The sequence below is a fragment of the Elgaria multicarinata genome, chromosome 18, assembly GCF_023053635.1.
Source record: "Elgaria multicarinata webbii isolate HBS135686 ecotype San Diego chromosome 18, rElgMul1.1.pri, whole genome shotgun sequence".
Lineage (NCBI taxonomy): Eukaryota > Metazoa > Chordata > Lepidosauria > Squamata > Anguidae > Elgaria > Elgaria multicarinata.
In genome coordinates this window covers 3,551,166-3,839,523 of record NC_086188.1, presented here as the reverse complement: position 1 = coordinate 3,839,523, position 288,358 = coordinate 3,551,166, and the positions used below count along the sequence as shown (strand labels likewise).

The 288,358-nt window shown below is 48.2% G+C and overlaps 2 protein-coding genes across 2 annotated transcripts in view; both read right to left on the bottom strand.

The window, feature by feature from the left end:
- SEZ6L (seizure related 6 homolog like) overlaps window positions 1-87,736 on the bottom strand; it is a 92,625-nt gene extending 4,889 nt beyond the window's left edge. Inside the window, exons 1-13 of the mRNA XM_063143960.1 lie at window positions 87,590-87,736; window positions 35,547-36,284; window positions 34,225-34,358; window positions 26,697-26,889; window positions 23,392-23,577; window positions 23,127-23,292; window positions 19,917-20,083; window positions 16,621-16,815; window positions 15,647-15,785; window positions 6,264-6,460; window positions 5,159-5,353; window positions 2,602-2,793; window positions 891-1,085 (exon numbers count right to left, since the gene is read on the bottom strand). Coding sequence (XP_063000030.1) covers window positions 891-1,085; window positions 2,602-2,793; window positions 5,159-5,353; window positions 6,264-6,460; window positions 15,647-15,785; window positions 16,621-16,815; window positions 19,917-20,083; window positions 23,127-23,292; window positions 23,392-23,577; window positions 26,697-26,889; window positions 34,225-34,358; window positions 35,547-36,284; window positions 87,590-87,659 — 2,767 coding nt within the window. The 5' untranslated portion in view covers window positions 87,660-87,736. The remainder of the gene's footprint in view (window positions 1-890; window positions 1,086-2,601; window positions 2,794-5,158; window positions 5,354-6,263; window positions 6,461-15,646; window positions 15,786-16,620; window positions 16,816-19,916; window positions 20,084-23,126; window positions 23,293-23,391; window positions 23,578-26,696; window positions 26,890-34,224; window positions 34,359-35,546; window positions 36,285-87,589) is intronic.
- Window positions 87,737-126,228: 38,492 nt separating this feature from the next.
- Window positions 126,229-273,807, bottom strand: MYO18B (myosin XVIIIB). Its single transcript, XM_063143958.1, has 43 exons — window positions 273,683-273,807; window positions 272,788-272,945; window positions 270,046-270,798; window positions 267,795-267,861; window positions 266,293-266,405; window positions 265,837-266,013; window positions 262,694-262,892; window positions 261,347-261,489; window positions 260,475-260,575; window positions 258,913-258,976; window positions 252,543-252,687; window positions 242,152-242,325; window positions 238,736-238,826; window positions 232,626-232,818; window positions 231,053-231,133; window positions 229,992-230,139; window positions 229,080-229,242; window positions 224,922-225,105; window positions 223,099-223,306; window positions 218,758-218,867; window positions 215,572-215,637; window positions 214,828-214,956; window positions 214,181-214,324; window positions 212,194-212,283; window positions 204,063-204,182; window positions 202,328-202,430; window positions 200,527-200,651; window positions 195,641-195,795; window positions 193,133-193,256; window positions 191,031-191,231; window positions 188,338-188,448; window positions 185,852-185,956; window positions 183,679-183,834; window positions 168,940-169,053; window positions 168,262-168,378; window positions 167,839-167,922; window positions 167,290-167,427; window positions 165,984-166,169; window positions 151,990-152,123; window positions 146,114-146,155; window positions 145,198-145,365; window positions 129,213-130,513; window positions 126,229-126,268 (listed from the first exon to the last, which is right to left on the bottom strand). The coding sequence occupies exons 1-42, from the start codon at window positions 273,717-273,719 to the stop codon at window positions 129,214-129,216; spliced, it is 7,221 nt and encodes a 2,406-aa protein (XP_063000028.1). The 5' UTR covers window positions 273,720-273,807; the 3' UTR covers window positions 126,229-126,268; window position 129,213.
- Between the last annotated feature and the right edge of the window lie 14,551 nt (window positions 273,808-288,358).

Genomic DNA, 288,358 nt, shown 5'->3' with positions numbered 1-288,358 from the left:
AGAACAAAGTTTCTAAAATGCCTGGTAGAAAAGAAAGGTCTTTGCCTGATGCCAAAAAAGGTAAGAATGTAGGTGCCAGGCGAACCTCTTTGCGAAACCTCTTTGGAGAGTTCATTCCATAAGAATGGTGCCACCCCTGAGAAGGCCCTCACTTTTGTAGCCACCCAGCTAGCTTCTTTCGGCAGGCCTTGTAAGTTGACCTAAGAGCCCAGGTTGGTCCATGCAGGAGGAATTGTGGCTTTAGCTACTCTGGCCCAAAACCTGTTTAGGTCTTTTAAGGTCAACACCAATGCTTTGGATTTGGCTCTGAATTGGCCGGTCAGCCAGGGCAGCTGACGAAGCCCTGGGGTCACATGGTCCTATGGGCCAGTCCCAGTGAGTCACCTGACAGCTCCCTTTGGAAATACGTGAAGTTTCTAAACCATCTTCAAAGGGCAATGCTCATGGCCATCACCTAGCTAAGAAGTGACCAGAGTGTGGATACCTGTTGCCAGGTTAGCAATGGGACTGACAGATGCTGGGACACATGCATGAAAGGGCACAAAGGAATTCTAGAATCGTAGAAGAGTAGAGTTGGAAGGCGCCTCTAAAGCCATCAAGTCCATACCCCTGCTCATTGCAGGAAACCACCTTCAAGCATCCCTGACAGATGGCTGTCCAGTTGCCTCTAGTGTGGGAGAGCCCACCACCACCTCCCTAGGTCATTGCTTCCATTGTCGTACCGCTCTACCAGTCAGGAAGTTTTTCTTGATGTCCAACCAGAATCTGGCTTCCTGTCACTTGAGCCCATTATTCCATGTCCTGCACTCCGGGAGGCTCCAGAAGAGAAGGAAGTTTGCTGCCTCTCAGGCCCCCTTAAAGCCTACTCCGCTCCTTCCAGGTGAGCTTACCTTTGCAGATGGGGAGCGGCCCGCTCCATCGGGACGGCTGCCCCAAAATGCACTTGATGGTGACCTCGCCTATGAGCTCAAAGCCTTCGTAGCACATGAAAGTCAACGATTCCCCGGGCAGGTAGAGGCGCTTGTACAGGATTTGGTACCCGTTCTCCGGCAGCCCCGGATTGTCGCAAGCAAGGGATTCTTCAGCTACAAGGAAACACACCTGGTGAGCTACTGTTCCCCCCCCACACATTCTGATATGGCGTGGGGGAGCCGGCAACGGCTTCCTTGGCAAAGCATAGAACTGGCTCTGTCTTTTCAACGCCCGGGAGAAAGGTGCCACCAACCTAGCTTCTCCCCCTGCTGTGCTGCCGCCTGTTTTACGGGATGTGTTAACAGCACTGCGTCCTCACCTTCCTGGTGATAATGAGTGTTTTTACAACAGGACGGACAAATTAACCTGTTAGCATAGCAAGGCCGGAGGGGGGGGGGACTTTTGCACTCTGTAGGGGGGAGCATACGGGTGCCAGCAGATGTGTGAACAGAAGCATTTATCTCCTTGTCAATGTAAAAGGTCTTCAAATCACAGCTTGGCAGTATTATGGTTTATAAAGATTTTGTCGTGTCTTCCTTTCTTATATTGTTTACGGATTTCTGTATTTCTCTATGAGTTGGAAGTCGCTTTGAGACAGCTTTTTGCAGTAGGAAGCGACACGTACATTAAATAAATAATATTACTGTTGCCACAGCGGGGACAAGATATTTTGGTGCCTTACGTCGGTTCAGTTCCTAGCAGCCCCATTTTAAAAGAAAGGCAGCAGGTGCCCTGGGAGTCAAGGAAATCTCTCTCTGGTTGAGACATTGGGGAGCTGTTGAAAACCAGCGTAAGGAAAGACTCAGGGTTGGATCTGGATTTAGTCATACTTAGAGCTCTAAATGAGTGATTTATCGCACACTCATGGAAGTTTGAGGGTCCATTACATGACATCGTCAACAGTCAGGAGGTTTCCCGTGCTATTGCCTGGAAATCATGCACTTGAAAAAAGCAGAGATAATATGGTATTATTTGGGATATTGTGAGATCCCTCACCACTAGATGGCGCTGTCTAATGGGGCTTTTCAGAGAAGGATATTTTTCAATTCCAAATCACATGGTCGCGTGTGAAGGAGTGTTGTGATGGTGGGAATACTATGAGGATGAAAGCCACCGTGAGCCTGCGGGATTTTTCCTGTTTTTCCTATGTGTAGAGAAGCTCTTAGGCTTGGTGCCCTTCAGATATGTTGGACTGCAGCTCCCATCACCCACAGCCATGCTGGCTGGAGATGGTAAGAGTTGAAGTCCAAGACCTCTGGCTGGTCTCATTCAAGTCCCATTCCTTTCAATGGGTCTGTTCTTCAGTAAGACTAAATCTGAACCCAATCTCTCTATGAGAGCTTTAGATGTTCATATCCATCCAAATAGCATTCCCTGCTCTTGCAAATTAGCAAGGGGCTCAATCCACCAGGTACATCTCCTGTGCAAGTTCTGTATCTAACCCTCCATCTCTGAACTGTGGCTTCTCATTCCTGTGTGTGTGTGTGTGTGTGTGTGTGTGTGAGAGAGAGAGAGAGAGAGAGAGAGAGAGAGAGAGAGAGAGAGAGAGAGAGAGAGAGAGGACATGGCTGGGGAGGTAGAAATGGCAAAACAACCGCACACATCCATAGAGGAAAAGACCAAACTTACACACGCAGTGGGGCAGCCGTGAAGTCCAGATGGGCGTCCCTGTTTCCCGGCTATAGCAGGTCAGGAGGGAGCTTCCTTCGAGCACAAAGCCTGGATTGCAGGTGTACTGGATCGTGGTCCCAACCAGCAGCACCGGGTCAGAAATCAGACGGGTCGAGTGCTCCACCTCCCCAGGGTCTGTGCAGTACATAACTAGGGCAAGAAGTAGAAAGAGAGGAATGGAACATCACTCTGGATGAAAAGATGTCTGCCTTCCATTGCGAAACGCGGCCTCTGGCTTACAATTTTAGAGGACTTGGAGGGTTTTGGTTCTGAAATGAACTTTTGCTTCTAGTCCTCATGAAGGTTTCGAAATTATTATTATTATTATTATTATTATTATTATTATTATTATTATTTATTTATTTATTTATATAGCACCATCAATGTACATGGTGCTGTACAGAGTAAAACAGTAAATAGCAAGGCCCTGCCGCATAGGCTTACAATCTAATAAAATCATAGTAGAACAATAAGGAGGGGAAGAGAATGCAAACAGGCACAGGATAGGGTAAACAGGCACAGGGTAGGGTAAAACTAACAGTATAAAGTCCGAACAACATCAATCTGATGGCGATGTGACATCTGAGGATTTAATTGATCTCATGCCGACGGCTGCCCACAGATTCATGGCCGAAAGTCGGGAAACTGCAGAATTTCTCACGCTGAAATCATGGTATATGGAATTATAGCGAATGGACATACTAACTAAAATTAGCTAAAGGCAAAGTCAAAGCATTTGACTTTTATAAAACACGGCAGGATTTTGTTCTATGTACTGATCAGGGACATGCACAGCGGTAGATGTCAAAGCCTTTCCTCAGATTATGCAAAAGAGACTAAAAATAAGTTTGGTATAAAGAAGATTTATAAGGAAAACGTTTAAGCAGCCCACAAACTCCACATATATTTTGGTCTGCAAGCAAAGCGAAAAATATCAATAGAGTTTAAATGTACTGCCCTCTGCCATGATATAAATTCAATACATTTATTTTTATTTATTGACTTATTTTATTGTTCATTGTTTTGGTTGATTTTGTTTTGGAAAATCAATACAATTATTTTCTTTCTTTTTTTAAATGATCCTAGAGCATGCTGGTTTTGCTTTAACTTGGGGTGCTCCCAGATGGGGCTTTTATAGTGGAATTTTCCTGTCTCAAACACAGAATTTATCATGATTCTAGGAGAGGTAATCTTCTATTTCCAACCCTCCCATTTCTTCTCCTACTTCCTACTTCTTCTTCCGTCTTTTTTCCTTTTCAGGAAAAAGATTAATTAAGGAGGAAAAGGCAGAATAGCTACACAACAGATTTCATAGAATCATAGAATAGTAGAGTTGGATGGGTCCTCTAAGGCCATCTAGTCCAACCCCTTGCTCAATGCAGGAATCCACCCTAAAGCATCCCTGACAGATGGTTGTCCAGCTGCCTCTTGAAGGCCTCCAGTGTGGGAGAGCCCACAACCTCCCTAGGTGACTGGTTCCATTGTCATACCACTCTAACAGTGAGGAAGTTTTTCCTGATGTCCAGCCGGAATCTGACTTCCTGTCACTTGAGCCCGTTATTCCATGTCCTGCACTCTGGGAGGATCGAGAAGAAATCCCAGCCCTCCTCTGTGTGGCAACCTTTTAAGTCTTTGAAGAGTGCTATCATGTCTCCCCTCAATCTTCTCTTCTCCAGGCTAAACAGGCCCAGTTCTTTCAGTCTCTCCTCAAAGGGCTTTGTTTCCAGACCCCTGATCATCCTGGTTGCCCTCCTCTGAACACGCTCCACCTTGTCTGCGTACTTCTTGTATTGTGGAGCCCAGAACTGGACGCAATACTCTAGATGAGGCTTAACCAGGGCCGAATAGAGAGGAACCAGTACCTCACACGATTTGGAAGCTATACTTCTATTAATGCAGCCCAAAATAGCATTTGCCTTTCTTGCAGCCATTTTGATTGGTAGCACAAGGCACCTTCCGTCTGGATGCCTGCCCCCTGGTTTAACTCTGGAGTGGGAACAGATGTGTTGAAAATGGCCCTGTTTCCTGGTGCATCTCAAAACCGGTGCTTCGGTCTGTCCATTTGCAAACAAAGCCAGAGAGACGTTGTCTTCCTCTTCAAAGGAAACCAAAACTATTGCCGCAAAAACTACTTGAGCTGCCCACCTCTGAAAGAGAGAGGACCAGTAGCAATGGAAACAGAACCACACCTCCATGTTTCCTTCAGGGGCAGCCCTGTTCTCCCTGCGTAATTGGGAGCTGCCAAATGTTTTCCCCAGCCATGCTCTTGTGCCTCTAGCAGCATCGGGACATATAGAAATGACACAGGTGCTGCTTTTTCCTGGCACGGAGATGAAATGATTGGCAAAGCTTCATCCACTTAATTCCTTTGGACTGCGCTTTTGCTAGAGGCACAGGAGCAGGGCTAGTAAGAAAAGGTGGCAACCTTAGTCTAATCTGAAGCACGAGAAAAGACAAAAGATTTGTCGGAATCAGAAGCGGACGCAAGTGCATGCCAGCACTACAAAGCCCATACTTTTCTCACAGAAGGGCGGGTCACTGCTCCAGGTGAGGTCCCACTGGCAGGTGAGGGTGTCACTCCCGACAATATCATACCCCGGGTCACACTGGTAGGTTATTTTGGCCTCTCGAACAAGCTCTGCGTGAGAGGTGGTCTTCCAGCCGTTCTGAATTTCTGGCAAGTCGGAACAGGAGTCATTCCGGGACACTTCTGCAGCCAAAAAGAGAAATTTTCATGAGGAACTCAAGTGTTGATTAACAAACAACTTTGCATGCTAGTGAACTGCTCTTTATAGCTCTTCAGCAAACAGTGGCAACTGTACGAGACAGCAAGCTGAGTCGGATGAAGACTCTTGTGAAACCCTAAAGCTTGCTTTTTTTCTAATCTGAGCTGCTCCAAGCAGCTGTGATGGGAGCTATGACCTCTGGAAGGACTGCCCCATGACAGAATAGGCCCATTTCAAAGCCACAGACTGTACTATTGTGATGTCACAGACCAGCCTTAGCTGGTATTTTGGCTTTATTTATTTATTACATTTATATACCTCCCCATAGCCAAAGCTCTCTGGGCAGTTTACAAAAGTTAAAAACACAAAAGTGTTTACTGTTTTTAACTGTTGTAAACCGCCCAGAGAGCTTCGACTGTGGGGCGGTATATAAATGTAATAAATAAATAAATAAATAAATAGCAGTAAACATTAAAAGTATACAAAATTTTAAAACATAAAAACAACAATATAAAAACAACAGTATCCATTTAAAAGCAACAGTTCTGGGGTCCGTTAGAAAACAAACTTAGCGTTGTTAAATGGTGTTAAATGCCTGGGAGAAGAGAAAAGTCTTGACCTGGCGCCTAAAAGATAACAGTGTTGATGCCAGGCGAGTCTCATCGGGGAGATCATTCCATAGTCGGGGGGCCACCACCGAAAAGGCCCTCTCCCTTGTTGCCATCCTTCACATTTGGCACCGCCCTTTTTTGGTTCCAGCCCTGCCCACCACTGGAATCCAGCCCTTAAAAGCTGGTTGGGATTCAGCCCTGGGGCTGAAAGAGGTTTGGCACCCCTGAGCGACTCCAGGAGATTGTCCAGGGCTGGGGGGCGGTGTACCCCCAGCTCACCCACCGATGTAGCTCATGATGAAGCCCTGCCCTTTCCCAAAGATGAGCCCAGCCGGGTCGGAGTGGAACTGGATCGTCAAGTCCGGCGTCGAGGAGTAAAGTTTCAGGGGCCCACTGCTGCCCAGGTACTGTCCCAGAATGTGGGTGCTGAGGTCATCTCCGTCATAGACAGTGAGGATGTCGCTGTTGCTCAGGTTCAAGCTATAAGGGGACAAGGCAGGCAGGCAGAGAAAGGGAACGTGAGAAGGAAGGGTTCTGTAAGAATGCAGCATCTCACAGGCATCCAAGAAAGTGGCATTATTCAGTGATATTCTGTCCCATCATCCCCATCCAGGGATGCTGGAGAAATTCAAGGCAGCCTAAGCTGAGTTCGGATTTCCAAGAATCCAACCCTGCAGAATCCGCTGTGGACCGGCCTCCGCAAGCTATGCGGTGTATGTGGACTTCCGGATTTATGTATTTTTATTTTACCGAAATTTACGCAAATTTCTTTGCGGGAAAATATCCCTGTTTCTCCTGAGACGTATGCCATGCTGGAAAATATACGTGGGGAAACGTCAACCGGAATGGTGGACAGTACGCTAAATGTTACGTACTCACCTAAACTAGGTAAATTGTTGCAAACCTTCTTATGGGATTATCTGCGTATTTTTCCGCTTAACAGAAAGTTTTAAAAATTGTTTCTGTCTGTGAACAGATGCCTGAACAAACGAACCTGCCCTCCTGCCGTTTTATCACGAGGATCTCAGGGTGGCTCACAGATAAACTCGGAACAGGCCATCCCTATTCCCAGCCATGTCGGGGCTGTGCCTTGTCACAAATCAAGCCCAGCATGCCAGATTGCAGGTATCTAAGAAGATTTGAAAACCTGACACTCCTTCTTAGGTCAGAGGCAGCAGTGGGATTTGCAGCCGTGCGTCTTGGAACACCCCACCCCCTGGTTCTCTGAGCTTCTTGGTTTCGACGCAGGTGAGCAGGAGAGGACTATACCGCTGTCAACACCCCCAGCACCATCGTGCACGAAACCCCGATGTGGAGCAAGGAACTGCCCCGTCAGGTCCGCCAATTAGCCAGAAATATTAAACAAAACAGCCGCCTGGGATGGTCCTGTGCTTTTAAAACAGAGGTGTTGAACCTCAAGCCTGGAGGCCAGACCTGTCCTACCTGTGGTCCCAATCCTGTCCTCTGGGGTTCCCCAGAGGGCCACGCCATTTCCTTACATTGGGTAGGGTGACCCTATGAAAAGGAGGACAGGGCTCCTGTATCTTTAAGAGTTGCTTAGAAAAGGGCATTTCAGCAGGTGTCATTTGTATATATGGAGAACCTGGTGAAATTCCCTCTTCATCACAACAGTTAAAGTGCAGGAGCTATACTAGAGTGACCAGATTTAAAAGAGGGCAGGGCTCCTGCAGCTTTAACTGCTGTGATGAAGAGGGAATTTCACCAGGTTCTCCATATATACAAATGGCACCTGCTGAAATTCCCTTTTCAATGCAGCTGTTAAAAGATACAGGAGCCCGGTCCTCCTTTCCATAGGGTCACCCTAACATTGGGTGGTTTCATGGCTTTTTTGCATGAAGCCATCTGAAAGGCAGAAATGCCTCTCCTGAGGCTTGACCACAGGCAGTAAGAGCACGAAGCATTATTATTATTAGTAGTATGGCCACACCCCTTTTGCCCTTTGTCCCACCCACCAATGGAAAGCGGGGGGCCCCGACAACTTCTCCACCATGGAATCCAGCCCTCGGCCTGGAAGAGGTTCAACACCGCTCTTCTACAAAGGAGACTAGCACGGATAAATTGGAAGGCGAAGCTTTCCAGGGCATAGAAATAAACGTGATCAACTGCTAATCTCTGTATCTCAGGCTGTGACTGCAAGGCACAGGAGCAGGAGGCAAGACCAGAAGTCTACCTAGGGAGATGGTGGGCTCTCCCGCACTAGAGGCCTTCAAGAGGCAGCTGGATAACCACCTGTCAGGGATGCTTTCGGGTGGATTCCTGCACTGAGCAGGGGGTTGGGACTCGATGGCCTTGTAGGCCCCTTCCAACTCTGCTATTCTATGATTCTAAGTTGACCGCAGCAGCGTTACTTTTTACCCCTTCGGTTTCTCAATTCGACACTGTTCTGCTTCTGGTGGCCAGCAGAGGGTGTTGCTATTCCAGAAACGCAGACTTTTCCCAAGATTGTATGGGAATAATGTGCACCCTCCCCGGCAAATGCTCAGGGCCGGTGCCAGACTATTTTGCACCCTAGGCAAGACGAGCTACTTGCGCACACACACCCAAATTGCGCGGAAGTCCGAACGTGTGCGCTGAGTGGAGAGCTGGGACCGGCTCACTTCGATTTGGGAACGAGCCAACCTGCTATGCAACCTGGTGTCCCGATCCCCTCTGCACTTGGGGGAATAAGGCTTCCGAGTAAGGAGGCATAGGCGGATCAGGCTGCACTGGTGCCTCCCAGTGCAACGCTTTCTCGGATGCAAGTCTTGTTGATCCATGCGCGCAGGATCGGGAAGCAGGAGAATCTGCCTGGCGAGGAGTCCACAAGTCCCCAGCTTTCCTGGGGGAAGGGAGAGGGAGTCCCGCTTGCCCGCCTGCCTGGACATCGCAGCCTGTTTGAGGAGAGAGGCGAGGCGACCCGGTGCCCTTTCCTCAGGAGTAAGGCAGAGGCTGGGCCAGGGTCGAGCTTGCCATGTGCTTTTGCTTTTTCTTCTAGCAGCGGCCTCCCGGCTCTAGGAGGGCGGCTTCCCGGCGGAAGTCCAAACGTGGAGCCCCACCCACCCCAGCGTCCCTGGCTTCGCTTCAGCTGGGCAGGCGTGGGGCGCCATCTCGCCCACCTAGGCCCAGCTGAATCCTCGGGCTGGGCCAACTCACAGCCAACAACATGCATGAATGCTGCATGGCAACTGGCACCCCTCTTATCTTGGCGCTCTAGGCGGCCGCCTAAGTGGCCTCTATGGTAGCACCAGCCCTGCAAATGCTGCCTCCAGAAGCATACTGCCTCTGCTACTGGAAGCAGCACACAACCATCAGGGCTAGTAGCCATGGATAGCCTTCTCCTCCAGGAATTTATCCAACCCCCTTTTAAAGCCCTCCAACTTGGTGGCCATCACTACATCCTGTGGTAGCGAGTTCCATAGTTCAACTATGCACTGTGTGAAGAAGGACTTCCTTTCGTCTGTCCTGAATCTCCCACCCATCAGCTTCCTGGGATGACCCCCTTCGATTCTAGTATTATGAGAGAGAGGAAAAAAATGTGTCCCTATCCACATTCTCCACACCAGGCATCATTTTATATGACACCAGGCATCATTTTCTCCCCTTACCCTTTCCCCCCAAACTAAACATTCTCTAGTTTACTCTCTAGGAAGGATGTTTAGGATTGCAGCCTAAAACAGTATATAAATTGCTTTTGTAAAAGCTATTTCTATATCACTGTTTGCATATCTCTTGTTGTACGCCGCCTTGGTCACGTTTGTAGAAAGGCGACATATACATATAATAAATAAAGATGCGTGCCTCTGTTTTAAACAGTTGCCTGGGTGGATGACCACTGGCGATAGCCATAGGGATGGCGGTGTGGCGAATAGGATATGTTGTGAGAATTGCACAAACCAGCATTGTTGAACGTGAGAAAATTGATGCCCTGTATGGAGAGGACCGGGATTTGCCAGGGATTGTGGGATCCAGCTGGGTGTAACAGCACCCAAGGGTGCTTCCACACCTCACCCAAGAGATTCTTGTGGCTGGGTCCCTCCTGGCTGTGTGCCGGTTCAGCCGTGGCAGGCCTGAGTCGGGAGTTTGATTAACGCCCTCACTGGAAGGCACCCAGCTAATCTCTATGGAATGCTGACATTTCGTAGTAAATCGGGGCTTTCTGTCAAACGCTATTTTCTTGGTGACATTTATGCCTGCCAACTCCATGTACACCCCCTCCTCTGGAGCTGTGGAAAGTGCAGCTCCAACTTGTGTGCGTTGCTGCAAAGACCGGCTGCAAACCCTCTGAAGCTGAGAGCCGCCCCAAAGCTGATTAAAAGACGACGCGAACAGTGGGAAAGCTGGGTGCCGCTAAGAGCAAGTAGCTGTCCTAGCAAGCTGTCTGACCTCTGAAGTTCCCCCCACCCTTATTCTAAAATGATGCTTCCATCGTAAGCCAGCAAGAAAGGAACATACCACTATTAACGCCCACCTGTCACTATAAGGACGATCAGGGGTCTGGAAACAAAGCCCTACGAGGAGAGACTGAAAGAACTGGGCATGTTTAGCCTGGAGAAGAGAAGATGGAGGGGAGACATGCGAACACTCTTCAAATACTTGAAAGGTTGTCACACAGAGGAGGGCCAGGATCTCTTCTCGATCCTCCCACAGTGCAGGACACGGAATCATGGGCTCATGTTACAGGAAGCCAGATTCCGGCTGGACAGCAGGAAAAACGTCCTGACTGTTAGAGCGATACGACAATGGAACCAATGACCTAGGGAGGTTGTGGGCTCTCCCACCATAGAGGCCTTCATGAGGCAGCTGGACAGCCCTCTGTCAGGGATGCTTTAAGGTGGGTTCCTGCATTGAGCAGGGGGTTGGACTTGATGGCCTTATAGGCCCCTTCCAACTCTACTATGATGCTATGATTCTAATGCGTTCCTTGGAAAGCCATGCGGTCCAGCCCTAAAACAGGCATGCTCTATTCCCCCACTCTCGCCAACTCCACAGACGGTCTCCATGCTCAGTCTGTTCTGCAGCAGACAGTAGTTTGCATGTGAGAAGCAGGAGCAGCTTTTAATTTATAGGGGAGGCTTTGGGGGCCGTCTATACGATACCACTTTGCCTACTCGTTTCCCCCAAACCTTGCAGCATCGGACCGGCATTCCTTTTGATCCACACTGCTCTTGCATGCTCTTGGGATTACTTTGTCCTGGGGAATCAGAGATAAGTTTCAGGAGTTGTTTCAAAGATGACTGGGCAGGCTGGGGGGTGGGGCGGGGCACTACGTCCTTTGGAGGCTCCTACAGCTCCCCCTCGACTTCTACCTCAGCTGCCCTCCAGCCACAGCTCAGTTGACAGTCAGGAGGGCATGAAATACAGGCGAAGATTTCTGCTTTCTGCACCCGGAGGAAGATAAATGATTGGGCAGAGGCGGTGCTGAGGCATCCATGTCTATGGGGCTCTCTGTGGCCATCTGTTTTCTCTCCATGCTGCATGCCGAAATCGCAGCTTGGTTTGAGGTTGGATGGCAGACTTGTGGATTTAGTGCGACGCACAGACCCAACGTGCTTAAATAAATGGACGGCTGGTATTTACAAAGCCCTTCGTGAGCTCAAGGAGTAAATAATGTCACCGAACCAGCTTTTGCCTAAATAGTAAAGCAGATTTTGTAGTAAAATATTCTCTCTCTCTCTCTCTCTCTCTCTCTCTCCATCTCCCCCCTCCTCCTCCTCCACCACCCACTGGGTGCTTCAGTACAACAGGCTTCTAATGCTACAAGTCAGAAAATCCTAAATGCATTTTCTGCGGAAGCAGAAATTCTAGATATGCTCAGTGGCACTTATTCCTTTATCAGTTCCTAATCTTAGCAAAGGATTTTCCTGCTCCATCTTACTTTATTCATGGCATTTCTATCTCCCAGGCTAGCATGCATGGGGTTATTTCTTTCTGAACATCACAACAACCTTCTGGAGTAGGCTACGCTGAGTTACAGAGATTCGGTCAAGGCCATCTAGAGCTTTTCTACATGAGGCCCTGTTGATCGCTGTATTTACTTTTGGTTTCTTCATAGAAGAAACCGGAGCCTCTAGCTTTTCTGCTGCATAACCTCTAGGTGGAGCTGTGCTACAGTGGAGTAGTGCAAAGACACGAGGAGGTACAGCGCTTTCAGAAATAATACCTCATTTTCCCCATTCCAAAAGAACACCAAAAAAACCCCAGGAAAGTGTGAAACTGGAGGACCTTGACAAGAAGCCATAAACAACTGTGTGTAAGGAATCGTGAGCGCACAATAAATGCCTCCTGGAAAAAAGCTGCTAGTGTCATGACATAGGGGGAATCTGAACCCAGATCTCCCCTGGCTAGATCCAACACTTGCCTCCCCGCCCCATCATCCATTTCTCCACTTCCTCCTCCTTGCTGATCATTTCCTCCTTGTCCTACTCCTCTGCTACTCCAGAGTCACGCAAACACTTGCGGGAGAGGATGATAAAAGTAATGCCACCAAGTGGTGATCACTTAGACCAGCTTTCCCCAACCTGATGCCTTCCAGGTGTGTTGGACTACAACTCCCATCATGCTCTGCCAAAGTGGAAAGGGAGTGTATGTCTCCAGCTTCTATTGCTAACTCTTAATCAGGGTTCTCAGTTGCTTATCATGGCTCAGCTTCCTCCAGTCCATACATCATGGTGAAGTGTTTTCTCCCTTTCCATTCCACTTGACTAAGAGTTCTGTGAAACACGGAAGAGTGCACATTTCATCATAAACTGGCACGATACCTTTTAACATCATATTTTAACGGCTCTGTATACTATGCACTGAAGTTATGTCCTAAGAATCTAAGAAATGTGCTGAAGTTGGTTCAGGCCAAAACCTTCTCTAGTCCAGCGTTCTGTTCCCACAACGGTGAACCAGATGTTTCTTTGGGAGCGCAGAAGAAGGACATGTCTGCTAAATGTGCAGAGAACATTTTTTATACCCCCCAAGCCCGCAAGGATGTGTGCATGCGTGTGTGTTTTTAAACCCCTTTGTGGAACGGGGAAAGATGGGTTTGCTTTTCAAAAATAATAAATGTTTCCCAACCCTTTCCAGCACCATTGCTGCAAACTTGCCACAGCTGCAATCCAGCAGTAGAAACTATGCAAGAAGAAATATAAGTGCTTATAGATAGGGTGTCCCTATGAAAAGGAGGACAGGGCTCCTGTATCTTTAACAGTTGCATAGAAAAGGGAATTTCGGCAGGTGTCATTTGTATATATGGAGAATGTGGTGAAATTCCCTCTTCATCACAACAGTTAAAGCTGCAGGAGCTATACTAGAGTGACCAGATTTAAGAGAGGGCAGGGCACCTGCAGCTTTAACTGTTGTGATGAAGAGTGAATTTCACCCTCTTCAATTGACACCTGCTGAAATTCCCTTTTCAATGCAACTGTTAAAGATACAGGAGCCCCGTCCTCCTTTTCATAGGGTCACCCTATTATAGACCCACTCCCCATAAACACGCACACATGCAGCAAGAGAATTGACTGGTTGGAAGAAAGAAAGCCCTTTCTGTACAGCAGACCATTTCAAAACAGCCTTTGCTGCCATAGGAAAAAGCGATCAATGTAAAAAGCGCAGTGCCTTCCAATCAAACGGAATTGCTAGCACCTGCAGGGAGGTTTTTGCACTCGGAAATCAAGACCCTAGTGTCTCCGGCAAGGCCTGTTAATGAGCCGGGGTCATAGGGAGAGGTGCCAGGCAGGAGATGGAGAGAGCAACTCCTTATTCCCCTAGATCTTCTGCTTCAGCAGCAGAGAAACAACATCACTGGCAAAGAGGACCGTCTCCCCCTCCTGCAAATGGATTTTATTTATTAGCGGGTGAGCTTGATTGTGCGCTGTGATGTATGCAGAGGTCCATGGCCGGGGCATGCAAACATCCGAAATTGCTTTCTTCCCTCTTTCAGCTGGGGGACAGTGGGTTCACGCAGCAAGCAAATTGCAATTTGTGGGCTGAGGTTTGCCACACTTGCTAAAGCACTGCATGTAAGCCAGGACTGCTGTTCCCCTTGCAACACCCCCCAGGACACACCAGCAGCTTATGCCATGCAACAGACTATAGTGTGTTTTAGGGTTGTGCTCCGCTCCGATTCGGATAGCAAATCCAGAGCGGACCGACCTGATCAGCCTCCGCCACAGGCGGATCTGGGTCGAGTCGGGCGAGCTGCAGATCGAGGCGAAGTGGTTCGCCTCCATCCGGAGCTCCGAACACAGGTAAGGGGGGAGGGGGCTCACCTGGCCCCAGCACCACTGCTGCAGTCCATGAGGCGATGGCAGCGGAGCCAGGTAAGGGGGCAGGGGGGCTTACCTGCCTCCGTCGCAGCCCGGCACAGGCTTCAACTGAGGGCCAGGCCTCAGTTGGAGCCTGCACCTGACTGTGATGGACGCAGGTAAGTGGGGGGGGAGGGGAACTTACCTGGCTCCGCTGCCACCGCAGTCCGTGTGGTGACGGCAGTGAAGCCAGGTAAGGCGGCAGGGGGCAGGGGGGCTTATTTGGCCCCCATTTTGCCCCCCCTTCCCCACTTCCCTGCTTCTGGAGGCAAGTAAGTATGGAAGGTGGGGCAAAATGTCGATTGGACCTTCTGGATCTCGCTCGGTGGAGCGGAGCGAGGGAGGGTCGGATCGGCCTGAAGCGGATCAGCCTGATCCGAAAGTTGTGGATCAGGCCACGAAGTGGTTCGGGGGGGGGGGGGGAGGGGCGTGCACAGCCCTAGTTTATTTGTCAGCTACTTAAAATCTTCATCCCTTCATTGCTTTTCCTTCATTTCACCAAAGAAAGTAAAGTGGCTAACAATATCCTCTTAAAACAATGACCTGATTTCCCAAACTTGAGATGCCGGGATCAAGACCTGAGGCTTTCTCCATACATAGCAGGTGCTCTACCCGCTGATCTTCAGTCCCTCCCCAATTTTGGAGGGCAGTCAGCTGTTCTCCTCCTTCAACTGGGCTACAACCAGCCACTTTCTGCTCTGCAAGCACACCCCACGACCAGTAGATAAATCATATGAACATCAGAAGATTCATGCTGGATCAGACCAAGGGTCCATCCAGTCTAGCACTCTGTACACACAGTAGCCAACCAGCTGTCAGCCAGGGACCCACAAAGCGGGACATGGTGCAACAGCACCCTCCCACCCATGTTCCCCAACAGCTAATGTATACAGCCTTACTGCCTTGGATACTGAAGGTTGGGGTTACTAGCCCTGATGGTTGTGTGCTATCTCCAGTATTCAAGGCAGTCAGCCTGTGTGCACCAGTTGCTGGGGAACATGGGTGGGAGGGTGCTGTTGCACCATGTCCTGCTTGTTCATCCCTGGCCGATGGCTGGTTGGCCACTGTGCGAACAGAGTGCTGGTCTAGGTGGACCCTTGGTCTGATCCAGCAGGGCTCTTCTGATGTTCTTATCAGGACTAGTAGCCATGGATAGCCTTCTCCTCCTGTCCAACATCTGCCAACCCATTCTCCCAAGTTCTCAACACCAAGTTCTCATCATGCAGGAGACCCCACTACAATCCAAGCATGGCAGCTCCTGAATGCCTGGGACAAGCAGCCCAGTCCACCAGGCAGGGGGTTGGTCTCGACGGCCTTATAGGCCCCTTCCAACTCTACTATTCTATGATTCTATAATATGATATGAAATACTCACAACTGGATGTCCAGGAAAATGCGCTTCTCCTCTCCGACGTGGACCCGCCAGACACAGTCTTCGCCCTCGGCGTAGGGTTCCGGCCAGTTGGGGGAAAGGATTATCCCAGCTGCCGTGGAGTGTTCTCCTCCACACATCGCTGCAACATCAAGAGACGTCTGAGTAAGATTGCAGATTGGAGCCACCTTCCGCGCTTGGCCGGGAGCCCTCCTCCTCCACTGCTATCAGTTCAGCAGCTGGACGCAGAGCTCTGGGAAGCCTCTGCTCTGGGATGTGTATACTGGTCTTGGAGGGCAAAAGAGTGAGGGCCCTGGAGGGCTGGTGACGGAGATTCGTGGCTTATGGCTGAGCTGGAGAACAGACCCACCACAATAAAAGCAGTGGGGCTGGTTTGAGAGCACCTCGTGCCGCTTTCAGTGCAAGTGTGCTTCTCTTTGTCCTGCATCAAACTCTGACCGTTTTCAGTGTGGTTCAGGAAAACCTGGCTTTGGAGGGTGCCTATGGGCTAGTGCCTATGGCATCATCAACTCCCTAATCCTGGAACAGCGTGTGTGTGTGTGTGTGTGTGTGTGTGTGTGAGAGAGAGAGAGAGAGAGAGAGAGAGAGAGAGAGAGAGAGAGAGAGAGAGAGAGAGAGAGAGATTCAGGACAGGGGTGTTTTGCAAATTGTTTTTTGATAAGCTGAAGGAGAAATATATCTCTGCCACTTTAAACAGCCTGCCTGCAGCATCAGGACCAGAAAGATGGATGACCGATGCTGGTCTGTGCAAGGCACGTTCCATAGTCAGGATCGCACCATCTGCAAAAACTCCCCTACAAGCACTGTTAAAATGTTATGTCTGTTTTCACCCTGAATCATCCCAGTGGAAACAAAGAGGAGAAACACCCCTAGTAATGTCTTCATTCCGTCTGTGTGTGTTTGTGGGGGGGTGGGGGTAGGGATTCCCTCTCATCCTTTCCCTTCCCCTCTCTCACCTCTGCACAGCGGCTCCGTATCATTCCAGTAAGGGTCCCGGATGTTGATACACTCAATGATGGCCGGTCCTTGCTCTAGCGAGTGGCCAGGGTCACAGGTGAACTCCACAATCGTCCCGAGGTTGTAGGTGGGGTCAGAGGTGGTAAAGTTCCCGTTCTGAATGTACGGCTCATAGCAGTGCCCTTTCTCAAATGCTTGAAGGGAAAAAGCAGGACAGCAATTACACACACACCTGTGCGTTGGGTTGTCCAACTCTGCCCTAACTTTAGACTTATCCAGGGACAATCCAGAATCCACAGCTCCACCAGCTCACTGACTGCCCAGACTCCTCATTCCCTACTGGCAGAGAAGACCAAGAGCAGAGCTAGAAGGTGCTGGATGCATTGGGGTGCAAGGACTTTGCCCCTTTTAATACCTTCTACCTCTCACTAGGGGACTGGACGTCAACGCTCAGTAGACCTGCTGGACTGGCCTTCCTCAACCTGCTGCCCTCCAGCCTGCATGGCCATTAACCATGATGGGAGCTGTAGTCCAACACATCTGGAGGACACTCGGTTGCAGAAGGCTGTGCTGGGTTATTTAGGTGCTTAGTTGAGCTCTCCCCTCATGGAGTAACATCTGCTGGCCCTGAGAGCTCTCCAAGGTCCTGCAGGACTGTTGCTTCATACCTGCTTGCCCCACTCAACCCCTGCCTGGGGCCTGACTGGGATAGGAGGACTTAGTGCAACAGAACCATACAGTTTGTGCTGAGGGGCCGAGCAGTTGGATTGACGTTGGACGGACTAGACAGGGGTGGAGAGCAAGAGAAGTCTGAGACGGGATGCGAGGAGACTCCAGGAAAGATTAGGGTTAGGGTGTGAAAATTGAGAGGGAAATGAAAAGAGGAGAGAGGTTGGAGAAGGAGGAGTTTGTCCCAGTTTGAGCAGTACGGGGGGCGGGGGAAGTCTGGGCCTAGAGGAGGAGGAGGAGGAGGAGGAGGAGGAGGAGGAGGAGGAGGAGAATGAAGGGGGCTGATAGCAGATGAGCTCATGCAGAGAGAGGGAGAGAGAGATGGGAAGAGGGGAAAGGAAAAACTCGGCATCTGGAGCTAGTACTCGAGACCTAAGAAGAAAGGTTTGGCCTACAGTTTCCCATTCCGGAGCCTGCTTTCCTTTCCTTTACTCCAGGCTGCCTTTGGTGAACGTTTTGCCCTCTCCGTTTTTGAGATGCCGGGAAGCAGCGGCCACGTCCTGCCTTCTTGCCCCTCTCTGCTTCTCCCAAGGTGATGTGGTGGGTGGCAGGGTTGACCTTCGTGTGCCATGGGGAGAGGGGCGGAAACACCCTTAAATGTGTGGGAATGGTGATGGAGAGCAGTGCTTCCCCCTTTAAATCTCCCCAGAGAGGCTGATCCATCTTACTCCCCTGGGAAGGCGCTGGTCTGATCCGTCCTTCTCCAAGCTAATTAAAACAGAGGGCTGTGTTGGAGAGAAGGAGAGAGAAAGAGAGCTGGTTCCACAGATAGGATCCATCACTCAGAACTACGGCTTCCTTGTCACTTTAATCAGGGGAGCTGCGTGATAATAGCACCAAAAATAGAAAGCCAGGCATGGAACTGTAATTGAGCCAAGCAGCTGGGCCCCCAGCCAAGGAAGGAAGCGATTTCGGTCTCACCTGCTGGGGAAGATGAAGAACGAAAGCCCAGAGCTGCCGTGTCCCAAGAAAGAGAGCCCTCCTGCCATACCAAACAACGGCAGCGTAGGACCTGCAAGCTGCTCTCTGGAGGCCCCAGATGGCACAACACCAAAAGGCATCTCTGAGATGTTCCTCTCTGCTTTGGTGGCGCCCCTGAAACATTACCGCTCCAATATGCACATTGGTCTGAAGAATAATCCCTTGACGCTCCATGCACAGGACCGTCGTCCCTGGGGTGGATTTGAGAAAGGCATGCCCCAGCCAAGTGTGACTTTAAGCTAAACATGGGTCCACAGATCTAGCTGTAGCTCTCTGGTCCCTAGAACCCAAGTTTGCCCTTCCAAACATGTTGCTAGCTTTTATTTTGGTTTTATTTTGATACTGTAGCTTTAAGACTTTTTAATTTTCTACCGTGTATTACGCTGTATTTTGTTATTCTAATTGCTGCGAACCTCTCCAAAAGCTCTAGCTATTAATGAATTGGAATAATAGAATCATAGAATAGTAGAGTTGGAAGAGGCCTACAAGGCCATCGAGTCCATCCCCATGCTCATTGCAAGAATCTACCTTCAAGCATCCCTGACAGATGGCTGCCCAGCTGCCTCTTGAAGGCCTCTAGTGTGGGAGAGTCCATGACCTCCCTAGAGAATTGGTTCCATTGTCATACCACTCTAACGGTCAAGAAGTTTTTCCTGACGTCCAGCTGAAATCTGACTTCCTGTAACTTCAGCCCATTAGTCCGTGTCCTGCACTCTGGGATGACCAAGAAGACATCCTGGCCCCCTCTGTGGGACAACCTTTCAAGTCCTTGAAGAGTCTTGTCATGTCTCCTCTCAATATTCTCTTCTCCAGGCTAAACATGCCCAGTTCTTTCAGTCTCTCTTCATAGGGCTTTGTTTCCGGACCCCTGATCATCCTGGTTGCCCTCCTCTGAACCCCCTCCAGCTTGTCTGTGTCCTTCTTGAAGTGTGGAGCCCAGAACTGGACGCAGTACTCTAGATGAGGCCTAACCAGGGCTGAATAGAGGGGAACCAGTACCTCACACGATTTGTTCATCCGTGCTTTAAGCTTCTGAGAATCCACCAGGCATGACCCACATATTTTCAAGCCTATCTTCATAAGGACTAGGAGTGTACTTTTGTCAAACAACAACGCCCTAGCTTCTGCATCATTGTGTGACAACCTTACATACCACTCAATAAACTGCACATAAGTCCGGAGAAGGGGGAGCTTTTCCGTTTGCAATTCCTAGAAGCCCAACCCTGGCCTGTCCTCCTCACCACCCCAAGGCCCTTCGTGCAGTAAGGCCGCCAGAGTCTCCTTCTCTTCGTAGCTGCCAAGAGTAGCGGCATTTCCCTTGCTGGAACATCTGTGGCTGACGCCCAAGGCCGACATTCCTGCACTGCTGGGCAAGCTCTAACTCCTGCCAGGGTCATAATAATCAATGCTGAGATTAATTGCCTTAATTTGCGAACCTCAGCATAAGCAGAACGGCTTCCTCCTGTTCCCCCCACCTCTAACACCAGCAGAGAGGATGAGCCAGAAAAATGTGTGTTTGGCAGGAGGGCAGAGAGAGAGAGAGAGAGAGAGAGAGAGAGAGAGAGAGAGAGAGAGAGAGAATCACCTTCAAAACGAATGTTGAACATTGGTCCGGCATTTGGGTCATCCGCTGTGAAGTCGACACGTAAGGTGGTACCTTCGCTGATCACCCCCTCGAAGGGCACGCTGTCACTCTGGCGGGCGCTGTAGAGGACTGCCGAGAGGTTCGTCTCTCCGCTGTAGACGACCATCCTGCGGAGGACGGGAGAGGGAGGCGCTGGGTGAGGAGGAGGGAAGTCTCCTTGCACAGATGCGAGTGAGCTGGGCCTTGCGAAATGGCGCCTTGGGACACCTGCCAGAACCCTCTGCCACAACACACACGTGCGCGGTCGAGCATAAATGGCTTAGGACCAGGTTATCTCAGGGGCCAGCTGCCTCGCTATGAACCTGCCCCATTGTTAACATCTGCAGGAGAGGCCCTTTCGTGGGCGCCATCCCCCACAGAGGCCGGTTTGTCAGGTCCATATAAAAGGGGCTGTCTTCTGTGTTGCCCCCAACCCTTTCATAGAATCATAGAATAGTAGAGTTGGAAGGGGCCTACAAGGCCATCGAGTCCAACCCCCTGCTCAATGCAGGAATCCACCCTAAAGCATCCCGGACAGGACAGGTGGTTGTCCAGCTGCCTCTTGAAGGCCTCTAATGTGGGAGAGCCCACCACCTCCCTAGGTAACTGTTTCCATTGTTGTACTGCTCTAACAGTCAGGAAGTTTTTCCTGATGTCCAGCCAGAATCTGGCTTCCTGTAACCCCCTTTCTGGGTTATCAGCTCTTATTTATTTCATATGTTTACATGTTGCTTTTCTGCAGCAAGCTGTATCTGGAGCAAATTTTGCTCCAGCCTTGTGCTCAGGAAGGCAGTCTCACAAGTATACAGGCATTTCTCTTTTCACAGGGTTTGCTGCGACCACGGAGAACATTAGAGGAGGCAGCTCTGCCCAACAGCTTGTAGCAGCTGAATAGCAGGGCTCATACTTTGCTTCGTAGTCTGGTAGTAGAACTCAGACTTGATTACAGGGACTTAAGGTCTTTAAGTCCAGGGTCTAGAGTGACCTCGCTGCACCACAGGCTCTGCAGAGTTGGGCCACGGACTTGTGCCACTGAAAGGGACCTCTCTCTTCCTGAGATCCCAGAGCGTTGTGGCCATTCATGATAGACAATGCCAGGCAAGGCGGATCAATGGTCTAAACCAGTGGTTCCCAATTGGTGGTCCATGGACCCCAGGGGGTCTGCATAACCCACCCAGGGGGTCTGTGGCACCATTCACATATTCATTTCTGGAGTCCACTGATGATGAATTCCTACCAGAAGTAAAATACAACATCACTGAGCACCTGCGTGATTTAGCGGCTAGCTTCAGAGATTACTTCCCTGCACCTAATCCTGAAAACTCATGGGTAAGGAACCCTTTTGAATGTGGTGATGTACAACTAACAACTCTATCTGCGGAAGAGCGAGATGCACTTGTTGACGTGACTTGTGATGGTTCATTGAAACCTTTTTTCAAAGAATATAGACTGGGCCAATTCTGGGTGAAGGTTTTTCCTGATTATAAGAAGTTAGGTGAAAAAGCTTTGAAACATCTAGTTCCCTTTTGCTCCACATATCTTTGTGAACAAACATTTTCGACATTTTGTTCTACGAAGAACAAGCATAGAAATCGGCTCGATGTTGATTCGGATTTGAGATTAAAAGTAGGAAATATTGAACCGGATGTGGAAGGGATTGTTCGGGACAAAAAGAGGCATGATTTCTCCCATCACATTTAGGTTTAGTAGCTGCTAGACATGTCATAATTGGTTCAGTTGTAAACTAGACGTTAGTAAAATTATATTCCTCACTAAATCATTGACATTTTTGCATGGTAATATCCCAAATATCACAAATTTTATGGTCTGTTTTTTAGTATACCTAAAATCCTTTGCTTATTAGGGGCTACCCCTTATTTTCTCCAAAAAATTGCTTCGCACAGGTAACTACAAAAGAGATAACATTTTTTTTTTCAAAAGTAGGGCGTCCACGGCTTGGCATTTGAAAAACAAGGGGTCCCCAGTACTTAGCTAATTGGGAACCACTGGTCTAAACCATATGTGGCAGCTTCCTAGCATAGTCACAGCACATTTCTTTAGCGTGTGCACCCAGGGAATTTATTTTTTTAAAAGGTGAACATTTATTGAGTACTCATTCGTAAGTATCATAATCTCTAGTGGCCGAGGGGGTGCGGCTCCCGGCAGAGAGATTCCTTTTCACTTCTGCTGCCAGGAGCAATGATGCTCTCAGGGGCAGCAGTACTTCAGTGCAGTAGCAGAGCTGCCGGAAAGCAGTCAGAGAACCATTTCCACTGCGTCTGGAGCCCTACTCAACGCCCCCATTAATTCAGTACTTATTGCTCAAGACTTTAGGGTGTGCCTGGACACCTCAGGCACACCCCTTGCATATGCCTATGCTTCCTAGATAGAAGGGTACCTTGAAGGTAGGGACCATGGAGTACCCATCCATTGCAAATTGCTCTCGGAATTGCACACTCCCTCTACTTGGTTCGCATTTGGCAAGCTGCCACCTTCCACCCCTGCCATAAAAACCAATCCTTTTAAGAACACGGGATTAAGATTAACACCTCTTCATGAGTCTCTCTCTCACTCACACACACACACACACGCCCTGCGTTAATGGTGCCCTTGGCAAATCCCCTTCCCGGCTCCTGCCTCCTGCCTCCGCTCTGAAGCTCTTGCACAAAGCCATTATTTTGGAAGGATTATACAAGCAGAAACTCTCTCGCCGGCTCCGCCGTGTTTACAACAACCATAAACAGGTGTTTTACTCTTGGAATTCACTACAGCTCATAAAGTTGGTTTATTGTCTGTTACCAGGTTAGGTTTTTTAAACGCTCCTTTTAAATGCGAGCATCAGCCGCTTGCAACATGCGTCGGACTCTTACGTTTCAGGAGGACCCATTGATTTGTGCTTGGGGTGTCCCAGGTTTATTCTCCGGGGTGAGAGGACTCAAATGTCTGGATCCCTGATTTAGAAGCCAGGCAAGAAAAATGGTATGGTGGAAAATGTTTCCATAAGAAGACAGGAAGGCTGTTGGAAGTCATGATCTGTATAATGTTTTATCATATGTTTTACGGTTTTAATTTTAGTGAATCGGCCAGAGAGCTTCAGCTATTGGGCTATATAGAAAAGTATTTAATAAAGAAATAAAGTTTGCCTAATGTTGCTACACAGGCAGAAGTCACCTTTGCTTGTCTCCCAGCTGTAGCCTCTCAAAGTGCAGGTGGAGTTTCTGGCCTTCTGGCGCACTGATCGTCCACACGCAGAACATACTCTCCGTGTGATTCCTCAGGTGAGTTGGTGCCAGGATGCGACCCAGGGTGGCGTTCCGCACCGTCCCTCCGCAGGGTGCTAGAAATGAAGGTCAGTGGCAGGAGGGCGGGTTGATCATCAAACGACCACCCGCCCCCATTTGCTGCCCAAATTCCCGCTGTGCCCAGCCCTGTATACCTGAGCAGACCGGCTCCGGGGTGCTCCAGTGTGGCTTGGAAGCGTTGATGCAGGTCAGGGCTTCGGGCCCCTCAAGTTCGTAGCCCAGGTGGCAATGGAAATGGGCCATGCCGCCGGAATGCAGGCCCATGACGGTGACTTCCCCGAAGTCCGGTCTCCGTGGGAAGCTGCAACTCAGCATAAAGACTGTCAAAGAAGGTGCGCGGGTTGGGGTTAAGAACGGAAAACGGGAGGAGCTTCCTCCAAGACCCGAAGCACGGAAAGACATGGGGGGACGGTGCAGAGCCAGGCTTCGGGGTTTTGCGCGGCTCAATGCATGTAGTTGATGTACCGTTGGTCTCTCGCCTCGCTGAAATACCAAGCAAGGTTGCCTTGCTCCCCTGAGCTGCTCTTTCTTTATGGCTGTGTTACCTGAGCACAGTATTAATGAAGCGTCACTGTCCTTTGGCTTTCTTAAAGATGCTGCCAGGCTGCTTGAGCCCAGAGCGCGCATTTCTTTCCTATCTGTGGGCGGCGTTGCGCCGTCACCGGCGGACTGGTGGCTGAAAACAAGGACCGGCTGTGTCTCTCCATGAAGGTCACGAGCCGGTGAGGAACCTGCTTTCCTCACCTGAAGTGCCCCATCAGCCTTTCCCAATCTAGCAGCCTGCAAGATGCATCGGACTAAAGCTCCATCATCCCCGGCTAGGGGTGTTGGATAATCCAACACACACCGAGAGCATGCCAAGCTGAGAAAGGTGGGTGATGAACACCAGGAAAGACCTCCAGAACCACACTCTGTCAAACCCAGCTTCCTGCCTCCCCCAGGGGACAGCTAGATGCCCCAATGGGGGGTTCTCAAATGGGGCAGGAAGGCAAGAATGCCCCGCTACCTCCAGTGTGGCCCTCTGAACATGCATTGCCTCAGAACACAGAGCTATTATGGGTAATAGCTGTTGACTTCTCCCCCTCTCTTCCTCATCCTCCATAAATTCGTCTCATCCATTTTCATCATCAACTGTGCACCGACCGGCACAGTGCCTAGCTCTGCCAATGGGGACACGGGTGGGCGGGGGGAGGGATGGGGCGCAAGGTGGCCATGATGCCCGTCCTCTCACTTTGGGTGGTGAGTCCTTGCTTCTTCGTTTCCTGCACCTTTTCCAGCTCTACAATATCAGGGGAAGGTCTGTGATTCGGGGGTCTAGAGCCTGCTTTGCATGCATCTCCAGGTAGGGTAGGAAAAAATCCCTGCCTAAAACCCCGGAGAGACGCTGCTGCCAGTCTGTGTCAACAACACTGGTCTAGATCAAGGCCGGGCTGAGCATGGTCTAGGACATTCTGCAGGACGGCCCGATTCTCCTTGGAAGCATGACACATTCCCTGTCCCCTTTAAGCAAAGGTCTCTTACTGAGCCTTTTTCTTCTTGCCGGCCCACACAAACACACTCCCCTCTCCTGCTTAGCAGGGACATTTCCACCTGGCCTCCATAAATGGTCACTGGGGCATCTTTTATTATGATTGGTTTTTAAGCCACTTCAGGGCTGCACTTGGCCTCTAGACTTCTCTCTCTCTCTCTCCTGTCTCTAAAAGCAAACACCACCGTGGCCTCTTTATCTTTATCTGTGCCGCACACCTACGCGCTTCTTGCCAGGAAGGAAAATAAAAGGCAAGTGGCCGGAGGTGAAATTACAGACCTGGGAAATAAGCCAAGAAGGTTTCCGGTGCTGAAGCCCTTAAAAAAAGGACTCTTCTCCGCTTGGGCACGCAAGGTCCATAAAGGAAGCTCAGCTTGCCTGAGCAAATGCACCACACGTGAGGGTAAATGGCTGCACGCGCATGTGTGCATATACAGCTCTCGGCTAAGAGGTGCCGGATGGGGCAATTAATTTACATCAAAAGACGTTCTCCATCTCTGCGCACCGCATTTCCCCTGCTTTGCTTCGTGGCTTTGTTTGTGCAGTCCCGTCTCTGAGAGTGTTGCCTTGAGCTAGAAAACTCATTCCTACCCAGATGAAGGAAGAACCTCAGGGATCTTCAGGTGCAACAGCTGGCTTTGGTATCGTGGGTCATGCAGCTGTCAGAGTGGTTCTCTGGGGAGGCCAGGGACTGGAAAACCCAGAGAGAGATGCAACCTTGATATCGTGTAGCCAGCGGTTGCGGCCTCTCAGTTGCGTAGTGGAGCCAGGCCTCCCAGAAATGAAGCCCTATGACTTTCTGATTAGCAGGGTCTATGACATCATCTACCCACCCCCTGGTTCCCTGTTCTCCCTGAGCTTAGCAGCAACCTTTACAGTAGCTGGTGGGTAAATGGATTTCCCCAGCCACAAAATATTGGGGTTAGTCTAGTTTTGAAGGGGCAATTACTTCTTAGCTTTCATCTCCACCTGCTTCTGGTGGAGATGAAAACTGCTAGAATGCTGTTCAGAGACACATGCACACACACACACACACACTCATAATGCATGTGTACACACACACTTGCACACACACACACACACAGAGAGAGAGAGAGAGAGAGAGAGAGAGAGAGAGATTGACCTGGCTACCTGCATTGTTTGGCTCTCCCTGGGGACATGAACAGCAAAGCAGTCATGATGAGCACCTGCACACCCACATTTATCACAACACACCTGATGCCACCCCCCTTTCGACTGGCTTCCCCTTCTTGGTTGCAAACCCAGCACAATGTATTTACATATCTGAAACATTTAACTGATTGGTATTAAGAGGTGAGGCCCAGGAAGGTGGGTGCCTCGGGTGCCAGATGATGTGGAGAGGGGAGTAATGGATGTGCGGGAAGTTCTACAAGAAATCCCTGTCCATCTTTTGACCAGCATGTTCACAACTAAACCCCCACTTTCTTGACACCCATCCATCCAGCAGCCACGTGATTCAGTCCCACTTCCTCTACATGAGTGATTTATTGCACGCTCATGATTGGCCACTCTCAGAAGTTTGCGGGTCCTTTAGATGATGCCACCAACCTCCAGGACATCTCCCGCATTTCCTCCCGTTATCCCGCTTTCAAAAAACACAGAGATAATCAGCTATTTTTAAAAAAGCATAAAATCAGCCCCGTGTAAAGTTGGCATGGTGTTATATTTCCACCACTAGATGGGGCTGTTTTATTAAAGTGACTGGAGCATGCAGAGAGAGGAAGTATTCCATTCAAACCATGTGGCTGCCCATGTAATTGAGCCAATCGTAATTCCAGAAAGAAAGTGGAAGCAGAAAACCCCAGTAAATGAGTGGGATTTTTTAAAAAATGTTAAAAAGCTCTAGGATGAAGGAGCCATCCCATGCATATGCTTAAGCAGTGCCCATACCTTGATAATGGAGCTGGAACGTCCCGATTACGTCATCCTGGAAGGTGTGGAAGAAAACAGAGATGGTGTTGGTCGGGCTGCGGATAACCTGGCCTTCCACTAAAAGCGTCTGATTAGCCAAGATCACCAAGTGCTCATTGTCCACTCCGCGGATGGAAAGCAGTTCCCCCTCCGACAGGTTCACACTTTTCACCTGGGTGCCAGGGAAGGAGAAAAACCCATTAGGGAGGTGAGCAAAGAAGCCCTCAACGAAACGCCATCACGTCGGGAGGGCCCCTGGCACCTGAACGCTCCTGCAGGCACATTGCAGACAAGAGGCATCCAACTTCACGTGCAGTTTTAACTCCTTCTGCCTTGGTCTAGTGCCCTCCAGTGCATTGGCTGGGGATGATGGAAGTAGTGCTCTAATGCAACTGGAGGATGCTAAGGTGTAGAAGGCCTTAGCTAGACCTCAGGTTTATCTGGGGATTGTCCCCGGGTCATCCCTGTTCATGTAAATGACACACAGGATATTCCGGGAGCAGGCAGGGACGATCCCGGGATAAACCTTAGGTCTAGCTAAGGCTGAAGGCTGTTTTAGAGACCCCCCAGGGAAGGAGAGGAGCCCTGAAAAAAGATGGCTCTGGAAACTCACACTAACAACAGCTCCACTGGCTTCCGGTCTGTTTCCAGGCACAATTCAAAGTGCTGGTTATGACCTATAAAGCCCTATATGGCTCGGGTCCAGGTTATCTGAAAGACCGTATTCTCCCTTATGAGCCTGCCCGTGCTTTGAGATCTTCCGGGGAAGCCCTTCTTTCAGTCCCACCATCTTCTCAGGCACGCTTGGTGGGAACATGGGAGAGGGCCTTCTCGGTGGCTGCTCCAAGGCTCTGGAATGCCCTTCCCAGGGAAGCTAGACTGGCTCCCTCCTTGATTTGCTTTCAGAGGCAGGCAAAACCCTTTTTGTTCTGGATGGATTTTGGTGAATAGTCACGACCTCCGTCTATGTCGAGCACTCATAAAATTGTTACGTCTTAATGTTTTAATATTGAAGCATATTTATTTATTTATTATTGCATTTATTATTGCATTTATATCCTGCCTTTTTTCCTGCAAGGAACCCAAGGCGGCATACATACTCCTCCTCCTCCTCCTCTCCATTTTATCCTCACAACAACAACCCTGTGAGGTAGGACAGTCTGAGAACCTGTGACTGGCCCAAAGTCACCCAGTGGGTTTCCATGGCTGAGTGGGGACTAGAACTCAGATCTCCCAGGTCCCAGTCCAACACTCTAGCCACTACACCACACTGTATAATTATATTTTTAAACTTTTACATATCTCTGTGTATATGTTTAATTGTATATGTTTTAATTTTGTAAAGCTGCCTTGAGGCACAGTATTGGGGAAAAGGTGGGATATTTATTTATTTATTTATTTATTTATTTATTTATTGCATTTCTATACCACCCAATAGCCAAAGCTCTCTGGGCTGTTTATAAAATTAAGACAATTCAAAACAAAACAACAGTATAAAACCATAATATAAAATACAATATAAAAGCACAACCAAGATAAAAACAGCAGCAATGCAAAAATACAAATTTAAAACAGCAAAGTTAAAATTGATGTATGGACTGTTAAAATACTGGGAGAATAAAAAGGTCTAAATAAAAAATACTGGGAGAATAAAAAGGTCTAAAGGCATATAGTGTAGGTGCCAGGCGAACCTCCTTAGGGAGCTCATTCCACAGCCGGGGTGCCACAGCAGAAAAGGCCCTCCTCCTGGTAGCCTCCTGCCTCACTTCCTTTTGCAGGGGCTCATGGAGAAGGACCCCTGAGGATGACCTTAGGGTCCGGGCAGGTACATACAGGAGGAGGCGTTCCTTCAGATAGCCTGGCCCCAAGCCGTTTAGGGCTTTAAATGTTAATACCAGCACTCTGAATCGGGCCCGGACCTGGACTGGCAGCCAATGAAGCTGAAAAAGGACTGGCATGATGTGGTCTCGTCGGCCAGTCCCTGTTAGTAACCGTGCTGCCCTGTTTTGTACCAGTTGAAGTTTCTGGACTGTTTTCAAAGGCAGCCCCACATATAACACATTGCAGTAATCCAAACATCATCATCATCATCATATCACAAGGCATCCCCAAAATAGGATAAAATAGGGACAAAACACTCACAGAGTGAAATTCACCAGGAACATGTTCCAGAATACAGAGATTGCTGCTGTTAACTAGGGGGACGTTGGAATAGGGTCCTGGCTTTCTGGCTTGCCATGATCTGGTTTGCCAGTGTGCAGTTTCACTCCTCGTGGCTTAGAGGAGTACGGCCTGGAGGCTCTGCCTTCCTCTCCCTCTTCCCACCCCCCTCTCTCACGCACACACTCCTGGGTGATGGGAGGTGACACTAGCAGCGCTAAGAGATGGACCTGTCTTGTCAGCCTGCAGCAAATCCAAGGCTTGTGGTTGCAGGGCGGCTGCAAAGAAAAGGCGAGTTTGCTCAAAGCCATCCTTCTGCTGAGGAGCAGGCTGCAAACTGACAGGTTTTCTCAGCCAATTTGAAAGGTGTTGTCAACGCTGGCCCATTTGCTTAGCAACCCAGCACCCTGACAGAAATGCGGGGTGCTTCCCTTGAGCATCCTTCTGAAGCCTCCCGGCCTGGAAGGTGTTAGGGCAGGAAGAGAAGGAAGGAGATGCAAAAGGTTTAGGAAGAAAAGCATGCAATGGTTTGGCTTAGAATTGCAAGCAAGAGGAGGTCAAATGAACTTTGTCGCCTGTTACTCAGACAAGAGCAATAGAGTTTGACAATGTATCAGATCAAGAGGCAGCTGGACAACCCTCTGTCAGGGATGCTTTAAGGTGGATTCCTGCATTGGACTCGTAAGAACGTAAGAAGAGCCCTGCTGGATCAGACCAAGGGTCCGCCTAGTCCAGCACTCTGTTCACACAGGGGCCAACCAGCCATTGGCCAGGGATGAACAAGCAGGACATGGTGCAACAGCACCCTCCCACCCATGTTCCCCAGCAACTGGTGCACACAGGCTTCCTGCCTTGAATACTGGAGGTAGCATCCAACCATCAGGGCTAGTAGCCATGGATAGCCTTCGCCTCCTCCAGGAACTTATCCAACCCCCTTTTAAAGCCATCCTGGCCTTGTGGGCCCCTTCCAACTCTGCAATTCTATGATTCTATTTTCCAATGCTTCACAGAGGAAAAGAAGGACACGCCTGGATACTTGGAGGAACATGCTTTTCATGGCCACGACCACAGCCCAAGATTTCCCCCCACTGCCATTCCGCCTGCTTTTGCACATCCTGAATAGCCACCTGTCCTGGCTTGTTAGGCTAGGCGTCTCTGTGTTTGCATTGGGGTGTCAGGGCGATAGGGTGTGTGTGGATGGATCGGAAGCCAAGAGCAAGCCCTTTTGAGCCCACTTGCATGCATTTATGTCAAGATGCAGGATTCAGGTGTGCAAAAGTGTGCATGGTGTGGGGGAAAGTGGACCGGGTGAGGTTTTTCTCCCTCTCTCATAATAGTCTCATGAAATTGATGGGTGGGAGATTCAGGACTGACAAAATAAAGGACTTCCTAAAAAGGCGTCTTCTTATTGATTTACACAAAATCAATAAAAGCGAGACAGTCCCTGCTTGCATCAAGATACGTAGCACAAAAGGCAAAAGGAAGGGGAGGGAAGAGAAAAGAAGCAAGCAGTCTTTCAGCCGGGCTGGTGGAAAGGCCTGCTTCTTTCTGTCTCATCTGCCCCTTTTGACCTTGCTTGGTAGGATACCTTTTTTCTTTCTTTAAAGAAAGGACAGAGATCTCTGAAAGGGAGGGGGTATAATGGAGAATGGGCTTGTCTCAGTGACAGATTCTCTGTTTGGTATGCAGAAGGGCCCAGGGTTCAATCCACAGCAACTCGAGGTATGTCTGGGAAAGATTCCTCTCTGAAACCTTGGAGGGCCACTGCAAACAGCCAGCCTAGATCATTCTGAGCTAGGTGGATCAACAGAACGACTCGGTATAAGGCAGCTTCCTATGGAAATGCTGACCAACAGGGGGCAGACCAGCACCACCGCTTTCAAAAACGTGTCTCCACACCCTGACTGACCAACAGGGCGATCCAAGCTGCCCTCTGTTGGGGAAACGGATCTACTACACAAACATCTGCAATGATAAATAGACACAAGTCAACTTTCTAGCTTCGATTAGAATTGTTTCCAGCCAATGCTGGCACTTCCAGACAGTGGGGGCCTAGTGCTATCAATCATCCTGAAGAAGATAGACAGGTCTATGAGCATGCGCCGACTACATTTCCCTCAACTCCTCAGTGGCCAAAAATTAAGCATGGAGTACAACTTGATGTCCAAAGTTGCTCCAAATTGCTGGCAATGGCTAAACCAGAGACCTTTGATTCTATGATCAGCTCTGGGTGATAGCTAAAGCAAGGAGGCACAGACAGGTGGCTAGAGAAAGAGCAGTTTTAGTACCATGGTCAGCACCACAGGTTCCAGCTGGGGACCTGAAGTTGGTTTCAGGACCATGGAGAGCAGCCCTTCCAGCCACAGCCTGGAAAACTGGCTCCAGCGCTAACTTGAACCACTGCCAGGGATTTAGATCACTTCTACCCGAGGTTTTTATTGCACAACTCGTGACTGGTCACTCACAGATGTTTGCGGGTCCTTTACATGATGTCGGCAACTTCTGGAGCATCTCCCGCACCTTTGGGGCTCTATCCTGCTTTTTAAAAGATCAGAAATAAGCCGATAACCAACATTAATGTGAGATATCGGCAGTGTATAACGATGGCTATAATTATAGTGGCTATAATTCAGCCAGTAGATGGTGCTGTATAAGGAAACATGTAGAACATTGTTGGGAAAGGAAGTTTTCAATTCCAATCACATGTCCGCCCATGTAATGGAGCCAATCTTAAACCTGCAAAGAATCCAGAAGCAGAAGCTCCAGTAAGGATGTGAGAGCCAGTGTGGTGTAGTGGCTAAGGTGTTGGACTGGGAGTCAGGAGATCCGGGTTCTAGTCCCCACTCTGCGATGGAAACCCACTGGGTGGCTTTGGGCCAGTCACAGCCTCTCAGCCCAACCTACCTCACAGGGTTGTTGTTGTGAGGATAACATGGCGAGGAAGGGGATTATGTACACCGCCTTGGGTTACTTGCAGGAAAAAAGGTGGGATATAAATGAAATAAATAAATAAATAAATAAATAAATAAATAAATAAATTTTAGCCTGGTATGGTGAAGCCCTTATAATAAAGGCCCGGATGGTCTTTATGGAAGCTGATGATTTAACTCTTTAAGGGTTTTAATATTAAGTTTCATTCTGTTATTGTATTTTGAGGGTTTAAAAACTTGTTTCTTGTTTCAGCTGTTGGGAGATAGAGAAAAGTAATAAATAAATGAGTCAGCCAGCTCCACCTCCTAAGGTTCTGTACTGCCCAGAGAGCTCCGGCTATTGGGCGGTATAGAAATGTAATAAATAAATAAATAAATAATACCTGCTGCTTAAAGGCCAGTGGGGGGACTTCCCTAAAGAAGATGGGAGGAGGCCAGAACGTTCTCTTTAGCTGGAAGAATAGATGGTTGAGTCCGTCCCCAAGCACGGCCTTGACGACGCTGCAGGGTTCGTTTTGTTTTTTTAAGCTTACAACTTCTCAAACGAAAGAAAATCCACTTTGTATTTTGCTAATTCCTCCTGTCTTCACTGCCAGAGCCAGATTGTCGGGGGCTATTTGGGTGAGGGAGGGAAGCGTTGGTGGAATTGACACCCCACCCCCACCCCTCCTCGCTTCAGGCCCGTCTGCCTGCCTCATGAAAGCACATTTATCTTGCCAGCTTTTGCTGGGATCAGCTTAGCGGTTTCCTTTTCCTCTTTTTTTTCCTTTATCCTTTAAGCTGGAAGGATACGATAAGGGTGACCCCTGTGATCACAAGGGGAATTCTTGGCCACTAAAACCCGGCAGATGTTGTCCTAGCTATGCGCCCTGCTGCCGCCGCCACCGTCTTTGCCGTGAAACTGTGCTAGGATTATCACTCACAAGAACTGCCTTTTGAGCCCCTTGGCCTAGCCGAGAGCAATCACCACCGGGGGGGGGGGGCAAGGAGAGGAGAGGACTGCACACCTTGCCTACTGTTTACGGACGAGTCAGTGGCCAGCCCGTTATCAGAGGCATTCCAATTGCCTTCCATGAACACCATTTCTAGCCTTTGCAGAGGACCATCTGGGAAGAGGCTGCTTTTTCAGAACCCAACAGAAGAGGCGTGACTGGATTTTATTTTTTCCTGCTGGGAACTCCTCCTCCTCCTCCTCCTCCTCCCCCTCCTCCTCCTCTGTGGACCACAGACATTTCACAGCTCCTTCTATCAGAAGCAAAATGCAGAATGCCTGGCTCTGCAGGGTTTGGCTTGGCTGTCCTGTCCCTGCAAAGATGCAGCCTGTGAGACTATGAAGAGGAGATTTACATCCTCGGGTGTGCGGAGATGCTATTCATAGAATCATAGAATAGTAGAGTTGGAATGGCCCTACAAGGCCATCGAGTCCAACCCCCTGCTCAATGCAGGAATCCACCTTAAAGCATCCCTGGCAGATGGCTGTCCAGCTGCCTCTTGGATGCCTCTAGTGTCAGAGAGCCCACAGCCTCCCTAGGTCATTGATTCCATTGTCATACTGCTCTAACAGTCAGGAAGTTTTTCCTGATGTCCAGATGGAATCTGCCTTCCTGTAACTTGAGCCCGTTATTCCGTGTCCTGCACTCTGGGAGGATCGAGAAGAGATCCTGGCCCTCCTCTGTGTGACAACCTTTTAAGTATTTGAAGAGTGCTATCATGTCTCCCCTCAATCTTCTCTTCTCCAGGCTAAACATGCCCAGTTCTTTCAGTCTCTCTTCATAGGGCTTTGTTTCCAAAGCCCTGTTAAGCAGGGACCGTCCAGGTGAAACACACCAGGGCTGCATTTGGCCTTTGGGTGGAGCCTCGTTCCATGCTGGGGTCTGCTGCTTGAATCTTGGGAGCTCCGGGGGAGGGAGGGAGGGAGGGAGGGAGGGGGGAGGGACCAGCTAATTTTCTGCTCCATTAAAATCCCAACCTTTCACAAACCAGGTCGGGAGAGGTGAAGCCAGAGCCAAAGGTCCGTCGGGAGCCTCTCTGGGTTTAGGAACCCTGATGCACACATCCAAGGTGTCATTTCAAAACTGCCAGAAATTCAAAGCGGCTTGGGAGTCCATGTCTTCACAGGGGAGTCCCTAACACAATGGCCTGATGTGGACAGGGGGTGGGTGGGTGGGAGGGGAGGGGGCTGGTGGTGCTGTGGTGAAGGCACTCTGCACATGATCAGAGGTATTCTCAGAGGCATAATTCAGAGCTTATGTGGGAAACAGGATTCATATTGTTAAGATATCTAGCTCAAACGTGGCATAAACCTGTTGAAAATGCAGGTGCAAAAGAATCCCCTGGCCAGGTGAACCCTGGCGCTCACCCTCGTGATGACAGCAGGGCTGCCGGGTTGGTGGTGTCCCTTTCCCCCCCCCCCTTACCTGCAGCTCCACCCCGTATCCAGTGTAGACGGTCACGTTGTACGTGCATTCCAGGAAGTTGTTCTGAGGCAGGGGCGGGTAATCCGTTGAGTCAATGTATCCCTCCGGCTCGTAGAAATTCACACCGCAGAGAACTGGAGAGAAACTCTGTGTTAAATCACCCGCCGGGTTCCCTCATTAAATCCCTACAGACGGTTTCCGGACTCGGTCGCCAACGCTTCACCTCCGAGGGAATTCATTCACTGGGAGCAGCCAGGGTGAAATCTCTCCATGCTGACCCCGGCATGAAAAGGGTCAGCCTTCCCTGACCTGGCACCCTGTGGCATTATCGGACTATGAGCTTTATCACACCAGTGTTATACTGCGAATTGCATGCAAAGGACTCAGAAGTTCCCCACCTTATAATCTGCTTTGATTGTGAAGTACTCCCATGCATCCTGCCTTAACTGTGCAACAAAGCCAAAAGATTTGCCGTATTTAGCCCCTACATTTTGAGTGTATCTTCCGTGCCGCCGCTGGGGTGCAGGAGCAGGATTTTAAAGAAATGCTTACATCTGCGTAAGCTTTAAAGATAAAGGCACCAAAATTGGCACAGTAATAGATATTAGGGAGAGCTTTAAGCATACCAAATTTGAATTGAATTGGGTCATCTGTTGATTTTTTATATTGATTTTTTACATTCCCTCCCCCTTAAATTCACTTCCTGGTATGCAAAGGATCGCTGTCGCCCGGTAGCAAAACCAACAACAACCGCGAAAGCTTAGTGCTACGGGGATAATCCGAGGGCAACAGGTACATGGGATGAAGCTCTACATGCCCTACAAGCATGCTGGCCGGGGCTGATGGGCCTTGTAATCTGACACCTCTGGAGGTGGGGAAGGAAGGCTGACCGATATGATGAACCCCTCACCTGTGTTACGGTAAGCAAGCCACGACACAGGGGTATGGGACCATGCTGGGCCTTAGCTGTAAGATAGGGAGAGCCCTGAGAAGCCCCACCATGGCTGGTTGAGCCAAGCGACACTGGAACGTGGCCGCCTTGAGCACCTGTGCTACCTCCAGCATTGATGGAGCTCTAAAGATGCCATGGAATTCGTTGGCATGGCATACTTTCAGGCAGGGCTGGGGAGGGAGAGGTGTGTCTTCTGGAAGGTGTTGGATTCCAGCTGTAGTAGCCCCCTGAGAGGAGCAGCCAAGTGGTGGTGGGGATCCCAGCTGTTCCTCTCAGGGGCCTCCTACAGCCCCTTGAACCCCAGCCCCCACATTGGCAATTCTGGCATGCAAAGACCTAAACAAATCCACCCCGGCCAGAGACGCCTTACTTGGAGTTTGCTCGGTGTTAATCACCGTGGTGGTGACAATGGTGGACGTGGTTGTTCCTTGGCCCTCCTGGTAGAACGAGCTCCTCCTGGTCTCACCCTTGGCGCTCCTGGGCTTGCTGCTGCTGAGGATCTGGGCCTCTTTTTCCTCTGGAACGGCAGTCCTGAACGGATCCTTTCCTTCCAGCCATTGAGAGGAAGCCTGAAGGCTCCCAGGCTGCGTTGTGAAAGGCGAGATCTGGAGCTGCGATGGGCTGGTCACACCACGGCTTCTTTTCTTGCTACCCCATGAGGTCTGTTCGGGAACTGTAGGTTCCTCTTCATGAGCCATAGCCATGAGGCCTTCCCCCTCCGGCATGGGTAGGTTGTCCATAGAGACAAAAGGCCTCGAGTTTGGCAAGTTGGCTTGGGCAACCGTGGTGGTAGTAGTGGTGGTTTGGAGTCTCTGGTGTTTCCTCGCTGCGTTTCCCTGCTTTAAAGAGGGCGTCTTCTTCTTTGACGCCGGGCTTTGTCTCGTGTGGGTGTCAGGGGGAGCTGTCGGTTCCGGGAAAGCGACGTCCCTTTGCAGCGAGGTTGTCTTCGCTATAGGATGGTCCGAGTCGTCTTCCGTCGACCGTACCAGGCTCTCTGCGGTGGTGTACCTTGACTCGGCGTTCGCTCGGAGAAGTGTGTTATTTGTGAGCTCGTCTGAACGGAGTGGGTTTGGTTTGGAAGAGTCCATCTTCTCTGCAAAATGGATGCCTGTAACAGAAAGGCAGGAGAAAGAGGCTTAAAACTCTCAAGTGACATCATGACCAGAACGGCCATCTCTCGGACACCGTATTTCCTTCTGAGAGCAATTCCTTTAGGATATCTCTGTTCTCCCTTTAGGAAGAAGAAACTTCTCTTGCATTTGAGTCTCTAATGGCGCAATGCTATGCATGTTTAGACAAACAAACAAACAAAAACCCAAAGTCCTACAACTCCCAGCATCCCCCAGCTGGGAGGATGCTGGGAGTTGTAAGACTTTTTTTCTGTCTAAGCTTGCATAGGATTGCACCCTCCCTTGGCTTTCCCCAACCTGGTGCCCTCTAAGCACAGAGTGCATAGCACACAATGAAAGTTTGGCCTGCAAAGTCCTAGCACTTTTCCTTGAGAAGCTCGTTGAGGGAATAAATAATACTCCCAGTCCTTATTCATCAGTAAAGTTCTTTTACTGAGGTTTTCTCATCAGTTTAGTATAAACTTTCATTTACATGCATGGTCATCATAATCATCATAATACATCATCACGGATCTCCAAACACCTAAGACCCTAACGCAGCCTTCCTCAACCTGGGGCGCTCCAGATGTGTTGGACTGCATCTCCCAGAATGCCCCAGCCTGGGGCATTCTGGGAGTTGTAGTCCAACACATCTGGAGCGCCCTAGGTTGAGGAAGGCTGCCTAACACCTAACAAGATGCCATTAAACACTGTGCATCTTAAATACATTTCACCACTGGTATTGCACCATACTTAATTGTCCAATTAACCAATTCTCCTCTGTCCATGTCTGACACGTAGACCACGTCCTCCATGCTCCGGCTGCAATCTTGCCAAGTCCAGAAACATGATTACAAATGTTTTAACCCTTTACAATCATTTAACCCTCTCTGGGTAAAATTCTACTCAACACCCTCCAGGTGTTTTGGGCCATCATCTCTGATCATTGCTTGTGCTGAGTGGGCCTGATGGGTGTTGGTGTCCAAAAACATCTGGAGGGCTCCATGTTGGGGAAGGCTGCTCTAACTCTTCGAAATCAAGACAGACAATGGGCTTTTCTACACGAGGCATTTGTCAGGCACCCGTCATTCCCTATTCACGGTTGTTTACTGGTTTTTGAAATGTCATGACCGTCCAGTTTTGCTTCTGTATCTAACCAACACTTTCGGTGAGTTTTTTTGTTTTGTTTCTTTAGAGCAGGAAAAATGTGGTACTTAATTATGGAAGTGAAAGAAAATTCAATTTCTTCCTGTGTATTTTTTTTTTGGGGGGGGGGCACTAATCCGCTACACCACAGTGCCACCTGGAGGTTACATTGCACAAAAGCAGGATGGGAAATGCTGCTCATGTAGTGCTCAGATCTCAATTCTGCTATGAAACCAAAAGTAGATACAGCGGATTAACAGCCTTGTGTCGAGAAGCTCAAAAGCTTAACTCAAGGTCTGCCGTGTTTACACAACAATCCCTAGAAATATCTTATTTGCAAATGCTGAACATTGTGTAGAATTCAAATATTATCAGCCACCAAGTAACCAGAATGCTGTAAATAGCTCATTATCTGCAATAATACAACTGTTTTCAGCTTTGTAAGTGGCCTATTATATCCGCAATCTCATTTTCCCCCATTCGCTAATGTACACACACACACACACACACACACACACACACACACGGCTTGACAAAGAGTTCTCACCTAGGCCAAACCAAGCTGCTGCAGTGAAAGATAAAGTCTATATTTTATACCATTTCCCCACTCCACCCACTCCATTTGAGACCAACACTATCTACTAAAAAATAAATAGATCTGAGCATCATTGCATGTTGGAACTGGGGCCATAGCTAGACCTAAGGTTTATCCCAGGATCATCCCGGGTTCGTCCCTGCCTGAGCGCTGGATGCCCTGTGTGGCACTTAGATGAACAGGTTTGACCCCAGGACAATCCTAGGATAAACCTTAGGTCTAGCTACGGCCTTGGAACGTTGCTGTTCTGGATCCCTTGAATGCTGATGGTAATGAACTGGTTTACCGTGTTGCCTAGCCTACCAAGAAAGGAGTGTTTGGGGGGGGCATTAAAATCTTTGGGTCTGCTTGGAGGGGATTCTGCACTTCTTGAAGTGATTGAGACCATTGCCTGAGAGTTCCAACTCTTTTTGCACCCGCAAACATGTTAATTTTCAAGAGAGAGAGAGAGAGAGAGAGATTGATTATACCATTGATCCTACCGCAAGCCACACGGGGGAGATGACCCTAATTAAGCTGACCCCACATCTCCCTTAGAGAAAGCACACGATGGGCTTTTTTGATTAGAGAGATTCGGCTCTTAATGAAACGGATAAAGTTTTCATGTTGAAATAAGTCTGGGGCAGATTAATCCTAGCAATGTGAGCCAGGGAGATGAATTGGTATGAAAGGATGGTTTATTCTTAGACAGGGATCTCCAAACATCATCGTGAGTCCACAAGGTGGGAGGAATTAGGTCTGGTCAACATAGAAAACAGCACCGGCATTTGGATGTAAACAGGTACTGGATTAATACGGCAGGTATAAAATCCCCCTCCCACTGGGCATCAAAATTGAGAGGTCCTGAAAAGCTCTTAGAGCAGCCTTCCTCAACCTGGGGCGTGCCAGATGTGTTGGACTGCATCTCCCAGAATGCCCCAGCCTGCTGGGGCATTCTGGGAGATGCAGTCCAACACATCTGGAGCGCCCCAGGTTGAGGAAGGCTGTCTTAGAGGAACGAATGAATTGTTTATTTCAGTCACAGACCAAGACACGTTTTTATACAAAAGAAAGATGCGTTTGAGTCTCTAACGCATCAATGCCCTTAGGTGGAATATCTTGGCGATTTGCCATCATGTGTATGTGAAATAACACTTATTAAGAGGGTTGTCTGTCCCGCCAAATGGTGAGGGAAACGTTGCCGTAAAACATCAGCACCTGATCAGAGATCTGGAGAAGCAGGTAGTGCAATTTACCTGGCCACGTCACTGAATGTCGTGCAACGTGCCCTCTAGGTTAGTTAGCTATATTTGCTCTCCATCGGGCCCCGGAACAGCATGTTTCCGTCTTTGCTGGAGACCTTCCATGTCTACCAAAGTGACAGGTAGAGGAAGATCATTTTTTCTGCGTCCCTTTCTCAAAAAATAAATTGCATGAGGCAGGGTTAATTCAGCCTGCATGCATATGAGTGCCATGTGTTTTCACCCAAGGCCTAGAAGGAACATCATCCTGAAAAAAGCAAATAAGACTAAAAAAGAAGAAACAACACTAACTCTTTATTGGTGCACTGAACTAATAGTTTTACAAATCTACTGTTTTGTTCCTGAATTTCAAACTTCTGTTATTTCATCGAAGGCCAACCCCAGAGGAACAAATGGCTCCTGCCACCAGCTGCTTTAATAGGAAATCTGAAATTTGGAGCCAGTGCAGGGTTATTTCAGCTACGCGAGTGCAATTTTGCCAGAGCCTGGAGACGGGCTGTGATATTCAGCAGCAGATTAAATGCTTTTGAACTTTCCGTTCTGAAGCTTCAGTGCTGGCTTGTGGCGTGGCATTAAAGGAGGTTTTAGAAGTCACCTCCACCGAGCGCAACGGGCGTGAGGCGGTGTGGGCTGGGGCATTGTGGGAGAACCGAGCGCTCTCATTAGCTGCCCTGCCTGTAATGCAGAAAGGTAGCCCATAAAGAGCAGCGCAATTGGTACGAAGCAGCGATAATAGCAGCCTGATAAAGAAAGTGGCAGGCTTGCCTTGTTTCCACCACTTTGTTTCAGGGCTAAGAAAGACGTTGAATGCTCCTGGTGGGAGTGCAGGTGTATTGTTCTCTTGCAGCTTTGAATGGGCCCCTGGAATCCAGAACCAATTTGCACGCTGGGTGCATAGGCCAGCTTACGCACCCCCACAGAAAACCCATGCTAATTTTGCTGGGCGGTAGCAGCACACCGATAAGGCCAGATCTTTGCAGAATCGCCCCATGGTCCTCTCAAGGGAGGAAAATTGAGAGGAACCACCCACTGGAATAATTTCTGAGCTGGTTAAAACGTACGGAACAAAGGAACCCGGCTGCGTACGGATGAATACACCTGCATTTCAAGAGCATCCAAACCCATGCGCCTTTCACTGTATAACTTTCCTGCCTTCATCCCCCGAGGGGATTACAAACGAAGGGGGAAATTAATGAGTGAGCGGAGAAGCAAACATTGGCCTGGAAATGATCCCATCTCGCTGCACTAAACTGCCTGCTGATAGCAACATCTTTTCCTCTGTTCTCATCGCTCCCCCACTTTTGTAACAGTAACTCTGCCAGGGACTGCACTGCAAGTTCTTAATTTTTTAAGTAAATCATTTAAATTGCTTAATCGAATTAGTTAACACTCTCCAGGCCTAATCTTGCACACTGAATGGTAAATATTGCTCCGTCGGCGGAGACCTGGCGATGCAACGTTGAAAAAGGATTAATAAAGCGTGCTTCGCGGTTAATGGAACTGAGTGCATGGTGTGCGTACCTGGAAAACAATATTGAATTTTTGAGACCACACAGAATGGAGATTCTGAAGAGGGCAAAGAGGGTAAAACACTCCCCACACACACACACACACACATTTGCAATTCTCCTGAAAAAGAAATGTTGCAGCTAGTATAAAAGGCTGTTGCTCAGTGATAGGACACTTGCTTTATAGGCAGAAGGTCCAGGTTTAATCTCCAAGGAGGCCTAAGGAGGAATCTTGCCTGGAACCCTTGGAGAGCCATGGCTGCCAGTCAGAGTTGACTGTACTGGGCTAGATTCTGACTCAGCATAAAGAAACTTTCAATGTTTCAATGGACCTCGTTGCAAAGAGGTGAAATTGTTGTATCTCTGTGGGGTTCTTGAATGAGCACCCGCTAAATCCTCCTCCTCACACGCTGAGTACATGCATAGCAAGGCCGAGAACCGACAGGGCTAGACATGATAGCACTCTTCAAATACTTGAAAGGTTGTCACACAGAGGAGGGCCAGGATCTCTTTTTGATCATCCCAGAGGGCAGGACACGGAATAACGGGCTCAAGTGACAGAAAGCCAGATTACGGCTGGACATCAGGAAAAACTTCCTGTTAGAGCAGTATGACAATGGAACCAGTTACCTAGGGAGGTTGTGGGCTCTCCCACCCTAGAGGCATTCAAGAGGCAGCTGGACAACCACCTGTCAGGTATACTTTAGGGTGGATTCCTGCATTGAGCAGGGGGTTGGACCCGATGGCCTTATAGGCCCCTTCCAACTCTACTATTCTATGATTCTATGATTCTATGAACCAACAGGGCATGCACGAACAGGGTGCACACTCCAGAAAATTCAGCCGTGCTCCCTTGGCAGAAAATCAATGGCGGAGTGTTCCTGAAGCTTTTGAAACCACTGTTTTACATGTTAATCCTATGATTAATGGATTAATCCATGCGCCGGGTCAATTCAACAATTCCTGCGTTCCGATGTGACGTTTCCTTTGGAATTCTCTCCTTGCTGAAAAGAGTCAAAGCCAACTCAGTGTGTCATCTGGCATTGCCCTGATGTAGGGGGCAAAGGACACAGCGAGAAGCCAGAGCGCGGGGGGACTGCAGCAACAGACCCCGCTGTGCGCGTGGAACAAGCACGGAGGGAGTTCCAGATGCCGCCGACGGGCAACCAAAGGCAGCCCTAGGCTTTATGCGGCAGCCTCTGCTGTGCCTACAGCAGCTTGGATGCTCTCCAAACCTGCAGGTGTCTGAGCTCCCCATGCTGGAAACCGGAGGAAGAGGGCTTTGCCATTTCCTTGGTGGAAGTGGCTTTATCTCATTATGTATAAGAACTAAATCATAATCCCGTTGCAATTAATTGCATAAACACCAGGCGCGGATGGGAGGCAGTTTCCCAGCAAGACAGCGAGCCGGAGGATTTGTGGCACATTAAGAAACATGCAGAGAATTGTCTGTCTCCACCCACCTCTCTTCCACCACCACCTCCTCCTTAAATTCCTCCCATTGTACAAGACAGGAGAGAAACATCTTCGGCAGGAGCCATTATAGGACCAAGGAGTCTTTGTGCTTGGCCAGTGTCCAGGGGCACTGAGGCCACAAGTCTTCCCAGGACTGGGTCCGCAGAGGAGTTTTTGAACTGGTCTCATAAGAAGAGCCCTGATGCTGGATCAGACCAAGGGTCCACCCAGTCCAACACACTGTTCACACAATGGCTGACTGGCTGTTGGCCAGGGACCCACGAGCAGGACATGGTGCAACAGCACCCTCCCGCCCATGTTCTTAACAACTGGTGCAGACAGGCTTACTGCCTCCGATACTGGAGGTAGGACATAGCCATTGATAGTCTCATCCGCCATTAATTGGTCTAAACCCCTTTTAAAGCCATCCAAACTGGTGGCCATCACGGCATCTTGTGGTAGCGAATTCCATAGTTTAACTCTGCACCGTGTGAAGAAGCCCTTCCTTTGATCTGTCCTGAATCTCCCACCCATCAGTTTCATGGGAGGACCCCTTGGGGTTCTAGTATTAAGGGAGAGGGAGAAAAATGCCTCCCTCTCGACATTCTCCACACCCGGCATCATTTTGTACACCTCTTCTATGTCTCCCCTGAGCCTCCTTTTTTTCCAAGCTAAGCAATTCTAGCTGTTGTAACCTTCCATAGCCTGACTTTGCTTAAGGCAGTTCGTACACAGATCATGGGTTGGTGACGTAGGTTGGTGGAACAGCACATGGAACAAGGGAGAGGGCCTTCTCAGTGGTGGCCCCCCATTAATGGAATGACATGGGACTATTTGGTTAACAAATGGACAGAAAGGATTTGTTGGCAAGGGAAGAAACTGGAGACGGGAGCAGCCAGCTGGGTGAGTATAGTGCCATTCAGATCTAATGAGCAAGGAGCCCATCACAAGGAATAAAGGAGCAGGCACATTTCTCGTTGTTTTGTGATGGTGGTCATGTTGCTGTTGATGAGCTCAGAAGGAGTGATGCTGGAGTGTCACTGCAGTGAGGAATGATTTCTGGAAATCCATTTCCCTGAAATTGAGCCATTTCTTACAGAAGTAAGGAGCTGTTAAGAGAAATAAATGGATTCTTTCACTTGTCTCCCGTTCAGAAAATGGCTCAGCCAGAGAAATATGTGATCCCCGCTGCGTTTGACTGAAACCCATGATGAGACAAAGATAGCGCTGGAGGAAAACTAGAGGCAGTTTGGAAATTAGAGAACGCCTCTCCCCTTCCATTCTCCTGCTCAGAAAACGGTCCCATTCTCAAGATGGGCCCTCTTCTATCGTCTGGACCTTGGGCATCCAATAGATTGGTGTCCTGGGTCATAGTAAATCATGGTCCTGAGCGCAATTCAACTTGGTTGGGAACCCGGGGTGGAGGACACTACAAAACGTCCATAAGAAAGCAATGGCACTTCCTTGTTTTTGGACTATAGCTCACATCAGCCCCAGATAGCCCAAGCAATGTTAAGAAATTATGGGAGTTGTGGTCCCTGGTTGGGAAAGGTTGCCTTATACTGAGAGTTGCCTTCTGATCAGAAAAAACAACAACACCCAGCATGAATAGGGTGGATATTTCTAACATCCAGTAGGTGGAGCTATTCATTTGCTCTGTTGGAAGGAAGTGGAATGACAGGTAACTTCAGGATAGAAAGAAGAAAAACTTTCCTGCCCCTGTGAAGTTTGTTTGCTATATGCATTTTAAAAAGGGGGTGTTTGTTTGTTTGTTTTAAAAAAACCTTTAATCAACTAATTGATGAAAAGAGACAGGGGATAAAATTATTTCTGAAAAACAAAGGGGGTTCTACTCAGTGGAGGTGAAAATGCCTCCCAGGGTTGCCATTTAAAGTGGATGTTGCTATTTTAAATAATATTACATGCTTCTAGAAAGTTGCCTAATTTCTCATTAGATCCTAGGCTGGGATGCACTGAAATGAGTCCTTCTTTAACAAGGCATGAAATGAAAGACGTGCCATCGCCAGCCCAGAAGATCTGTCAAAAATCCTTCATTTCCAAAAGGCACCCTCTTGGCCTCATATGCAGGGTGGACGTGGTTCATGGTAAAGTCAGAAGGAGCCGTGAGGAATCCAGACATGGGTCCAAGACGTTTTACTCCCGTAACCCACAGCCCCCAGGTTCACATGACACGACAAGCCATGGACAGGAGCTGAAGATGCAAATTCTGCCTGGTATGCACCGCTGGCCCCCTGTGGCTTAAAACAACCCACGGTGGGCTGTTGGGATGGTGCGAACCGGCCCAATTGTCTCCTCCTAGCACCCTAAAACAGCTTTCCCAACCTTGTGTTATCCTCCGGAAGTGTCACACTGCAAGTTCCATCAACCCCAGCCAGCGTGGAGGACACCAGGTTGGGGCAAAGTGCTCCAACCACTGCATTGCACTGACTTTCCCCCAAAATGCCATTTGACCAGAGATGGCAGCGGGACCAAAGGAATTGGCACACCAAGGGGCACCACAGACGTGTCCTCTTAGGGAACAACCATCATGTCTCCAACTTGAAACCCATCACTGGCCATGGGTGGCGGACCCAGGGAGCGGAGCTCTGCCTCCCACGGGTAGCTCAGTAAGAAGCAAAACCATTCAGGTCCTTAATTGTAACAGATGCCATCACATCTCACGGCTTGAAGGTTCCAGAGGCTAGACTTTATTTCTTGCCAATTTTATAAAAGCAGCAGAGCACAAAGTCCCCCTAGTTTCCAACGCCAGCCTCCCAAAGTAATGGCATCACTACTAATAATAATAGTAATGCTGTTTCAATATGGCTTTGGGGTTTTTTATGCTTCTATAGTATTCACTTTGTTTGAATTGCTATGCATTGCCTTGGTGATATTTGTGGTAAGGCAGATTATTATTATTATTATTATTATTATTATTATTATTATTATTATTATTATTATTATTATTGGCATTTGCCTGCTAAAGCCATATTATACTGTATGTTTTTATCTGTACGCCGCTCTGAGATCTTGATGATATAGGGCGGTATATAAATGTTTTAAATAAATAAATAAATAAAAATAAATAAAACATCCATATATTTCACAGCCCCTGCTCAGTGCTCAGGGTATTAGATCAGATAAGCTCATTTGGAACAGCTTGGATGAGTCATCTGTACTGAAGGAGACTCAAACCCGGTGGGGTCGGCGAAGTGAGCTAGCGTCAGCCGAGCCATTTCAGACTCGCTCCAGAGCCTCTTGGCGGCTTGCACGGGTCGCTTCACGCCGCGCCTTCCAGAAGGCACTCTGGTGTTCTTATGAAAAGCAGCCCGGGGGCTCTCGGAATACGGCAAAGAAATCACCTCGCCTCACGTTGTGCAAAGACAAGTCCGATTAATAGAATTATAGCTTCCAAATTGTGTGAGTTCCTCTCTATTTGGCCCTGGTTAGGCCTCATCTAGAGTATTGCATCCAGTTCTGGGCTCCACAATTCAAGAAGGATGCAGACAAGCTGGAGCGTGTTCAGAGGAGGGCAACTAGGATGATCAGGGGTCTGGAAACAAAGCCCTATGAAGAGAGACTGAAAGAACTGGGCCTGTTTAGCCTGGAGGAGAGAAGATTGAGGGGAGACATGATAGCACTCTTCAAATACTTGAAAGGTTGTCACCCAGAGGAGGGCCAGGATCTCTTCTCGATCCTCCCAGAGTGCAGGACACGAAATAACGGGCTCAAGTTAAAGGAAGCCAGATTCCAGCTGGACATCAGGGAAAACTTCCTGACTGTTAGAGCAGTACGACAATGGAACCAGTTACCTAGGGAGGTTGTGGGCTCTCCCACACTAGAGGCCTTCAAGAGGCAGCTGGACAACCATCTGTCAGGGATGCTTTAAGATGGATTCCTGCATTGAGCAGGTTGGACTTGATGGCCTTATAGGCCCCTTTCAACTCTACTGTTCTATGATTCTATGATTCACCTCTGAGGCGTCCTCACCCATCAGATGATCCCACTGAGGGTGGTCCCATATTAATGGCCCCCAAAGTGGAAATGCAGCACAACAAGAAGACAGCAAAGATTTGCATGAAATTGGCATACACTCTGTGATGTCTGGACCCCTGTAAAATTCCATGGTTAAGGCGCAGCGATTGCAGGAGAAGAGCCTTATTAGGAATTACCCTCAGCCTTCCCATATCTGACTAGCCACCAAATCCTGGTGCTCCGTTCTTTGCTGCAACTCTCAGAGAAGTTTCCTCGCTGTCTCAGCTGCTCAAACGCAAGACCTGCCGTTGTGAATCAGAGGTTGGCTCTGCTCAGACTAAAAATCTTGTGAAACATCCGTGGACCTTCAAAAGCTGGGCATGACATGGGGATGATGGCCTTTCTGTGTGACCCACATTGGCTCCTTTCAAGCCCTGAAGGCTTTAAGGTAGCCTCCCCCAATCTAGGGCCCATCAGATGTATGGGGTTACAACTCTCAGCAACCCGGCCAGAGATGTAGTCCAGTACGCCTGGAGGGCAGCAGGTTGAGGAATCGTTGGTGTGACTTCACTTTGAAGACTGTATACAGTTCTGGTCCAAACACCTAAAAATAGATATTGTAGAGCTGGAAAAAGTGCCGAAAGGGGCAACTGAAATGACCAAGGGTCCAGAGCATCTCCCCGAGGAGGGAAGGTTACAACAGCCGGGATTGTTTAGCGTGGAAAAAAGGAGGCTCAGGGGAGACAGGATAGAAGTCCATGAAATCATGCCTGGGGTGGAGAATGTGGAGAGGGAGACATTTTTCTCCCTCTCCCATAATCCTAGAATCCAAGGGGGTCATCCCAGGAAGCTGATGGGTGGGAGATTCAGGACAGATAGAAGGAAGCCCTTCTTCACACAGCACATAGTTAAACTATGGAATTTGTTAGAACAAGATGTGGTGATGGCCACCAATTTGGAGGGCTTTAAAAGGGGTCTGCATAAATTCCTGCAGGAGAAGTCTATCCCTGGCCACTAGTCCTGATAGCCATGTGCTACCTTCAGGATCGGAGGCAGTATGCCTACGTACACCAGTTGCTGGGGAACATGGGCAGGAGGGAGCTGCCGCATCGCTAGCTTAGGGCTAAGAAAGACCGCTGCCTAAAACCCCAGAGAGCTGTGGCTGCCAGTCAGTGTCAACCATTTCCTCCCTCTTTCAGAACACCAGAACCCAGTGGGGTCACTCCATGAAGCTGATTGATGGGAGATTCCAGGCAGATAATGGGTTGTAGTCCAAAACAGCTGGAGGGTCCCAGCTTGAGGAAGGCAGGTCTATAACCATGGCTGAGTCTGAGGACCGCTTTGCCTCCCTTCTCCCACCTGTCTCTCAAACACACCCCTTCCGTTCCTTCCCCCCAGGCAATTGGAATTCAAGCTGCATGGTCACCTGTGGAGATCTGTGTTGCTGTGCTTTAACAGACAAAAGGGGGTGCATCTCTAATCTGCCAGGAGCCTCACGCTCGCTCAGTGTCGCTGATTGCGATTCGGGTGAAGCGATGATTTGGAACAGGGAGGATTCATAAGCAGCAGCCTCAAAGTAAGTTGAGTAAATGTATAGAGGAGGGGGGGTGAGGAGGGAGGGGAACCGACGGCACAGAGAGGAGGCTCAAAGAAGGAGAAAATACACCATGAAATGGACTGCAGAGGTACAAGGTGATGAATGTCATCCAGCCAAGCGAAGTTTTGCGAAGCGTGGCGTAGAAAATAAGGGTGGTTATACAGACTCATCTGCTCCAACCTGGTGTCCTCTGGATGAGTTGGACTGCAACTCCCTATAGCCATGCTGGCTGGGAATGATGGGAGATGTAGTTCAATACATCTGGAAGGCACCAGGTTGGGGCAAACTGCCACAGACGCAGTAGTGTTTCAGGATGGCAAGTGAGCCCTTGGAGCGTGGAAAACATTTTGAGTTGCGATTTTGCCCCTCCGTTCTTCACCGCAGAGCCCAGCATTGATCACCAACTCAAGCTCTAGTTTGTTAATTGATGTGGGCAGCTGAGAGCTAAGGGCACACCGGCTTAACTTTTGTAGCTGTTTTGGAACCGGTGTGTTACTGGAACAGCAAATTCAGCTGAAATTATTCAAGGTGACTTTCCTTTTGAGCTATGAGGGGTTGCTTTTGTTGGCAGAAAAAGAAATAAATAATAATAAAAATAATAATAAAAATAATAATAAATAATAATAAATAATAATAAAAAAGAAATAATAATAATAATAATAATAATAATAATAATAATAATAATAATTTATTTATTTATTTGTTACCCGCCTCTCCCTCTGGATCGAGGCGGGGTACAACACAAAAAACACACACCATAAAATACATAAAACTAATTCAAATGCTTAAACCCAGTGCATCATTAAAAGCGGCACACCGTTAAAAAAAGGCATCTTAAAATTCAACTGGGTAGGCCTGCCGGAAGAGATCAGTCTTTAAGGCTTTCTTAAATTCTGGAAGACTGTTAAGTTGACGAATCTCTCCCGGCAAGCCATTCGAACTGATAAATGGTCCAGTTAACACTTCCTTCAATGAGTCCATTTCATGACGTCGTCAACAGCCAGGACATCTCCCATGCTTTCCTCCTGGCAATCACGCATTTAAAAAAAACCCACAGATTATATTGCGGGATCTCTCTGCCACTAGATGGTGCTGTCTCATTAAAACACAATGGGGCCGCATCGTGCTGATGGGAATACTGCAAGGCATGGCGTGGGATTTTTCCTTTGTGTCTAGAAGCTGCCTCTCTGGAAAAGCCACATTTTTGCAGAGTACGGACTCATCTACACCAAGCAGGATATTCCACTATGAAAGTGATATGAAAGTGGTATATAAAAGGCAGGAGCCACACTAGTGCTTTATAGCGGTACTGAAGTGCACTGCAGGATCTACGCTACTGCTTTATAGTGGTACTGAAGTGCATTGACAACTATTGGGGCCCATGACATATCTGCACTAAGCAGGATATAACACTGTGAAAGCGGTATGAAAGCAGTACATATGGGATGCGTCTATGGGCCCCAACAGTTGTCAGTGCACTTCAATACCGCTAGAAAGCAGTCTTTTATATACCGCTTTCATACCACTTTCATAGTGGAATATCCTGCTTGGTCTAGATAAGCCCTCTGTTACTCTGTTCTTTCCCCCTTAATTCAGCTCCCATGCAGTTCAGCCTGGCCATGGATGTGCATGATACCGGGTAACCCAAAGCATATTTTGGGGGAGTTCATGCAGAGTTCAGCTCCTTCGTCAAGCAGACTATTCCCCCCCGTCTCTTGCCTCCTCATCCTTTTCCCCTTTTGTGCTGTGTCTTTTCAGATTGCAAATGTGCAGGCAGGGATTACCTTGTTCTTATTAATTGTATGCAAGCTGTCTGCAAGAGCCGTTTTGGCAGGATACAAACACGTAAAATAAATAAGAAATAACCTTGATTTGGAGGCTATGAGGATCCGTCCCATCTGTGGTTCAACCTCTCTCTTTCAGTTACCTTCCTGATTATATACGTGCTTATAGATGGACATAATTTTCGACACCCCCCTCGCTCTGCTTTCTGGATCAACTGAAGGGAGGGAGCTCCTTCAGAGTTTCGCTGTATTCCCAGCCCTAACTTGCTTCTCTCGGCCCACCCCTTCTCTTCTGGGGGTGGGAATCTACACAGCGTACTGAGGGCACTTGCATGCGCCCCCAGTGCGCCCCCAAAGCGATCGTGCAGATTCTGCCCATTAGAGACGGAGGAAGAGGCGGAGGAGGAGGCAGCTGGGGAATCCGGCCGTGTCCTTGCCTCTGCCCACCTACCTCCCCACCGGCCTCCTGCTGCCAGCGAAAGAGCCAGCCGGGTCGGAGAGCTTCTTCCGCTCTCCGCCCTGCCTTCTTCCGCTGAGCTCTCCGCTGAGCAAGGATGCGGCTGGATTCCCCAGCTGCCGCCTCCTCCGCCTCTTCCTCCGCCTCTAATGGGCAGAATCTACACGATCGCTTTGGGGGCGCACTGGGGGTGCATGCAAGCGTCCTCAGTACGCTGTGTAGATTCCCTCCAGGTTTATGCAAGAGCTTTGAATCTCTGCGACGCTGGCGTTGCAAGCCTGTCTTGTGGTGGATGACTCCGCATGGCGTGGCATTAAAATGCAGGAGGAGACGAACATCCTGTCTCTTGTACCCAGCACAACGAGAGCTGACAGTTCCTTGCCACACACCTGGAATTGTAATAGCATAACCCAAGACAAATGGGTGATTTATGGTCCTTCATGCACACTTAAATTAGAAACGCAAGAAATCCGGCAGGCATTGTCTAAAGCCATTTATTCTCTCGTTCCCCAAAAGGCTTCCTTACCACCAGCCCAGACTTTCCACTTGGCACGCTACCTTTGACTTTGGGCACAGCACCAAGGGGCAATTTCCCCTCCAATGAAATCCAGAAGCATCAGCCACATGGGCTAGCAGACTGTGCACTAATGGTGATCAAAACCAAACAGAAAGTTTTCTTGGGCAAGGAATGAGTGCTTTCAGAAAGAAGCCCTGTCTTTAGCATTTGATGGTCTTTATTTAGAGCAGCATCACAGGGGGGGAATCGCGTTTGCTTACCGTCGCTTCTCTGCCCACGCATTTGTCCCTCATTACTTCTTCTTTCAAAAGAAGAAGTCAACAACATGCACGGGGCCCATTCCGTGGGCCGTTTTGATCCCGCTGCTTCTCCTGCACACAGCAGGCGATAGCGGCAAGTTCCGTCTTTAAAAATAAGTCAGACTTCCTGGGGTGTTTATTTTGAGGGGTGAAGGAGGCTAGAACAGGTGGGAGGCATGTGGGAGGCGGATGATGTTGTGAGCAAGACCCACGAAAATCCATGAATGCCCAGTAATGAGTGTGCAATAAATTAGGGTGACCATATGAAAAGGAGGACAGGGCTGTATCTTTAACAGTTGCATAGAAAAGGGAATTTCACCAGGTGTCATTTGTATATATGGAGAACCTGGTGAAATTCCCTCTTCATCACAACAGTTAAAGCTGCAGGAGCTATACCAGAGTGACCAGATTTAAAAGAGGGCAGGGTACCTGCAGCTTTAACTGTTGTGATGAAGAGGAAATATCACCAGGTTCCCCATATATACCGATGACACCTGCTGAAATTTCTTTTCAATACAACTGTTAAAGATACAGGAGCCCTGTCCTCCTTTTCATTGGGTCATCCATCGTCTGATGGAGCTCTTAGGAAAACACCCCAGCTTGGCCAAAACAGCAGCTTCTAGGTTGTTGTCAGACATTCCCCCCCCCCCTGTCATTCATCTTGAAGGATTCTCCTTTGGCTCTGAGAGGCCACTGAATTTGGACCTTAATCATTTCTTGCATCATCTGTTTGCAGTGGCACTGTGATCACGGCTGCCCTCCCCTCGGTTCCTCCTCCGGGGCATTTTTTAAGAAATGAAACGCTTCCCACCCAACTATCCCAGCAGCTGCCCAGGAATGGCTTTTAAAGAGCGTAACGATTCCCCAAGGAAACCCTGTTTCCCAGCCATTAAAATTCATAATGTGCTGTCTCTCGCTTGAGACTAGTGTGTACTGCAAATAGATTCCCTTTGCTCTGGCTTTCACCACCATATCCGAGGCTGCTGTGCTCTTGATTCAATGGTTTTTCTAGCTTACAATGCAGAGGAAGCCCTCTGCTTCGGTGCAAATTTGGGACAAGCGGGGGTGCGGGATATTCTGCTAGTTCCGTCTCCTCTCTACTGTGTGAGGAGGTTGGCATGCAAGTGGTCGCAGACTCAATCCCTTTCCAGCTGTTTTGGACTCCAGCTCCCATAAGATTTCATCTTTGCCCCTGTGGCTGGCGCTTATGGGAATGGTGGTCCAAAACAGCTGGAGAGCTCCACATCACCTCTCCCTGAATGAAATTATCTCAGCTAGCAGGGAAGTAGCAAAAACCCTGATGGGGAAAAGCCCCCCCAGACTGGCCAGGGCCAGATGAATACCTGGTTTATAAAGGCAACCCTGATGGATAACCAAGACTGAAAGCCCATCCGGTCTAAGATGCTGTTTCCCACAGGATCCGGCTCTGTGTCTCCGGGAAGGCCACTGAACATGGTGGTCCCACGTAGCCATGGTGGCCTGATCCTCCCTGAATGTGTCCAGTCCCCTCTTTCTAATATGGGCTCAGCAGCATGAGCAAGTCAGAAAGCCCAACAGAGAAACCAACAGTGGTCAGACCAATATCCTCTTCCCAAAAAAGGAAGACTTTGGTCCAGGGATGTCCCCAATTCCAGGCCAATGGAAGGAACACAAATAATGCCTAGAACTGGTAAATAATCCTTTCCGGATGCAGTTCATTCCTCAGATGAGTTTGCTTCCACTGTTTCCACTGATAAAACACCATGCATTTATCACACGCCGCGGATGATTAGGCTGGACCAGGTCCCTTTGTAGTAGCAATGTCTAATCTCAGCTTTGACTTTAGCCAGTAAACAGATCTTCTGTTTCTGCTTATCTCTTGAAAACAACTCCATGAATTTCTCTGCTATCTTTCGATGTGGAATCAAGAGGCGCCTCCATCCATTGCAAGCATCTCTGCCGGTGAGGCTGGGACATGTTGAGCCCCGTCAGGAAAGGACGAAAATAATGTTTTCACTGCAGCCAGCTTGAGCAGTGCCATTTTGCAGCACCTCTGCAGATTTTGGGTCCATCTCACCTACATTTTAGTCTTGGGTCTAGGGGGCAGATAAAGGAATCTTTCCAAAGGAGCACAGGCCTTAGAGAAGAACCCATTCAGAGTGGGCATTCATGGCCCTTGGGATTTCTGCACAAGGATGGAATCAGATGGGATACAAGTTTCTAGCACTGATGGCGAAGTTTCCGGGTGAAGTATACAGTGTTGGTTATCACCTTTAAAGCCCTACATGGTTTGGGTCCAGGCTACCTGCAGGATTACCTTCTCCCGTACAATCCGCTCTGCACACACAGGTCCTCTGGGAAGAATCTACTCCAGTCAGCCAAAACTAGGCTGACAACCGTTACCCAGAGGACCTTTTCTTCTGCCGCTCCCAGACTGCACTTTTAGCATTTAAGAAAGCTATTAATTCTGATCTCTTCCAGCAGGCCTACCCAGTGGAATTTTAGGATGTTTTTAGGATGTTTTAATAATGTGTACTATGTTTTTAATCCATTTTATGTATTTATACTTATTGTATAAATACATTTATTGTATAAATACATAAAATTGATAGCACTCTTCAAATACTTGAAAGGTTGTCACACAGAGGAGGGCCAGGATCTCTTCTCGATCCTCCCAGAGTGCAGGACACGGAATCATGGGCTCAAGTTAAAGGAAGCCAGATTCCGGCTGGACATCAGGAAAAACTTCCTGACTGTTAGAGCAGTACGACAATGGAACCAGTTACCTAGGGAGGTTGTGGGCTCTCCCACACTAGAGGCCTTCAAGAGGCAGCTGGACAGCCCTCTGTCAGGGATGCTTTAGGGTGGATTCCTGCATTGAGCAGGGGGTTGGACTCGATGGCCTTGTAGGCCCTTTCCAACTCTACTATACTATGATTCTATGATTCTTTGATTCTATGTTGTTCGAGGCGAGTAAGAAATAGTTTTTTGATGATGATGATGATGATGATGATGATGATGATGATGACGACAGTGCAGAGACATTTAAATTCAAGAGAACAGTTTCCAATGAGATCTCAGACACTAGACCCACATGGGCAGCTGTGTTAAGGTATCGGCTATTCCACCATTTTTTTGCCATCTTTCCTTCTCTAGTAAGGTATGGCAGCTGCCTGCCCCTTTTGCATCTGCCTCTTTGTATAACACACATCCCATTAGAGCTCACCCACCACAACTTGTCATTAATAAATACAGGGGAAAGTCTATTATCCAAACGTCTAACACCTGCTCTGCATGGCCAAGGCCCCAGGTTCAAAGCCCAACTCTCCCCTTTGAAGGTTGATTTATGGAAACAGGTAATTGCCCTAAAGAACAAGATATATATATATAGCCCTGTTCTTGCAGAAGGTGCTATGGGGGGAATCCTCTCTGTGTCTCTCTCGCTGGATTTTGCAATCAAACGGGGCAGATAAAAATCAGTCATGAGAAGAGGGAGACAGAATCCATTTAGAGATGTTCAACCCTTCCCCATGTTCACTGAGAAGCTGAAGGTTGTGTCTGGCAGAGACCATCCCTATCAGAAGGAAAGAGGACATAAAAATATTTTACAGCTATAGCAGGGCAGGAATCGGGAAATCAGCTAACCAAGCCAAGTTGGATTCAGTTTTTTAAAGAACAGCATCGGATGCTCTGTTCTAAAGTCAAAAACCAAGAGGCAGGAGCAGAAAGGGTTGTTAGCTCGCACAGCGAAGAAGATGGAACGGAATGGGGAAAGGGAGATGGTAAAACACCGAGGAGATAAAGTAGTCTCGCTTGGGTATCTCCAATTTTCCTCAGGGGGGCTACATCAGAAAAATCCCATCTTTAGCTGATTGGCACCAAAAGATTTGACTCAAGTTCAAATGGGTAATGTAAGTGCCGTTCAATGATTTCTGAAAGACTGACCCTTTTATGGAGTGCATGAGAAGGAAATGTTGCAAATATTTGCAACCAAGCATTGGTCGTGTCGGATGGATTTTATCCGATTAACCTGAATTGGTACCCTTTGCTGGTTTATATTTATTTGGGAGGGGGTCCTTTTTGTCAGCGTCCCAAACCTACATCTTTTTCATTGTCTCTCTGCCATGTTTACACAATTTGATTTTAAAATCTTTCCAGTACAGATTCAAGCGTCTTATCATTAAAAACAGAATGACAAAAAAACATCTCAGTCGCAAAGGGATTTTTTCGACCATGACGTCAAAGCTGAGTCAACTCTCAGCCTCCTTCCTCTGAAATGTTTTTGCGTCCCTGTCCCGTGTGGATTGATGCATGCAGGACGCCAGCGTCTGATCTTCCGCATGCAACAGACAGATTAGATGTGTTTTCACATTGCGTTCAACCACCAAGGGCATCCATGGTTTTGTAAGAAGGGAACGCGAGCCACGCTGGTCACATGCGCACACTCACCAAAAACAGAAACAAAAACAAAATGATTCTTTTGAAATACAACGAGAAAGTCATTGAACAGCTCTTCTTATCATCTTGTTCAATTCAGAGGACGCTGAAGTCCCTCTCGTAAGGAATTTGTTATCTAGGTCAACCCATATTGGCCAGCGCGTGTGTGGCTGCATCCCCTCCCCCCCCCAAATTGATTTGGTGAGATTAATTATCTCGATAACACTGTACGGGGGGGTGAGGAGAGAAATGCAATGAGCTGGCCGATAACATCGCAGTGAGTCAGACTCTAATTTCATCTCAACATTTAATTCTCCCAACTCTCCTCCACACCCCCTTGGGGAAAGTAGGAGGAAATGTTTTCCCCACCGCCACTGTATCAAAGACCAAGGGAGGTCCTCCACAGTCAATAAAAACAGTGTGATCTTTTAAACAGGGTGACCATATGAAAAGGAGGACAGGGCTCCTGTATCTTCAACAGTTGCATAGAAAAGGGAATTCCAGCAGGTGTCATTTGTATAGATGGAGAACCTGGTGAAATTCCCTCTTCATCACAACAGTGAAAGTGCAGGAGCTATACTAGAGTGACCAGATTTAAAAGAGGGCAGGGCTCCTGCAGCTTTCACTGTTGTGATGAAGAGGAAATTTCACCAGGTTCTCCATATCTACAAATGACACCTGCAGAAATTCCCTTTTCTATGCAACTGTTAAAGATACAGGAGCCCTTTCATATGGTCACCCTACATAATATACATTGATAAAACATCCTAAAAACATTCTAAAAACATCCTAAAATTCCACTGGATAGGCCTGCCGGAAGAGATCAGTCTTTATAGCTTTCTTGAATGCTAACAGACTGTTAAGTTGATGAGTCTCCTCTGGCAGGCCATTCCACAGTTTGGGAGCAGTAGAAGAGAAGGTCCATTTGGTAATCCTGATGCAGCTGGGCTCGTCTGATGTTCTTAATTAGGGAGGATAGTAGATGATTAACACATTAACTTCTGTGGTGTTTATTCTCTTGTTCATTCCTAGCAGCTGATTCCCAAAGATAGACTGTTCCTGTACATGGAGGCTAATAGCTCTTGATAGACCCCCTCAGAGGCAAGCTGTCTCCCATCCTGGCATTGACGAGCCTCATCCTCGGATCGTGCCCTGGGCTCACAGTGGCAAAACACGTTTGCTTGCTCTCCTCCACCCTGCTCTCTTGTTTACCAAACACATGAAATGACTTTTTAAAATTGAAACACAGCATGAGAAATAGCAGGACAGACCAACGGTACAGAACAGTCCTTGCAGCAACGATAAAAAACCAGACCTCCTCGTAAGAGCAGCCAGATTGAAAGGAGAACACAGTACATTAGCAAAGCAAAATCACACATTCAAGCCTGCTAAAATAAGAAAAATCTATGGCAGATGTCATTCCTTAACGTTGTAAATTGCTACTTCTGGAAAGTACTGTTCAAAGTAAGAAGCAAATCTATCTGCAGATAGATCTATCAATCGATCAATTATGTTTAGGGTTGTGCTTCGCTTCGCTTCTTGGAACCAATAGCAGAGCAGCCTGATTCGCCTCCGACAAAGGCGGAGATGAATCGGGTTGGGGGAGCTGCAGATCGAGACAAAGCGGATCGAGAAAAAAAGGTAAGTGTGGCAGGAGGAGGGCTTACCTGGAACCGCCACAGTCCATGTGGCAACGGCGGCGGATCCAGGTAAGGGGGCAGGGGGAAGGAGGCTTACCTGCCTCTGTCGCAGTCCAGTGGCGGCTTCAACTGAGGCCGAGGCCTCAAACAGGAAGACCAGGCTCAACTGAGGCCGCAGCCTGGTCTTCCTGTTTGAGGCCTCGGCCTCAGTTGAAGCTGCCGCCAGACCGCGATGGAGGCAGGTAAGGAGGAGGGGGCCTTACCTGGCTCTGGATGCTCAGAGTTGCTTCAAATTGGGCATTGATTTTCAATGCAAGTCTATGGGGGAGTAAACACGGAGCTCTGATCCGGATCCAGATCCTCGCAGCGGATCGGAGTGGAGCATAGGCGGATCAATGAGGGGCAAAGCAGACCCGATCCAGAAGTTGCTGATCAGGATCCAGAGTGCATCAGGGGGTCTATACACAGCCCGAATTATATTAGTGCCCCATGTCTCCATCATTCCTCTAGGGGCTCATGCTGGGGATTGTAGTCCAAAGCAGCTGGAGGGCTCCAGGTTGGTAAAGGCTGCTCTGTAGCACGGGCTCACCATAGACGCATGGGATTTGTGTCACCTGCCTGGGTTTCCTGCAGTTTTTGCACAGCGCCCCACCCCCACCCCGCCATCTACGCAAATCCAAAAACTCCAGGATGGGTGTCTTTCTGTTCCGTGTTCCTGGCTCGTTATTTCTTCTCCCTACGACAGAAATTCCTGCATGAGCTTTGACGCAGAAAATTGAATATTTTGGCAGCTTTGGCAGGACAAATGGAGTTGAGAATAGCCCGAGCGCTTTAATGCTCAAACAATCACCCAGTGCAGCCATCTATAACAGCTCCTTCGATGGAACAGCTTCCAGAATGGAACATATTCCGTTACAGAGATATATTACTTTTTTTTTCTTTTTCTAATCCCATTGCCTTCTATATGCTAAGACAAAAATAATCAGTCTACTCTTTGACACGCTGAGAACACTTTGGTTAGGGACCGACTCATAAATACGATAAACAATCTCCTGCCGTGGTTAGAAGCCACAGTGCCCAATTCAAAGAGATGGTTCCCACCCAGCCCACTCTGCACAACACGCTTTTCCTGGCGCGACTGGTTCTAGGAAAATGGAGGCCGTGTCTCTTTGGTCACTGTGTATGCTTCGGTCGAAAGCCCAGAAAAGAAATGCCTTGCTTGCTTGTGTGTAAAGCAGAAATCTTGTCCACTCGGTCTCTTTAGCTAAACCTCTGCTTCATGCTGTGGCCACATCCTGCCTGGACTACAATTAGCCTCTTCTTCCCAGCCTTTTTCTCCTCGCCCATCTCTTCCATCCACCATTAAATCATTCACCCGTCGTGTCATCTGGACCGGCAACTAATGGCCATCTTCTGATCTCTGCTCTGGCTTCCCATCACTTTCTGAATCCAAACCCAACACCTCATCCATGTCTTTAAAACCCCCATTGGGTTCTAGTATTACTCCCTTCCCGAAAGGAAAAAAAGAAAAAGAAAAGAAAGAACACAACAACAACAACAACAACAACAACAACAACAACAACGTAGAAAAAAAGTATATCCATTCACAATAACCGTCTGCAATGCCTTTAAAAAATGAAAAAAAAGGGAAGGAAATATTCAACCCTTCTATGTGGATGGGGAGACATTTTTCTCCCTCTCTCAAAATACTAGAACCCGGGGTCAACCCATGAAACTGATGGGAGGACAAATAAATGGAAGTACTTCTTCACACAGCGCAGAGTTAAAGTTATGGAACTCGCTACATCAGGATGTGGTGATGGCCACCCATTTGGATGGCTTTAAAAGGGGGTTGGATAAATTCCTGGAGGCAAAGGCTATCCATGGCTACTAGCCCTGATGGTTGGGTGCTATCTCCAGTATTCGAGGCAATAAGCCTGTGTGCACCAGTTGCTGGGGAACATGGGTGGGAGGGTGCTGTTGCATCATGTCCTGCTTGTTCATCCCTGGCCATTGGCTGGTTGGCCCCTGTGCGAACAGAGTGCTGGACTAGATGGACCCTTGGTCTGATCCAGCATCAGGGCATGTCTTATGTTCTTATTTCAAATCCATGCATTAATATACGCAGCCCCATATATCTAAAGAAACATCCAAACGAAATTGATGACGGTCTGAGATGCGTTCAAATGCAGCAAAGGGCAGTAATGACAGCAATGGATGTTTATCCTTCCAAGATTGAAATATGAGTCTCTAGGCAGCTGTGAGGGCTCCCAGTATCCACTTTTGCTGCTCATCAGTCCTTCCCACATCACAGGAATATAATTTAAAAGTGCTTGGGCATCCGTATTGCTCACCAACCACTTTCTTCATACCATGTGCCATTTGATGCACCTCTATCATGTCTCCCCTCCCTTAACCACCTTTTATCTAAGCTACTATGCTTTGATTTGTTAGCATTCCTATCCGAGAGAGAGAGAGAGAGAGAGAGAGAGAGAGAGAGAGAGAGAGAACTTAAGAAGAGCCGTGATGCTGGATCAGCCCAAGGATCCATCCAGACCAGCTTTCTACTCACACATGGCCAACCAGCTGTTGACCAGGAGTCCATAAGCAAAGAATCATAGAATCATAGAATAGTAGAGTTGGAAGGGGCCCATAAGGTCATCGAGTCTAACCCCCTGCTCAATGCAGGAATCCACCCTAAAGCATCCCTGCCAGATGGTTGCCCAGCTGCCTCTTGAAGGCCTCTAGTGTGGGAGAGCCCACAACCTCCCTAGGTAACTGGTTCCATTGTCGTACCACTCTAACGGTCAAGAAGTTTTTCCTGATGTCCAGCCGGAATCTGGCTTCCTGTAGCTTGAGGCCATGAGTCTGTGTCCTGAACTCTGGGATTATCAAGAAGAGATTCTGGCCCTCCTCTGTGTGACAACCTTTCAAGTCCTTGAAGGGTGCTATCATGTCTCCCCTCCATCTTCTCTTCTCCAGGCTAAACATGCCCAGTTGTTTCAGCCTCTCTTCATAGGGCTTTGTTTCCAGACCCCTGATCACCCTGGTTGCCCTCCTCTGAACACGCTCTAGCAGAACATGAGTGCCACAGCACACTCACACCCATGTTCCCCAGCTTACTGCCAATTCTACTGGAGAGAGAGAGATACAAAGCCAATGATGTCACCTGACATAACTTCCTCAAACAGCTAAAGCAATGCTAATCAGCATGTGCTTGCATAACATAGCAAGACCATCTGAGAAAACAGGCCAGACCAACCAATACAATATATATTATGATATGAACAGAAACAAGTCCCAAATCAGGACTAAGGGATACTGGTTGTAGCAAAGTGAACCACACATATGCATATTGGAAAATAGAGTTGAGACAATGAAATAACAGTTAGAAATATGCATGTATCGTAAAGAAGTTGAAAATGGGAAAAAGCAAGGTGAATGAAAGGGGGAATTACAGGGATCCGGTTTCCCCAATTGAGGTTACACAGTTCTACACCACACTGGTTCATTGAAACCAATAGGGTTTATTTCAGAGGAAATAGGCCTAGGATGGGAGTGTTAAGGCAAAATATCCTGTTTCTCTGTTGAAATCTAGTGTGGGACTGAGCACCCCAACAGAAACGGACCCACCCCACCCAGATTATCTGGAATGGTCCCTATCCCCTCCGCCCGCTTTTCTCTTAGCAAGGGACTTTAGCAGCTGTTTCTGTAATCTGAAGAAAAGCTGTGACTCTCAACCATCACCCTCCAAAAGGCCCTTAATTGGAATGGTTTCAGCACATTAAGAATAAATTTAATAAAGTGCTTGAATGGCTAGATACTGTACAGTAATTATTTTGAAAAGAACAAATTGCACCCACAGGCTGACAATCCAAAAAGCAGCGCCGTGAGGAAAGAGGAAAGTCCACAGAAGAAACAGGGCAGGGGGGGGGGGATACATGTAAACTTAATCAAGCAATGGCTTTCGTTAAAAGGCCGACGGTGTGTAAATATAACGTCCTGATTTGGCTGGTGAGATGCACTCACTGCACTGTGTGCAAAGGAATCATTGTCTCTCCTGGGACAAGCTCAGTGCATACCGGCTCTCTGGCTTTGTAATAGAATCCAGCTTTGCACAGCACTGACTGGCTGGTACCTATGCTGTTATACACCCACCTCTACAACCCATTCCTAGAGTTAATTTGCACATTTTAAGCAACTGGTTTTGCCATTCTGGCTGGATAGCCTGCACTCAATCCTTCCATATAACCTTAATGATGCCTCTTTGCAGCGGCGATACTGCGGGGTTTTGGAGGAATCAATAGGCAAAGCAGCATTGTTTAGACAGCCCCTTAGAGACTATTATTTAGTGCTTCAAGGGCTGGCCAAAAAAAGGTTGGGGACCTCTGCCAATAGGATTCCAGCTGCTGACTCTGGAGAATTAGAGCGGAAATTAAAGTTCACAATATTTTTTGAATCGTTTGCCCAAATTTCAAATGAGAACGTTCCGCACTCGAATTTGGGCTGTGAATTTCCGCCTCAAATTTCAGTGTTCCACTTCCCTTCGTTAGCATCCCTTTTTGTGGTTTTGAGTTTTTGGCAGGTTTCAGCAACAAAATCCCCATAAGTTGTCAGCTGTCAGTGTTGTCAAATCGAACGCCAGCCGTCAGTTACGTTGCACTGTCTCATGCCTGCTAGCGATCCACTCAAACGCTAAGGACTAGTGCTTGACCGCGACCCAAATACTGAACTAAAGAAACACACCTCGTTAGAGGTCTAAAGCGAAGCTTTCTTGAATCAATCCTCAAGTATCAGTTGAATATCCAACATCAACATTCGCAAAAGAGATTTTATTTTTTAAAGAAGCTGATTTGGTTCCTAGAAGACAACCCTTCTATTCCCAAGTCCCAAGGTGCCGCTGATAAACTCCTGCTTTGGCTGGAAGCTTCTATAGAACAAAGATTTCTCTCTCTCTTAATCTCTTCATTAGGATTTCAAAAGCAGATAAAATTATGAGGCATGCAAAGTAATTTCTGAAAGTTAAAACAATTAAGATGGCTTCCCTTCATTCCTGCTGATGAATGCGCCCCCCTCCCATATATTCCTCATGGAGATGTTCCCTTCTGTGACCTCTGCTTTATTATTCTGCTCAATTGGTCTTAATTATATTAGAAAGGATAATGATAGGGCCTTTATAGGAGGAAGGAATACATTCAGAATGGAAATGACAGATTCGCTGCGTTACGAATTGCAAAGGGAAAAACGAAGGGCAAGGGGGGGAGTGTGGCAGCTAAACCAGTAGTGAAATCCCAGTATTTTCCAGACACAACCAACAGATGAGCTGCCATCGACACATTGAATGGCATTCATGGTAGAGCATACATGGCTATCCCACTGAAAGGGGAGGACTGTTGCTGCTGCTCTCTACGTTGGCCTGCCCTTGAAGACTGTCCAAGCTAGCTAGGACAGCCCATCCTTAGTACTGCTTCACACCCGTGCCCTTGCTGTTGCAAGCCAAGGAGTCCTCATGACTTGCACATGAGAATGAGCCATTGGACATCTAAACTCTCTGCAAAAGGTGATTCTTTGGGAGGGAATCGCTTCGCGCGTTCAGCTGCCAGTGAAGGAATCGAGGGATGGGCACAGGAAGCCTTTTGCAGCCTGGGGTGATTTGGTGGTGGGGATACTGGAACAAAGTGTTTTGCTCATCTCCGTTCTCTGAACTGGTGAGAAGTTCTAAGGGTGCTGCAGCACTTACCAGAGTTGGATTTCCTCTGGAGGTTTATTTACAACTCTACCAGTTGAGCACAGATGGCAGCATGGCTTAACACTAACAGACAGGCAGTCAAAATCCACTAACTTGCATCATATTTCCAGAGAGGGAGAGATTCCTTTACCCTCTAATGCTGTTAGCTTACAGTGGTGTCTCTCTCTCTCTCTCTCTCTCTCTCTCTCTCTCTCTCACACACACACACACACACACACACACACACACACACACACACACACACACCATCATTCTTAGCTGGGGGGAGCCAATCCCCTACCCCCTTCTCTGATCAGTTTTTGTCCTGTTCTGTTTTTCCTGTTCCACATATTCCAGAGTGGTCCTGATTCAGGACACAATCTTCTAACAATCAGCTCCTACCAAAACCCACCACCCGAACATCCTGAGCGATTAACACTCCAAGAAGACTCTGTCCAGCTGCTTCTTCAAGGAAGCCCACAGCTCATAGAAATCTCATAGGAAACCCATAACGGTAGGGTGTTGCTTTGAACTGGTCCATCTAGCCCAATATTTATGACAGTGACCGGTAGTGGCTCTCCAGGGTCTTGGGCAGGCGTCTTTCCTAGCCCTACCTGGAGATGTGAAGGATTGACCTTGAGATCTTTTGCATGGCCACCACTGAACTGTGGACCCTAAATCAATAAATCTATAAACCCCGCCCTTGACAATGCCATGATGGTCCATGGCTTGGCTTGGCTCACTTGCGGGAGATGCATGGAGGTAGGTGCCATGCAACTCGCCTGCTTTCAATCCACCTCAAGTTACTCTTGGCCTAAGTTTGGGCAAGGAGGAAGGGACATCAAGCAGTCATGGAGGCCCTGAGCACGGCATGCAGATCACGGTCGATAGCATCCTCCACCTTCTGTGTGCCAAACAGGCGATCCTTCCCGCGTCCCTCCCTTTCGTATTATTCACCCTTCGATTCCTATCTCCGCTCCCATTTGTCTTCCATCCATGAATCTGGAGCAGTGACTCATCCCCGGTTTACAACCACCTCCAGCCCACGAAACGTTCACTTTGTTATCCTCAAGGAGATCACTGGTTCATGATTGTCAATATCAGAGCCGGCCTGGTTGGGTCGACGCTCCTATCTGAATTTATTACTCTCTTGTCCTGAATTAACCAACTCCCATTTCCTGCTTCTGGCTCCCTTCTCTTTGCAGGCTGACTCATGCAAGCACAAAAGCCGAGGGTGCCAGGAGGGTGTGTGTGTGTGTGTGTGTGTGTGTGTGTGTGTGTGTGTGTGTGTGTAGGGGGGTGTTGCGTGTTAAACAACCCCAAGACAAAAAGACGAAGGCTCCCTGTCTACCTGCAGGCCTAAGACACATCTCTCAAGTTGGACGCACGGGTGGCCACTTGCTTTTGCAGGGAATCGCTCACAGATTTGCATAACAATTCCATCTGCTCTTTTATAAGCAGAGACACTAGGGTAGAAATAATTGTTATAATTGAGATAGAAATGCAAAGACACAAGGGTAGAAATAATCATAAGAACCTAAGAGCCCTGATGCTGGACAAGAGCAAGGGTCCATCTAGTGCAGCACTCTGTTCACACAGTCTCCAACCAGCCATTGGTCAGGGATGAACAAGCAGGACATGGTGCCACAGCACCCTCCCGCCCATGTTCCCCAGCAACTGGTGCACGCAGGCTTACTGCCTCGAATACTGGAGATAGCACACAACCATCAGGGCTAGTAGCCATGGATAGCCTTCCCCTCCAGGAATTTACCCAACCCCCTTTGAAAGCCATACAGATTGGTGGCCATCACGACATCTTGTGGTAGTGAGTTCCATAATTTAACTATGCACTATGTGAAGAAGTACTTACTTTTATTTGTCCTGGATCTCCCACCAATCAGTTTCATGGGATGACCCCGGGTTCTAGTATTATAGGAAAAGGAGAAAAAGGTCTCCCTATCCACCTTCTCCACACCATGCATACTTTTGTACACCTCCGTCATGTCTCCCCTGAGCCTCCTTTTTTCCAAGCTAAACAATCCCAGTTGATGCAACCTTCCCTCCTCGGGGAGATGCTCCAGCCCCTTGATCATTTTAGTTGCCCTTTTCTGCACTTTTTCCAGCTCCATAAAATCCTTTTTCAGGTATGGTGACCAGAACTGTTCACAGTATTCTAAGTGTGGTCGCACCATCGATTTGTATAAGGGCAGTTCGATACTGGCCGTTTTATTCTCAATTCCTTTTCTTATCATGCCTAACATGGAGTTTGCCTTCTTTACAGCGGCCACACACTGGGTCGCACACTGAAATAGAAATACAATGCATCTCTCACCTGTCCCCTGCAAAGCTGGACACGTCCCCATCCTGTATGGTCCCCAAACGATTGGAGTCCACCAGATGACCCACTGGATTACTCTTTCGAAAAACTGCCTCTCCCAGGTTTTACGCCAGATTAGATTTGGGCCAAGCCAACCTCATTCTGATTGAGTGAATCCGATACGCAGAGTAAGCGCCGTTGAGCACAATGGGACGTCTGAGCCGGCCTGCATAGACTGGCACAGCAATGGAGGAGAAAGCTATTGATGGCCATTGATGGCTACTACCCTCATGTCCTGCCTCTGGGGTCCCCATGTCACTGGCCACTGGGGGAACAGAATTTAGGACTAGAGAGGCCTTTGGCCTGATACACCTTCCAGGCTCTTCCTATGTCATTATTTGGAGAGAGTTTATTTGTGAGTCCAGGTTGTACACCGGCAAATGTTCTCCGAAGGACCTAATGTGCCATAGGAGCAGGCAGTAAACCTGCATACACCAGTTGCTGGGGAACATGGGCAGGAGGGTGCTGTTGCACCATGTCCTGCTTGTGGGTCCCTGGTTGACAGCTGTTTGGCCACTGTGTGAGTACAGAGTGCTGGACTAGATGGACCCACGGTCCGATCCAGTATGGGTCTTCTGACGTTCTTATGTACATTTGTGGTGTCAAATCTATTTCTCATCCTTTAATACGCTGCAGCTGTCCGACGGCCTTTTAGGCTGCCGTGTGATAAAAAAACAACAACACCATGATCGATATTGCGTTGTTATTGTTGCTGTTGTAGTTGTTGTTGATCGTCACTCTCCTCATGAGATGGCTTTTGGAGGAAGCAAGGCTGAGCAGCTGGGTCCATCTGCGTGCATTTTGCGTCGCAGGGCGATTTGTCTCCCTTGCGCGCTTCACCTGCATAATCCCCTCTGCCTGCACCAGACCACGTGTCCGCTTCCAGCAGAGCTGGCTGGCTGAGAAATGTCAAGGAACAGGGAGATATTCCAAGTTTCTCAGCAGATAAGGAGTTGGTGAATCAGAAAGGCCTGTGGGGAGCCTGGTAGGGACACATCCCTTCCCTTCCCACATCCTGCCCTTCTGCTATTGGTACAGTTTTTGCATTCCATGGGGGACAGAAGCTCTTCACCGCCCCCCCAGTTCCTTTTTACTGCTGCAGTGAGTAACACTGGCGAGCTGATTCCTCTCTGAAACTCTTCCTTTCTTCCCCAGCTCTTCTTCTTTAAATCAATCTTAATTCAATTTAAGATGATGGCCGGCATAGAAAGCGATAATGTTTCTTCCTCTCAATTCCAGGACTTGAGGGTCACACAATAAAACGGGTCGCTAGTAACTGAAACGACTCTTTTTACACAACTCACGATTAGCCGTGGAGGATAAGCCATCCATCCCTACAAGTCCTGATGGCTCTATATCAGTGGTTCCCACACTTTTTCAGGTCACCGCCCCCTTGGTTCCACAAACTCATGCCCAGTGCCCCCTGCCCTACACTATAAAAATCATTATTCAGAATAGCGGTTTTCAACGACCCACTAAGGAAGATAATAATAAAATTCAAAACAGTAACAATTAATTGAATATTTATTCAAAATCCAATTACATTTTTTTTTAGTTTATTCAATTAAATATAATGGATGAACTTGATCCAGTGATATCATCTTTTCAAACTCTGATAGTCACTTAGCAAGAATATTAGATATCACGTTTAGTAACTAGGGTAGAGGACCTCACTGTTCTGTAAATTCTTCATGTGATGGATGGGCTTGATGAAGTGATACCAGTTTCCCAATGTCTGGTTTAAAGTCACTTAACATGAGTCTTAAATCACCACGTTTAGTCATCTGGAGTCAATTTCTTTGCTTGGAGAGAAGTCGGCAGACCACGCTAAAACCACATTCCACCCAATATGATGTTGGAAATGCAACCAGGAGCTTCTGAACCGCTCTCCATACTGCAGGAGAGCGATCAGAAATTTCCTTCTGTCACCAAAACTCCTGGCATGGAAAAGACCACCTTGAGCGCCCCCCTGCCATCCACTTGCCTCTTAATGCCCCCCTCCATGCAATCCCACCACCCACAAGGGGCAGTACCGCCCACTTTGGGAACCACTGCTCTATATGATCGCAGTAGCGGAGGCAGTATGCTGGGGAACATGAACAGGAAGGTGCCATTGTGCTTAGGTCTTGCTTGTGGGTTTCCCTCAGGCATTTGGTTGGCTGCTGTTGGAACAGAATGGACTAGGTGGGCCTTTGGTCGGATCCAGCATGGCTCTTCTTATATCCTTTGGCATATAAAATCATGCATGTGGTGGAAAATACCACGCCAGTCCTTTTCCAGCTTCATTGGCTGCCAGTCCAGGTCCGGGCCCGATTCAAAGTGCTGGTATTGACATTTAAAACCCTAAACGGTTTGGGGCCAGGCTGTCTGAAGGAACGCCTCCTCCCATATGTACCTGCCCGGACCTTAAGTTCATCTACAGGGGCCCTTCTCCGTGAGCCCCTGTCAAAGGAAGTGAGGCAGGTGGCTACTAGGAGGAGGGCTTTCTCCGCTGTGGCACCCCGGTTGTGGAATGAGCTCCCCAGAGAGGTCCGCCTGGCGCCTACACTGTACTCCTTCCATCGCCAGCTGAAGACCTTTTTATTCACTCAGTATTTTAACACTTAATTTTAACTTAAATTTAAATTATACTGTTTTAACTCTGTATTTTAACCTTATATCAATTTTGCTGCGTGGTTTTATCCTGGTTGTGCTTTTTATATTGTATTTTGTATTTGTGTTCTTAACTTGTTGGTTGTCTTATGATGGTTTTAATTTTTGTGAACCGCCCAGAGAGCTTCGGCTATTGGGCGGTATAAAAATGTAATAAATAAATAAATAAATAAATAAAAATAATAGAATCCAGTGGGGTCACCCCGTGGGAGATTCAGGGTAGACAAAAAGAAGGACTTCTTCACCCAGCGCATAGTTTAACTGCGGAACCTCTTACCACAAGGCGTAGAGATGGCCACCAATTTGGATGGCTGTTGCACCATGTCTTACTTGTGGGTCCCTGGTCGACGGCTGGTTGGCCGCTGTGTGAACAGAGTGCTGGACGAGATGGACCCTTGGACTGATCCAGCATCTCTGATGTTCTTAAAAGGGGGTTGGACACATTCCTAGAGGAGAAGGTTATCAATGGGTACTAGTCCTGTTGTCTACTTGTGATGGCCAGCGTTTGAGGTAGCCTGGCTCTCAGTACCAGCTACTGGAGAACATGAGCGGGACAGTACTTGTGGATTTTCATTTGGGCCATTTGGTTGTCCATTGTGGGAAATGGATGGTGGACGAGAGAGTCGTTTGATCTGATCTGGCACGCCTCTTCTTATGTTCTTAGGAATAAACATTAACAAAGAACACTACACCATGCTCAAGAATTCAGGTACAAAATGGTACTAAATATAGGTTTGTTTCTAGTTACAACATCTTTTTGAAGCATCCCCGAAAAGTTTTTTTAAAAAAACACCCATTAACTGCGTTGTTGCAAATTGTTATGTATTACTATTCCAAAGCAACTTTAGATTATTAGCCCACAGCTCTAGTGTTGCAGAAGTAATGAAGCACATATGTACCAATTTACAAGCACATCCAGCGCAAACTGTCAGCAGCCCTCCATCCATACCAAAAGAAAGAAAGAAAGAAAAGTGTTTGTGTGGGGGGGTATTGCCAGATGCATTTCATAGAATCATAGGATAGAGTTGGAAGGGGCATTGAAGACCATCAAGTCCAACCCCCCTACTCAACGAGGGAATCCACCTTAAAGCATCCTTGACAGATGGCTGTCCAGCTGTACCTTGAAGGCCTCTCATGTGGGAGAGCCCATGACCTCCCTAGGTCATTGGTTCCATTGTCATACTGCTCTAACAGTCAGGATGATTTTCCTGATGTCCAGACGGAATCAGGCTTCCTGTAATTTGAGCCCATTATTCCGTGTCCTGCACTCTGGGAGGATCTAGAAGAGATCCTGGCCCTCCTCTGTTTGACAACCTTTCAAGTCCTTGAAGAATGTTATCCTGTCTCTCCTCAGTCTTCTCTTCTCCCAGCTAAACACATGCCCAGTTCTTTCAGACTCTCCTCTTAGGGCTTTGTTTCCAGACATACTAGTCTTACTCACAGCATAAATTCAAGCATAGCTCACCATCAAACTTCCAGGCCAGGTACTAGAACGTCTCGGAATTCACTAAAATGCCTCAGAATGGTCTCTTATGTGTTCGTAAATACGATCTCTGAACCATAAGTCCCCAATGAGAAGTGGCAAAGAGAAGTCTTATTTGTAAGAATCAAGATGAGAGAATTCTTCGCATCTGGTCTCTGGCTCTCTTCCTTCCGGAGGATGCAATACCTTCACCTTTGCTCCTTTGCCCAAGAATATGTGAACCTTCTCTTCACTGTCTCTCTCTCTCTGCCAAATAAATAGCAAATTCTCTACACAGAGCAGTGGAGGCAATCTCAAGCCAATGTCCAAATATGACCTTCCAGATGTCCCAATCTAGCTCTCCAGAATTCCCCAGATGGCCACTCCTAGAGGAAAAGGCTTTCGATAGCTACTAGTCCTAATGGCTATGCGCGCTACCTCCAGTATCAGAAGTAGTAAGCCTATGTACACCAAATGCTGGAGAACATGGGTGGCCAGGTGCTGTGGCACTCGTGTCCTGCTTGTAGGTCTCTGGTCAACAGCTGGTTGGCCACTATGTGAACAGAATGCTCAACTAGATGGATCCCTGGTCTGATCCATCAGGGCTCTTCCTATGTTCTCATGTTCCTGGCCAACACTCTTGCTTCTGATTGTCAATCATTTGATGGTTTTCCAACTTTTGGACTACCTTTTCTAGAATACCTTTTCTAGCACTTTTGGGACATTCCTTTTAGGATTTTTTGGGGGGGCAGAGGGGGTGAACAGGCAACAGGTAGCTTTCTACCTATTATGCTGCCTTTGAAACTTTGGCACTTTAAATCAGTCGTTTCCCCAGCCTGTTTTACCATTTATCCTAGGCTGGCCAGGTGTCCTCTTTTACAGAAGGAAAGGAAAGGAACCTCTCGTGCAAGCACTGAGTCATTACTGACTCTTGGAGTCTTTCGCTGACGTTTTCTTGGCAGGCCTTATAGCGGGGTGGTTTGCCGTTGCCTTCCCTGGCCGTGATTCCCTTTCCCCCAGCTAACTGGGAACTCATTTTACCGACCTCGGGAGGATGGAAGGCTGAGTCGACCTGAGCCAGCTGCCTGAAACCAGCTTCCGCTGGGATCGAACTCAGGCCGTGAGGAGAGTTTCAGCTGCAGAAACTGCTGCTTTACCGCTCTGCACCACACGAGGCTCTGTCTTTTTACAGAAGACAGGCCTCTAATTTGAAGGACTGCCAGAGAGGGCTGTCCTCTGTTTTGGGAGTTGCAGTCCAACACATCCGTGGCATGAGATGAGGCCTGCCTAGCCCAAAGGAAACTGAAGAGTGCAGGAATTGCACTGTTTTCAAGACAACCATTTTCTTGACTCTCTGCCGAGTCAACACCGCTCTTGGGGGCAGGGGGCAGGGGACGGAAAGGCAGTTGTTGATTTACAGGTGCCTCCGTGTTTCACCTCGGATAGCCCTGATCAAAGAGATGGAAAATGATTCTGACTCCGGCAGTTGTAAAAAGACTGGAAATAGCTGAACAAGCGGGCTCGCCTCGGGGGGGAACGACCTAATCTTCCTGCGAACGCCTGTCATAAAAAACAATATTAAATTGTAGCAGCATCTCCAAGGCTCCTGGGCTGGTCGGCTGAGTGGCTCTTTCCTCGCCTTCTGCCAAGGAATGGCTTCCGAGGGATCCTGACAAGGCATTTCGCCGAGGCTTTTACGGGGAAGAGGAAGGGTGCGTGGGGAAAAGCGGCCGGCAGTTTTCAGGACATTTCGAAAGGTGTCAGCAAAAAATGGCGGGGAAATCATTGGCCGCTGGAAGTTTGGAAGTTAGGGGTGTGGGGGAAACGAGGTTCAATTATAGAAGAATGGCCATCTGTTCAGTCACAAAACACAGCGCAGAAAGGGAGCTACATTTTGTGGACTTTGCTGCCATGAGATGTAATGACGTCCGACAGCTTGGATGGCTTTAAAGGGGGTTGGAACGAATTCATGGAGGAGAAAGCTGTCCGTGGCTACTAGTCCTGGTGGATATGCGCTACTTCCAAGATCAGAGGCAGGGTGTCTGTGTACACCAGTTCCTGGGGACCACGGGCGGCCTACTGCACCCCGTTCTGCTTGTGGGCTTCCCATGGGGGCATCTGGCTAGCCATTTCAGGTGCTGCAGGGGAGAGGCCCTTGGTGTGACCCAGCATGGCTCTCCTTGTGTCTTTTTGAAAAGGAGAGGCACCTGGGGCTCAGGATGACCTCAGGCCGACCCAAATGGAAGGGACTAGTGACGGCCTTGTCAACAGCTTTAGGGCGCTTAGCAGCACCTCCCTGTGCAGCCAGACAGTGCTTCTGCTGGGGACAAATCACAGCAAGATGGCATCTTCTGCCATAAATTATATATCCTTTTAACTCGGTTTATGCTTTAATTTGTTTTTAGCTGTGTATATTGACTGTTTATGTACTGTATGCTTTTATCTGTATGCCGCCCTGAGATCTTATTGATATAACGCGGGATATAAATGTTTTAAATAAATAAATAAATGCCTTGCTTCTGAGGTTTCCAAAAACTAGATGCTAGACTAGATGGGCCCTTGGTCTGATCCAGCAGGGCACTTACATTCTTATGTAATTCTTACATTCTTATGATGGCCAATAATCCCAATCTCTCTCTCTCTCTCTCTCTCTCTCTCTCTCTCTCTCTCTCTCTCTCTCTCTCTTTCTCTTTCTCTCTCTCTTATAATACTAGAACTCAGTGGGGTCATCCCATAAAGCTGATCAGTGGGAGATTCAGGGCAGATAAAAGGAAGGACTTCTTCACACAGTGCATAATCAAACTTTGGAACTCACTACCACAAGATGTAGTGATGGCCACGCCTTTGGATGGCTTTAAAAGGGGGTTGGATAAATACCTGGAGGAGAAGACTACTGTGTGCTACCTCCAGTATCCAAGACAGTAATCTTATATACACCAGTTGCTGGGGAACATGGGCGGGAGGGTGCTGTTGCACCCATGTCCTGCTTGTGGGTCCCTGGTCCACAGCTGGCCGGCCACTGTGTGAACAGAGTGCTGGACTAGATGGACCCTTGGTCTGATCCAGCAGGGCTCCTCTGGTGTTCTTAAAGGTTTATCTTATTGACAAACCTGAAAGATGCAGTTGCCTTCTGCTATGCCAATGCCAGCAAAAGGCCAGGAGTTCACCACAGTCCTTCAGCTACCCTTCTTTCCATCCAACAAGTTCCACGTCAGACTTTGCTACCATTGTACAGGGACTGTAAGTGTCAATGGACACACACACACACATGCACGCACGCACCAGCAAACCCTCCCAAACTGTCACCTTGCAATTTGATCGGACTGTAAAAATAAAATAACAGATCTGCTAGGGTGATTTGTGCTCCTAGTACATTTAATCAAAACCCTCTTTCCATAACCTATATACTATACTGATTAGAACTTACCGGGATTTCAGACTTCATTGGCTCTCATATTTATGCAGATGTATCGTCTGACAGCAATTTAAAAAGTGATGCATAAATAGCCTGGGAGGACATGCGAATAAAGGAAAGTCCCTAACTTAGCTGAATGAGCTTGGCATAGAAATAAATTTGTGGGTTTGCATTTGGCAGAGCTTTCGACGTCAAGGCCTAGGGGACATTTGAAGAGGAACGCTGAATCCTAATTCCATGTTATTCTTTTCTTTTTCTTTTTTAAAAATGTACACAGTGCTCCTGAGTTTGTTCACCAATGAAAGTCAGTGCTGCTTGCTCTTAATTCTACAAGAAGTATTACTCAAGGTTAGATGTTCCCAGGGCTACCGTAAGCAGAAGATGGCAAAATATTTTCAGCTTGGTTGGGGATTTTTCTTTGCTGCCTCTGATTCCACCAATGCCTGCGGGCTTCAAAAAGGGCAAAAAAGAGGAACCTAGGAACTACAGACCAGTCAGTCTGACATCCATCCCTGGGAAAATTCTGGAGCAGATTATAAAGAAGTCAATCTGTAAACACCTTGAAATCAATGCAGTGATTACTAGAAGCCAACATGGATTTGTCAGGAACAAATCCTGTCAGACTAATTTGATCTCATTTTTTGATCGCGTAACCTCCTTTGTGGACTGTAGGAATGCTGCGGACGTCATACATCTTGACTTAAGCAAAGCTTTAGACAAAGTACCACATGACATTCTGATTAACAAACTCGCTAAAAGTGGGCTAGATGGAACAACTATTAGATGGATTCACAGTTGGCTACAGAATCAGACTCAAAGAGTACTTATCAATGGAACCTTCTCAAACTGGGGAGAAGCAACGAGTGGGGTACCGCAGGGTTCAGTCCTGGGCCCAGGGCTATTCAACATTTTTATTAATGATTTGGACAAGGAGGTGCAGGGAACGCTGATCAAATTTGCAGATGACACAAAATTGGGAGGGATAGCTAATACCCTGGAAGACAGAAACAAACTTCAAAGTGATCTTGATAGGCTGGAGTGCTGGGCTGAAAACAACAGAATGGAATTTAATAGGGATAAATGCCAAGTTCTACATCTTGGAAATAGAAACCAAATGCACAGTTACAAGATGGGGGATACTTGGCTCAGCAATACTTCAAATGAGAAGGATCTTGGAATTGTTGTAGATCACAAGCTGAATATGAGCCAACAGTGCAATATGGCTGCAAGAAAGGCAAATGCTATTTCGGGCTGCATTAACCATGTACCTTGATGGTGCTATATAAATAAATAAATAAATAAATAAATAATAATAATAATAATAATAATAATAATAATAATAAGTATAGCTTCCAAATCACGTGAGGTACTGGTTCCTCTCTATTTGGCCCTGGTTAGGCCTCATCTAGGGTATTGCGTCCAGTTCTGGGCTCCACAATTCAAGAAGGACGCAGACAAGCTGGAGTGTGTTCAGAGGAGGGCAACCAGGATGATCAGGGGTCTGGAAACAAAGCCCTAGGAAGAGAGACTGAAAAAAACTGGGCATGTTTAGCCTGGAGAAGAGAAGATGGAGGGGAGACATGATAGCACTCTTCAAATACTTAAAAGGTTGTCCCACAGAGGAGGGCCAGGATCTCTTCTCAATCATCCCAGAGGGCAGGACATGGAATAACGGGCTCAAGTTACAGGAAGCCACATTCCAGCTGAGCATCAGGAAAATCTTCCTGACTGTCAGAGCAGTACGGCAATGGAACCAGTTACCTAGGGAGGTTGTGGGCTCTCCCACCCTAGAGGCAGCTGGACAACCATCTGTCAGGGATGCTTTAAGGTGGATTCCTTCATTGAGCAGGGGGTTGGACTCGATGGCCTTGTAGGACCCTTCCAACTCTACTATTCTATGATTTCGAAGTCCACTGCGAGGGAAGCGAGGTTAGTAAAAGGGATGAGCAGGAACTCTCTTTGAAGAGATTCTAAGAGCCAGGATGCCTACATTATTCCCGGCAGGGCGGGCAAGCCCTAGTGGATAGGAGACCCCAAAATGCAGAAGCCACTACCCAGCAGTGCTAAGAACAAGCACAGGCTGCTGTGGGGATCCCAGGCCTTGAGGAAAGGTGTCTGATCCCCAAAATAAAGGTCACGTGGATGTGCCTGCCAGCAGCGCCATTTCTGAGGCAGCCCCCTGCAAAGATCTGCCCATCACAATTCTTGTCAAAGTCTCAAGCTTGTCCATGGGGCTCAGTTTATTAATTATTATTATTACTATTAAAAATAAAAGGTCTCATTGTTAAGATTATCTCATCCATTGGATCTAATTTAGCCTGTCTGGATTTGCAATTTGTTCAGCCGCCTTCCCGTAGATGTGATTAGGCGAGAGAGCAGCCCTGGCAGACATCCAGAGCAGATGGAGAACAGGGGACATCTCCGGGGTGGGAAGGATTTGAAAGACGCCAGAAAGGCGGACCCGGGGCGAGGGAATGTTGCCCGGAATCGCCTGCTGGTGCACCACTTTTTTTCTTCAACATGCTTTTCAACAAGCCCACTACTAATCTAGCAGATGAGAGGTGCTGCAGTCTAGTGGTTAGAGTGTTGACCTTGACTACCAGGAAGGGTCAGTTCTGGAAGTTGGTGCCAGAACCATGCAGGGCCAGGCAAAGCTGGTCATAGGCCTGGGGCCAGATGGGAAATGTAGACCCCATTTCAAACTGCTCATTAAGTATTTTTTAATCAGTTCTAAATACATATGAACTAGAACGATTGATAGAAAAGGTAATGGCAAGGACTTTTATCCAAGATGTATATAAGATATCATTCAGAAATGCGTTACGTGCTTTTCTTTGGGCAAATTCATCAACAGCAACAGTTCTGGGGTCCATTAAAAAAAAGAACTTAGCATATGTTGTTAAATGCTGTTAAATGCCTGGGAGAAGAGAAAAGTCTTGACCTGGTGCCGAAAAGACAACAATGTTGGTGCCAGGAGAGCCTCAATTGGGGGGGCCACCACTGAAAAGGCCCTCTCCCTTGTTGCCATCCTCCAACTTCCCTCGGAGTAGGCACTTGGAGGAGGACCTTAGATGTTGAGCGCAGTGTATGGGTAGGTTCATGTCGGGAGAGACGTTCCATCAGGTATGGCGGTCCCAAGCCATGTAAGGCTTTATAGGTTAAAACCAGCACCTTGAATTGGGCTCGGAAATGTATAGGCAGCCAATGCAAGTGGGCCAGGTGTTGCAGCTTTGTGCCTTGTCTACAAAGCCAACAAGATGCCTTGCGGTGGGCCAGGGGTGCTCAGCATCAGCTCAGCATCAGAGGAAGTGCCATAGGCAGCTACCTATATCTAAATTCTTCCACCATCTCTGCCTCCTGTGCATTCTTCAGGTGGTCTCTGGAAGCAGCTAATGGAAAGGTGATGAGGTGCAAATAATGTCGAGGGTTCACCATTTTTCACACACACACACACACACACACACACACACACACACACACACACACACACAAAGCAGAAGCCCCAGCTGATGAGGTGAAGAGCAGAAAACAGCTTCCCCCCAACCCACCCCCTCCACCCAATTTAATCATGCATCACAACCGCAAGACAAAGTTTCATTGGGGATTTTTGCAAGCTGGGAGCCAGCACCCCGCTGTATCGCAATTTGTCGCCTCTTTGCCAGGCTGATGCAGAGTTATTACCCCCGGGGAGTCAATCTCATCCTCGTACTCTGAAAGAATCACACCGGCTAGGTTTCCAACTCATTCTCTGAGTCATTTGCTTGCATCCCTTTTAAATGCTCCTGGATTGGGGGTGGAAAGTGGCCCTGGTGGGAGCCGAATAGATGAATTTGCTGTTTAATATTTCCAAACCAGCTTCTTGTTGAGAGTGCTACAACTCTACAGGCAAACTTTGTAAAAGTCCTTGCTGTTTTAAACTGACAGCATAAAGGCTCTTGCACGTCATATTGTCCAAGCTATATCTGCCATGGACAACATAAATCCTCTCTCCCTGGAACTGGGCATTGCTTGACTGCTTTTTTACCAACAGGGAAACTTCCAGAGTGCAACCCCAGGTAGGACGGGGTTGCACTCTCCCTAAAGAATCGGGTCCGTAGTTTGGGGGTGCTCTTGGATCCAGAACTGTCACTTGAGGCACAGGTGAACTCAGTGGCAAAGAGCACCTTCTATCAGTTTAGGCTGATATACCAACTGCACCCTTATCTGGATGGAGATAGCCTAGCTCCAGTGATCCATGCTCTGATAACCTCTCGTTTGGATTACTGCAATGCGTTATACGTGGGGCTGCCTTTGAAAATGGTCCGGAAGCTTCAGCTGGAACAAAACAGGGCAGCCCATTTACTAACAGGGACTGGCCGGCAAGATCACATCACGCCAGTCCGTTCTACAACTTCATTGGCTGCCAGTCCAGGTCCGGGCCCGATTCAAAGTGCTGGTACTAACATTCAAAGCCCTAAACAGCTTGGGGCCAGGTTCTTTGAAGGAACGCCTCCTCCCATATGTACCTGCCCGGACCTTAAGATCATCTACAGGGGCCCTTCTCCATGAGCCCCTGCCAAAGGAAGTGAGGCAGGTGGCTACTAGGAGGAGGGCTTTCTCTGCTGTGGCACCCCGGCTGTGGAACGAGCTCCCCAGAGAGGTTCGCTTGGCACCTACATTGTTTTCTTTCCATCGCCAGCTGAAGACCTTTTTATTTTCTCAGTATTTTAACACCTAATTTAACTTAAATTTAAACTTTGCTGTTTTAATCTCATATTTTAACCTATATTATTTATTTGCTGTGTGGTTTTATTCTGGTTGTGCTTTTTATATTGTATTTCGTATGTGTGTTTCAAATTTGTGGGTTGTGCTCTTCATGGTTTTTAATTTTTGTGAACCGCCCAGAGAGCTTCGGCTAGTGGGCAGTATAAAAATGTAATAAATAAATAAATAAATAAATAAATATGGATATCTTTCATCCTGAACATATTGACAGTCAAGGGAAAAAACATCATTTAACATAACTTTGCTATTTCAGTGTGGGATTATTAAGCATTTTTATGTTATGATTGGAAAGCTAGATCCCAGTTACTCAGAGGCTTGGTGAGAGCAGCTGGCCAGGCAGAAGTCTCTGTATCTGCAGCCTAACACAGTATAGCTCATTCTGCTACTGGATACTGCCAGCAGCAGAGGGGGAGAAAACCAGAGATGTGACATTGGGCTGCAGCAGTAGCTAGGAGGAGATTTAAAATTTTGTGAACCGCCCTGAGAGCTCCGGCTATTGGGTAGTATAGAAATGTAATAAATAAATAAATAAATAAATAAATAAATAAATTTTAAAAAGGGGGGAATACTCAGCAGTTTGTGAGCAAGAGTACTCTATCTTGGAATTGCTGGAGCAGTTACCTTAAAGGAGTCTTTCAGCTGCTCTTAACTTAGCCCAGCGCTTGGAGATAGGAAGGTGCGATAGAACTGGAAGCCAAGAGAACTACTGGGTTACAACAGTGTCAACAGAGAAACCAGTGTGGTCGATTTAATGTCAACTTCCACTTTGCTTTCCTTGAAATCTCTGGGGACCACATCTTTACATCCAAATACAGTTGCTTTCTAGCTTCATCCCATGTACCTGTTTCCCTCAAATTATCCCCTACAGCGCTAAGCTGTCACTGTTGTTAGCTAAATCACACCCCGGGCGGCAGCACTCCTAAGATCCTTTGCATACCAGGAAAAGGGTTTAAGGGGGGAAATGTAAAAAAAAATCATAAAAAATCAACGGATGACCCAATCCGATTCAAATTTGGTATGCCTAAAACTCTCCTTAATATCTATTACTGTGCCAATTTTGATGTCTTTATCTTCAAAACTTACGCAGATGTAACCATTTGTTTAATTTTTCTTTAAACATATCAAATCCTACTCCTGCGCCCCCAGTGGCCGCTCAGAAAACTACAAATGATTCGCTCCAAAACTAGTAGCAAAATAGGTCGGGTCTTTTGGCTTTATAGCACAATTAAAGCAGGATGCCTGGGAGCACTTCACAGTCAAAGCAGGTGATAAACTGGACAACTTCAGAGTACTTTACAATAAAAGCAGATTATAAACTGGAAAACTTCGGAGTCCTTTGCACGCAGTTCGCAGTGATGGCACAGTATAACGCTGGTGTGATAAAGCTCTTCAGGACACATGCAGTGTTATGCTGAGGGCATCTCTTTGCTGCCAGTGGGGGGGGGGGCGTTATGTCTGTTTATGTTTTGAGCTTCGGGTCTCGAAAGTTCCACTGCAGGGTCGATTTATCACCCTTCGCCGTGAAAATGGTCCTTTTTCCTCCTTGCCTTAGTGACCTATTAATCCTGCCATGACCGGAGGGCAGGTGCTTTAGCGCACCGTTCCCCCCCCCCAACAACACCTCCCTCTCCCTCCCCGTGTCTCCGGCCCAGCCAGTGCAATGGGCCCCTCGAAACAGGTTCATTAATCCGCCCGCTGAAAACCAGCCTGATTCAATTCCAAGAGCGTTTTCTATTTCCATTCTCATCTTCGCCGTTATTAACTGCAGAGTGAGATTCTCCGTGGGGCCCCGCCTCAAGTGCTCCGCTTAATAGACTCCGCGGCATTTGCTCTTGCATAGACGGAGCCGTAATGGGCAGCGGAGAAGGCCGGATGGGTTGGGAAATGAACCTCATCCCCGGCTGAGCTGATTGTATGTCAGGGGCATGGATTCCCTCTTGGCTCTTCTGCTGTGGCGAGGTCTTTGCGGCGTTAATTGTTTCTGATGCCGCGACGTCCAATGTCAGATCTCTCTCTCTCTCTCTCTCTCTCTCTCTCTCTCTCTCTCTCTCTCTCTCTCTCTCTCTCTCTTTCTCTCGGAGGCAGAGGGCTCAGACTCATTGGGTCAAAGAACACTCTGGAGCCTGGGTTCTCTGCCTGCCAGTGGGCTTCCAAATGAAGCTGCTTCAGAGAGGTTGGCTGAGCCATATCCTCTGCTCTACCATCAGGTGGTGCTTTTGAAAGTAGAGTATCATTCTCTCTCTCTCTCTCTCTCTCTCTCTCTCTCTCTCTCTCTCTCTCTCTCTCTCATTGGCCCCACTCAGAAGACACCTTAAATCATGGCTTTAACCATGGTGAATAAAACAAAAGGCGTTATTCATGGTGGATAAAGCTGTGGTTTAAGGTGTCTTCTCTGGCTTCCCCACCATGTTTAAAGACATGGTTTAAGGTGTGTTTTGAACATGGCGTGGCTTTCTGGCTTAACCACCATGGTTAAAGCCATGGTTTAAGGTGTCTTCTGAACATGGCCTGGATTTCTGGCTTAACCACCATGGTTAGAGCTGTGGTTTAATGTGTCTTCTGAATACAGCCCGGATTTCTGGCTTAACCACCATGGTTAGACCAATGGTTTAAGGTATCTTCTGAACATGGCCTGGCTTTCTGGCTTAACCAACATGGTTAGAGCCGTGGTTTAAGGTGTCTTCTGAACATGGCCTGGCTTTCTGGCTTAACCAACATGGTTAAAGCTATGGTTTAAGGTGTCTTCTGAACATGGCCTGGCTTTCTGGCTTAACCACCATGGTTAAAGCCGTGGTTTAAGGTGTCTTCTGAACGGAACCACTCTGTCTTTTAAAGTGTGAATATTCTGAAACGGCAAAATGCCGCCACATTGTAAGGATGGGTTTTACGGGTGCACGGACAGCTGGCCGGCCACTGCGTGAACAGAGTGCTGGACTAGATGGACCCTTGGTCTGATCCAACAGGGCTCTTCTTATGTTCAACCCTACTCCCTGTTAGAGTCATGCGTCTTAGGTCTCTATTAACAGGCACCGTATTCCGCCTTGAAATCCTGGGGAGCCGCTGCCAATCAGCGTGGACATTGCTAGGCTACGTGGCCCAAGCAGCTTCCTGCGTTCCTACATTTATTTTCTGTTCCTCCTGCTGCTGCTTTTCTCAACAGCCCTGAGCACTCTGACCATTTTTGGCCACGTGTCTGCCCATGCGCCGTGGCGCATGGTAATATGTTCATTTTAAAAAGAAATTGACGAGGCTCTCCAGAGGTGAAATTTGACAAGAATGCTGGCCTTGTATACAAAGCACTCGCTTTGCAGGGCTGCAGCGCCAGAGAGGCAGGTGAAGAGGAAAGGAAGGGTTATTTATAGAGTATTATGGGATTGCATCCAGGTCTAGTCACAGAGCATGCTGAGGGCCCAGCATCTGGGGTCTTCTTTTGCCCTAGCTGGAGGAGAATGTGTGGCCAGAACGAATCTAACTTGGAAGCCTCCCTCCACTCAAATTAATGCACATTCCAACCACTCACAAGAGCAAAAGAAAGCACTTTTAAAGTGTTTATGTGGTTTTGACCTGGGTCTGCTCCTACCTACATAATACCATCTTGAGCATAGTTTTTTTGGTCACAGTGAGTGTGATGGGATGTTGGTAGAATGGCACAGAATGTGGGCCCATTTTATGACTTTGATTTTAAATATAATAGATTTTTTAAAAAATAAGCATGTACCACTGTAAGTTTGAATGACGCTCCCCTATCACTGTGGCTAGTTCATCAAGAATCTGGTAAACAGGCAGGTTATAGCCACTGGATCAACCCAAATATTCAACTTGCTATTCTAGTCTTCTTTACTAATTCGAGCTTTCAGCTTTTCCAGATTCTGCTTCTGTGGAAAAGAAGGGGGAAGAGACCCCGGCACACTCTAGAGAAATTAATTAAGGAATCCAGCGCATTCTACAACTGATTGGTTTTCAGACCAATTTGCAGCCAGGGCAAAGTCTGGGCTCTGGTGAAAAATCGCTGGGAACGACTGGCAAGAGATTTGACATTTTGAGCACCTTATTAACACAAGACGGCTATTTTGAGACAATACAAGAACTTTGCACTCGAAACATTGACTTCCTGTGTTTCAAGCTGACGTACAAAGAGTGTACGTCAGCTTATAAGGGTAAGTGTACCCTTACCCTTTCCACCACAACATTTTCTAGCTACAGAACACATGACGTCTTCACGGGTGGCTATTCCATGCCATCTTTTTACAGGATCTGCCTTCCACGGTACCCAGCATTTGAGGTTTGGGTCTGCCTCACAGTAATAACCAGCACCAGATAGAACATAAACCCACGCCCACGTCTGACCCTTCTCAGCTTTACGATTTATGCTTTAAGTTTCCTTCTCAAATTTAAATTTTGCAAACTCTTGGTGGAACCTTTTGGGCATGTTCAGAAGCTACATTGATGAACTTATGTAAACAGACCATAAACCAAGGGAAACCCATGTTTCTGATTGAAATGGAGAAACTGTTTAAGCAATGTGCGTCTGTTTTAGTCTGCAGTCCTGGAAATGCCGGAGAGATAAAAAAGAAGACATGAACCTACCCGTACCCTGCGCTCAACATCTAAGGTCCTTCTCCGAGTGCCTACTCCGAAGGAAGCTCAGAGGATGGCAACAAGGGAGAGGGCCTTTTCGGTGGTGGCCCCCTGACTGAGAAATAATCTCCCTGATGAGGCTCACCTGGTGCCAACATTGTTATCTTTTCAGCGCCAGGTCAAGACTTTTCTCTTCTCCCAGGCATTTTAATAGCATTTAACAACGTTAAGTTTGTTTTTAATGGACCCCAGAATTGTTGTTTTTAAATGGATACTGTTGTTTTTATACTGTTTTTGATGGTTTTGATGGTTTTAAAATTTTGTATACTTTTAATGTTTACCATTTTTAATTATTGTAAACCGCCCAGAGAGCTTCGGCTGTGGGGCGGTATATAAATGTAATTAAATGAATAAAGAAAGAAAGAAAGAAAGAAGTGAGGACTGCATGCCATGGTCTCACCACAACCTCTAGAGTCAGAAGGCTGCACCACAACTGGGAGCGGAGAAGGGGCAGGCTGAAATCCAACTGGTCCACCCTTGCCCATGTCAAGGCCTTCCCACTTCTGCAAAGCACCTAGGAGATAAACAAAGCCCTCAACACCCAGGTGTAACAGGTTTGGATGGGGGAGAGACAAGCTAAATCTGGAAAGATGGGATATGTATTCTTTCTCAATATTCCATCACAGATACCTGAGAAGCCCTGCTGGTCACAGTCATCCATGCCGAACTCCATGGATTCAGAACAAGGCAACTTCATGCATAAAAGCCTCCTTCTAGACCAGTCCAAGAAAGTCACCCTTTAAGATGGGGCGGTCTCAACCCTCTTCCATTCCAAGGGCAACGTTCAATTTCTGAGAACCTCTCAGGAGCTGCATTCCAGAGAATGGGCGGAGTCAAAAGTAAAATGGGCGTAGCCAAAACACCAAACCTAACCGGCATATTTTCGCTTAACAGTCTTACTCCAAGTAACAAAGGTTTAGGAGAGACATTTCAAACTTTTGGAATGGAGAAAACCAGGCTTCCAAAGGATCAGCAGTCTAGGAAAATGAAGTCCAGATAAGGTTCAGCACCACTGCTTGAAAACCGATGGCATCAAGGAACCTTTGTTTCTGTCTGGAAATCGTGATGTGGTTAGTGGCTGGGAGCTCCTTTCCTCCTCCTCCCGGCCAAGAGGCAGTCCAGCACACCCTGCACACACATGCACAGACTCATGTTGTCGCTATCTGGACACGGATAACCTAGCTTCAGTTGTCCATACTCTGGTAACTTCCAAACTAGATTACTGCAATGCCCTCTACATGGGGCAGCCTTTGAAGACGGTCCAGAAGCTGCAGCTTGTGCAAAATGCGGCGGCCAGATTGATAGCTGGAACAGGGAGGTTTGAGCATATAACAACGATTCTGGCCCGCTTGCATTGGCTGCCTATATGTTTCCGAGCCCAATTCAAGGTGCTGGTCTTAACCTATAAAGCCCTACATGGCTTGGGACCACCATACCTGACGGAACGCCTCTCCCGACATAAACCTACCCATACACTGCGCTCAACATCTAAGGTCCTCCTCTGAGTGCCTACTCCAAGGGAAGCTCGGAGGATGGCAACAAGGGAGAGGGCCTTCTCAGTGGTGGCCCCCCGACTGTGGAATGATCTTCCCGATGAGGCTCGCCTGGAGCCAACGTTGTTATCTTTTCAGTGCCAGGTAAAGACTTTTCTCTTCTCCCAGGCATTTTAACAGCATTTAACAACATTAAGTTTGTTTTTAATGGACCCCAGAATTGTTGCTTTTAAATGGATACTGTTGTTTTTATACTGATTTTATGGTTTTTTAAATTTTTGTATATTTTTAATGTTTACTATTTTTAATTGTTGTAAACCGCCCAGAGAGCTTTGGCTGTGGGGCGGTATATAAATGTAATAAATAAATAAATAAATAAATAAATAAATAAATAAATAAATAAATCACAGGGCAGGCAGTCTCCCACAATAAGGGGGCATCTTCAAAATAGATTGTGCCAGATGTCCGGCAAAATGACAAAGGCCACAGATGGATCCCCGTGTTCAGCAGCAATATTTAAGTTCCTTTCCAATTTGAGTGTTTAGGCCAAAGTGGGGTTCTGATGAGCACATGGGCATGGGGACTGGGAACTGCGTCTTTCTTGCAATGCCTGTGAAAAGTGATGCCAGCTTCCTTCCCAGAATAGCCTCATCCCTAACAGGCATGCAGGTTCCAGGGACCCTGCCATTTGCAAGGTACCGAATAGGTCAGCCCGCCTGCTGCAAGCAATCTTTTTTGAAAGAAACCAGGGCCGAGGGAGTGCACGCCAGCGGACAAACACTTCCTGCACAAATAATGTACTGCACAGCTCCAGCAAGCCTCTCTGCGATTCATCCAGCAGGACTGGTCATTTTGGATGAAGGACCCCGACGGCTCCTTAACGGCTCTTAATAGATGGGGTTCAGAGCCGAGGCGTGCCGTTTGGCCTGGCGTCTTACCCGCTGCTTGCTTGACCGTGTTAAAGCGAATGGGGTTCCTCTGAAAAGCTTTGGTGCTGGAGAGAAGCCTGGGCCCTAGGAGGATCTGTGCAGGGAATCTGTGAAGCTGTCGATCAATAGGTCCTATCCACAGTCCCGTGGTTGCCTAGGGATACCATCGGCTCATAAAGCACCAGAGCACATGACCGCGATTACCAAGGGTCAGTGGGCACATCACCACTGCTGCTGGATCAAGTGGTAAAGCTGCTCCTTTACTGTGCCACTTCTAAAGGCTTGTGGGGGGGGTGCTCCCCCTTTCCCACATGCCCCCCCAAAGGCTCCCTACACAGAGGGAAAATAGCATGCTGGGGAAAAGCCTTGCTTTTCAACTTCTGGCCTGGCCATATTAATTTTGTATAGGCAAGGTTTATTTTGAGATGAGGGAACAGCTGAATGTGTGAAAACTGCCCTGCGAGGTGGTACTGTGTGGAAACTACTTGATTAGGGTGGCACGGGGTCAATAAACCATCCATCTTTCATTCTCCTTTCACCACCCTCCATCACTTTTACTCTTGTTAATGGATGGACCAATGCTATGAAACTCTCTCTCTCTGTGTGTGCGTATGTGAAATCATAGCGGCATGTTTTCTCATTCACCCTCATAAGACACTATGGGAGATTCCAAGAAGCACACACCACCTTTCGCAAGGGGGGCAATTTAGCCAGGCATAGGAGTGTGCAAGCTTTTAGAGCCCACAGAACTCTTCCTCGAGGAAGAGTTCTGTGAAGTTTTAAAAGCTCTGTCAGCCCAACAACCCTCATCTTTCCAATCCTCCCAGCACAGGCTATTTTGTAAAAGCCACTTTGCAAGCGGTTGAAAACATTTGGCATGGACACTGAGTGCAAAAGACTACTGCGAGGAGGGGGGACCTAGAAATGCCTGCTCTCAATTTTAACCTGAAGCTTTCTACTGAGATAACACTGGGATCTCTTCTCCCTGTTTTTACAGGAAGGAAACAGCAGAATCTAAATTGCTTTTTGGCAACAGATGCACACACACACACACACACACACACACACACACACCTCATTAGGTACTTTCAGACACTCACAAAGGATGCTTTCATATAAGTCTTTTATCATGCCATTGCCCTGCCTCAAACACCTATTTTTATGGAGGGTCCAGGCCTTGTGTCCTTTTCCATATATGGAAATCTACAAAGGAGGGAAAACTGTACAATGTCTTTTGACTGTTAGCAGCGAGGGAGTCATCCGTCTAGAATCACCCAAACTGTCTCAGAGATAAATCCCTAAACACTCTGGGGCCGTTTCTACCCCTGCCTTTTTTCCCCCAGGGATCATCCCAGGATCATCCCTGTGCATGCAAATGACATACAGGGGATCCCGGGAGCAGGCAAAGATGATACCTCCATTTTCCTGGGATAACCCTTAGGTGTAGAAAGGGCCTTGGTCCTTGACAAAGAGTGGGGAAACAAATCTCAGTGCTCAGAGAGAGAGAGAGAGAGAGAGAGAGAGAGAGAGAGAGAGAGAGAGAGAGAGAGAGAGATGATGGTACATTTGCACAGGTGAAAAGACTAGCGCGCGCGCCCCCACTATGAATCAGTGTCCTTCTACAGGGCGGACTGGTGCGTTTTAAGCCACTTTTGACCTCCACCCCACACATATACCTATCTGTTTGGGACACGACGAAAGAAGATGGCATTCTAGTTTCACTCACTTCTTTCTCTATTTGTTAAACTTATGAGTTCCCCTATAGCTGAAGGCTCTCAGTGGCGAGGTTCACAATAAAAACACAACAGTCAAATCAGTAACTCCCAAAATATATAGTGGTAAACACACACACACACACTCCTCCACAGGGACAGCTCCCTGTCAACACCAGCGATCTCTGATCCCTTCTCACAGCCTCTGTAAGGCGAGAGGTCGTTCTATTTTGTAAACCGCCCAGAGAGCTTCGGCTATGGGGCGGTATATAAATGTAACAAATAGATAAATAAATACATAAATATTTGCTCGTTTCTCAAAGAAAAATCACACCCAAAGACGCAGAAATATGAGCCAGCAGTACGCCTTCGAGACAGAGAGGTCTGCGGAGCGAACCCCTCCTGAGACTGCTCAAATGATGCCCACCCGGACTGCCCGACGGATCGTTGGGGGGCAAACGGGGCAAGGGTGCCGGGGCTCCGCCGTGGGGAGTGGAGCAGGGGCTGGGCTGCCTGCCCAAAACCCCTGCGGGACCTCCTTGCGCGTGTCTTTGAAGCCCAACGCGGACTAGGGGCCACCCGGCCAGGGATGGAAGTCGTGGTTGGGGGGGCGAGGGGGCTGTGGGGAGGGGGGTGAGAGGTCTTGCAGGGGGAGTTTCTTGGCTCTGGGCAGAGGAAAAACAGGATCGCAGCGCCGAGCGGCCGGGAGCTGTCCAGCGCGGAGGTGCTGAAAGGAGGCGAGCACTTTCCCAGGCGCTTCGGCCTCAATCCCGGCTCGGCTCACCGACACGGGAGTAAGCCCCATTGGCGTTGGAGGGCCTTACTTCTGTGTAGACCCATCTAGGCTGTGGGCGTAAGGATTGGAGCCGGCAGCCCCCAGCGCCGCTTCCCTGGGAGCTGAGAGCCTTGTCTGGGGGAAGCATGGAAGGTGCCCCCCTTTACTTCAGGGCTGTGGGCGAGTGAGTGGGGGAGAAGGGGGTACCGGGCAGGAGGTTGTAGCCGGCCCCTACACACACACACACACACACTCCCCCTCCCTGCGGGCCGCCTTGCCCTGGATCGTGACAATGGGAAAACTTGTTCTCAGGATCCGTCCAGGTGCCTCCCCCTCCCCTCCCCTCCCCTCCCCCGGCGGCTTCTGCCCCGAAGCTGGGCAGCAGCAGACACGTGTCTCTGCACTCGCACGTACTCTGGGCTCCCAGGTGGTGGCTCCTTGTGGATCACCAAAAAGAAACACGTGGGAGAGGGCAGGGGCACAAGGACAATTCCTCCCGCCCGCCCAAACCTCCCCACCCCCACCCCAGTGCCCCGGGCTGACGGCCGCGAGCTGGAAGTTTGAGGGCGAGCCCCGGGGCAGGGGCGAGGGAAAGCCTGGGCGCGTTCCTCGGGAGCCAGGGCCCCGCTCCTCGGAGACAACGGGCTCTCCCCACGTGAAGCCGGCCGGAGACCCCCCACAAACCGCCATCCCCACCCCTCCTCTCGCTTCCTCCCCGGCGGTTCCTACCTTGGGGGCGCCTGGCGGCGTAGCTGCCCAACAGGAGAAGGAGCAAGGCGAGCCCCCGGGGGCCCGGCATGGTGCTGGGTCCCGATCCCGGTCCGGTCCAAGCTGCTCAGCAGCCCAGCAGCCGGCCGCTCGCTCTTGCCCAGCCTGGCTTGGTGGCGGCAGCAGCGGCAGCAGAAGCAGCAGCGAGCAAGTCCCTCCTCCCAAATCCGGGCTGGAGCTGCGGCGGGGGGGGGGGGGGGAGGGAGGGAGGAGGGAGAGACGGAGGGAGGGGGGAGAGGAAGATCGAGGCTGGCGCTTTGCCCCGCCTCCTGCCCCTCCAGTGAGAAAAAGCGCCTCTCCGGCCCCACCCCGCAAACTCCTCAGCCAGTGCAATGGCAGTGCCCGGACCTCTCCGCACGCACTGCCAGCCAGGAAGCAGCAAGGCGAAGGAGCAGCAAGGTGCACCTCTGAGCACGGGCAGAGCGCCTCACGGCTCGGGGTAGGAAGCGGACCTCTGGCTCAGGCTCTTCAGCCGAACTCCTTCCCACAGCCGGTCTTCCTTAAACACCGCCAAACCCTAACCCCGAATAGGTTCAGCACCTCGGATAGCACCTTTAGAATTCTGACTGTCTTGGAGTGAAGCCCAGAGCAGATCCCCTGCCCTCACTGATATCAGAGCCACCAGACTCCACCAGTGCAAACTCATCCTCTACCTGTGATGAGGTGGGGGTGGGGTGAGCCTTCTTCAGCTGCCAAACCTCACCTGCAGTCTGGGGGCAGCCTAGCATCCCCCAATGACCACCTAGGGAGAGGCAGGTGTTGGGGCAGAGGCCAATAGACCCAGTGCCTGGGCATGCCGGGGCCCACTGAGGATGATGCCAGGCTCCAGCTGGGCATGTCCCTGGATACAGACGCACATTTTATTTTTACTTTTAAAAGTTGTTATCCTTTTCTATGACAAAATGGTTCTTCTGTCTAAGCAAGAGTTCAGCATCGGGCAGCAGTAGCAAACTCCCATTTTATTCCTCTACTGGTGACAGAGCTATAATTTTAGTGAGTTTAAAATGCAAAACTTCAAATTCCTGGAGTCTTTCTTTCTTTTTTTCTTGATCAGATTTGGCAAACAGTTTCTCTTTCTCTCCCCCCCCCCCCCATTCTCTAACGTAGCAGGAGAGAGAAAACCCCTTCGCTCACAGCTGAAGTAACACGCGTTGGCCGTCTAAAGGAACGTAGATATAGACCATGAAGTCCAGGTTCTAAAATTACCTGGCTGCATCACTGCATTCTCCAGGCATCCAGTATGGATGCCTGAATTGGGCCTCGCATTGCACTGAAACCAAATTCACTTGCTTATCTCTTTGTTTATACCCTCTGGTTTGTGTGGTGTGGTGTGATGAGGGTGGGAGGCAACCATGATATTTGGAGATTCCACACCTGATACCTGTGTATCAGGAGGCCGTCTCGCTTAAGGACTGAAGGATAGATAGACACGAGTCATATTTCGTGACCTTGATTCCCTCAGAGAGCAGCAAGAGTAAAACCCCTTATTGATGTGGTCAAGTGATCCAAACCTTTATTTATTTATTTATTTATTTATTACATTTATGTCCCACCGTTTTTTCCTCCAAGGAACCCAAGGTGGTGTACATAATCCTCCTCTCCATTTTTATCCTCACAACAACAACCTTGTGAGGTAGGTTGGGCTGAGAGTCTGTGACTGGCCCAGTGGATTTCCATGGCCGAGTGGGGACTAGAACCCGGATCTCCCAGCTCCCAGTCCAACAACTTAGCCACTACACCACACTGGCTCTCTTTATCAAACAAAACAAAACACAGATTTAAAACAGGCAGCAGAGTTAAAGGATTAGGATAGTAAATTGCTAAAATACTGGGGAAAATAATAAAAAAAAGGTCTTCACCTGGCACTGGAAACAGTACAGCCTAGGTGCCAGGCAGACCTCTCTAGGAAGCTCATTCCACAGACAGGGTGCCACAGCAGAAAAGGCCCTCTTTCTGGTAGCCTCCTGCCTCACTACCTTTGGCAGGGGCTCACAGAGAGGCAGCCAAGGTCTTTGATGCCGGCTTTTACCCATTTTGTACAATCTGGGGATGGGTCTACTTTCCTGCTCCAATGTCTGCCCTAGGTGAGCGTGTCTCTTTATATATACTCCTGTTCTGTAGGACGTTTCTCATGCAGCTTTAGAGTCTGAGCACCACGCAGACTGTCACCATTCATACAGCATAGATGCCTGTTTCAGCTGGTGGCATGACAACAGAATGAAAGCGAACCCCAAAACATTGGATCCAGATAGTTAAAACAATTTCGCCTGTGCTGGCACTGCTGTCTAATACGCCTGTATTACCTGTTGGTTATTAAAAGAAGAAGAAGAAGCAATTAGGCTGACTTTGGTTACCTCAGCAACAGTCATCACAAAGACATATCACCTGAGATGTCAATACAAAAGATGACTCAAGAGGAAAGACGACGGAGCTATTTCCAAACGCGGAGCTGGGAGGGATTCCCTTTTGCCTGGGTATGGCAGAAATCCGTTGCTCTTATGATGCTCTGGCAATGCAGGAGGGGGGAGGGGCAGAGTTGTGCCCAGATGTTCCAAATACTAGATTTTGAAGCAAATCCAAGAGAAGGGTGGACCGAGGAGGGGTTGGTATCTAGCCTGCTCCCAAGTTGAGATCTCGTTGTCTTTTGCTGGCAATGGGTGTAGCAGAGTCCCAGGAAGCCAAAACGGGTTTACCCCACCCTACATTTCCCTGCCTTTCCAGAGCCCAAAGAGCAGCTGGGTTGTTGGAAGGCAGGCACACAACCCATACATATCTGTTACTAAGGGGACTCTCTGGCAGTCCTCAAGTCTTAATCAAGAAGCAGCTCCTAGCAGGGCCTTCTGTGTTCATTCGCCGTCAAAATCCCCGCTGACTCAGCTGGGAGGCGAAGAGAGACAGACAGCAGGCGAGCGAAGGACAAATGAAGATAGAAAATCAATCGCTGGGAGCACACGCGATGTGTCTTGCTGTCCTCGTTTGCATAGGCAAAACGAACAGCCCAGTTCAATTTGCTGGGAAACTCGCCTCGGATGCACAAAAGCTGCAAACCAGACCACCGGCTGGCGGCTTTCCTGACGCTTTGTCATCTAATCCAGGCTTGCTGGGCTGGGAATGATGGGAATTGTGGTCCAGGCACCAGGGCTAGATCTACACTAGTGTGATTTATTGGTTTCAAAGTGCACTGATAACTGTCAGGGCGCATGACGCGTCCTGTGTACTGCTTTCCTGACATCGGTTTCCCCCTTTTTTTATCCCGTATTCTCCAAAACACTTCAACAAATGTCGTTTATCCATGTCTTTCCTTCATTTCTAGACCGCCCCATAACCAAAGCTCTCTGGGCGGTTCACACAAATGAAAACCATGAGACACAGCATAAAATATAAAATGTTGATGCTTAAACCCACAATATAAAAGTATGACTGGAATAAAAACCAAGCAGCGATGCAGAGATTTAAAGTCCAGATTTAAAATACAGAATAAAAACAGCAGAGCCAAAAGGCTAGGATACTAAAATGTCGGGGGAAATGAAATGGTCTTCACCCAGTGCCGAAAGGAGTACAATGTAGGGGCTAGGCAAACTTCTGTAGGATTGCCGGGGTGCCACCCTTCAGCCGGGGTGCCACAGCAGAAAAGGCCTTCTTCTTGGTAGCTGCTCACTGTGTGTGCTTTGAGGCATAAATATACAAAAGAGATATACCGTCACCATAATGGTGTAGATTTGGACCAGGCTGGGTGGAAAAGGGCAGTATAAAAATAAAATAAATAAATAAATAAATAAATACACACACACAACAAGAAAGGAAGGGGTTGGGAGAACGTATACCTTCCAAATTGCATGAGGTACTGGTTCCTCTCTATTCGGCCCTGGTTAGGCCTCATCTAGAGTATTGTGTCCAGTTCTGGGCTCCACAATTCAAGAAGGACGCAGACAAGCTGGAGAATGTTCAGAGGAGGGCAACCAGGATGATCAGGGGTCTGGAAACAAAGCCCTATGAAGAGAGACTGAAAGAACTGGGCATGTTTAGCCTGGAGAAGAGAAGATTCAGGGGAGACATGATAGCACTCTTCAAATAGGTTGTCACACAGAAGAGGGCCAGGATCTCTTCTCAATCATCCCAGAGTGCAGGACACGAAATAACGGGCTCAAGTTACAGGAAGCCAGATTCCAGCTGGACATCAGGAAAAACTTCCTGACTGTTAGAGCAGTACAACAATGGAACCTGTAACCTAGGGAGGTTGTGGGCTCTCCCACACTAGAGGCCTTCAAGAGGCAGCTGGACAACCATCTGTCAGGGATGCTTTAGGGTGGATTCCTGCATTGAGCAAGGGGTTGGACTCAATGGCCTTATAGATTCAATGTCCAACTCTACCATTCTATGATTCTATGATTCTATGGTATAGAGCTGCATAGATACTTTGTTAATGCAGATGGGGAAATGTAGTTGGCCCAGCCACTCATCCTCAGAAGGCAAGTCTCCTGAGTTACTTGCTTAGCATCAAGAGGTCCCCACCTCTTCAGGAATGAGTTCATCAGAAAGGCTCAAAGGACCATCTCCCCTGTGTCTGGAGGAGGCTGAACTGCTGTCCTTGGATGGTAAAGATTCTAGCTATTTATTTTATTTATTATTACATTTATATCCCACCTTTCTTCCTCCAAGGAACCCAAGGCAGCACATATAATCCTCCTCCTCTCCATTTTATCCTCACAACAACAACCCTGTGAGGTAGGCTGGGCTGAGAGTATGTAACTGGCCCAAAGTCACTCAGTGGGTTTCCATGGCCAAGTGGGGACTAGAACTCAGGATCTCCTGACTCCCACTACCAACACTTTAGAATCAGTTACCTAGGGAGGTTGTGGTCTCTCCCACACTAGAGGCCTTCAAGAGGCAGCTGGACAACCATCTGTCAGGGATGCTTTAGGGTGGATTCCTGCATTGAGCAGCGGGTTGGACTCGATGGCCTTAGAGGCCCCTTCCAACTCTGCTATTCTATGATTCTATGATTCTGTGATCCATGCCGTGAGAAATCCTGCTGCGTGATCCATGCCTACCGCAAAAGCATGTAAACTGCCCCCAGCCCTAGTGTCTCTAAAAGCACAATGAAAGCACATCGAATGGCATGTGCTCCCTGGAGGGTCCTCCTTGTCATCCCCCCCCCCACTCATGGCTTAGTCTGGGTTAGAACTGGGTCACTAGACTCGAGGATTCACTCCCCCTCCTCATCGAGGGTCCTCCTTTCCCTGTGACCCCAGCGCAGGGACAGTTTCAACCCACATAGCCCAGCCTGCAGCCTCCATATTTTCCGCTCTCTTACGTGGTGCGCTTGCTCTGCTCTTTGGAAATGTTCTTTTTGGCTGTTGGGGTGTGTGTGTGTGTGTGTGTGTGTGTGTGTGTGTGTTTCTCCTTTTTTCCTGAAAGAAATCCATAGTCTCGAGCACAAGTTTTCTGCTTGGTGACTGCATGTCGTTCAAGGCTTGATGGCTTAATTGATTCCCTCGTAAAAGGCCTGACAAGCAATCAAATGTGGTGTTTGTACATTTTCGGCAGGGGCTTCCTATAGATTTCAAGCTCATTTTTTTATGGTCCCCGGGCTCCTCCATCTCTGTAAGTGAGCTGGGAGTGGGGGGGGGGAGGGAAAGAAACTCAGCCCCCTCTTTCCTTCCCTGTTTAAACCTTCTGAAATATTCCTCCACAACGGAGGGAGGAGTTGGGCCGGGAAGAATGCCGCAGCTGTGCAACATGGGATCTTAGGAAGCTGCCTTAGACTGAGTCAGACTTTCCATCCATTTAGGTCAGTATTGTCAACACTGACTGGCAGCAATGCCTGTCCAGGGATTCTGGCAAGTGTTTTTCCAGGCCTACTTGGAAATGATGGGGATTGAGCCTTATGCCGAGGATAGAAGCTAATAAGAAAAGGAAATGCTATTTTACGATGCATTAATAGAAATATAGCTTTGAAATCATGTGAGGTACTGGTTCCCTTGTATTCGGCACTGGTTAGGCCTCAACTTGTGTCCAGTTCTGGGCTCCACACTTCAAGAAGGATGCAGACAAGCTGGAGGGGGTTCAGAGGAGGGCAACGAGGATGATCAGGGCTCTGGGAACAAAGCCCTATGAGGAGAGACTGAAAGAACTGGGCATGTTTAGCCTGGAAAAGAGAAGATTGAAGGGAGACAGGATAGCACTCTTCAAATAGGTTGTCCCACAGAGGAGGGCCAGGATCTCTTCTCGATCCTCCCTGAGTGCAGGACACAGAATAATGGGCTCAAGTTAAAGGAAGCCAGATTCCAGCTGGACATCAGGAAAAACTTCCTGACTGTTAGAGCAGTACAACAATGGAACCAGTGACCTAGGCAGGTTGTGGGCTCTCCCACACTAGAGGCCTTCAAGAGGCAGCTGGACAACCCTCTGTCAGGGATGCTGCAGGGTGGATTCCTGCATTGAGCAGGGGGTTGGACTTGATGGCCTTGTGGGCCCCTTTCAACTCTACTATGATTCTATCCCTGAGAACATCCCCTGAGTACAGACATCCACCCTGCCTTGCCCACGTTTAATCCACCCGTCGTTTCTGGACAGCATCTGCTTTGCTGTTTTGAGCTCTCCTGTCCCTTTTCTTCAGGAGCCTCAAGGATTGGATTGCATCCCATCACAGCCCAACATGGCGCCCTTTAGACGGACTGCAAATGGACACCTGTCTGGGAATAATGGGACTTGCAGCCTCTGTGATCATGCCAACCAGGTCCCTGAGTTCTAGTAAGCGTTCTTCTAAATATCCAGAGCAAAATTGCAACTAACTCCTAAGGCAAGGCAGCCAAGGAGACACAGAGACTCTGTGCGTGTGTGTGTTTGTGTGTGTGTAGGAAGATAGCGGAAGAAACTCACGGGTTACTGAGCCAGCGAATGATGGGAAACACAGTGGAAAAACCAAGATGGGCTCAGTTAATGTACTGAAAACGATGCAAGCCCATCTACAAAGGAAAATGTCTTTCGAACTCTGCCAAATGTAAATCTTTTTCTGCCTCGTTGGCTGTCTAATGTTGGCCATTAACCCTTCTCATGCCCTTAGCACAGAAAATACTGGAGGAGGTTAGGAAGCGGATGGTAAATATTTGCAGAGTGACAAGATTTTGGGGAGAGGAGGAGGAGGAAGAGAAGAGTGCTGAAAATGAGGGCTCCTTGAGGCTTGGAACAGAAGTGGGCTTGCTGAACCCCCACTGGGCCACTGCCCTGGTGGGTTTTTTTATCCAGTACCTGAGGTGGGACAATGGCATGAATTTACACACACTTCTTTGGTTTTACCTATTATCCCCTCACCCCTCACCCCAATAAATAGTGATTTAAGAGATTTACAAAGCACAAGACAGGTCCCTAAGCTTATGTTCTTCAGAGATCACAACACCACATTATAGACTTTCTACATGGACGCATTTATGGTGCGCTTGTCATTCTATGAGCCTCGTGTGGCGCAGAGCAGTAAAGCAGCAGTTTCTGCAGCCGAAACTCTTCCCACGGCCTGAGTTCGATTCCAGCGGAAGATGGTTTCAGGCAGCCAGCTCGGGTTGACTCAGCCTTCCATCCTCCCGAGGTCAGTAAAATGAGTACTCAGTTAGCTGGGGAAAAGGTAATAATGGCCGGGGAAGGCAGCAGCAAACCACCCCGCTATAAGGCCTGCCAAGAAAATGTCAACGAAAGCTGGCGTCCCTCCAGGAGTCAGTAATAACTCAGTGCTTGCATGAGAGGTTCCTTTCCTTTCCGTTCCTTGTCATTCTCTATTCACAATTGTTTACGGGTTTTTTGGATGACATCGCGACCCTCCCGTTTTGCTTCTGTGTCTAACCAGCACATTGGGTGAGTTCTTCTTTTCTTTTAAGAGCAGGGGAAATACGGCATTTAATTGCAAAAGCAAAAGAAAGCGTGATTTCCTCTTGCGTATTGGTGCTATTCCACTAGACCACATTGCCATCTAGAGGTTATGTGGAGGAAGAGCAGGAAACAAAATCCTCCTCGTGTAGAGTCCAGATCTCAGTTCTGTGATGAAACTGAAAGGAAATGTAATTAAGAGCCTTGTGTAGAAATGCTCCATGTTTTCTCATTGTTGTTCATCTCTAAACTGTTCTTGGAGGTGCTACTACTATCAGGCAGCCCTAACTCCTTCTTCCAACTTTGTATGGTGCCTTCCCATCCCAACAAGGACCCTGTGTCTTTTATTTATTTTTAATTAAAATTACAAGCTATTCTGCCAACTCTTTCTAAAGCTGACATTTCTCTGTGCCGCCCAAGGGATGCAACGAAAGTGCAATTAATGGTTTTCAGTAGTCTGAGAATGCTGGAAGGTTAAGTTAACCATCAGAACAACATGATAGCACTGAGAAATATTTGAAACTGCCCTCCGCTAATCTATATCCCTTTTAAAAAATATATTGTTTCTCTCATTGCAATGGTTCTAAAATCATTTCTCCCATGTAGCTCATTCCAACATGAACTCACAAGTCTGGTACAATCAAGAGGGAGAGAGAATTGTGACATGGAAATATGATGACATAGATTCAATTTATTTAGCATGTCTGGAGCATTGCCATCTATGCCAGACGCCTGTTGAGGACACCCACCCACCCACCCACCCACCTAGAGGTCCCCCTTTTTTTCAGGGTTAACAAAAATAGACAAGCTGTGTTGGCATGCCAGATTGTTAAAAAATGACTACCTGTCAGGATCTCTCCTCCCAAAGACAGCAGAATTGCTACCTGTTAGGGGGTTCGGGCACTTTTCAAAAACTTGAAAGGTTGTCACACAGAGGAGGGCCAGGATCTCTTCTCGATCCTCCCAGAGTGCAGGACATGGAATAACGGGCTCAAGTGACAGGAAGCCAGATTCCGGCTGGACATCAGGAAAAACCTCCTGACTGTTAGAGTAGTACGACAGTGGAACCAATGAACCAGGGAGGTGGTGGGTTCTCCCACACTAGAGGCATTCAAGAGGCAGCTGGACAATCATCTGTCAGGGATGCTTTAGGGTGGATTCCTGCATTGAGCAAGGGGTTGGACTCAATGGCCTTATAGATTCAATGTCCAACTCTACTATTCTATGATTCTATGATTGTATGGTATAGAGGTGCATAGATACTTTGTTAACGCAGATGGGGAAATGTAGTTGGCCCAGCCGCTCATCCTCAGAAGGCAAGTCTCCTGAGTTATTTGCTTAGCATCAAGAGGTCCCCACCTCTTCAGGAATGAGTTCTTCAGAAAGGCTCAAAGGACCATCTCCCCTGTGTCTGGAGGAGGCTGAACTGCTGTCCTTGGATGGTAAAGATTCTAGCTATTTATTTTATTTATTATTACATTTATATCCCACCTTTCTTCCTCCAAGGAACCCAAGGCAGCACATATAATCCTCCTCCTCTCCATTTTATCCTCACAACAACAACCCTGTGAGGTAGGCTGGGCTGAGAGTATGTAACTGGCCCAAAGTCACTCAGTGGGTTTCCATGGCCAAGTGGGGACTAGAACTCAGGATCTCCTGACTCCCACTACCAACACTTTAGCCACTAGACCACACTGGCTCTCACTACACCGCACTGGCTATGAAAACACAACCATGCTGTAGCCATTTCTGTGTTGTTGCAGCCCGAGGCAGCTGAAACAGACCAAGCCCCATTAAGGGAGAAGGCCTCAAACTACTGGGGGATGGGACCAACCAGACTAAATTAAGACAAAAACATACTTAAGGCCCAGTCACAATCTGCTGCTTGTTGGAGCAACATGCAAACCAGTTTGTCTGGTTTGATTGAAGAAGATTCCGCTTCTTCCCAGGGGCCTTGCATTATGCATTCAATCCCTCCCCCCAACTCCATTAAACAGCCAAAAATCCAGATGTTCTACAATGGGTATAGATTTATATGAATCAGGCATCCTGAGCTGACATTTTCTTTCAGGCATATAGAAGGTCTGCCTCCGGAGGAGATGGCTGTTCAAGTGTGAAATTTGGGATTGCATCTTTGGGTGATGGACCATCTACAGCAGCAAATCTGCTCCTGATCATGTTATTCACCTTATGTACTGAATGGTCTTGGAGGTTTACTGTCTCCTGTTGCATCTTCAGGTTCCATATTCAGACTTGATACCTCCATCTGCTGACATTTCAGGCAGAAGCTCCAAGGTGAAAGTTCCTGAAGCATGACTTTGTACATTTGGTTGAGTTCTCCAGAGCATACACACACACACACACACACACACACACACACACACACACACATAAACCAACATTAGCAGTACCCGACCCACTAAATTGCAAGCAAATTAATTGCAAAACATTTTCCCCACCTTTCAAATGAGTTATCTGGCCCTTCTAGCTATTTCATTTCATTTCATTTCATTTATTACATTTCTATGCCAACCCATAGCCGGAGCTCTCTGGGCGATTCACAAAAATTAAAAAACCCTTAAAATGCATTAGACAAAGCAGAAAAAGAAAGTGTTTATGTAAAACCACATAAACAGATAATACACACAGTCAACATAATCTAAAAACAATGCGTTTAAACCATCAGCCAAGGACAATCCAAGATCTAATTTAAAACTCACTGTATGCTGCCAAATGCCCGAGAGAAGAGGGCAGTTTTAACCTAGCGCTGAAAAGATAGTTTTGGCGCCAGGCGGGCCTTGTCAGGGAGATCATTCCATAACTGGGGGGCCACCACAGAGAAGGTCCTCTGTCTTCTTGCCATCCTCTGATCTTTCTTTGGAGGACACACCCAGATCAGGGTTTCTATGCTGAACGTAGCATACAGGTCTGTTCATCTATCCATGGACTGGTTTCCAAAGTGACTTTGGAGGTGCTAAAACCTTGTGCGGCTCTTCTATTGTATTCATGTTCCAAAACTGGGACAGGCTAGGTTGCGTCTGTGTGTCGTTCTCAGTTTGCTAACACAAACTGCCCTCAGGCCTATCGCGTCCTGGCTGACGTCCGCTCCTATTACCCTGGGTTGTAAATCTCCCTGTTTAATGAAAAAGGTTGTTGCGGTGCCAATTTGAGGCTTACAAATATGACGGAGATTGAAAGCAGCAATTCCTTTTAGCGAAACAAGAAATTGAGGATGGGGAGGGAGGACAGAGAGGGGAGAGAAAGCCGACTTTGTTTTCAAGCGACTCCGACAAGCATCTGTATCAATTACGGCAAGAAAGGTTTCAACTGGGAACGAGAGAAATTCTAATTTGGGTCTTGCGTCCCATCGCCTCCAGTAAGCCCTGATGGACCTTTGCCCAAATAAATACGACATAAAAACACCTGCCCCCCTTTTGATACATTAATAAACAAGATTTCCTGAAGGCATCATTTTGGTTGAGTCTCCAGCGGTAAGGAGGGAGGCGAGGGAGGCACAGGGAAAAATCACTGTCTCTCTGGGTGAGACACACACAAACCGGGGGCTGGTTTCGAACGCCGTCTTGTCTCTGGGGCTGAGAATGCAAGAGGACCACTCGGAGGCCACCGTTCCCATGGCAACCCCATCACTATGCGAGCTGGCAATTAAAAGGACATGCACCTGTCGGGGCGATGCAATGCAAACAAGCCACGTCTGTTGTTAAAATCTAGGGCATTTCCCCCTATCTCCACGGCCCGCCCACCCCTCACGGCTTTCGGAGTGCAAAATACCCAGCAGTTTGTGGAGAGAAATAGGGGGCGCATCACCCAGGGGGAGGCAAGTGTGTGATGTTCTTCTCAAGTTTAAAAAATAATAAAAAGGGATTCTTCTAACTCAAAAAAAGCCCCCTCTCTTTAGGATCTCTCAAATGTTGTGGGGGGTGGGGAGAGAATAAAGTTCTTGGACTGTTCCCCAGAATTTACTGATCACGAAAGCCCCTGATTGGGCATTCGGCCACCCAATCCAGCCCCTTCCCTTCCCACTTTGGCTGCACAGCTGGACAGGAAGGCAAAAGCATGGCGCGTGTGTGTGTGTGTGTGTGTGTGTGTGTGTGTGTGTGTGTGTGTACCTAAGATCTTGACATTTGTGTTCTCTGCAGCACTTTTAAAATGAAGGAATAATTGACACCTTGTCTAATTTTTAAGGCAGGGATGTTCCATTCAGTTTCCGTCCACAATCCACACAGCAAACTCAACCCGCTGCCTCTCCTCCCGCTAACATACAACAGAAGTCGTAATTGGGAATATTGTAAACATGAAATCGTTCTGACTCTGGCACTCGGCTTAATTCGCTGACTTGCCCCATCATATTTGACATTTTCGGTCGGGCGAGATGAATCACATGTCAGCTTTTGCAACTCCTCACTCTCAGCCTTGCGGGGCAGAGGAATCCTGTCTTCTGCCGTCTCTGGTCACGAACCCACTAGGAGTCTTTCTTTCTCTCCTCTTTCTCCCCAGTGCTATCCAAGAGCAACCAGAACACACCACCGAGCTGGGCAGGGAACGCAGCACTGGCTATGGCCGGCTGGTCCAGTCTAAAGGTTCCCTCTCCCCTTTTTCGGCTGTCCCAGGCAGCCACCTAGGAGGAGTCTCTAGGGAGAAAGACAAGCTTAGGAACAGAGATCCAAAACTGTGAGCTGCTCTGCTCTGAACGTAAGACGAACTTCACTGGCGGTGTTGTTGCCATTGCTGCACTCCTGCACTGTTTCCTGCCACAGCTGACTGCCCGGGCTCATCTGCATTTCAAATCCCCCCAGATTTGTTCTGTGTTTCTGGATAAGAGTCCTTGACTCATTAGGAAAGTCATGCCTCTGAGCTTCAGTCCTGGGCTAAATCCCCTGGACCTCTCTCTCTCTCCCCGCTACTCCGTTCACTGCTCATTAGCAAACTGAAACTGCCTTCTCAGCTTCTGGAAGACCTGGAGTTTGGCTTTGGCTGTCCTGCATCAGGGGCTGCGTCCTTTGTCCAGTTGCCACTACAGAAATCACCTGTTGCCTTCCAAAGCCCAACGAAAAAGGATCAGAACAAACTGGGACGGGTGGAAACCCCAGCACTGTACACAGGTGTCTCTCACTGCACGCCGTTCCTCCGGCCTGCACCGGGATCATTTGCACAAACTGTGCAGAGCAGCGGAGTTTCGTCCTCTCTTACACAGACATGCTAGAAAGGGATCCATGCAGCAATCGCAACAGGTATGAGGAGATCAGGGACAGGCATGAAGAAGTCTTGTACTAGCGTATAAAGCCCTAAACAACTCAGAACCAGGATATCTGAGGCCATAGCTAGACCTAAGGTTTATCCCTGGATCGTCCAGGGGTCAAACCTGTTCATCTAGGTGACACACAGGGGATCCAGTGCTCAGGCAGGGGCGAACCCTGGATGATCTCAGGATAAACCTTAGGTCTAGCTGTGGCCTGAGAGAGCGCCTGCTGCTTTACCAACCTGCCTGGGCATGCATTGACCTATGGCCTGATTGGAATCCACCAGGAGAAGAGCCTTCAGTGTGGTGGCCCCCTTCCTATGGAATTCCCGGCCTTTGGAGGTCAGGCAGGTGCCAACGCGTTGCTCCCAGTGCATCCTTTAAAAGATCCTGTTCCTGAAGCATTCTTTCAGTGACCAGCCACCGGCCTTTGTTGGTATTCCATTTTTAATCATTTTAAGATGGCATTTTAATCTTTTTACCTTTGTCCTATCGTACCTTTTACGTCCACCACTCCAAAAATTTACGTTCACCGCTCCAAAAACTGTATAGCTATGGAGCCAAGAGATCCGGTTTGACCCCCTTGCTTTTCAGTGAGCTGAAAAGACTGTTTTAGTTTGCCAGATTCTTTATTTCATTCGGGTCTCGCTCTGATTATCTTCTAATGGCTCTGTTTTAAAATGTTCTCTGTGTTTGCCATGTATTGTAGATGCGCATCCGTGTGTGTGCGTAATCCATCCCGGAATGCTGGAGGGCGAGAGATAAATGATTTTATAAATGAACGACTCAAGTGCTGCATCTATTGAACACCTGGGCTGCAGGGACGATTGCAAAACTTACAAACAAAGAGTGGCAATCGCTGGCATCACCTAGCCCACACCCCCACACACCAAAAAACCAACCTTCATCCAACCAACCTCCCAGCCCACAAATGTGAAGAAGCATTATTAGCACTCATGCACATCTCCCATAATGAAATGTTAATGGCATACAGTTCTGTAGCTCACAGGTCTTGGGACGCTGCAGCATTTTTTTTTTACATCTGGGAATTGATTAAGAAATGCGGAATTCTGAACACATCAAGAGGAAGAGGACCACAGACACAAGCAAAGACTAATTTAATCGCCCGCATTATCGGCTTAATTGCTCTGGCAAGTGATCTGCTCCGAAACCTCTGCAGTGATTCTTTCTTTTAAAAAAAATAAAAATAAAAAATCCTCCTCCTCCTCCTTTTCTAAAAATATAACTGCTCCAAGTAGGACGTTGCTATCAGAAGGGATAGCACACTTCAAGAAGGATGCAGACAAGCTGGAGCGTGTTCAGAGGAGGGCAACCAGGATGATCAGGGGTCTGGAAACAAAGCCCTATGAGGAGAGACTGAAAGAACTGGGCATGTTTAGCCTGGAGAAGAGAAGATGGAGGGGAGACATGATAGCACTCTTCAAATACTTAAAAGGTTGTCCCACAGAGGAGGGCCAGGATCGCTTCTTGATCATCCCAGAGTGCAGGACACGGAATCATGGGCTCAAGTTACAGGAAGCCAGATTCCAGCTGAACATCAGGAAAAACTTCCTGACTGTTAGAGCAGTACAACAATGGAATCAGTTCCCTAGGGAGGTTGTGGGCTCTCCCACACTAGAGGCCTTCAAGAGGCAGCTGGACAACCACCTGTCAGGGATGCTTTCGGGTGGATTCCTGCATCGAGCAGGGGGTTGGACTCAATGGCCTTGTGGGCCCCTTCCAAGTCTGCTATTCTATGATTCTATGATTCTAGGACCATTCTGTGCCAGGGGGAGGGAAGCCACAGAGGAGTGGGGTGGGAGAAGGGGGCAGGAAGCATGAACTCAGGATCCTTCCGTGGGGTACCAGATAGCCCTAACATAGGGGGCACTAGCATATTGATGGTTAGGAGGAGGGGTCAGAGAAAGGGGTGTTGCCTTCTGGAGAAAGGCCAGATAGTGGCTCACAGAGAGCAGGATTTGTTCCCGGGCCCCTGAACCCCTGAAATTGAGTTTTCCATCAAAGAGAGGACATGGCGCTGCAAAATAGGACCATGAACGGGGCATCTGCAGGCCCTCAAATGCAACCGGAGGGAAGAGACATTTATCATCAGCCCCTGCACTTAAGGAAACTGGGAATTAAACCTCTAGGTGGCACTGTGGAATTGTGCAACTACACTCAAGTTTCATTCCACAATTCCCAGATATACCAGATTTTCCCTGATTTTTTTTTAATCCCTGCTAAAATGGTTGCAAAGAATGGAAGAGACCGTGGAAGAGGAGGGCATCATGTAAAGCACCCGCAAACTACTGTGAGTGAAGAATCACAAGGGCACAAAAAGAGAAAAAAAAACCTCATGTAGAAAGGTTCTACGAGTCTATGAAATATAATATTTTCTGTGCTCTTAAGAACTGGAGGTTCCATGCTCAATTACTAAAGATGAAATGGATATGGGGGTGGGGGGGGCGATGTGGAAGGAGACCCTGTTCCTTTTAGTTACAAGAGAAAAGCCTTGTGGTTCAGCAGAAGAGCCACGGGTCCCTAGACTCCTGAAACTGAGTTTTTCTTCAAAGAGAGGACCTGGCTCTGCAAAATAGGACCACGAACAGGGCCTCTGCAGGCCCTCGAATGCAGCCGGAGGGAAGAGCCATTTATCATCAGCCCCTGCACATAAGGAAGCTGGGAATCAATCTGCACAAAATAAGTCACGACGGCATTGCACGGTCTACGGGCATGATTTTCTATTCGAAGCCGGGAGTTCTCAGCATAAAGCCTTTGGCTTTAAAATGGATGATGAGAGCCTTTTTTATTATTATTATTATTATTATTATTATTATTATTATTATTATTATTATTATTATTTTATTGTAGTGGAAATAATCACACTGCATTTTATTTATGGTTTTCCAACACCCTGACACAAACGACTTTTCCTTCTCATTTTGGCACGTTGACAGTTTGGATGAGGGCTCCAGATCCGTTGGTTCCAGGCGCCCAAAACTCCTGCTTCCCAGGAAAGCTGCTGCAACCAGGAATTTGCAAAGGCCCGTAGAGACACATGGTCTGGCGGTGGAGAGAAGAAACGCCACTGGCTTTGTTTTTACCAGAAGCTGAAGTAAAACTTGGGGGGGGTGAGGGGGGGGTAATTAATTCAAACGTGGCAACTGTCCATGTTTGTTTGTGATGCCACACTTTGCAAATACAAAACATTGATAGCTGAGGGTGACCAGTTGACCCGGAAAACCCCAGAGACCTCAGGGAAAATGGAGATCTCTGGGGCAACCGGGACTCGGCCCCAATTTACCATGGGAAAGGGCTGGAAGATGCGTTCCCAGACTTCCGGGAATGTGTCCTCCAGCCCCGGCCCTGGTGGGGAGGAGATGGAAGACGTGTGAGATCCAGGTTCTCAGTTTTTCATGTGGCTTTGAGCTTGCGTGGAAGGGGCCGTGTTTATATGTGTTTTAAATCCCACACTTGGAGAAGAGGGCCTCCTGTGCTCGGCTATTTGAAGAGCTCTTGAAGCAGAGTATCAGGAGAGCAGATTTCAGCTTAACCTGAAGAGACACTTCCTAACAGAGCGGGCTGTTCAGCAGCGGAGCGGACCACGTTAGAACGTGGCAGTGTGGGTTAGTGGCTCCCGTTTCGGAGAAGAGCCTTGTGGTTCAGCAGAAAAGAGTGGCTTTGCACGCAGAAGGCAACAGGTTCAATTCCTGGCATCTCGTGCTAAAAGAACAGGGTGCCTGAACCAGGTTTAAGAGGGGTGATTTATATAGCCTACACACATACAGACACACCCACACACCCACACACCAATCAGAAGGGCAGGATGGAAGCCAATCAGGGACCAGGAATGCCTTCAGTAGCCCTATGTAGAATCAGTTCTACACTTAGGGAGGAGCTGTGGCTAAGTGGTAGAGCCCCTGTTTTGCATGCAAAAGGCCCCAGGTTCGATTCCTGGCTTCTCCAGGTAGGGCTGGGAAAAGTTCTGCGTGAAACCCTGGAGAGCCACTGCTGCCAGTCAGTGTCAACAACCCTGGACTAAATGGTCTGACCCAGTAGAAGTCAGCATGTTCCTATGTTCAGCCTAGGCTCAACCTACTTGAGATCCTGACATCCCGTCGCCTCTTAAAGTCTGCATTTCATGCCTCAAACATTTAATCCACTGCGTTTCTCTCCCACGCACCCACACCCACCCCAATGCAAAGTGAAATTTCATTTCATTTCTTAGTTCCGCCCCTGACCATGCTCGGTTTGGGCAGCGGCAAGCAATGACATTTATATATATATATTTTTCCCCCAGCGCTCAGAGCGAAAGACTTTGCCTTCGCCACGGAGGGAGCGCCAGCCTCTTTTTCTGCTTTACAAGTGTTATTGCTTATAGCTGCATGAAATTACAGCCAGGACCAATCAGCCTCTTAGCAGAAGATAAGGCAGAAAACCTATCAAGTGTGGCAGTAAAGGTTGTTAGGAGCCAGGGAGAGCAGACGAGAGAGAGCTGGGGGTCCCAAAGGCATCCAGGTATAATTACCTAGCGGTTAGGGAAGTGAGAGCCTCGTGTGGCGCAGAGTGGTAAAGCAGCAGTTTCTGCAGCCGAAACTCTCCCCACGGCCTGAGTTCGATCCCAGCGGAAGCTGGTTCTCAGGCAGCCGGCTCGGGTCGACTCAGCCTTCCATCCTCCCGAGGTCGGTAAAATGAGTACCCAGCTAGCTGGGGGAAAGGGAATAACGGCCGGGGAAGGCAACGGCAAACCACCCCACTATAAGGCCTGCCAAGAAAACGTCAGTGGAAGCTGGCGTCCCTCCAAGAGTCAGTAATGACTCAGTGCTTGCACGAGAGGTTCCTTTCCTTTCCTTTCCTAGGGGGAGTGCAGGGCTGGGTGGGTCTCTCTCAGTGACCTACTTGGGCGTCACCCCCTGATGTACCACCGGGATGAATTGAGCTCTTGGCAAGTTTATGGCTCCCCCCAGGTTCCGATCCTACATACCCACATATTTCCATCCCACACGCTGGATAGTCCAGAAGGAAGCTTGTGGTTTTTTTTGGCGTATTGCTAACTTGAAGGCCCAATGAAGAGCGAGAAGCAATTTGAATCGTGCACCGTGGGCATCAGACTCCACATCGCAGAGCCCTGTTTACGAAGGCGCGTGCTGAGACCTAACCCCACCGAATCCACTGTTCTCAGATTGGGATGTCAGGGAGGAGGAATTCAGTTGCAGACTTGAATCAGCCTTGGGGGAAATGTTCAGCAGCACCCAGGAACACAGGTATCAAGAATGCAAGTTCCACCGACAAGGATGTCTGGAACCGGCAGCTTCCGCACAAAACTGCCTGGCTCTTGAGTTGACCCGCTGCCTGTCCTGTTATTAAGCGAGGTCAGACAAGCAGCAACAAGAGACGAAGACTTTTTGGTGGTGACACAGCCTCCCAGTGGAGGTCCACCATCCCACCTCCACCCCGTTGCTTTGCGTCTTTAGGTGGTCACTGAAAATGTCTTTCATTTCAAGTGGCACTCAGTGTGAGCTCTGTTGTTTTAAAGGATTACTGGCTGCAGCTCTGTCAATAGAACTGTACTCTTGGTGCAGGCAGGAGCTAGGAAGAGAGAGAACTCAGAGAAAGGCATTGCTTTTGAGGAATATTGGGACATTCGTTTCTGTCCCACGAGCAAGGGTTTGCCAACAGGAACTGTCTTGGCTCCTTCCCTCCCAGTGATGCTCACACATGCGCGCATCAACCTTTTCCTTCACCCCATTCCTAAGCCTTCATTAAAAAGAGAGAGAGAGAGAGAGAGAGGGAAGGAGGGAGAGACAGTGATAGATGATCTCATTACACCAAGGTGTGTTGAGTTTTGCAGGTACAAATGACGTGACCGTTTCTTGCAGGCTTGGCGAGCAAAAACTATGTCCCTGCGTTTTCTGTTTGGGATGGGGGTGGGGAGACTCCCTCTCTCTGCTTAAGGGAAGAACCGGGATAGGTCTAGGGTCCCTTGAGAGACCTGACCCAGCCACCCCCAATTCCGTCGGTTCTCTTTCCTTTCTTAGGCCACAGCTAGACCTAAGGTTTATCCTGGGATCATCCAGGGTTCGCCCCTGCCTGAGCACTGGATCCCCTGTGTGTCACCTAGATGAACAGGTTCGACCCCTGGACGATCCAGGGATAAACCTTAGGTCTAGCTATGGCCTTAGGCACCTCAGTGGCTGGAAGAGAAGTATCCCTTTGTCCCTTTTAATGACCTTTTCCCCGGTCCAGTTTGACAGGGCCGGCTCTACCCTTAGGCAGCGTGAAGTGGCTGGCTCAGGCGGCAGATCCAGGGGGCGGGGAGTGGCAAAAAGGTGTGGGAGGACAGAGGGTGCACACCACTGCTTAGCACTCCTGAAACTACGCTGCTGCCTTCAGGTGCAGTAAAGGGAGCCGGCATTGAAAGAAGGTTTAATTGCCAGCCCCTCAGACGCAGAGGAAAAAGCTGTATTGTAAGCAAGGGAGCCCACCAGGTTCAATATCCATTATGAAAGGAGGCACCTAAGACACTCGGCCAGGAAGAATAGTAGCTGTCGTATATTCTAAGTCCATCCTCTAGCACAGAATTGTCTGTTCAGCCAACACGCGCCCCCCCCCCCTGCACACCATCCCTCTCCTTTCCCCTAGTTTAAAGCCCTAAACGGCTTGGGACCTCGATACTTGAGAGAGCGCCTCTCCTTATAGATGCCTGCCCGAGACCTTAGATCTGTTGGAGGAGCCCTTCTCCGCATCACACCATCACAACACATACGCTATGGTGGGACGAGTGAGAGGGCTTTCTCTGCGGTGGCACCCCGACTGTGGAATGCCCTCCCCTTGGAGGCCCGACTGGCGCCAACGCTGATTTTATTCCGGCGCCAAGTCAAAACATGGCTTTTTAACAAAGCCTTTGATGGTTAAACTCACTAGCACATTGTTTTAACTGTTTTAACTGCATCTATTGCTTTTAAATTATATATTGTTGTAACTTGGATCATGGTTTAATTTGTTTTTAACTGTGCATATTTATTGTTTAATACTGTATGCTTTTATCTGTATGCCGCCCTGAGATCTTAGTGATATGTTTTAAATAAAATAAAATAAAATCTCATCTGCAGGGAAGCACACGCTTCCCAGCCAGGTGTGATACCTGCTGAAAGAGTATCTCCCCGGTCCCTCTGCCCCACCTGTGCCGGTACTCTTCCCATAGCGAGTCTCTTAGGTGTGGTTGTGGGGAGATTACTATGTCACTCCTCCTGTTGCACTGTAAGCCTTGCTGAAGATGACACACACACACCCCAGACACAGAGAGAGAGAGAGAGAGAGAGAGAGAGAGAGAGAGAGAGAGAGAGAGAGAGAGAGAGAGAGAGAGAGAGATGCACTGGGAAAAGGGTTTTTGCAGGAGACATTTCTGGGGGCCCTCCTCCCTCCTCCTGGGGTTTGCAAACAAACCTCTAATATTCCCTCTGTGTCTTGTTGCTAATCCCAGTATGTCAAATATCCCAGGAGCTTTACCCGGAGTCCCAAATAGGCATCCAATTTGCAAAGAGTCTCCAAGCGATGCAAAGAGAGAGAGAGAGAGAGAGAGAGAGAGAGAGAGAGAGAGAGAGAGAGAGAGAGAGATGGGGGGAAGGGGAGAAAGTGAGTAACCTTACTTCCTTGTAGCTCCCAAAGACAAGCAGAACGGAAGGAGAAGCAATGGTCTTTTCTGAACATGGACCATTTTTTAGAGTTGTTAGAGGACTATTTATTTACTTATTACATTTATATATACCGCCCCATTACCGAAGCTCTCTGGGCGGTTTACAGAAAGTTAAAAACAATGAACATTAAAAAGAAATGTACACAAATTTAAAAGTATAAAAACAGCAATATCCATTGCTGGACTATGCCGGTTTTCAGGTATCACAGAACGTTTCTGTCTGGTGCCGAGTGCCTAGGTACCCGTATCTGTCCAATGTAAATATCCTATACGGGGGGGGGGGGGAATCCTTTGACCCACATTGCATCTCAAAAAAGGCACCAAACCCTGAAGAACACAGCAGCTGGGTCTCCCCCCCTTTTTTTTTTTGGTTCCACATCTGCTCTTCGAGTGGTAAGACATGCTGTTTATGAAGCCTTTTAAAATTAATTTTAAAAGCGAGATTTCCCGCTGAGCCGCCATTTAATTTCTCATTAACCTGAAGATGAAGAATACAGGGCCCGCTTAAGTCTCTCGCCTCCTGGGAACAAATAAGCCTTAAATGGAGGGGGGGCCGGGATTCTCCTTTCTCCTCAAGGTATTGTGTTAGACTTCGATTGTTCAAAGGCCGTTTCTTTCGGTAAATACAAACAAAAATTGGAGGTGGTTGTAATGGAATCATACCTGATAGCTATGTGCTACCTCCAGTATCAGAGGCACACATAGAACCATAAAATCATAGAATTGTGGAGCTGGATGGGACCACAACGATCATCTAGTCCAACCCTCTGCAGTGTGCGGGAAAACTAATCAAACCATCCATGAGAGGTGGCTGTGTGCAGCCTCTTAAAAACTTCCAGAGATGGAGAACCCACAACCTCCGTAGGTAGACCATTCCTCTACTGGACAAACCTTACCGTCAGGACATTTTTCCTTATATTTAATCAGAATCTAGATAGCTGTAACTTATACCCATTCTCTCAAGTCCTAATTTCTGTGGCCAGAGAAAATAATTTTTGACCATCCTCCCTGTGGGACCCTTCTATGTACCTGAGCACTGCTAACATGTCTCCCCTGAGTCTCCCTTTCTCCACACTGAATATCCCCAGTTCCTTCAGCCTATCATAGTAGAGCTGAAAGGGGCCTAAAAGGCCATCAAGTCCACCCCCTGTTATTTGCTAGGTTTATACTCTGACTCCTATTAAAAAGGAGATCACAGTTTACACTTAAATAAAGGCTGAAATAAGAGGAAAGCTATTTCAAAAGGAGACCCCCCCTTCCCAAACAAAAACAACACCCAAAATTTATTTCTTTATATTAAGACGTTTGTATCCTGCCCTATATCACAAGGATCTCAGCAGGACAGCCAGTGAACAAGTACAGCCACACACAGCACCAGCAAAGAAAACATGAGGACTAGTCAGCCAAATCACAAGGAGGTCTTCAGGAAGGGATTATAATTAATGGCATCGCTGTTCCTCTGTTCACTGCATTCCGGCTTTCCCCAGTCGAATGCTTTGGTTGTCCTGATGGTAAAATCTGTCCAGTAGAGGAACAGTACCTACGGAGGTTGTGGGTTCTCCATCACTGGAGGTTTTTAAGAAGCCCCCCCCCCCAATTCAAAGTGCTGGTATGAACATTCAAAGCCCTAAACAGCTTGGGGCCAGGTTTTTTGAAGGAACGCCTCCGCCCATATGTACCTGCCCGGACCTTAAGATCATCCACAGGGGTCCTTCTCCGTGAGCCCCTGCCGAAGGAAGTGAGGCAGGTGGCTACTAGGAGCAGGGCCTTCTCCGCTGTGGCACCCCAGCTGTGGAATGAGCTCCTCAGAGAGGTCCGCCTGGCGCCTACACTGTACTCCTTCCATCGCCAGCTGAAGACCTTTTTTATTTTCTCAGTATTTTAACACCTAATTTAGCTGAAATTTAAACTTTGCTGTTTTCATTCCGTATTTTAATCTAACATCAATTTCTGCTGTGTGGTTTTTATCCTGGTTGTGCTTTTTTATATTGTATTTTGTATTTGTGTTTTCAGGCTGTGGGTTGTTTTGTTGCGCTTTTCGTGGTTTTAATTTTTGTGAACCGCCCAGAGAGCTTCAGCTATTGGGCGGTATAAAAATGTAATAAATAAATAAATAAATAAAATATTGTGATCTTTGTTGCCCCAGTGAAACCTTGGAGACTGTAGGGGAGTCAGTGTTTGCCCCAGAATCTGCCGTCCCCTGGAGCGAGCCAAAGGGCAGACTCTTACATAACTTATCCTAGCCTGTTGGTCTTTTATGTTGCTCTTCTCTTTTTCATTTGCCATCAGGAGGAAAGGGGGAAATCTCCCTTCCTCCTGCCTGGGGATTCTCCTTTCCCTGTTGTTGCACTAGAAAATAGCATGACGAGACTGAGCCCGGGACCCGTGGCGGCTGAGTATTTGTATTCCATGTCGGTTCATATTGCATTAGCACTGCCTAATGCCTTTGCAGAGAAGCTACTCTTCCTTTGCTTGCTCCAATTTATTCCCTCGCCCACTCCAGCAGAAACAGGCAAACATTCACATGGCAACACCTGTGCCCTGCCGTGAAAGACCGTGCCGGTCCTTTGAGCTGTGGGGGGTGGGGGTGATTTGACCCAGAGATCCCATGGAGCCGTTTAGACAAGTCGCGGAAATTCGCCTCTTTTATTATTAACTTGGAACAGATTGCTATCTTGATGCAGAATTCAAAGAGACATAAATATACTTACCGTGCGGGACCAGGCCAAGGACCCATTTGTTTCAGCACCTTTCCTAAAGTGGCAAAACAACAGAAGCCTGCAAACAGGACCCAGGTATTTGAGTCCCCAGTACCGACCATCCCAGGATGTAAAATCACCTGGGAAGGCTTTGCTTGTGGTGCTTTTGAAGAACGTAGCCTTTCGGGGCAACTACACATGGCAGGGTCTTTTCGATGGTGGCACCCAGGCGATACAAATTTCGCTGTGCCCCATGCTGTTAACATACAGGCTCCATTTAAAGACCTATTTATTTATGCAGGCGTCAGGGGTTGAAACAAGTACACTATTTGTTTCTTGATTGATGGTGGCTTTTTTAATATTATGTATTTGTGATTTTAGAGTCATGATCTTCATGTGTTTTATGGGGCGTACTGCGTTTTCTATAGATTGTCAAGCGACATTTATCTCCCTCTCCCATAATCCTAGGACCCAGTCGGGTCATCTCATGAAGCTGATGGGTGGGAGATTCAGGACAGATCAAAGGAAGGGCTTCTTCACACAGCGCAGAGTTAAACTATGGAAGTCACTTCCACAAGGTATGGTGACGGCCACCGATTCAGAGGACTTTAAAAGAGGGTTGGATTAATTCCGGGAAGAGTAGGCTATCCATGACTACTAGTCCTGGTGATTAAGTGCAACCTCCAGTATCAGAGGCTTATATACACTAGTTGCTGGGGAACATGGGTGGGAGGATGTTGTTGCACTTATGTCCTGAGTGTGGTTTGCTGGTCAACAGCTGGTTGGCCACTGTGTGAACAGGGTGCTGGACTAGACGGACCAGTATGATGGGCCTAGATCAGCCTTCCTCAACCTGGGGCGCTCCACATGTGTTGGACTACAACTCCCAGAATGCCCCAGCCAGCTGGCTGGGGCATTCTGGGAGATGCAGTCCAACACATGTGGAGCGCCCCAGGTTGAGGAAGGCTGGCCTAGATGGACCTAGTCTGATCCAGCATAGCTCTTCCTCTGTTCCTGATTATCCCAGCTCTGGAATTCCAGGCTTTTTAATTCATCCTGTTAATGGCTTTTTCTCTGATAGCTCTTACTGGCTTTGCCTCTGGTAGAGCATCCAATAAGGCGACTGTCCTAATTCAGTCGTAATTGGGAACGGAAGCACTCCGCTCTCCCGTCTAATGCTTCTCACCCACTGGGAATAAGCGGGTCCCCTCTGCAGACTCCCGGCTACCCCGATGCCCCCCTGGGCCTCCGTCTTGGCATGGAGTCCCAGTTCAGAGCCAAAGATCTAACCACCGTTGCTCAGAGGAGAGGCCCTCCCCTGCACGGCAGAGGGCGACGGATAGGCCTTGATGTTTTATTCACGGGAGTGGAATAAATGCATTATGGCTTTTAATTAAAAAAAAAAAAAACCCTGCGAGATGAAAGATGCATGAGGACATTATTCCTCGAGTGTCTTCTTCGTGGGCTTTTAATGAGGTGGGATTTCAAACATCGCAGAGCGCTCTCGTTGCCAGAAAAAGAAATGAACTCGGCGTGACCACATTTGGGGTGGGTGGGTGAGACGCAGGGCTGGGTGAGACGCAGGGCTGGGTCACTGCTCACTGGGCAGGCTGGCGCCCTCGGATTTAGCAAGCTGGAGAGGGAGGGAGGGAGGGAGGAAGCTGCGGATTGGGGCAATCCCACTGGACGTCCCAGAGTGTGAATGAGCAAGCCACTGTTCTCAACACAGAAACCCTGGGATGGAAGGGAATCAGCCCAGAGTAGTGGTTCATACAGAACTCTTCAGCCAACTCTCTTTCAGCCAACACTCCAGTCACACATCAGGCAGCAGCAACATTGCCTGTCTCCAAGTGAAGCTGATTGAAAGCAGGTGAGCCCCGAGCGCTGAATCATGCAGAGAAGCGGCAGCCTCCCTCTCTGCTGCTGGATGCCGGAAGAGGCGCCCATTTTCGGCACATCCACGGTCCTCTTTGCGATTGTGAGTTGGCGAGGATGGAGGTGGGTTTCGCCGTCCGTTGAAAGGGTAAAGCGTTGGCGTTGGCGTTAGGGGATGTTGTAGATCACAAGCAGAATATGAGCCAACAGTGCGATATGGCTGCAAGAAAGGCAAATGCTATTTTGCGCTGCATTAATAGAAATATAGCTTCCAAATCACGTGAGGTACTGGTTCCTCTCTATTCGGCCCTGTATTTCATCCAGTTCTGGACTCCATACTTCAAGAAGGATGCAGACAAGCTGGAGCATGTTCAGAGGAGGGCAACCAGGATGATCAGGGGCCTGGAAACAAAGCCTTATGAAGAGAGACTGAAAGAACTGGACATGTTTAGCCTGGAGAAGAGAAGATGGAGGGGAGACATGATAGCACTCTTCAAATACTTGAAAGGTTGTCGCACAGAGGAGGGCCAGGATCTCTTCTCGATCCTCCCAGAGTGCAGGACACGGAATAATGGGCTCAAGTGACAGGAAGCCAGATTCCGGCTGGACATCAGGAAAAACGTCCTGACTGTTAGAGCAGTACGACAATGGAACCAGTTACCTAGGGAGGTGGTGGGCTCTCCCACACTGGAGGCATTTAAGAGGCAGCTGGACAACCACCTGTCAGGTATCCTTTAGGGTGGATTCCCGCATTGAGCAGGGGGTTGGACTCGATGGCCTTGTGGCCCCTTCCAACTCTAGTATTCTATGATTCTATGATGGCAAACCTTTGCAATTAGTAATAAAACCCAGCGCAAAGAGCAAGCTAAAAAATTCAAAGCCTGGGGCTGCAAGGAAACAAAGACAAGCTCAGAACTCCTGATGATTTATATGCCGGTCTGTAGCCTGCTTATTCTGGCTGCGTTGTTTCTCCCGCTCTCTTGGCTCTTTGTCAGCGTCGATGAACAAGAAATACTGATTCTGAGTCTGGAAAGAGAACCAGGGAGATCTCTGAGCTCTGTTCCTTCCCTGTTCCGCATCCAGCAGCCTCGGCAGATGGCTTTCTGTTTCTTCTCCTGCCTTTCACTGCTTCCTCCCCCACCACACACACACACACACACACACACACACCACTCACACCCCAGACACCCTTGCTTCAGGCCCAGGGACTTCTTGCAATTACATCGGTCTCCAGCAGGCAAAGAGCTTCATCGCCCGCGTGTCCTGCAGAGCCGCCCGGCAGGGGACTGTTTTCTGAGTGCTCCTCCCTCCCTGGGGGCGGCTGTTTGGATTCAGCAAAGGTTTCCTTCCCCTTCTGCAGGGCCTGAATGCATCAACAGCCGGGTGGTGGGCAAAGAGGTTTGGGCCAGAAGGCGGGCCTGGCTGAGGATAGTTTTTTTTGGCTTCCAAATGAGTACGGTAGGTTCACATAGTTGGTTCACGTCCAGCATCTGCCTCAGAGTCCCCAAAGACACTGGAAGAGCCTTGGAGTTGGATCAGAGCAAAGGTCCAGCTTGGCCCGGTTTCTCGGCCATGATGCCCAGCCAGTGGCCCCAAGATCCGGGCAAGACGAAAACAACCTTCTCCTCCAGTTGTTCCCCCAGGGACTGACATTGCCCAGGACACTCGCCCTGAACGTGGAGCTTTCATTCTTAGCTAGAATGGCCATTGACAGACATTCTCCTCTATGCCACCACCTCCACTCCGACACACTCTGCTGTACTCAAAGGCCTCTGATCCAGTGTCATCACCAATACCTGATGGCAGTGAGTTCCAAAACATGTGTGTAAATTCCAAAGGGTAAGCGTGTTCACCTGTTGGGGCAAAAACGACAGTGTCTTGCAGCACCTTAATGACTAACAAGTTTTAAGAATGGCATATGCTGCGTATTATTATTATTTACAATATTTATATACTGCTCATTTATCGAACACAGATTCCAGAGCAGTGAACATAGGTATAAACAGTAAACGGTAGAAGATTTAAAAAGTGGCTGGTCCATTGAGGAAAGCTTCTTGAAACAGAGTTGTTTTCAGGCAGTGCCAGAATTAGCCCAGTGCTGGCACCTGCCTGACCTCCAGGAGCAGGGAGTTCCACAGAGAAGGGGCCACCACACCAAAGGCTCTTCTCCTGGTGGATTCCAATCGGGCCACAGGTCCACGTGGAACCGCCAGGAGCATGCCCTACGACGACGACCTCAGTGACCGGGCAGTTCAGTAAGGGAGAAGGCCCACATGGTGCTCCTCTCCATTTTGTCATCACAACAGCCCTGTGAGGTAGGTTAGGCTGAAAGTCAATGACGGGCCCAAAGTCACCCAGTGAGGGTCATGGCCGAGTGCAAACTAAGAACCTAAGAGGAGCCCTGATGCTGGTTCAGACCAAGGGTCCATTTGATACCATCATCCAGTTCTCACTGTGGCCAACCAGCTGCCCATGGGAACCCCACAAGTAGAACATGAGTGCCACAGCACCCTCCTGCCCATGTTCCCCAGCAACTGATGTACATAGGCCTACTGCCTCTGAGGTAGCATTTAGTCCCGCCCTCTGCCAAAGGGGACGCCTTGCCTCCCCCTCTAGCTCCACTCCAAGAGAGGCGTGTGGCCAAGTCAGCCTCTTAGCAATACTTTCACACCCCGATCTTGCAATTACTCCATGATTAATTTTTTACACAGCCGTCCCCGTTACACCTACGTGTTCCTCTTTTATTACACAAGAACCCACACCACAAATTAGCAATCCCTCCCCGGCGGGCAGGCACAAGGGATGTCAGTGCAGAGCCAGCGAGCACGTCCCTCTGTCTCATCTCACGCACAAGGACCGTATTATGTCCACCTCATTCCCGGCGTCTGAAGATGTGAGGCCAGAGCCTTGGGCGCACGCCAGGCAAAAAGGTGCTAAGAGGCTATTATAGAACAACTGACCTATTTATGGAAAACGGTGTCCAAAAATTTGCAGCTGCCTCCTTGCACAGTCTGGTGCCTACTGCTGCTCTTAGGAAAACAGCAAGGGAAGTTGGCTGCTTTGTCCCAGAGCGTGGCCTGAGGGTGCATGATGCCACCACCTGCTGATGCTAAGCAGGATCAGGTCAGGTTGATAATTGGATGGGAGACTGCCAATGGGCCGTGTTCAGAAGACACCTTAAACCATGACTTTAACCATGATGGTTAAGCCAGAAAACTGGGCCGTGTTCAGAAGACACCTTAAACCATGGCTTTAACCATGGTGGTTAAGCCAGAAAGCCAGGCTGTGTTCAGAAGACACCTTAAACCACAGCTTTAACCATGGGGGTTAAGCCAGAAAACTGGGCCATGTTCAGAAGACACCTTAAACCATGGCTTTAACCATGGTAAATAACTAAGGCTTTTTTTGCTTTATTCACCATGGTTAAAGCCATGGTTTAAGTTGTCTTCTGAACACAGCCCAGCTTCCTGGTTTAACCACCATGGTTATGCCATGGTTTAAGCTGTCTTCTGAATGGGGGAACCCTTCAGTGCTTTGAATTCCATGATGGAAACAAGGTGGGAAATAAATGTAATAAATGAATGCTTGAACAAGCATATATCTCCCTGAGCCCCCCCAAAAAAATCCATGGGGTGCCCCCGTGCACCTGCTCATCTTCCAATGTGGCATCTCCCCAAAGGTCTCTGTGGGGCTGTGTGAATGCACGGCACATACATGGAAGTGTCTTCTCCATGCATGCATGCACAGCTATGCGCTGGAAGAGTGTAGCTGTTCACAGGTATTTATAACACATCGACTGCTGTCCCTGGTCTACGAGTAGACTTGCTGTTGAAGGGAAAGGGGCAGGCTGAACGAGTGACACCAACGAATACAAACCGCTAGTTGTGATTTGGAAGTTGTACATCACCGTTGGAGATTTATTTTTAGCTTCCTTGTAGAGGCACACGGCACTGCCTCTGAATTTGTACTCCGAAAGCCCATTAAGCTGCAGAACAAACTGTTCAAATGTGTATTAACGGCCATCGGTGCATTTGGTATGGAATGCAGATCTCTCTCTCTCTCTCTCTCTCTCTCTCTCTCTCTCTCTCTCTCTCTCTCAACCCATGTGCCACCCCCCCCCACCCCCACATGTGTAATGCATTCCAGGCCTTGTGTGGAGGAACCCGAAGGGGCGGGTTCCCTTGGTTCGCTGAGTGGCGGTCAAAGACTCTCAAGACACAATTTCTCTCATCTTGGAAAAGTTTTATTACGAGCAGCCTGCAGTGCTGCAAGGCGGCAAACCCTAGAGGATCTGAAGGACTGTCCACTAGTTGCAGGCAACGCTAAGATGCTTATAGGGTAACATCCTCAGAAGCAACAACAGAACTTCCTCATATAATAAACCAATCATAATACAGCTTTGCAATACAGTAACCAATGATAGACACGGCATTTATGCATGTGCAGAGAGCAGATAATTCTAAGACTAGAAAAACAATACGTAGATGGGTATTGCAATCCTGGAACATCTGTTCCTTTGTGGTTACTACTCTTCCTGTCCTCGCTGGGAGGCTCACACTCTGACTAATGTGTCAACACTTCTTGTTGGTTGAGCAAGTCTTACTCAATATATTTTTGGTTACGGTTTGGATCAAATTGCTGTAGAACTTAATTTCTAATAGAAGGGGCTTACATCAAAACAGGGTGGGCACAGATAAAACAACCCATTCACACATTTCCACGACACTTGCAAGCGAACTGATTGCAGAGGTGGGATCCATGTGGCACAAGCCAGCTCTGGAACCACGCTCCCCGCCGCTGACGCTGGCCTCGCGCCCTTCCCGTTGGGCAGGCAGAATCTGTCCCTTCAGTCTGCAGATGAAAAGCAATTCGACATGGTCCAGAAACTGTCTGCTGCTCTGAGACCATCCAGGCTAGCCCTACGGGTGCGTGCTAACCACCACAATGTTAAAATGGAAGGAGTGATAACTCTAAAAGCCGAAATCACAGGTGCGCACTCACACACGAGACCACTGCACCAAAGTTTGGTAGCTCCTGCCAAGTGTCAAGAAAACCTCGTTCTCAAAGGAAATTCTCATAGGGTAGCCCCTGCAGCTGGATCAGAACGAAGGGCCCATCTAATCATAGAATCATAGAATCGTAGAATAGCAGAGCCGGAAGGGGCCTACAAGGCCATCGAGTCCAACCCCCTGCCTAATGTCTCCCACAAGAGTCAAATATCCCACTGGGAAGCCTGCAAGCACAACAGGAGGGTCTGTGGGTTTCCCAGGGCCCTGGGGGGGCACCAGTGCCTGACCTTCAGAGATAAACTACCCCTGCACCTGGAGGTTCCACCATCCAGCCATAATATTTAACAGCAACTGAGGACCTTTCTGACTCTGTGGATCCGCCTCATCCCCTTTCAAAACCACGCACCAATTGCCGGCGTTAATTTCCATCTGGGAGTTCCTGGTTCAGTGCAGGAGTGGGACCGTGCACCAGAGCAATTTGCTCGCTCAGGCAAGCAATGCGTTCGCCTTCCTCCTGCGAGCTGGGATCTGTGTCACGCCGGCCCACCCACTTGCCGTCGGGGTGCCAAAATAGCATATCTAAACTTCCCCGGCTGTTTCTCCTACACATCACTGGCAGGAAAGAGAGCTAGCGCGATTATCTCTATTTTTAAAAGCAAGCGAGGCAGCGAGCATCTCTTAACGACAGGTTCTAATAAACAAGGGACCACGCAAGTGGGAAGGGGAGGGAATGTATAGCAACCGGCATTCTGTATGTTTTCCTTCATTGTTTCCAGGGCCAGAGATGCTAACGTGTTCTGCACCGGTAGGGGAGCGAGAGGAAGACCCCAGCATGTGTCTGGGGATCAAGGGAAGGGAGTCTCCCCTGCAGAGGAAGAGATCTGGGGATATCTCTACCTACTCGATACATCTGCCACATTCCGGCATCGTACATGCTCTCCCTCTTCTGAGTCCTGACAACAGTCCTTTGAGGGAGGCTAAGAGACAGGGGCTCGCCCACCACCTCCCCGTCTGCTTCATGGCTGAACAGGGATTTGAACCCGGGTCCCCTCACTCAAATCTAAAACTCTGGCCGCCACAGTGTACTGACATCTAGCATGGTACATGGGAGAAACGTATGGTGTAGTGGCTAGAGTGTCAGACTGGGAGTCAGGAGATCCGGGTTCTAGTCCCCACTCCGCCATGGAAGCCCACTGGGTGACTTTGGGCCAGTCACAGACTTTCAGCCCAACCCACCTCGCAGGGTTGTTGTTGTGAGGATAAAATGGAGAGGAGGAAGAGGATTAGGTAAGCTGCCTTGGGTTCCTTGGAGAAAAAAAGGTGGGATATAAATGCAATAATAAATTTTTTTAAAAAAAGCATAGAAGCAAGGCTAACGCTAGTCATGGTGAAGGATGCCATCCTAGACATATTTTCCTCAGAGGAATATTCCAGGGTTTGTTGTGTACGTGCTGTGGATCCTGGCCAGGTAGAGGCAGGGGTCCAAAGTAGGAAAAGCAACTGTAGTGGCCCCCATAAGCTTGGAGGGTAGGAAGCAATAATGTAGGAAAGAGTGCCTCTGAGCATATGCCTGATTTTGGCTCCCTGACCCATCCTCCATGCACCGGGGATTAGTCAGGCTTCTAAATCACAAGGGGGGGAACCACCCCCCACCCTGAAATAGATGGTCCCAGCAGCATAGCGGAATCCCATGTGTTGGGAAGTGCAATTGCAAATTTCCCACCTGTGAGCTCAGGATAAATGAACGGTCCTTTCTTCAAGGGATGGGGGGGGAGTCTAAGCTTCCTCCCCCCCTCTCTGAAACAGGGGTGGTGTCAATATTGCCAGCTGCTGTAATCAGGAGCCTTCCCCCCCCCATTTTTTTTTTGCCTAACAAATTACATTATTTATTCTGATGAAATGTGCTTACAATTGCAGAAAGTGATTCACTTAATTGAAAGCACAGCCAGCATTTTAATAAAGCTATAAAGGGGATGTAAATAGGCCCATAAAAGAGGGGGGGGGAATTGTTCGGCGTAGAATGATGGCTTCCCGCTCACGGCCCTGTGGAATGGCTCCCAAGCAAGCCAAGCCGATAGGGCTGCGGGGGGATGTAAAAATATGAGCGGAGCGATGCTGGATTCGACTAAAAATCCCATTTGGCCCAGTGTCCTGTTTCCAGCAGTGAACAGCCAGATGCCCGTTATCTGGGCAGCCCATCGGCAGAATGCAAAGGCCTCATTCAGAACTGGCATTCTGATTTGAACCACGACGGTGTCGTGGTCCATCTTGACGTGCGGACGCTCAGCGTGACGGCCCCGATCGCCACACCTCTGCGCAGGGTCCCGACGTGCAGGCAGCTGTGTTGATCTCGGGGCTGTCTAAACTGAGCTGCTTTGCCTACTCGTTCCCCCACCACCCCTCCAAATCCCTCTGCGGGGAAGCGGCATCAGGCCAGCCAGCCAGGAAAAATCACAGCGCTGTTATCAGATGGACCGGAAATACCAAGGGACCGGAAACCGCGAAAACTTTTGTTCTGGTTTTCTGGCAATTCTGCACAACTTTGAAAGCCTGTTAGCAGCCCATCTGTGCTGCTGCAGTTGATTGAAATTATACGTTATTCATCCTGACTGCCCTTACTTCTGTTACCCGGATTTTAATATCACTCTGATGGCCATTACTAGGTTTGTTCATTTATTTATTTATTGTATTTCTATACCGCCCAATAGCCGGAGCTCTCTGGGTGTTTCACAAAAATTAAAAACATTCAAAGTATAAAACAACAGTATAAAACCATAATATAAAATACAATATGAAAGCTCAACCAGATAAAACCAGCAGCAATGCAAAAATTACAAATTTAAAACACCGAGTTAAAATTTATTTATAGACTGTTAAAATGCTGGGAGAATAAAAAGGTCTTCACCTGGCATCTAAAAGCATATAATGTAGGTGCCAAGCGAACCTCCTTAGGGAGCTCATTCCACAGCCGGGGTGCCACAGCAGAGAAGGCCCTGCTCCACCCCACCCCCGCCCTGCATTCCTGCACCTACCCTGCACTGGGATCTGTCCCTAACTAGGCTCACGCTCTTACTCCCAAATGAAGCCACCGCTGACAGACAACCAACAACCTTGGTGACATCGGACCAGTGTAAAAAGTTGCGATAAAACTGACAATCTGAAAATGCCCCTTTTGAAGCCCCTCAATTTAATGTGAATAAATTGCTCACTCCTGACACTTTCCCTCTAGCCTCCACCAACGTCAAGATACAGAGAACTCCAAGGCTGTCCTGATCTCTTGGAACAGAGACTTGGAGACGCGCATTGTTTAATCTATTTACCATCGAAAGCCCTCCGACCAGGGATTTCTGAAGGGACAGCATGAGACCACCAACTTGAAAATTCTCCAGGATTTTCTTTCCCCGGCATCCAGGAGAAACACTCCATCTCAAAATCAATGGACCAGTTCTTGGCGTTTTCAACTCCAGCAGCGGCAGGTCTTTTGTAAAGCTAATAGGTGTTAATTGCCCCTCGGAGACGGGGCTAAAATACTTTGCAGCGCAACAGGGATAACTCACGAAGATCAACGGTTTCTGGGAAACTCCATTTCCTCACCCAGCTACTGTGAGGTTTGCAGCTAAGCCCAGACAGAGCAGGGAGGTCCAAGGAGGGTGGGGGAATGTAGACTTTTTTCCCCTCGAAACATGCAAAGGATTGTGTTCTAAGGTAAGTTTACCACCCCTCATAGGTGTGCACAAGGGGTGTGCCGGGTGTGCCCGGGTGTGCCGGGTGTGCCCAGTCAGACAAGCTGAACCTTAGTAGGGCATCAGTGCCTACAGTGTTTAATAAATAAATGAATTTAAAAATGTCCTTTATTCAATAAATGACAAAAAGTCCTGGACATTTCAGCCCTCCAAACCCTGGCTCTGCTACACCACTGGCGCACGCTGCTGAAGACAGAAGTTGAGCCATGCTGATATCAAGCTGATATTTACCTCTCATGGCTAATCTTTCGCAATCAACCCATCTCCCATGAATCTGTCTACTCCCCTTTGTTCTTCTGACGTCACTCTGGAGGCTTTGCAACTTTGGACCTACTAGAGCGCCCGTCCCCAACCTGCTGCCTTGGAGGCCAGTCACAGACTCTCAGCTCAACCTTCCTCGCAGGGTTGTTGTTGTGAGGATAAAATGGAGAGGAGGAGGATTATGTATGCAGCTGCGGGTTTCTTGGAGGAAATAAAGGCAGGATATAAATGTAATAAATTAATAAAGTCCCATTGATTTGAATTAGATTTCCTCCAAAGTAAGTGTGTTTACGTAGGGGTTGCAGCCTTAATCACATAAGTTAGATAAATGGATTTTTTTTTAAAAAAAGATGCTGTGATTAATCAGACGACAATTATTATTTTTCTGGGGCTGGAGGAAAACTCTTCAGTTGGCTTTACATTTCTCTCTGATGTACTGATGACATTTTCCCAGTCATTTGTTCAGAAATTAACTCAATTGTGAATTTATTCTTTGCTTGTCTTTCTAAAGTCTGCGCTGCTACCTGGCTTCCTTCTTGCCCTTTTGATCCTTTTGTCTTACATTCATCTCTCTCCTCCTCCTCCTCCTTCTTCTTCTTCTTCTTCAAAATTAATTTAAAAAAAACAATCTTGGCATTTCGGGCTGACTGAGCTTAAGACTGGAAAAATGAGAAACTGGAAAGAAACTGAAATTGACACATTCACGCATTCCTACCACCACCACCCACACTTGCAAATTCTTAACTATATATGCAGGCGGTCATTTGCAAGATTCTCTCTTGCCTGCAATCTTCCTTTGGAATGAGTTGGCTCCTGTCTCAGCTGAACACCGTGCAGGGATGAAGAGCCTGTTTAAAGAAGAAATGGGCCCTTGGACGGACATTCTCCGAAAGCAAATCCATTGCAGACAAGCCTGGTGCTTAATAGCGTTAATTAGACATTTGGCAGGCTTCAGTAGTGAGTTTCTTTCTTTCTTTTTTCTTCACGCTGTTGGGGTGACGTTCCACATTTCCGGGGTATCAAGCCTTCCTGAACGTGGGCTGGATTTCATGCTACGGCAATCAGTTGTGGGATCACGAAGGAAAGCAAAGTACGATTAATTAGATGAAGGTGACTCTTTGTGCTGACTGTGTCGGATCCCAGATGCTACTCTGGCTCATGGCCTCCCAGTGCATTCAGATCCACAGATGTAAGAACAGAATAGGACCACCTTTTATACTATCTAATTAGTTAGCAAAGATCCTGAACTCACAGCCAATGGAGGGGGGAAACGCAGCTCTGAAAGGCATAGAGTGGAAGTATCGATTGATTTTAAAAATGTCTACTTTAAAGTCCAGTTCTGGGCTCCACACTTCAAGAAGGACGCAGACAAGCTGGAGCGTGTTCAGAGGAGGGCAACCAGGATGATCAGGGGTCTGGAAACAAAGCCCTATGAAGAGAGACTGAAAGAACTGGGCATGTTTAGCCTGGAGAAGAGAAGATTGAGGGGAGACATGATAGCACTCTTCAAATACTTAAAAGCTTGTCACACAGAGGAGGGCGAGGATCTCTTCTCAATCCTCCCAGAGTGCAGGACACGGAATAACGGGCTCAAGTTAAAGGAAGCCAGATTCCAGCTGGACAGCAGGAAAAACTTCCTGACTGTTAGAGCAGTACGACAATGGAATCAGTTACCTAGGGAGGTTGTGGGCTCTCCCACACTAGAGGCATTCAAGAGGCAGCTGGACAACCATCTGTCAGGGATGCTTTAGGGTGGATTCCTGCATTGAGCAGGGGGTTGGACTCGATGGCCTTGTAGGCCCCTTCGAACTCTGCTATTCTATGATTCTCTGAAAATACTGACACATATCACCACGCCAGCACTGAAGAGGAAATGGACAATGGGCTCCCACTCCCCCACTGGTCTAAACATGGCTAGGATTGCACCCTTAACCTGAACGCTGCCACCCTGTTGTGGGGTATTTCGCTCTTGGCCTGTGTTTTACTCCACCTTGCACCCAAGGCTGCTTTCGCGCCGTATTTATCTTCCTCTCCCTGAGCTCGCCCCGTTTGATCAGGGCCCTTTGATGTTTTATGTAACGCCCCGCGCTGCCAGAGAAATAAGCAGAGGCTATTTAAAGTTTAATCAGATTGTATTGGCTTCTCCCAGCTAAGGACGGCGGATCAATGACCTTGATGAGTTCTACCACTAGGGGCGCTGCTGAGGGGCCCACTTGCAAGGCTTCATGGGAACTGTGGGAGGGTTTCGCACACAGCACTCCAGGGACCAACCTGTTCCTCGCACTCTTCAAATACTTGAAAGGTTGTCACATAGAGGAGGGCCAGGATCTCTGCTCCATCATCCCAGAGTGCAGGACACGGAATAATGGGCTCAAGTGACAGGAAGCCAGATTCCGGCTGGACGTCAGGAAAAACGTCCTGACTATTAGAGCAGTATGACAATGGAATCAGTTACCTAGGGAGGTTGTGGGCTCTCCCGCACTAGAGGCCTTCAAGAGGCAGCTAGACAGCCACCTGTCAGGGATGCTTTAGGGTGGATTCCTGCATTGAGCAGGGGGTTGGACTCGATGGCCTTAGAGGACCCTTCCAACTCTACTATTCTATGATTCTATGATGGGTCTGTCTCCCTCCCAAGAGTGGCTAATGAAGGAGCCAGAGCCAGTAAGTCTCAGCCATCCAGACCTTTCCCAGTTACAATGCACAATCTAGGTGGAGCAATTTTTGAGCTTGATTTGTATGGAATCAGGCAGACAATTGTTCTCTTGCAGAGAGAGAAAGGCAGGAAAGGGAACAAGGATTCTCTAGCGAGTCAGGATGATGGATCGATCTTATGACAAACTCAGATGTGCGTGCGTGCCACTGAGAGGGCTGGAAAATACCGAGGGGAGAAGGGACCACACCAATGCCTTGTGCCTGTTTAACAAGAATACGAACTCAGAAGTTCCACCCAACCAACTGCATCCGTGCGCTTCCATATCCAGGTCCTCTCCACAAAAGCCTTTTAGTCTGACCTCTCGGTCACAAATACGAAAACACGAGGAAACGAAAAGGAGACCTGCGCGTCAAAGAAGCAAAATGTTTTATTTTGTATAAATCAAAGAGAACTCCAAAAAGCAGCTTCCGAAAGGAAAAGTCTGCTGCGTCAGTCTCTCTTTCTCTCTCTCTCTCTCTCTCTCTCTCTCTTTCTCTGGCACACACATATGCTCAAACGTGTTTGTGCTTTCGGGTACGAAATGCACGGGGTGGGAGCCAACGTCTATGGATGAAAACGATGCCCACAGATCTGTCTTTGATGATGCTTCGGATGAAACCTTGCCTCCTGGAGAGAGGGAAAAGAGATAAAAGCTGTAGCTCAAGGTAATATCGAGATGTATCCTGGGTTGCCTGTGCCTCCGTTCCGCGTTCCTCTTCCTAACCACATTGTCTCGAAATCCAATCACTTGCCGTTGACTTAGTTCTGGTCACCTTTGTCGGGATGGCCCAAGTCTTGAAATAAACATCTAAAGATGAACTGACCGAGAGCTTGCTTGCTCAATGAGGGCAAAATGTGCAAACCCAACTCACATCCCCTGGAAATGTCACACAATTTGCAGGGGAGTGAAATAACATTTGTTAAAACTGAGCTACTCAGATCTCGTTTCTTAATTGGCTCCTAATGAGCTTATCTACCGGTAACCTAAGCAGAAGATACCTGGCTTAGAATTTGAAACATTAAAGCTCAGCAATATGAATAACGTTGGAAAGTAGGTTGCAAGCAGAGAAAAACAATCTCAAACATTTCAAGCAGAGAAAAAACATCTAAAAACATTCTAGGATGTTTTTAGGATGTTTTAACGATGTATATTATGTTTTAATTCAGTTTTATGCATTTTATATTTACATTTGTTCCCTGCCTCGATCAAAATGGAGAGGTGGGTAAGAAATAATTTTTGTTGTTGTTGTTGTTGTTGTTATTATTATTATTGTTATTATTATTATTATTAAACTCCCCATCACCACCGAATTTTGGCATTTAGGAGGTGATGACTGCAAACATTCAAATTTCGACCCTGATTTTCTTGCCTTTAAAGTGTTATGAAGGGTGAGAGAGAAGAAGGACCCCCGGGCTGGGCCTTCAGAGTTGGTGGGAGAAACCTAACAGCAGTTAGCGGATTTGCACGACTGCTTAATGCCAATTGAGTGGGCTGAGATGGTGAGCTACCTGCGGTTTTCTTTTCCTATTTGAGATCCTTCAAAGCTTCTGTGGAAAAGAAAGGTCCAGAAGAACACCAGTCGCATGTAGGAGGAAACAGCAGGAAATGGGCATGTAAACATCACATCAGATGCAGGGCGCATGTATTTGGAGGACAAATTCACAGAGAACGAGGCTATCAATTGTTCGTGTGACTACTCATGATCGCTGTGTATTACCACCCCCAGTTTCAGAGGCAGGATGCCAGTTGTAAGGGAACATGAGTGGGAATCCAGTTCCAGGGTCATAGAATCATAGAATAGCAGAGTTGGAAGGGTCCTACAAGGCCATCTAGTCCAACCCCCTGCTCAATGCAGGAATCCACCCTTAAACCATCCCTGACAGATGGTTGTCCAGCTGCCTCTTGAATGACTCTAGTGTGGGAGAGGCCACAACCTCCCTAGGTAACTGGTTCCATTGTCGTACTGCTCTAACAGTCAGGAAGTTTTTCCTGCTGTCCAGCTGGATTCTGGCTTCCTTTAACTTGAGCCCGTTATTCCGTGTCCTGCACTCTGGGAGGATCAAGAAGAAATCCTGGCCCTCCTCTGTGTGACAACCTTTCAAGTATTTGAAGAGTGCTATCATGTCTCCCCTCCATCTTCTCTTCTCCAGGCTAAACATGCCCAGTTCTTTCAGTCTCTCTTCATAGGGCTTTGTTTCCAGACCCCTGATCATCCTGGTTGCCCTCCTCTGAACACGCTCCAGCTTGTCTGTGTCCTTCTTGAATTGTGGAGCCCAGAGCTGGATGCAATACTCAAGATGAGGCCTAACCAGGGCCGAATAGAGAGGAACCAGTACCTCACGTGATTTGGAAGCTATACTTCTATTAATGCAGCCCAAAATAGCCTTTGCCTTTCTTGCAGCCATATCGCACTGTCGGCTCCTATTCAGCTTGTGATCTACAACAATTCCAAGATCCTTCTCGTTTGTATCTTGCTTGTAGGATTCCCACCTGGTCGACTGGCCATCGTGGGAATCCAGTTCCAGGGTTTTTCTTAGCTCCTTATGCTTTTGCATGCTGGAAAAGGACTTAGAATGTGCTCCGAGGACCCTTTTATGATCGTTCCTTCACATGCCTCTAACTTGGAAAACTGATTCTAAGGGTGAGACCAAAGTTTTCTGTTCTCCACTCCCCACCCACAAACTCCATCCCCCCCCCCTCCGTGAATGATTTAAAACAAAGGACCCCGGGGCCACCTCAGTTATGCAGATGGCGCTTCCTAAAAGAAATGTTTTATTAACACATCCAAGCCGCCTGGTGTTTGCTTCAGCAGATTTGATCACAGCGGGACCCACGCGAAGTCAGTCCAAAGGCAGCCTCTTCACAAAACGCTTCCTAATTTGTTTTAAGCACTTAACAGTGGCAGTGGGGTATTTGCTCAGGACTCGGCGTTGAAACCCAGCTCAGGGAAATAAATTCTCATAGCCGACATGACCAAGTTACTGGGGAATCCAGAACCAGTGGATTCTTGAAGCCAAAAACACAATTCCAATATCAAGATCTAGATATGTACAACCAGATATGTTCATCCTGGCTGATATTACCATGGGCGGAGAAGAGCTATAAGAATGCTGGAGAAATAGTAACAACCCCATTTATGTTGTGATCATTAACGATTTGCCACCCCAGGGAAAATTTTAATTATTGGGTTAAAAATACAATAGATAGATAAGAAATGATACTGCATGAAGGGTCAACTAAGTGATGGACTCCACAAACACAATGTGCTGTAGAAACTGACAAATTAAGCTGGTGCCTTTCTGATGTTTTGGACTTCAACTCCCATCAGCCCCAGCGAGCATGGCCAATGGTCAGGAATGCTGGGAGTTGTAGTTCAAAACACCTGCAGAGCAGCAGGTTGGGAACACTGGGTTAAGATCTCCAACAAACTATGGAAGGAGACTCCATCAATTGCTGAATCTCCTTCAGAGAAGTGAGTGCTGGACCACACTGGATCAGACCCAGGGTCCATCCAGACCAGCATCCTATTCACACAGTGGCCAACTAAATGCACAGTTACAAGTTGGGGGATACTTGGCTCAGCAATACTACAAACAAGAAGGATCTTGGAATTGTTGTAGTTCACAAACTGAATAGGAGCCAACAGTGTGATATGGCTGCAAGAAAGGCAAATGCTATTTGGGGCTGCATTAATAGAAGTATAGCTTCCAAATCGTGTGAGGTACTGGTTCCTCTCTATTCGGCCCTGGTTAGGTCTCACATTGCATCCAGTTCTGGGCTCCACAATTTAAGAAGGACACAGACAAGCTGGAGCGTGTTCAGAGGAGGGCAACAAGGATGATCCGGGGTCTGGAAACAAAGCCCTATGAAGAGAGACTAAAACAACTGGGCATGTTTAGCCTGGAGAAGAGAAGATGGAGGGGAGACATGACAGCACTCTTCAAATATTTAAAAGGCAGTCACAAAAAAGGAGGGCCAGGATCTCTTCTCGATCCTCCCAGAGTGCAGGACACGGAATAAGGGACTCAAGTTAAAGGAAGCCAGATTCCGGCTGAACATCAGGAAAAACTTTCTGACTGTTAGAGCGGTACGACAATGGAACCAGTTACCTAGGGAGGTGGTGGGCTCTCTCCCCCACACTAGAGGCCTTCAAGAGGCAGCTGGACAACCATCTGTCAGGGATGCTTTAGAGTGGATTCCTGCACTGAGCAGGGGGTCGGACTCGATGGCCTTATAGGCCCCTTCCAACTCTACTATTCTATGATTCTATGACCTGTGAGAAACCCACAAGTAGGACACAAGGGCAACAGCACCCTCCTGCCCATGTTACCCAGCAACTGGCATACATTGGCCTACTGCCTTGGATGCTAGAGGTGGTATCTCTCTCTCATGACCAATAGCCATTTCGATTACTTGGTTAGAGCAAATTTCAACAATCCTTAAGGGGGAAACTGGCCTCTGGCACCCGTCCAATCCCAGTCATCACATTACCTTACTCTTTTCCTAGGTATTTCAACATGATACTATTTACATCATCTTCTTTCCCTTCTGCCTCGGACCGCCAGTCGTCTTTATCTTTAGCACCTTCGGTGTTTGCTCTTCCAACACACCCTTCCCCTTCCAGCCTTGGCATCTTTGGCCGACTCTTGATGCTGTCGGCACTTTTGAAAGACACAACGGAGCCAGAAGACGAGGAGGAGTCGGAGAGATTTCCGGGGTCTTCTCTGGATTTCGAACTTGGTAATAAAGTGTCCCTTATCTCGGAAAGGAAAGTGCGATCAGGGTTGACCTGGTCTTCGAAACGGACACTCATGGCCCGTTGACCTTCCTTCCTCTCTTTGGGACCTCTGGACAAGTTGCTTGCCGATTGGGTTTTCCGGATGGCTGGGAGGAAGTCATCAGAGTCAGTGGCCATTTTCCTCTCGTAGCTTAAAGTTGGGATCTTCCAAGAAAATGGGTCACTTTCCTTTCCGTCACTTGGAATCTCACCAAATCTCCTGCTTTGAAACACCAGAGGCTCTTTCGCCAGATCAGGATCCGCTGCTTCTTCCAACGATGTCTCCAGGCAACTTCTCCATGGCTTAAGCCGTGGCGTACCGAATGCATCTCCACTCAGCGGAGGAGAGCTGAGCTTCGAGTAAGTGTCATCTACGTTCTCAACAAGGGAGTCATACGATCCAAACTTGGAGATCCTTTTCAGAGCAGGGGAAAGGGACGGTCGCGCCATGTTCTCAGAAGATACACTTCTCAGGCTGGAGGAGCGGACCAGGCCAGCTCCAGTACTTTCGCCGAGTTCATCCATCTTTGCTAAGAGGTCTTCGTCATCCTTCAAAGTCCTGCACCTTCTTAAGGAGGAGGCCCCCGTTGTTTGGTAAATGGGTAAAGAGGAGGCATCACCCAATGCTAAGGTCCCTGGGTCTTTATCTTTCAATCTTTTTCTCCGCAGCTCTTCAACATATTCAGAAAGTGCAGAGGATGAGCGGGAGAGCTTGTCTTCTGCTGAAGGTGATGTCCTCCTAACCACAGATGAGGATAAAGGACTTGGCAATTTCTCTTCTGCTGCTGCTGGAGATGGCATCCGCCTCATCACAGATGGAGGTGCGGCTCCTACTTTTGGGAGGGTTTCGAACTCCTCCTTGCAAATGGGTTTCCCAGATTCCCATCTTCGAAGACCAAGGGAAGGGCTCTCAGCTTTGCTGAAGCTGGACTCCCTTGTGCTCCTTCCATAGTCCTTTCTTCTCACACTTAATGGCGATACTGGCTGCTGGCTTGTTTCTTGATCCTTGTTTATCCTAGGACAAGAGTTGAAAAAGCAAAATTGAGCTGGCCGTTAAATGGAACAACACGCCATAGCACAAAAGTTCAATAATCTGAAATCAGAGACACACTTAAGAGAGTAAGAAGAGCTGTGACAGATCAAACCAATGGCCCATCTGGTCCAGCATCTAGTCCAACATGCAGGACATGAGTGCAACAGACCCTCCTGCCCATGTTCCACAGCAACAGGTGTATATAGGCACACTGCCCTGTTCTGGACCAAGCAAAAGCCCACAGGGCCTCATCTTGAGTATTGCGTCCAGCTCTGGGCTCCACAATTCAAGAAGGACACAGACAAGCTGGAGCATGTTCAGAGGAGGGCAACCAGGATGATCAGGGGTCTGGAAACAAAGCCCTATGAGGAGAGACTGAAAGAACTGGGCATGTTTAGCCTGGAGAAGAGGAGATTGAGGGGAGACAGGATAGCACTCTTCAAATACTTAAAAGGTTGTCACACAGAGGAGGGCCAGGATCTTTTCTCCATCATCCCAGAGTGCAGGACACGGAATAATGGGCTCAAGTTACAGGAAGTCAGATTCCGGCTGGACATCAGGAAAAACTTCCTGACTGTTAGAGCAGTACGACAATGGAACCAGTTACCTAGGGAGGTTGTGGGCTCTCCCACACTCAAGGCCTTCAAGAGGCAGCTGGACAACCATCTGCCAGGGATGCTTTAGGGTGGATTCCTGCACTGAGCGGGAAGTGGGACTCCATGGCCTTAGAGGCCCCTTCCAACTCTGCTAGTCTATGATTCTATAATCCTAACCAGACATGGCAAGGCAGGGTGGAAAGGGTGGACGATGGGACCATAGCATAAAAGGCTTAAACTTGGCCTCAGGCTTTGCCAGAGCAAGTTGTTCACTAGGAGCACTGCTGCGCCTTGCTTTTTTAGAAATCCATCCTCAACCTGACTAGTAGGGTCCCTCAACCTTTCAATAGGGAAGACGCTGTCCAGCAAGGCAAACAAACCATGTGTTTCATTTCCTCACTTGCACCAGGGAGCCTCAATTCAGAAGACCCGGTTGCCTTTACACAAGGGTGGCAGAAAGCCCTTTTTGCACTCAAATGGCGGAGAGGCCGCGAGAAAGACTCCGCTACAAAATGATACCTGCGTGTGATAGAGAACGCTCCCACCCCCCATTTCTCCTGCTTTTGAAAAATACAGTTGTTAAAGCTTTAGCCTTGACAATAATAAACCCCTTCTGGTTAAGGAGAAGGGATGCCGTTGCCATGGCAACATTATGCCAGTCTGTAATCTCACAGACAATGCGGGGCACGCAGAAAACCCCGGCTGGGTTGACCCGGAAATTTACATATCGAAATCTCTTGAGACTACTTATATAGATTATTACCCAGGATCACATCTGGCTCAGGAAAGTGCAGGGAAAGCAGCTAATGGCTAATGGAGGGCTCTTCTGGCTGCCTGGGCAACAAGTCGGACCACTTGTTTGCCACCTGCACAGGAGGAAGCAACTGTTAAAGATACAGGAGCCCTGTCCTCCTTTTCATAGGGTCACCCTAATAATATATATATATATATATATATATATATATATATATATATATAGTGTTTATGATAGTAACTGTAGAGCAGGTGATAAAGCCAAGCAGACTCATGGTTTGAGGTAACAAAACAAAATAAAATGTTTATTTTTGTTTAACAGATCTTAGTTACTTTAAATGCAAGTTAAATGCAAATAACCAGGTTATTTGAAGGAACGCCTCCTCCCATATGTACCTGCCCGGACCTTAAGATCATCCACAGGGGCCCTTCTCCGTGAACCCCTGACAAAGGAAGTCAGGCAGGTGGCTACTAGGAGCAGGGCCTTCTCCGCTGTGGCACCCCGGCTGTGGAACGAGCTCCCCAGAGAGGTCCGCCTGGCGCCTACACTGTACTCGTCTCGTCGCCAGCTGAAGTCCTTTTTATTCTCTCAGTATTTTAACACCTAATTTAACTTAAATTTAAACTTTGCTGTTTTAAATCCGTTATTTTAATCCTGCTATGTGGTTTTATCCTGGTTGTGCTTTTGATACCGTATTTTGTATTTGTGTTTTTAACCTGTCGGTTGTTTTATTACGGTTTTAATTTTTGTGAACCGGCCTGAGGGCTTCGGCTATTGGGCGGTATAAAAATGTAATAAATAAATAAGTAAACCTGCTTAATCTACTAGTTCCAATCAAAACAGTAATCTTATCTCCGTTCACTTTCCACACCATGGACACTCCAAACTAAACAAACCCCAACTCCCTTAACCAACTCAAACTAAAAACTAAAAACTACTTCACAATCCTCTCAGCCAATCGATTTATACTCCTCCTGCCCCCTCTCTCATTGCATCACTAGCCACACCCACTCAGTCAAACGTTCCGCACTCACTAGACATACAAACCCGCAGACATACCTAAGGGGACAGGAAGGTGGGTATCGGCACACATACCCAAGCAGGTATTTATTTATTTTAGAAACAGCCAATCAAAATCACGCAACCACCAACATCATGACTCGATGGCCTTGTAGGCCCCTTCCAACTCTGCTATTCTATGATTTCCTGTTCTGGGTTGGCTCGGGAATAACGCTTAAGTGCTTCTGCCATCTGGCTGGGAAGAAAGAAGTAAAACCGCACTCTCAAAACCAGGCTTCTCTTGGAATTATGGATGAGCAATTAAAAGAAAAAGGACTGTTGTTTCAATGTACGATAACAGCGGCGAAACTACTATATGCACAATACCGGTGGGGGGGAACCCAAATGCCAAGAACTGAAAAATGGCTTCTCAAGGTGTTGGAGTTGGCGGAGTTGGCGAAATTAACGGCGTTAGTAAGAGAACAATCACTAACTGCATTTGCAATGGACTGGAAACTTTTGGACTGGACTGGAATGGAATGGACTGGAAACCATCTGTCAGGGATGCTTTAGGGTAGATTCCTGCATTGACCAGGGGGTTGGACTAGATGGCCTTGTAGGTCCCTTCCAACTCTGCTATTCTATGATTCTATGATAGAGTATATACAAGAACTGCAAAAGAATGATTTGTTTGTATGCGGTTTCTAGATATCATTTTGGGTTGTTGTTGTTTTTCCATTTCCTGTGCTTTTTTCATCTTTATGTAATTCTGAGCTGACTAAATAGTAATAATTGATGGATGTAGTCTGACATGAAGATCGCTTCAAATGGAGTATAGCCTTATGTATATGGTTTTTTATTATTATTATTAGATGTATTGTATATGATGTGATGTATTGTGTATTGTTTCCCTTTTTCCCATGTGTTTTGCTTCTGTAGAAAATAACAGAAACATTAAAAGTGGAAAACCAGGCTTCTCCAACCTACGCCCATGCTGGTTGGGGATGATGGGATGCATAGTCCAAGACCTCTGTAGGGCAGCCTTCCCACCTCAGGATGGGGAAGGCTGCCGTGCACCAAGTCAAAGGAGCCGTTTCCAACAGGAGACTCGATTACAACTGGTTTAGAGGAGAATCCTACCATACAGAGACTTATAGGAAGTTTGTTATTAGGGACTAAAGCCAAATCCAGGCACTGTTTTCCATGGACACTTTTTTATTTCACAAATCACCTTAGTGTGTTTGCTTAAAACGCCCTCACTAGCTCTCATTCTCCATTACCCTCACTTGCTTTCACTGACGACACCGCAAGCTAGATTTTGTGGGCGATGCAGTGGCGTTCTGTAATCTTCTAGTTTGGGTAGGAAGGTGGAAAAGCAGCAACATTCTTGGGAAAACACATCTCCTTGCTTGCCAGGACGACACCCATTGCCCCGGCATGCCCAGAGGATGTGCCTGGGGTGGCCACTTCCTCGCCACCCTTCCTTGCTGCCCCATGCCCCCAAATCTGTTCACAACTGGAGACATCCTCTTCCTTAACGTCCTGCACACCAAAGGCTGGGTTAAACTTTAGGGAAGGCCAACCAGCCAGTGTCCCTCTGGGTCTCTCCTTCGTCCATAGTTACAAGGCTGTCCCCAGCATTGAGGCTCGTGGGTTTCGGCTTTGGGGGTGCCTGAAGCAGACCCGAATCCTGCTCAGGGCGTGGGAGGCCAGGGGCAAGGCACCAGACTCTCCGTCCAAAGGGGTTGATTTTCATAGCTAGAGCCATTTGGCTCTGCTAATGCCGTACGGTTGGCTCTGGTCCCAAACCTACCAGCCCTGTTAAGTGCTAGTTAGTTCCATTAAATGCATGGCTAAGTGGGGTTGTAAAGAGTTCGCGGAGGGCCTGCCTGCTGCAGAGTCCCTGGAGGGCTGATTGTCAGCACTTCTATGCTGCCTGCATTTCACTCCAAAGTCAAGTCTACACACACACACACACACACACACACACACCACTGGTCGGCTGCCCCAACAAGCTGGAAGGGAAGGGAACCAAGGCTGGGCAACTCTCCAAGTCCAACCACCACACTAACCAAAGGAGTTTCCAAAGAACTACAGCAAACCAGCACACTAAGTGAAAGGAAGGACACTCTGTCCATGCTCAGGGTTCCCCTTCTCTAAAATTAGGCCTTATGTCCTGGGACTGGAGCTCAGCCTTCAAAGTCGGTTCCTAGCAAAGTTAACCGCACCCAGTCCACGCGCGTCCAGAATGAAAAGAGAAGGGAAACTCTTTTGCCAGGCCAGCGAAAAGGCCCAGGTCTCTTTGGACAGGCCATACACAAAACGAATGGATGGGCTGTACCATGGGGTAAGTGAAGCTCAGCAAGAGAGAGAGAATAGATGGCTAAAGACACAGTCTTCTTACAGTGTTGGGGGTTCACATTTCATTCCTCTGCCCCCAAATCCAACCCCTCGCCGGGGAAGGTTACCATAGAAAGTAGTTCAGCTTTATTGATGGAGCAATTATGGATGTGGGGGGGGGAGGCAGAGATTTCCCCCAATTCTTTCTTTTTGTTTATCAGCAATACCACCTGGCCTGTACTCACAGCCGATGGGAGACTTTGCAGAGGGGGGGCGGAGAACCAGGGCTTCCTTTCCTAGTAAATATAGCAGCAGTAGCAGCAGAAATCTCAAAAACACCTTGAGGACACACTGTCAGATTTAGACTGACACAAACATAGCCTGTGGATGGCACATTCTGTTCAAAATACGGACCACGGAGTCTGCCGAGTAATTCCTTGAGCTTATTTAAGACTGGGTTCTGTCCACAGCAACTTTCCCCTTGGGGACAGTGTTGCTGTAAGGGTTATGTATGCAGTTTGCATCGGATCTTGTTGAATTTTGCAGAATTCTTGGCACGGCTGAAATCTTGCTCCTCCTGAGATTTCCATGGGAAGAGAGATGGATGCACCATCAGATAACCAGAGGCAAGACAGAGGTCCTCACGATCTCCTTCTCTGAGGCCATTCTGCAACTCGGGATGTCTTTATGGCGCTTGCCATCACAACAGCCTTGCAAAGCGGGCCGCAACTGTTCCGGTTTTACAGATGGGGACTGAGGCACAGAGGGAACACAGCTTCTCCAAAGCTGCCCCTTGAATAGCCAGGAGTTCCTTGTCCCTAGATCCTGTGTCAGATGGGACCAGCTCAGAAGAAGAAGGGGAGACCCTCCGAGTACATCGAATGGGGTCTAGGAGGACCCTGCCCCTGCGATTGACAACAACTCCGGAACAGCTGCTACGAAGGGCACACCCGCCCCAAATGCAGGGACTCATGTCCCTTGCTGCCACATCCCTGTGTTCCCCCTATGCCGCAGGGGCTGCCCCACTGACCATCACTGATGGCAAAGACAGTGGGCAACCTGGAAAGAAGCCACCATTCCGTTGGAGAGTGCTCACTCGGAAGCATAGCTTCCTTTCCTCAAACTCTGCGCTTGAGGATGAGACCCTCACTTATTTGCCCCCAGGATCAGGGCCTCCACTGATGTAGCAGAAGGGGAGGCGCAAGGCCTATGACAAGAACCCTCCATTGCCGCCTGGGTGCTGCGGGTTCAACGCCCACCTTGCCCTAGCAACGTGGCCTGTGCTTTAGGTACCTTGGACAGCGCCCCATGGTCCTGGCTGGGGCTTCATCCCAAGCTATCATCTGCTTCAGCCCTGCTCCAGTTTCTCCCTTGCAGTTTCCAGGGGTGTGTGGCAGGTGCCTTGCCAGGATCTGTGTTTACAAAGATCCCCGGTAGCTGCCGAGGAAAGCGGAGAGTGCCTGGACGGATGGTGCGGAAGTCCCTGCAGGATGTGTCACTCCGAGAAACGAGGACGAAGGAGCTGTGTCGCAGTCTCCGGATCCCCCGTTGAAAAGCCTTCCTGCGAGAGAATGGGTGGGCGATGCCTTCGGTGCCAGTCCGAGTCCTCCGCCTGAAATCCGTGGGCGGCTCGGGTGAAAGTGAGAGCAATCGAGACCCAGAGCTGTGTCCCCCCTGCCTCATTACAAGGCAATGCAGGAGGATCTGTCACTGGCTGCAAGTTAGTGGCTTCAAGTGACAGGAAGGAGGGATGCAGAGTGGGAAACGTGGCAGCCACGCAGGTCTGCCAAGAGCTTCTCTTAAGCTCCTCTTTCTCGGAACATCTGCAGGGGGGGCACAGCCTCCCACGCGTGTGGCTAGCATGACACCCACACAGAAGAAGGAGCTGCCTTGGTCTGTCTTTGACCAGTGGCCCAGGACTCTCTCCTCTGGGCTGTGAGCGGCGGAATGCGGCTCGGCCTGACATCAGCAGCCGTGGTAGCCAAGTGGCCCCTTAGCCCAGGCTCTGAGCCACGACACCTTGGGTCCCAATCTCAGCTCGGCTACCCAAGTGACTGACTTGGCAGCCTTGAGCACATTCCTCCTTCTCAGCCTCCCTCTGAGGTGCCAGCCCACCTTACAGGGTTGTTGTAGGAACCACGGAGCGAAGGAGCAGTTTGAGCAATAAGGGGAAACGCTGCAGAAAAGCTGATGACATGAATAAGAATTGCATCCTTCATCAGCAAGATTTTTAGGAACGTTGAAAGCTGCCTTGAACCAGATCAGATGATTTGTCCATGATCCCCCTCCAGCTTCTTTTAACTGAAGACACCTGGAAACTTCTGCCTGCAAACCAGGTGCCCTACCATGGAGCTACAGGTGTTTCTCCCCCTGCTGTTGCATTTCTTGGTTCGTTATAAGAACATCAGAAGAGCCCTGATGCTGGATCAGACTGAGGGTCCATCTGGTCCAGCACTCTGCTCACACAGGGGCCAACCAGCCATTGGCCAGGGACCAACAAGGCGAGGACATGGTGCAACAGCACCCTCCCACACATGTTCCCCAGCAACTGGTGCACACAGGCTTACTGCCTCGGATACTGGAGACAGCACATATCTCCAGTGATAGCCTTCTTCTCCAGAAATTCATCTGACCCCCTTTTAAAGCCATCCCAATTAGTGGCCATCACTACATCTTGTGGTAGTGAGTTCCATAGTTCAACTCTGCTCTGTGTGAAGAAGTCCTTCCCCTTATTTGTCCTGGATCTCCCACCCATCAGCTTCATGGGATGTCCCTTGGTTCTAGTATTATAAGTAGGGCTAGTCTTAAGCGAAGTTGAGCGAACTTCCCTTTGGTGTGGTCTACTTTTCTCTCTTTCCCTCTTTTTAATCCCCATGTTAAACCCCCAGTAGGCGTTTAAATCTACGAAGCAGGAATGCTTACTCATGATCCCTTCACAGTTAAGGCTAACTAATCTGCCTGAAGTGATGCTGAGTACCCTCTCTTGCTCGAAAACACAAGCAGTTCTTTGCTGGATGAGACCTACAGTAGAAGCCATTGCAAGAGTCCCAGTGACCAGAAACTGGCCAGAGATTTATTGTAGGCCTCAAATCTACATTTTCCCCACCCTGCTCTAATATTAGGGAACGGAAACTTTTCCCGCAATCCACCGTTATGGTCTCTACATAAAGCAAGCGTCTTCCGTCCCTTTCTTTCCTTCCCTCCGCGAGTTTTTAAAAAGTGCAAGCTAAGATCTAATGGGAGAATCTAAAAGCATCCTTAAGCCAAATACAATTTTTGTAGTGTGCAATCTGCACCAAAGCAAATGACATACAACAGTAATTAGCGAAGATTACACAGCAATTAGGGTGATTATGCTTATGCTAGTTGAAATAATTTATGCAATAATATTCTGTACTTGAATTGAAGCACGGTGCATGTCCGGAGACAAAAGGAGAGGCACTCGAATTTCTATACAGGGAGAGGGGCGGGAGGCAGTTGAGCCCCACTGAAACGGCAGAGAAAGGAAGCACCGAGCGTCTCCGGGCATTTGCCTGGGATTCAAAGAAGCCTGCAAAGCTTCGATGCCAACCAGTAATTCTAGACACGCTTGTGCCGTAAGCACACAGCTCTTCAGCTTTAGGTCTCAGGTATGCATGTATTTCATATCAACATGTAGATTTAAGCTGGTATTGTCTCCAACCGTTTCTGCCTCCTGGGGGGATTCCACACGTCGTACTGAGGGCGCTTCCATGCGCCCCCAGTGCGCCCCCAAAGCGATCGTGTAGCTTGCCTGTTCGAAGAGACGAGGAAGAGGCATCCTTGCCGCCGCCGCCACCCACCTAACTCCTCGCCGGCCGGGTCGGAGACATAGGTGGGTGGCGGCGGCGGCAAGGACGCCTCTTCCTCGTCTCTTCGAACAGGCAAGCTACACGATCGCTTTGGGGGCGCACTGGGGGCGCATGGAAGCGCCCTCAGTACGACGTGTAGAATCCTCCCTGCTCAGAGTTTTTCCTTCTTCAAGTCTCCTCGTCTTCCTTTATGCTGTTCTTCCGGTACTCTGCCCTCTCCCGGCCCCCGAGCATCCAATCTTCCCTTGGGATAAAAAGCCCCAAACATCTTTCTTGAGGGTGAATATGAGATCCAATAACCCTGCCAGGGCCAGGGCCAGGAGAGATCTATGCTCAGAACCAAAGTGGCTCAACAAATAAATAAACACAGCCCCCAAAGTCTTGAGTAGTCCTCCAAGTGAAAGTAGATCCACAGAACAAGAAACATTCTGGTCTGGAAGGCGGGCGATGTTGGGAGGCCCAAGACTGAGCTCAGGCCCTGGACCACCGATGGTCTCCGGCCTTCCTTCATCTTGTTTACCTTCCCACCACAAAAGCAAACATTCCCTGCCCACCCCAAAAAACGACAACCGCACCAAAACCTCTCCTCCTTGCCAGCAGGACGAGCATATGGTGTGAACCCTCAAATAGACTGCATTATCTCTTTAAATTATCTCCGGAGAACACATCAAGGAACATTATCCTGCTTGAAGTGGAGAGTGTTTTGATGTAGCGTCTTTCATTGAACATTCGGCTCATTCTCGTCTAGCGGCTGCTCCCATCCTTGATTTGATGTTTTGACCTTAAATACCTCCGGCCCTCGCTGCACCGCCATCTCTGCAGGCCGAAATCCACCCTCCTTGAAACGGCCTGCACCAACCCCTCCATCAAGAGTGCATCTGACTGCAAGGCGCTTGCTTTTAAAGTCTGCTGCTGCAACGTATTGAAACTAATCACACAACCGCATGAATCTCCGCCATCGCTTCAGATTGGACTCTCCTGATTTGGATTTTGTCGTCTTGGGAAAATAACAGCAAGGGATTCAGCCACTTGCTCCCGTATCTCTTCTGCAGTGGTGACTTAGAGCACCCTGTTGAGTCCTGGAATGGACTCTGTTTTTATCTTTTCCTTATTTCTGTAATGTTCTGCAAATCCTGGAAAAAGTGAGGAGTCAACAGAAGACAATCACTTAAAGGTCAACTTTGCAGGTGGACGTTTATTGAATAATTGGACTATTGCATAGTGGTATTTTTCTATGATTGCCAATTAGTGGTTGCATCATTTGTACAGAGATGTGTATATAAGGAGAGTGTTTGAACCATTGTTAATATTATCATCATCATGATATTATCATCACCACTCTCATTGCTGTGAACCCTGATGTAAGCTGTATTTCTGTGACCATGTGTGAGTATTGATATGTACATTGTTTTGCCATTACTAAATTATATCTGTCAGTAAAGTATTTATTTTTATAACCACAAACAATCTTTGCCTTATATTTATTGGTCTTTGCTGTGTCCTAACTAAGAGCCGTTGCAAACTCTGCTATTCACTAGTACTTCTGTAACTTACAGCACGTATAAGTACAATGATTACCCGACACACCCTTCCCCAGCTTGGTGGATGTGTTAGACTACAATAACCCCTATCTGTCCCAGCTCTGACCTCTTATACAGCACAGAGTTAAACTATGGAACTCACTACTACAAGATGTTGTGATGGCCACCAATTTGGATGGCTTTAAAAGGGGGTTGGATGAATTCCTGGAGGAGAAGGCTATCAAGGGCTACTAGCCCGGATTGTTATGTGCTGCCTCCAGTATCTGAGGCAGTGAGCCAGTGTGCGCCAGTTGCTGGGGAACATGGGTGGGAGGGTGCTATTGCACCCTGTCCTGCTTTGTTGGTCCCTGGTCAACAGCTGCTTGGCCACTGTGTGAACAGAGTGCTGGACGAGAAGGACCCTTGGTCTGATCCAGCAGGGCTCTTCCCACACTTTTAAGTTCACTCTGTGCCCAAGGAGATGCTACCAAATCTTAAAGATTTGTCTTTAAGAGCAGGCAGTTCCATATGCTCCAAACAGGTCAAAAGCCACTCCAGAAGTCTAAAGCCCAAGAATGATGACTTCTCAAAAATCTTTCAGCTGGCCATTCTTTCATTCCCTGAGCCAGTTGGACACATGTCCACTCTTCAAATACTTAAAAGGTTGTCACAAAGAGGAGGGCCAGGATCTCTTCTCGATCCTCCCAGAGTGCAGGACACGGAATAACGGGCTCAAGTGACAGGAAGCCAGATTCCAACTGGACATCAGGAAAAACTTCCTGACTGTTAGAGCAGTACAACAATGGAATCAGTTGCCTGGTGAAGTTGTGGCCTCTCCCACACTAGAGGTATTCAAGAGGCAGCTGGACAACCATCTGTCAGGGATGCTTTAGGGTGGATTCCTGCATTGAGCAGTGGGTTGGACTCGATGGCCTTAGAGGCCCCTTCCCACTCTGCTATTCTATGATTCCATGATTCTATGTGGGATAAACTGTGTGAGTCTGGTATGGTAAGCCTTCCCTTCTTTGTAGTTTACAAAGGACCACAGGTTGGTACGCGGCAGAAGCTCTTGCAAGCAACACATGCAACTTCTTTAGCTGACAGTGGTGTTTTCCAGCTGCTTTAATATTCTCTGTGTTATGCAAACTTTGCAAAACTACACAGAACTCTGAAGATTTTCATGGCACAGCAAGTACCAGGGAACTAATAAAGGGGCATTGTTGCTTGGATAAATCCAGCAGAAATGCTCGAAATTGATTCTGCCCCTCCCTGGAGTCGATGCACATGTGCGCGCAGACAGAGAGGCAAAATTACATTTCCCGGAAAGAGAAACAAAGGTAAAAATCAAGGAACAGCCCTCTGCGTGATGCAGTCTTACGGACATCGCATCCAGCCAAGCAGAAACGTGCACAAAAAAATGAAGAAATGTTCATGCGAAAAGGGGGGGGGGGCAGAAGCAAAATGCAGTCTGACATGGACACGACGCAGAAGAAGCTTCAGGGTGAACCACCCAGGGAGCTTTGGCTATTGGACAGGATAAAAATGCAATAAATAAATAAATAAATTTGTAGAAGCTTCAATGAGCTTGAACTTGTCTACTTAGCACATGCCCAGAGAGTGGTGCCTTGTCCTTTCACTGCTGCCCCTATGCCTTGCTGGTCATTCCAAAATGAAAGAAAAGTCACCATGAAGCACCCTGATGGAGGGCCTTCTCTGTAGTGGCACCTACCCTCTGGAAAAACCCTCCCCCACCCATGCAGTTTGACAGACAGAAAATGTGAAATCTTTCAGAACGCTGCTTCCAGCAGCCAGCATTTTAATATCCAACATTGCCTTTAATGTCACATCATTGTTGGAAATTAAAAGGGCAGCTCTGGAACCCAGAGATTTTTTTTCAAAGTGGAGTGGGGCAGGGAACTTCCTTTGGTGCATTTGAGGGGGCGCCTGCATCACGGGATCAATTCCGATAATGCCCCGTTTCTCTTGTGCGCTTGAAACAGGCAGAAAAGTCACCGGAGGATTCTCTCCGGCCTGCATACATTCGACATGTTTGTTCTTCAAAGTCCTATGAACCCTTTACGAGAGCTAAATATCAGTAGGCAACCCAGATTGTGAGTAAATGCCATTGCTCCAGAGGTCTCTTAACAATCCGAAATGCCAAATATTTAGAGATCCCTTGAAATTAAAAACAGGGGTTGGTTTGCTTTGCTTTTCCAGAATAACCCTTGGATGCTTCAGAGGCTGCAGCCAGTGTTTAGCAGCCTGCAAATTCGGCCCGAGGTAGTATGTGGCAAGAATGAGAGAATCACTCAGCTGGAAAAGAGCAAAACTCCATCAAATCCAGCATCCTGCTTCTGGCACAAAGTGGTTTATAAATTATTACAACAACTCTGTAAGGTAGGGCCAATGGTTTTATTACCAAATGAGGGGGGTGGGTTCGAAAAAGAGTTAGTTAGGTTGCCTAGGGCAGAGGTGTTGACTTTCTGGGGTTCTCCAAATAGCCACACACCCGTCCCTGGGCAACACTCCCTTTCTCTCAACCAGAAATAGTTCGGTGGCTTCCCAGCTGTTTGTGCGTCCCCCTCCTATTCCAAATTGATAGTGTCTTAACTTACTCCAAAATAACCTTCAAGCAATGAACAAGGGCGCACCGCCCAGCAATCATGACACCATGATCTTCTGGGAAGATGTTACAGGTAGGTGGGCTTTTCCACATTGTTTATTTATTGTTACTTTCTACACTATGGCTGGAGGCCAGCAGTTGATGAGAATCATAGCATCATAGAATCATAGAATAGCAGAGTTGGAAGGGGCCAACCCCCTGCTCAATGCAGGAATCCACCCTAAAGCATCCCCAACAAATGCTTGTCCAGCTGCCTCTTGAAGGCTACTAGTGTGGGAGAGCCCACAACCTCCCTAGGTAACTGATTCCATTGTCGCACTGCTCTAACAGTCAGGAAGTTTTTCCTGATGTCCAGCTGGAATCTGGCTTCCTTTAACTTGACCCTGTTATTCCGTGTCCTGCACTCCGGGAGGATCGAGAAGGCCAGGGCATCCATCAAAGGTCATGGAAACACATGGCCAGAGACCGTCTGTAACTTCCCCCATGAAACGGAGGGGGACCTACATTTATTTATTTATTTATTTATTTATTACATTTCTATACCGCCCAATAGCCGGAGCTCTCATAAAAGCGATCCACACAGAACACCATTGCTGGTAGACTGTGCCCTGTTTATTCGGAAGACTCACGCGCACACACTGCTTTTTACAGCCTCATACAAAACAGAGGAGTTGGACTGGGGTGTGTGCAGACAATGGCAGAGAAGATTTAGATTTCCAGAGGTTCACCGGAACACAAGGTATGGGATCAGTGGAAGGTTCACCTACTCTCATCCTATGCCCTATTAGAAAATGGAATTTCTTTGTTTTGTTTTTCCTTTGCAAAAAGGGCACTAAATAATCACAACAGATAACCATCCGGGGGATCAGCTATTTGTGCTGCAAATGTCACTGCTCTGGAAGCCTGACCTAGCAAAGGGAATCATTGAGGAAGGACTAGCTTTCGGTAACAAAGGCGAATTCGGCACAAAGAAACAGGCTCCTGGCATGTGCACTTTGCAAAAAGGAACTGCGAGGAACTGCAAATGCCTCAGATCCCAGAGCCACGTTTCGGTGGCGTAAATGAAAAGCAAACCGCGGATGCACCCAGCAACCTTAAGTATTATCCTTTTAGCAGGCACACAAGGTGGATCTGTAATGAGTAACCACCAAATTATTGACACAGCCTTCCCCAACCTGGGGCTCCCCAGATGTGTTGGACAGCAACTCCAAGCATTGTACAACTGGAGATGCTGGGCCTTGTAGTCCAACACATCTGGAGGGTACCAGGTTGGGGAAAGAAAGATACCAGTTGGGTTTGCCTGACCATCGTGTTCCTTTGATCTTTGGAACTGTTCCATCCTAGAAAAGAAAAGGCAAGGAAAAGGGAGCATGAAATAGGTCCTGCGTTCCACGCCAGCAGTACCATGCTCAGTTCTCCTTGGGCTATATTTGGGGCTCCCCCACACACACCCCTCCTAAGGGTTTTCCCCCTAAAGATTTGCTTTGCCCTTAGGTCACCCCCAAGCCTGTTTTGTGCATGGAGGCTTCTGGTTTGGCTACACTCAGGCTGGCAGTTGGAGAATTGAGTTTGGCATAAGTATACAGAATATGAGATATGGATATTTGTCAAACACTGAAACACTAGGTGTCAAAATGCAAAATAGTGGAAGTTAAATATTGAATGTGAAATGTTCGATAGCAATAGATTCTGGGGGGAAGTCAGTTCAGGTTTCGGGGGGGGGGTTCCCATCACTGCTGTGTTGCAGCTGGCATGCCTTAAACTAGCCTTCCCTAGCACGTGCCTTGGAGCAGAATCGTGTTCCTGGAAGCTTCCGGAAATTGTCCCCCAGAAACTGGGGGCCTGAATGTTATCCATCCCTGCCGGAAACAGTTCCTCTACAGACGCTTTTGGGTTCCGCATCCGGCACAAACACGCCACCACGTGGTCTGCCAGTCTTGCCACGAAGATGCCCCTTACACACGCCTTTAGCCCCCAGCCGAGACACGTAAGAATGCTTCTTACCTCAGGCTCCGGGCGCTGTGGTTGTCCGAGGAGAACCTGGAGACGCTTCCTGCCAGGCTGGTGCCAGATGGAGATGACCAGCCTGAGGTGGAACCAAGCCAGGATTTGAGGCTTCCTTCCGGCTCCAAGTTTATGCTCATTGTTGACCCCATGCTCAGCTGACTCTCCCTGTGAGGGTAGAACAGAGAAGCACTCCCTCGCAAGGTGTTCCTTTCACCACACACAGCATTCTACGCATGCAGCAAAACCACACGGCCACAGCAGGAAATGGTCTGCTCTGATACTGAATAGCAAGAGTTGATTTATTAGTAGGGCCGTGCTCCACTTCGGTTCCGGATCCGAATTCTGAGCCGAAGCGGGCCGATTCAGCTGAATCAGTCTGGAACCAAAGCAAATCAGCTCTGGGGTAAATGGGATGGAAATGAAATCGATAAAAGTTCATAACAAAATGTACTTGGATGGAATATTAGCATCAATGACCCGTTAAAAACAACAACGCCCTGTAATATTGATATCCACAATCACAACGCTCTCAGTACTTGTATTTTATATTCTTCGTAAGAGTGTTGTGAATGTTTATGGTCACGCATGTATATTTAATTATAGCCTTTATTGATTTTTCTATATACAATTACTGGTATGTTATGCAATTATTTATATAATCACATTTCTCTGCCTTAGGCTTTGCCATCTTGCCAGGGCTGTTCATTTAATTGGGAGGGGGTCAAAATCACATGTCTGAATGTCCCACCACAACCACCATTGGAAAGGCAGGATTAGTACATCAGGGGGAAAGAGTTCCATAGCAGCTTTCTCCCCCAAAATGCGAGACAGGGTGTGGGCTAAAGGCTAATTAATTAGCTTTATTCTCTAGCCGTGCACGGGCTTGAACGAGGCACCTCTCCTCTTGACTTACGTGTCTCGCCGTGAGCTGAGCGATTCTCGGGCCGTCTGGACGCTGCAAGGAGGAGGGGATGGAAACAGAAATTGATCACTTGTCCCAACGATGGGGTGTACTCTCGTTATGAAACGCTAGGGAACAGCAGGAGAATGGTCTTGATCAAGGGGGTGGTGGAAATAAAGCTCCCAACAACCCCCGGAGATCAATTAGAATGCAGCCACTGGCCTTGAGCTGCCAGGAAGCTGGAAGTCATCCAACCTGCACGCTTTCACCATCCTGCCTGCAACGGGCTCTCCTAAAAACCACTCCAACAGGAGAAGGAATGCTTCTCACTCCGTTGGAAGAGGAGACATTCAGGGTCATCTCGGTTTAAAGAAACTGTGGGAGCAAAAGACCCTGCTATTCAAAACAAACCAAAAGAAAGTCGGGGAAGGAATCCATCATTTTTATATACAGAAATCCCACCATGAAGGATTTCTGTATACTTGCTCTTAAAATGCATACACACCCACACTTTGGCATGTAAGAGGGAGGTACAGTTGCATGGATGTGTTCTTCTTCAATGCAAGACATCCCATGGATGCACCTGTATTTCATTGGGCAGGGAGGTTAATTAATTAGTTTGTTAGTTTCATTTCTATACCATCCAATAGGCCAAGCTCTCTGGGTGGTGCACAAAAATTAAAACCGTAACATACATCTTAAAGCAGTGGTTCCCAAACTTTTTCAGGTAACTGCCCCCTTGGTTCCACAAACTCATGCCCAGTGCCCCCTGCGCGCATCCCCTTTAAATGGGAAGCACCCACCGCAGGCTTGCCAAGGGAGGGAGGGAGGGAGGGAAAAGAGAGTGAATGCCTGTTTTGCAGCCAGCGTGGCGGGGCACACCAAACAGGGTATGTCTCTTCATTAGCGTTTTGGTGCTTTTGAAACATTTCAATTCACCGTTAAAAGGACTCTTCTTAAACGGTATTAATACATGTATGGATTCTTCCCCTATATGGCTTGGGACCAAGCTACCTTCTCCCATAAAAATGTCCCTGGGTTTTAAGACCTTCTGGAGAGGCGCTTCTCGGAAAAGACCACCTCGAGCGCCCCCCTGCCACCCCCTTGCCTCTTAACGCCCCCCTATGCAATCCCACTGCCCCAAGGGGGCGGTACCGCCCACTTTGGGAACCACTGGCTTAAAGTATAAAACATGGAAACAGATCTGAAATACAGATTTAAAACAGCAGATTTAAAAGACTAGGACTGTGCTAAAATACTAAGAAAATAAAAAAAAAAGTCTTCACCTAGTGCCAGAAAAAAGTACAGTACAGCTGCCAGAAGAACCTCTCTAGGGAGCTTATTTCACAGCTTGGGTGCCACAGCAGAAAAGGCCCTCTTCCTAGAAAACACTCGCCTCACTTCCTTTGGCAGGGGCTCATGGCGAAGGACCCAGGGAAATGATCTTAGGCTCTGGGCAGGTACGTATGGGAGAAGGTGATCCCTCCCATAACCTGGCCCCAAGCCTTTTAGGGTTTTGAACCAGCAATTTGAATTGTGCCTGAATGTGGACTGACAGCCAGTGCAGCTAGAAAAGTGTGATTTAATGTGGACTTGTTGGCCAGTCCCCATTTTGGGCCAGCTGAAGTTTCCATCTGGAAGAAGGACAGAGCTCGCTCGCTCACTCGCTCTCACGCCTGGTGGTGGCATTTCCCTGGCATCCACTACAGCATTTAGAAGGCTTCAGGTAGAAAATGAAGTCAAAGGCAGCTACACTCAGAGAGGTGGGCGGGCTTGGTTACAAAGCCTGGTGCCACCATCCATGCGGGAGAAAAGAAAGGCCCAGCTTTCAAATGGAGCAGGCATTTCGGGGCTATTCGTTTTAGCTTAACATTTTGGCCGAGGAGGAGGACAGAAGGAAAACGTGGCTCTTTGGAGCTGAGTCACGTTGTGACCGTGCCTTCTTTTAATGCCTGCGTCGGCTTTGATTTCACTCTTTACGTAGAAAGAAGGGAAAGGACCAAACCAGGGGGGACAGAGGGGGAAGCTCTGATCAAATTTGTGGGAGAGAGGAAAGAACGCAAAACAAAACATTTCACTGGAAAATGCTTTTTCCTCCGAAGCCTAGCGGCTCAGAAACTGTGCCAAGTCATCCCTTCCCAAATAGAAGCGCTATTAATGACGCTGGCTGCTAGCCAAGCATTTACTTCGGCGCAGAGAACATGGCCTCCATTAGTAAAATCTAATCGGCGCGCCTCCCATTCGGCTTGTTGGCAAAAGAGAGCGCCGTCAGCTCTGTTTGGCTTCGGGCTCAGGTCTGCCCAGGTTTCCTCTCGACTTGCAAAGGAGCCGAGGTCTTGCAAAGTACACACCGCTCTGAGTTTACATGCTTAGGTTTTGCAAGGATTTGGTTTTTCCCCTCTTCCCTCCTCATCCCCTTTTCCTCGTGTGTCATGACTGTTTTCTTTTTTCTTTTTAGAATGTAAGCCTCAGGGAAGGGACTGTCTTCTTTACTGATTTATTGGAAGCCCCTCCGGGAGCCTTTTTGGCTGAGGTGCAGGATAAAAATACTCTAAATAAATAAATAAATAAATAAATAAGGCTGGCTCTACTGGATTTGCACATGAATGCCCTTGTCAGGTGTTCTGCTCTGATCTGCAGCCTTGCCTCCTTGATGGCTTTGCTTTAATAGCAATGCCAATAGCAATGATCAGGAAACTTCAGTGAAGGGGACACTAATCAGAGTCAGGACGTGGTTTTTTCATCTCAGCGGGAGAGAGTAAAGATCGCTCCCTGAACCTCCTCTCCTCTGCGTTTTCGTGGAAGCACCAGCCTGCGAGAAACCCCTCAAAGGCACTCTGGCCCTGAGAAGTCCCAGCCCAGCCATTCATTTTGCAGAAGGAACATCCTATTAAATCTGCCACCGGAGCAAAGGACTTACCTGGGGCCTGCCAACAGAAAATGATACATGCTCTGATGCTGTCAGGGTGACAAATGGCAGCTCGGAAGACCCCGGATTGATTTACTATAAAGAGCCGGGTGAAGATTTTTGATAAAGGTGTGGAGGATGTGGGTGTGGGTCTGTGCAGGGCAGTCACTGGCATTTGGCAGTTTGATTTAGATTATCAAGGGCAATTCCAACAGTAGACGTTTACCTGGCTCAGAGAGACAGACCTCTCTGTCCGAGGAACTAGCAAAGAAGTGGAGAGAAATCTTTGCTAATCCTTAAAGAGGGAGTTTCTAGGAAGTCACACATGCATGCACTCCCCTTTAAGGATCTGCCTCCTAATCCTTCACAAGCGGGAAGTAGTACACTTCACATGTTCAGAGGTACGGGCAATACAGATCAGCAATTGCTCAGTATAAAAGACCACGTGCTTTGCATACACGGTCGCTGGTTCGATCCCTGGCAACTCCAGGATAGGAAGGAGTCCTGCCTGAAACCTTGCAGAGCCGTTGCTGCCAGTCAGTGTCAAAAATACTGGGCTGGATGGACCCAGGGTCTGGCAGCCCCCTATAACACCTCTAGACATTTTTCCACATTGAGCTGAGACATTGAGACAGTTTTTGAATGGTTTTATTTTTACACACTGCACTGACACTGCCCTTTTTACCCACGGCAGGTTGTTAAAAGTCCAAAATCCATATAGTGCAGTACCCTTATAAGGACAACTCAGACATCACACACATACACACACAACTGTGCAAGCTTTCAAGGTCTCCAGATCGCTTCATCAGGCCAGATGTTACAAAAAACTGGCTAGTAGGGGGAATAGGTAGAGAGAGGGAAAGGCTGGCTGCTTGTTGTAAGTCAGTATGCCTAGCCAGAATCTCAAGATAATATGGAGGAGATTTTGCCTGATGAAGAGACCTGCAGGTCTCAAAAGCTTGCACATTTTTATTTATTTTTCGTGATCTCTAAGTTGGCCTAATAAAGGTATTGCCTGACATGGATTTTGGAGTTTTTCTCCCACAAGGCTGTCTTTGGGGTTTTGCTTTTTCTTTTCTTGGTGTCCCCCCCCCCCCCCGTTTTTAAATGCATTCCATACAATGCAGAGGCTCTGGTTCATATGCAGGGGATTTGCTGCAAACAAGGAACTGTTTGTCTGACTTGCTGGATCCTGCCAGGTGATGGATTTCAGAAGCAACAAGTCAACACCACTTCCTTTAAAAAAAATCAATGCATGGATACATATATATGGTAATTCTAATGCAGAAGATTTCGGCATGAGGTTTAAAAATGGTTGAGTATAAGGAACTGCTCTCCTCCGTGTTATTCTCTTGACCTTTTGGGTTGTACAATAAATGATTCAGTCTCAACTCGAAGTCCAGGATCCTATTCCAACAACACCCAGAGGAACTCAGACAAGCAGGAAGCAGTAGCAGCAGCTTCAATAGCTCCTCTACATCTCATTATATCAGATTATTGGGGGAGGAATTCCCAAATTTGGCGGCTTCATCCATGGCCAATTGAAAGAAAATAGTTCTACCCTCTGTACATTTTCCAGGCAGGCCCCTGCATGCAACACACCTCTTGTGTCCTGTGTAGGGTGACCCTATGAAAAGGAGGACAGGGCTCCTGTATCTTTAACAGTCACATAGAAAAGGGAATTTCGGCAGTATATATGGAGAACCTGGTGAAATCCCCTCTTCATCACAATAGTTAAAGCTGCAGGAGCTATACTAGAGTGACCAGATTTAAAAGAGGGCAGGGTACCTGCAGCTTTAACTGTTGTGATGAAGAAGGAATTTCACCAGGTTCTCCATATATACAAATGACACCTGCTGAAATTCCCCTTTCAATACGACTGTTAAAGATACAGGAGCCGTGTCCTCCTTTTCATAGGGTCACCCTAGTCCTGCAAAACTTCAAATTTTAGCCAGTGCATCCTGGTCTTTTTTTGTTAGCCTATTTTCCCCCCTCCCCCAAGGCTCTTTTTCAGCTGCTAGAATTGATTCCTTTCTCTGTTCATTCCTCACACCCCAGCGTCAGAAAACACCGGTTGGGCCACCCCCCACTAGGAGATAGCATGAAATGCACTGGGAAAACAGAGGAGTTGGTGTCACTGAATGCCCACACACACACACACACACACACACACACACACACTGGGAATGAGTATTCTTCCAAAAAGTAAGACCATTACGTGAAAATGACAAGATTTCAGCCGAGACTGTTTTACTCTGGCTTTTACAAATCTGGACGAGAACCCCCTGCTACCCGAGGGAAGTGCCCTCCACACTCGAGACGCTTGCCATTAAATTAAGTAGTGAGGCAGGTCTCAAAATCATGGAAGCAGACTGGCTCCCAAAGGGAATTCCCATCCAAACCACGGAGCCACACACACTCCAAGGACCCAAGCCACTGTCTGTCACACAGACCACAACCTAAAGGCAGAGCAAACAGCCCATGTGACTTTTTTGGGGGCGGGGGGGGAGTCAGGCATCCCAACTCAAGAGGAAAGCAAAAGACCTCCCTCGCCCCCCCCCCCCCCGCTCCACCCGGAGTTTCCAGAGTCTTCAAAAAGATCCATGGTTGGGATATAATTCTAGAATGACTGAAGTTACTCCCTGACTCACACCTGCAATGCTCCACATACTATTCCCCACTGCCAAGTGCCTGTATTTATTTATTTTTAATTTCCTGTCTTGGCAAGCAGGCCTCACTTTTTCACCTGCCGTCTGAAAGCGTCCACTGTGTAGCCAGCTGGGAACCTTGAAATGCCAACCATTTTAAAAACTGTTTTAAGTTTAAGTTGCCTAGGGAGCTCTTTTTGGGTTGAAAGGCGACTCATCTATAAATGAATACTTAAAATAAATACTTAAAAGAAGAAACAGCTCAAGAGAAGGAAAAACAGGAGACACAGGAGGCTGAGGACCTGAGCCCCCTAACCTATTGGTGCACTCACCTCTCTGTGTCACTCTCATCACTCGACTGCACTTCTTCCAGGGCCACCTGTAAGTCCGCGATGCGCCGGATCGAGGTCTCCAAGTCGGCCTGCAAGGTCTGCCTCACTGCCGTCAGCTCGTCCACTTGCTTCTCCTGGGGAAACAAGGGCCGGGGTTTAGGAACTGGCTGAGGAAGGGGGCACCCAGGCAGAGGAGGCCATCCGTGCCTTATTCCTTTAAGAAATTTGCATTTGTTAAAATGCATTTTTTTTCGCCTTCCCTGTAAGGTTGGAGAGAGATGGTGTGTGCATTTTGCAGAACGACGTAGCTGTCTGCTGTTTTAGAACAGGCCTATTAGGGGGAAAAAACATTGTTTATTTAAATTGTTTTTAGATGGTTTAATTTTTCGATGTTAAAAATTTTAGACTGGCTTTATTATGTTGTTTGTGGTTTTATGAATTGTTGTAAACCACCCAGAGAGCTTTGCCTATGGGACAGTATTGAAATAATAATAATAATAATAATAATAATAATAATAATAATGGGGGGAAAGAATGACTTCTGGCAAGAGAAGTTTGGATGATCATTTAAAAGCCATTGGCATTGCAATCCAGTATTCCTGATCTTCATTTTTACAGATCATATTCATATAATATAAGTTGATAAACACCCACCCACATGTCCTTGCAACATCTCCCATTTGCACGAGGCCCCAAGGGAATCTTGTGAGAGCCAGTGTGGTGTAGTGGCTGAAGTGTCGGACTAGGAGATCTGGGTTCTAGTCCCCACTTGGCCATGAAAACCCACTGGGTGACTTTGGGCCAGCCACAGACTCTCAGCCCAGCCTACCTCACAGGGTTGTTGTTGTGAGGATAAAAACGGAGAGGAGGAGGAGGATTATGTACACCCCCTCGGGTTCCTTGGAGGGAAAAAGGCAGGATATAAATGCAATAATATAATACATGTAATAATAATAAAAAAGGACCACATCAGGCCAGCACTGCCTTTAGCTCAGTATTGTCCACACTGTCAACAGAGTTTTGAGCAGAGAAGAGGACATTCACATCCCAGCTTGGAGATGCTAAAGACTGGATGTGAGACCTTCTGCAAGTGAAGCAGGTGTTCTACCACTCAGCTATGGCTCCATCCCCTAAGCTTTTGCTTTCCCCCCATTTTGTATTCGCACTTTTCTCTCAAACGCAAGCCTCCCCGAATTGCAGAATTGACGTTTTCCCAAAAAACAGAAGGGGTTTTGACGAGTCCCTCCGTACTCCCTCCCCACCAAACTGATGTGAACACCCAGAGCTGCATGACCCTCAAATTCCTCTTGACGGAAGCTGCCAGCTGTAAAATTACCATCTCCACGGCGACAAGGTGAGCGATGGCGAGGCGCGTGAGCGATGGCGGGTCTTTGCGCCCGAGATGGGGGTTTATCAGAGTAAATCACGGAAGGCCCATGTTTGTGGAGTGAATGAGATGGAGGCAAAGGGCATCGCAGCTCATTTTTTAAAAGGAAAAAAAAACCCAAAAAGACACAGAAGGAACGGTTCGGATCTGGACGGCTCAGCCCTGTGACAGACAGCTCTTGGAGAATAGCTAAGAAAGGCTCATAATAAGAGACGGAGCTGTCCAAGGTGCTGAGGGAAGGGACACGTGTATATAACAGGCAGGAAAACGCAGCACATTCCGTAGCCGGGTCTCCTGGCTTCGGAAGATCTGGCTGGATGGGAAAAGTTGGACAATGGTGCCCTTTGTCATGGCTCTTTCCTGTATGGGAAGATGTAAGACAGAGGGGTTTTAAACAGTGCAGCCAATGTACCAGACCCCGAGGACATCACAAGAAAAAAGCTGCATTTTTAAAAGAAGGGCTGGGAAGGAAGGAAAAGGTCTTGGACAACCACTTTTCAAGCAAGATAATTAAGAGAAATAACCACAGAAGAAGCGTTCAGGGCTCAGTGGCAGAAACAGCTTCCATTGGCTGCCGTGGGGTAATGTTGAATGCAACCAGGTCGCATAACGCACTTCTTTCAGCAAGCATTATCAAACCCTGAGATCACATATCAGCTAATAACAGACAGGCCCAAATAGCAGCCATTCACGCCACGTTCAAAGCTCATCATTGGGTTTTAAGGCCTTCAATGGAGGTTTGGAAGCATACAAAGAAGGACCCCAGAGGAACTCCCCAAGGAAGGCAATTCCAAAGTTTTGGTGCCACCATAAAAAAGGCCCTGTTCCTTGAAGTTGTTTCTCTGGTCTCACACGAAAATGAGATCAAGAGCAGGGTCTCCAATGCTGATTTTAGACTGCAGGCAGGTTTGTATGGGAAAAGATGCCCCTTTCACCTGGGCCTTAAGTTGTATAAGGTTATATATATAGAAACCAAGAATGGATAGGCGAGCCTTGTCCATCTAAAAAGCCTAATCTTTCACCTCCCTTGTAAAAAACAGTCTTCTCTTCTCAAGGCTAAACATGCCCAGTTCTTTTAGTCTCTCTTCAGACCCCTGATCATCCTGGTTGCCCTCCTCTGAACCCCCCCCCCTCCAGCTTGTCTGCATCCTTCCTGAATTGTGGAGCCCAGAACTGGATGCAGTATTCAAGATGAGGCCTAACCAGGGCCAGATAGAGGGGAACCAGTACCTCACACGATTTGGAAGCTATTCTTCTATTAATGCAGCCCAAAATAGCATCTTCTTCTTCTTCTTCTTCTTCTTCTTCTTCTTCTTCTTCTGCTTCTGCTTCTGCTTCTGCTTCTGCTTCTGCTTCTGCTTCTGCTTCTGCTTCTGCTTCTGCTTCTGCTTCTGCTTCTTCTTCTTCTTCTTCTTCTTCTTCTTCTTCTTCTTCTTCTTCTTCTTCTTCTTTTTTGCAGCCACATCATACTGTTGGCTCATATTCAGCTGTATGTTGTTTTGGGAAGTAATGTTTAGAGGCTGAGGCCGGGTTGCCACCGAAAGATTGCATCTCTCGGGGAGGGGGAGGGAGTGCACACTGTTTAACAGATCCCAGTGTCTGTAATCGGCAATTTGTAAATGAGAAATCAGGCAGGCAAACAACCTATTGATTCAAAATAAACCCGCCCGTCCCCCCTCCAACATTCCGATAACAACAGCTATTAAAATAATTCCTCTCCCCCTCAGGAGATGAGGTTCAATTCATCACAGTTCCTTGGCTCCGTTCACTTCCTTCCTCATGACATCTGAGAACGTTCGCCTGCCAATAACAATGGGGCGGAATCACTTGGCAAAATTTGGAAACGTTGCTGCCGCCTTCTTTCACAATTGGGTGCAAAATACAAAAAAGAAAATAAAAGACCTAGGTGCAGTTTTCTCGATTTGAGAGAGAGGCAGAGAGAGAGAGAGAGAGAGAGAGAGAGAGAGAGAGAGAGAGAGAGAGAGAGAGAGAGAGAGAGAGAGAGAAAATTATTAACAAACAATGCAATCTCCGGGGCTTTCATTAGCGAGACAGTTTCTGTTCTTTGTGCAGCAGGTGCCTCCGTACGTCAGCCTGGAGACTGCCTTCTTTTCATGGCGTTCACACATTGGGCGCAGGGGGAAGAGAGTTACAGCCTACTGGTGGAAGTCGGAGGCTAAAAGATTTTCAAGCTGTCACGGGGATTTAGAATCCTGGGCTCTGGCGGCAGGGAAATGGATGGAACGGGGGCTGGTTGGACCAACGAGGTGTAAGATGTTGCGATGCATGGCACGGAGAAATCTGTGCAGGGCGGGAAGCATTGCATACAAAAGATCACAGACTGGGTTCTTGACAATTGGGATTATTTAGTTCTAGAGGCAAAATCTTGAGCCAGTCAGTCAATTGGTTGGTTGTCCAGAATCACAGAATAGTAGAGTTGGAAGGGGCCTATGAGGCCATCAAGTCCAACCCCATGCTCATTACAGGAATCTACCTGAAAGCATCCCTGACAGATGGCTGTCCAGCTGCCTCTTGAAGGCCTCTAGTGTGGAAGAGCCCTCAACCTCCCTAGGTCATTGGTTCTGTTGTCGTACTGTTCTAACAGTCAGGAATTTTGTCCTGATGTCCAGCTGGAATCTGGCTTCCTTTAACTTGAGCCCGTTATTCCGTGTCCTGCACTCTGGGAGGATCGAGAAGAGATCCTGGCCCTCCTCTGTGGGACAACCTTTCAAGTATTTGAAGAGTGCTATCAATTCTAGCAAGTCCTGGAGATGTGATCTGTCATGCTCTGCTGTTGTGCTGGGTCTCGGGTAGCGATGGTTAAGAACATAAGAACGTCAGAGCCCTGTTGGATCAGAGCAAGGGTCCATCTAACCCAGCAATCTGTTAACACAGTGGCCGACTAGCTGTCAACAGGAAACCCACAACCAGGACATGGGTGCAACAGCCCCATCATGATTCCTTCTCGACACTTGGTACCCAATTCTTTGAACTGGAGATCCTGCCAAAGATTGATCCGGAACCTTCTGCATGCAAATCAGGTGTACTACCTCACGGCTCAAGCGTCGGACATTGGCCAAGGAGAAGGAGGTTCACCTCTCCACACAGCCACAAATCTCACTGGGTGATTTGGGGCCACTCACACATTCTCTCAGCCTAACCTACCTCTCAGGGTTGTTGTGAGGATACTACTGGGTAACCCACACAGAAACCACATCTCTGAAAGTTAGACGTGAGCAACCCACCAGATAAGATCAGCTTTCCTCAACCTGGTAGCCTCAAAATGTGTAGGACTACAAGCCCTTGTCACAGACACTGACACAAACACACACACACAGCATGATCATGCTGTCTGTGGATGATGGGAATTGTGGTCCAGAAAGGATGGGGGAGGCTGATGGAGACAGACATAAGGATTTCATGAAAGCCGTGCCCCTTGGAACCATGTTTCAGCTTCATGCAACATCCATGTGGCGAGGGGGGGGGGTCCATTTTGCATGCATTACATGAACTGCATATTTATGCACAACATCCTCATCACGCCATGGATATTCTTCAGGTCTCTCTAGCTGGCTTTGGGATCAATTATGGTTGTTGTTGCTGCTGCTGCTTTTAAAGGGCATGGAAAAAGAGAGTTTTGGTTCAGAAATAGAAGCCAACAGAAGATGTGCCTTTCAGAGAGGCCTGCTTTGCATTCAGGAGATGTGAAATGACGATTATTAGGGCTCCGGGTTGTGGCAGGTTGTTTGAAAACCTGGCAAGTTAAAGGGCTGAGGCTGTTATTTTGCGTACAAAAGTTATTTTTAATGCCGTTGTTGAGACAGGAGCCGCACAAGGCTATATGCATGCCACGAGAGCAAGAGAGAGCACTTAAAGAGATGAAGTGTGTGTGTGTGTGTGTGTAACATAATTGCACACTTCCAAAGATGGATAACATACCAAATTAGGGGTTGTTCCTCTCCCACCCCCTTTGATGTTTTAAGTGTGCCTTGAAAATGTTTTGTCTTCCTCTCATCAATCCATCAGGATTATTGACAGCGGAACGTCAGTATTTACAAGAAACTGAAGGAAGATTGAAAGGAGCCCTTTCAGAGGACGTTTTTGGCAAGATCTCATAAGAAGCCAACACAATGAAAGATGGCTCGGCTCTGCCTTTTCCCTTTTTGATTTGGGATTCTAGCACAGCAGCAGCATTGGAGTCTTTTGCTTAGACAGCAAGCAGAGAGAGGAGGGAGGTCCATTTTTTTTTTAATTGAAATTCTGAGCCAAGATTGGAACTTCCTTCCGGATCTACAGCCTCCTTCCTTGTGCGGATCTCCACGTAAAACCAAAGCAGCCAAAATCCTCCAAGTTCTTCCTTAGGGGGAATGCACGAGCTATGTCCTTGCATGGGCAATCTGCCACCATCCAGATGGGACTGAGTGTAAGGGCTGCAGTTCAGGGACAGAGGGCACCTCTGGGGTCACCAAAGGGGCGAGTCAGGAACCAGGGTGCAAGGCAGGTAAGCATCCCAGATGAACAGGAAAAAGGGGAGAAATGTCTCAGGATGCTAGTCACCAGTGTAGAGACACAAGACAACCAGTTGTAAGTAATTTCTGCAGACATTGTTACAACCCCCTGAAAAAGGCCTAATAGAAATAAAGAGGCCGAAATGCATCAGGCTTTTTTACTTTTTTTTTACAATAAATTTGTCTATGGCATCCTGAGACATTTCTTCCCCTTTTTCTTCAGTCAGGAACCAGGAGGGATGGGCCATCAGAATCACAGGGCAGGCCAGAAAGTAGGGTGACCCTATGAAAAGGAGGACAGGGCTCCTGTATCTTTAACAGTTGCATAGAAAAGGGAATTTCAGCAGGTGTCATTTGTATATATATTGGGAACCTGGTGAAATTTCCTCTTCATCACAACAGTTAAAGCTGCAGGAGCTATACTAGAGTGACCAGATTTAAAAGAGGGCAGAGCACCTGCAGCTTTAATTGTTGTGATGAAGAGGGAATTTCACCAGGTTCCCCATATATACAAATGAAGAGAGACTGAAACCACTGGGCATGTTTAGCCTGGAGAAGAGAAGACTGAGGGAGACATGATAGCACTCTTCAAATTCTTGAAAGGTTGTCACACAGAGGAGGGCCAGGATCTCTTCTCCATCCTCCCAGAGTGCAGGACATGGAATAACGGGTTCAAGTTACAGGAAGTCAGAATCCAGCTGGACATCAGGAAAAACTTCCTGATTGTTAGAGCAGTATGACAATGGAACCAGTTAACTAGGGAGGTTGTGGGCTCTCCCACATTAGAGGCATTCAAGAGGCAGCTGGACAACCATCTGTCAAGTATGCTGTAGGGTGGATTCCTGCATTGAGCAGGGGGTTGGACTCAATGGCCTTTTAGGCCCCTTCCAACTCTACTATTCTAAGATTCTATAATTCTATGAAATGACACCTGCTGAAATTCCCTTTTCAATACTACTGTTAATGATACAGGAGCCCTGTCCTCCTTTTCATATGATCACTCTACAGAAAGCAAGGTCAGAGAATGAGTCTCAGGACCAAACAGCAAGACCACGCCAATGCTCAACACTTAAGAAAAGTTCCACCGAGACAGGAAGTCCTTATACTCCTTCCTGCCCAGGAGGAGCCAAGGCAGCCTGGGTAGAGCCATTCCGGAAGGTTCTTCACTGAGAAGCTGCAGTGACACAGCTCACCACATGGGGCAGTGTCCATGCCAACCCTAGGAGTCGGATAATGGGTTCATTTTCCCTCCCTTCCAAAATCTGGTTTGTATAAGAACAAAAAACCCGTTCGCATCCAAAATTCAAGCGAGCCCAGGTAGTCATTGGCAAATGAGCTGCAATTCAATCGCTCAGCAAGATTATTCAAAATTGGGAATAAGGCGCCAGACCACCCAGAAATGATTACCTGAAAAGAATGAGCAATGAGATCTGATTAACAAAGAGACCTGATTAACAAAGAGACCTGAAATTCTGTCTCCAGCAAAGAAGGAAAGAGGAATTAACAAAAGGACTAATTGGTTCAGCTTTGACAGACTCAGAGCAAGTGTAAATGGAATGCCCCGCTCCTTGTAGATTTCATTTCAGCCTCGTTCTTTGCTATAAATATGTGTGGCTGAGATGGTACGGTCCTCCAAGGGGGTTATACTGCCTGTTTTCATGCAGGAAGTTTGCTTGAAAGTGAACATTATTCCTCAGGTACGCACAAACACACCTGCCTAACTCAAAGAGAAGGAAAAGCTAGAAGCCTCTGTCTCAAATAGAGAATTTTATGGAAGGGACATTATTTTCACTGTGTGTTGCGTTTCAACCAATTCCACACATGTAATCTGAGGTGACACAGTCCCTATGTAAGGACTGTACCACCTGAACTACACACGTCCAGGTGAGCTCCAGGTCTCACTTTCTTTTCTGCTGCCTCTTTGCTAGAAGTTGCATTCAAATTAGATGTTTGGTAACCAGGTTCTCAGTCTAACAAGGTACAACGGCTTTTTGGCACTGCCCAAATTCGCTCTGCACTCTTTCATCTCACAACACAGGATGCTAACTCTCCCTCAGCCTCAGTTCCCCAAGATGTAAGAACAGGATAGTGGTTTCCCCACGGATGCCCGGTGACCACTAAAAAGGGAGTTCTCGAGGATGAAAGAAATATATTCTGCACATGCTCAAGGGTACTCTCGGGAGTTACAAACCAGACTCTAGATTCTTCTGCTGGAGATGCCTCTGATAACAACCTCAAGGTAGGATAATCGGCCCAAGGAAGTCGCCTCAGGACCCCAGAATTTGCTAAAGAGATTCATGAAAGCATTGGGGATGGAACGGGGACAAGATTACAGACCCTGAACTGAGACAAGGTAGCTCAGCTCACCCACCATCAGCCCAGGCTGTACGCGCTGCCAGAGGTCCCAAGCAGAGAAGGGCAGGCCATGCCACAACCCCACAGGCCCCCTTGATGCATCCTGCAACATCACGTAAGCGATGGTATTCTGATGGTCGCCAGTGTTGGAACTTTACCGATGAATGCCTGCCTGCCATGAGAGCTCTCTCAGGTGCCGAAGAACCTAGCCTGCTCCTCGGCCCCAGAGCCTCCTACTTGCTTCCCCTGCTCAAAAGTTGCTCCCTCCAGTCCACCTTCCCTAGGGCCCTGACAGCTCAAAATCACACTCAAATGGAGGGCTGTTATTTTATAGGCCCCTTGGTTGAGCCCTGCTATCAAATTAGGCTGGTGAGGGGAAGCCTGCCTGGGTGAAAAAGATATTATAATAGATTCTGCATGAAGCGGCAGTTTCCACCAGAGCAAAAGTGTCCACACAAGAATGTTCTTTCTTTTCTGGGAAGCTATTGTCTGTCTCCTGCCTTTGAGATCTTCAGTGCTTCCGCAACCACGCCCACGGAAGATGGAGCTTTGATCACAAGGAGCTAATAAGTGACCTTTTCCTCTTGTTGCAAGACAGATGAGAGAGAAAGAGAGAGAATAAAATAAGAATGAGTGCATATGTGGGTCACACTCACACACACACACACACACACACACACACACACACACACACACAGAGAGAGAGAGAGAGAGAGAGAGAGAGAGAGAGAGAGAGAGATAGCAACTCCTTCCTAGAACAACTCCAAGGGTTAAACAGAGCTCAGCTCAGGTTCAAGTTCACTTCTCCTTTCAACACCAGGATGGAACCAAGGGAAAAGCAATAAAGGGAATGCATCTGAGCATACACAGAGGCGCTGTTCACACAACACACTAACCCACACTCAGCGGTTGAGTGTGGGTTGCTTTGAACCACAGCTTGTGAGTTGAACCATGGGTTCGCATGTTGTCAGAACACGGCATGTTTTCTGCGGGGTGGCTTAGCGTGTTGTCTGAACGCAGCCAGGGTGGCTTGTGAATCATGCAGCGGGCCTTGTTAACTGAACAACAACAAACCACGGGTCCTCAAGGTGGCTTGTTTGAGAAAAGTAGCCACACTGCAGGGTTAACAAGCCACCCTGGTTGCGTTCAGACAACACCCTAGCCCGCGGTTCAACAAACAACCCATGGTTCAAAACAACCCATAGTGTGGGTGAGCATGTTGTACGAACGGGCCTAAAGTGCCATCCCACTCACCACGGAGTAGTCAGAAGCTGTCAGGGATGCAGAAGATTAATCTGGGCTTCCTTGTACTGATCAAGTCCTCTCTCTCTCTCTCTCTCTCTCTCTCTCTCTCTCTCTCTCTCTCTGATGCTGCTGATTCTCATTACTCATGAACATCATCTTCGGGAACTCACGCTCTCAAAAAGTAAATAAACATGGCTGCACCTTCACCAATGTACAAGTGAGGGAGTACAGAGCTAGGCAAGAGAAGGCCAGAAAATTGACACAAATTCGGAGGGAGGCTGAGCAGCGCGGAGATTAAAAAGGCAAGGGGCGACTAATTTTGCCGGCTTTCTTCGGCATTAACAGCAGTGATACAGAGAGCTTTTGTGCGGAGGGCGACGTGGCGCTGAGCAGAACTGCCAGCATGTCTGATCGGCGGCAGAACCCTTTCTCCTCGTCATCCCTGGCACAAAACCCCCTAATGGCCCTGGACTGATGAATGAGGCTCTACAAAGTAATTGTTGCCAAGGAAAATAGCTCTTTTTTTCCTCCCATGATGAGAGGGAAAAAGGCAGCTGCCCTTTTGAGAGTGACCATGGATGAAAACTGTGGTTTTTCAAGCCCCTGCGATTCCTGCTCCTGCAACGGAAGCTCCGTGGACAGTGGTCACCTAATGAGGGGAACGTGGTTTTGTTCTGCTGTCCTTATTCCTGTTTTGGCTAGTAAATCAACAGGTAATTTAATTTCTACACGCTTGTGAGTACACATTTACATAGGCAAGATGCTGCTCTTCTTTCAGAGAGGCCTCTATGGGAGGCAAGTATCCTTCTAAGAAGCAGTGGACCTTTTGGACGGGGAGAACGCCGCTCTTCCCATATTCCGCTGCCTGCCACGCCTGCATCCACCCGCTTCATGGTAGGGCTGGCCCTGGGACAGGTATCTCGTTCTCCCCGGACCTCTCCGCTGCTCAACCACGCTAAAAAAACCCTCTCTATTTATAACACTCTATGTAACAACAGCTCTAGTCCCTTCATCTTAAAAACACATCTGTGTGAATTCGCACATGCAAAAACACGTGAAAATGCACGATTTCCCACAAAATGCGCAATTTCCCCCAAACTGTGTATTTTTGTGCATGATTCTATGCTGGAAATGCACATTTTTGGAGTGTTTTTATTTTTGTGTATATATATTTTTACCACGAAATCTGCGCAAAATTCCTGAAGGGTAGGGAAATAGTCTACAAGTCCGCAGAATCCACCTGATTGGGGAAGAGTTGGTCGGCTGTGGAATCCATGGGCCGAATTCATAAAAACACTGTTTTCGGAGAGTCTCTTTGGGAAGTTTTGTTCTACACCTTTTCCATCCCGATGGCTGCCCTTCCCTGCATCCCAAACGCAGCGACATTTTCACGACTGACCCAATTTACACACACACAAGTCTCTCGCAAAACGTACCTGTTCCAATTCGGCCAGCCCCTTCTAAGGCAAATAGCAATGCCCCAGACCAGAACCAGGGGCACATTGAAGGCCAGAAAGTTCAGAAAACTCCAAATCAAGTCCAGTTAACTTCTGGATAAACTAAAATGCACAGCGAAACAGAAGCGTCTCTCTCTCTCTCTCTCTTTCAACAGGTCCTCATTTATCATTCCCCTTTGCAACCACGTCTTCGCAGCCACCCTTTAGCTAGAGCATGCGCTGGTAACTTCGAGGCTCAACTTCTGCAACGCACTCTACATAGGGCTACCTGTGTGCCTAGTCAGGAAACTTCAACTAGATCAAAATATGGCAACCAGGCTGGTCACCGGTACACCTAGGGGGGACCACATTACACCAGTCTTAAAATCTCTTCATTGGCCGCCAATTAGTTTCCAGGCGAAGTATAAAGTGTTGGTTATCACCTTTAAAGCCCTACCTGGTTTGGGTCCAGGCTACCTGCGGGATCACCTTCTCCCGTACAATCCGCCCCGCACACTCAGGTCCTCTGGGAAGAATCTACTTCATCTAACAAAAACTAGATTAACAACTGTTACCCAGAGGACCTTCTCTTCTGCTGCTCCCAGACTGTGGAATGGCCTGCCGGAGGAGACTCGTCAACTTAACAGTCTACTAGCATTCAAGAAAGCTATAAAGACTGATCTCTTCCGGCAGGCCTGTCCAGTGGAATTTTAAGATGTTTTAGGATGTTTTTTAGGATGTTTTTAACAATATATATTATGTTTTATTTGAGTATTATGTATTTTATCGTTTATTATTGTTCCCTGCCTCGATCAAAATGGAGAGGCGGGTAAGAAATAAATTTATTATTGTTGTTGTTGCTTGAACTCAGAATCAAGCCAATTTCTGCCATTTACCATATCCCGACATCAATCTATTATCCTTATTAGTAAGTCACATACACCAGGGCTGCCCGGCAGGTCTAAGGTGACAAAACGTCCACCTTTTGAAAGCCTCAAGCGAGATGGAAAGAGTTCCTCTCGCTCATCCTGCAAGCGAAGGCAGTGGTTGAAATAGGCATGAGCCGATCCTAAGAGTTGATTAACTGTCTGATAGAACCACCACGTACATTTTCTTTAAAAACCAAACCAGGCTTTAATAAGCCTGGGGAGATCAGCTCCCTGCTGCAAAGGAAAATAGAAAACTCTCAAGGTATCTCTTTGTGAATGTTTGCAGCTCAGCCTTAAATCCCGGGAGAGGGGGGAGGAATTCCCTCCCACCACCTGTACGGCAGGAAGAAAATGTTTTATTACTTCCTGCCCCCCGCACCTTTGCGGTTGCAGCTCGGCATGGAAAGCATTTGCCCCTTTTTAGGAGTCACGGAATTATTGCTAAGCTGCTGCCGCTGCCGTCAAGCAAGCAGCCCAAAGCTGAGAAAACTATTAAGGCGTGCAAGTGAGAACAGTTTTGCAAACGCCAAGGCGCAGAAGTGCAAAGCTAGCCGGCAAAGGCTTTGCGATAACACCTTCTGCAATTAGGAAGAATGTTTGCTGTCAGAAGGGACTCGGTGGCAACCCCATTCCGAGCATCGGGACTATTAAAATAAAGCCTAAATGACATTCCGTAAGGGAGCGGACGGCAAGGGGGTGCATTTGCTTTTGCTTTCTCCATTTCACTTTTGTTCTGCATGAATGTCTTCTCTTCCCATGGCCTGGCACCATCTCCTCCATTACCTCTTGTGGGGAGGGGATTGGTGCCCTTAAGGACACTCCAGCCCAACATCCTTCATTTTTAGCTTTCATTTTTTAAAAAAAACATACCAAGTTTCTAGTCCCTTTACTTGTGGAGGTCCAAGGAAAGCATGCGGCAGGGCTTTTATCCAATTGCTCATTAAGAAGCAACAACCTTCAAAAGCCTCTGCATTTACTTTCTTTGCTAATGAGCTAAGGTTCCTTACCCTTTTGGACCCCTGACCATAAACCCTCTCTAACTATGGACCTGCAGGCAGGCGTGCTTGGGGGCTGCCCCAGAGAAATTCTAGAACTCGTTCCACCAGAGACACGCTCAAAATCCAAGCCACAAGATCATTCTGGGGGAGGGGGCATGGATCTCCCAGGTTTATGCTCCCCCACACCACCCACCTCCCAAGGAGAGCAGAACTCTGGGAGCTTTAATTATCTTTATTTACCCAGCCCCCTCCCACATGGTTTTTAGCCACACTCTGCTGAACACCTTCTAGTTTCAGCAGGCCTTTGAACAGTCTTCTTCTATCGAACCCCTATTTTAAAGCCCTGCTTTTCTTGCACAGTTTGCTACTCTGAACTTGGATCAGTTTAAACTGTATTTATACGTGTTTAATCCTGTAAGCCATTCCATGGGCTTTATTTTATCTTTTCGCTTTGAAAGGTGGGGTATAAGCCCCCAAAGCAATGAATAAATTTAGATTTTTAAGTTATTTATTCTGGAAACCATCTTGGAAACCACGACGAGGGGTCATAGATCAATATTTCAAGTAACATTCTCAGCAGCTTCTGTTTTAATGGTATTTTATCTCTCTCTCTCCATGACCTCTGAGTTGTAACGTCAGGAAGTGACCCACTGTAAAAGCAATGTTTAAAAGATCCGTATCAAATTAGACTTTTGCTCTTCCTCATCCCATCTGGCTTGTGTGTCTTCTGGTCAGCATCCCTTTGTGAGCTGCACTTTGCCTGGACTCTTTTTTAGGCCACAAGTCATCAGGTGGCTCAGGACTAGGGTGACCCTATGAAAAGGAGGACCAGGCTCCTGTATCTTTAACAGTCGCATAGAAAAGGGAATTTCAGCAGGTGTCATTTGTATGCATGCAGCACCTGGTGAAATCCCCACTTCATCACACCAGTTAAAGCTGCCCTCTTTTAAATCTGGTCACTCTACTATAGCTCCTGCAGCTTTAACTGTTGTGATGAAGTGGGGATTTCACCAGGTGCTGCATGCATACCAATGACACCTGCTGAAATTCCCTTTTCAATACAACTGTTAAAGATACAGGAGCCCTGTCCTCCTTTCCACAGGGTCGCCCTACTCAGGACGCCCCGTCCCCCTTACCATCTCCATGCGTCTGTGACTTGCTTCCAGTTCCCTCTGCACCAGCTCGCTCATGTCAGCCTTCATCTCCTCCATCCGCATCTGGTAATAGCGGGTGTTTTCCTTCTCCCTCCCCTCGCTTTCTTTCGCCTTCTCCAGCTCCTCCCCCATCTTGATCACGCTGTCCCGAAGGCGGACCACCAGGATCTGTGGACGAGAGACCCGAGGTGCATGACAGCAGCAGCAAGGGTCAGAGGACGGGGTGCCAAACTAAAAATAAAACTCTACACTTCTTATAACAGGGGTGGCCAACGTGCGGCCCGCGAGATATATGATGCGCCCCCTGCGGGATAGCGGCAGTCCCTGCAGCATCAGTGGATTCCTGGTGATTCTGCACAGAAACAGCAGACAGGAAACAAGGTGTGTGGGGAGAATCATACTCTCCCCTAATCATCCAGCAACCTTGCAGTTCCTCTTGAGATGTCCATTTTGGCTCTGTGGGCATAAGATGTCTGCTTCCTCCTCTACAAGGTCTACAGAGGTGTACAAAGTTATGCATGGTATGGAGAATGTGGATAGGGAGACCTTTTTCTCCCTCTCTCAAAATACTAGAACCCGGGGTCATCCCATAAAGCTGATGGGTGGGAGATCCAGGACAAATAAAAGGAAGAACTTCTTCACAAAGCGCATAGTTGAACTATGGAACTCACTACCACAGGATGTAGTGATAGCCACCAATCTGGATGGCTTTAAAAGGGGCTCGGATAAATTCCCGGAGGCAAAGGCTATCAATGGGTACTATTTATGTATTTGTTTATTACATTTTTATACCTCCCAATGGCCAAAGCTCTCTGGGCGGTTCTAGTCCTGATGGTTGTGTGCTATCTCCAGTATCTGAGGCAGTAAGCCTGTGTGCACCAGGTGCTGGGGAACATGGGCGGGAGGGTGCTGTTGCACCATGTCCTGCTTGTTGGTCCCTGCCCGATGGCTGGTTGGCCCCTGTGCGAACAGAGTGCTGGACTAGATGGACCCTTGGTCTGATCCAGCAGGGCTCTTCTGATGTTCTTATGTTCTTACACCACACTGGCAAATGGAACTTGCTTAAGTCTGCAGCAGAGATATACCCAAGGCTCTCTTGTCTATCTGCCTGATTTTTATGGACACGAGCAACTGATTGTCAGGGTACCCCTACTCAGTAGCCTACTGTCCCTGCCAGCCACAGAAGTCATTATGTGCAGACAAAAAGCAAGCATGCTTGATGGCCGGTTACTTTGGGGACGCCGCTCACCCTGTTCTCTGGGCCTCCAAGCACAAGACCACCCCGTACCTCAAAGCGCTTGATCTGAACGCTCTGGAACTCCATCTTGTTCTCCAGGTCGCAAATCAAGGCCTCCTGGCGACTGACGATGGATCGCTCCACCATTGCTTGCTCCAAGTAGACGACCCGGGCCTGAGCAACCTGCAGCTGTTTCAAAATAAGGAGATACTGAACTCAATTCCTGGCATTTTGCTTGACCATCATTTATTTATTTATTTCTAAAACATAAACCGCCCTTTCTCCGCAAGGGAGTCCACGACGGCATGCGCAACGTTAAAAACAAACAAATCTAATATAGAACCCATGCAATCACACATCACATGACAAATCAAACACAACAACTCTTCAGTCTCCTGAGTCCCAGGCCAACACGCTAACCACTACACCACACTACCCCTGGCGGCTAAGGCCAAACAAACCCACTCAAACCCAAAGCAACACGCAGCGGGGAGACATGTTCTTGCCCCCAAGACATTGAATGCCAAAGCCTGGAACGGTTAAGAGCAGCATTCGCACATCTTTTGGAAACGTCTGAGACAAGGAAGGAGGGAGGCTTACTTTCTCTTGCAGGTTCTGCTTCTCTTTCTTCGCCTCCTCCAGCTGGGACTGCAGCTCTCGGATCTGGGCAATGTCCGTGGCAGACTGTCGAAAGACAAATCCTCAGGAAAGTGTTCCAAACAGGCCTGGCAGGGGCTCCTTTGAAGCCCAGGGCATGTCATTCTGGGGAGTGAGTGTGTGTGTGTGTGTTGCTGGGGAACATGGGCGGGAGGGTGCTGTTGCACCATGTCCTGCTTGTTCATCCCTGGCCGACGGCTGGTTGGCCACTGTGAAAACAGACTGCTGGACTGGATGGACCCTCGGTCCGATCCAGCAGGGCTCTTATGGTCTTATGTTCAGGGCCCCTTATCCACCCACCCCAAACAAGGCAAGGCCTGCCATTAGGAGGCTGGGCCTTCCTCGCCATCCTCTTCCCTCCTCCACCTGAGCAATCAGAGCCTTGTGCTTTGCCATCAACTCGTTCAGATCCTCCTGGTCCTCGTCAATGCGCTTGAGGAGATCAGCGTTCTCGTGCTGCAGCTGGTACAACTGTTCGTCAACCTGCAGCAGAAAAGAACACATCAGGCGTCAAAACCCAAGCAGTGCAAGCAAGGTGACTGGCGTTGCAAGCAGCAGCGTGTTTTTTTTTGGGGGGGGGGAGGGCAAGCTAGAGAAGATGGCCATCACCATGGGGTCCTCTCCTGATGAGGCAAGTTGGCCTCTACTGGAGACAGCAAGGCAAGCTCAAAAAGATGTATCTTGCGTCCGATCCAACCAGCCAGTTCTTTCTTATGGACACGAACGCTATACATAATCTACATCTCTGCTGCAAGCTCTTTTGTCCTTCAACAGGAAGCCAGTGGGCCTCCCTGGCTATCCATGGCTACTAGTCCAGATGGCTATGTGCTACTTCCAGTAGCAGAGGCAGTAAGCTTATATACACCAATCGCAGGAGGACCTGGGCAAGAGGGTGCTGTTGCACTCATGTCCTGCTTGTGGGTTCCTGGTCAAGCGCTGGTTGGCCACTGTGTGATCAGAGTGCCGGACTAAATGGACCCTTGCTGTGATCCAGCAGGGCTCTTCCGTCTGGCCATCGCCCCGGCCCCGCGACAGCTCCCGTACCAAGTTCTTGTTCCTGCTGATCGTCTCCAGCTCGGTGTGCAAGTTCTCCAGCTCCAGAGCCAGCAGCTTCTGAGATTTCTGGGCCTCTGAGCATCTGGCTGTGCTCTCTTCCCACTGCAAAAAAAAAAAACCACACACATGAGAGACTAACATTGCATCGCGTTCCCAATGATTGCAGGAGCGGGGAACCATTTAGCCAGCTGAGTTTTCCCCCCTCTGCCCTTAAGCAACATTTATTTGCATGTTGCTCCCAGAGTGTTTCCACCTATTAAAGCACCATCACGACTCTGCCTAGTTATAATTATGTCCCTTTGGAGGCCAGCAAGACCAGGAATTCCCCCCCCCCCTGCCCCATAGGCACACATATTCTGTAAGCTTCCCTTCCAGAAAGGCCAGAAAACAGAGCTTTAGCCAGCCCCACAAGTACAAGGAATTTGGGGGGAGGTGTGGGAGAGCTTGCTTTCATTATCATCCTGTTCCCTTCCCAGAAATGCTTGGAAGAAAAAGAACCTTTCCTTCCATGCAGCATTTGCCAACGGCAGCCTCGTGCCCAACCCAACCCCCCTCCACCGACTTTATTTCTGGCAGTCGTGCGGCAGATCTGAGCTCATTCATTTGCCAAATGACGTGAATCTCGTGTAATTGGGGGAGATGGGAGCGGTGATTCACAAGGCGGAGTTTACAAACGGTCTCCCCTCCCGCGCGACGACGTAAATTGCACTTTGTACATACGCGCAAAAATGGCATTTTGCAAGAGCTCATTTGCTCCTGACGGTTGTAGTTTTCCCCTATCGGAAGCCTCACGCACCACACCCTCAAAGCATTTGGGGACACCCAGTTGTTGTTTTTTCTAGAAGACAACTCGCACCATTGAACCCCAAGAGAGAAAAGGAGAGGGCTAATTCCTTTACCCTGTTTTTTTCCTAGCATGGCTCTCTGTGTATGCTCTAGTGCCCTTTGTTTCTTCCAACAATGATCCACATCTCTCCATGGTGTGTGTTCTTTAAAAACAACTTTTATTTTTATTATTTAACAGTTCATGAGAAAAGCAGCTCCTTGCATGGAGAAGACAACTATGTCCCTTGGCATCCTAGTCTTCCATGGGCAGGGAGCTTTTTATGGTGGCCGCCCAAGGTTCTTTGTGCACCCCGAGTAGAATTCAAACCTTTGCGCAAACGGGAGGGAGCCAGTGTGGTGTAGTGGTTAGAGTGTTGGATTCGGGAGATCTGGGTCTTAGTTCCCCGCTTGGCCATGGAAGTTCATTGGGTGTCTTTGGGCCAGTCCCGGACTCTCAGCCTAATCTACCTCACAGGGTTGTTGGGAGGAGGAGGAGGAGGAGGAGGAGGAGGAGGAGGAGGAGGAGGAAGAGGAGGAGGAGGAGGAGGAGGAGGAGGAAGAGAAGGAGGAGGAGAAGGAGGAGGAAGAGAAAGAGGAGGAGGAGGAAGAGAAGGAGGAGAAGGAGGAGAAGGAGGAGAAGGAAGAGGAGGAGGAGGAGGAGGAAGAGAAGGAGAAGGAGGAGGAAGAGAAGGAGGAGGAAGACAAAGAGGAGGAGGAAGAGAAGGAGGAGGAGGAGGAGGAGGAGAAGGAGGAGGAGGAGGAAGAGAAAGAGGAGGAGGAGGAAGAGAAGGAGGAGGAGGAGGAAGCCAGCTTGGGCTCCTTGCTCGATCAAAAAAAGGCAGGCTATCAATGTAGCAATGAATAAAATAAATAAAACATGCCATTTAAAGCAAAACACCCCAAGAAAAGCTCAATGACAAGGCCCCCGTGGTGCCTTTAACACCTGATGTCAGCAATTTGTTCAGACACCTTGTATCTTTAGGGGCTGTGCAGGCAGGGGAGAATCGCTGCGCGGCCCGTTCTGCCTCGCACTGAAACGTTCCTTCCTAGCCGTCTCCATCTCTCCCCCTTCCCCCTCCATCTCTTCTTGTTTGTTCTTAAGAAAGTAGGTCGTGCAAATGTCTGGTGCGCTTATTTAGTGGGCGTGTTGGTTCTTCCTCAATTACTCAATCCCCCCCCCCCAAAAAAATGGTCTGCAATTCCAAGAAGAGGAAGGTAGGATGCACCAGGAACGCATGATGGGCGAGCACCAAGTCAACATGGGGCAAAATAAGACAAAGCGTCTCGAAGCCAAGAGGGCACAGATCCAGAAATATCCTTATGCTAAAGGAGTCAAGGGAGGTTATATATGACAGGGGTGAGATGTTTTTGGCCCTTCAGATGTTTGGGCCTACAACTCCCATGAGGCCCAGCCAGCACAGCTGATGGAGTAGGTTCATGGGAGTTCTGGACCGAAACACCTGGCTGGCCACAGGTTGCCCACGCCTGATATAAAGCCACAAGAGCCACAGGCATGGATGATATAGCTCTGTCCTTTCCCAACCAGGCACCCCCAGACCTGTTGGACTGCAACTCCCATAATTCCCATCATGGCTAGGGATTATGGGAGTTGCAGTCCAAGACATCTGGAGACTGCCAGGTTTATAAAGGCTACTTTAAGTTGTCCATGTATTTATCGTAGAATCATAAAACTGTGACATTGGAAGAGACCACAAGTATCATCTAGTCTAACCCTCTGCAATGTGCAAGAAAACCAGTTCAACCATCCATGAGAGGTGCTTGTCCAGCCTCCTCTTAAAAACCTCTGGAGATGGAGAACCAGCAACCTCTGTAGATAGCCTGTTCCACTGTTCTACAAATCTTACCATCAGGAAGTTTTTGTCTTATATTTAATCAAAATCAAGGTAGTTGTAACTTATGCCCATTATTTTGGGTCCTAATTTCTGTGACTATGGAAAATAATTCTTGACCTTCTTCCCTGTGGTAACTTCTTCTGCACCTGAACACTGCTAACGTCTCTCCCCCACTCTTCTTTTCTCCAGACTGAACATCTCAAGTTCCTTCAGCCTGTCCTCAGAAAGCCTTTGACTGTTGCTGAGTCAACAGATCCTCTTGACTCAGTCTCAACTAACTTGGAACTGGCAAGGTTATGAAAGACCTTGGCCTAACTTGCTTGGCTATTCAGCATCACAACTGGCCTGGCCTGGCCTGGACCTGCGAAGTCTTTGTGTGCATGTGCCTTGCTGGATTTAGCACCTCTGGGTGCTTTGAACTAAGCCAGACAAGACAGAGACCATAAAGATAGACTGACTGAAAGTCTTGCACTCATGGGTTTCTTCCCTTCCCGGCACCTGCCCGCTCTTGGAATTTTATTTTGTCTGATGTGCGACACGCCACAAATCTCACTCAGAAAACTCGGACTCAGAGATCCGGGATTGGCGCTTTTATGAATAGGGATAAACCAGCCCAGGCCTCTGATCAAATCAGCCTTTGTCAATCAAAGATAATACATCTCTGTTTCCATTGCGAACAGCAGTTGCAGCATCTCCTCTGGGGACCACAAGTCATATTGAAATACAACACAAATATCAACAACCAGGCCATAGAAGCATTGAGCATTTCTGAGAGCGGCGACATCATTACCCCGGCGGTATCACCATCCCTTTGGTAGGCTTATTTTGATAAAACACCTTGTAATTTACCATCAGTTCCCAGGCTAATCTCAAGGGGGGAAGTTGCAGCTGAGGTCGCCTCACAGCAAGCGATAGCAAATCCCTTTCCATGCCAGAGCAGAAAACAGCCTTGGCTTTTTATGCAGAACACTTTGGGAATCATAATTAAGGTTTCTCACCCGGGGGGCTTTAGGCAATATTAAATAACATGGCTGGAAACAGCAGCAGAAGATTCTGCAATGGGAAATGCGGGAGGTTCAGGTGAGGGGGCTAAGTGATTTCCCCCTTGCTAGGATGTGTGTCCGGTCAAAGCATTTTGCAAGATGTTTGATAAGCCACCACTGCCTCATCTTGAGTATTGCATCCACTTCTGGGCTCCACAATTCAAGAAGGACGCAGACAAGCTGGAGTGTGTTCAGGGGAGGGCAACCAGGATGATCAGGGGTCTGGAAACAAAGCCCTATGAGGAGAGACTGAAAGAACTGGGCATGTTTAGCCTGGAGAAGAGAAGATTGAGGAGAGACATGAGAGCACTCTTCAAATACTTAAAAGGTTGTCCCACAGAGGAGGGCCAGGATCTCTTCTCAATCCTCCCAGAGTGCAGGACATGGAATAATGGGCTCAAATTACAGGAAGCCAGATTCTGGCTGGATATCAGGAAAAATTTCCTGACTGTTAGACCAGTATGACAATGGAACCAGTTACCTAGGGAGGTTGTGGGCTCTCCCACACTAGAGGCATTCAAGAGGCAGCTGGACAACCATCTGTCATGGATGCTTTCAGGTGGATTCCTGCATTGAGCAGGGGGTTGGACTCGATGGCCTTACAGGCTCCTTTCAACTCTACTATTCTATGATTTTATGACTCTATGCCTTTCACACTCACAAACCGTTCCCAGCCCTGAAGTGTGTGCTAGAGAAGCTAGAGGCTTGGGTTCATATTCAAACTCCCAAACTCTGACTTTCCAGCTCCCGGCCAAACAAACCAGACAAGGAATTACTCAGTGAAAATGACAGACAGCAGATTCTGCATAGACCAAAGGAAGGATTTTTCCCTTCTCTTATTTAAATAGGTGGGTGAGAATGCTCTGAATGTCAGATCATGGTTCATCCCTTTCACCCCATGGCCTTTTAATTACTTTGTACAAACTTGGCTAATTGGGTCAGGAATAGTCCAGAAGGCTCCTCTTCCTCATCCTTAATTCAGGATATAAACACAGATATTTTAAAGTCTGCATCTGACTATTAATTCTTTTTCTTCTTCTTCCTTTCCTGCAAGGTTGTTCCCAATCACAAACACACACACACAATTACATCTCCCTTGGTTTTCATCTTTCTTTCTTTCTTTCTTTCTTTCTTTCTTTCTTTCTTTCTCTCTTTCTCTCTTTCCTCCTTCCTTTCATTTTTTTAAAAATCTGCATAATGGAATTGTCCCAGTTGGGAACAAATAAATTGAAATTCCCATCAAAAAAAAGATGCATAATGTATGAGCGGATCAACAGCATTAAGTTGGGGATGTTTTGCCATCTGTTAGATACCTGCACAAAATGGATACTTACCAAACCTCCACTCTGAAAAGATTTGGATTCTGATGAACATACATTATGTCATATATATATATATATATATATATATATATATATATATATCAAAGTTGGAGGATTTCCCTTCTCCCCACCCCCCTCCACATCTAAAAGCCTTCTCTTCCCCCCCCCCCATACATCTTCTCTTCCCCAGTTAAATTATCTGGCGAATCACAATTTGTAGAGCTGATTGCAGAACTGGGGGGGGGGGCGGAAATTCACCAGGGACACCATTGAAAAGAAAATCATTCCCATTTCAGACTAGAGAAAAGGACAAGGCAAATTAAAGTGATATTCTACCCTTTGCATGCCAGTTTACAGAGTGGAAAGCTGAAGAGCATTGGCTTTCTTGCAGCCGCGTAGTGTAGGCTAAATCTCACCCATCGGTTTTTACTTCTGCAAGGTACAATGTCAGCACGAAGCAAGGTTCTTTGGGGACTGCGGCCCATAAGCACATGTAATAATAAATAATAATAATATATTTGTTACCTGCCTCTCCCTTTTAGGCATATTGCCAGCCTGCGACCCCCCAAGCTTCTCTCAAATGGCAGGTTCATACAGGGAGAAGCCATCCTTGAAGTGCTGGAGATATTTCTCCTCCTGGCTTCTCACCTGCATCGCCACCTGTCTCTCCAGGACTGATGCTTTCTCACTAGCCAACTTTGGCCTACCTTTAAGATTCCGGCTTGAACTTCTCCTGGTTCAAAACAAAGCAGGGCACTCCTGAACAGCCATCTCTATCTTCACCCCCAACTCTCCAGCCACCGGGCTCCTCCCAGGGACCTTCTTTCTCTTCTCTAAGTGCCCCACCAGTAAATTCCACTGAGCCGGAAGGCCTTCCAGAGTTCATCGCTCCACTTCGGCCCTGGGCAGGGCCGTTCCAGTTCCTCTCCCACAAAGTTTAAGAGAAACTTCCTCTGGTGGAGAGTTTGGCTTTGGAATGCAATCCAATCCACACACGGATTTGGCAAAGGGCTTACTCACATACAAGACGCGGCTTCAAAAGCTTCAAAAGCTTCTTAATAAATAAATCCCAGCCACTAGCTATTGTGATGCTGGGCGTGGGCCTGTGAACCGCAGGAGCATTGGAGCGCTAAAAATCGTGTTATCCACAAAACTCCGTATTTAATGTAGCTGCAGCTTCTTGGGGTTTGAGATGCTATTATTGGCATTAGAAGATTTAGCAGGGAAAACCAAAGTTTAAACCGCTCTCATTTACGCTAAACTCCACCATCGGGAACTCGCCCTCTCACGTCTTTATGAGCAAAACAGGTAAACAGTAAACGCTTTATCTATATATGATGTATATACATGCCAGGTCCTAATCCCCTCCTCTAGAAGCCCTAAATTTATTGTGACCCTATGGTAAGGAGGACAGGGCTCCTGTATCTTTAACAGCTGTATAGAAAAGGGAATTTCAACAGGTGTCATTTGACTGCATGCAGCACCTGGTGAAATTCCCTCTTCGTCACAACAGTTCAAGCTGCAGGAGCCCTGCCCTCTTTTGCATCTGGTCACTCTAGCTATACTCCTGCAGCTTTAAGTGTGGTGATGAAGAGGGGATTTCTGTGAGCCCACAACACTGCTAGCCTCAGGCCTTGCCGAATGATAGGGCTCCAGTCCCACGGACACAGTGAACGGCCTTCAATCTGGGATGCAGATGAGAAGGCAGTAAAGCCTGCCCCTAGCCCCTTCTCACCAAGGGAGTGGGAAGTCCTTGTTCAAAGGGTTTCATAGAATCATAGAGTTAAAGGGGTCTATAAGCCATCAAGCCAACCCCCTGCTCCATGCAGGAATCCACCTTAAAGCATCCCTGACAGATGGTTGTCCAGCTGCCTCCTGAAGGCCTCTAGTGTGGGAGAGCCCACAACCTCCCTAGGTCACTGGTTCCATTGTCATACTGCTCTAACAGTCAGGAAGTTTTTCCTGATGTCCAGCCGGAACCTGGCTTCCTGTAACTTGAGCCCATGATTCTGTGTCCTGCACTCTGGGATGATCGAGAAGCGATCCTGGCCCTCCTCTGTGGGACAACCTTTCAAGCCCTTGAAGAGTGCTATCATGTCTCCCCTCCGTCTTGAATACACACCTTTAAATGGCTGCCCTCATTCCTTGAGGAACAAAGAGCTGCAGTTATTTTCAGACCCTCTTTCCACAAATATATCTGTAATATGCAAACCCTAACCCTCTCCACCCCGTCACAACATTTTCTCTAGCAAGCCACATCCTCACGCCGCTGTCTCTTCCTATGCCATTTCAATTCTCCTTGAATCAACAGGTTTTCACAGACGTTGCCACAAGGGTCACGTTTACTGCAAATTCTTTCCCCCTCTTCCGCTGCTGCCCCCCACCTTTTTTTCCTTTTTTAAGGAAAGCAACTGGTCCCTGCTAAAGGCCTTTGTCAAAATCATAACAAATTGCCCAATTAAGGCCAACTGAGATGAAGGGAAAATGCAAGTCAATGAACATCATCTGTCTTCGGTGCCAAAGCAGGACCCAGCAGACCAGCCAGAATTAATTTTTAAATGTGGCGTTAACACCCGGAAAGATGTAGAGGAGAATTCTCTCTGGGACAGCTTAAAAATGGAACCCGTCACTTAAAAGGGACTGGGGGCTTCCTGAATATCAGCAAAGTGAGCTCTTAAGAGTGATGGCGTCCCTCCTGGGCGTTTGCGGCACACCATCACCTTCCCTTTACCTGCCCAGGTGAGCAATCCATTTACTATGCCCTCGCAAAGAGGCGGGTACATCACCTAGGTGGGCCAACAGCGGGGAGCGGATGGCGAAGCAGCGAGCGGTAGACCCATTTGTGCTCACAGCTAATTGAATGTCAGGATACCTCCAACTACTATTTTTTTTAAAAAAAAAAAATTATTACATTTGTGCCCTGCTTTTTTTTTTTTCTCTTGGAAGGAACCCAAGTTGGTTTAGATAGTCTTCCTCCTGTCTATATTATCCTGACAACAGCCCTGTGAGGTGGGTTAGGCTAAAAGTCAGTGGTTGGCCTAAAGTCACCCAGCGAGCATCATGACCGAGTGGGATTAGAACCCAGATCTCCTGAGTCCCAGTCCAACATTCTGTCCACTGCACCACAGTGGCCTTGGGGACATATGACACAAGAACTGAACATCCTTCTAATTCCCTGCTGACAAACGTCCAGAGAAGCACATGCCCAGTTTCTATTAGAAAATGAATTCTAGATGCTGTGCAATCTAGCAAAGGCATTTATGTGTTTTCAAGGAATTCAGCAGCTTAGGATTCACTAACTATGATAGCTTTTTAAAGGGTTAGAGCAGAAGTCCCCAACCTTTGGGGGGGGGACGCTGTGGCTGCATGGTCTTGCGTCAAGCAGGGGGTTGAACTAGAAGTTCCCCAAGACCCCTTTCAACGCCAGAGTGCCTGGACAGCTATTAGCTACGCTAGCCGAATCCATCTTTCATATTGAGATGCGGTGCGTCTCAGAGTAACAGGCAGGGCTGGTGCTACCACAGAGGCCACTCAGGCGGCCGCCTAGAGCACCAAGCTAAGAGGGGCGCCGCGCAGCACAGCACTCACATGCATTGTTGGCTGTGAGCTGACCCGGGCCAGCCCGAGGATTCAGCTGGGCCTGGGCGGGTGAGATGGCGCGCCCAGCCGAAGCAAAGCCAGGGACGCTGGGGGGGGGGGCTCCACGTTCAGACTTCCGCCCAGAAGCCGCCCTCCCAGAGTCGCTCTAGCCACTCAGAAGCTGCCCTCCCAGAGCCAGGAGGCCGCCCCCACCAGAAGAAAAAGCACGTAGCAAGCTCGATCCTGGCCCAAGCCAGCCTCTGCCTTACTCCCGAGGAAAGGGCACTGGGTCGCCTCGCCTCTCTCCTCAAACAGGCCGCAATGTCCAGGCAGGCGGGCAAGCGGGACTCCCTCTCCCTTCCCCCAGGAAAGCCAGGGACTTGTGGACTCCTCGCAAGGCAATCTCTCCTGCTTCCCACTCCTGCGCACGTGGATCAACGGGACTTGCATCCACGAAAGCATTGCACCGGGGAGGCACCAGTGCAGCCTGATCCACCTATGCCTCCTTACTCTGAAGCCTTATTCCCCTGAGTAAACGTGTGGAGGGGATTGGGACGCCAGGATACATAGCGGGTTGCGTTCGCACGGAAGTAAGTCCCGGTGAATTCCAGACGGCTCGGTCCCAAATCAAAGTGAGCCAGTCCCAGCTCTCCACTCGGCGCACACGTTCGGACTTCTGTGCAATTTGGGGGTGGTGCAAGTAGCTCGCCTTGCCTAGGGCACAAAATAGTCTGGTAACAGGTGTCGGGGGACATTAGTATATTAGATGATCCTTGGCCTGATTGAGTAAAGCATTTTTTAGAGAATCTGTCATTACGTTGACAGTCAAGCCCCAGCAAATACAGCTGAAGAAAAACAGAATGGAACGAGATATGCAGCTGTAGTCAAATCGATCCCTTGCAAAAACCAAAACCCCGCCACTCTTTCATTCCTGAAGGACAACCGGGTGAACAGCCCAGGAGAGGTCTGGCCTCGCCTTCTAACTCACACACCCCTCCCTTCATGCCAGGTAGAAACAGCTGCAGCTCACAGATGCTATTTACCCAGAATTATTATCCCAATTATAGATGTGTGCTAGCTGTAATTGCTTACGTCTCCAGAATGGCGTGTTTTCAATGGAAGTACGCAAGGCAGATTATTTATTTAATGGCTCTGGAAGGCTGGTGTCACTAAATTGGCCTTCCATGCAAGATTTCTTTCAGGCGGAGAGATGTGTGTTTCCAGGATTGATTGGGGGGGGGGCTGTGAGCAATCCTCATGCCCTGCCCACCCACCCACTCCTGTTCTCACCCAGATCTGTTGCACACGGATCACAGGTTGACGTTCATTTCCATTTAAAAAAAAAAACACAACGCTTTCTTTGACAATTCCAAAGCTCCTCATGTTTCTCCCAGTATACCCTGAATAAAGTCAGCGTGTCCTTATCACCGGCCCTTACTTTCACAATTGCAGATAATTTCAATATAATCCTCCCAAGCCAAATTTTCTACACCAATTGTCAATTGATAGTGGCTTTGGATTTTTCCATTGAGGAGTGAATCAACACCCTTAAAAGGTCAAAAAAAATGCTTATCCACATCTTCTTATCCTTCCTCGTAGTTCTCCCAAAGGCATTCAATAATAATGTTCTGGGAGTCTGATCCTTAAGTTTTATCAGGAGGTGGAAAAAGTACAGAAAAGGGCAAGTGAACTGATCAAGGGACTGGACTATCTCCCCTGTGATGGAAGGTTATAACAGCTTGGAAAAAAGGAAGTTCAAGGGAGACATGATAGAGGTGTACATCATTATGTGTCGTGTGGATAAAGTGGAGAGGGAGACATTTTTCTTCCTCCCTCATAATACTAGAACCCAAGGGATCATCCCATGAAGCTGATGGGTGGCAGATTCAGGACAGGTAAAAGGAAGGGCTTCTTTTTTTATCTGGTTGAGCCCCTATGTTGTATTTTATATTATGTATTTTATACTGTTGTTTTATACTTTGAATGTTTTTAATTCTTGTGAACCGCCCAGAGAGCTCCGGCTATTGGGTGGTATAGAAATGTAATAAATAAATAAATAAATTCACACAGTGCATAGTTAAACTATGGAATTCGCTACCCCAAGATGAAATGATGGCTGCCATTTTGGAGGGCTTTAAAAGGGGGTTGGATAAATTCGTGGGGGAGAAGGCTATCCCTGGCTACTAGCCCTGATGGCTACGTACTACCTCCAGTAGCAGGGGCAGTAAGCCTTTGTACACCAGTTACTGGGGAACATGGGTGGGAGGGTGTCCTGCTTGTGAGTTTCTGGTCAACAACACGTTGGCCATCGTGTGAACTAATGCTTGACTAAATGGACATTGGTCTGGTCCAGCAGTGCTCTTCTTAGGTTCTATGGTCTTATTTCTACCATTTTTAATAACCACAAAAAAACCCCACAACTCTTCCTCTTCTGCCAAGAACAAACAGGGCTTAAAACCCAAGCAAAGCAACCACAGGTTTGCGGCTCAAAACTGGACACCTTTAGAAACCCCCTATTCATGACAACAGATGCTGAAAGCAACATTTAGTAATTACAACTGGGTAGAAAGGCAGAAGCAAGGAGGGATTAATTAGCACGGGCCATGGAAATAAAGACAGAAAACAATCTATTTAACTAATTGCCTTAATTAAAACCTAAACACTTCCTGGGAAAGAATCCCGTCTACACCAAAGGCACTTTTAAAAAGAGAGAGAGAGAGAGAGAGAGAGAGAGAGAGAGAGAGAACAGGTTGATGGGTTTGGATCTAAACTCTTAGCCAAGAGCTTTACACCACTTGGCACCTACATTATATGCTCTTAGACGCCAGGTGAAGACCTTTTTATTCTCCCAGCATTTTAACAGTCTATAAATAAAATTTAACTTGGTGTTTTACATTTGTAATTTTGCATTGCTGCTGTTTTTATCTGGTTGAGCTTTTATATTGTATTTTATATTATGGGTTTTATACTGTTGTTTTATACTTTGAATGTTTTTAATTTTTGTGAATCGCCCAGAGAGCTCCGGCTATTGGGGGGTATAGAAATGTAATAAATAAATAAATAAATAAATACACACACACACACACACACACACACACACACACACACACGCACACACTGCAAAGCTGTAGGGTGCAGAGCTAAGGAGAAGAAGTTGGGAAACACACAGCTTTGCTTCACGTCAATCTGCCATTTCACCCACCTCGATGGGAGAACAGGTAGCAAATAGCATTTCTCTGTCAAAGGAATGCTTATTTGCTAGTTGCTGCCAATGCAGCAAGGGCACCTGCCTCTTCCATCACAAACAAAGGGCGAAGGATGGCAAGAGAACTCAGAGCTCTGTCATTTAGAGAAAAAAGGATAAGGCAGGGGAGTGGTGATAAAGGTTTGTGAAATTATGGTGTGAAAAGCTAAGTCTCTCTCTCTCTCTCTCTCTCTCTCTCTTTCTCTCTCTCTAATATAAGAGAGCAGTGGGTTTTTTTCGACTGGAGAAAGGGACTCTCAACCTGTTCTGGATGGAGTTGCTCCCTCCCCCCCCCCAAAGAATAGGGTCTGGGGATGCTCCTGGAGTCATCATCGATGCTTCCACCAGCTTTCAGTTGATGGCCTAGCGATGCCCAGGATAACTTGGTTTCAGTGGTCTATGCTCTGGTAACCTCCGCATTACATTGCTGTAATAAACTCTCTGTGAGACAGCCTTTGAAAAGAGTTCAGGATCCACCACTTGTGTAAAATGTGGCCATCAGATTGAGAGCAGGGACCAGAAGGTCTGGACATATAACACTGGTTCTGGCCCGCTTGCAATGGCTGCCTGTATGTTTCCAAGCCCAATTCAAGGTGCTCATTTTGACCGAATGAACCTGATAGGCAGCCGATTCAGGGCACTCGGCTGTGAGCCACGAGGGCCTAACGAAACGTCTGTGTTCCGAGGCAGGCGCGAAGGAGGCAAAGGCAGGGTCAGGAAACGTGGGACGTGGAAAGAGCCACGGGCGATCGGGATTAATAGGTTCATTAGGCAGCCTCTCGACAGGAGCAAAGGGCAGAGCTACGAGTTCATTCACGGGTCTGCGAAAGGAGAGGGAGGCCATTCCTGGCTGGAGCTGGGAACAGGCCTGGGCCGACCTTGACAAATGCCAATTACGGAGACGGTGCTGCGGGATTGCCGTGTTGGTCTGACGTTTCTGAGCACTGGCTGCAGAAGCAAGGGGACAGGGTGCAAGAGCTTCGCCTCCATTAGGAAGGTGCGGTGGGGTCCATCAGCCAGGCAGCCCCCAATTCAAATCAACCACAAACTCCCTGGGCATGAGAGCGGTGTGCATCTGAATCACAGCCCCTAGCAGTCCAGCCCCAGACACCTGCTTCCACTGCAAGTTTGGCAAACCGAGCTCGGTGCTTCAAGGCTGCCGTGCCAGCCTGCCTGAGCATCCTGTCAGCTGACCCCCCAAGACCCAATCCCACGTGCGCCACTCCCTCCAAATCCCCAGCCTCAGATCTGGCTCCTCGGTGCCAGCCATTTGTCCCTGGCTTGAGGACACCGCCGAAGGCCCTGATCTTTTCCCCTGAAAGGGTCGGGGGCCTGGTTTGGATCCTGCATTTGCCTTTCCCCTGCTCCATCCTGGATTCCTTCCTCTGCTTCAGGTCCTCTGCTTGCACGATGCAAGACAGGGGATCAAGTCAGAAGCGAGTTCAGCACCACGGCCAGCACCTGGGACTGACAGTGGATTTCAGCACCATGGAGAGAGCCCCTGCGGCCAGAGTAACTTGCAAGCTGCCCCAAGCAGCCCCAACTGAGTTGCCAGAAACTCTGTACTTGCTGTATCTGGGCCAGCAGCTTGGGGAAGGCTACCTTAGGCCCTTTCTACACCAGTACCAGGAGTGAGCAGGGAGGATCACGCGATATCCTGCTCGTGAGATCCTCACCTTTGTCCACACACATGTGCAACATCCCGGGAGGAAGGAGGGATGCCGCACCCGCCATTTTCGTTGATGTTGTTGTTTTTAAATGGAGATGAGCGCACCTGTGCGCCAACTAAAAGTAAGTTTTAAAAACAAACAACCTAACCCTGCTGTCCCGCCACCCTCGATGGACACAGAGCGCCTGAAGAGCTCCGTACCCTGTGCCTGTTTCTCACCTCCTTGCATTTACTCACGAGGAGGCAAGATGAAGCCAGGATGGGCGCTCACACACCTCCAGCAGTCTCGGGATGATCCCAAGATCGTGGGAAGAATCAGGTTTATCCAGGGATTATTTATCCCTGGGGAAACCCGTGCTTGTCCCCGCCCGCCCCTGGCCCAGGGAGTCCCTGTGCGTAATTTACACAGGGAATCATAGAATCATAGAAAAGCAGAGTTGGAAGGGGCCTACAAGGCCATCGAGTCCAACCCCCTGTTCAATGCAGGAATCTACCCTAAAGCATCCCTGACAGATGGTTGTCCAGCTGCCTCTTGAAGGCCTCTACTGTGGGAGAGCCCACAACCTCCCTAGGTAACAGGTTCCATTGTTGTACTGCTGTAACAGTCAGGAAGTTTTTCCTGATGTCCAGCTGGAATCCGGAATCCTTTAACTTGAGTCCCTTATTCCGTGTCCTGCAATCTGGGAGGATCGAGAAGACATCCTGGCCCTCCTCTGTGTGACAACCTTTTAAGTATTTGAAGAGTGCTATCATGTCTCCCCTCAATCTTCTCTTCTCCAGGCTAAACGTGCCCGGTCCTTTCAGTCTGTCTTCAAAGGGCTTTGTTTCCAGACCCCTGATCATCCTGGTTGCCCTCCTCTGAACACGCTCTGAACAGGGACACAGCCGTGACTAGCCCGGATTTTTGGGCTGGTGTAGAAATGACCTTAGAGAATTTAGTGTGAGAAGAGAGACTATCTCTGGTGCTGTGAAGGATGATGAGTCTTTAATGGTATTTATCGATCCTGGAATCCGAAACATTGAGCTTTTTGAGGGTTTTAAAATAAAAGTCTTATTTTTCTATAAATACCATTAAAGACTCATCATCCTTCACAGCACCAGAGCCGGTCTCTCTTCTCATACCACTTAGTGGTGCTTTTTCTCCTTTTTTCTCATCTTAAGATAATTTGGGGCAGAAAGCCTTGCTGCTCACCTGGCCACGCAGCTTCTCCATCTCCTCCTTGCACCCCGTGGGACCCGGATCTGCCCCTGAGGTTTCCAGCAGAAGCTGTACATCAGCCAGGAGAGCGTGCGTCCTCTTCAAGTCGCGCCGGAGTCGTTTCTCCACATCAAAATCTCGGTGGCCAATCTGGAGTGGGACGGCAGGGTCCGTGAGGGGTGTGCTCTCTCCTGCATTTGGCTTATTTAATATATTTAAAACCCAATTGTATCCCACAAGATTTCAGCAAAGTTGGTAGTATATTGGAAAACAATTGAAATAAGCGAAGGTACCATATTTAAACAAAAGAAAAGCAGCAATTATCGCAGCATTAAAACACGGTGCACTCCAAGTATTTTGAACTTCAACTCCCATCAGCCTCAGCTAACATGGGAATTGTAGTCCAAAACATCCGGAGGGTACCAGGTTGTTGAAGACTGGGCTAAAAGAAGAGAAAAAAACTCTTATTTTTTCAGCTTTTCAATCTCTGTTTACTCTCGGGTGGGTAGTTTCTTAATACTGCCTTCAATTGCTGTTTTTAAACAAATTTATTTATTTATGTATTTATTTATTTATTTATTTATTTAAAACATTTATATCCCACCCTATATCATTAAGATCTCAGAGCAGCGTACAGATGAAGTTATTCTATTTATTTTATTCTGTTCTTGTTCCCTGAAAAAATCTTTTACATTGAGGAATGGAGTGGAAATAGTTGAAACAAAGAAATAAATGCAGAGATGACAATCCACAAAAGAGGTTCTGCACCTAGTCTGAATTAATATGTATTTATCAATATCAATTTTTTTTTACTGAATTGCACTTGTCAATATTTATCAAAAAAATATGTTCTGTTGTGACTTTTTATTAGCTGCTTTGAATGCTTTTGTAGAGAAGCAGGATAAAATTAATAAATTCAGCTAGACCAGGTGGGCGGGGAAATCTCAGGTCCCGCCCCCACATCTAAAATTAGGAGGAGGGCCTTCTCCGCTGTGGCACCCCGGTTGTGGAACAAGCTCCCCAGAGAGGTCCGCCTGGCGCCTACACTGTACTCCTTTCATCACCAGCTGAAGACCTTTTTATCCTCTCAGTATTTTAACACTTAATTTTAACTTAAATTTAAATTTTACTGTTCTAACTCTGTATTTTAATCTTATATCAATTTTGCTGCGTGGTTTTTATCCTGGCTGTGCTTTTTATACTGTATTTTTTTGTATTTGTGCTTTTAACCTGTTGGTTGTTTTATGATGGTTTTCATTGTTGTGAACCGCCCAGAGAGCTTCGGCTATTGGGCGGTATAAAAATGTAATAAATAAATAAATAAATAAATAAATAAATAAATTAGCACTGCCAAAAAGAGGACGAAAGCGAATGGATTTGCTTACAATTTACATGTGCTAATTTAGAAGCACTTTTCAAAATAATTCCTCATCATTTAAACAGGACGCAATACCGCCTTCTGAATAGAGGACAAATTGACTTTACAGTGTCAAACCTTATTATTATTATTATTATTATTATTATTATTTATTTATATAGCACCATCAATGTACATGGTGCTGTACAGAGTAAAACAGTAAATAGCAAGACCCTGCCGCATAGGCTTACAATCTAATAAAATCATAGTAAAACAATAAGGAGGGGAAGAGAATGCAAACAGGTACAGGGTAGGGTAAGCAGGCACAGGGTAGGGAAAAACTAACAGTAGAAAGTAACAGTAGAAGTCTGCACAACATCAAGTTTTAAAAGCTTTAGGAAAAAGAAAAGTTTTTAGCTGAGCTTTAAAAGCTGCAGTTGAACTTGTAGTTCTCAAATGTTCTGGAAGAGCGTTCCAGGCGTAAGGGGCAGCAGACGAAAATGGACGAAGCCGAGCAAGGGAAGTAGAGGCCCTTGGGCAGGCGAGAACCATGGCATCAGAGGAGCGGAGAGCACGAGCGGGGCAATAGTGTGAGATGAGAGAGGAGAGATAGGAAGGAGATAGGATCATCACCACAAACCTTGTGGTGATGATCACTGGTGTGTTACTGCCTTCGCTGACGCGTTTATTTTATTCTGAGGAGGAAACGGAAGATGCTACACCTGTTCAGCTGTAGCAAAATGCTGCCCCGTTTGCCCTCTTGGGGCCTGACACCTTTCCGAGCAACTGATGGATGGCTCTTTCCCTCACCTGCTCACAGAGCGTTGCGATAAGGCCTTCCAGGTCCCGCTTCTCCCGGAGGATCGTCTGTTTCTCGTCACACTCCTGTTCACACTGCATCTCCAGCTGACGGAGCTACGGGCACAGGACAAGCATAGAGGGACATTTGTGAGGAGGCCGGCCGGCTTAGAGGAGAGCCAGGGAGCACCACGCTACAGCAGACACCCCCAACACCATCGCTGCTTCAAAATCACTTCTTTTCCTTGCACTCAAGACATCTAAAAAATCCCACTGGTGGGTTTTGTCTTGTTTTTATAGATTTTTCTCGACGTTCTATGCTTCAACAGCATCGTTGTGAACCAGGAGAAAAACAGAACGAATCAGTAAAGTGAAATACAGTATTTGGGACTTCTGTATTTATAGCAAGATGCAGGTAACAGTGTTAATCAGTTAAAAGTCTATAAGTATATTAGTCTGTTGCTATATCTTATTGCCAAGGTTTTACCAGAAGCAATTATTGTTTTATCTTGCCTTGTTTTGCCTTGTGTTGACATCTTTATAATTTTGTATACTTGAATTGTTCTATTTGAAAGCACTATGTAAAATAGAAGTCATTATTTTGACTCTGTATATCATCACTGTTTGATTATATTGTTAAAATTGTATGCAGTTGTGTGCCTGTTGGCATTCCTGATATTTGATTATTATCAACTGCAGCCCTCGTGTGTTTTGGTAACTGTGTTAACATACCCCAACAAGGCCTCAAAGGATCAGGAAAATAATCCCATAGCCATCATTCTGTGTGCACCCCAAATCCTTGCCACATAGAATTATAGAATAGCAGAGTTGGAAGGGGCCTACAAGGCCATCAAGTCCTACCTCCTGCTCAATGCAGGAATCCACCCTAAAGCATCCCTGACAGATGGTTGTCCAGCTGCCTCTTGAAGGCCTTGAGTGTGGGAGAGCCCACAACCTCCCTAGGTCATGGGTTCCATTGTCGTACTGCTCTAACAGTCAGGAAGTTTTTCCTGATGTCCAGACGGAATCTGGCTTCCTTTAACTTGAGCCCATTATTCCGTGTCCTGCACTCTGGGAGGATGGAGAAGAGATCCTGGCCGTCCTCTGTGTACAACCTTTTAAGTATTTGAAGAGTGCTATCATGTCTCCCCTCAATCTTCTCTTCTCCAGGCTAAACATGCCCAGTACTTTCAGTCTCTCTTCCTAGAGCTTTGTTTCCAGACCCCTGATCATCTTGGTTGCCCTCCTCTGAACATGATCCAGCTTGTCTGCGCCCTTCTTGAATTGTGGAGCCCAGAACTAGACACAATACTCTAGATGAGGCCTAACCAGGGCCGAATAGAGAGGAACCAGTACCTCACACAATTTGGAAGCTATACTTCTATTAATGCAGCCCAAACTAGCATTTGCCTTTCTTGCAGCCATATCGCACTGTTGGCTCATATTCAGCTTGCGATCTACAACAATTCCAAGATCCTTCTCGTTTGTAGTATTGCTGAGCCAAGTATCCCCCATCTTGCAACTGGGCCTTTGGTTTCTGTTTCCTAAATGTAGAACTTGGCATTTATCCCTATTAAATTTCATTCTGTTGTTTTCAGCCCAGCACTCCAGCCTATCAAGATCACTTTGAAGTTTGTTTCTGTCTTCCAGGGTATTAGCTATCCCACCCAAATGGGACACCATACTCTGATGGTGTCCCATTTACTTGAGAGGAGGTTGCAATGCACTGTAAGCTTCATCTATTTTATACTGCTTTTCCTTTTAAAATGTCCCGGCTTCAGCACGAAGTGGCCCATGACCATTTTAAGAGCCCAGCGTATGAAGCCAAAACATTAAACATTAAGCCAGTCTGTCTAATAAATCACTATAATTTGAAAACAGATGAATCTGTCAATTTCATTTTCTCTCACCTTTCTCATTCCCCCAGCCAATCTTAACTTGATTCATACCAAAATATGAGAGTGCTGCTTTTTTAAAAAATCACGTGACATTTTAAAATGAACAATTTCAATACGCAGTTTTAATCTTTCTACTATTTTATTTTTAACGTTCAGCACTCCGGAATCTATTTTAGATAGGGAGCAGTATAATAGCCAGAGAGCTCTGGCTATTGGTCGGTAGAAATGCAATAAATAAATAAAATAAATAAATAAAATAAAGTATATAAATATTGTAAACAAACAAACAAATAAATAAATAAACATGTTAGAGATGCATTTTTTAAAATGCATCTCTAACATGCATTTTTTTTAAAAAAAGTTTTCTGAGTAATATATATATATATATTTTTGCAAGCATTTTGCCTACCCTTAAAGGCAGCCTAAAATTCATTTAAAATTAAATCAGGGCACAATCCTATCATATTTAGACGGGGGGGGCGGGGGAGTCCTACAAATCTCAGCATGCCCCAGGCAGCCATAGCTGGCTCAGGAATGCTGGGAGTTGTATGACGTTTTTTCTGTCTAAACATGCAGGCGACAGACTTTACAGTTCCGCACCCTTTTCTGGCAGGACTGACGGATGTCTTCCAGTTCCTCTTCTTTGTCTTCCAGCTCCTTCTGGTGAAGCTGTTTCATCCTCTCTATTTCCAGTTCAAGTCTCAGGTGAAGCTGAAAGGGAAGCAAGGACCGTAAAAACCACATTGTGTGCATAGCACTTTCCAATGTGCAAAGTGTTTTGCATAGATTTATTATTTAATAATAATAATAATAATAATAATAATAATAATATATTTATTTATTTGTTACCTGCCTCTCCCTCTGGAGCGAGGCGGGATACAACATAAATGCAAATGCCTTATATAGAGAAAGCGTGGCAACACAGCATTTAGTACAGGAGACAATAATTTATTTTATTTACTTATTATTGCATTTATATCCCGCCTTTTTTCCTCCGAGGAACCCAAGGCGGCGTACGTAATCCTCCTCCTCTCCATGTTACCCTCACAACAACAACCCTGTGAGGTGGGTTGGGCTGAGAGTCTGTGACTGGCCCAAAGTCACCCAGTGGGTTTCCATGGCTGAGTGGGGACTAGAACCCGGATCTCCCGACTCCCAGTCTGACACTTCAGCCACTACACCACACTGGCTCATTGTAGCCATTAGAACATAAGAAGAGGCCAGCTGGTTCAGACGAAGGTTCCAGCATTCAGTTCACATAGCAGCCAACCAGCTGTCGACCAGAAACTCACAAGCACAACATGGTGCAACCTCACCCTCCAGCCCATGTTCCCCAGCAACTGGTGTTTATAGGCTTACTGCCTTTGATACTGAAGGCAGCACATAGCCATCAGGAGTAGCAGCCACGGATGGCCTTCTCCTCCAGGAATTTATCCAACCCCCCTTTAAATCCGTCCAAATTGGTGGCCATCTCTACATCCTGTGTTAGCAAATTCCATAGTTTGACTCTGCACTGTGTGAAGAAGTCCTTCCTTTTATCAGTCCTGAATCTCCCACCAGTCAGCTTCATGGGATGACCCCCTTGGCAGTACTGAATTTAGGAACGAGCCAAGTAAGCCATGGTTTAGGGCCTCACATTATGAGGGGCCTCGAAATACGTTGGCGACAACTAAGATGTATGATAATGGAGATGAAATCTCTTTGGTTTAAATAGGTTGGGGAGTCTGGTGTGACTTACAGCAGAGTTGCCTTATATAGAGAAAGCGTGGCAACACAGCATTTAGGAGAAATAAGCACAGACTAGAGCCCTTTTAAAAGAAGTTCAAATAAGCTTACTTCATTAGTGCTTTTATACATGTCTTCAGAGAAGGCTATCTAACACTGTTCAACTACAAGCACCTCTTAATGCTGGGTGGTACCCCTCCATTGCCCTTCCTATTAGAATGTAATACACTGTTTTTCTCTATATTTTTATGGTACGAGGCCTCTGAGTCCTGACAGAGCTTCAGGCCTCAGCATATCTTAGTCCGGTCCTGTCCCTTGGGTTCTAGTATTATGAGAGAGGGAGAAAAATCTCTCCCTATTCCAACTCCATTTCTGTCGTTGGAGGCTCAAGTAGCCGCCACGGCTCGGAGTGCCTTTTACCATCTTTGGTTGGTTCGCCAACTATGGCCTCTCCCGGACAGGGATCGCTTGGCCACGGTGGTACAGGCATTGGTAACCTCAAGATTGGATTACTGCAACGCGCTCTATGTGGGGCTGCCCTTGAAGCTGCTCCGGAAGCTGGAGCTAGTGCAGAATGCTGCAGCTCGGCTGTTGTCTGGAGTTGCCCCTTTCCAGCATGTAACTCCTCTGCTGAGGGAACTGCACTGGCTGCCTATTCGCTACCGGGCCAGGTTGAAGGTTCTTGTACTTGTGTACAAAGCCCTAAACAACTTGGAAGCAGGATACCTGAGAGAGCGCCTTCTCCCCTACCAACCTGCCCGGTCACTGAGGTCATCCGAGGGCCTGCTCCTGGTGGTTCCACCTAGATCCATCCTCCGATTGGAATCCACCAGGGGAAGAGCCTTCAGCGTGGTGGCCCCCCTCCTGTGGAACTCCCCGCCTCTGGAGGTCAGGCAGGCGCCAACCTTGTACTCCTTTTGGTGCCTCCTGAAAACATCTTTATTCCAAGAAGCCTTTCTTTAACATGCAGTCTTGGATAACTGTAATTGCTTCCTTTAAATTTTGTTTTAACGGTTTTATTCTGTTTTTATTTTCATTTTACCTTGTACACCACTCCGAAATTTTTCAATGTTATTATTATTATTATTTATTTATTTATTTATATAGCGCCATCAATGTACATGGTGCTGTACAGAGTAAAACAGTAAATAGCAAGGCCCTGCCGCATAGGCTTACAATCTAATAAAATCATAGTAAAACAATAAGTTGGGGAAGAGAATGCCAACAGGCACAGGGTAGGGTAAGCAGGCACTGGGTAGGGGAGCGGTATATAAATATTCTAAATAAATAAATAAATAAATAAATAACTCTCCACATCAAGTATCATTTCTCCCAATAGCCCTGTAAGCAGACCAAAAACTAAGGTGGCTTAAAAACTAAGGTTTGCCTGTGTTCGTGGCAGAGGTGAGATTTGACCTGGGGACATCCCACTTCGTAGCTCAGTTGCTATCCCATTACAAGCCCTCGTGCCTACCTCAGCTCCTCCTAACCAGCACCCTTCAAAGAGAAGGGCGGGGCCGCACCTTAGTGCAGGTAGAAGCCAGACCATCCTTCGGAGCCCATCCTACCTGCTCCAGTTGCTCAACGGTGCTTGCTTGGACGCTCAGCTCCTTCTGCTGTTCAGAGGAACTTGATTCCAGGTCCCAAAGCTTCTTCCGGAGGGAGGCTACGGCATTCGGATCCAGGCTGCTGGATGAGCTAAGCTCCTCCACCTGAGTGGCCAGCACTGCAATGCGCTGGTTGAGGCTGGAGTTTTCTGATTCCTTTTGCTGGGAAAACAGGATGGGGAAAATTGACACAGTTAATATTTTGGCCAGGTTTAAGGTTCTTTCCACAGCAATTTAAAAAAAATCAAACTTCGGAGAACCCGAATCTTGAATTGAAATGTTGAGATTTGACAGATTTGTGCAACCATTTGAATGCTGCATGAGCCTTTTCCACCGGTACGTGCACCAATTCTTGGATGGAGACCATTTTGGAGTAACAGCTGGATTGTGTACATTTTCAAAAATGGGGGATCAACCACTGATTGCTTGATTCTTCTTCCCAGCAACCTTGGCAGGGTCCCAGGTGCCATCTGAAACCATCTCTGTACCTGGTGGAGTCTAAGCTGAATGCCTGCAGCTTTCTCCCACTTTCTATCACAAGACTGTAACCAAATGCAAACTTCCCCCATCCCTTCTTTTCGTTTACCAGTTCTGCTGAAGGACACCCTCTGTCGTGATCAGGCCTGTTCCCGTTAGTGTGGGGGAAAGAGTTTCAGGCTATCAATCAGAATCAGATTCTGAAGCAGAGGATACAAGACTCCAAACATCCCAGCCTATACAGGAAGCCAGGGAGGAGGTTCTCCCAGGCTCTTCACCAGCCAGGGATGAATCTTCACAGGACCTTATCAGTGAAAACGTTAACAACTCAGAGTCTGTGGGAACTCAGCAATCCTCAGAGGGGGAAGGAACTTCAGAGTTGGCCAATCCTAGAGTCCGCCACAGATTCAAACGGGCGGGGCTAAAAGAAGGCGAGAGCCAGTCAACTCAGCTAGCTTCTCCGCTAAGGCTTCTTCAAAGGAATCTTCCCTGAAGTTAAAGGGACTCAAGGAGAAGACCTTCCCTTTTGTTGGAAGGACAATTGTCTCACTTAGTAAGCCAAGTTTTAGCTAGGGTGACCATATTTGGGAAACCAAAAAAGAGGACACCTAGTATGTGTGGGGGGAAGCAGCTTTCTGAGTCCTGCAGAAAGTACGTTATTCCCCCACCACCTTAAAGAACCCGATCGGAGTGGAGGAGGGGAAAGGATTTCATTCTGCACCACCACCATCCACTCCAATTGGGGCCTTTTCTATAATGTCCATGAATGACCCACTTTCCCCTTTAAGACCTCAATTGGAGCTCGGGGTGGGGGAATGATGTGCCTCAAGAAAGCATGTCACTCCCTCCTGCCATGCTAATGGCAGCCTTAAAGGGGAAGGTGTGTCATTCCAGGACATTATTGAAAATTATAGAAAATCCCCCGACACCATGGAAAGAACAAAAACCAGGACAAATCCGGGGAAATCCTGACAGTTGGTCACCCTATTTTAGCCCAGAGGAAAGTTCCTAGTATTTAAACTCTCTTCAGGTGTGAAGAGATGTTTGTTGGCTGAATAAAGCTTTGTGGATTACTTGGCAGAAATTTTTATTGTCTTGCACTGCAGTGGGAGGGCTTGGAGATACGGCACCCTTCCATGAAGGCTCCTCCTCCCTCAACTGTCCCTACAAGCAGCCATTCCAGCAAGCTGTACAGTGGGTGATGAGAGGGAATGTAGAACCATTCCACCAGCCCCATTGAAAGATGACTTAATTGTTCCTCTTCCCTCCATGTGCTTTTTTCCTCATGTGTCGTGTCTTTTTAGATCATATGCCTGCGGCTAGGGAATGTCTTGTTTTTAAGCCGCCCTGGGAGCCCTTTTGGCTGAGGAGTGGGGGGGGAAAACACTTTAAATGATTTAAGAAGCTTTAAATGATTTAAGAGTTCTGGGAAATTCTAAAGCTGGCAAAATATTTGGTGACCTTTGAGTCAGCCTAACAAAGGCATTGTGGGGATGTGAACATGGGACATTTTCTTTTGGAAGGATTCCTAGACGCAAACTATGCAGATGCTGCATCGCAGGTTTTGCAGCCTGTGGGATTCTTACCTCTAAGCTCCGCTGCAACTTCCCCAGATGAAACTGGAGGCCCATGTTCTCCTGCGACACTTTCTCGCGAAGGCTCTTCTCGAAGGCGGATTCTCCCAAAGATTGAGCCAGTTGCATGTCAAACCTGCCAGATGGGAAATGTGGCATTTACCATTTACCTCGCTAGGAGCCCTGTGACAAGAAGGAGCTCTAAGCTGGGACCTATCGGAATGGGCTTTTGGCGGCCACACCTGAATCTTGACCAGGGCGGTTTGTTCTCTGAGGACTTTTGCTGGAACTAGGACTAGCCATCAAGGGAGCCCAACTCTAGGAATAAAACGGATCCCCAGCAAATCCAGGTCCACAGCAACAAATCATTTTTTTAAAAAAAAACAGAGCAAGCAACCAGGTGAGTTAAGCACCTCTGTAAATTTATTGCTCTGGCTTCTCCAACCTGTTGTTAAACTCCCTTCCGGCGCCAGATTTCAGCGAGACGCATTGCAATCCAATACTGTGGTGTGCTTTGCAAAGCCCAAAGTATGTCGGACCGGAGGCCCCACAGGCAGACAGGCGAGGATGTGTGATGCTCTGTGCGATGGTGAGTTCCCACAGCAGGGCCAGCTTTCTACCATCAGAACTGGCTTTATTTATTTATTTGTTTATTTATTACACTTATATACCGCTTCCATAGCCAGGGCTCTCTGGGCGGTTTACAAAAGTTAAAAACAGTGAACATTATAAAGGAATATACAAAATTTAAAACCATAAAAATCATAAAATACAAACTAAAACAGACAATATCCATTTAAAAACAACTATTCTGGGTTCAGTTAAAAAAAACTCAGCATATGCTGTTCTGTTTGTTTACAAGGCTGGCTGGCTTGCAAAGCTACATTTGTATTTAAGAGTTGATCTGAACTTGGTGTGAATGCGTGGACAGAAAGAAGCAAGGATGCCGGGCAGATACAGCTGTAGGATTCGTTTGTATTCTATGTTGTTGCGTGCTTCGATCCAGAGGGACCGCAATACCTGACGGAACGCCTCTCCTGACATGAACCTACCCGTACACTACACTCAACATCTAAGGTCCTCCTCTGAGTGCAACAAGACAGCAGCAATGGAGAGAGCCTTCTCTGTGGTGGCCCCCTAATTATGGAATGATCTCCCTGACGAGGCTCGCCTGGAGCCAACATTGTTATCTTCAACAGCATATGCTGAGTTTTTTTAACTGAACCCAGAATAGTTGTTTTTAAATGGATATTGTCTGTTTTAGTTTGTATTTTATGATTTTTATGGTTTTAAATTTTGTATATTTCTTTTTAATGTTCACTGTTTTTAACTTTTGTAAACCGCCCAGAGAGCTTCAGCTATTGGGCGGTATATAAATGTAACAAATAATAAGAATTATTATTATTATTATTATTATTATTATTATTATTATTATTATTATTATGAGAGTTGAAGCAAAAAGGGCTTTGTGAAGGAACGGGTCAGTGGTAGAACTCGTGCATCATATCCAGAATGTCTCCAGTTCAATCTCTTAAAAAGTTCCCTAGAAGAAGCAAGGGGAAAATGCCCTCCCCCAATCTTGCTGCCTGAGCCACTACAGAAGACTGGTCCCTGGATAAATCCAGACCCCAAAGAGCTCTTCCTATTCTCCTATCTTCTTTCCTTTCTGTCTCTAAGCAGACGCTCCGATAAATAACGATCTTCAAATCGCCAATCTCCAAGAACTTCTGCAAAAGTTGAACACCTCCCAATAATGGGATGAGATTTGAATTATTTGATTAGATTAGCAATTCATGAGTCCGCCATTCATAATTCATGGCTCTGCTGTTTAGAATTCAGGGCAGAACTTCCCCCTCGCCTCGAATGGATGAACGTGGAAGTTTCGGGGTCTTTAATAAAACACGCGACATGAGGCATGATCACAGCCGTGGGCATGCCGAGACCTCAGTGGGACAGATGAATCTGGAGAGATCCTGTGTTTGTGTAGGATCAGGGCAGGAGAGGGTAGGATTCAGAGCATGTCACAGGCTTGGAAGGGAGGTGCAACTAGAATTGAGAGTGCAGAGGAATGAAGCTGAGACAAAGGATGGTGAAAGGATAGAAAACAGGGGTAGGGAACACAGTGCCCTTGGACTACAACTCCCACTAGCCCCTGTCACTAAGCAGACTGAGTGAAGACAAAAAGAAAAGGAGGGGAGGCGCCAGTGCAGGAACAAAAGAAGAGAGAACCTCAAATGTGCACAGAAAATATAACTTATTCAGTCTCACTTGTTGGGAGCACTGGGAAAATAGCAACAGGATTTCCTTTGTAGCAGAGCACATGGGAAGCGGACTGCTTCTCTGTTTACCAGTGCCCCCTGGCTAAGGGTGTTAAAAACGTGTCGGACAGAATCAACTGCATTGCTGTGCACCTTTAGAGGTTCTTCTGCCTTCTTTTCTTCCTGCAAACTGAATTCTCGCCATCTTCAGATCCCAGAAAGCCCTTGCAAGGTCTAGCCTTCCCCTCGCCGTCAGACTTACTTCTTCTGCTTCTTCTCCAACTCGTGATTCCGGCTTTGCTGGTTCTCCATCAGCACCCGCGTGTCTTCCAAATCGCAAGTCAGCTGCTTACACTTCCTTTTCATCTGCTGCGCTGTCCGCCTGGCACCTTCGTACGCTTTCTGGGCTTCGCTGAGCTGCCGGGGGAGAATTCCGGCATGAGAAGCAAAAGCAGCAGGGAGCCAGCGAGGAATGTTGTGTATTCCTCAAAGCATAACCAGCTCAGGCTGGTTTTGCAGCTGCAGCACTATCTAGAGATGATGATGATGATGATACATTTATACCCCACCTATCTACAAACTATGCTAGGTGGCAAAAGGTTGACCTAGCCACAGTGGCACATAGCTTCATTACACCCAGGTTAGATTACTGTAATGTGCTCCACATGGGGCTGCCCTTGTAGACAATTCAGAAACTGCAACTGGTACAGAATGCAGCAACCAGAACTCTTGTAGGAGATCATATTTCTCCTATCCTGCATTGTTTAATTTGTCTGCCTGTTAGTTTTCAGTGCCAATTCAAGGTGCTGATTTTGGCCTATAAATGGTTTAGGACCACATTATATGAGTAGCCTGCCCCAAGCATTAAGATAAGGGTCAAATGCTCTTTGGTCCAACAGCAAAAGCCATGAGGCTGGTGGGTACCAGGGATAGGGCTTTTTTAGTGGTGGCCCCACAGCTTTGGAGCACCTTGATTTGGGACTTTCTAAAACAAGAGTATTAATAACAGTGAAGTTGCTTTTTTAACATACACGATCTAATACAATTCTTTTTGAAAAACTGAGAAACATTGATCATTTGTAAGACTATGGCTGGGTTCACACAACACGCTAATGAACAACCATGTTTTTCTGCAGTGTGGCTTGTAAATCTCCTTGAACAACCCAATGACAACCCATGGGTTCTCAAGGTCGCTTGTTCAAGAAAAATAAACTGCCCTGCCAGCCTGTGGAAAACACGCTGCATTCAGTCAACACGTTAACCCACCCTGCAGAAAATGCACTGTGGTCAGTTCACACATTCACCCACCCTGTGGAAATTGCACTGCTTTCAGACAATACGATAATCCATGGTGGGTTAATGTGTTGTGCGAACCCAGCCACTGCGGAGGGCTTCCGTCCTCACGGTTTACTTCCAGGCCCAGGAACAAAAAGAGTTTGCACTTTTTACATGAACTTGTGTCCTCCAAACCTGCGCGGAGAAGGCAACTCGGAGCAGCAAGTGCTATTAAAAAGTCACTTTAAATAAGCAGAATGTTGGATTAATGAAGCCTGTAATTCCAGACAAGTGTCTGCATGCAAATCGGTTGTTTGCTTTCACCCTGGCTCTCAAGAATGGTCAAAGCTTCATTACGTTTTAATGTACTGCGAATTTAGGTAGTTATTTCCGTCCGTGCTTCGAGCACAGTTATCATCAGCATGTCTTCGAGGGGGTTTCATACCGCAAAGCAAACAGCGAGCCTCCCGCACCTGCATCACGCAAGGCTTTGCAAAGTTTTGATGGCTGCACGGGGACGGGAGGCACGTTCACCATAGAATCATAGAATCATAGAACAGCAGAGTTGGAAGGGGCCTACAAGGCCATCAAGTCCAACGCCCTGCTCAATGCAGGAATCCACCCTAAAGCATCCCCAACAGATGCTTGTCCAGCTGCCTCTTGAAGGCCTCGAGTGTGGGAGAGCCCACAACCTCCCTAGGTAGCTGATTCCATTGTCGCACTGCTCTAACAGTCAGGAAGTTTTTCCTGATGTCCAGCCGGAATCTGGCTTCCTTTAACTTGAGCCCGTTATTCCGTGTCCTGCACTGTGGGGGGATCAAGAAGAGATCCTGGCCCTCCTCTGTGTGACAACCTTTTAAGTCTTTGAAGAGGGCTCTCATGTCTCCCCTCAATCTTCTCTTCTCCAGGCTAAACATGCCCAGTTCTTTCAGTCTCTCTTCATAGGGCTTTGTTTTCAGACCCCTGACCAGAAAGGGTAACGCTGAAAGCCGCCTGGGTCAACACAATCTGCACCAACCGGCAGTGATTCTTCAAGGATTCATGTCTGGTCTTTTGCAACCCTACCTGGAAATACCGGGAAATGAACCTAGGATCTTTTGCATGCAAAACACCGGCACATTCCCTGAGCTGACAGCCCTTCCGCTAAAAATAAAGTAAGATCCCAGTCCTCATTGTTCTGAATAAAGTGCTAATTTGAATAGGGATACGGCAAGCTGGCTGATACAGAGTCAGACGCTTGGTCCATTGAGCCCAGCATCCTTTCTTCCCCCACAGAAGGCACAGAAGGAAGGGTCATTTGCCCTCGGAAGATCTCAGCAGTGAGTGAACTGGGGTGGAGGTAGCCCACTCACCCACCCTCAATTCTTCCCAATGTTAGCCCAATCAAGCCATGCACACCCAAAGGCTCTTTAAAAACAGGAGCTAAGGGAGCCACCAGAAGAGGCGAGGGGGGCAGTCCTTCTCTTCTGCCCCCACCCTCAAAATGTGAGCACCGTCTCCCACCCGGGGGTCTCTGCGTGAAACAAAGCAGGGTCTTCCAAGCGCAGCCCCTCCAAGGCCCTTCTGCAGCCTGCCGCTGCAACTCCATCAACCCCAGCCAGCACAAACCTTGATTGGGGATTATGGGAGTTGTGGTATGTGTCATGTCTAACCCTACTGCCCCTGTTTTGGGAGAACGTGTTTCAGGTAATCCATCAGAATCAGATTCGGAAATAGAGGAGGCGGTGCCAGACACCAGCCAGCCTGTACCAGTGAGGGAGGAAGCTCTCACGGGCGATTCCCCAGCTGGGAGTCAGCCCTCTCCAGAGCTTATCTCCTCAAGGCCAAATCCTACACACCCGTTGGGAAGTGACCCTTCTTCCGGAGGAGAGCATCCCAACAAGCTAGCTGATACTAGGGTCCGCCGGAAGCTCAAACGCACCGAGCGGAAGGAAGGCTTGAGAAAGTCAGTCCGACTAGGATTGCGCCAGAACCTGCCTCCGCACCAGGCTCTCTGAAGTTATGGGCATTTGGGAAGGGGCTTCCTGTTCTCCTTGGTCGAACAATTGTCTCGCTTAGTTTGCATAGTTTTGCCTAGGGGGACGTTTCCAAGAGATTAGACTCTCTTCAGGTAGAAGAGATGTTTGCTACTTAATAAAAGCTTTGTGGATTACCTAGCATTTGTCTCCCATCGAAAGTAGGAGCTTTCTGAGAAACATGACATGACACCTTTGGAGAGCAGTGGGTTGGGGGGAACTGACCTATGGCAAGGCAGTGAACGATCAGGCTTCTGTGGGCGCAGAACACCCGACCCAAGAACTTTTAGCTGTCACCTTCTGTTCTCACCTCCAGAAGAAAACCGTGTCATCCTCCAGAATGCTTGCAATTAGAAGACTGTTTACGGCTTCGCTGTGCTTGTTTTTATTGGCATTGTGCAGATACCCCCTGGGTGCAGGCTTCGTGCTTCTACTCTCATCCGCCCCTTTTACTGTTGTTTTAACTGGGAGTTAACATGGTTGCTTTATTGTTGCTTATTGATGTTTGTATTGACCCACACACTATATATATAAACATACATTCGTTTGCAGCTTTGCAAAGGTTTGAGAATCCGAAGGCAGGATTTTGTCAAATTAAATATGACTGATTAGGATTAAATTGATAGATCGATCCACTCTTCTGGGCCGCAAATTTTGGAATTATCCTGTCATCCTGCAAAGGCTGATTAGAACAAGAACAGGCTCTCACTGCCCACAACCTGCTTTTTGTAACAGGAATTTATCCAACCCCTTTTTTAAAGCCAGCCAAATTGGTGGCCATCATGACATCTTGTGGTGGTGAGTTCCAGAGTTGAACTCTGTTGCTGTGTGTGAAGAAGATGTTATAAATTCCTGGTTATAAATAAAAGGTTATCCAGGGCTACTAGTCCAGATGGCTAAGTGCAGCCTCCAGTGCCAGAGGCAGTATGTCTATATACACCAGTTGATGGGGAACATGGGCCAGAGGGTGCTGTTGCACTCAAGTCCTGCTTGAGGGTTTCCCGTGGGCAGCTGGCTGGCCACTGTGTGAACAGAATGCTGGACTAGACGGACCCTTAGTCTGCTCTTCTTACGTTCTTAGGAAGAGACCTGGAGATTTCGTAAGCTTGCACATTTCTGTGGCCTTGAATTGGTGTGATAATGGTATTATGACTCTATAGCAGCCTTCCTCAACCTGGGGCGTTCCAGATGTGTTGGACTACAACTCCCAGAATGCCCCAGCCAGCTGGCTGGGGCATTCTGGGAGATGCAGTCCAACACATCTGGAGCGCCCCAGGTTGAGGAAGGCTGCTCTATAGCACTATTGTAGAATGGTAAAGCCAGTGTGGCGTAGTGGCTAGAGTGTCGGACTGAGAGTCAGGAGATCCGGGTTCTAGTCCCCACTCGGCCGTGGAAGCTCACTGGGTGACTTTAGGCCGGTCGCAGACTCTCAGCCCAGCCCACCTCACAGGGCTGTTGTTGTGAGGATAAAATGGAGAGGAGGTGGAGGAGGATTATGTACACTGTCTTGCGTTCCTTGGAGGAAAAAAGGCTGGATATAAACGCAATAAATAAATAAATAGATTCACCGTTCTTCTGCACATTCCTTCAGGGCTCTGCAAAAACTGGTGTTCAGCAGCGTCCCGGCCTTGGGCAGCATTAACATCTGTACCAAAGGCACATGGCGAGATCACCGCTGTGACAATCAGCACAAGGACCCCGAAGGGGTGGAAATCCAGAAGGGGAGACAACCCCCATGGGAGGTTCAGGAGCCTTTGTGACCCATACATTGAGCCCTTTGTAGGGGGGAATATAAACGTGCCCATCTCAGGCAATGCCTCCTGCGCAGACACAACCACACGCACGCTCCGTGTCCTACCTTTTGTTCCAGCTCCTTTTTGGACGTCTGCTCCAACTCCAGCCTTTCCTCCAGCTGCGCGATCTTCTTCCGGAGGAACCCAATCTCGGTCTCTGCGCAGTCCAGACGCATCTGCCATTCATCCCCTGTTCGCACAGAAGGAGACGCATTCGCAGCGGCTGTCCGGTCCTCCCAAATAAATCCCCTGCAGATGCTCAGGGTCAGCCTGCTATTGGGGCTGAAGTATTGTCAGGGGAGGCAAGAGAAGCACTACTGTGCAGCCGAGGATCATGTACCCCCAGACTCCTAGAAGGATCCTCTTGAGCTAAACAGCACAGCTCCTTCGGAGGAACCAAAAACCTCTTAAGCCAACTCTCTCCCTTGGCCCTTGAAAGACCTACGTCCTTAAAGGAACACCGGATAACGGCCCACTCCCCTTAGAGGGGCATCTTTACCTATCATCTGTTTTCTTATCCAAAGAGCTGCTCGTATTGGAAAGGTGTTAGAGGACACCTGCTCATGGACATGTTAGAAACGGCTGAACAAAACTCAGGAGACACCCCAGCAATCTGGGCCTTCTCTGTGGCGGCCCCCCAACTGTGGAACAATCTTCCTGACGAGACCCGCCTGGCGCCGACATTGTCATCTTTTCGGCACCAGGTCAAGACTTTCTCTTTTCCCCGGCATTTAGCAATATGTAATGAGCCTGGGTTTGGTTTTTGGCTCATCGTTTGTAAAGTTATTATGGTGGTTTTAGATGTATGTGCATTTTGCATGTTTTTGTGGTTTTTCATTCTTGTATATTGTTTTTAAGTATTTTTATCTTATGTGAACCGCCCAGAGAGCGTTGGCTATGGGGCTGTATACAAGTGCAATAAAATGAAATGAAAATAAATAAATCTCCCTTGACTTACGCAAGTCCAGGGATAAAAAGGAACGCTTATTGCAGAGCACACAGCCGCAATGCTATTGCTTCACATGCGATGATTTTAGCTGCGCCAATGTGCCCAATGTAACAAAGGAAGCCGTGCTCTGAGCAAAATGTTCTACGAGTGGCGTTTCCTGGACATACCCCGGCTAAACAGATTTCCCCCACAAATGAGGCCCCTTAGCACAACTTCGCACAAAGATCTGGTTGGGATTGGGCGGGCGGGCGGGGGGAATCTCCCCTCCTTTCCCTCAACCTTTGTGACGGCCTTCACTACTGCGCACACCCCGAGACATCCGCGGCTCTGAAGTCCTCCTGACAGATCTGGAGCACGAATTCTCCAGGGCGGCTGCAGGAGTTGCTGAGGCTTTAGGCAAACTGACAACACTCCCAACTCCATCCTGGTGCTTCTCTCCGGTCGGAGTGACAAGCGGAGACGGGCGTCACTCCCGAGAACTGTCAGACGGATTAATGTGGAGTGGCAGGTGGGGAGAGAGGAGGGGCGGGCGGCATGAGGCCGAGCAAAGGCAGCTAGAGAGGCAGGCCAAAGAGAGAGAAGGGGGAGCGAGCGAATGAACGAACGGACCCACCGATCCAAAACAGCCATTTTCACATACAAAACAGAAGCCTGGGCATTGAGAGACAAGAGCTAGGCCAGGAGGGGGACTGTGGTGTAGTGGCTAGAGTGTCGGACTGGGAGTCGGGAGATCCGGGTTCTAGTCCCCACTCGGCCATGGAAACCCACAGGGTGACTTTGGGCCAGTCGCAGACTCTCAGCCCAACCTACCTCACAGGGTTGTTGTTGTGAGGATAAAATGGGGAGGAGGAGGATTCCTTGGAGGAAAAAAAGCGGGATAAAAGGCAATAATAAATAAAAATGAATGAATCAAATACCTTTCCCAGAGCCTCCTGCTCTGATTTCGTGGAGCTGCTGCTGTGTCTGCTCCAACTGCTTTTCTGCGGAGTCCAGCTTTTTCTGCAATTGGTCGTGCTTGCTCTGAAACAGAATATGTGGTCCATGCTACATGTCACACAACCAGGGCTGGGGTGGGGGGATTCCCACAGTGAACGCAGGTGAGGCTGAGTGGCTGACACAGATCCTTAGAACACACTGGGGGCCCACCCAGGAGCCCCAGGGGAGATGCAGGTTGTACACACGGACATTTAGCGCATTCAGCTGCCACGGTCCAGGACTCCGAACCCTGCTTCTCTGTGATGCTCATGGAGCTACGGGGGCCTCACCAGAGATTGCCTTGTTAGTGTTAGCTGCAAAAAGCCTGCAATTTCCCCTGCCAATACTTAAGGAATGTTGGAGAATTCCACTTGGCGTTCGACAAGTTTTCCTAAGTTTGCCTCCCCAGACGCCATTCCAACTCCCACCACAGCGGCCAGCTCAGCCTGCCGGGGGATTTCCCTGGGATTTGTCATGTCCAAGCCTACTGCCCCTGTTTTGGGAGAAGGTGTTTCAGGTAATCAATCAGAATCAGATTCAGAACTAGAAGACGCAGCGCCGGACACCAGCCAGCCTGTACCGGTGGGGAAGGAAGCTCTCACGGGTGATTCCCCAGCTGGGAGTCAGACCTCTCCAGAGCTTATCTCCTCAAGGCCAAATCCTACACACTTCATGGGAAGTGAGCCTTCTTCCAGAGGTGAGCATCCCAACAAGCTAGCTGATGCTAGGGTCCGCCGGAAGCTCAAATGCACGGGACGGAAGGAAGGCGTGAGAAAGTCAGTTCGATTACACCAGAAGTTGCCTCCGCACCAGGCGCTCTGAAGTTATGGGTGTTTGGGAAGTGGCTTCCTATTCTTCTTGAACAGACAATTGTCTTGCTTAGTTTGCATAGTTTTGCGTAGGGGGACGTTTCCAAGAGGTTAGACCCTCTTCAGGTAGAAGAGACGTTTGTTGCTTGATAAAAGCTTTGTGGATTACTTAGCAAGCCTCGTCATTTGCCTCCCATCGAAAGCAGGAGTGTTCTGAGAAACACGACAGTATTTCCTGCATTTCCCTCCCCCTGCAAATTCTGCAATCTGTGCGAATTCCAGCCAGATCCGTGCACACCCAGCCGTACTTGGCACAAACAGAGCTGAAATTTGTGCAAAGGGCTCAGAATTTTTCACAAGTTGCTGAACCTGCAAAAACGAGGCGTAAAAAAAAGTTGGCGGAGGTGGTTTTTTTTGCGGGGGGGGGACACACACCGCATCTCAGCTTGCGAATGCAAATCGAGTCGTCCATGCCGCGGAACTCTGAGTCAAAAACGAACGAGATTTTTCCCAGCAATGGACATGCCGACTGATACGCTAGTCTTGGGGCTAGCAAGAGAACACCTTCCCTCCTCTCCAATTGCTCCAGACAGAACTGAGATAAGAGAGAGCTCTTTCCATTAATAGCCAAAGCGCTACCTAAGGAAAGCCCTATCAGGTGAGCGGGGAGAAATTCAGATTGTCTCTGTGATTGTGAGGAAGAGTGTGTGAATGAGACGCCCCCTGCATGGGGAGACCCTGGCAGCCGACGCGGCCCTCGGGGCCAAAAAGGTTGTGCACCCTTGCTGCAACAATTCAGCAAATGCAAACCCCACCTCTCCCCCGCCCCGCCCCAAAACACAAACTCCTCTCCACACCCAATGGGTACCTGCAGCTCTTTGACTTCTCTTGACCCCCGCAACCTTTCGGCCCGCTCTCCTTCCAGGACCTGGCAGGCCACGTCTCCTTTTGAGCGCTCGTCCGACAGCTCCGTCGTGAGGTCGATGATCTGAAGGAAGGGCGACACCGCCATGAGACGCGCTTCGCCCCCGCCAGCCCAAAATCAAGCTAGCTTTTTCCCATCGCAAGGCAAGCATCTCGGTGCCCTCGAAACAGGCACCATTAGTGAGGGAGTCATTCTCGTCACCCGCCCCAACACAATCCACAATGAACTCGGGCTACCACTATTTATTTTACACTCATTTTAAAAAAGCCCATTGTTTAAGCTGAGCCTCCTCCAAAATTGGAGTCCTCAGACATTCCTGATGGCGTCACTGAGAGCATGGAAATCCAGGACCAGAACAGTAGTTCAGGTTTCCTCTGGACGATAAAGCGGCTGAGTGTGTAACGTAATCATAAGAGGACAGTGCCTCTGTGTATGAATAGCGGACATCTTTCTTCTCTAATGAGAGCAAGGGTCTCATATATACATTCAGAGGAGGGCAACGAGGATGATCAGGGGTCTGGAAACAAAGCCCTATGAGGAGAGACTGAAACAACTGGGCATGTTTAGCCTGGAGAAGAGAAGATGGAGGGGAGACATGCGAGCACTCTTCAAGGAGTTGAAAGGTTGTCACACAGAGGAGGGCCAGGAGCTCTTCTCGATCCTCCCAGAGTGCAGGACACGGAATAACAGGCTCAAGTGACAGGAAGCCAGATTCCGGCTGGACATCGGGAAAGACTTCCTGACTGTTAGAGCAGTACAACAATGGAACCAGTTACCTGAGAAGGTGGTGGGCTCTCCCGCACTAGAGGCCTTCAAGAGGCAGCTGGACAACTATCTCTCAGGGATGCTTGAAGGTGGATTCCTGCACTGAGCAGGGGGTTGGACTCGATGGCCTTAGAAGCCCCTTCCAACTCTGCTATTCGATGATTCTATGATCACATGCTAGGGGGTGGCCAATTGCAATGACTTCCCCCCTCCAAAAAAAACAACCTTGGGCCCATTGAGCAGCCCACTCAAAACTCCTTGGAAGAGAGGGTTTTGATGTTTCATCAGCTGCTCAAAAGGGTCTGGTGCCCACCTTGGTTCCACTTTGAAAAATCACTCAGCCCTACCTAATTTCTCACAATGCCCCTGACCCACAGAGCTTCTGCAGCATCAATGGTGTGGTTGATGAGGTGACCATCACACATCTTTCATATTTTCTCAGGGCTTACATCAAAAAGCCGTTTTTATCCACGGTGGGCTCTTTCTCACTTTCAGCTGAGAATGACTGAGGGACAAAGATATCTCTTTGTGAAATAATAGTGCATCAAATGCAACCACCCTCTGAAAGGGGCCATGACTCGTATAGTCACAACTGTTTGACACGTTCACCATTCTGCAGACGTGCAGAAAAACCACAGAATGTGGCATTTGCCACATGACATTGCTCCCCAAGATTTTTCAGCTATCGTTTTTTAAAAGAAAATCAAGGTTCTAGACCTTATGATGGTGAATCATAGAATCATAGAATCATAGAATAGCAGGGTTTGAAGGGGCCTACAAGGCCATCGAGTCCAACCCCCTGCTCAATGCAGGAATCCTCCCTAAAGCATCCCCGACAGATGGTTGTCCAGCTGCCTCTTGAAGGCCTCTAGTATGGGAGAGCCCACAACCTCCCTAGGTAACTGATTCCATTGTCGCACTGCTCTAACAGTCAGGAAGTTTTTCCTGATGTCCAGCTGGAATCTGGCTTCCTTTAACTTGAGCCTGTTATTCCGTGTCCTGCACTCTGGGAGGATCGAGAAGAGATCCCGGCCCTCCTCTGTGTGACAACCTTTTAAGTCTTTGAAGAGTGCTCTCATGTCTCCCCTCAATCTTCTCTTCTCCAGGCTAAACATGCCCAGTTCTTTCAGTCTCTCTTCATAGGACTTTGTTTCCAGACCCCTGATCATCCTGGTTGCCTTCCTCTGAACACACTCCAGCTTGTCTGCATCCTTCTTGAATTGTGGAGCCCAGAACTGGACGCAATACTCTAGATGAGGCCGAACCAGGGTATAGAGAGGAACCAGTGAAGATTAGCTTGAAAGTATGGTGCAGGCAATGTCCTCAGAAGCCAGAGAATTATGCAAGAGAAATTCTGTGACCAGCTTTCTTCAAAATCACACATTTCTGTTCCGTTCCGTTCTGCAGAGGTTTTCCTTTGGGAATATACGCACACTTGGGGGAGTTTTAAGCAGCAGTTCCACACCGCCCATAAAGCCTCCTCTTGGAGTACCTGGCAGCATCTGTCGGCTCCTTGCAGGCTCCGTGCGAGTGCTGCTTGAGCCGTGGGATGACGGGAAAAGAAGGAACAGCTTCTTGGCTGCCTTGCAATCCGTCAAACCCGTGGCTGCGGCTGCTCAGCTTCGGGGCGTGCGCTACACCGAAGCCGCAACCGGTGATTTAGCATCAGGCTTGTTTGCAGGCATCTCTCTGCTCATGCAAATCCTCAGGTTTATTGGAAACCTGAAACAATTTGATAATCTCCAGGGTGCTCAGGGCATAATGATAGTGTTAATTAATTAATTGCTGAAAAGAGGCTTTGCCCGGGATGCCAAACAACTGTTATTCCATTCTCTGCAAGGCTGAACGTGCAACGCAGATCTGTCTCAGGGTGGGGAAGGGGGGCAAAACGGCAACCCGCCGTGGGAAAACTCCAATTGCAGAGGCGGTAGAGAAATGGGGAGGTTCAACAGGTGTGCTTCCCTTGGCATCTTGAGATCAAGGGGGTGTTAGCAATTTAGCCCCCTGTGGACAAGGCCTCTTTGCTGCAGCTCTGGTGAGCTCTGTCTTGTTTTTCTTGAGCTGCAATCCACCCTGAGAGCCTTTCCGGCTGGAGAGCAGGGCTGTGGGTTGTTTAAAACAAAGAATAACAAAAAACAATCGATTTTTCTTACACTCCCTCGCGAAGACGGGAGCAGGGATAGCCGCCATGCGTCGTAAAAAGGGAGTCGCTGAGATAGCCCTGAGTTGGAAGGCATGCAAGCAGCAGGTATAATGCTGGAAACATGTGAGATATTGCTAGATCCTTCTGCTCCATCCTTCCTTGCACTTTGTCTGTCCAGGGCTGGAAAACTGGGGCAGGGGTTGTCCATGGATTAACTGGTGCATGGCTAGCTAAGCTTTCCGTCTTGACTCCTATCAAGATGAAGGTGTGGAGGAGAGGAGGCCGGTGTGGAAGAAAAAGGCAGCACAAAAGTACGGCAGGGGTGCGTTGCTTGGGTTAATGAGCCAGCCTGAGGCAGACGCTCTCCTAGAGGGACAGAGGTCATTACCAGCTTAGCCTGATGCCGTGTCCAAGGCCCCTTTGCCGGCTGGGCTGGCGGTTCCATAGCTCCTTCCTTCCTAGGTTTCGGGCCCAAATTCCCACCTGACGTCCCTCAGGTGCTGGGTCCAGGGCCCAGTTCAAACCCAAGACTCCAAGCGCAAGGAACCAAAGACAACGCGCTGGATTTGGGTTTGAGTTGGTTCAGTGGGAACCCTGGTTGGCAGAGTTCAGGGCCTACCAATCCCGAAAGTTATAGGACTGCGGCGGGAAGGGAACACCTTGATTTTACTTTTCCAGTACAATCTCTGCCGTCCAAAGCTAAGAAAAACAGAGGGTTGCTTATTACACAGAATGCGTCCCATCCGGCTTACGTAGTTGCTATACACAGCTTGTCAAGATGAGGGTTGCTCTTAAGACAGCATAGCCCAAGAGGGATGGGGGGGACACCCCCACTCGAAGCAAGTGTTTTGGATTGATTCCGCACCTGTGGGCCCTCTTCTTTCGTCTTCCCGAAGCACGTGGCAAAGCTGGCCCTCAGCGGACGTGAAATCCTGTGCTAGCAGGTCTGCTGCAGGGCCCGGCTTACTCCAGCAGACCCGTGGAGGAGGAGGAGGATACGGCCCAGTAAACGGAATGAGAAGGCAGGCCCCCTTTTCTGGGTGGCTACAGCTGCATCAGCTCAAAACAGGTCATTTAACACCCACGGACTGTTCCGAAAATGGGAACAAAAGGAGGCGACCCGCCGGCTCAGAAATGGGTTTTTCCTCCTCGCTTGGGCGGCGTCATAGAACTCAGCAGGGACCAGAGCAAGCTGTTCAAGGCAGTTGCGCCACAGGGCGCCAAAGGAGTAGGAGAGACAGGTATGCCATAAGCAACAGGCGCCCTCCTTCTTCTGGGAGCAGGGCCAAGGGGGGTGTGGGCCCCAAATGCCGCTGCCGCCGCCGTGCATGAATTTGTGGGCTGCAACTTCTTTACATCAAGGCGAGCTTTGTGCTGGCAGCCGGTCGGGGCTGCCCTCCTTCCCGTGGAAATACCTGATGGCAATTCCCCACTGGAAGGAAACGGTTCTCCTTTCTGAAAGCCTCCGTGGCTACAGTGTGGGAAAACAGTCACTAGCGAAGGAAGGTGGACGGCCACGGTCTCCACGTCTCCAAGACACAGCCAGATCTCGGGGGCACCAACCCCAGAAGGAGCGGGACCAGCCATAGAACCTTCCAGAAATGAACTCAGTTTAATTATTTGTACTAGCCTGGCTTCATAGGGAAGCCATGCAAAGAGTTAGTGTGAAGTGAGCTGTAGCCATTGAGTTAGATCACTGGTCTATGTAGCCCAGTATTGTCCACACTGGCTGGCAGCAGCACTCAGGTGGGGGTTACTCCCCACCTTCAGGAGATGCGAGTGCTCTAAACCTGGGCGTGTCTGTAGAGATAAGCAGCCGGAAACACTATCCACCTTCCTGGCCATTCCACTGCTTGGGAATACCCCACGGCTGTTATTCACATACAGCTCAGTCCATGCGACCAAGAGGCTGAACACTCATCACAGAGTGCAGAGGGGGAAACAAACGTTTTGAATCAGCTACACTGATAAACCAGGGGATGCGGGAGCAGACATGGGAATGTAGGAAGCTGCATTATATTGGCTCAGTTCAGGCAACACGTTAGTCAACACAGGGGGATTCCACACGTCGTACTAAGGGAGCTTCGATGCCCTTCGATTCCGCTCTCCACCCCGCCTTCTTTCGCCAAGCTCTCCAAGCCGGCCGGCGAGGAGGTAGGTGGGTGGCAGCGGTGGCAAGGATGCCTCTTCCTCGTCTCTTCGCCAGGCAAGTTACACAATCGCTTTGGGGTCGCGCTGGGGGCGCATCGAAGAGCCCTCAGTATGACGTGTGGAATCCCCCACAGTGTGAAAACCCCGCTCAATGGTTGAGTTTTCGGAGGCACGCACCATTGTGTGACTGTGGGCTACCGTGGAGGTGAGTAAAATCCATCATGATGTTTGATTGACAGTTCCTCCACCCTCTCTCCTCCCCCGGTCCTCCCAATGGTCTCCCATCAACCATCGCTGCAACAAAAAAAAATCCCAGCAGCTCTCCTAGAGCGGCACTGGTCCTTTCGCCACTCTGGCCAAGGAACTCTGTAGCCAGTGGGAAAAGTCAACTCAACACAACAGAAAACTCCACGGAGCCCTCCACACAACATGCAACATAACGGTTGTGCAGGAATTCTCCTCTGCACAGTGTGGATATTCTGTGTGGAGTGTTTTTCCAAAAAAAAAACCTCCACCATTGCAAGGAGTTTTCCTGCCAGACAACACCTTTCTCAAAGGTGGTGTAAAATCTCCACCGTTGAGAAACGTGTTGTCTGAACTGAGCCATTGAGTCAGAACACTGGTCCATCCAGCCCAGTATTGTCCACACTGGCTAGCAGTAGCACTCAAACAGGAGATGCAGGCGCTCTAAACCTGGGAGTGTCTGTATGCAAAGCAGGGACTCTACCACGGAGGTACAGCCCCTCCTCAAATGTCACAAGCAAGTGATGGGTTGTGGAAGAGTCAAGCACCAGTGGACTTGCAGCTAGGTAGTTATAATTTTATTTATTTATGTATTTCTATACCGCCCAATAGCTGAAGCTCTCTGAGTGGTTCACAACAATTCATAACGTAATCAAATGCAATGTAAAAAGACAGCATAAAAATTTACATATACAAAATTTAAAACAATTTAAATAAAATACTAGACCTGTTTAGAGGACTGGCATAAATGCCCCGTTGTTAGCCTCTAAATGTCATTTTGTCCCTAGGAGTGGAGGGTGGTCTTAACCTGGTGCCGAAAAAATGACAGAGTTGGCACCAGGCGGGCCTGAGTGGGGAGCGCGTTCCAGAGTTGGGGGGCCACCACTGAGAAGGCCCTCATTCTTGTTGCTGTCCTCCAAGCTTCCTTCGGAGGAGGCACTCGGATTGGAGCCCCAGACGATTCTCGTCACATCCAGGTATGTTCAGTTTGGAAGAGGCATTCCGCCAGGCATTGTGGTTCCGATCCGTGCATTGCAGTCCTGAGCTGCTCCCGAGGGAAGCCTTGGAGGGTTCCGAGAAAGGGCTCCCGAATCCCGAAGTAGGAGAGAGAGATGGACAGAGAAAGGGGCAGGTGCACCTGATCTCCAATTTCACCCCACCATCTTCCCTTTAAGCAGCGGTGTTGTTGTTTTTCAGAACAGCGTTGCAGCTGCAACCGTGCAGCTCATCCAAGGTTATTTCACCGCTGGCCTTCTCTGCTCACCATGAGCATCAAGCTCATTAAACTCTGCTCCTCCCGGTACATGAGGAGGTCGGCAAGATTGTAATCGAGAGTGTGTAATGAGAGCGTGTCCCGTTTAGCTATAATTTCCCCTTCTCATTATTGCCTTTGTCATGAGAATGGATTACATTTGCACTGCCATTTTTTTTTCCTTTTAAACATCACGAGGGCCCACGAAACAGGACTGTACAAAGAAGCAAACTCCACTTGCAAGTTTATTCTGAGGTTTGTTTGCAAAGAGGCTCCCCTGCGGCTGTCATTTGCAGAAACCTGGGATGGATTCAGACATGCCAAATCCTCGTATTTTCCCTCTGCAAGGTACACGCAAAACCATTAGGGCGGTCACGTGAGCGTCCATCTACTGTCATGGGTCTTTGCCTTCATGCACCCTGTAGATGCATCCGGAACCAGGGTTCACGAATGCGCCCAACATCCATTGGGGAACGGAAACACACACTACAGTGAAGTCCAGGCTTGGGTGGAGAGCTGCCATTTGCACGACCGGGTCTCGGATATTTTTACACGATCCAATTTTAACTGCTGAACGCACGGCAAAGCAACGAAGCAGACACATGCTGAGCGGTAGCGACAGTCACGTGGTCAGTCACGTGACGCGATGCCAAGGAGGGAACAAACCGAAATGCCGCATGATCAACGTAAAGCATTCGAGAAGAGGCAGCGCACTCTCGAAACCAAAAACTTTGCAACACTTTGCAAAAAAGGAACGTATCGCCCTGTCCAGCTGAGATTCCTTGTATGTTGGCAGAAATATGGAAATCTGAAATAAGACACTCCGCATTTTAGGAGAATAAAATAAAGCCGGCTTTGCATAGTAAAACATGCAAAGAGCTTAACCACGTTTGCCTGACCTCCCTAGAGAGGTTCGCCTGGCACCCACGTTATACTCTTTTCGACGCTTCTGATTCTCCCAGTATTTTAACAGTTTATCAGCTTAGTCTTTTAACCTTGCTGTATTCCAAATTGGCATTTTAAATCTGTATAAACCTCTCTATCGCTGCTCAGTTTTACCCTGGTTGTGCTTTTATATATTATGTGTTTTTATACTACTGTTTTATACTGTTTGTTTTATACTTTGATTTGTGTGGGATGGTTTTCACTCGTGTGAACCGCCCACAGTGCTTCGGCTATTGGGCGGTAAACAAATGCAAAAAATACATAAATAATTTGCACACACTCTTTCAGCGACGTTGTTTGGGATCCCAAAGGGCAGAAATCCCAGGATGATGCACCTTGATGCTCATGCGTCCATTAGAACCGGGCCTTCCAAAATTCTCCCCCCCCCCGCCCTCGGTGCCCCTTTATTTTAAACTCTGACTTCTCCCTGTGCTTCAATGGTGCTTCACTGGCCCACAGCAGCTCTCGGAAAGCGAACTTCCTCCAGCGCACCCTCGTTTGAAAGCTGCGCATAAAGGAGCATCTCTTGACAACAAGCGCAGACAGATGGGCCCGCAAATAATGCTGCTACCTACCTTGGTTTCCAGCAATTCTGCACTTTGCTGAAGCTCTTGGCGAGAAAGCTCCGAATTTTCCAGCTTTTTTCGGAGCGTCACAAGCTCCTCCTAAAAAAAAAAATGGAGGTGAGGGAGACAAAGAAAGAAAGAAAGAAAGAAAGAGGGAGGGAAGAAGGAAGGAAGGAACGAACAAACACTCTTTAGGATTCCTTATGTCCTACCTTTGTTTACAGATGCTAATTGTTCACATTCATCCCTTTGTTTACAGATGCCAATTGTTCACGTTCCATTGTTCACATTGATACCTGCGTTTCTCTCCCTCGCTTGATTGTAAAACTTTAAACTGTATGCTCCTTGCAAGCAGGGATACAACGACACAAAATGCTGCTTCCTCTGGCCCAGGACGGTCTATTCTAACTGGGTCAGGGGGCTGTCTGAGATCACGGCAGAGAAGAGTCTTCACCGTCCCTTGCTCCCTGAGCCTTGCTTAACTGGTGACGCCGCTTGAGCCGGTGCTTTTCTCCATGCCAAGCAGGCAACGCGATCAATGAGCTCACGTGCCGCTGTAGGAGGAGGAGGAGGAGGGAAAAGGGAAAGAGGGCAGATCCAACTCTGTTCTAGTAGCCATTCTCTAGTAATCAACTCTGTGAATCGATTGGTGCTGAAGACAAGCGATTAGAAGGATTTGGACACAGGTCTCCTTTCCCCAAGCCCTTTCGGTGCCGGACAAAATGGCGCCCTCTCCCATTCCATGGGACTGGACTGGCCCACAAACACCAATGATGGGACACCGTTGTCCGCTGAAGCCCTCTCCTTGAACCCCTTGCTGCTGCCTGAGGCAATGGCCTCACCCTGCCTAATGGTTGGGCCGGGCTGGCCTTCCCCTCTTGGGGCAACAGTTTTGCCTCCTTCTGAAGAGAACTCCGCAGACTTGCACTTTCCACGCAGCTGTGCCACGACACAGGCTCTTGACCACAGGCCTGGCCGCGGACACTCCCTGCTCAAGCTAAGCACCACCACTTGAGGAGCCGGAGGTGAGGGACAAACACCACCTTTCTACAAACTATGTGGAGAAAGAAGGGGTTCAACAGGAATGATTTCAGGAATAAACGAATGTGCTGTGAATTACATGTGCTAATGGTGAATTAATGTCAGAACGGGTGTTATAGGTATATAACTGCGTGGGATTTTTGTGGTAGTAAAACAAACTGAATAAAAATTTCTTTCAATGTTCACAAACTTTGTTTCGTAATAAAACTTTTCAGACCCTTGTCAAAACCTCTCATCCAATCCTTTCTCTCTTCTCATACACGCTTTCCTTTCTCTCACACCTTCACTCTGGAACTTTCTTTATTATCAGGATTGTTTAATATACACCAACTGACTATTTGCACACTACACTCAAAAGACACCCCTCTTTACCCTGATCCTCTAATTCTCCCTGGAACCAAAGTACTTTAAAAGCAACCCCCCTTTATCCGCTCAGTCATTCCCTTATATATCCTCCTCCCGCCTCCTAAGATATTCAGTCTCCACCCAGGGGGAATCCGCACATCGTTCCGAGATCGCTTTAAGCGACCCCAGTGCGGTGTGAAAGCGATCGTGGAAGAGCCGACGAAGAGACGTCCTTCCCACCGCCGCCGCCGCCACCCGGAGACCTCCTCGCCGGCTGGGACGGAGCGCTCAGGGGAAGAAGGCGGGTTGGAGAGCTTCCGCTCTCAACCCCACCTTCTTCAGCTGAGCTCTCCTCGCCAGTCGGCGAGGAGGTCTGCGGGTGGCGGCGGCGGCGGCGGTGGCGGGAAGGACGTCTCTTCGTCGGCTCTTCCAAAGGCAAGTTACACGATCGCTTTCACGCCGCACTGGGGTCGCTTAGAAGCGATCTCGGAACGAGGTGCAGATTCCCCCCCGCTCAGGTCGACATCCTAAACACAATAGACTTACAAATCTTAGATATACATTAGGGAACTGACTTGTGGGGTGTAGCGCCACAGCGGCCACCACATACCTCCTTGGCTCGGAGCTGGCCTTCCGCGTGACTGATAGTCAGCAGCGGTCGAATGCGGCTCATCAGCTGCCACCACGGCCAGCCCTTCACGGTTTGGAAGACGGCCAGGTTCTTCTGGATGCAGCGGGCGGCCAAACGCTGGATCTGAAACGAGGGCAGGCGTCAGCATCAGGACCCGGAGGGAGCAAACATTCCAGGCTTGTGCCGAGACAGGGAAGGATGCCCTCTGCTAACCTGGGTGAAAGACGCTGGGAAACCATATTTGGTGAAGTTTGCATTTGGGCTTCTGGATGCTGCTATTTCTGATCTGGGAGAAACGCCACTGATCCACTGGGCCAGAGACCTGCCAGTGCTCATCAGAACCTAAGTGGCCTTGTGGAACCAGACCAAGCTGGAGAACAGTATCCTGTTTCCAACAGGGGACAGCAGCCAGATGCTTCTAGAAAGCTCAAGTGGCAGGACTTCAAGGCAAATCCCCTCTGCCATTGTTTGCCCCGGGCCTGGGAACGATGGGGCTTGCAGCCCACATATCTGGAGGGCAGCAGTGTGGGTGCAAGGCTGGTGCCACAGAGCGTTCCTCGCCCCCGTGACCTACGGATGTGTCGGGCTCCATCTACTCACTCTCAGGGACGTAAGAAGGGGGTTACCTTTAATTTCTTATATTTCTGGCGGGAGAGGAACCCTTTGCAGGCTGCCTGGAGGAACGTCAGATTCTGAGAGACCAGCTTCTCCCTCTGTTTCTCCAGCCTGGAGATGACGCCAGCTTTCAGGAACACCTGCACAGGTAAGACAGGAAAAGCGGGGAGAGGACATCATTCCTATGAAGAGAGACTGAAAGAACTGGGCATGTTCAGCCTGGAGAAGAGAAGATTGAGGGGAGACATGATAGCACTCTTCAAATACTTAAAAGGTTGTCACACACAGGAGGGCCAGGATCTCTTCTCGATCCTCCCAGAGTGCAGGACACGGAATAACGGGCTCAAGTGACAGGAAGCCAGATTCCGGCTGGACAGCAGGAAAAACTTCCTGACTGTTAGAGCAGTATGACAGTGGAACCAGTGACCTGGGAAGGTGGTGGGCTCTCTCACACTAGACGCCTTCAAGAGGCAGCTGGACAACCATCTGTCAGGGATGCTTTAGGGTGGATTCCTGCACTGAGCAGGGGGTTGGACTGAATGGCCTTGTAGGCCCCTTCCAACCCTGCTATTCTATGATTCTATGATTCTATGATTCCTCTCCTGGGGGTGCTGCTTCTAGGCAAAAGATGGCCAGCAGGGAGGGTTGGGCGGGGGGGGGGGTGATGGAAGCCTTGTTTGTGACTAGATGAGCCAACACAACACAAGTCCTTTTCAATGGGATAGCCTCAAAACACGAGCTGGCATCTTTTGTACCTGGCTGTGACCCACGGCGATGCTCTTCTTCTCCAAATTGAGGGCCTGGAGCAGCTCTTCCAAAGCCTGCACAGAGAGAGAGAGAGAGAGAGAGAGAGAGAGAGAGAGAGAGAGAGAGAGAGAGAGTCATCAGACAAGGAGGTGGGGAACTGCCCAGAGAGCTTTGGCTATTGGGAGGTATAAAAAATGAAATAAATAAATAAATAAATAAATAAATAAATAAATTGTGTTTCCCTACTGTCGTTTTTCTGACCCGCAACAGAGACAGTAAAAAGAAAAGGCAAAGGTAGAACCAGGCAATCTTCAAAACGGAATATTTACAAAAGTTTATTTACAGTGCCAAGGTACCGCCTACATACACCTTGGCACTGGTACGTAGCAAACAGTACCACGAGCAAACAGTTGCTAATGTGGCTTCTGATTAGGGTTGCCATATTCTGAATCCACAAAACCGGGACAATTTTTTTTTGGGGGGGGGGGGGGTAGGATTTGTTTTTTAAAAAAATCCTGAGCAATACATAAAGGTCTAGAGAAAGTCCAACTTTTGCAAAGCCCAATTTTTCAATTAAAACATCAACAACTGTCAAACCAGACATCTTAAATTCACTTCAACTTACTTTCAAGTAACAGATTTGAGGCTTGCAACCGAAATCCAAAGACGTGGATTGTTGAAGGGTTATTTTTGGGGGAGTGACTTTTCTTTACTTTCTCCCCTTTCTCTTTTCCTCTCCTTCACCCCCTCGTCCCCCACGAAACTGTCTTCCTTCCCCCACAAATAACCCAGCAGCTCCGCCCCGCGCTTACCCTAAAGGTCTGACCACAACCAGCCAAGCTGACCAAACACCTTTGCATGGCATGGGACCCTCAGGTAGCCCGAGGAGCGCACGTGCGCCTTTCCTCGCTGTGGCTCCTCTTCTACGCATCTACGGGTGCAACAAGGTGAGTCACGGTGAGTGACACAGATGAGCTTGTGGCGGAGCGGTGATGCTCTGGAAAAGGCACCAGACTGATGCGTCTTTTTCTCTGCTGCTGCCGCAGCTCAAGGCACCGTTTCAGAGGTCAGAATTTCTCCGGCCAGCTGGACCAGGAATCCGGGATTCTTGCCCAGCCAATCGGGACATTTCAGAATCTCCTAGAAATCGGGACATTCCCGGTTTTCTGGGACGTATGGCAACCCTACTTAGAATCATAGAATCACAGAATAGCAGAGTTGGAAGGGGCCTGCAAGGCCATCGAGTCCAACCCCCTGCTCAATGCAGGAATCCACCCTAAAGCATCCCTGACAGATGGTTGTCCAGCTGCCTCTTGAAGGCCTCTAGTGTGGGAGAGATCACAACCTCCCTAGGTCACTGGTTCCATTGTCGTACTTCTGATGTTTCTATGCATTAACACCAGTGATGATCACATTTTGTGCGCCTCATGTGATCAAACCAGCCAACTACAGCCTGCCAAAAACTTGAGACTTCACACAGCAGGCAAAAAAAAATAGAACTAAGGACAGGTTGCATTTTTCCACTCCTGTTCCCTTAGTCTCTGAATAGCAAAACTGACCTTTTCCAACTGTCAGGCTTTTCTTGTTAAATTCTTAAGTCTTAACTGAACTAGGCACACTTGCACACACACACTCTCCAACACTCCATGCTGGTCACGTGCTAATGTATCATTCAAGTCCCGGCTGTGTTGCAGGCACTAAATACGCATCCGATTTACTGTACAAAGAAAGATTAGTCCACAACACAGCCGCATTTCAAATTGGAGATCTACAAAGGAGCCTGCAAACCTATCAGCAAATCATTTGTAGGAGAAGGACTTTGGTCAAAGGTTTCCATCATACCAGGAGGGTCCAGAAGGGTAAAAGAAAATTATCTTAGGTCTGAATTTTCAAGGATCTCATGAGAACTTGGGACTATTGCTATTCAACTTCCTGGGAATTAATAGCCTACCCTTCCTCCAATGAGTTCAGGGTTTACAATCTTTCATCCTTGAGGGCTTGACCTGCTAACTGTATCCCCTTCTACCTAAATGGAGGAACCAAATCTAACCTCCTTATATGCAATACAAATTTTCAAATCAGGACTCACAACAGCCATGCAAGAGCAACCAAAATAGCTTCATGGTTGACCAAAACAGCTTTTGGTCGACCAAAATCAAGCTTCCTGGGTCCTTAAAACCTCAGCCCACCTAATCTGTTCATCATAAGTGGCTGTTCTATATTTTATAGGGCTGTGCACGCCCCCCCCCCCCCGCAAGCCGCTTCGGATCCCGATCCGCAACTTCCGGATCAGGTCCGCTCCACTCCACGCCAATTCGCCAGTGGTCCGCTTCGCTTACCGCCGCGGCAGGTAAGGCCCCCCTCCCTCCTTACCTGCGTCCGTCCGCGGTCCAGCAGCAGCTTCAACTGAGCCCGAGGACTCAAACAGGAAGACCAGGCCGCAGCGGCCTGGTCTTCCGGTTTGAGTCCTCGGGCTCAGTTGAAGCCGCCGCTGGACCGTGGATGGACACAGGTAAGACCCTTCCCCCCTGCCCCCTTACCTGGCTCCACCGCTGTCGCTGCACAGGTGGCGATGGCAGCAGCAGGGCCAGGTAAAAAAAACCTCACACACACCACTTACCTGGTCCGTCGCGGCCCGTCGCCGGCTTTACTAGAGCCTGCGGCTCAACCCGGAACTGTAGGCCCTGGGCGTACACTTCCGGGTTGAGCCACCGGCTCTAGTGAAGCCGGCGATGGGCCGCGACGGACCAGGTAAGACCCCCCCTCCCCCCTTACCTTTTTTGCAGAGCTCCAGATCGAGGTGAAGGATCCGCCTTCATCTCGATCCGCTCCACGACGCTCCGCCGCCGCCCCGATCCTCTTTGCCTCTGCCTTAAGGGGAGGCGAAGCACCCCGATCCGCTTCTGCTTCTCCGACCCGAAGAGAAGCGGAGCACAGCCCTAAATTATTTTATGCCCTGTGATCCACGTGAAGCCATTTGGATCCAGCAAAATAAAAACAGAATGAATACAGCTTGAACTGCTACTTTATCATCATTAAGACTGGCTGGCGAGGTCATATTATGCCAGGACTTTTCAAGTCCACCTGAAATCATCTCCAGGGCCCAGTGGCTCTGTCCTTTCACCCTTCTCCTCCTGCTATAGCCAATGATGAACTTGGCGGGGTGGGTGGGTGTTCTCTCATGCTCCACCCACCTTATTCTCATCCGTCATCTCATAGGCTGAGGTGTATTTCTTCATCACCGGCTGAGCCAAGATCTGGAAGCGGCGTCGGAATTGGGTCAGCACCATGCGGTCTGCGTACCCTGCAGGATGCAAAAGGGGAGCGCCAGGTGAAGGGCAAAGGAGTTGGAAAAGTTCATGCTGTTAGCGATGAGGCGGTTAAAGGATGAGGCTCACAGAACCGGCAGGTTCCCAAAAACATCTAAATACACACACACACACACCACGAAAGAGTACTTGTAAGGTTGTCACACAGAGGAGGGCTAGGATCTCTTCTCAATCATCCCAGAGTGCAGGAGACGGAATGATGGGCTCAAGTGACAGGAAGCCAGATTCTGGCTGGACATCAGGAAAAACGTCCTGACTGTTAGAGCAGTACGACAATGGAACCAGTGACCTAGGGAGGTTGTGGGCTCTCACACCCTAGAGGCCTTCAAGAGGCAGCTGGACAGCCCTCTGTCAGGGATGCTTTAATGTGGATTCCTGCACTAAGCAGGGGGTTGGATTCAATGGCCTTAGAGGCCCCTTCCAACTCTACGATTCTATGATTCTATGAAAGACAGATCATGGCACACAAATTCAAGGTGCTTTCCAGGCAAAATTTTAAGTGTGAAAACGTGTTACCTACAAAGCCTTAAACCACTTGCAAACTTATTCTCTGTCTGACTGCCTTCTATCACACAGGCCTCCCTCCTGCTTCCTCACCATCTAAAGTTGTTTATTTATTGCATTTATTTATTTATTTATTTATTTATTACACTTATATACCGCCCCCACAGCCAGAGCTCTCTGGGCGGTTTACAGGAATTCTAAAATTGAGATATCTATATCTTGACTTTTTTTCCTTCAAGTCTACATAATCCTCCTCTTCCTCTCCATTTTTATCCTCCCAACAACAACCCTGTGAGGTAGGCTGGGCTGAGAGTCAGTGACTGACAAAGCCACCCATTGAGCTTCCATGGCTGAACGGGGACTAGAACCCAGATCTCCCAAGTCCCAGTCCAACACTCTAACCACTACACCACTAGGCTGGTGATGCCCAGGTAGAAGGTGTTGTGGTGCCCACAGAAGGAATGTGAAAGCTCACAAGAACGTCGGAAGAGCCCTGATGCTGGACCAGACCGAGGGTCCATCTAGTCCAGCGTTCTGTTCACATGGTGGCCAACCAGCTGCCCACAGGAACCCCATTCAACAGCACCCTCCCACCCATGTTCCCCATCCTACTGCCTCCCATAACGGAGGTAATATATAGCCATCACAACTAGCAGCCTCTGACAGCTTTATCCTCTATGACAGCCTTCCTCAACCTGGGGCGCTCCAGATGTGTTGGACTACAACTCCCAGAATGCCCCAGCCGCTGGCTGGGGCATTCTGGGAGATGCAGTCCAACACAGCTGGAGCGCCCCAGGTTGAGGAAGGCTGCTCTATGAGAATTCAGGGCCAGGCAAAGAACTTCCTTTTATTTCTGCATCCTAGACCATCTCAGATGGCTCTTCTAGTTTTTAAAAAATCATTTGTGGCGCTTCTGTGGGATTTTACAGCCGCCGCTCTTTTGGTAAGGTTCTGGGATTGCCTTTGCTTTGCCTTTGTTTGGATTATTATTATTATTATTATTATTATTATTATTATTATTATTATTATTATTTTAAATTGTACACCAGCCCGGGAACTCTGTGCTGAGAGGCAGTTGATGAATTGACGGGAAAAAGCCGGCAGGCAAAAGCCCCGCACAGCACCACAAGCAGAGGACCAAGCGCTGTCTAGCTGCTTGCACAGCAAATAGGTCAAGATGACTCAAGCCACTGCAGCAAGCCACACGTGGACAGAGGAGATCGCTCTCCAGCAGGGACTCAAAGCAATCTGCTTGGAAGCAAGGCAGAAAAGGATAGAGTGATTCCTCCCTGGCCCAGAAGAGATCCAGACTGTCTCCTGCCCGTCTTCCCAACCCCAATCTTTCTGTGGTGCCAGTATCTTGTCAGCTCCCCGCCACCTCCTCCTCTTCCTCCACCGAATTTTCTCTACTCTCTTTTTAGCAAATTCCCCCCTCCTCATTAATCTCCTGCATTAAGCATCCCACTGCTATATAGCTAAGGCGGAAGCGAAGTATTTTCGGAGACCACTAAGACAGTTCGTAAAAACAAATCTGTTCCTCTGGTTATGAAATCTACTCCTAGCACTTTAAGGCTTTTTAACCTTTGGAATTTTTTTTTTCATATTTTCACTGTTGTATCTATTGTTTCGGTTGTTATTGTACGGTTGGTTTGGGGCCTCTCTCTTTATTTTGCTTTGTTTTTAAGATGGCGGCAAATAAATTTAATCAATCAATCAATCAATCAAATAGAAGAAACGTCATGCTGGATTCAACCATCCTGTTAGAAAAATGACTGTCCTATAAGCCTTCCAAGATCTTGTGTTCATATTTTTGTCATATCCCCGTTTACTAACAGGGACTGGCCGGCGAGATCACATTACACCAATCCTTTTCCAGCTTCATTGGCTGCCAGTCCAGGTCCGGGCCCAATTCAAAGTGCTGGTATTGACATTTAAAACCCTAAACGGTTTGGGGCAAGGTTATTTGAAGGAACGCCTCCTCCCGTATGTACCTGCCCGGACCTTAAGATCATCTACAGGGGCCCTTCTCCGTGAGCCCCTGCCAAAGGAAGTGAGGCAGGTGGCTACTAGGGGGAGGGCCTTCTCCGCTGTGGCACCCCGGTTGTGGAACGAGCTCCCCAGAGAGGTCCGCCTGGCGCCTACACTGTACTGCTTTCGTCGCCAGCTGAAGACCTTTTTATTCTCTCAGTATTTTAACACTTCATTTTAACTTGAATTTGAATTTTACTGTTCTAACTCTGTATTTTAATCTTATATCAATTTTGCTGCGTGGTTTTTATCCTGGTTGTGCTTTTTATACTGTATTTTGTAATTATGCTTTTAACCTGTTGGTTGTTTTATTGTGGTTTTAATTTTTGTGAACCGCCCAGAGAGCTTCGGCTATTGGGCGGTATAAAAATGTAATAAATAAATAAATAAATAAATATAAGGAATGATGTATATTGTTAAGATTTGATTCACATATAGCTGACGTTTTGCACTGCATGGTTTCTGTATTTGTTACGGCCCTACACTCTGTGACCTTTAAGATTGTACTGATCAAGTGAACGATTAACTAAATTCCTGATACACTTCTGCCTTGAAAATGGAAGATGTCTTGCCAAATGTATGCACCTGTTAATTGACTAATCATGAGCCAAGTAATTGGAAAAGTGAGTAAGTAACAGAGTATGCCGGTAAGCAGCCTCCTGAAGGAACTGCGTGGGAAACTGCGTGCCAGAACAAAGAACAGAGAAAAGTATAAAAGAACGAACTAAATGTTAGCTGGCTGTCCAGTACCATTCGGCATGAGCCTCAGTTCTATTTATTATTTATTATTTATTTATTTAGAATATTTATATACCGCTCCCCATTGAAAAATTTCGGAGCGGTGTACAAGGTAAAATGAAAATAAAAACAGAATAAAACAGTTAAAACAAAAATTTAAAAAGTGCTTGCCTGGCACCAACATTGTTATCTTTTCAGTGCTACATCAAGACTTTTCTCCCAGGCAAAAGAGCAAAAACAGAAATCCAAGGCTGCATGTTAAAGAAAGGCTTCTTGGAATAAAGATGTTTTCAGGAGGCGCCGAAAGGAGTACAAGGTCGGAGCCTGCCTGACCAACAGAGGCAAGGAATTCCGCAGGAGGGGCGCCACCACACTGAAGGCTCTTCCCCTGGTGGATTCCAATCGGAGGATGGATCTAGGTGGAACCACCAGGAGCAGGCCCTCGGATGACCTCAGTGACCGGGCAGGTTGGTAAGGGAGAAGGCGCTCTCTCAGGGATCCTGGTTCTGTACCACTTTGCAAAGTAAACTGTTTCTGAAACTCACTCTGTCTCTGCTTCCCTTTCTAAGGTCTGATTGGTTTTGTCCTCTAGAAAGTTAACCTAACAGGTAATTTATGCAACAATCCCAACAGTGCCCACCAGCTGGATGCCTCTAGGAAGCTTAAATGGGACACAGAAATTATGACTCCACCAACCCGGTTTGTCTCCCAGGATCTATTATTCTGGGACAGGTTGCCTCTGAAGATGGAGATTCTAACACCACCCTTTGGTCCATTCTTGGCTTTCCCTCTTCCTCCACCCCTCTGGTCCATATCTGATCTAATATCCACTGAAAGCCTACTATAGAAGGACAGTGACCGATACTCCTGTGCTGTGTACAGGGCCGAGCATGCTGTTAGTAGCAGCTGTTACACGCAACGGAAACCCTTCCGCACCGATCCTGTGGAGCCGTAACGCGTCCAATATCTGGCCCCCAGAGAGCTGGGCACGCAGGGACGGGACATCCCACGCCGCTACGGCTGCGCCTTCCGATGTCACACAGGGCTGCAGAGCGGCCTCTTCTGCTCTGTCCGCTTCCGTTCGCGGGACGAGGCAATGGACGAAGTGAATCTGGGACCGCTTCACTAGGTTGGCGAGGGCGTCCTATGGCAGCGGTAGAAAGCACAAAAGAAGAATGGGTTTCTGGCTCAGCTTGAAACTTGGACATGGGGAATAAACACAGCCATGTGGACGCTCGGTGTTTTTCACATCCCCCTGATAAAGAGTGTCTGAACTCGAAAAGCATGGGGACAACAGATTTCAACTAGGGCTGTGCACGGACCCCTCGAACCACTTCATGGCCCGATCCAGAACTTTTGGAGCGAGATCCGGAGGGGCAGATCAAGATTTTGCCCCCCCCTTCCCTACTTACTTGCTTCCATGGCAGACAGCAGGTAAGTGGAGAAGGGGGGACAAAATGGGGGACAAATAAGCCCCCCTCCCCGCTGCCCCCTTACCTGGCTCTGCCACCGTCGCCACACAGACTGCAGCGGCGGAGCCAGGTAAGCCCCCTCTCCCCCGCTTACCTGACTCCATCGCGGTCCAGCGCTGGCTTCAACAGAGGCCCAGGATGGACACAGGTAAGCCCCCCTCCCCCTGCCCCTGCCCCCTTACCTGGCTCCATCGCCATTGCCACACGGACTGCGGCGGTGGCACCAGGTGAGCCCCCCTCCCCCCCTTACCTGCGTTCAGAGCTCCGGAGGGAAGTGAACCAAACCGCTTCGCCTCAATCCACAGCTCCCCCGACCCGATTCGGATCTGCCTTTGGCGGAGGCCGATCAGGTCGCTCCGCTCTGGATTCGCGATCCAAATCGGAACAGAGCACAGCCCTAATTTCAACTTTCACAGACTTACTGGTGTGTCTAGAATTTGGATATGTGCAGTGCAAGTGGGGAGGGACCATGGGATACTGCCTTACATCTTCAGTCTGTCTCGCCCAGTATTGTCGACACTGACTGGCAGCAATGGCTCTTCCAGGACTCTTTTCCAGACCTACCTGGAGATGCTACTGACGGTTGAACTGGGAGTCTTCTGCACGGAAAGTACTACAGTACAAGCCACTTCAGTACAACTCTACCCAATGTAAGAAACTGCCTTCTACCAGAGCAAACCCTTGGGCCATCTAATACTGGCAGCACTGACTGGCAGCAACATCTGTCCATGGTTTTAGATGGGGGGACCTTCCCACCTCTATTCCCAGACTCAGCCTTCGTCTCTCAGTGGCCCAACACAGCACAGGGACCACTAATGTACGTCTTTTTGTTTTCTGTTCACAGAACAGAACACATCGTGTTAAACGAAGCCGCTACCGTTCCACAGACTATCGCTCAAATCGAAAAATAGCTCTTTTCTGCCTTGTCAATCATGTTCACGGGTTGCTTTAAAAAAAGAAATCGTTTAGAAGCAAAAGGAGAAGAAAGGAAAATCTTTCACTCTTAGCATTATTTGGTTTTCCCTGGGGGCATTTTAAAAGCCGTCTCCTCTCCTGGCTGTGTAAACAGATGTGTGAAGTGTTCTTTAAGAAATTTGACTAGAATGGGAAGAGTTGGGTAAACTAACCTGTCCCTGTATAAAATGATCCGGAATCTCCTTGGAGGCACAGAGATCCCTGGCCCTAATCCCAAACCCAGATCATCGTGCATATAACATCCACCACCGCAGAAACACCCGACTCCCTCAATCAAGATCCGGGGCCACGATCCCAGCCCTTTTGGCTTACCAGCTGAAGTTTGATCTGAGCGCACACAGATTTCTTCTTCACAGCCGCAAAGCTGCTGGTAAAAGTCTTCCGCACGCAGCCGATGCGCTGCAAAGCTTGCTGGGAGTTGCCCTCCATCCCTGCCACAGACCGACAGATCAGGGGCATTTTGGACCGTGGGAAAAACAGTTTCTTCAGTGCATCTCTAGGAGGAAGTAAACAGTGCGACGCGCATCAGCCAATGTTATGACTTTGGGCATGTCTAGACCTCTTGGCTTTCCAGGGGGAGGATCTTGAGATATGGGGATCATGGGATCCTCCCCATGTCTACACGTGGTGTGCAACATCCCGGGAGGACGGAGGACATCATGCCCGCCATTTTGTTTTTGTTTTTATCACAAATTCCCGTTCTCCCCACGCCACCCCCAATGGGCACGAAGCTCCTGAGGAGCTCTGCGCCCCATGCCCGGTTCCTGGATCCTCGCCGTTACGAGGAGCCAGGACAAACCGGGCCAACCAGCTACACATCCCACGGTCTCAGGACAAGCCCCAGACCGTGGGAAAAACTGGGATTAAAGGATATGCTAATATCCTGGGGAAAGGGAGACATCATCCCTTCCTGCTCCTGGGATGCCCTGTGCGTCATGTGGGCACACAGGGATGATCCCGGGGCGATCCCCGAGATATCGGCAGGTTTAGACATGCCCCATGTTGCCTGATAAGACAGGCTTTCAGAAGAGAGAGAGAGAGAGAGAGAGAGGCGCTCCCCTCCAAAATCACAGGGGGTACATCTATGTTGCAAACCCATCAGTACCTGCCCAGACCCTACAATTGTCTTCAGGTGTCCCTGCCAAATGAAGTCAGGCAGGTGGCTACCAGGAAGAGGGCCTTTTCTGCTGTGGCCCCACCCCACCCCCCAGCTGTGGAAAAGAAGCTCCCTAGAGAAGTTTGCCTGGCGCCTACGTTACCCTCCTTTCAGGGCCAGGTGAAGATTTTATTTTTAAAATCTCCCAGGCATTTTAGCATTCTAGCCTGTCGGCTCTGCTGTTTTAAATCTGTGTTTTAAATCTCTGCTAGGTTTTATTCTGGTTGTCCTTTTCTATTGTGCTTCTAAGCTTTTATATTCTGTACGGTTTTAGGTTGTACCTTTAGGTTTTAATTTTGGTGAACTGGTCGGAGAGCTTCAGTTATGGGGTGGTATAGAAATGCAATAAAATAAATAAATAAATCAGTTTTATACCAGTTTAAGTGTCATAGCTCTTACACACACACACATGGAGAGAGAGAGAGAGAGAGAGAGAGATTGTAGTTTGGAACAAATGCCAAGAATTGGACTCCACTCACAGAACTACAGTTCCCAGAATGCCCTGGGGAGAAAGAATGAGTCAAATAAGACTCAAATTTGAAACTACAAAACAACAAGATGGCCACCATCTCTTACCATCTCGTGGCGTACAGAGGTAGCCAACCTGGTTCCATGGCTTGGCTTGTTCCTAAACCCAGCACTGGTCACCCTGAGCTCCTTGGAAGAAAGGTACAACCAACATGATGAAAAGGGCTCCCAAGATGTTGGGATCAGGGCCAGAGAGAGCCTTGGGCATTTGAGCAACACCACCATGTCGCTATAATGTTGCAAGAGGTAAGGGTCGTGCTCCAACTGACCTCTTCCAGCCCAGGTCTTGCCACGTTCCATAGGGCAAACTAGCCTTAGCACAACTCGGAGTGACTTCTCCAATTAGGCCCCCACCTGGGGCAAAATTCTGCTCTGGCGCTGAGCTGCACCAAATCTGCTTTCAGAGACATCAGCTGTGTCGACGGATTTTTTAAAAAGCTGCAAAATGTGTCATTTCCACTTCACAGCCCCCAACTGGCTCCCAAAGAGCCATAAGCAAGATTTTTATTTTTATTTTATTTTTAGCTTCATCATTGCGGTAGTCTCGGTTTTTTTGGGTTTAATGAAAAGACAGGAGGAGGAGGACAATGACCCAGGGCTACAGCCTGCTTCCAGAAAGCGAATCGCTTTCCCCTCTGCTAACTTCGCTTTCCCGCCCCCGAGAGAGAGAAAAAAACTTTTACACAAGTTCCAATTCCAATTAAAGCGCTTTGTTCATTAAGGGAAGGGAAGCTATTCCCAGCGCACAAAACGCTCATTGACAAACGCATTATTACTAGAGCCGGTGCAGAAAAGGAAGGGGGGGTCGCCAGTTGTTACGTGGGAGCGAATCGCTTGCTAGCGAAGCTACAGAAGTAAAACTGCTCAGTGGGGTGAAATACAAGGTAATATGTGCTGGCAACACCTATCTCAAGGACCTGGTGGGCTGTCTAAACGCTCAGAAAGCCCCCGGGTGGGTGCACAGTGGTGTGGCATCGATTGTACGACTGCAATTATGCACCCGCCCCGGGGCTTCACGACGAAGCTGCAGAGAGAGAAAAAAAATGGGGACTTACGCCAACTATTTTTTCCGGAGCAAGGCAAGACGTCGTCAAGGCAGCCCCCCGCCTCGCTCCGGAGTCGCAGCGGAGGCGTGGCTGGGCGGAGCCTGGTGAAAGGCGACCTGCAATTGGTCGCCTTCCACCAGGAAGAGGGCGGGGGCTGCTTCAGTCCCTGGATGGCCACCCAGAAACTCCGCACTCCCTCCTTGGCATCTGGATTACCCGGCGCCACCCCGGGGGAGGGAAAGTGTGGGGTTTTGAGGGACGCGGCACCAACCCGGCGCCATGAAGACACCACCACCCTGGGTATCTGTATCTTACTCCACGATGCCACACTTGCTTGCCCTACCGGGCATGTGCAGAGTGCACGAAGGAGGAGATGTAGCACCAACCCAGCGTGGCCGGGCAGAGCCTGGTGGAAGGCGACCTGCGATTGGTCGCCTTCCACCAGGAAGAGGACGGGGGCTGCTCCGGTCCAGAAACTCTGCACTTCCTACTTGGCTTCAGGATTACCCGATGCCACCCTGGGGAAGGGAAAGTGTGGGGTTTTGAGGGACGCAGCACCAACCCGGTGCCATGAAGACACCACCACCCTGGCTATCTGTATTCTACTCCACGATGCCACACTTGCTTGACCTACCGGGCATGTGCAGAGTGCTCGAAGGAGGAGAACTACACAGGCACGGCAGCCTAAAGAAAGCTGGTAGCTGGCTCTGCCACCATCAGAAGAGCTTTGCAGCTGGATGAAGCCAACGGCCCCTCTAACCCACTGCTGTGTCCCTACAGTGGCCAAACAGTGTTGCTGGGAAGCCCATGAACAGGACATTGTGGTGTAGTGGCTAGAGCCTAGCACTGGGAGTTGGGAGATCCGGATTCTAAAAACACAAGAAGAGCCCTGCTGGATCAGACCGAGGGTCCATCTAGTCCAGCACTCTGTTCACACAGGGGCCCACCAGCTGTGGACCAAGAACCCACAAGGAAGACACAAGTGAAACAGCATCCTCCCGCCCATGTTCCCCAGCAACCAGTGCACACAAGCTTACTGCCTCGAATACTGGAGGTAGCACATAGCCATCAGGACTAATAGCCACGGATACTAGCCTTCTCCTCCTCCAGGAATTTATCCAACCCTCCTTTAAAGCCATCCAAATTGGTCGCCATCCCTACATCTTGTAGTGAATTCCATAGTTTAACTCGGCGCTGTATAAGAGGTCACAGCCAGCTGGGACAGATAGGCATTATTGTAGTCCAACCCATCCACCAGGCTGGGGAAGGGTGCTCCAAGTCACCATTGCAGAAGAGATACGAGAGCAGGGGGCTTGATCCCTTGCTGTTATTTTCCCGAGCGAGCGGAATCCAAATCGGTGGCCGTCGCCACATCTGGTGGTAGCGAGTTCCATAGTTTAACTATGTGCTGTGTGAAGAAGGACTGCCTTCTATCCGTCCTGAATCTCCCACCCATCAGCTTCATGAGATGACCCCCTTGGGTTCTAGTGTTTTGAGAGAGGGAGAAAAATGCCTCCCGATCCACGTTCTCCACACCGTGCATAATTTTGTGTGTAATTCTAGTCCCTACTTGGACACGGAAGTCCACTGCAAAGTAGGTTCCCTGCCACTGAGATGATAGGGGGTGGAGGGTCCATGGTGTCCACGGTGAGAAGGGTGGCCCCCCACAAGGTCCACCACCACCGCCACCACCATCGGACCCAGCTTCATGCCCGGAACCTCCGCTCGTCCACCACTTACATTTTTGACTGCTGCAGCACCTGGATGGCGTTCTGCGCAGAGAGATTCCACTTGCCCTTGTTCACCCAGCCGGTGGCGTCGTAGCGGACGGGATCCTTGCCTAGCTGGTGGGCGATTTCGAACTGCAGCGGCTGCTCACACTTCCGGAGGGGGGCCTGTTCCGCTGCGAGCCGGAGACACCGGCAAAATGGGGTTACTCAAAGGGGGAATGAGCACGTGGCAGGCCAAGGGGAAAGAGTGAAGTCCCCACCCAAAGAGCTAGCAAGCTGGAAAATGCCTTGAGCTGGATGTCAAAGGAGGAACCTGGCAAAAATCGCCGGCAGCACCCAGAAAGTTGAGGATAATCCAACTGGCTACCCAGTGACCTCATCGTGAAGTTCCTCCAACTAGGTCTCATTGCCTGCACCCCCAAATTCATCCTTCCCGTGGGGTTCTCTGTTCAACCCCTTCCTAGCTACTCAAGTCCACACTGCAAAATATGAAGGCATGGACCCCCCCACACACACACACCATTTCCCCACATCCCATAGAAAGATCTCAGCACATGGGTTTCCTTCCAGGCTTATGACACGGGGATCTTTAATGAAGCATTCAAAGGGCCTGTGTTATATCTCCCAATATCTTCTGACAAGACCTCAAGGAGCGGACGAAATACCTGGGTGGAAATTTGGCATCACGCTCCCTCGCACATCCTGCCCCAACCTGGCGATCTCCAGATGTCTCAGACTACAACTCCCATTGTCCATGCTGGTTGGGGGTGATGGGTGTTGTAGTCCAACACATGTGGAGGGCACCAGGTGGGGGAAAGATGCCCAACTCAGGCTCGGCATCCATGAAGGGACCCACATGAAAGGGAAGACTGAAGCCACGCTGGATCTCGCCACGGAGGAAAGGACCCACTCCCCATCTTACCTTCCTCACTCACGCCCTCCTTCACAAAGTAAGAGCACAGGCGGTTGAGCGCGGTGCTGTCACTCGACCCGTGGATCAGAGCCTCCTCGTCCAAAATCCAAAGCAGTCCCTTCGGCTCTTCTACCTGGCCCCCAGGTGAGACATGAACCTGTACGGGCAGGAGAAACAACAAGACGAGACCCCTGGAATATTACAAACACCCCAGCGCTTCTCGTGGGTTCAGGAAATCCAGAATTTGCTGCCCTCGTTGCTTATTGCGATTAATCATAATTCGTTATTAGCCATGATCCTTGATATCGATAACCTCTAGCCAGCATTAGCTTTCATTTCCCCATCCGAACAGCACTCATCCCTGGAGAGCAGGGGTGTGGAAGCTCTTTCGGTCCGAGGGCCGGATTCCATTCCAGGGAAGCTCTCGGGGGCCACTTTCCGGTGGGGGCGGAGCCAAGAATTTCTGTAAACCGCCCAGAGAGCCCTGGCTATGGGAGCGGTATATAAGTGTAATAAATAAAATAAAATAAATAAATAAATAAATAAATAAGGGGGAAAGGGGTGGAGTCCAAAATACCTAAAATCTTAAAGCTGTTGCTGCCAGTGACTTATTATTATTATTATTATTATTATTATTATTTATTTATTTATATAGCACCATCAATGTACATGGTGCTGTTTAGGAGACGCATTTCCACCTTTTAGCCTGGAGGGGGGGAAACTGTGCAAAGGCTGGGGGAAAGGGGGGTGTCCTGGCAGTGTGGCCCCTCTGGGGGACCCTGGGGGGCCAGATGGGAGCCCCAGAAGGGCCGGATCGGAACCCCAGGGCTGAAGTTCCCCACCCTTGTTCTAAGCCGACGACAGCCGTTCAGTCCCTGTCGCAAACGTATCAAAGCTTTTCACGTTCGCTCGTTGCCGCAGGAAACGTTTCTCCCGCTGGCAAACCCAGCACGAGCCCTGGGAGAAAACAAGCTCCCTCGATGGAGCGGCTTCACGCCGCCTGCATCCCTGCCAGGCCAAGGCAGTGGCAAAATGGCAGCCTCTCAGCGCCTCTTTTATTTCTCAATTACCTGCGATGAGTTTTGATCTACGATGGCTACTGTGGCTACTGGCGAGTGCTCCGGCAGATCAAAAGGCACCTCGATGTTTTCCTAGAATGCATTAATGGGAAAGCAAGAGTTTATATTTGAGTGAAAGAACAAAAGAACCTATTTCTCTGTCTTTAAAAAAAACACCCCACCACCCATTCCCTCTGCCTTTTCTTCTGCCTGATCGCTTTGTGACACTCTGAAGCTTGCTGATCAAAGGATGCCTCTCAAACGTCTTTGAAGTGACGGCTTCTCCGGAACTGGAGTTGTCTTTCCCCAAGTCATTCTTGTCACGATAACGTCGCTCACAGAGACGGGCGTCGCGGCGGGCTGAATGTCAAACAGGCGCTGGGTACACAATGGATGCCCTTGCAATGTGCCACGCGAAGCCCGATGGCTTATTGAAAGAGGTGGGGGATTGCTTTACAAAGGACGCCTGGTCCTACACTCTGTTCGGGAAGGGAGTGTGGCCCAGTGGCACAGCATTGGTATGGAATGCAAAAGATTGTAGGTGCAGTCATATAAGACCGACTCTGCCCCGCTTGCATTAGCTGTCTGTACGTTTCCGAGCCCGATTCAAGGTGCTGGTTCTAACCTATATATAAAAAAATACTCATGCTTCTTTCATATCACATGATGGTGGCAAGAACGAGAGAACATGCTTGTCTAATATTATTTTGATATGGGTAAATTACATGGATCAGGACCACCATACCTGACGGAACGCCTCTCCCGACATGAACCTACCCACACACTACGCTCAACATCTAAGGTCCTCCTGCAGGTGCCTACTCCAAGGGAAGCTCAGAGGATGGCAATGAGGGAGAGGGCCTTTTCGGTGGTGCCCCCCCCCCCAAGTATGGCACAATCTCCCCGACGAGGCTCGCCTGGCACCAACATTGTTATCTTTTCAGTGCTACTTCAAGACTTTTCTCCCAGGCATTTAAAAGCATATGCTGAGTGTTTAACTGACCCGGAATAGATGGGTAATTGTACGTAATCTGTTTTTATGCTTTTTATGGTTTTAAATTTTGTATGTTTGTTTTTAATGTTCTGTGTTTTAATCTTTGTAAACTGCCCAGAGAGCTTTGGCTATGGGGCAGCATATAAATGTAAATCATCATCATCAACCGCCCAGAGAGCTTCGGCTGTGGGGCGGTATATAAATGTAATTAAATAAATAAATAAATAAATAAATAAATATCATCACAACCATCATACCTGGGGTCTACAGGTAGGGCTGGTAAAACAACAACAACAACAACAGCAATAATTTATTTCTTACCCACCTCTCCGATTGGATCGAGGCGAGGAACAACAGCAAGCATAAAATACACAAAATACTGATTAAAAACATGGCATACACTGTTTAAAATCATCCTAAAAGCATCCCTAAAAACATACTAATATACTAATATTTTTAGAATGTTTTTAGGATGCAAAAACCACAACGAAAACACCCACTTGGAGAACCTCACAAGAACATCAGAGGAGCCCTGCTGGATCAGACCAAGGGCCCATCTAGTCCAGCACTCTGGCTGCACGTCGGCCTCACCTCCTGGTACCGCTCCAACGCGGACACAAATGTCCTCTGGTAGAACAGCGCCTGCAAACGCTCTTGGGCATAGTTGTGGCAGAACTCTTCAAACGTCGCCGCCCGCTCCTTCTTCTGGTGCCGGGGGTTGTGGAAGCCGGGGGTGTCCACCACCATGATGGAAGCCATGGAGAGATGAGTGGAAGAGAACGATCTGGAAAAGAGAGAGAGAGAGACATTGATTAGAATTGACTTCTATTGAGGTAGACAACTATTTGTAGACATGCAGAGGGAAACTGGGTTGGCTGAGGAGCGGGGTATAAGTATGGTAAATAAATAAATAATAAATAAACTGTCTCTGAAATCTGGTATCTGAGAAAATATAGACTTGGGGAGGTCCATCTCTAGTAGAGGATAGGAATCTCCAGTGTTTGGGATCGAAGGAAGCACCTTTAAAAGAAGATAGCTTCTACGAGCTATGGTCACTCCTTTCTGGGTCAGTATTAGTGGTCATCACTTGAAGACTGGTAAAAACTAGCTTGATGCCTTATTTGTATAAACACCACCTTTAGTTCTCAACCGAGCAGGCCTCCACGTTCCCATTCAAGTACCAAACACACCTGCAAGATATGTCCTTCCGTATCCTATTGTAAAATGAAGTGATACTTCTAACGCAGCAAAAGATACAAAGCTTTAAGGAGGCGTAATAAACCGAAATGCCAAGCCATAACTAACGATGGCCAGATGCAAGCGCTTTGGAAGCACTGTTAGAGAAGCCAACAAATAGCTTATCCATAATCATAGAACCATAGAATCATAGAATAGTAGAGTTGGAAGGGGCCTACAAGGCCATCGAGTCCAACCCCCAGCTCAATGCAGGAATCCCCCTTAAAGCATCCCTGGCAGATGGCTGTCCAGCTGCCTCTTGCTCCATCCATAGCTGTCTCTTCTACTAACATCAGAAGAGCCCTGCTGGATCAGACCAAGGGTCCATCTAGTCCAGCACTCTGTTCGCACAGCGGCCAACCAGCTGTTGACCAGGAACCCATAAACAGGACATGAATGCAATAGCACCCTCCAGCCCATGTTCCCCAGCAACTGGTGTACATAGACATACTGCCTCTGATACTGGAGGTAGCCCCTAGCCATCAGGGCTAGTAGCCATGGATCACCTTCTCCTCCAGAATTTATATAAACCCTTTTAAAGCCATCCAAATTGGCAGCCCTCACTCCATCTTGTGGTAGTGAGTTCCATAGTTTAACTCTGCTCTGTGTGAAGAAGGACTTCCTTTGATCTGTCCTGAATCTCCCACCCATCAGCTTCATGGGATGACCCCGTTGGGTCCTAGTATTATGGGAGAGGGAGAAAAAAGTTTCCCTCTCCACATTCTCCACACCAGGCATCATTTTATACACCTCTATCATGTCTCCCCTGGGCTTTCTTTTTTCCAAGCTTAAAAATCCCAGCTGTTGTAACCTTCCCTCCTAGGGGAGATGCTCCAGCGCCTGGATCGTTTTAGCTTCCCTTTTCTGTGCTTTTCACAGCCCTACAATATCTATTTTCAAACCATCCCACAAAAGTAAACATCAGCCTGAATGAAGATTCAACCCCCAAGAGACGTTGCTCCACGTCATGTTCTTGCTTTCTACAGCCTGACTGAACACAGCAAGGTGCGACACTTTGTGAGTATGAGGAGGCAAATGAAGGGCATGTGCTTCATTTGAAATAGACGCGGCCAGCTCAAAAGGATGCCAGCTATCACTGGGACGAGCTATTCACTGCTCAGTTCCCGGAGCAAACAAAACATATATTTAGAATTAATTCAGAGCGATTCATGTTAGCAAGCAGTATTCCCCAATCAACACCCATGCATCCTCTGGTTCTGAGACTCCAGCGGAAGCTGAAAGCAATTCAAGTCCGTTGTCAACTCAAAAAGAGGCAGAAACATTTGTGTGATGGAAATGGAAATTGTAACCGGCCGTAACATCACTGGGATAGCTTGAAAGGCCTTGATGGTCCTTCTGCATCTGGGGAAAGACAAAAATCAAGCGCACGCTTGCATGACAGAGACGAGGAGGCTGGGCGCTAAGCGAGAACAGCAGAGGCATCCCACGTCCTGCCAAAGATTAGAGGCAGGAACAAGACTGGAATGAGAAAGGACTGCTTTTTATTTTGCCTTTTCTACTTTCGAGGGCTCTGCTCCATTTATGGGCTACAGAAAGAGGACGGGTTTCTCAGAGATCTGAAAGGGTATGAAAGAGGCGACCCTGCGTCTGGTGTTTACACTCATCCCAATTTTGCCTCTGAGCAAAACAGGCTTGTGCGGCTTTAAAAACAAACAAACCCTACAACTGCAGTTTAACTGGAGGTAGCCACGGGACAAAAGGACACGTAGAACATGTACATCACGGGCAAGTAAGGGCTCTATCAAGCCACGTTGGACTGAAGAGAGCCTGAAGACGGTTGCAGGACTCCAGCCTCAACGGTTGACAACATCATGTAAAGGACCCACAAACTTCCATGAGTGGCCAGTCGGGCATGCAGTAAATCACTCCTGTAGAGGAGCCCTAGGAGTTTTAATTTAATTTAATTTAATGATTTATTACGTTTTTATCCCGTCTTTTTTCCACCAAGGAATCCTTACAACCCTCCGAGGGAGGCTGGGCTGAGAGCCTGTGACTAGCCCAACATCACCCAGTGACCTTCCATGGCCGAGTGGGGACTAGAACCCGGATCTCCCGACTCCCAGTCCGACGCTCTACCCACTACACCACAATGGCTCTCAACAGGTCTCCCCATCAGACGTCTAGAGGAAAGAACTCCTAGAGCCACAGGCTGCCCTCCAGAGAGAGCAAAATCCGCTCCCTGACTGCTTTCAGAACCATTTCTGCCCACTCTACAGACTCAGTTTGCTTCTATTCTCACAGACCTCTGCATTAGCACATCCCTTAGGGACAGGGCAGGGAGGAACACATACACACACCCTGTTCCAGAACAGCCTACTGACATTTTATTCATTTATACATCGACGCCTCGCCTTTTGGCCCAGAGTGTAGAACTTACTTTTAAAACTCTTAAAAAACTTTTAAAACAGAGACACCTCTGAGGACAGCCACGGTCCACCCTCTTCCCTGCCCTCAAGGCCCCACCATACAGCTCCATGGGTTGGGTTCCTCTGCCCCGTCTTCGGCAGGAGCACCGTGCCGGAGCACCTAGGGCAGCACCCCCCACGCACCCCGTCTGGACGGCGCTTGGAGCTGAAGCGTCTCACTCCTGACCTTTGGAGCCCCCCTATAATGAAGCTTTTTTTATTATTAGGAAGCGAAACGCTGCCAAGCGCCCGTGCGCAGTTTGTTATTTGACTCCAACAACCAGTTTATTAATCTGAACATGCTGGTAACCTTCGCTTCAATCCTGCAAAGTCACATCCATTATTAATAGGTAAACAAACGCCGCTCTCGACACACTGCGGTTCTCCTCCGCGCTTTCTTTCCTTAAGCAACCACAGCCCAAATCAGGAGCCTTTGTGTTTACAGCTACGTGGGTGGCGGCCGGGGGCCAGGCTTGCCGGGCTGGGGTTTGGGGGGGAGATTGCAGCAGGAATCAGCCCAAATAGCAACAGGCAACAGGAGAAACCGGGCACGGATTGGGGGAAGGTCCTCTGTCCTGGAAGAGGCTGTTTTCTATCCCAGAAAGCATGAACCCATGGAGAAGCAAGGCCAACTCCCGCCTAACGAGAGGGTGAACATGCCGAGAATTTTAAACACTTCACAGGTCTTTGAACTATACCGTGCGCCCGGGAGGGGAAAAGGAGTGAACTCAAAGATGCTGAACACCTGAACTGAAGTTTGAACTGGCTTGCGAAACTAGTTCGCTGCCCTACTAGGTGTTGAGAGACAAAACAGCAGGGGTATTCTTACGACGACTGAGGTTTTGACGAGTACGGTCATTTTAAAAGGAGCAGAACAAACAGCCGGTGTACATGAATGGTGCATCAACCCCCTAGTCCCTTCAGACCACGATCCGATGGTTTCTGCCTGCAAATCGCCTTGTGGAATGAGAGCTTTATCACACCAGCGTTATACTGTGCAATCACTGCGAATTGCATGCAAAGGACTCAGACGTTTTCCACCTTATAATCTGCTTTGTTTGTGAAGGACTCCCAGGCATCCTGCCTTAACTGTGCAACAAAGCCAAAAGATTCGCCGTATTTAGCCCCTACATTTTGAGCGTATCTTCCGTGCCGCCGCTGGGACGCAGGAGCAGGATTTTAAAGAAATACTTACATCTGCGCAAGCTTTAAAGATAAAGACACGAAAATTGGTACAGTAATAGATATTAGGGAGAGCTTTAAGCATGCCAAATTTGAATTGAATTGGTTCATCTGTTGATTTTTTATGATTTTTTACATTTCCCCCCTTAAACTCACTTCCTGGTATGCAAAGGAGCGCTGTCGCCCGGTAGCAAAAACAACAACTACGAAAGCTTAGCGCCATGGGGATAATCCGAGGGAAGCAGGTACGTGGGATGAAGCTTGTAGTCCCACGTGAATCAGAAGTACATGCACACGCACTTGAGGATACAGAATTTCTCCACTGTCCTAAAGCCACCCAAAAAGTCCTGCTGAAATCGCAGGGATCACTGCAATTCCTACAACCACAGATATTCTGCTAAAGACAGGTTTAGGAACATAGGACTATGGGAAACTGCTTTATACTGAGTCAGACCCTTGTTCCATGTAGCTCAGTGTTGTCGACACTGACTGGCAGCAGAGGCTCTCTGAGATTTCAGGTGGGATTCTTTCCTCGCCCTACATGGAGAAGCCAGGAATCGAACCTGGGACCTTCTGCCTGCAAAGCGTGTGCTGTGTCACACAGAGCTATGGCCCCTCCCCAAAGCTCAAAGGCATACATGAGCCCCAGAGCAATGAGATTCACTGCCATAAGGATGGACACTAATTTGGATGGCTTTAAAAGGGGGTTGGATAAATTCCTGGAGGAGGAGGAGGAGGAGAAGGCTATGAGATGGCAAGAGAAGCATCCGGCAGAAGCAAGCGGATACTTCAGTGCCTTCATCCTGGAGCGACAGGAGCGGAGAAGGTAGAGGAGTCACCCAAACAATAAAGGGTTAAGAACAGAAGAAGAAGAGTGTGGGATCAGGCTGAAGACCTGTCTTGTCCATCCCACAGTGGCCAACTAAAGGTGGACAAAATTATGCCTGGTGTGGAGAAGGTGGATAGGGAGACATTTTCCTCCCTCTCTCAAAATACTAGAACCCAATGGGGTCATTATCCCATGAAGCTGGTGGGTGGGAGAGTCAGGACAGATCGAAGGAAGAACTTCTTCACACGGCATATAGTTAATCTATAGAATTCAGTAACCCTAGATGTAGCAACGGCCATCAATTTGGAGGGCTTTAAAAGGGGGTTGGATAAGTTCCTGGAGGAGAAGACTATCCATGGCTACGAGTCCTGATGGTTGTGTGCTGCCTCCAGTATTTGAGGCAGTAAGCCTGTGTGCACCAGTTGCTGGGGAACATGGGTGGGAGGGTGCTGTTGCACCGTGTCCTGCTTTGTTCAACAGCTGGTTGGCCCCTGTGTGAACAGAGTGCTGGACTAGATGGACCCTTCATCTGATCCAGCATCAGGGCTCTTCTGATGTTCTTGTGTTCCTAACAATCATGCAGATGGTAGTCTGCGAACAAGCAGCCTCCTTGAGGACCAATTTTAGTAGGAAGGCGGGACATAAATTAACTTAATACATGTGTTACTTTCAGGGGGAGCGTGAGCAACGCTCATGTCTTTGCAACCTTGAAATGACTGTCCTTATAGCAAACACGGGAAGCAAATGCAACCCCCAGGCTCGGAGAGCAAAGATGCTTGGGGATCCATGCCCACGTTTCTTCCATTACAAATGCACACCACAGACAACATCCCTTTTGCGCCAATTTCTTTCCCGGCGTTCGACAAACGCCTCTCCCAATTAGTGTCGAGGAGGGAGACAAATGCAACGGATCACCAGCCTTGCCTGTTTGTTTGCCTGAAGCTCATTGCATCTTCTTGAGCTGATCGATGCTTTTTTAAAAAAAAAATTAAATGCATTGCAAGAGTCCAAAGGAAAGCGTCCTGTACCTGTTGATCAGAGACACAAGTACTGCAAACAGCTCCTCATAGAGTCCCGCAGCCATCCCCTCCACGCACTCCAGGCCTGTCAGCTTGGGACCTAAAGGAGAAAGACACAGATGGCTAAATACCTCTGCCTCCACCTTTGGGCACCTCCGTTCAAGAGCCAAGTCCCAGTTCAGAGTTTTGTTATCAAATCAGGGCAGGATCTACACTAGGGGTGTGCACGGAGCCCCCACTCCGCTTCACTTTCAGATCCGCCATTTTCAGATCAGGCCGCTCCGCCCCGCCCCCACTCCGCTTGTGCCCACTCCGCTCCGCTCGGAGCTCCGGATCCGGATCGGAGCTCGTTCCCCCCCCCCATAGGGGGGGTTACCGGGCCCTGCCGCCATCGCTGCCCATGCGGCGACGGCGGCAGAGCCCGGTAAGGGACCAAGGGAGAGGGGGACCTTACCTGCCTCCGTCCGCGGTCCGTCGCCGTCTTCAATTGAGCCCGCGGACGGAGGCAGGTAAGGGAGAGGAGGGCGGGGGGGTTACCGGGCCCTGCCACTGTCGCCGCATGGGCGACAGCGACAGCAGCAGGGCCCGATAAACCCCACTTACCTTTCCAGCGGAGCTCCGGATCAAGGCGAAGGATCCGCCTTCACCTCGATCCTCTCCACCACGCCACGCCAGCCCCCCAATCCTCTTCGCCTCCGCCTTAAGGGCAGGCGAAGCCCCCCGCTCCGCTCCTGCTTCTCCGGTCCGATTAGAAGCGGAGCACATCCCTAATCTACACTACTGCTTTAAAACGGTTTCGAACAGTAGTGACAACTGTTGGGTCCCAGGACGCACTCCGTATACAGTTTTCAAACCGTTTCCAAAGTGTCATATCCTGCTTGGTGTCATATCCTGCTTGGTGTAGCGCTTTGCTTCTGCTTTTTGGTGTGGGTATGCGTGATTTGTCTTCTTTTGGGGTGTCTGTGTGTTGCTGTAAAGATCACCAGTTTTCCTTCTGTGAAATAGACATCTCCTTTGGCTTTGTGGGGCTCAGACCCCAACCTCTGCCTTCTACTCAGGCCATAGCTAGACCTAAGGTTTATCCTTGGATCGTCCAGGGGTCAAACCTGTTCATCTAGGGGATCCAGCGCTTAGGCAGGGGCGAACCCAGGATGATCCCAGGATAAACCTTAGGTCTAGCTGTGGCCTTAGTCTCTTGGGCAAGTGACTTGTCCTTTGTGACTAGCCAGATCCCTATGGCAGCCATTTTATGATTAGCCACACCCATGGCAGCCATTTTGCAGGGGTGTTCATGGCCGTTTCTCCGTTTTCCAAAGCTGCCCATGAGGGTTTAGAATTGCAGTTCTATTGTGTCCCTTTGCATTTATCTTTATTATGATTAATTAGTATTATCATTATTCTCTAAACCAATCCCTTCGTTAGTTCTGTGCTTGGATATATTTTAAAACTTGCTCTCCGCTGAGGGACTCTGTCCCACACGCCCTCCTCCCATGAGCACAACCGTTCCTTTGTGCATTAACCAAACGCGGGGCGGGGCCGTGCAGGGAACAGAGGGACCCTTTGAAATCTCGATTGGAGGAAAAGGTGCGGAGCAGGTGGGGTAGAAACGAGAAACCAGGTAGCTCTTTCGGCATTTTACCAGCCAGCGTCACCTGGATCCTGAGCCAGTTGCTAGGAAACCAACCACCGGCTCGGCTGGCACATCTCCGAAGCTGCAGCTTTCAGGCCGTTCTCTACTTGGCACATTTCAACCATGAACACCGGTTGTAACACAGAGCACAAAAACAAGGAGAGGGAGGGGGGGCATGAAAAGAGACTCAGAAAAAGCAGGAGGGGGGAGTCTTGTCAAGGAAAGAAACAGCAAGTGGGCTGGCACAGAACAGCTCGCTAGTCCCAGATCTCAGCAGGCTGCAAATGTCTTTGGTTACTTTTTTATTATTATTATTTCTCCAACCCTTCTCGGGCTTTCAGACACCTGGTATTTACAATTCAAATGGCTGTTTGCAAAGCTGGCTGGGCTCTCTCTGCCTTCCAGCCTGGTTTCTGGAAAGAGTTGAAAAGCCAAAGGGATTATGCTTTTGTTCTGGTTTTTTATTATTATTATTATTATTTTTCCGAGCGGGGGCACAAAAACAGCCTCCCTCTTGAGTGATTAAGCCCCAAACAAACAAAAATGGAACACGTCCACCTCCAATTCCCCAGTTGAGGGCATTTGATTCCAGGTTGCTTTGGACAAGGTGTTTCTTTGTCCGCTGTGGCCGAGACATCGCATGAGCGGATTTGCAAAACAGAAGCACGGGACGTGTGTGGGGGGGAAGGGGCCATGACGTCCAGCCCCCTCGTGATGATTCAGGGCTGCGTGTGCATCATCACCACCTTCCTCCACCCCTCCCCTGAAGCTGTTAAGGCACATCATTCCACACTAGGGTGCAACAAGGGGAACATCTTGAGTAACAAGACCGGGAAAGACTCGTCTCTCTCAGTCTCTCTGCCTGAATGAATGGTCCCGAAAATGAATTCCACACCTGCACTTTTAACTGTGCACTTTTTAACTGAATCGGTCCAGGCCCGATTCAAAGTGCTGGTATTGACATTTAATATGGTATTGACAAACCTAAACGGTTTGGGGCCAGGTTATTTGAAGGAACGCCTCCTCCCATATGTACCTGCCCGGACCTTAAGATCATCTACAGGGGCCCTTCTCTGTGAGCCCCTGCCAAAGGAAGTGAGGCAGGTGGCTACTAGCAGGAGGGCCTTCTCCGCTGTGGCACCCCGGTTGTGGAATGAGCTCCCCAGAGAGGTCCGCCTGGCGCCTACACTGTACTCCTTTCGTTGCCAGCTGAAGACCTTTTTATTCTCTCAGTATTTTAACACTTCATTTTAACTTAGATTTAAATTTTACTGTTCTAACTCTGTATTTTAATTTTATATCAATTTTGCTGCGTGGTTTTTATCCTGGTTGTGCTTTTTATAATGTATTTTGTATTTGTGCTTTTAACCTGTTGGTTGTTTTTTTTCGGTTTTAATTTTTGTGAACCGCCCAGAGAGCTTCGGCTATTGGGCGGTACAAGAATGTAATAAATAAATAAATAAATAAAATAAAATAAGTGGACCGTATTTGGGGGAGAGGGGTGGGGAAAATGATGCAGAAAGAGCCCTGCATTTCCATCTGTATTGAGTTGGGTTCTAGGCCCAAGTCATCCATCAGGTACTTTTGGTTATCAAGATGAGACAAGCAAAATGATGGCAGTTTATTAAAACTGTCCCTTTGAGCCACAGCAGCTTCATCTGAGTCCGCTGCCGCCTTTGGCACAAGTGGCTGGTTTCATGACCAAAAGAACCTGACTGATGACTTGAACTCGGCAGAACCAGAACCCAACTCAGCACACCACCTTTATGCAAAGAGAGAAGGAAAACGCGGGTACCGTCAGACGGATCCTCGTCTTGGCTGAGCAGTCCCCCGGTTCCGGACGTGACCTGCTCGATGATCCTCCTGAGATGGTGTTTGAAGACGGCCGTGGTGAGCTCCTCAAAGTCACAGCCCAGGACTTCCGCCGCATTGTTGGCCCATTCGAACCTCATGAACTGTTTCCTGCCAACTGAACAGAGAGGATGAGGAGAAGGAGAGAAAGGGAGAGAAAGGAATCTCTTAACAGGGGTATTTTAGCATGATGACCCAAAACTGCAATTCCCAGAAGAAGCCATATATCACTGCAACCGAGAAACAAGTTTGTGGTGAAGATTCCTGTTGGTGTTGTTGGGTAGGGTTGTAGGACAGAGGGGACTCCATATTTATCCTAAGAGCAGGTGAATTAGGAGGGGAAGGAAGGAAGGAAGGAAGGAAGGAAGGAAGGAAGGAAGGGTATTCAAACCATACTTTGTATTCAAACCATACTTTGTATTCAAACCAAAGTATTCAAACCATACTTTGAATGGTTTTAATTTTTGTGAACCACCCAGAGAGCCCTGGATATTGGGTGGTATAGAAATGTAATAAATAAATAAATAAGAAAGGAAGGAAGGAAGGAAGGAAGGAAGGAAGGAAGGAAGGAAGAGGGAAAGAAAAAAAACACATTGTACAAAAGCTTTTTTTAAAAAAAGTGAGAAGGGAGTGAAAAGAAAGCCGCTGAAAAATGAACGGCTGTTCAGGTGAAATGCAGTGGGGCTAATTAGTTGCAATTTGATGGGAGCCATTCATAAAGGAGACAGAGAGCAGAATTAAACTGATTGTCGCAATTAGATTTCATTTCACCTCTGAGTGCTGCCTTCGATTTCGCGCTGCAGGGGCCATATTTTCATATGCCGAAACGTGGCGTTTTAAAGGGCGCGTGCAAAAGAAGAGAAACGGTTCTTTCACCACTCTCCCTATAGCTTTCTGCTTGGGAAATACACCACCACCCCATTGTGGGGACCTCCGTAAAGCATCCCACAACAGCCTGATCCTGGAAAGAATTGGTCGGATATAACCCCCCTAGCCCATCCCCCCAAAATGGTTTAATTTGTTTTTAACTGTGCATATTTATTGTTTTATACTGTATGCTTTTATCTGTATGCCACCCTGAGATCTTAATGATATAGGGCGGGATACAAATGTTTTAAATAAATAAATAAATGAATAAAATGTCAAGTCGCTGGGTGCCCTTTCAGGGTAATTGTCTATCTCCAGGAATAACGAGCTCAGCATTATCCCCAGGAATAATGAGCACTACAGGAAATGGTGGCAAGTTTCACTTCAATTTAAAAAAAAATCTGATTTTCCGGGTCTTATTTGGTCACGGAAAAAAGAGCAGAAGGAGTAGGAGATGCACGGGAGGCAGGCGATGGCGTCAAAAGGACCCGCGAACATCCCTAAGTGGCCAGTAATGAGCGTGTTATAAAACACTCGTCTCATGATGCTCGACAATTCACCGTAGCGTGCAGGACAGTGACCAGGTATTCTGCCTGTCTACCTATTCAGCCTACCTGCCCAGGTGCTAAACTGTTGTTGGGTTGCAGTTCCTTGATGTAGAGAAGCCCTGATGGAATGCCTTTGATTGGACAATAAGAAGCCACCACTACTCCCCAGGAGAAGAAAATGGACTACAGCCCTAACATAATTTGCGGCATTTCTAAACAAAACACAGTGAGGATGGTTATATCAAACACATCCTCCTTTTGTTTCAACCACACGAACGCAGGGAGGGTCCCTATGTGTCACACAGACTTCTTGCTTAGTTGAGAATGGGACAAACCCGAGCACCCACCATTTATGGCCGAATTGCCATAATGTGTGGGGCTTGCTAGCTTTATCTGCCTGCCTCATTTATTTGTCAAGTGGTAAATTCTCCCGGGGGTAGCCACCGCCACAACGTCTAACGTTGAGGAGAGAGGAAAGAAAGGGCCATATGTATTCCCAAAAAGGACGGGCTACGTAATGACATGATTAAAGAAATCTATTTTTCCGGCTCACCTTATCCAACTGTTTGTAATAAAGATGTCAACGCGGTGAATGGAGACGGCAGGAACTGGGCATTCGAGGAGACAGCGAATGCAGACGGAGGAGTCATGAGAACAATAACAGGACTCTACCGGTAAGGATAAGCAAGTTCAAGAGGAACCAGCCTGCCTAGCAATGACCCTTTGGCAACAGCCCAGTTGACAGGAAGAAAGAGAAGGGACAGAAAACATCCTTCCGAGAAGTCCTAAAGATGGTAGTGCACCCACTGGTAACTTCAAGGCTCAACTTCTGCCATGCACTCTACATAGGGCTACCTTTGTGCCTAGTCTGGAAACTTCAACTACTTCAAAATATGGCAGCCAGGCTGGTCACCGGTACACCTAGGGGGGACCACATTACACCAGTTTTAAAATCGCTTCAATGGCTGCCAATTAGTTTCCGGGCAAAGTATAAAGTGTTGGTTATCACCTTTAAAGCCCTACCTGGTTTGGGTCCAGGCTACCTGCGGGATCGCCTTCTCCCGTGCAATCCCAGGTCCTCTGGGAAGAATTTTCTTCAGCCAACAAAAACAAAGATGACAACTGTTACCCAGAAGACCTTTTCTTCTGCCGCTCCCAGTTTGTGGAATGGCTTGCCGGGAGAGATTCGTCAACGTAACAGTCTTCCAGAATTTAAGAAAGCCATAAAGACTGATCTCTGCCGGCAGGCCTACCCAGTTGAATTTTAAGATGCCTTTTTAATAATGTGCTGCTTTTAATAAAATGTTTTAATTAGTTATATGTATTTTATGGTGTTTGTATTTGTGTTGTATCCCGCCTCGATCCAAAGGGAGAGGCGGGTAACAAATAAAATTATTATTATTATTATTATTATTATTATTATTATTATTATTATTATTATTATTGAGGCATCAGCAGCTGATGCCTGTCACAGCTGGCAGGGCAAGAATCTGAGAATGGGAAAATCTGTGACGTTTGACTCAATCCTGCAGTATTTTGTCAGTCTCTCTCAGAGGTCAGGTCTACATATATTAGGGGTATCTGGATTTTGCCCATGTTTTGTGGATTGTGCAGTGTTTTCTGTTCGCAGACGAATTCGGATCCTCCCATTATGTGGGAAAATGCACAAATAATTCCATAAGAAAGTTCGCAACAATTTCTGTAATGAATGTTAGTATGTAACACTTAGCACACGGTCCCCCGTTCCATTCGACTTTCCCCTGTGTAGGTTTTCCAGCATGGCATATGTCCAAGAAATTTGCGGATTTCACCGCAAATGGATTTGCGTAAATTTCAGGAAAGTAAAAAAATAAATAAATCCAGAAGCCCACAGACTCCACATGGCCTGGGGTGGTTGGACCACAACCTCAGCCATTCATCACCGTCAGAAGGATTCATGAACCTTATTGACTGAGCCAAGTGTGTTAGTATGGGCTGTTTTGTCATCTGGACTCCTAAGCACCTTCAGACACGGAACAGAATAAGGGTGTGCACGATTGGCCGGCAGTATGAACCTTCAGGAATGGCCACATGTGGTTAAATAAGTGCTGAGCTGATTTGCGTGATGTTTGCAGCTTGCATTGCACAAAGGGGAAAAGATCATGGTGGCTACCAAGTAGATTATAGCAGCAAAGAACAAGGAAATGTGATTCCGCATCCCCGAAACGGCATCCAATTTAGGCCGAAAGCCCAGTTTTTCAAACTTTCAGCCAATCATCAATATAAATCCTCAGAGCCTTTTGCCATTGTTTGATCAACAGGCTCCAACCTTTCAGCCTCTCCTAGGTCAAATCTCCTTCTCTAGAGAGCAACCTGCAAGCTTTGGCTACTGGACGGTACAGAAATGTAAAAAAACGAAAATAAATACGCCCGGACAGAGTTTCAATTCTCTGCTTTCCAAGAGAAGCATTGACGTAGGGCGCTCTTATTTTAAACAAGCTCTTTGGAAGTGTCTTATCTGGTGGTGAAAAGGGGTGACGCTTCTTGCACAGGCACTAACCCATGTCACAAACCACGTGGTTTCCTCCACGTTTCAGCCTCCTCTTCTGCCCACACGAAGACGCCAGATGGTTTCAGGCCTTGGTGGGCAGGATGATAGAAGTGCCAATTCGTTCTAAAGATGGCACCAGGAGCACATCCCTTTACAGTCCCCCTCTCTTCCTCCGCACCCCACTCCCCAGACACAAATATCTCATTTCATCTTCCCCCCCCCCCATCCCAAATGAAAAATCGGTCTTTCTGCATCAGCAACAAACAGCCTCTGCTCCGTTCTCTCTCTCTCTCTCTCTCTCTGCCACTTTGCAAGCAGCAGCCATGAAAGATGAGGGTCCGTCCTGGCCAGGAGCCCAGCCGGGGCATTTGAAGAAGGAGGCCATTTTCCTCATCCATTACGGAAAAGGTCATTACATCACAGAGGATGGAAAACAAGAGTTTCCTTGGTCGAAAGGGAAGGCTGGACGCAGTGCCTGCCTGGCATCGCTCAGCTCCGGGAAATTGGATAATTAAGGCCTGCTTGATTCTGCCAGGTGCCCTAATTTCAGCAGCTTGATTGACGCTCCAATTACCGCGCTCCTCTAGATGCCGCCCCAGACCTCCTGGAAACTTTCCACTTTTAACGAGGCGTAATTCCTCTGCAAAATGCCTGTCCGCCACACTGTCGGTCACTTCTGCAAAAGCAGATGGCGAAGCACACACACACACCCTGGCCTGCGTGTCGCGGGGAGTGTGCCTCTGAGCATAGGTGGCAAGCAGAGACACGTGTAATCAGCAAGGAGGGCTCTCAAGTCAGCGAGGGGTGCAGGGCCCAGGAAGGCTCAAGCCCCAGAAGGCGTCATTTAGGGACAGCTGTGCCTCCAGATGTAACGGAGCCACAATGAAAATGCATCGCCCAAAGATTGGGGAAAACCCTTCTCCAAAAGGTTCATCCTTTAAGGAACACAGGAGTGGATTTTTCCAGTTTATCCCAGAGTAGGTCTCACGCTGCCATTTTGCTCCCGGCCCCACACATTTTGCAGCTGCCTCCAGTAAGATCAGCCTTCCCCAGCTCGTATTGGACTACAGCTCCCAGAATCCCCCAGCCAGATTCTAAGAGCCAGAGTCCAACACATCTAGAGGGTACCGGGTTGGGGGAAGGCTGAATTGGAATTCCTGGGTCTTCTGGTGCAAAACTGAGTGGCATTAATCGTTGCAATGAATAATGAAATAAATTACAAATGTGGATATGGAAAACATGGATTGGGAGGCATTTTTCTCCCTCTCCCATAATCCTAGAACCCAAGGGGGTCATCCCGTGAAGCTGATGGGTGGGCGGTTCAGGACAGATAAAAGGAAGGACTTCTTCACGCAACGCAGAGTTAAATTATGGAATTTGCTACCACAAGATGTCGTGATGGCCACCAATTTGGATGGCTTTAAAAGGGGGTTGGATAAATTCCTGGAGGAGGAGGCTATCCATGGCTACTAGCCCTGATAATTGTGTGCTACCGCCAATATCCGAGGCAGTAAGCCCGTGTGCACCAGTTGCTGGGGAACATGGGTGGGAGGGTGCTGTTGTATTCATTTCATGCTTGTGGGTTCCCTGTTGACAGTTGTTGGTCACTGTGTGAACAGAATGCTGGACTAGATGGATCCTTAGTGTGATCCAGCATCAGGGCTCTTCCTATGTTCTTAAATCTCCATCTGGCCAGAAAGAATGCTGAACATCAGAAGTGGCGACGCTTTTTCAGCCCAGGGGTCAGATTCTAATTTGGGAAGGGTCTTAGGGGAGGGGGTGCATTCCAGCAGTGGGCGAAGCTAAGGGCACAGGGGCAGGACTAAGGACAGAGTGGGAAGAGATAAAGCAAAGTGGGTGGGGCCAGATCTAATTCATATGAGTTTGGATGTTTTCCAACTGAGCCTCGTGTGGCGCAGAGCGGTAAAGCAGCAGTTTCTGCAGCTGAAACTCTCCCCACGGCCTGAGTTCGATCCCAGCGGAAGCTGGTTCTCAGGCAGCCGGCTCAGGTCAACTCAGCCTTCCATCCTCCCGAGGTCGGTAAAGTGAGTACCCAGTTAGCTGGGGGAAAGGGAATAACGGCCAGGGAAGGCAACGGCAAACCACCCCGCTATAAGGCCTCCCAAGAAAACGTCAGCAAAAGCTGGCGTCCCTCCAAGAATCAGTAATGACGCAGTGATTGCATGAGAGGTTCCTTTCCGTTCTTCCTTTGGATGTTTTCTCACCAAATAGACAAACCATCATTCATTCCTAGGCCTGTCTCCTCAGGAGTAAGCCCCAGTACTACAGCTTTCCAGGATGCAAAGAGCATTAAGAGTATTGGACTGGGGAGATCCGGGTTCCAGTCCCTTCTCGGCCATGACGCTCCCTGGGTGACCTTGGGCCAGACATTGATTCTCAGCCTAACCTACCTCGCAGGGATGTTGTGAGGATGAAATGGAGAGGAAAAGGATCATGTATGCTGCTTTCGGCTCCTGGGGAGGAAAGTCTGTCTATCAATGAGGATAACAAACAGACAATATAAACCCCCACTCAATTCTATGCATGGCTACTCAGGAGTAAGACCGAGCGCTACAGCTTTCAGGGATACGAAGCACAACCCATTACCACTCATGTCTACTCAGGAGTAAGCCCCAGTGTACATTCATAGCACCGTAAAATAAACAATAACTAAAAGCGTTTCCCCCAAAAACAAGACTCAGAAATTATTCTGGAAAGAAAGAGGAGAAGACCAGAGCTACAGAGACTGGTTTATCCACATTAAAGCACACACACACACTTTTCTTCTGCTTTGATCCATTTTTAAACCTGCCATTCCTTTGATTTGCCCCCCTCCCCCTTTCTCGCCAGATGGCAGCAAAATCGATATTGGAGTGAAAGATGAGGAGCGGAAAAAAGGAGACATTGGGTCATTTTTTAATCGCGTACCCAAGTCAGGTCTGCCCCATCTAGCCTGGCTCTCGTCCAACTGTTTGTTCCAAACACAAAAGCAGCCAGGATTTCTTCCAGCGACTCCTCAGCCTTACACGGAAGACAAAAGAGGGAAAGTCTTTCAAGCAGATGGCGGCAGAAGCTGCCCAGGCAAGAAGGAAAGCCGGAAAGCCTTTGTGGCAGGCGACAGTTTCTGGGCGTTATTAAGGAATACTGAGTGGCAGGCAGAACAATCGTTTCAGGGCAAAATCCACCCAGAAGGCAGACAAGAGCTGTGCAAGAGGAGGGCGGGAAAGAGTGCCACTGAGCATTTGCAGAGTTGCCTTCCCGTCACAAGGTATGGACACAATTTATTCCAATTTGCTCATATCAATGTCTTATCACTTTTGCTTCTCCTTTTGCTTCTCCTAACAGGAAGTTTTTCCTGATGTCCAGCCGGAATCTGGCTTCCTGTCACTTGAGCCATGTTCTGCATTCTGGGATGATGGAAAAGAGATCCTGGCCCTCCTCTGTGTGACAACCTTTCAAGTATTTGAAGAGTGCTATCATGTCTCCCCTCAATCTCCTCTTCTCCAGGCTAAACATGCCCAGTTCTTTCAGTCTCTCCTCATAGGGCTTTGTTTCCAGACCCCTGATCATCCTGGTTGCCCTCCTCTGAACACGCTCCATCTTGTCTGCGTCCTTCTTGAAGTGTGGGGCCCAGAACTGGACGCAATACTCTAGATGAGGCCTAACCAGGGCCGAATAGAGGGGAACCAGGACCTCACACGATTTGGAAGCTGTACTTCTATTAATGCACATCCGAGAGACAAAGGACATCCTCCCCAAAAGGAGCTGGCTTTCCCAATTTTTAAATAATTAATAATTGCTCAATGGGAGAAATTACCATAAGACGGGCTACGACATGCCGCAGAGACGTTTACAAATTTCACACACACCCCAGCAGATTTCACGGCACTTCGTGAAGCCCTTAGAAACCAAAGTATATAAATCATCCGGACTTGTCTTTAGAATAGGTTACGGCACATCTTTAAAATAATTTATGAGGAACATCGCGGTTTTGCTCGCTCTTTCTCCCCCTGTGCGTTTTAATAAAGTCTTCATAAACATCAGGTTTGTTGAAGACTCTACCCACTAAAATTCAGACGCAGCGGCAAATAATAATCAGCGGAAAATAAAAGCTCTTGCCAGCCAGTCCTTGCTGATGCCACCTTGGAGCAACGGAGAGTAGGAAAGCAGTTGGCAGGATCAGACATTCCTCTGTTCATTACCATAAAAAAATTCTATGGGACCACAGAGCTAGGAAATGCAGAGTTAAGCAGGACAGTTAAGGAAGAGGAGAAACGGAGCATGTTTGGACCTGAGGCATCATCCTGGGCCTTCTCCGGGCTCATCTACACCAAGCAGGATATTCCACTATGAAAGCGGTATATAAAAGGCAGGAGCCAAACAACTGCTTTATAGTGGTATTGAAGTGCACTGACAACTGTTGGGGCCCATTGACACATGTCATATACCGCTTTCATACCGCTTTCATAGTGGAATATCCTGCTTGGTGTAGATGTGTCATGGGCCCCAACAGTTGTCAGTGCACTTCAGTACCGCTATAAAACAGTCGTGTAGATCCTGCTGTGCTCCTCAATACTGCTATAAAGCAGTCGTGTGGCTCCTGCCTCTTATATACCGCTTTCATAGTGGAATATCCTGCTTGGTGTAGCTGAGCCCTCAGACAGCCGCTCTGCCCAAAGACACTCCCCCGTCTGATTTGGGACCAAGAGAGCATGACATGGCTAGGTTTGCGTTTCATGGCTTGTCACATGCCTTTGTTCCGTTGACCACTTATTGACGGAATTGTTTCCCCCACACCACCCCATTTCTCAAATTCACACTTGTGCGAATTCACATTGTGAAAATGCGAACATCCCCCCCCCCACAAAAAAATACACATTTTCATGCTTTAGCCGAAGGAGGAAATGCACATTTTCAGCTGGGTGGTGGGTTTTTTTTCATTTTACATATTTTTCTACAACTCAATTGACATAAAATTCCAGAAAGTTTTTTTTAAAAAGGTCTGAACAACCAGGGTATCCACGCAACTCTGGAAAAGCTAAACTTCTGCAAAATCTGTGGGTTGGATTCATAGATTCTAGAGTGTTGCATCCAGTTCTGGGCCCCACAGTTCAAGAAGGACGCAGACAAGCTGGAGCGTGTTCAGAGGAGGGCAACCAGGATGATAAGGGGTCTGGAAACAAAGCCCTATGAGGAGAGACTGGAACAACTGGGCATGTTTAGCCTGGAGAAGAGGAGATTGAGGGGAGACATGAGAGCACTCTTCAAATACTTAAAAGGTTGTCACACAGAGGAGGGCCAGGATCTCTTCTCGATCCTCCCAGAGTGCAGGACACGGAATAACAGGCTCAAGTGACAGGAAGCCAGATTCCAACTGGACATCAGGAAAAACATCCTGACTGTTAGAGCAGTACAACAATGGAATCAGTTCCCTAGGGAGGTTGTGGGCTCTCCCACCCTAGAGGCCTTCAAGAGGCAGCTGGACAACCATCTGTCGGGGATGCTTTAGGGTGGATTCCTGCCTTGAGCAGGGGGTTGGACTCGATGGCCTTTTAGGCCCCTTCCAACTCTGCTATTCTATGATTCTATGAAATCTGAACTCCATTGATTCCATGGTGGATTTCTCTGTCATCCCTGGTCATGGCCAAAGGGAGTGATTCTCGCCAAGCTGCCATTTTTATTATCAGAGCCCCACAGAAACATACTTTGCCCCCTTCATAAGCCAGCGTGGTGTAGTGGCTAAAGTGTCGGACTGGGAATTGGGAGTTCCGGGTTCTAATTCCCCACTCGGCCATGGAAACCCACTGGGTAACTTTGGGCCAGTCACAGACTCTCAGCCTAATCTACCTCACAGGGTTGGTGTTGTGAGGATAAAATGGGGAGGAGGAGGTTTATGTATGCCACCTTGGGTTCCTTGGAGGAAAAAAGGCAGGATATAAATGCAATAATAAATAAAAGAATATAAAAATAAAGAAAAGAGCGGGTCGTTCCATTCAACCTAAGTCCTGAAGTGGTACATTTGCAGCTGCTCTTTTTTAATTCAGCTCCAGAGTTGTATAAATCCCAGCTCCTGATACGGAGGTCAGAAACTAGGAACAAAGTCACATGGGGCTGGAGAGAGACAGTCACTTCCCGCCGACCCACTCATTCCCCCACCGTCCCTACGCAGCACAGTCTTCTTTATCCATGGAGGCCCACCCCAAACTGGGACCCACCAGATGTGCTGGACTGCAACTCCCCTGATGGCTGGGGATGATGGAACTTGCAGCCCAACACTTCCAGAGGGCGCCAGGTTGCAGAAGGATGATCTAGCACAATCATCTCCAGCATCTGCCCTGCAGAAGAGCCAGTTAGCCCTAAAATGCCCGCTCTGCTTCCCCCTGGCCTTACCTTTGCACACGCCTGCAGCACCCAGGTGGTAGATGCCAGCCAAGACTCGCCAAATGGCTTCCTGCTCGCCCGCGGAGATCCCCAAGGTCCCCATGGCAGCTTGGAGCTGAGAAAATGCCACCGACGCCTTCTGCTTCTCTTCAGCCTGCACGGAGAAGCCACCATAAGGGAGGAAACAGGACAGTCAGGGTTTTAGAAGGAGGTTTTTGGAAGAGTGAAGAAAAAGCACAAGATCTAGAGTGGGAAAACTGAGACTACGGGGCCTCCAAATGAAACCAGAGCAAGCAAAAAAAATCCCAGAGAAAGAACCTCACTGGCGAAGAACCACACACTTCTGTGCTCTGGAACTCACTCTATCAATAAGCACCCATCTATCTATAATTCAGCCTTCCCCAGCCCCATGCCCTCCAGTTGTTTAGGATTTCAACTCCAATGTGCCCCAGCCAACATGGCCAATGGTCAGGAACGCTGGAAGATGCAGGCGAAAACACCTGGAGGTTGAGGAAGGCAGATCGATCGAAAGAGGTGTACGTGCAATTCCTGGGTTCTGTCCCTTCGTCCCACTCTGGTGGGACCAACAGACCGAACCCAACATAGTGGAGCTATGCAGGTGGGAGCAGACTTGATTCAGTACTGGCTCCTCCACCCCACCCTAATAAAAAGAAAAAGAAATGAGATTCAACAGCCAGGAATATTGGAGGAGGGAAAACTCCAAGTCAGATGTTGCACTTGGAGGCCTCCATCACGTCAGGGATCACGCTCGCCCTTCTGCAGGTGTAGTGTGTGTGTGTGTGTGTGTGTGTGTGTGTGTGTGTGTGTGTGGAGTTCACCTACAATGTAGGGGGATCCTTCTTCTGGTGAGGCTGCCCATTGCTTCTCTGCATGTCACAGCTCTGGGCTTACTCCCGTCCAAAGAGAACGGTCCTGCAGATGAGCGACTCACAGAGATACTCTCCAAGGCTGAGTGATGCCGACGTCAACAAGGCTTGGAAAGCGGATATAAGGAAAAGAAAGATTTGCAAGGGAGAGCGCTTCCGGTTTTAATTAAGAAAATAGTTCCCTGGGCAATCAAGCATTTAGGACACTGGGTGATTACAGATTTTAGGGGGAGAGATGCATCTGATTGAGGTTTCTGGGTCACCTGCTCCTTTGGGGGCAAGAAAAATGAAAGAGGGCTGTGGGGGCAGACCGAATCTCCTTAACCGCAGACACTCAGAAACCCTCCCTGCATCGAAGAACTCTCTTTCCTTCCCGGCTCTGGCCAGATCAGAGAGAAGAGCGTGAAGCACCGATCCGCCGCGGTTCTCCTCCTCCGCTCTTCCGCGGGATGGAATTTCTGCCTTGAGCAGGACCATTTCATTGGGAATCCTGTTCTTTTCCCGTGGAGGATTTTAAAAGTGTGTGTGTGTGTGTGTGTGTTTGTATCCTGCTGTTCTTTGAAGTGTTGCTTTTTAAGCAGGGTGCAAAAGGGGATTGAGGAAAAGTTAGTTCCATGTTCAGAACTTCAGAGTGCAGCTCAAAAAGCAAAACCAGAGGTGAAGTCACAGGCTTAGAACTCAGTCCTGTGGCCCTTCATCATCCTTGCATTTGATTTTTGAGGGTTTACCGCAGGAACTACTGAAAGACTAAGGGCCCTCATGCCTTAAGGCGGGACAAGACCTGTGGTCCCAGTCAGGGATGATGGGCCTTGTAGTCCAACAACATCTGGAGCGCCAACGGTCTCCCCTCCCCCTTAAGATCTGCAGATGCACCTGGTGCACCTCATAGAAGCATAGAATGGTAGAGTTGGAAGGGTCCTATAAGGCCATCGAGTCCAACCCCCTGCTCAAGGCAGGAATCCACCCTAAAGCATCCCGGACAGATGCTTGTCCAGCTGCCTCTTGAAGGCCTCTAATGTGGGAGAGCCCACCACCTCTCTAGGTAACTGATTCCATTGTCGTACTGCTCTAACAGTCAGGAAGTTTTTCCTGATGTCCAGCCGGAATCTGGCTTCCTTTAACTTGAGCCCGTTATTCCATGTCCTGCACTCTGGGAGGATCGAGAAGAGATCCTGGCCCTCCTCTGTGGGACAACCTTTTAAGTATTTGAAGAGTGCTATCCTGTCTCCCATCATTCTTCTCTTCTCCAGGCTAAACATGCCCAGTTCTTTCAGTCTCTCCTCATAGGGCTTTGTTTCCAGACCCCTGATCATCCTCGTTGCCCTCCTCTGAACACACCCCAGCTTGTCTGAACACGCTCCACTAACAGACATGGGGTGGGGGGAGGTTGACCAGACACCTTCCTCTTTTTTGCATCATGCATGTCCTCTCTTGGGGGTGATGTGTCAACGGCCACTTTGCCTCTCTCCACCACCACCCCAGAAGCGATTGGAAGATGCCCCATGAGATTCCACAGTTTGTCTCAAGATTTTGCACACTTTTCTGCAGCCCAGTGGGAAAAGCCCCAAGGACACAACCTTCATGGGGGAGGGGGAGAGAGGTCCCTGATGGCGGTTGCTTGGATTATATCTCCAGCTGTGCTGTGTCCCCTCCCCCACCCCAAGACACAAAACCCTCTGCTCAGCGTTTCTGCCCTCGTCAGCAGGAATTAGACTCTTGTGGAAATTGCTAACGGGACAAGTTCAATACAGGGTCACCCCAGACACATATTGTGTCAGCAGCCTTAATAAAGAGAAAGAAGTTAAAGGAGATTCCGCACAAGAGATGCCAAGATCTTGCCCCTTATGAAACAGCTTAAAACAGCTCTGGTTGAAATAAGCTTCTGATGCAAATGTGAAAGCCCGTCAGCCTAAATGTACATTTGCATTACAAATGCCTCTTCTGCTGCTTTCCTCTGCGCTAACCATCAGATGTTTGCATTAACAGTGTCGGGAGGCAGAAAAGCTGTTTAAAGAGCCCACAAGTGAAAAACACTCTTAATTGCAGTTTGAATTTCCCACCTCTGCAACTGGCAGGAGCATGTTCGAACAGTAAACCCAGCCGCACACGTAATTTTTGCCGAGCTCACAAATGTCAAAGGCAGGAAACCTGAGCTATAGACATTGTGAACCGCCCAGAGAGCTCCGGCTATTGGGCAGTATAGAAATGTAATAAGTAAGTAAGTAAGTAAATAAATAAATAAATAAATAAATAGTAGGGCGTTGTTTTGGTTATTTCATACCTGGGACTCAGCTTTAGCCCAAACATAGATTTGGGGAAACACCTCATCATGATCTTTAAGCATCTATTTGGAAATGCTGGCAGGGGTTCCTGTGCCAACCCACTTTAGGTCAGAATTAGTGGGTCTGACCTCCCAGTTGAAGACCCAGTGCTATACTAGATTGTCAGTTTATAGGGGACAGGATAGGCCCTTTCCCCTAAACTGATATAAAAGGCAAAGGGCAATTCTGCAGAAACTCCCAACCACCTGGAGATTTACAGATGGGAGGGAGACCTTTTCACTGGTTCCACCGCATTCACACGCAACAGTCAGTGCCTTTAAGTGCACGGAACTACAGACACTTTTGCTTGTTCTACGTTTAGCTAGATGAAAAGAGCCCAATACAACTGAACTTAAGAACATAAGAAGAGCCCTGCTGGATCAGACCAAGAGTCACAGAATCATAGAATAGCAGAGTTGGAAGGGGCCTACAAGGCCATCGAGACCAACCCCCTGCTCAATGCAGGAATCCACCCTAAAGCATCCCTGACAGAGGGTTGTCCAGCTGCCTCTTGAATGCCTCTAGGGTGGGAGAGCCCACCACCTCCCTAGGTAACTGGTTCCATTGTCGTACCACTCTAACAATCAGGAGGTTTTTCCTGATGTCCAGCTGGAATCTGGCTTCCTGTAACTTGAGCCCGTTATTCCGTGCCCTGCACTCTGGGAGGATCGAGAAGAGATCCTGGCCCTCTTCTGTGTGACAACCTTTTAAGTATTTGAAGGGTGCTATCATGTCTCCCCTCAAGCTCCTCTTCTCCAGGCTAAACATGCCCAGTTCTTTCAATCTCTCCTCATAGGGCTTTGGTTCCAGACCCCTGGTCATCCTGGTCCATCAAGTCCAGCACTCTGTTCACAGATTGGCCAACCAGCTGTCGACTTCTAGAACTGTCTCGGCTTATGTAAAATGAAAGCACCATACCTCAGCACGGAACCGCTGAGCGAAACCACCGTCAAAGTTGTGCTGCGCGAAAAGGAACGGAGCGCCTATGGGGCCAAACCCAACCCAAGATCTAAAGAGACCCCCCACCTTTTGTGAGGCCAAGGAAGGTGCAGCGGGAGCTCAGTGGCAAAGCATTTGTATTGCATGCGCAAGGCCCAAAGGTTTGGTTTCCGGCATTTCCAATTCAGAAAGGGATCCTAGCTAGTGGCAAACCCTTGGAGTGACATCCAATGAGACCAGTCTTTCCCAAGCCAGCCCCCCTGGATCTGTTGGACTACAACCTCCAGGACCCCCAGCCAGCATGGCCATCGGAGGGGGCCAGGTTGTGGAAAACCTAGAGCGGACAATACAATAACAGACTAGACAAGGTTGACCAGCTCCTTACGTCCAAACATTCCAGCCTTCCACCAGCTGATGGACAGGCGCCACAAATTGGGATAGGAACGAAAACATAATGGCACTATTATCAATCTCAACTTCCCAGCCCCTGTGCAAGAGCAGCCGCTTCAGGGAATGCCTGGGTTTTTATTTTAGGTTTTATTTTGTTTATTTGCAACTCCACCTTGTCAGTTTCTAGCCTTGAGGTTCTGGAAATAGCCAGAGGTGGGAAAAGACATCTTGAGGCTTTTTCCCGGTTCCCTCATTTTTTCTCTCTCCAGGCAACAAGAGGAGAGACGTTGGGAGGGATCGAAGGTCCCTGGGCTCAGAAGACAAGGTCACTGAGGAATCAGACCGGATCCAGACAGAGATCAAAGCGGCCATCTGGCATCCTCTGGCAACAAACGCTGCCAGAGGACAAGGACAAGCCCACAGAAGCTGGAGAGGATCCCAAAAGGGAGGTCCGTGTGACCGGTTGCTGCCCAGGCCGACGGAGAGGGAACATGACTGTCAGCTTTTGCTACCACAATGGCTAGCTATCAAAGATCGCCAAAGAGCCTCAAACATCAATATCAGACCTTCCAAAATTTAAAAAAGGAGAAAAGTGCTGCCTAGAGGAGACCATTAAGACCCACACAGCTCCCACACTGGTCAGGCCTCTTCTTGAGTACTGTGACCAGTTCTGGGCCCCACACTTCAAGAAGGATGCAGACAAGCTGGAGAGGGTCCAGGGAGGGCAATGAGGATGATCAGGGGTCTGGAAACAAACCCCTATGAGAAGAGACTGAAAGAACTGGGCATGTTTAGCCTGGAGAAGAGAAGACTGACGGGAGACATGAGAGCACTCTTCAAGGACTTGAAAGGTTGTCACATTGAGGAGGGCCAGGATCAATTCTCGATCATCCCAGAGTGCAGGACACGGAATAATGGGCTCAAGTTACAGGAAGCCAGATTCCGGCTGGACATCAGGAAAAACTTCCTGACTGTTAGAGCGGTACGACAATGGAACCAATGACCTAGGGAGGTTGCGGGCTCTCCCACACTAGAGGCCTTCAAGAGGCAGCTGGACAACCCTCTGTCAGGGATGCTTTAGGGTGGATTCCTGCATTGAGCAGGGGGTTGGACTCGATGGCCTTATAGGCGCCATCCAACTCTACTATTCTATGATTCTACAATCCCCTTTAGATTCCACCCATAACTCTGCAAGTAACAGAGATTCCTTGCTGGTTCCATCCTCTGCTCTTTGCCTGTAAACGTATCCCATCCTTCCATTGCACTTACATCTCACTGCTGGTACCCTTCCCAGACTCACCTTGGCTCCTTCCCACATCAGTCCGTGGGCCTACTTTCTTTTCTGCTCGGATCACATGCATACAGACAACAGTACATAGCACAATGCCTAACTTATTACGATCAACAACCCTATGCTTAGGTACCTGGGAGTCAAGTCCATTGAACTCCAGGGTGCTTATTTCTTTGACTGCCTCAATTCAACTTGTAAAACACACTGAGCTTGACCAAAAAGACCTTCTGCCAGCTGAAATGCAACCTTTAGTTTCCCATTAGAAACGCGAACCATCCTGCAAAGAAGTGTGTCCCATTTAAACTGCTGGAGTGAAGTAGGAACTCCACGGAAGAAAAGGAAAGAAGCATCCACCCTGCTTTAGAAATTCTAGGTCACTGTCACAGCCCTTTGCACCAATCTGTAGGCTATGCAATGCAACGAAGAAAAACGTTCCACGGCACAGAAAGAGCTGTTCTTATTGCAGATGAATCAAAATGCAAGAGGTTGCATTCTCTCCAGCAACTCTCCAGCCATTGGTGGTGCGGGGGGTGGGGAGAGTAACTACCTACCTTCAGGCAGGGCCTGATGCCAAAAGTGCTATTCTCCACCATCTGATGTAGATGCAATGTTGTCCTAGTTGCACAGAAGAGAGAGAGAGAGAAACAACCAGAATTAAGCCACCAAATCCGGAGAAACTTCCTAATGGCTGAGCAGTTCAACAGTGAGAGAGACCTGCCTCAAGCGGTAGGGAGCTCTCCTTTGCTTGAGGCATTTAAGGAGACTTGGACGGGCATCTGTCAGGGATGCTGCAACTGCATCCAGCATTGAGTGGGGAGGAGGGGTGGACTTGATGACCTCCAGGACTCCTCCACCACAAATTTAGAACTCCAAACTCTGCAGAGAAATCCAGGTGAAGAAAAACTCAGAAGCACCCGCTAAGTACAAGAATCTACTATTGTGAATGATTTATATTCACTGCTTAGAGAACGGCTTTAATTTATTTTATTTTTATTAGTTACACTTATATTCTGCTTAATATAATAAAATCTCCAAGCTACTTAGGAGTAAACACAGCAGGCGTGGTGTGATGCACAAACCAATGAATTAGGATGCTTTTAGGATGTTTTTCTTAACAGTGTATACTATGTTTTTAATCAGTATTTTATGCGTGCTGTTGTTCCCCGCCTCGATCCAATCGGAGAGGTGGATAAGAAATATATTATTATTATTATTATTATTATTATTATTATTATTATTATTGGGAACTGTTCCCCAAACAGTGTTAGCTCCAGGTTTTTCAGGGCCCCTTGTCCAAGACCACGCCAACCCTGTGCCTGATGCCTGATGCCCTTTTACGGTTTGCACATTTACCTGGAGAGAGAGAGAGAAAACGGTGGAGGGGGAAGAATGCCAATAAACTCCCTGATGAAGAACAAATTGGCTTCTGTTTACCTCCCAATGTTGTCAAAATACTGTTCATCAGACTATGGGAAGCCAGAACGTGCTATGAGTCCCAACCTAACACTAGGAACAAGATCTGCCTCTCCTGTCCCAGGCAGAGCAAACTATGATAACAGCTGGCTGGGGCATTCTGGGAGGTGCAGTCCAACACATCTGGAGCGCCCCAGGTTGAGGAAGGCTGTGCTAAGCTATCCTCTTTGTCCACTCAAGGGAACAAAATGATAAATTGTGTGTCTATAGCACTGTCATTAATAAACCCTCCAGCATATGACTGTGTAAAAGCAGGGACGGCGTTTCTTAGTTATCCTGCCCCCTCTGCTGGTGAAACGAAGTTCTTTCCCTAACCAGACCAAAGCTGTCCTCCTTAAATCCATCCTTGTGTTTACAATGACTTCCCGGAGGGATGAGAGGAGGCCTTTGCCTGCAAAGGAATGCTGAAGCATTGGTTCTCATTGGCTGGGAAGGAATTCAGAGGCTGGCTAGATTGGGCCTTTGTTCTGATCCACCAGAGCTGTGTTGACGTTCTCGTATCACCCATAACAACACGGCACAAACGGCTTCGGATATACCTGACGCTTTGTTGGCCGTTTCCACCATCTCCGTGGGATGGCCACCAAAGCGTCAGGCAGCTCCCCCTTCGCCTCTCCGCAGCCTCCGCGGCCGGCCATACCTCTGATCCAAACTCAGTCCCGCCAGCATCTGAGTGAAGACGTTGAAGCTGCTTTCTCCCTCCGGCTGCTGAGCCACGCGGATCCTCTCCAGCAGCAGCGTCTGGTCAGGTGAGAGAAGGGGAAAGGTGAACATTTGGCCCACTGCTTGCCACCCTGGCAGACGGCCACTGGCTTGTGCAATGGGGTACCTGCCTTCTCTGTGGTGGCCCCCAACTGTGGAACAATCTCCCTGACGAGGCCCGCCTGGCGCCGACATTGGCATCTTTTCGGCGCCAGGTCAAGACTTTTCTCTTCTCCCAGGCATTTCGCAATATGTAATAATGACCCTGGGTCTGTTTTTTTGGCTCATTGTTTTTAAAGTTGTTATAGTGGTTTTAAAAGTATGTGTATTTTGCTTGTTTTTGTGGATTTTAATCTTTGTATATAGTTTTTACGTGTTTTTATCTTATGTGGACTGCCCAGAGAGCTTCGGCTATGGGGCGGTATACAAATGCAATGAATAAATAAATAAATAAATAAATAAATAAATAAATAAATAAATTCTCCATCCCTGTTCTAAACTTTAGCTCAAGGGTGTCATGGGCCAAATTCCATTCTAATGGCAAAACTAACAGGCTGCTTCTGTAGCTTAGCATTTTTACCATCTAGGCCAGCCCCTGAGTTCACCTTGAATGCCTTCGGTTCCCACACACTCCCCCACCCTTCCTGACTCTGGTTTAGGACATCAACCTCCGGGAACCAGAAGAGATGGCCATAATCACCTCCATTTTCCAGTCCCCTTCTGCCATTTCAGGTTTCCAGCAGGTCTCCCCATTTCTCCCCAGCACCCCACTACGTTCAAGCGCCACGCATGATGGTTGGGCAGCATTACCTGGAGATGAGCGGCCGTTACGCGGCCGGTGGGGCTGAAGTCCAGCGCCATGAGCATGGAGAAGCGGGTGGAGGCTTCGTTATGGCCGGCGGACACCGTCCCAAAGGCTCTGAGCACCTTGAACATGGCCTGGATCTTCTCCACTGCAAAATCCGAAAGACCCAACAAATTCACGCCTTCCCTCCAACCTGCAATCCACCGGCCGGCGCGTCCCCACTCCAGTTACGAAAGCACAAGAGCATTTATTTTTATCATTCCTATAACGGATTTGAAAACCTCCATTCGGCATAGATTCCCCTCCCAAGGCAGTTAAACAACAAAGCGCAGACATACAAAAGCAACATCAAAATAGTAAAACATAATAAAACCACAAAGAAAAAGGCACCACAGCGGCACGTAAATCAATACACCAGATAAAACAATAAGATAAACAAATAAAAGGACAGCAGCAAATAAAAAACAGCGTTAAAATAACAGCAGCAGATAAAAGAATTACGGCGCCATAATCATTCAAAAGCCGACTGGAAGCGAAAGGCGGGGTGGGAGCACGGGATTTATCATCAGATGGGCCCAATCAATGGCTACGAGTCCTGATGGCTATATTGCTACCTCCAGAAGCAGAGGCAGTAAGCCTATGTACACCAGTGGCTGGGGAACATGGGTGGCAGCTTGTGGGTCCTGGTCGACAGCTGGTTGGCCACTGTGTGAACAGAGCGATGGTTCTAGATGGACCCTTGGTCTGATCCAGCATCAGGGCTCCTCTTATGTTCACATTAGGAAAGGAAAGGAACCTCTCGTGCAAGCACTGAGTCATTACTGACTCTTGGAGGGACGCCAGCTTTTGCTGACATTTTCTTGGCAGGCCTTATAGCGGGGTGGTTTGCCGTTGCCTTCCCCGGCCGTTATTCCCTTTCCCCCAGCTAACTGGGCACTCATTTTACCAACATCGGGAGGATGGAAGGCTGAGTCGACCCGAGCCGGCTGCCTGAAACCAGCTTCCGCTGGGATCGAACTCAGGCCGTGGGGAGAGTTTCAGCTGCAGAAACTGCTGCTTTACCGCTCTGCGCCACACAAGGCTATATGTTCACATTAACTGCTGGGTAAAACTGGGGAGTGAGGAACGGAAATAGAGTTGCCCATGAATTCCACTGAGGACTAATCCAGCATGACATCAGCCTGGTTCAGACAACACGCTAAACCCTGCTGCTTAGCAGCAGGGTTTAGCGTGTTGTCTGAACCAGGCCGATGTGTGCCCATCCAAGCAGCCTAAGGAGCCACACACACACACAAACACCAGCCAACCTTCAGGAAGCTCCCAACCACATGCTTCCCTAGAGGAGAACTCACCGGTGACCCGGTTGTCCACGCTGCCGGCGGTGGCCACGAGGTACTCCAAGACGTTCTGACAGCAGGTGGTCTTGCCGGCGTTGCTTCTGCCTAGGGGCACGACGGCTTGATCCTGCCGTTGCACCAGCATGCCCCAGTAGGCTCTCTGCGCCACGGAAAAGATGTGCGGCGGTAGCCCGTCCCGCTTGCCTTTGAACGCCTGGAGGGAGGGAGGGCCAAACTGGAAAAGATGGGTCCAGACCACATTAGACATTTTACACCACCAACACCTGTTATCAGTCTTATGGTAAATAGAGTTCAGTCTTAGGGGCTTGCACCCTTTCTAAAAGCTAACGCCCCATCGACCTTGAAAACATAACACCTTGAAAACATTTTGAAGACTGCATAGGGAGCGTATCCTGGGCCCCACAGTTGTCACTACTCTTATGAACCATTTTAAGGGTGCTACGGCTTAAATCTTGCCCAGAGCTTTCCAAACTGTGTGTCGCGACACGTTAGTGTGTCGGCTGCAGTGTGTAGGTGCGTCACGCGAACGTAACGAGAAACCTCTGAGTCTACGTGAAATAAGCAATACCAACTTGCCTGCATTTTTACGCAGCAAAGGTGCCAATCAGTATGGTGCACTAGTATATTCCCCTTCTGTCGTATCCGTGTATGCACACCGCGGTCGAGGGATCATACCGGTACTGCGCATGCGCAGTATGCATAATTGGGTTGAAACAGCTGATTCCGCGTCACTTCCGGTGACGCGGCCGCACCTGAAGTGACGCGTTCGAAAAATTACATGGTTCCAGTTTTTTGATAGAACACCGTCTCAACCGCCGCTCGATCGCAGCTCGACAAAATTGATTCAATGTGAAAAGTCTTGGAAATGTATGCTATTATCTTGCAAATCATATATTTTAAAAAATATAAATGAAAGGTTTTCATGGGATATGTTGTGTCCCCCATACATTTCGTTATTACAATGTATGTATGTGTCCGTATCTCTTATAAGGGGTTAGTTTAACCTCCGGTTTGCTAGTAAAACTGAATTATTGTGTCGTGAAATGATGCAGGTCTAAAAAGTGTGTCACCAACATGAAAACTTTGGAAAGCTCTGCTCTAGTCTGTATTGTAAATTGCATGGTTGTCTTTATTATTTTGAAAAAACTTGTGTGGTTCTGTATTCCCAGTTTTTTGGTTAAACGTATATGTAATTATACTTTGTGCCTCTGTTCATTTTGTGTACTGTATGTTGTAATTTACTTCATTGTACAAAATAAGGAATCTTATGTAATGTGTGTATTCATGATAATAGAGAAAAATCTGTTATAGTCTTATAAACTAACTGTTTATGCATCATACCTTCTGCGTTGTTTTCGTGGTTGAATGCCTTAGCACCCTATTGTTTTGGGTTATTTCAACCACTGCCTCCTATTATATATAACCCATTTTAAAAGCAGTAGTGTAGATCCTACCCAAGAGAGTGGGGGACCGGAGTAGTTCTTGGGGCAACTCATGCTACAATATGAGGACAGCAGCAGCTGATGCTTTAAACCCCACATGCCTTTCAGAAACTCTCCAGCTTTGGTGCCAATGGGCTGCAAAGGACTAGAACTAACTACACTCAGCCTGGGGGCAGAACTCGGAAGGCGGAGAACTTAAAACAGAAATGCCTCCGAGCGGAGATCTCTCCAGCAAAGAGCAGGCCTGCAAAGACGCTGACCTGCCTGGTAGGTCATCCTGGTATGAAAGAGACCCCCGTCCCTGCCAAGGAAATGCCCCCAAACCCACATAAGAGAACACCACAAAACCTGCCTCCCCTCCTGTCTTGCTCACAAGCTGCAGTGCACAGTGGAGAAGGCCTGACTTTGACAATCATAGAATCATAGAATAGCAGAGTTGGAAGGGGTCTACAAGGCCATCGAGTCCAACCCCTTGCTCAATGCAGGAATCCATCCTAAAGCATCCCTGACAGGTGGTTGTCCAGCTGCCTCTTGAAGGCCTCTAGGGTGGGAGAGCTCATGACCGCCCTAGGTAACTGATTCCATTGTCATACTGCTCTAACAGTCAGGAAGTTTTTCCTGATGTCCAGCCGGAATCTGGCTTCCTTTAACTTGAGCCCGTTATTCCGTGTCCTGCACTCTGGGAGGATCGAGAAGAGATCCTGGCCCTCCTCTGTGTGACAACCTTTTAAGTCTTTGAAGAGTGCTCTCATGTCTGCCCTCAATCTTCTCTTCTCCAGGCTAAACATGCCCAGTTCTTTCAGTCTCTTTCATCCTTTGCTTTGGATGCAAACTCTGCGTGCTCTCTGGGGCAGGCAAGGAGCCCTCTCCATATGCTTCGGGGATGGAAGGGGAAGGAGGCCTGGTGGGGTGCAGGTCCCTGCCTCCTCCACTCAAGTGGGCAAGGGGAGAGACGCTGGTACTCTCAGAGCCTTCCAGACCCAAAGTGAAGTGCTGCCCTCTAGTGGCACCTTTACTCGCAATCCGACCAAAGCGAAGTACTTGGACGAGTTACTTTCATCTTGGCTTCACCAGTTTGCTTTCCGGGAAACGATGTTTAGTAGGGCTGTGCTCCGCTTTGCATCGGAGCGTAGAAGCAATAGCGAGGGGGCCTGATTCACCTCCGACAAAGGCGGAGACAAAGCGGGTCGGGGGGGGCTGCGGATCGAGGCGAAGAGGATCGAGACCAAGCGGATCCTTCGCCTCGATCCAGAGCTCCGAAAAAAAGGTAAGTGGGGGCTTACCTGGCACTGCCGCAGTCCGTGCGGTGACGGCGGCAGAGCCAGGTAAGGAGGCAGAGGGAGGGGATCTTACCTGAGTCCGTCACGTTCCCTCAGCGGCTTCACCTGAGGCTGAGGCTCAAACTGGAAGACCAAGTCTTCCTGTTTGAGTCCTTGGGCTCAGTTGAAGCAGCCACCGGACCGCGATGGACACAGGTAAGGGGGAGGAGGGAGGGGGCCTTACCTGATGCTGGCGCTGCCGTTGCGGAGCTCCTATTCAGAGCCGGAGCTCCACAGTATCCAGCCGTGTCCACCGTTTTATGAATGGGTAACCCCTGCCCTACCCATGGCAGCCATTTTGTAAGAGTGCCTATGACGCAGGCTCAACGTTCCACACGTGCCCGCTAACCCCAGAAAGTTGGGGAGCCCCGGGTACCTTTTTTGAGCCGTTGGTCATGGAAGAGTAGGGTTCAACAGCTATCAGGTCTGGTCCGGTGTAGGTGTAAAGCAGCTGAGACTGATACCGATGGCGGAGTGTATGGATGGCGCTCGATTCGTTCAGGTTGACCAAGGAGGCCAGGTCTTCGGTGTAGTCGAGTCTTGAAGGATTGGTCTGTCGTTGGGAGAGGTGGGAGAAAAGGCAAGGCCTCGAAATGAAGCCATGTGCCTACCGTGGGGAAGCAGAGCTTTGCCCTCCCTTTTCCCTGCTCCTCTTCCCCCAACTTGTTCCTGGAAGTCCAGGACAAAGAGGAAAGTCTCCTATGGAGGAAGACTTCCAAGTCCTGGTGCTGCCCCTGAGCCCAAGGAAGGCATCGGAGCTTCTCAAAAGCACGTTAAATAGAGGCATGGAGGTCCAACGGGAGCCTGGAGGGGGAGAATTGCAGCCACTCACTCTCTGGACGTTTTGCTCATCCACCTCAACGATGGTCCCATCTGCTTCCACTCGAACCCGGACGGTGCCCAGAGGGAGCTCCGGAGTCCCCACATCTGGCTTCAGCTCAGTAGCTGCCAAAAAATAAACAGTGGGGGCGGAGAATGACTCTTGAACGCCCCTGATGGGATGGTGGGTGTCAAGGAGCCGAATTTCGGTATCCCTGGGCTCATTGGCTCACGTAATAAACGCTGGAGCAGCAGTCCTGCAGAGTAGGCCAGCCCAAAGGAGGAGGCCAGGCTCTGACTGTTTATAGCAGGTTTGGCTGATCCAGAGTTTTTATTCTGCCTGCCAATCACTGGGAGTGAAGTCGCCCGGTCCTGTCTGCCCACATCCAGTCTGGAGCAGTTCGCAAGGCTCAATACACAGGGTCTATTTCGGGCAAGGTGCATTACCCTCCGTGGCTCCGTTCCTCTCCCCCACCTCCCACCCTATAGCATGGGATCCTCGCACGTCCTGGAGCAATAACCACGTTAGTGCAGCCTCCCCTTCCTATCCAATCCTCCTCCATTCTCTTACCACTGTCGCTTTAACTTAGGGGTGTGAAACCTTAGGCCCACCGGCCCGCCAGGGGTTCCCAGACATCCACTCCCCCATCCCCTAGTTCCACCCCTTTCTCTCAACTACCAATCGTGGGTGGGCTTCCAAGGTTTTGTGTACTTTTCCTTCCATTCCTAAAAGGCTGAAATGCCTCTTCGAAGGCTGGGTTACCGCTGCTTAGTGTCGCAAGCTAAAATATTTATTTATTTACCTAATTATTTATTAAAACATTTGTATCCTGCCCTCCATCATGGGATCTCAGAGCGGCGTACAGATAAAACAATATAAACTTAAATATACACAGCTAAAAAAAATGTGCTGGTAATTATTTATTTATTTTATGAATTATGTATTTATTACGTTTATATCTTGCCTTTTTTCCTCCAAGGAACCCAAGGCAGCATACATAATCCTCCTCTTCCTCTCCATTTCTATCCTCAGAACAACAACCCTGTGAGGTAGGTTTATTTATTTATTATTTATTTATTTTATTACATTTATATACCGCCCCCCAGCCGAAGCTCTCTGGGCGGTTTACAACAATTAAAGGTTGGGCTGAGAGAGTCTGTGACTGGCCCAGATTCACCCAGTGGGTTTTCATGGCCAAGTAGGGACTAGAACCCGGATCTCCTGACTCCCAGGTCCAGCACTTTATCCACTACACCACACTGGCTTTTTCATTTCTTTTGTGGATTCAGCCCTGGACCTAATGGTTCTGGCACTGCCCCTTTTGCACTTGGCCGCTGGAACGCACACACACCCCAAACTCCAGCAAAACTGAAGTTGACTCCTGGCCGGATGAGATTCTCCTTCGATGCATTTGACACACAGCCCCCCAGAACGCACATGCCACCCAGAGGGTGAAGTTCCCACCTTCTAGCCCCTTAAGCAGAAAAGCTGGCGCAAAAAGAAGCCAAACTGACCCAGAGTGAATCCATCCTTCTGGACCAGCCAAACCTTCTCCGTTTCATACCAGACGTCTTCGCGGACCTGGGGAGAGAGGAAACGTGAAATAGGGCACGAGACTTTGGGCAGGAGGAATAACAAAGCCCTATGAAGAGAGACTGAAACAACTGGGCATGTTTAGCCTGGAGAAGAGAAGATTGAGGGGAGACAGGATAGCACTCTTCAAATACTTGAAAGGTTGTCACACAGAGGAGGGCCAGGATCTCTTCTCAAACATCCTAGAGTGCAGGACGCAGAATAACGGGCTCAAGTGACAGGAAGCCAGATTCCGGCTGGACATCAGGAAAAACTTCCTGTTAGAGCAGTATGACAATGGAACCAGTTACCTAGGGAGGTTGTGGGCTCTCCCACACTACAGGCCTTCAAGAGGCATGATAGCACTCTTCAAATACTTGAAAGGTTGTCACACAGAGGAGGGCCAGGATCTCTTCTCGATCCTCCCAGAGCGCAGGACACAGAATAATGGGCTCAAGTGACAGGAAGCCAGATTCCGGCTGGACATCAGGAAAATCCTCCTGACTGTTAGAGCAGTACGACAATGGAACCAGTTACCTAGGGAGGTGGTGGGCTCTCCCACACTGGAGGCATTCAGAAGGCAGCTGGACAACCATCTGTCAGGGATGCTTTAGGGTGGATTCCTGCATTGAGCAGGGGGTTGGACTCGATGGCCTTGTGGGCCCCTTCCAACTCTGCTATTCTATGATTCTATGATTCTTTGTTTTCCATCTATTACAGTTTTTAAAGCTCAGTTGAAGACTTTTCTTTTTTCTAAAGCTTTTAGAATTTGACTTTGTTCTTACTTTCACACGGTTAGTTTTATTGTCCCCTTTGCCTGTTGGGTGCATTCCCTTTCCTTCCTTGTTTTATTATGATTTTATTAGAATGTAAGCCTACGTGGCAGGGTGTTGCTCTTTTACTGTTTGCTATGTACATTGATGCGCTAAATAAATAAATAAGCAGTAGGTGAGGCAGCTCCTTCTAATGGGATGCTTTGAAATCCTTCAGAGGGTTCTCTATCATCCCCCTCTTCACTCCTCACAGATCTCCCCCCCACTCGGTCCAAAGGCTGTCAAGATTTGGACTAGTTATTATTATTATTATTATTTATTTATTTATTTATTTATTTATATAGCACCATCAGTGTACATGGTGCTGTACAGAGTAAAACAGTAAATAGCAGGACTCTGCCGCATAGGCTTACATTCTAATAAAATCATAATAAAACAATAGGGAGGGGAAGAGAATGCAAACAGGCACAGGGTAGGGTAAGCAGGCACAGGGTAGGGAAAAACTAACAGTATAAAGTCTGCACAACATCAAGTTTTAAAAGCTTTAGGAAAAAGAAAAGTTTTTAGTTGAGCTTTAAAAGCTGCGATTGAACTTGTAGTTCTCAAATGTTCTGGAAGAGCGTTCCAGGCGTAAGGGGCAGCAGAAGAAAATGGACGGAGCCGAGCAAGGGAAGTAGAGGCCCTTGGGCAGGCGAGAAACATGGCATCAGAGGAGCGAAGAGCACGAGCGGGGCAATAGTGTGAGATGAGAGAGGAGAGATAGGAAGGAGCTAGACCGTGAAAAGCTTTGAAGGTTAACAGGAGAAGTTTATATTGGATTCTGAAGTGAATTGGAAGCCAATGAAGAGATTTCAGAAGCTAGTCAAAGCTAGTCATTGTGGGAAGGAAGCCTGAGACCAGACTAAATGGATTTCTAAAACCAGTTCCAGAACCGGTTCCTGTGCAGTTTTGTCACAGCGTCTGGTTTCTTCATTGCTCCTTATACTGGTCAAATTGTAAACAAAAAGTACCCCAGCGGAATCATGTTTCACGGTTGATGATTTGCAGGGATTTATTGATGCGAACGTGCGCCGTCAGGAATGGAGCGGAGGGCGGGGGAGATATAAGGGGGCTTTAAAAGCTGTGAAAGACAGAAGAAATCAAAAAGAGGAAGGTGGGGGGGATCCCTAATAGGAAATATATTTATTGCATTTCTATACCGCCCCATAGCCGGAGCTCTCTGGGCGGTTCACAAACAAGGGCAGATCCGCCAGGGAGAAAATCAGAAGAGAATTTTGGAACCGCCCTTACTTGAGATTGCCTCCGTGCATGTGCAGAGTGCTACGTCCCAGCCCAAGGCAAGGGTGCAGGGTGGAGTGATGCAGCCCGAAGCCCTGCAAGTGCTCCCCAAATACCACCCCCACCCCCAGGCCAACCTCACCTTGTCCGAATCGGTGCTTTCGCCGGGTTCTTCTTTGCTCCCTGCCGCCGAGGCTTCCTCGGCTTCCTCCGATTTCTTGTTAATTTCTGCCTCCAAAGATCCTCGCTCGCTCCTCCCTCCAATTTGCGCTGGTTCGTCTTGGGTTCCTTTGGGCCCTTTCCCGATTCCTCCTTGTTGCTCCCTGCTTTCTTCTGACCCTTTCCCAGTCTCTCCTGGCTTCTCCTTGGCTTCTGCCGCCTGCTTCCCAGCGCCGCCTCCGGGCTTCTCTGGATTATCTCCCTTCTCTTTACCTGTTGCCTTAGCCTTGCTGCCTGGCCTACCCAGGGACTCTTCCTTGGTCCTTGTTTTCAAGTTCTCTTTCCCTGGGCTTTTGCTCCGGAGCAAACGGTCCTTCTTCCCCGCATCTGTGCCTGTGCCAACCTCCTTCGGGCTGCTGCTTTTGTCCTTCTCCGGAGCAGGAACTTTCGGAGGAGACTGGGGTGCATCGTTCCCTCCTGACTTTGGAGTGGCTGGTGCTGATTCAAGCACCGATGCCGGCGCCGGCCGCTTGGCACTGCTCCTCTGGATCACCCTCTTGAACGGCAAAGGCCTCCTCTCCGGAATCTCCGCCACCGTTTCCCCTCCGTGCTTCTCCCCGTTCAGCGTCCCTTGAACCAGCTGCCCCTCGCTGGCCATGTCCCCTCGCACTTCCAAAATGTTGGTGTCCTTGATCACAAACTGCTGCACAGGTCCATCTACCTGCTTTCCCGGAGGCTGGGAAACCAAGAAACATGAAAGGCAGTTAGCACCGTAAGGCCCAGCTCCGTCCATCAAGAAGAGAGCGGCGACATCTCCTGCCGGATGGGAAGGGCCAGGCCCTCCTACCGCAAAGGGGTCTTTAAGAGTCATTTCGCACATTACGAAAGGCAAACCTAGGTTTGCCACCAAGGGTGCCCTTAACAAGCAGGAAGATCCAATCAAAGGCTCCTGATGAGTCTACCTGTATGATATCTCCATCAGGGTCCACCCTCAAGTGTCATTGCCTTAACCCGGCTGTAGCAGAGCGGGATGAGATGGGAAACCAGAACATCCCAACATCCCAGCTGGAAGACCACTTGCTCTTTCCTCTTCCCTCCCCAACACTTTTTCCTTTTGTGCCATGTCTTTTAAGATCGTAAGCATGTGCGATGGGAGGGTCTTGCTTTCACTGGTTGCGTGTAACCCACTCTGGGAGTCGTTCTGGCCAAGGAGCAGGATAAAAATGCTTAAATAAATAAATCCAGGTATTTATTCCACTAACTCCCTATAATTTTAAAGATCCGCACCTAAAACTGTAATATGTGAAAGGACCTGCAGGACACTTCTTCATCACAATGTTTGTATATTTTGCCAGTGTCAGCACAGCATCAGGTCCTGATAGGCAGGAACTGACCCATGGCGTCTCCATCCATGTGGACGTTCACCAGACAGGCTCTGGTTTCTTGCACAAGTCTGACAAAGACCTCCCACTTTTAAGGGGGTTCTTAGGACCTATTCACGCCTCTGTCTTTGGCAAATGGTTAATGTTGTGCTGGCTTATGGTGATATTAATCGTAACAATTGTTTGCATCATTATTTGTAAGCAGCTGCCCAGACTAGATATTTCGACAGCAGGAAGGTTATAAATATTAACAATTTAAATAGATTCTCCTAAAAAAAAAAACTCGTGCAAGGTAATAAAGTCACGGATACGTATGAATGTCCCTCTTCCCATATTTCGTCTCTGCAGACCTGAATATAGTTTTGCTTCTGAAATCTTATTGGGCGGCAATATTGCATATATTTCAGGCGGCGCTTCCTAGCTTCCACTATTTCAAGTGTTCCCACTAGTACTCCCTTCCAAACTTAATCAATCCCTTTAATTTACTCTCATTGATTTTATTCATTTATCCTGGCAAATAACAGCAGGTCACATCTACGGTCATTAAAGTAAAGAGTGATGCACTGTCATTCCCAAGCATGAAAAGGCTGTTTGCTGCTGGGTTTTTTGGGGGTTTTTTTGGAAAGATAATTATCCCTTAATGGTTTTAACTAAACTTCTCTGCCAGTTTTATTAGTTAATGCTGAGAATATTCAATTATAGGAAGACAAAAAACATGGTACTTTCTCGGAATAAATGGCTTAAACGGTGAAGACCAGCCTGCCCCATTCTACCCTCCCCGAGACGTTTGGGACTACAATTCCCAGCATTCCAGGCTATTGGCTAGGCTGACTGGAATGCATCTAGAGGGCACCGGGTGTAGCAGCTGTAGCATGTAGTTAAAACGACAACTGATCAAATGATGATATAGATTTAAGGGCAGAAACAAGTCTTGGTGAATTGTCCAAAGTTGTAGCATTACTGAAGTTAAGCAGGTATGGACCCAGACCACCCCCTAGCCGAAGCTCTCTGGGCGGTTTACAAAAGAGATGACATGTTACGTCCATTTTAAACTAGTCTTCTTTACCATGCTCTTTTGCTTCCCTGTCTGGAAAAAGCTCAGCCCCAAAGCATGCAATGCCAATACGCTTGTGAAGAGAGAGTGTCTCTGAGAATATGCAGACTGCTATCCCTCACCATAACCAAAGGCAAAAGGGCAGAGCTTGCAGGATGTTCACCTGGCATTTCTTTTTCTTTTCTTTTTTAAAGACAACAACCACAAAACCCCAATTTATAATAATAACGGGATGTTTGAGCCTTTGGGGTCTCATCCCAGCCGCCCACCCCCGCCCTGCCTTACTTACATCGTCTTTGGAAATTAATCCAATCTTCTCTTTCGATTTTGCTTCTTTGGACTCCTTTTCTGTTTCCCGCACAAGCTGCTTGATGAAACCCCCAGGAATGACGGAGAAAAGAGGGGGTGGAGATGTGGGTGGGGGGCTACGGTCTTCTTCCCTTATCTGTTTGCACAAGCAAAGGTTAGGTTATTGGACAGCGCCAGGCAACACTCTTCCACTAAAATCCTGGGCACACGGGATACAGGCGAGACCCGCCAACAACAGACGTCAGTTACTTCTACAACCAGGGGAGAAAAAAAATCTACTCTCAGTTAAGATTTCCTAAGAGGAGTCTCAAAAAGGACAGAGAAGATACTTAAGATAGGTAAAAGCCAATGCATGGATGACATTTATGCATGCAAGGTCTGGAATGCAGGTTTAGTTGCAGAAGGACAAACTTTTTTAAAACACACACACACGCATTCTTTTATTCCACTCAAACAGGCATTGCAGGATTTTAAAACTGTTCAAGAACCTGCCAACCTGTTCGACCAGGTGCAAATGTGAGGTGAATGCACACGGCATGATCAGCTGACAAAAAATTAGAATCTGTTTCCAGCCAAAAGCAAGCAAATGCAGAAGGTACAATCAACGCAGAGGAACTCACAATGAGAAGCTAAAACCGAAAGACATTTATAGGGTAAGCAATTATTCTTTAGTGGATTGTGCTAGTGAGAATTTAGTTAGCATTGGAAGTGCTCAGGGACAGCTACCGGGAACTGGTGGACATTTGCAGGGTTTTGATTGGGTTTGCAAAGGCAGAGGCGTTAGAGGAGGGCAACGATCCGCCGCCCTCGTGCCACGGGATCATGCAACTCTCTGCACGCAGCCCTGGCAGTGTGCAGGTGAACACCACTTTCCTTTTGCTCCCACAGAGCCAGACGTGATGAGATGGCCATGCTGATGTGGTGAGAGTGTCTCAGAGGTTATGGTGCTTCAAAGATGGGACACAAGGAATGAGGCTTTATGAAGATGTGGGAGACGTGCCTGCAACAGGACCAGAAATACACACGGTGCAATGGGGAAGAAAAAGAAGGAGGAGGAAAGGGGAGGAGGAAAGAGGAAGGAAAGAAGGGAAGGAAGGAAAAGAGGGAGAGATTTGTCAAACAAATCATCTATAAACACAACTGCTTCCTTTACTCTACAGTCTTGGTGGGAGTTCAGGACTCTTGCAGGGAGATGAATCATTCCCTTCTATTTTTCTATATCCATAAATTGAGAGAGAGCACAATTCCATCAGGCTACAGGCTTTTCTACACACGTGATTTATTGCACGTTCATTAGCAGGTCCTTTACATGACGTCGTCAACCTCCAGGATGTCTCCCACACTTTCCCCCTTTATCCCACTTTCAAAAAGATAGGAGACAACGTGAAAAGGGGTGTAATTCCGATCTATCAGCTGTGTGAAACGCCAGTGTAGCGCTCTAATGATAGCGTCATGTAATGGCTGTAAATTGAAACACAGAGACACATATAGAACTTGCCAAGAAAGGACTTCCCTCAATTCAAACTGTATATCCGCCATGTAACGAGACCCACTGTAATCCCGCAGAGAAACCAAAAACAGAAAGCCCCAGTAAGGATGTGGGAGCTTTGCTTAATGTAGAGAAGTTCTAAGAGTCCTCAGGGAATTCTTACCATCATAGTAATTCTCAGAGGAGGCAACGCAAGAGATTGTGAGCAGAAACCTCAGTCACTCTCCACACTGCATTTCCCAGGATTTGTCGTGAGAAAGTGACAGTTAAAAAGGTATAAATCCCCAATATAAATCGTTAACATAGATACGTCCCCTATGATGCAAATCTCTACACAGTTATAATCATCGCCTCTCACTGCCAAGGAAAACACACCCAAGATTCTTTTTAAAACTGGTTGTTTTTATGCATAAGTGTGGCACCACTAGGCAGAGTTGCCCTCTGTAGTGACACAGATGAAGCCTCCAGCATCCAGAGTGAATCCCTAGAGATTGTTTTAGCTGGGAATCAAACCAGAACCCCTGGGTCCCATGTGACCTGAGAGACCTCTGTGGCTCAAAGTGGGCTATTGTCCATGAAGAAAAAGGAAAGGAACCTTTCGTGCAAGCACTGAGTCATTACTGACTCTTGGAGGGACGCCAGCTTTCGCTGACATTTTCTTGGCAGGCCTTATAGCGGGGTGGTTTGCCGTTGCCTTCCCCGGCCGTTATTACCTTTCCCCCAGCTAACTGGGTACTCATTTTACCGACCTCGGGAAGATGGAAGGCTGAGTCGACCCGAGCCGGCTGCCTGAAACCAGCTTCCGCTGGGATCGAACTCAGGCCGTGGGGAGAGTTTCGGCTGCAGAAACTGCTGCTTTACCACTCTGCGCCACACGAGGCTGTATTGTCCATGAAAGCTAATGCCAAATAAATGTTTGAGTCATTATAGGGCCAGAAACCCCTTTGTAGCTTTGGCTGCAATAGATGGACCCAGCTCCCTCTCTGGAAATAACCAAGTAGCAACCCTACAACAACGGTACGATTCTTTGGAGCTACCCCAAAGCCCTGGATGTCATTACATTCTTTGGAGCTACCCCAAAACCTTGGATGCCATTACATTCTTCGGAGCTACCCCAAAACCTTGGATGCCATTACACCCGGCCAAGCACTGGCACTCATGCAGTAAAGCCTATGTGCACCAGTTGCTGGGGAACATGGGCAGGAGGGTGCTGTTGCACTTGTGTCCTGCTTGTGGGTCCCTGGATGACAGCTGGTAGGCCACTGTGTGACCAGAGTGCTGGACTAGAGGGACCCTTGGTCTGATCCAGCAGGGCTCTTCTTAGATTCTTGGGTTCTCTCTCCCAGTGGAGCCCTTGAAGTCTGACGCCTGCAAAGGGATTCCCAGGAGAGACAACTTGCTGACCTTTTCCTGCTGACCTTGTGGAAATCTGGCCTCCGCTGCTTCTCCTTGGAGCCACCTGGCTCATTGGCAGCCCAAATACCTCTGTGTTCAAGTCACTTTACTGTATGCCGAGCGGGACGGACAGGCTAAGGGGCTCCTGCCTGCGTCCCAGGGGCATTGCTGCTATTCTTGGGTGAAGCACGAACAAGGTTTGCCAGCTCCTGCTGAGCAGAAGGCTGGCTGCATCATTAAACCTTCCCAGCGCCTCCTTCTTCTAAAGAAAGTAGCCCCTCCAAGGTGGGAGGGGAAGTTCTGCATGCGAGTTGATCGCCTCTTGGCACAGCACCAACGAGAGCCCTGCGGTGATAGAATCAAGGCTTGGGCGGGACACCTAAAGACCATCCAACCCAACCCACTAGGCTCCAGGCTGAGCCATCCATGCGCTCTGTTCCCCGAGGGGATGTAGCGAGAGCTCACATGGACCCCACAGCCAATCAAGAGAGACAATGTGTTGTAGTGGTTAGCGTTTGGGGCTGGGGTGCAGGAGACCATGGTTCTAATCCCCACTCGGCCATGAAGTTCACAGGGTGACTTTGGGCCAGTCTCACTGACTCTCAGTCCAACCTACCTCACAGGGCTGTTGTGGGGATAAAAGTGGAGAGGAGGAAGACCGTGAAAGCTGCCTTGAGCTCTTTCAAGGGTAAAAGAAGGAGGAGGAGGAGGAGGAAGAGGAGGAGGAGAAGGAGAAGGAGAAGAAGAAGAAGAAGAAGAAGAAGAAGAAGAAGAAGAAGAAGAAGAAGAAGAAGAAGAAGAAGAAGGGATATAAATGTAATAATTAATAAATAAAACCCCTTTGATTCACCCAGGTGCTGGACCTCCAGAGGACACTGGAAGGCCCACCTTCATAAGAAGGACAGGACCTGGATGCTTTCTAGGCTAGTATTTATTTATTACATTTTTATACCGCCCAATAGCCAAAGCTCTCTGGGCGGTTCACAAAAATGAAAACCATAATAAAACTACCCACAGGTTAAAAACACAAATACAAAATACAGTATCAAAAGCACAACCAGGATAAAAACCACGCAGCAAAATTGATATAAGATTAAAATACAGAGTTAGAACAGTAAAATTTAAATTTAAGTTAAAAAGAAGTTTTAAAATACTGAGAGAATAAAAAGGTCTTCAGCTGGCGACGAAAAGAGTACAGTGTAGGCGCCAGGCGGACCTCTCTGGGGAGCTCGTTCCACAGCCGGGGTGCCACAGCGGAGAAGGCCCTCCCCCTAGTAGCCACCTGAGACTACTAGGCAGTAGTAGTCTCCTACCTTTTGCCCAATGCTCAAGGCAGCATTACAAAGTTAAAACACATACAGTTAAAACATATAAATGTTTGTTCTAAACTGAAGTTTGAAATGTGTGGAAAATTTTTAAATTTTAAGAAAGTTCAGAGCTCGAGCTTTAATAGCAATTAATACCTCCAGCAGCTTACGAAAGCCCTGGTTCTTTCCCCAAGGCAGACAGGAACGAGAAAGGCATGCACCCACGCCAGCTTCCAACATCCACAGTTCGGCGCCATGGCGCGTAATTGAAGGGGAAACAGTATTTTGCAAGAAGCCAGCTACATGGCGCAGGGCCTGCGTGGCCATGGTGGGGAAATCACCACCGGCTGCAACATCTGGCACATCTGTACAGGAAGGATCAGAAGCGTCCGGCCCCTGAAATCGGAGCCATCCAGACATGTCTCGGCTGGCCGCAAAGATTGCGCACAGACAGCAATGTGGGACTGCTCTAAGGAATCCTATCTGATCGTTCCAGGAACTCCTAGATATAGAAACTGCAGGCAGCTGCAGGCAGCTCCTACAGAAAGGCACCTGGGTGGGTCAGCTGCCTGCAGACAGATGGCTTTGTTCTGACTGCATGGAAGCAAGGTTGCCAGTGGCCACACAGAAGGGCTGTGCACGCTTCCCTTTGGCCAAAATCCTAATCAGGGTGCATCTCGGAAGCCATTTCCATGCCACACGTGATGCCTTGGTCAAATTCCAGTTCCTCCTCTCCTACGAGGAAAGGCAGGAGCCCGGCAGCTGAGCGTCTGCCTTGCTTGCAGCAAATCACAGCTTCAGTCCTGGGCATCTTCCAGCAAAGCTGAGAAAGACCTGCCTTGCAAATGAGTCATAAGCCAACAGGGAAAACATAACAATGTGAAAATGCACACTGGTTTCTGACCCAGAGTAGCAGCCAGTCAATTACTGGGATGTAATCTGGTGGCGTGATGCGCTCTATTGCTCGGAGAACCTAAAGTCAGAGCTTAAAGGGTATTTGCAAATCAAATCAACCTCGATTCACACACCCATCTCATGCACTCAAGCCTCCTGCAGGATCACCGTCTCTCGGGCACGTTTCATGTGCCTTTGACGCTCACGTCCACGCCCACACACAGAAGAAGCAGCGTTTCTCATCATCTCATCTCCGTGAAAAGAAAAACCTCACGTTTCGATGTCTGACTTCCACAAATGTTCAAGGCAACGGGGCCTCCTTTGGTGAAAAAGGGGCACCCCCACTTCCACAAAAGCACAGAAGCGGAAGAAGACACGGAATAACGGGCTCAAGTGACAGGAAGCCAGATTCCGGCTGGACATCCGGAAAAACTTCCTAACTGTTAGAGCAGTACAACAATGGAACCAGTTACCTAGGGAGGTTGTGGGCTCTCCCACACTAGAGGCCTTCAAGAGGCAGCTGGACAACCATCTGTCAGGGACGCTTTAGGGTGGATTCCTGCATTGAGCAGGGGGTTGGACTGGATGGCCTTATAGGCCCCTTCCAACTCTACTATTTTATGATTCTAAGAGGAGGAGGAGGAGGAAGCAGCAGCATATGCTAAACATTACATTTTTAGATTCTTTGTCGTCCACAGGATATATTTCTCCAGATTCCCATGGACACAAACTCACAGACGTCTCCCTCTGCTAAGAGGCTCATTGTACCCAAAAGGCAACATTAAACCAGGGTGCAACTCATGCAAACAGAATCATGGCCTTGAAAGAGTATTCTATAGCACTTAAGTCCTGCAAACCAAAACCCAGGCAGCCATCTAAACGGCGGCTTTCCATCAGATACGCTTTGCTATGATAAAGATAACAACAAAAACCACAATGCATGCAAATGTAGAGTAATGTAATATAAACCACATAGAGATCTTATGATGGCAAGCAGTATGTATGCATTTACGTATGTATAAATAAATGGCAAGGGACAGATTTAGGGGTCCCTTCTAGTTTTATTACTGAGGTACAAGATGGGGTGGAGGAATGAAAACATTTGGTATGTTTTTGCATTTCTCCCCGTGATCTGGGGTAAAGAAAGGGAAAAAAGGACATTTGGGGAAGAGGGAGGAGTGAAAAGAAAGGGAAATAGTCTAGGAAATACTCTTTCATACACTGAAGGGTTTAGTAGGAAAAGAAGGTCCGTGGCTCAGAGGAAAAGGACTAGGTTCAATTCCCCGTATCTCCAGATAGAGCTAGGAGAAATTCCTGCCTGAAATCCTGGGCCCTGTCTTCACGTCACCGAGTTAATGCCGCCTTCCCCCCAAAACCCCACAGTTTTTCTTACGTGGGATGGCGTCAGGTAATCCCAACGCTGAGGAGGGAGAACGAGGTTTACAGTAGTCATCTGGGTACCAGAGCCATGGGCCCCTCTTCCTGGTGGAAGGTGACCAACCGCTGTACTGACCTCACTCCTCTTGAAAAAGTTGGGGTAAGTCCCCGACTTGAACAATGTGCAGTTTCGCAGGAAACACATGTGGTGGCTGCAAAACTGCAGCTGTGCCATATAACTGACGCAGACCAAATTCGTAGCCACTGTGCGGCTTCCCCCGTGTTTAGACAGCCTCCTGGAGAGCCTTTGCTGCCAGTCAGTGTCAACAACATTGAGCTAGATGGATTAATGATGTGACCCAATGGAAGGCCACCTCCAATGTAAATTCAAACACATACCTGTACATATGACTTGCCCCCATGGGGTCTTCTATTATTTCTGAGTTCAAAGACCATAGATCTGCATTTGCTATTGACAATCAAGTAAACACCGTTATTTTATTCCCCCCCACAAAAAAAAAATTTTTGTTTCTCCTTTGTCGGAAAATGTCACCCTCTCCTCCCCAATGCCTTCAGAATTATTATTTTTTTACGTCTTTCGATCTTAATATTCTGGACTTCGTCAGTTCCTAGATCAGACAATCTTCTACACAAAAGTTTACAGAATGGGATTGAAATGCCCTGTTTGCCAAAGAAGCTTTGCTCGGGAAAGAACATAACATAAGAGCATCAGAAGAGCCCTGATGCTGGATCAGACCAAGGGTCCATCTAGTCCAGCACTCTGTTCACACAGGGGCCGGCCAGGGACCTACAAGCAGGACATGGTGCAATAGCACCCATGTTCCCCAGCAACTAGTGTATGCGGGCTGACTGCCTCTGATACTGGAAGTTGCATTTAGCCATCAGGACTAGTAGCCATGGGTAGCCTTCTGCTCCTTCTCCAGGAATTTGTCCAACCCCCTTTGAAAGCCATCAAAAATTGGTGGGAAATGAGGGTTTTTCCCTGGATTCAGGGAGCGTGCTTCCAGCTTTCTAGGGGCAAAGAAAGGGCAATCAGCTTCTAGTGGACAAATCATCCAGAAAGTAAAGAAATATAGATTCCTGCCCACTTAAATCGTTCCTGAAGCAACATATATGATTACATACATTCACATACACACCAGCCATATGCCCAAGGATTAACTCCAACCAATTGCCAGCCCCTGGTCTTCCTGTAGCCCTTCTTCATACCTCTCTAAAAATAGCCCTCACACCCAGCAACCAGCACACCCAAAGAAGTACATTTTTGGATCCCAAAGCGGGGGCTCTCCCCCATTCCCTTCCAGATCACCCCCACCCCGGTGGATTTCTCCCCACCAAGCAAACCCAAGGGTGGTCTACCTTCTCTATTAGCAGCACTGCCAGCAACAGGATGGGGGCCTTCCTATACAAACACCCCCCGGCTCTAGGAGCGGCTACAGGTTCCTACCAAGCGCGGAAAAGCAAAGGCAGCAGGAGGGACGTGGCTCGAAGAGACCCCCTCCCCTTCCACCCCGCCCCAGATGAGAGCAAGCAGCTGAGCCGGGAGAGGGCATGTCATGGCTAAAAATACCCCCAGGCATCAGGCCTGGGAGATGGCTGAGTGACAGGGCCAGAGAGACCGCCGGAGGGCTCAGCCAGCCAGCCGGGTCAAGGGGAAGGGGTGGGAAATGAGTCCAGGTGCCCCCTCCCCCTTTGGGCACATCTCAAGGGTCTGTTCCTGCACGCACAACACATACACCCACACCTTGTCCCCAGACCGCATCAGGCCTGTGCTTGGCCACCCAAAACAAGAACAGGCACAAAAGAGATAGCTTTTAGGTGAAACTTACTAGCAAGTAAGCCCCGTTGAATACAAACGGACAGAGGCTTTCGCAGTGAATCGCAAAGAGCAAGGCTTCTGTTCGTACAAGAACGCCCATGTTGAAATGGGTCAGCTATGGCGGTGTTTTGAAACATGTTTCTAATCGAGGTAGAACCATTGATAATGCAGCTCATTGATATATACTTCCATTCCTTCCACCTCTTGGTCTTTCCTTCTCACTTCTGACTTTGGGGGACTTTTTTTGACTATTCATTTGTGTCTCTCTGTACGAAGGGGATGGGTGCAATTTCAATATACAATCACTCCGTTGTATTAGGGATGTGTTGTTTTAAAATCCTGCCCCATTAAATCGTTTAGACTGCAGCTGTGTGCTCATATTGTTGCATGCGTTTGCATATGTGTGTGTATACACACACACACATCAATATTTTTGTTTCTCCCTCTCCCAAATCTGAAGATTTGTCACCTTCTAAACATCCTGTGAATGGGGTTCTTTTCCCCCTCCCGTGGCAAGAGACTTTTGTTTGTAACAGCACCACTTGGCAATTTATACAGTCCTTTTCGCATGAGCTCAGAAGCATTCAGAAATCTTGGCAACAGCCCTGTAAGGTAGGACCATATGGCAGAGCGGAGCCGGGGTGAGGCCGAGGGAAACAGATGACATCTTGCCAACGGAGCGGCGTGAATTCGTGGCAGATGGGAATTTGAATCATGCTTCAGGCTGGTAAGCCGTACGCCACACTGGGGTCTCTGTGTCCAGGGCTTCCATGTGAAGCCCTATAAATATCCCAATCTTGCAAAGGGCTCCAGAGGATTTCAGGCCAATCTATGCCCAGAGGCTCCGGGTTTTCCCTCCGGGCCCTCGCTGGCCCTACCACCATCATGGCTGCCTGCCAAGGTCTTCATGGCTTCCCCCAGATGGGCTGCTGCTGTCACACACACACACACACACACACACACACACAAAACACAACACACACTGCCTTTCCAACCAAAGACCGATCCCGCACAAAAGCCCAAGGGGGTAAACACAGCTGCTAAAGCCCATCACTGCCTTCCGCTTGTAAGGGGGCTCCTGCAGTTCCTCCAGGCCAAGCACAGCCAAGGTCTTTCTGCTGAGCAAACTGTGCAGGATTGCCAACTTTTTTGCAAACTGCAGCTTGATCTGCACGCCTGAGCCACTAAGCAGGCTGAGCTGAGGGAGAGGACAGTGGGGAAACAGGGCCATTCCACCAGCCCTGCTAGAAGACTTGATTCGTGTGATTTGCACGAATTTGGCCACAGCTTGGACAAACTGTGAAGGAATCTGCACAAATCCCAGAACCTTCCCAACAGAAAAATGCACAAAATTCCAGAGAAATCCGCAAATTCGCTCGACTCGCTGCAGATCACGGTGGGCGTCACAGCGGGAACTGAAATGATGTCCAGGGGGCTAAACCTAGGAAAACCCATCAAAATCCACCCCCACCCCCAAATGGGTTTATCCAATATCCCTACCCTCAACCAGTTTGCCAAACTGAAAGGCCTCAGTCATGTACATCCCGGACAAACTCGAACACACCCAAGTTGAGTCTTCCAATTGGCTTAGAAGCAGGTTTGACCCCACTCCCCCCTGCAAAGTGCCTCCGACACGGGTGGGGGTCCTGGCTGCAGGCGTACCTGGCAGTGAGGGTGTCAGGCCGCCATTTTACTTTCCCATACATTAGGGTGACCATATAAAAAGGAGGACAGGGCTCCTGTATCTTTAACAGTTGCATAGAAAAGGGAATTTCAGCAGGTGTCATTTGTATATATGGGGAAATTCCCGCTTCATCACACCAGCTAAAGCTGCAGGTGCCCTGCCCTCTTTTAAATCTGGTCACTCTAGTATAGCTCCTGCACTTTAACTGTTGTGATGAAGAGGGAATTTCACCAGGTTCCCCATATATACAAATGTCACCTGCAGAAATCCCCTTTTCTATGCAACTGTTAAAGATACAGGAGCCCTGTCCTCCTTTTCATATGGTCACCCTACCATACATCATCTTTAGGGTGGATTCCTGCATTGAGCAGGGGGTTGGACTCGATGGCCTTGTAGGCCCCTTCCAACTCTGCTATTCTATGATTCTATGATCTCTCTGGGTCATTGTGGGACATTAACAACAAGCCAATGTTTCGGTAAGGACCGAGCAAAGTCAAATAATTGACTGGATAGAAAAAGATGAAAGGGTCAGAGCACTGAATCAAACCGTTCCTAGAACCAGAAACAGAAGCTAGGCCTTAGCTAGACCTAAGGTTTATCCTGGGGTCGGCCCTGCCTGCTCCCGGGATCCCATGTGTGTCATTCAGATGCACAGGGATGACCCCAGGACGATCACGGGATAAATCTTCGGTCTAGCTAAGGCCTGAATCTCATTCCTCTATACAACAAGCAAAGTATAGGAGTGGGTGACGTGCCCCCTCAATATTCCAAAATGCAGATATTTGGTCATCACAGGACCCAAAACATAATTGTTTTGTGGGTATACCACATTTGACACTTTTAATAGTTCTGTACACAAATTCAGCTATGCCTTTTTTTTTTTAAGATATTATTTTCTTTCCAATGAATTAAAGAACTGTCTTTAGACCTGTGTAGGGTGGTCTGCTTTCGGTTCGCCACGCGTCTTTCTTTGGAGTTTTGTTCAACTAATCTTCTAGAACATTCTGCTGCCAGCCATGGGAAGGATACAACCCGTCCGAATTTCAAAACAACTCTATCAGTTATGCTGGTCTATTTAACACCAACTTTGAAGTTATGTCTAATCCAGTGGTTCTCAACCTGGGGCGCTCCAGATGTGTTGGACTGCATCTCCCAGAATGCCCCAGCCAGCAGCTGGCTGGGGCATTCTGGGAGTTGTAGTCCAACACATCTGGAGTGCCCCAGGTTGAGAAAGGCTGGTCTAATCCCTTTAGCAACAACTATAACAGTTATGTCTACCGAACCCCATGAATCTCCATTTTGACCAGATAAGGTCTTCCCCAGGCATTCCTATAGAATCCCACAAGTTTAATAACATTTTACAGTAACTGATAACGTTGCAGAAAATACACTTCCTAAATAGGACAACAACTGATACCGTGGCAGAAAATAACACTTCCTAAATAGGACAATAACTGATAACGTTGCAGAAAATAACGTTTCCTGAATAGGCAATTTCTAACGCGGGTGTATGGTCTTGATAAAGGCGAAATAAGCCTTCTTTATTAGTTGAAGGCGAGGTAGTCCCTAATTTTTGCAAACCGCCCTTCCCAGAATGGGTAAATACTATCCAGACCAGTCACCCAACAGCCCGTCGATGCCACAGAAGACGTGATGCAGTTGTTTCGAAATTATGGCGGATTGTGTATATATATGTCAACCTATTGGCACAATTGTACTTTTATTTCTGTCCTAAATTTGGCAACTCATTGGGCATTCTTTTCGGTCTCTTGCATCAGGAGTGTTTATATTGACAGCATTATTGGGGAAGTTGTCCTTTTTGTTTGGTTCACCATGGGAAGCAGCTTTTTCCTCAGTCCTGGCTCTCAAGGGCCTTGCCTTGGGCTTCCTCAGCACACCCTCAACACTATTCAAATCCCCATTTCAGACTTAATCGATCGATGCCATATCAACCACTCGGCAGCCAGGCCTGCTCGGCTCTTCCTATTACAAACTGATCCCTTTTTTCCCTCAGGTTTACTTGCGTCTGAGAGAAATTAAATTTTACCTCAGCTTCTTAGCGAGCAGACCCAGAGGCACTGTAATTCAGAAAATTCTACAAATGTCGCCGTGTTAAGTCTGTAAAAACGGAGACTATGTGAGGAAACTTGGAGACTAATTCATTTGAGGAAATAGCCGGAAGGAACTTTAAAGCAGTTGTTCTCTCTGTTTGCAAAAAGAAACATGCGTCTGTTTGGCTGTGAGGTGATTTTAAGAAGGGGCTGACCTACTTGTAAGCACAAGATGACCAACTCCACCTCATGGAGTCACCATGCTGATTTTTCCTCAACTCTCCATCTTGAGTTGGGTCACCATCCCATTGAGTCCCGCCATTCACCCCTTGAGATCATTAGCCCCAGTGACCCCAGACTTAAATATAGCCATGTCTCTCTCCCTACGTGGGCGTAAGGGCCGCACCGCTTGGAAGGCCAGCATAGGCATCTAGAACGACGTGACACAAGAAAGGAAAGCACATCCTAAAAAATGTTCAACCCTCTTTGTGGGAAGGTGACGCTTTGAGGATTTTGAAGGAAAATCCAGCTGCTCCAGACATTTTACTCCACTGAGTAAAGATGCTTCTTCGCTGATCCAAGTTGCCAAAGGCTCCCAGGGATAATGTTTCTGGATGACGTTGGCGGTTACTGGATACCCTGAAAAACTGAGGCATTGCTTGCTTTGAGGAGAGAATGACTAACTACCCAGGATGAGTTGCCAAAGGCCATTTGGCGTGCGCATGGCGCAACTTTGCGACCTGGCCTCAGGCAGTTACACACTACCTGCAACACTTTTACCACACTCCGACCACCAGTGTTGAGCCAACTTTAGGGATTCTGGTTAGGAAAAAAAACCACCTTTCTTATACAAACTAGCAAACGCAAACTGCCTCTGATCCTGGCGGTAACATATGGCCATCATAACTAGTAGCCAAGGATAGCCTTCTCCGCCGTGAATTTGTCTAATCCCCTTGTAAAGCTATCCAAGTTGGCGTCCATCAAAATATCTTGTGGTAGCAAGTTCCACAGGTTAACTACATGCTGTGTGAAGAAGTTCTTCCATTTGCGTGTCCTGAATCTCCCACCATTTCGCCTCAATCATTTTAACAAATGTATTGACACCCTCCGATATTCAGTAGGGCTAAAACCGCGTCAATATTTACCTCATGGAATATAATATCAGCAGGCCGCACAAAATGAATGGTATTTACATCCAGAAAGAGAGCAATGAATTATTCCGGATGAACCGCTCCCATGTTGGAACGAAGAGTAGAAAGTCCAGCATCCAGGGAGAAAAATTCAGATAAGATGAAAGAATTCCAAGCTCATACCTACTCACGCGTAGTAAAACCAAAAGAAATACTGAGAGATGCACTGTTTAGGCAAAACTACAGCGACGGAAACTAGAAGCAGAGTAAGACAACGTTGCATCTTTCGTCTATCTGCTCCATGACCGAAACTCCTGCTTATAATTTTGTTTTATTTAATATGGAAACTTGTGTTTTGGATTTGAAGGACTATACTAATGTGTTTTGTGTCTGATCGATGTGATCAGACATCTTGACGTGATCTTGTGTCCGAGACAGGTGAACTTTTATAAAACGTCTTCAACAATGCAGCTTTGTTTAATGATGTAATATATTGCAGGAGGCAGCTGGAATTGGGGAATTGTATTCTCTGACACCCCGATTCTAAATACAGTTATGTGACAGCTGACATTCTGTTGAATGGGTTTTACTTCTATTTAAATGGCCAGGGTCCAAAGAGCTTTATTTAGGTCCATCCCAACCTTGGAGATTAGTGCAATTTTACAAACTGCTTTTGAAATTCTGGATTTTGGAAGTTGTTTGCCTGCAGGGAAAAAGTGGCCCTCCACTGGTACTGCTGTTCAGAAAACAGCTCATGCCCAGAGCCTAGTTGGTTCACATTTTTCCCCCATCCGTTTTCTTTTTATGAACTATGAAACCTTCTAGCCATTCATTTTATCCTGGTTGTGCTTTTGTACTGTATTTTATGTCATGGTTTTATACTGTTGTTTTATACTTTGAATGGTTTTAATTTTTGAGAACTGTCCAGAGAGCTTCGGCTATTGGGTGGTATAGAAGTGCAATAAATAAATAAATAAATAAATAAAATATTAATTGTTGCATTTATATCCCACCTTTTTTCCACCAATGAACTCAAGGTGGCATACATAATCCTCCTCCGCTCCATGTCATCCTCACAACAACCCTGTGAGGTTGGGTGGGCTGAGAGTCTGTGACTGGCCCAGTCACCCGGTGGGTTTCCATGGCCAAGTGGACACTAGAACCTGGATCTCCTGATTCCCAGTCCAACGCTCTAGCCATTACACCACACTGCCTCTCCTCCCGTCTCACAACCAGCCATAATCACAGCATTCTTCTTTCAGATATAACCCAGAGGGAGACCTGCAGGATATCAACCACTGCCCTCTAGGAATTAGAACTCCACAAACACATCTTAACTGGAAAACAGGACAGACAGCAACACATTTAACCTTTTCATTAGCTCAACAGAACCTCAGTCACTTGGTGACGCCAGCAACGAAGAAGAGAAACTGAAATACAGCCTATGATTTTTTTTCCTCTTTAATATCCCCAGTAGATGGCACCAGATAATAACTTCTAGCCTGGGTGAAAAGATGTTCAGGACTTAGCTCTTTTGCACCTTAAGTGTACAGCTGTCTGGAATCATCAAACGGCAGAGCAATGCAGCAGCTGCTCCTACTAGAAGACCACAGATGTTCCCGACAGGACATTTTTTCTCACAAGTGCTTAGGAAATGTGTACATAAGAACATAAGACGTGTCCTGATGCTGGATCAGACCAAGGGTCCATCCAGTCCAGCACTCTGTTCACACAGGGGCCGACCAGCCATCGGCCAGGGATGAAAAAGCAGGACATGATGCAACAGCAGCCTCCCACCCATGTTCCCCAGCAACTGGTGCATGTAGGCTTACTGCCTCGAATACTGGAGATAGCACCCTAGTAGCCATTGATAGCCTTCTCCTCCAGGAATTTATCCAACCCCCTTTTAAAGCCATCCAGATTGGTGGCCATCACCACATCCTGTGGTAGTGAGTTCCATAACTTAACTATGCGCTGTGTAAAGAAGTCGTTCCTTTTATTTGTCCTGGATCTCCCACCCATCAGTTTCATGGGATGATGCCAGGTTCTAGTATTTTGAGAGAGGGGAGAAAAAGGTCTCCCTATCCACATTCTCCATACCATGCGTAATTTTGAACACCTCTATCCTGTCTCCCCTTAGCCTCCTTTTTTCCAAGCTAAACAATCCCAGTTGATGTAACCTTCCCTCATAGGGGAGATGCTCCAGCCCCTTGATCATTTCAGTTGCCCTTTTCTGCACTTTTTCTAGCTCTATAATATCCTTTTTTAGGCGTGGTGACCAGACCTGTACACAGTACTCTAAGTGTGGTCGCACCATAGATTTGTATAAGGGGAAGACAGTCAAGAGATGCATCTTAGCCAAGCTGGGATGGTCAAGATTCAGG

Excerpts from the sequence above, each read along its gene's own strand:
- MYO18B (XM_063143958.1), bottom strand. The coding sequence starts at position 273,719 with ATGGCCATCTCATCACGTCTGGCTCTGTGGGAGCAAA. Across the intron at positions 204,183-212,193 it reads CAGAATTGCTGGAAACCAAG|ATCATCGACCTCACGACGGA; the intron begins GTAGGTAGCAGC and ends CCCTTCCTTCAG. Across the intron at positions 193,257-195,640 it reads TTGGAGAAGAAGCAGAAGAA|GTTTGACATGCAACTGGCTC; the intron begins GTAAGTCTGACG and ends CCCATCTGGCAG.